The sequence below is a fragment of the Lissotriton vulgaris genome, chromosome 3_1, assembly GCF_964263255.1.
Source record: "Lissotriton vulgaris chromosome 3_1, aLisVul1.2, whole genome shotgun sequence".
NCBI lineage: Eukaryota > Metazoa > Chordata > Amphibia > Caudata > Salamandridae > Lissotriton > Lissotriton vulgaris.
Genome location: NC_141689.1, coordinates 2,134,811,334 through 2,135,099,691, shown reverse-complemented (window position 1 = coordinate 2,135,099,691; position 288,358 = coordinate 2,134,811,334). Strand labels below are relative to the sequence as shown.

General features: G+C 46.0%; 1 long non-coding RNA gene across 2 annotated transcripts; it reads right to left on the bottom strand.

Moving 5' to 3' along the window:
* Positions 1–54,965: 54,965 nt before the first annotated feature.
* LOC147728914 (uncharacterized) lies at positions 54,966–245,111 on the bottom strand. Of its 2 annotated transcripts, XR_015309586.1 has the most exons (3): positions 245,069–245,111; positions 228,070–228,113; positions 54,972–55,987 (listed from the first exon to the last, which is right to left on the bottom strand). It is a non-coding gene; the product is annotated as an uncharacterized LOC147728914 (long non-coding RNA). The 2 variants fall into 2 exon arrangements; XR_015309587.1 differs by lacking the exons at positions 228,070–228,113; positions 245,069–245,111 and adding an exon at positions 127,075–127,171 and having other exon boundaries at positions 54,966–55,987.
* Between the last annotated feature and the right edge of the window lie 43,247 nt (positions 245,112–288,358).

Sequence of the window (288,358 nt, the reverse complement as noted above, 5' to 3'; positions counted from 1 at the left end):
TTACGGCGTTCATTTGGGGAGCAGGGAGGTGCAGAGTAGCGCTGGCCACGCTTTCTCGCCCAGAAGATGAGGGGGGGCTTGCGGTTCCGGACTTTGAGCTCTATTACCTAGCGGCCCAACTGCAAGTCTTCACGCAGGACGTAGCGAGGGTGTTCCGGGGCCCAGAGGACGAAAGCTTACGAGGGACGCCCAGACATGTCCTAGCATATATAATCCTCCAACAGCGGCTGGACAGTCGGGATTTGTCGCTGGAGCAGCGCACATACCGACAATGCTGGAACCGGGCCCAAAAGAGAGAGGGTATCCAGCGCCCGTATGCGCCTGAGATCCCCCTGGGCATGCTTACGGCCTTACCACATGGCGGCGACTGGTCGCACCTACAGGAATGGGAGGAAGCGGGAATACAGGTGGTTGGGGACCTGTTTGAAAATGGCGCACTGCTCCCATTCCAGGAGTTGATAGAACGCTTCGGCATCCCGAGAGGGGGATTTCTGCTGCACGCAGCCGTAACCAGGGCGATGCAGGCCCACTGGGGCACGGGACTGGAGGAACCTGGGACGGCAGCGGCGTGCCAGTACACCATGATGGCGGCGGGCACGATCAAGGCGGTAACGTGCCTCTATAATCGAATGCTCAGAAAGAATATCCCTCCACTCGCGTCCCTCAAAGCCAAATGGGAAGCGGACCTAGGAAGGGAAATACCTGACACTACGTGGGAGCAAATTATCCGTAGGGCTCGCAACAGCACAAGGAACGCTAGGTTTCAGCTAATCCACTACTATGTGTTGCACAGGGCGTAGATGACCCCGGGCAGAATCAGGCGGTATTTTGGAGATGAGACAGCGGCCTGCCCCCGGTGCCCGGAAGAGGGGGCCGAACTAGTGCACATGCTGTGGGCATGCCCGGCCCTGCGGGATTATTGGCAGGACATAGGAGAGGTGCTGAATGAGGTGACTGAAAGATCCATAGAATACGGTCCAGCGGAATGTCTTTTGCACTGGTTCCCCCACACTCCCAATAATAAACTCACGAGTAAGTTTATAGACATGGGACTGATGGTGGCCAAGAGGGAGATCACGAAGAACTGGAAGGCGAGAGTGGGGCCAACTCCACGGAGGTGGCGGCAGGAATTTCTGAAATGGGCCACGGCTGACAGCACACATAGGTACCAGCTTGCGCGTAGGACCCCTAGCCCAACAGCAGCTGACACTGCGACCTCATGGGAAGTAATGGTGCAGGCACTTAGGGACAGCGAGGATGATGATGAGGGGGAGGCTCCCGGGGCGGATGGGACGGAGGAGGCGGGCTGAGGCCCTAGGAACGGCAGGTATGCAGGGGGGATGACACTAGCAATCCAGGAATGGTCGCAATGGGACCTCAGGCAGGTGGTGGTGGGTGGGATTGGTTGGGGGGGGAGTTTTTTGGGCTTTGCGCAGGGAAGGGGAGTTGGGGATTAGCGCGTAGTTAAGTAGGACTATAAAAGTAGGCATGCACAATAATCCGGACATTGACCACTCCTCCATATAGAACGTCAGGTATGGACGAGCAGAGACATCATCGCCGCCCAACCCCCGGGTTGTGGGCATGAAGGCTGTGTACAGATTGACGAAGCAAGTTGAAGGTCTGCTACATTTTATGATGATACTGCTATGTGTAATGACCTGTACAGGTATGACTGCAATAAAAATTATTTCAAAAAAAAAAATGAGTTGGGTAAGCTCAAGAATTTTTCTCACAAAATTATACTTAATAGCAATGCGACCCCAGTTGTACACAAAGTAATGTGTTTATTGCATCTTATGAGAGGTCCCCTACATGAAGAACTTGAAAAGCTGTTGAAGTTGAAAATAATTGAGCCTACTGAGGCTTCAAAGTGGTTGGCGCCCATTGTTGTTGCACCAAAGGATGGTGGGAAGAAAATTTGTTTGTGTGTAGACTTGCGCAACCTAAATAGAAATTTATGGGTTGATCGACAACCTCTACCCAACATTTCTGAAATGTTGACTGCTATGGGTGGTGGGACTGTGTTCAGCGTAATTGATATGTCTGCAGCCAACCATGAGATTGATCTCAGTGAGGAACCAAGATACCTTACCTTATTTGTAACGCCGCTGGGTGCATTTAACTACCGTAGGATGCCATTTGGACTAGCATCTGCCTCAGCGGTGTTTCAAAGAGTTATGCAAAAGGTACTCCTGGGAATAAAGAATGTTCTGTGTTTTCAGGATGATGTATTGATTGAAGGGAAGGACCATGAACCCCATGACAGGGTAATGAATGAGGTTTTGACTCGTATGCAAGAAAATGGATTGACCATAATGAAAGAAAAGTGTCAGTTAAGAAAAGATTGTGTGAATTATCTGGGTCACGAGATATCTAAAGAAGGGATTAGACCAAAGACGAGCATTGTATCAGCTATCAAAGATGCTCCTATCCCTATGAATAAAGATCAATTAAAATCATTCTTGGGGCTGGCAGAGTACTGCTCCAAATTTGTGAAAGGTTTTACTGAAATTGTAGAACCGTTACATGCATTGATGAAAGGTGGTGTGAATTTTGAGTGGAGTGAAGTATGCAACAAGGCATTTGATAGAATAAAGGATGGTATCTTGCATGCACCCACTCTTGGACATTGTGATGTCAAAGCTAGGACTTTTGTTACAACAGATGCTAGTTCTGTAGGAATTGGTTCAGTTCTAACACAAGTGAATGGTGATGAAGAGAAAATTATAGGACTTGCATCCAGGAGACTCCAGGGTGCAGAAACATCATATTCTGTGATAGAGAAAGAAGCTCTAGCGTGCTGCTGGGGGATTAAGCACTTTAGATATTTTGTTTGGGGTTTACCATTTAAGCATTGAACAGATCACAAGCCTCTTGTCCATCTCTTCAAAAGAGGCAGAGGTCTCGAAGGGAGTGTAACTCCAAGGATCTCAAGGTGGATTTTGTCTGTGCTAGAATATAACTTTAAAGTCGAATACATGAAGGGGCTAAAGAATGTGCTAGCAGATTGTTTGTCCAGAATGCCTATAACGGTTAGTGGAGAGGAATCAGAAGTTGAGGTCGATGCAATTAGGTATAGTGAGGAACAAACTTTTGTTAAGGAAGAATGGAACACTGCCATGTTAAATAATAATGATGTATTATGGAGGGTCATGCATGGTGTATCTGAAGGATGGGATGGAGATCGTGTGCATGATGTGCGTTTTAAAGGATATGACCATGTTGAGTCGGAGTTGAGTGTGAGAGAGGAGAAATTATGGAGGAGAGACAGGTTAGTACCACCAGAAGCACTTTGAACAAAGATTGTCAATATTGCACATGAAGGACATTTGGGCAGGATCATGACAAAAAGACGTGTTCGTCAGTCATACTGGTGGCCTGGGATGGATAGATATATTGAAGAAGTTGTCAAGGAATGTTATGCATGTGCAACAAGTGATAAGACCAAGATTGTACGGCAGCCCCCCTCTTGCTTGTGTGAAATTTCCTGTGCGTCCTTGGCTAAAGGTAGCAATTGATTTTCTTGGTCCTATTTCTAGACTTGGTTCGCGTTGCAAGTTTTTGATGGTCCTGATTGATTACCATTCCAAGTGGTTTATTGTTGAAACAGCTGATTGTATTGTAACTGGAAAAGTGATTCGTTTTCTGGAGAAGGTTTTTATGAATGAGGGAATTCCTAAGGTACTTGTATCAGACAATGGAGTTCAGTTAGTGTCAAGAAAGATGCAAGAATTTCTTTGCAAGATGGGGGTGAAGCATGAAAGAGTTGCCATGTTTAGGCCTCAGGCAGATGGTTTGGTGGAAAGGACCAACCGGTTGATCATGGAAAATATACAACTTTCGATTTCTAATGGGCTGTCCTGGTCAGATGAGCTTAAACAATTAATGTGGTCTTATAGAGTGACGCCACATTCTGTTACTGGAGTGTCTCCTTTCGTTTCACTTAAAGGGCGTGAACCAGGAGTTAAAGAAGTTCCTAGGTGGTTAGAAGACAAGGAGTGTGTGTGGGTTGATCGTGAGAAGATTGAGAAGGATGTCACCGAACGGCATTTCTCTCTCATGCCCAAGGTGGGGCAGGGGAGAAACAGGAACTCAGGTGGGGATAAAAGTACTAGACAATGGTCAAAACTCTTGAGTCAGTCCCCTCTACCCTCATTACTCTCAGAGGGTTTTACCTTAGAGGAAAACGTAGACTTGAGCTACGAAAGGGTTATCCAACGGATTGTGTCCTCCCTAGTCTCCTTGGCCCCTTTACGGAAAATCAGAAACAGGCCTACTCCGGCTATGCCATGGTTTTCCGAGGAGTTGTTTCAACTTAAACTCCAATGCAAGCGGGCCGAGCGCACGTGGAGAAAGAACTACCTGGACTCAGATCGGGCTCTTTACAAACAGGCCCTGTCCATCTATAAAGCACAGATTAAATGTGCGAAGGCCAGGTTTTTGGAAGAGTCTTTGCGGGTGGCAGTAAATAAATCACAGACCTTGTTTAAGATCGTGAAGGACCTGTCATGCCCTGCCAGTGCGATTAATACCATCTCTGCATCTCAGTCTCTGTGCGATTCATTGGCACAGGCCTTTGAGGATAAAATCGCAGCCATTCTGAATAATCTTGGCGTAACATCTAGCGGTTATCCTCAGAGATGTACGGAAACGCACCCCGGGCCTACTATAGACATCACCTCCAGCACTGCCAGGTTGGACTTTTTTCCTTCTCCAACTTTCGAGGAATTCTGTTCCTTGGCCAACAGTGTGTCGTCGGGATCACCTTTGGACCCACTTCCGCATAAACATTGGAAGCTCTTCTGGGAAGAACTCTTCCCCCCACTGTTTGCTATTTGTGATCAGTCCCTGGTTTCAGCACGGGTACCAGACTGCTGGAAACTTGCCGTGGTATCCCCTCTTCTTAAAAAGGCCACCTTGGACCCGGCTAGCCCTGCAAACTATCGACCCATCTCCTTGCTCCCGCTTCCAAAAAAGATTCTGGAAAAGTGGGTCACAAAACATCTGTCTAAATACCTGGAGACCGGGTCCTGTTTGGATGAGGTTCAATTCGGGTTTAGACCGGCCCATGGGACGGAATCAGCGCTGGTGACTGTGCTAGACGACCTTAGGACGCGAGCCGACCATGGAAGAGCAGCCTTTTTAGTGCTTCTCGATATGTCGGCCGCGTTCGATACTGTCAGTCATGCAATTCTGATTAACAGACTAGAGGAAGTAGGGGTGACAGGCCTTGCCCTGCAGTGGTTGACATCATACCTTGGAAACCGTCACCAGGTAGTGGCATTGCCACCGTTTAAATCTAACATCAGAAGAGTGGCGCAAGGTGTTCCACAAGCGTCGGCCATCAGCCCTATCCTCTTCAACCTGTACCTGCGGCCCCTGGTTGCGCTGATTAGATCTTTCGGCATAGCGGTGACGAATTACGCAGATGACACTCAACTTGTCTTCTCACTTGAGGGCAAGGAAGCAGTGGCACTTGACACCTTCCACCGCTGTATGCTCGCAACTGCGGACTGGCTGAATCAGAATTCGCTGCAGTTTAACAGCTCTAAGACAGAAGTCTTACACTGCACCACTGACCGCGTCCCTAAACCTCTCCCGCCGGATTTCTGGCCACCCTCCTTCCAAAGCACGACTGTGTCTACCACCTCGGTCCGTAATCTGGGAGTGATGTTTGGGTCCAATCTCCAACTGGACGCAGCCGTCAATAAATCAGTGAGCACTTGCATGGGACTGCTTCGTATGTTGAGAAAGGTCCTCCCGATGCTTCCTATGGATAGTAGGCCAGAGGTGGTGAGGAGCATCATCGTAAGTCGCCTGGACTACTGCAATGCTCTATTTCTTGGAGCACCATCTACCTTGATAGGAAAACTGCAACGGGTGCAGAATCTTGCAGCCAAATTAGCGCTTGCTCGCCGCCGCCTCGACTCTTCATCCCAGGCATTAAGAGACCTTCATTGGTTACCGATCCTTCAACGGATCGATTTTAAATCTTTATGTATTGTATTCAGGGCCCTTCACGGACAAGGCCCAGTGCCACTTCAGAACATGTTCCATTGGTACATTCCATCCAGATCCCTTCGTTCGGCTTCTGCCTACCTTGCTGTGGTGCCTAAAGTTCTGAGATCGCGGTTGGGCGGTCGATCTTTCAGCTTTACGGCAGCCAGACTATGGAACACTCTTCCGCTAGGACTGAGAAGTATGACTGATCTTGTTTCTTTTAAGAAAAATTTAAAAACACATCTCTTTCCTAGGGCTGCATCTTTTTAGTTCTTAAATCAGCAGGGTGCGCAGCAGGATCCTTCTAGTCAAAGCACCAGGATACCCGTTGGATGACAGACATGCGCTATAAAAGATTACCAATACATACATACATACATACATACAATTTGCTGCTCCAAGTCATTACAATTGTAAGAAAGGAGTCAAAGTTCCTGACATAAAAGGTGGTGACTGGGTGGTGGTAAAGCATGGTGGAATTGTTGCTAAAGGTGACAGCAAATACTCTAAACCCATTCAGGTGAGGAGTGTAAAGAAGAACGTTGTCATACTGATTGATGGATCAACCTGGAGCTGTGGTAATATTTCTAAATGTTCTGCTCCTCAGTCATTACTGTCTGATTAATTTCTTGTGATTGTTCTTGTATCATAATATTGAATTGTTATACCTGGAGCTATGGTAATATTTTTAAATGTCGTGTTCCTCAGTCATTACTGTATAATTAATTTCTTGTGATTTTTCTTATATCATAATATTGAATTGTTTTACATTTTTTAATATTGTTGTTTGTAAAGGGGGAGATGTGTGGAGTTCTACATTATAGAATGTACACTTGTTGCTAGGTTAGAATGTTAGCGTTTGAAGAGCTAGAGACAGAGCTGTGAAGCTGGTGGAGGAAGAAGCTGGAGGTACCTGCTGTTGACCTACAATAAACAATTCTTCTTCTCATCTTGAGTGGATTTGCATCTTTACAATTGTGTTATTAAATTTTGAGTTCAGAGAGCCTAAACTTTATTTCTCTATCTTGTCCCATGGGGAAGTTACACTTGGAAGATGTTACAAAGCATTTCCTATTCTATCCTATGTGCACAATAGCCTTTCAATAGTGAAAAACTAAACTGGCAGTATTTCACTATCAGGACATGTCACACACACCAGTACATGTCCTACCTTTCACATTCACTTCACCCTGCCCATGGGGCTACCTTGGGCCTACCATAGGGGTACCTTACATGTAAAAAAAAGGGACGGTTGGGGCCTGGCAAGTGGGTGCACTTGCCAAGTTGACATGACAGTTAACAAATTGCGCACAGACTCTGCAGTGGCAGGTCTGAAATATCTTTTCAGGGCTACTCATGTGGGTGGCACACTCAGTGCTACAGGCCCCCTAGTAGCATTTGATTTACAGACCCTAGCACACTACAGTGCACTGTACTAGGGACTTACCAGTGAATCAAATATGTCAATCAGGGAGAACCAATTGTAAGAACAATTTACATAGGGAGCACTTGCACTTTGACACTGATCAGCAGTGGCAAAGTGCCCAAAGCATCTAAGCCAGCAAAAACGAAATCCAGCACAGCATCAAAAATACGGGAGGTAGAGGCAAAAAGTCAGGGGCAACCACGCCCAAGATGCCAAGTCTAACACTCAATAGACTCACAACTCACAAAATAATACTGCCCTATACATACTTACACTCCAAATCGTTCATTAACGTCATTGCAAGTCAGTCTTCTCTGCAAAATCTCGATACGGGGTATTCCACCAAAAAGTCCACTATATCCCTATGCTGTACATAAACAGTAAAAGGAACAAAGGTCTCTTTGAAAAGAGGAGGTGCTCCTTAACATGCAACCATCCTCTGCTACCAAGATTTATGGAGGCAAAACTGTACGCCAACATTTAGACTTCCCAAAATTTACCTCATTCACTCCTCCCACAGTATTCTGGATCAGAGATGGTGTTAAACCTCAATTTCATGAGACAGTCTGTCCCCACATTAAGACACCTGCCTAAACATCAATTAGCAGAGTAAAAAGAGTTCATTAAATAATGAGGTCCACTGAATAATGGAGTACTTGAGCAATAAAAAGTTAAAATAGATTTTATTACAAGAATTCAAAATAAGCGGTACAGAGTCCAGGCTCTCAGGTGCAAAGTTATACAGAGTATGTAAAAATCAGAAAATATTCTAAGTCTCAATTGGCAGCAAAATCATAAGAAATCGGGCAGCATCCCTAACACAAAAGGAAAGCCCTCTAGCTCACCCCCAAAATTAAGGGGTCCTTCTACATATTTCTTGCATAGTAAATTAGAAAAGGGGCAAATTCATTGTGGTGAGAGCAAAACCATAATTATTTTTTAGTAATTCAGAACACAAGAAATATACATGTCATCAGGGCCGCCAGGGTGGGGGCTGGTTTTGGGCCCCTGGGGGCAGTTTTTGTTACCGGGGGCCCGCAATATCAGCAGCTTGCCCTCCCTCCCCCTGGGGGAAAGGGGGGGGCAGAAGTGCAGGCCAGGGCCGGTTTCAGTTCTTTGTCCGGCCCTGCATGTCATTACATTAACACATAAGCACCATCCCATTTCAGAAAAACATATTCAACATCCTCTTTGCTAATGTCATCTGGAAATGTTTAAACAAATATGAAACATTTAGACAATAAGACTTTCTCTGTGAGAATAGACCCATTGAAGAAACCAATGAGATAGATAGTTGTTGCAATCTTACATCCACATCATAGCAAGTTCAACACCAGCTTGGCAACTACTTCAGTATATATAAACCATTATGTCATCAGCTTTCTGTGTTCTGCGAAGCCTGTGGGGAGAGGTTGTGTGCAGGAGGGAGGAGTAGAAGTGAGTGACAGAGATGGCATCCATCTTTTTTAAAATAGAGATTTAAACAAACATGTGGCCTAACTAAAACACATTAATACCTTCACTTTTGCACATAATATGAATTTAGTTTCAGTTGCGGCTATATTAATTCAGTCTGTTTATGAAGAATCAAGTGTAAAATTGCATATCATATGTTACGATTACTGCACAAAAATCTATCTATATATATAAAAACGAAAGTATGTCTGTTTGTCCTTTATGCATTACTACACCATTCATCCGATCGCCATGAAACTTTGGGAAGTTGTTGAGTACACTCCCGCGAAGGTTTCTGGCAAAAAAAAAAATGTGTTAAAAGTTGTTGAGTACACTCCCGCGAAGGTTTCTGGCAAAAAAAAAAAAGTTAAATATTGGCCCCCCGGCCCCCCAGGGCCCTCATAATCTTTCCAATACTGAAAGTTTACAGTTTACGGTGCGACTCACTTTTGCAATAACCATCAACAAAGCACAATGACAATTGCTGCAAGTGTGTGGACTAGATTTGGAGAATCCGTGCTTCTCACATGGACAACTATATGTGGCTAGCTCACGCGTCGGAAAACCTTCTGATTTATTACTGTAAGCACCAGACAGAAAAACAAAAAAAACAGTGTATCCACAAGCACTCGAATAAATAAACAGAATTAAAACAACACTTTAAAATGTTTTCCATATTAAAATGAATAAGTTTCAATAAAAAAGCCACAATGTAAATAGAATGTTATCATAACAAGTTTCCTTAAATTTCATTTCTTCTGAGATCGCAGCAACGCGCGACGGGTAAGCTAGTATAAACTAAAAACAATCCCACAGCATACACCTAAACGCATACACCTAAAACAAGCCAGGCCTTTTGACTTTTACCTGTTGTTAGCATTGATTTTTATTTAATGCCAGATAAATGACTAACTACTGTAGTGCACAAAAATTTCAAATATAAAACAATCCCACAGCAACAAACGCATTTACCTAAAGTAAGCCACTCTCATTTTCCCTTCACTTGCCTTTACACTCTCCCTCTCTACATTAGTTTCTGTTTATTTCTCATCTTAAAGCCCCTCCATCTGAGTATCTTACACTTCATCTCGTTCTTCTCCATGTCTGTTTTTTCACTCCCTCCTGCATGCACGCACCTTCATATGTCTCGCTCCATTCATAATCCCGACTTATCTCACACGCAAACCCTGGATTTTCTTTTCCTTTGGCACTGGCCATATGTTAACAGCTGTACACTCCTTTTTCCACTTTTTCATAAAAGTTTTATTACTGTTGTCATATATATGATCAACATTCTTTGCATTATGCAGAGACACCAAGGATTGAATGACCACGTAGTCATAATACCTTTATGACCTTAATGGTATTCTCAAAAACTTTCCCTATCTTTAGCCTCAACTCCAGAGCTTTCAACCATCCACCGTCATAACCACCAAACCACACCCAGAATCCAACCACATACCTAGAATCAACTCAATTCACATTGGGGCACATGCATCATTGCACCCGTTTGCGATTCCTAAATTGCGAAAATTAAGGAATCGCAATTTAGAAATCGCAAACGGCAATGCATGATTAATTCGCAAATATTTTTGCGAATTCTTAATTTTCCTTAATTGCGATTCACATTTTGCGGATTCGCAATTTTAAAATTAATCATGCATTGCTTTTAAGGAATCCTTAAGAGCAATCGCATTTTTGGACTTCGGTAAAAATAGCGATTTTTCCAAAAATGCATGATGCATACTAAAAAGGTATTTAGGAATCGCAAACGGCCGATTTTACCGAATCGCACCGTTTGCGATTCCTAAATACCTTGATGCATGTGGCCCATTGTGCTTTATGTAAGACTCATATTGCTTGAAAAATAAAAGTACAGAAACACCTCTAAGCGCATACTAGGAAATAGAGACACATATCCCATGCTGCATGAAGTAAAATAGTTCAAAAGCAGCAGTGTCTTAATCACTAACTTGGATTACCTTATCGTACATTGCACAGATTGTCGATAAAGAGGTCAGTGTTTTTGTTTGCAAGGTTACAGACAAGAAAATAAATCCAGGCAGGTACCCATTTAAATGTTTTGTTCCATTACTACTGCATTAGGGTTATCCTAAGTTTTCGGTTCAGAGATAGAACTAGGATTAGGGTCTGTTTCTGTTTGAGTGAAGGGGGGTGACTACTGTGTCACCAAAAGTGAACTCATCGTAACAGTTTCATGGTAGCACTTCACGTGATGGTTTAGCCAGAGAATGCCCATTTTTTAATACTATATGGCAATTTGAACCTGTATTGTAACTCTATGTATTATATATGGCATCTCGGATGTAGTAAAGCCTCCCGTAGGGTACTAACATTGCAATATGACGAGGCATTAGTGTTTTTTATATAAATGGACCTCCTATAAAGGAAAATAGAAGGTGCCCCCTGAGTAGGAAGGCTGGTGCAGCGTCCAAGCCCTGGACAGCTACAGCCACTCGAGGGGCGGGAGCATAAAGGCGGCACTGTGCTACCCCATTCAGGGCCTGGCTTCACATGGATATTTACAAATAGTCCAGCTGAACAGGGCTCAAAGGCTGAAAGCTGCCTGGGTGGACATGCTCTGGAACTGACAATATCATTTTCATAGAGCGCTTTCATACTTGCCAGTGGGCCCCCGACGGCGGCCTGTGGAGAGGCTGAAAGGGGCTTTGAGAGCTCGGGAGCAGACTCTGCCCTCCCCCAGAGTGACTGGCACTCGGTGGCCCATCCAGGGCATACCCTCCCCCCTCTATTTTAGAAGGAACAGGCCCCTTCTCTCACCCTTCACCACCTCCAACCTCTGCCTCTTATTATCAGGTTCCCACTATAAAATGGATGTTCGCCCATCGTGTCCTTATTCTGTTTCCCCTATTCATATATTCCTGCTCCATTTTAAAGAGTCTTTTATTTTGACATGACATTGCTCGATTTTTGTTCATCCAATGTCTTATCCAAATGTACCCCATTGTCTTCCAAATTTCTCAATATGCACCCTTTCATGCATTTCCTTTTTTTTTTACCACGTCAAACATCATCAGCCCTTTCTGTTACCTTTTCTCCATTTCCTTTTCTCATTTATGTCCCCCCCCGTTCTTTAATATTTTCCCTCCAGCCTTCTCTCTTCCTCCTTCCAGCTGCCTAGTATTTCTGTGCCCTTTAACACTCGGCCCTTGCCGCTGTTGCTAAACACCAGCTGCAGAAAGTGCGCCCGGGGTATGCGTGCACATGTTAAGCCTGGTATGCCACACTTTTTGCTTCTGGGTAAAAAAAAGACGAGAAGACAAGCAGAATGATTCGTTGGGCAACAATGACTGAATATAACATCCAGCACATAATGCTCCATCACTAAAAAGAACATAAGGAACAGACTGGGTATTGCCTTAACATTTATACCGTTCCTTTCTGTTTTTCACTATCCATTTCGCTTTTCAATTAACTCTATTGCTTTATTTTACCCCTTTTTGCTCTCATTGCCTCTAATTTCCTTCCTGTCTGTTTGATTTCGTCCTTCCCATTTTATAAATACCTTTAACATGGGGTTCTTTACATATCTTAAATTTCATTTTCTCTAATATATGTATTTTTATTGCGCCTCCAGTTTCTAATCACTCAGTAAGTAACTCACTGTAAGTTATTTTCTTTTGGTCCCACTCCTAGGGCAGTCAGGCTTTACTGGACAGGTAGGTATGGTACCAGAACATTGCTGTCGGAATAGGGTCTGATATAAATATGATGCCCCAAGTATTGCCCCATTTGAGTTAGTAATAGAAAATCTACACCCTATAGAAAGGCATTTTTGTAAACAATATTTAGGACACATTATGTATGTCAGACTATGTTTCTGTAGATGATATTTTGACATACATCTGGACAAGAGCCTATATGACTACAGTTGTGTACCATTGATGTCCCAGCAGCATCAATACTTTTGCAGCCCTTTTGCATAGCACAGTTACTCCCTTTAGATGCTTGATGCCTCTACGGCAACGAATCCCATCAGTAGATGGTAGTGGATGTAAACACAGATACAGTTGGAGACGCTAACTAACACCCAATAAATTGGAGTGTTAAAGTGTAGTAGTGTGGCTCAATGGTTAGAGTGGCAGACCCTGATGCAGAGGTCTAGCCCGGGACCAGGGCTCAATTCCCGCCTTGGTGCCTATTCCAAGCATGGAGTCCACTCTGGGCAATAGCTTGCTTAATCTCCACAACGGCCCCCACAACGCTAAGGATGCCTGGCCTCCACCTTGGGGGTGCCCAGGAGTGGACGCCTCACAGGGAAAGCCAGGATGGGTTCCACAGTGGTATTCGTACAAGCGCATTGAGACCCTTGTAGGTGAGTAGTGCGCTATACAAGTATCAATTTACATTTAAATTCAGCATCTAGGCAATGCCATAACTTCAAAAACAAATAAGAGTTTTAATTTAGTGGTAAGTAAAATAGCAGTTAAAAAAACATTGGTCCTCTATCGAATATAGGATGGGATGAGGTTAGCAAACTCTTGAAACATTGGTATTTGTGAGATGTTTTACTACAGTTTTTTAAGATAAGTTATTGGGTTCTTTCGTCGGTGGGATAGGGGAGCAAGACAAAAACTTTGTAACTTTTGTACTACTTTATCTGGCCCTCTGTTTCTATGTGCCAAAGACTGGACAATTCAGTCGGCTGAAGCCTCACCTGTCGAGAAGTCAGTAACAGTACAATTATACCAAAACACAATAACACACCACTCAACCCACAGTGAGCCCACGCAACTGTAGCAAATGGTGCATTCACAGTTTCTTCTCAGTGTCCAAGTCATTAGTGACTGTGTTCGAAGTTACCAGTGTCCAGAAAGAGCAAATTAAGGCCCTAACTGATTATTAGGTTATTGTAAAGTGGCAGATGTATTAGTGAACTGTGATGCGGCGTCCACGCATGCCAGTCTTGGTCCGCGTCACTTCAGCCCTTCGTGCAATGCGGAAGTCCCTGCCAGAGCGTCCATAGCAACAGCCCGACCCACCAAATGTCCAACCCTCTATCCTCTGTTCCAGGACCCAATCCGGAACGGCGGACACCCGGAAGCACTACCTCCCGACCCCGGAAGTACCTCCCCCTCACGTGACCCGGACACTGGAAAAGCCGGAACCAGGAAACAGTCCAACGTCGGATTGAGCTTGTGGCAGGAGACCCCGACCGGAGCGGCGAAGGAGAAGGCGACCGAAGAGGAAGAAGATTGGTCCGAAGATTGGTGGAGTCCACCGGAGGTTGCTGGGGAGCGGCCGTAACTCAACTTGGAGAGTTGCGGCGGAGCGGGTGAGTGAATCGGAACCACCCTTGTAGCACATTAGGTGCAGTGTAAATAACTCCTTTTTGTGTAGATAAACCCCTTAGGATCACGTCGTCACCCGTAGCACTGTGTAGATATTGTAGAGCACTTATTCACGCTGTAAATAATCCCTCGACCCTTCACGTCCCTCCACTCAGCACCCCTACTGCTTCTCGATACCCAGCTTGTGCCCTGTACCTACCCCGACCCTACCGTCCCCTCCTCACTTTCGTCTTCATAACCCTCACAGACCCAGGTGTTGGTAACAGGGATCCGACGAGAGAAGTCCGGCAGGACTAACGGCTCCTTTCTTTGTTTCTTTGTTTCCCCTCCCGGTACCTCCGAGGACATCCCCAAGACCGGAACTCCAGAAGAACCCGCTGGACACGTTACCGAACCCGGACCCTCCTTCCGACCGAGGAGCTGTGGATTTATATTATTGAACATTCGAGACTGATAATTACCCTATTTTGACCAGAAGTGTAGAAATAAAAACAAACATTGCCCACTATATACGGCCTCCGCGCTTGGTATTCCGGTCCGCCACACCCCCACGTGGACATGAACCAACAACACCTACTATGGTATTCTCTGGCAATACCTTCCTTTAGGGAGTATGAGCTACATGCATCATTGTAAGGTTTTGCGATTCCTTATTTGCGATTTTTAGGGAATCGCAAATAAGGAATCGCAAAACGGGATGCATCAATTTATTCGCATCATTTTTGCGATTCGGTGAAAATCGCAATTTTTACCGAATCGCAAGGATTATGCGAATTCTAAATTGCGATTTCGCAATTCCCATTGATTCCTGTGGGCCAAAAGGCCCATAGGAATCAATGGGAAGGCATTGACATTTTGCGAATTTCTATTAGCGATTCGCAAAATGTTAATGCATTCCATGGGTGCAGGGGGGGTCCAAATGACCCCCCCTGCACCCCTGAAATGCATTTTAAGTGCATGTTACACACACACATGTCCTAGGGACATGTGTGTCTGTAACATGACAGTGTTTAAAATGCAATTTTGTGCATTTTAAAACTTTTTCGCAAATTACCACGAGGTTCACCCTCGTGGTAATTTGCACCCCCTAATTGCGAATTCGCAATTTCAAAAGCAATCATGCATTGCTTTTAAGGAATTGCAAATTTGCGATTGCTTTTAAGGAATCGCAAATTTGCGATTCCTTACAGGCAATTGCATTTTTGGAATTCGCAAAAAAAAGCGATTTTACCAAAAATGCTTGATGCATACAAAAAAGATATTTAGGAATTGCAAACGGCCGAATTTACCAATTCGCACTGTTTGCGACTCCTAAATACCTTGATGCATGTGGCCCTATATCCCGGAAGCAACTGATTGTGGATAACATTTTCTAGGCTATGTATCATCAGTATCACAATGATATCTGTAGTCTAATAAGTAGAGAGCAGATTCAAACGGTTCTAGAAGGCCTTGGTAATTGCAGTATAGATTTAAAAGGAACGCAAAGGTATATATAGTACCTGAAGGGTGGTATGCACAGCTATGTTGTGAGGGTGTGCCACAGGTAAGTGCAGAAAAAAGGTCCAAATGAATACCATGAAACAGTGAACATACATACCCTGTCCACATATATCCTACCAACCATGAGTGAGTCTAGGAAAGTGGCAAGGAAAATTCAATAATATTCCCCAATCAAGAGGTAGCTTATGCATAATTAATTCACCTAGACTGATGTAGGAAAAAGGGGAAATGGCCTTTACAGCGTGGCTTCAAGTATGCGTTCCGTTTCGGCACAAGCTAAATAACGCTTGACCACTCATATGTCTGAACCATGCATATGCAAGGTTAAGACAGTCGGCGTCCTAGCTTACTAAGAAGGTGGGGGGGGACTGGAAGGGAAGCCCTTTGCAAAGGAAGTGGACGTGGTGAGGTAAGTTGGGCTGGTGGAAGGTAGGTTTTAAGGAAGAGGGACAGTTTTAGGGCTCGGGTGTGGGGACTAGGGTCGACGTATGTTATAAGGTAGGGGGGGGAGTTTTAGGGCTCAGGGTAGGGGGAAGGGCCAGTTTTTAGGGCGAGGCGAAGTGTTTAGGGCTCAGGGCAGGGGGAGTCGGGATAGTTTGGGGTTTTAGGGGTGGGTCGTTTTTAGGACTCGGTGGTCGGGTTATTGGGTATGGGCCAGGATTTTAGTACTCATTGGGCAGGGGCCAGGATTTTAGGAATCAAGGCAGAGGTTCTGGGGTGTGAACATTACCACACATCCCTTTACCAACCTGCCTTTACCACGTAATTGCATGGTAAAGGCATGAGTGGTAAAGAAATGCGTTGTTTAGATGCATTAGTTGTTGTGGCTGTGTGGTAAAGGCACGTGTGGTTCAGCCATGTGTGCCTCTGTCATACAACCAGAAAAAAACAGTTACCTTATGCTAATTGACCTTCTCAGATCCTCCAGTAGGTGGTGATCGAATGTCTATTTGGACAAATGGCATGAAGCATGGAATTATTAGGGGTTAACTTCCACCTACATAGAACATGCAAACAGTTGTTGCTGTTGAACTAATTTATGCAGACCCGTTGCTCACAAACTATGCAGGGAGGCTTGAGTCTACCTTTCTATCTTTGTTCTCTTTATTTTAGATGCAACTCTTTTCTAGAGAGGAAGCCTGACAAAATGTTCATTTTAGCAAGTAGTCCTCTCTGAGATTTGCCCAGTATTAAAAACCAAGGGCCCGATGCAGGTGGCTAATTACCGGTCGCTAAACCCGAAAACTCAGTAAATTTCAGGCTTACCGACTGGTATTGAGCCATTTCCGATGTAGGTGATGATTCGGTATATACAGAATCGGTATATACCGATTCTGTATTTACTGAATCGTTATTTACTGATTCGGTATTGGTAAATGGAATGTAGGAACCACATTTAAGAGTGCTTATGTGCTTTAGGGATTCGTTATTTACCACCAACTACAAGTTGGTGGTAAATATCTAAAACCTTTACAAAAGCAATTTTGTGCTTTTGTAACAGTGCCATGTGGCAGACTGGGCATGTATGTGTGCCACATGTGAATCATGCACGATTCAGGGGTGCAACAGGGTGTCAATGTGACACCCTGCCATCCTTGAATATGTGCCCACTATTACCGATTCTCACATGGATAAAATTGCTGGTCCCATACACCCACATACTTGTCTTGTTTGGGTACTTTTACTGCTTAAGCCTCTTTTTATCACATCTCTCTGGTTCATTGCGTAGTCCTTCGAAGCCTTTTTGACCTCCAGGAGCCCTGTTGAGATACACGTTCCAGATAGGTCCTGCTGAAGATTTTCTAGCTCCATAAAATATTTGAGTGCTAAACAAAGACGACAATCCCAGCAAAATCACAGACTTTAGGTTGAGGGCATACACTTGCTACAAACTTTAATTCGTCCCACTTGAATCATTTGGACTTGAAATTTGTTTTGACCAACGATTTGCACTAGGAGTTACCTAGTCTTTCCTAATCGAAATTATACACATCTTCCAGGGTAGGTCTGCGGGACATGTACGACCTTTATTATTTTATTCAGTCTAACGATAAAATCTTTCATTGAGATAACCATCGTGGCACCTATGTCAAACTATACGTGAATGAATATTGACCTCAGCGGGTGTCTAAGTCCTGGACAACTTAATGGAAGATACTGAGACACATGTACTAATTTCAATTGATAATCAATATAATACTTATTTTATCCAACAAATATCATTGCTGATATCTATTATTGTGGTTGGATGATTTGCAGTGTAAAATGTCTAACATTCACTTTTATTGACAACATTTCCATTTTTGTATTTGATTTCATGCACCACTTTTCCTATTACCGTTTGCTAGTGACATTTTTCATTAATTTATCTTGCCTTTAATTCTTATTGATCATATGTTTCCTTTTAAAATTCATCCTTTTTGCAATCGGAGCAATGATCACTTCTGATAAGCTATCCTCAATTACCTCCTCTTCCTCTTCATTGGCTTATTTCTTAAAATGTAGTATTATGATAGAGGAAGAGACCGTGATAAATGTTCTGTACTGCATAATACTGACCTCTTGCAGGATATTTAAGGGTAGATGGTTTTAGACAGGTTGGAACATTTATACTCAGTAGGTTAAGTGTATTAACTTCTCCAAAGAGGGTGGTGGTCCTCCCAGTATATTGAAAAGTGTTGATAAAAAAAAGATGCAGATTTCACAATGTCATCAAAGATGAAAACGCAAGTTACGTGAGGAGAGATTACCCTACAATAAATACACAGATTTAAGTTCAAAATGGTAAAGCTGCAACACAGACATCAGAGTGTTAAACAAATGCTGTGCTGATACTAATTTTGACCAAATATTCTGAAATGTGTCTTAAAAGACACTGAGAGCAACTATGCAACACTTAGCACAAACCCATGAAACATTCTTATTAGAAACACTTGTATTGGTTCACTCTTCCAATTATAGAGAGGTGTAGGTGATCTAAGCGTTGGAGATCTTTCTGAATTGCAGCTGTTATTGGCTTCATATTAATGTCAACCAGTTTCCTGAGATCAGATGTAATACAGACTCCTAAATAAGGAGCCTGTTCCACCACTCGTGGATCCCTCCATTCACATTCCCCATTTAAGACAATCTGACTTTTTCCCTGGTTAAGAGCATAACCAGACACCTCTCCAAATTGTTTAGCCTGCCTCTCGATAGCAGACATGGCCATATTTGGGTCGGGTCACAATAGCGATGTCATCTGCATAGGCTAATGATTTAGTGAGATACCCCTGTGATATTATTGGTTTGATTTCTCTTTCATTTTCCAATTGTCGGATAAAGGGGTCTTTATAAATTGCGAAAAGCAATGGCGAGCAGGGGCAGCCCTGCCGAGTTCCTCGTGATATTATCAACTCTTCAGTTAAAATACCGTTTACCACAACTACAGCCCTTGGGTTCACGTATAGTTTTTGGACTGCCTGTATAAAATCCTCCTTAACACCCATTCTGGACATTGCCGTCCACAGGAAGTGCCAGGAGACCCTATCAAAAGCTTTCTCCGCGTCAAGCAGGATCAGTGCCATAGGATCTCCTGACACTTCCATGCCACCGAACAAGGTGATTACTCGATGAATATGATTAATTGTGGACCTGCCGGGAACAAATCCATGCTGGCTAGGAGCAATCACCTTGTGAATAATTGGGGCATCTATTGGCCAAAACCTTTGAATAGATTTTAGAATCAACGTTAATGAGGGTCATGGGGCGATATGAACCCATCTGTTCTGGTGGCTTGTTTTTATTAGGGAAGATTACTATTTTCGCCCAGGACCAAGATTTCGGGTGATGGCCTCCTTTAAAGATGTGAATAATGAGAGCGATCAGGATGTTTTTAATTTGATCTAGAAAAAAGGCATAGTATTCCGACGGAATGCAATCTAATCCCGTAGCTTTCCCTCTTGGCAGGTCTTTAATTATACTGATAATTTCTTCCTCTGTGGGTGGCTCCTCTAAGAGATTTGCATCCTCGTCTTTAAAATTTCTCATTAGAGTGCTTGTCTAAGTACTTCTCAATGCCTGCCGGGTCCCCACCACCAGAGTCAGTGTATAGATCTTGATAGAATCGCCAGAAAGCTTCTCTTATTGATTTAGGATCTGTTACTCTCCCGCCCTGAGGATCCTGAATCTCATGGATCAAATTTAATGAGGCCTGTTGTCGCATACAAACGGCTAGTTGGTGTCCTACTGGCTCGTTCACTTCATATATCATTTCCTTCTGAGAGAGAGCTTTTTTAATAGCTTTATCCGAAAAGGTATTCATGATCAGAGCTTTAGCAAGTGCCACTTGGTTCTGCACTTTCTCGATTTCCTCCTCCCCTACTGGAGCATTGCCCATTGTAAGGCTTACTAAACTTTCCTCCGCCTCCCTCAAATTGTCTTGAAGCCTCTGAATAGCTTCCCTGCTGATTTATTAGCTTTTAAAGAATATTGCAAGGTCTCCTCTCGGATCCCTGCTTTTAGCGTGTCCCAGACTACTTTGATTGAAGCACTCCCCACATTGTCAGATAAAAATTTAGGAATCCACTCTCTAATATGGCTACAATAGTTCTCATCAGAGAGTAAGGGTTTTCTCAAAGGTCCATGATCTCGGAATGTCACTAGTCTTATCTATTTCCAAAGAACAGATGAGAGGATTATGATCCGAGAGGACCCGTGGGAGCTTTATAATTCGGCACATAGTTTTTATCACGTTGGACATTATAAAATAATCCAGTCTTGCATGAGTGAGATGTGGATTGGAGAAGTACGTAAACTCTGGATCATCAAGTTTAAAGGTCTGCCAGCCATCCACCAGGCCGTGTAAGCAACACATGTGTCTTAATGCTTTGAATACCTTGGGTTTGCGTCCGGAATACTGCCACCCGTCCTCTAAGGACCAGTTATTTGTCAAGTTAACGTTAAAATCCCCAAAGATCAGTAGAGGCAGTGGCCAATGTGCTAGCTAGTTTGAGATCTCATCAAAAACTAAAGCCTCATCGCCATTACTGCCATAAATGGCACATAGCGTCATTTTTTGCCCACTCCCATATTGGCATTCTGTAATTGCCCAGTGACCAAATTTATCTGTCTTAGAATGTCTTAGAATGAGCCCCCCCCCCCCGGCTAATATGGCAACCCAAACAAAAAACACAACAGGGAGGCTAAGGGTCTAAAGAGAAAGCTACAAAGAACCAGTACATTCATACGTAGTTTGTATAAGGAGAGCAGGAAGAGTGTGAAATAATACCCATCAGCCCACCCAATGGCGGAGTCTCGTCATCTGGGTTTTGTTAAGAACTGGTATCTGCTAAGTACCTCCTTGATTGTATGTAGAGGAATACTAGCGACAGATCCACCAGTGATAGAGAGCCAGTAGAAAAGTATAGGTGGGTTGAAGATGGAGTATTGTTGCAGTGCTAAAAATAAATTTTGTGGAGTGGTGAAAAGGTGTGTGTGTGTTAAGATTGCCTAGTGTGATGCCAAGAAACGACTTTATTAGGGGGGGTCATCATACTGGCAAGATTAAAAGCAGAGTAAAGATAGTGTGTTAAACAAATATCACTTTCAATTGTGAAAATAGAATGGTCAACATGTTTCAGCCATACAAGGCTTTCGTCAGGACCTGTTGGATTTACACCACTGCAACTGTAAAAAGTGAGAAAAGAAAAATAAATGACCTACCAGATATAAATTATTTATTTATGTGGTGGTCTCAACATCATGAACAAAGAACTCTCCTATAACAAAAACAAATGTAATTGCATTATTGTAGTAAACAGAAGCCGTGAAATGAGTGTGTGAATAGTCCACATTTCAGGTTCAAAGTTGAATAAACTCACCCATAAATTTATATGGAGATGGCCTCACCTCGCCTGGCACTCGCTCAGGTCAAAAAAGAGGCCCCGCTCTAAAGAGATGAGAGGGAGAAAACATATAATTCATTATATTTTTGAATTAGTAGGCTTCAGAGAGAGGACTCTGAGTAGAAAAGGCAAACACAAAGAGGAACCTCTAAAGCCCAGCAGGAAATGACGAAGAATAAGCTCGAAAGAATATAATGAAAAAAGTCCCCATATCATAGTTGTAAAAAGGTGGACTTGTTTGTCAAAAAAAATGCTTTGCTCCATACTCTGGAGTGATGCTAAGTTGATCTTAAATAGTGATTGGAGCTGGTACCCCAAAACGAATTGTCAAAGGCGCGTCCTCTAAGGAAACGCTCTAGGGCCAATCCCTCACAAGAGACGTGTCAAACGACAGAGACCCACCTGTCCGTCGGTACCTCCTGCTGCCTTCTGAGCCGAGGGGAAGGTAGCAGGCATACCGGTGTGTTAGGAGTTAAAGACACACTGCGGACCAGAAAGGAAGCATGCGCTTCTGTATTGTGATTGGGAACTAAAACGGACCAATCGGCGAAGGGGTTTGCCGCTTCCTCATTGGTCGAAAAAGGAGACAACTTGAGACTCCTCCTTCGATGTGCTAGATGTTGAAAAAATGCCCTGCGGACCAGAATGGGAGCATGTGTTTCTTTCTTATGATTGGAAACCAAGTGAACCAATTGTCAAAGGGCTTGACTTTTCGTCATTGGTAAAAGACAAGAAGACACCTCCAGGCTTCTGCTCCCGCCCCCTAGTTGTTGTAACCAAAACCTGAGTAACCGGATGGGCAGTAAAAAAGTACAAAAAGGATTTTTATTATTCGCCTTTTGTCCTGCATGCATATCAAAAGACTGAGGTGGTATTTATTAGGCAGACTTTCTCCTGTTTCTTGATTGGTTAAGTTCCAAAAATAGGAAAACGGAATTAAAACAGGTCCGAGCACCGTATCTTATCCGTCTATGTAAGGCTAGGTCAGAAAAGCGGCCAAATTGGACCACATTCAGTTGCCACGGCTCTCTGTCACCATATATTGCCAATATCAACCAGGCGCTTTAAGAGTTTGGCAACATTTATTTCAAAGCTCTCTGCCACCATACCTCGCATATATGAACCAAACACTAAAGAAATGGTTGCATAATCACCGTAGTTTAGTAAGAAGATGTAGTGCAAGCTCACTCAGCATTTTCTTGTTCCTCTAGCTTCCACGTCATGTCTTTTACAGTCCCCTCGTGTTCATCATGCAGATTCTGAAGTGTTGCAACATCTTTTTCCAACTGTTCAGTCCTTCCCTCCATCATCGCCATTCGATCCGCTATGTCGGCACATGTTTTACCAACTTTCCTAACTGCCCCTTGCAGTTACCTTGCCGCCATCCGGGATCTACGACTGTCTGCCTTTACCTCCTCCTGAAAACTTTTGATGGACTGCAAGACATCTGTCAAGGCAGATTCTGTTCTAGTGTCTCGATGATCGCCCCCTTTGCCGCTACCAATGCTTGTGGAATTATGCCCTGAAGCGGTGGAGGATTTTGAGACTAAGGTGAGAAGGGTGTTGGCGTAATCCCATTTTAGTTCTTTTACACCTGTATTATCGTTGTCAGATAGGTCGCTGTCCCTCTGTGCGCATTCTCTGTTCTTTTATTTGCCTAGTTTTTTGGTGCCGGGTTTGCCTTTCTGGGTGTTAGTATTGGGGCTGCTATACCATTTCTTTCCTTCCTCCCCACTAGACAGTGAGATGCTGATGTCTGACATTTCAGATTCTTCTGTCAGAGGGTAGCATTTATCTTGGTTGTCTGGTGTCTTTGAACTCCAATCCGTAAGCACACTATCAGCCAGGGGAGGGTTACCTGTGGCTGTTATGTCTTTTGAGGCCTCCATGTTGCCTGGCATCATGACAGGGTTAACGTGTATGCTGATCAAGTTATCCTCCATACTACTCTGAGCAGGCAAGATTGTCGGAGGAAGGGTGAGGGTTTTACCAGGATCATCTGAGACAGGAGCGTCAAAAGGCTGCCCTGACATGCAAGTAGATCCTCCGATTCCCAAGTTATTCACGCCGCTAGTCAGTCTATTGTTCTCTGCCTCAGTAGATGAAAAACTACTAGTAATTAGTGGCTGAGATCCATCGGTTTCTTTGGGCGTGCGTGAGGAGCCCTTCTTCCCGATGATCACCAATGTCGAGTCTTTTTCCTGGCATACTACTTTTTAGGCCATCGGATTTTCGCCACCACCACCTCTGCCTTTCGCGCTTAAGGCATCCACTTTCTTCTGACGTGTGATTGCCAGTGCTGTTTTAGTCTCTGAGGGCACCAGACTAGCATTCCCAGCCCTAGCCCCCTTGCCGGTCATCCTCACTTGAGTGTGCTTATGTGAGCCGCGTCTGCCACAACAAGGTATCACCGTCCTGAACCAATTCCGAGGTCTATAATTGGAAGAGTGAACGCAGTTAAAATGGTTTTCAAACCTAAAATACTGTATATGTTTAGGGCCATCTGTCTAGAATTCTCTCCATCCTGGTTTAAATCAATAGAACAGATATTCTTCAGCTTTATCTGGGCATACTCACAACCCCGAAGGGCATATAAATTCCTCACCCTCCAGAAGGAGAGAGGCGGACTAGCTCCCCCAAACTTGAAGGTATACTACTGGGCTACTGTACTAATGTATAGCAATGAACTACTTCACAATGAAGTGGAAAGTGGGGAAGGAGAGGCCTATGAACCATCTATTTTCCAACTGCTACTAGGCCGGAAAAGTCGAGGACACAGGTGGAGACATTTACACAACAGCTATCATAAAAAGGTTAAATTTAAAACGCCACTTAGTGGATTTAAGGTGTGGAAGACAGTTAGGAAAATGTTTGGCATAGGGAGACTGTCTTTCTACACGCCTTTAAAAAATAATCCATAATTGCCTGAAATCTTTAACAGTAGATATATACACAAGTGGCATGATGCAGGAATTGTCCAATTTGGCTGCCTCCATACCGCCACTGGGATTAGGTCCTTTGAAGAACTAAAAACCAATTTTGGATTAGACTGGCGGGACTTCTTCAAGTACCTGCAAATTCAGGACTTTTTGTTAAAGAAACAAGGTGGGAGGGGGGTTGTAAAATTTGGAGGTATATATCCACATAATGCTATATTTCCCGATGACATGGAGAAAACTGCGCAAAAATGGTTAGAGAAAGCAGTAATCGCAAACGATGAGTTTAACTATGCTTATGAAATGTCACAAACAATTCTAATGTCCACCAAACTCCTGGCACAATTTTATAAAACCTGTTTTTTCTATACTATACACCGGACTAAATAGCCAAGTGGGGAAGTGGCAAGAGCACATGTTGCCCTAGATTCAAGTTGTTTAATGCAGACTGTATTCATATCTTCTCCACCTGTGAAGGGTTAACATCTGTTAAAGAGGAGATAGGGAAGTTTCTATCTATGGTGGTGCACAGTATGGTAGTTTTGTCTAGCGGCGTTGTTTTATTAGGAGCAACTGATCCAGGAAAAGCTAGACCTGGGCACGAACTTATCTTTATAGCAATGGTTGTTTTCAGGTTGTGTATAGCCTCAGCGTGGTTAGACGCCACTGCCTCGACATTCCAACAATGGTTAGCTAGATTTCTTGCCACTTTGAACATTGAAATCTCAATCTATAAACGCAAAGGTCGGAGGCGACGGAAAAAAGGTTTAAAAATCTGGTCCCCTATAGCTGAATGGTGCCAAGCTCAAGGTCATAGGGATTGAACATGTTGTTTTCCTTTTCTTTTTCTTTTTGTTTTTTTTATTTTGTATTTCTGTTTATTTTTATTATGTTTTTTTCTTATTTAAAGTGTAACCGGAATGGTGAGCATCAATGTATGGTTCAACTGTTATGTAATGTATACCTGTCTGACCTGGAAGGGGGGGGGGGGGTAATTTGGTTGTTTAAAAACTGAATAAAGATATTTTTTTTTTAAAGAAACACTTGTATTGGTAGTTAACTTGATCATGAAAATAATACCATACATCTACCACATTAATAAAACTGTTGAAGTAAAATCAATCAATCAGGGAATTTTAAAGTGTGCTACTCACCTGTGAGGGTCTCAAGGTGCTGGCGCTGGGGGGGTTGGAAGGGGGTGCAGCTCCGAGTCAGCCGAAAAGCCAGGTCTTGAAGCTCTTCCTGAAGGTGTGCAGAGTAGGGGAGCGTCTGCTGTTGTCCAGGAGCTCGTTCCGGGTCTTAGCCACGATGTAGGAGAAGGCTCTTCCACTCGTTCAGGTCCTGCAGATGCGCAGCGTATCTGCAAGGTCGAGGTCGGTAGAGCGGAGGTTTCTTTTTGGTATGTGGAAGGAGACTCTTTTGCTGAGGTATTTGGGTCCCATGTTGTGGAGGGATTTGTAGGCGTGGGTGAGTAGCTTGAAGGTTACTCTTTTCTCGACGGGGAGCCAGTGGAGGTCTTGCAGGTGTTAGGTGATGTGCGCATGTCGTGGGATGCTGAGGACGAGTCTGGCTTCTGTGTTCTGGATGGTTTGGAGTTTACATAGCAGGGATTTGTTGATTCCAGCATAGTGGCCATTTCCGAAGTCCAGACTGCTTGTTATGAGTGCTTGGGTGACGATCTTTCCGGCTTCGGGGGAATCCACGTGAAGGTCTTGCGGAGGATGCGGAGGGTGTTGAAGCAAGTGGAGGCGACGGCGATGATCTGGCGGTTCATGGTGAGGGAGGGGTTGAGTATGATGCCGAAGTTCTGTGCGTGGTCTGTGGGGGCGAGGGGGTTGCTGAGGGCGGTGGGCCACCAGATGTTGTCCAAGCTGAGTGGGTAGGTCCTAGGACGAGTACTTCTGCCTTCTCCGAGTTGAGCTTCATACAGCTGCTACTCACCCAATCTGTGACATCTTTCATTCCTTCCTGAAAGCCGAGTATGATGGTTTCGGGGTCCTTCGTGAGGGAGAGGATGAGCTAAGTATCGTCGGCATAGGATACTATGATGAGTCCATGATGTCTGACGATAACCACGAGGGGGGCCATGTAGATGTTGAAGAGCGTGGGACTGAGCGATGATCCTTGGGGTACTCTGCGGTTGATCTCTGTGGGTTCGGAGAGGAAAGGCGGGAGTCTAATCCTTTTAGTTCTGCCGGTGAGGAAGGAGCTGAGCCAGTCGAGGGCGGTTCCTTGTATGCCGGCATCATGGAGTCTGGCTGTGAGAGTGCGATGGGAGACGGTATCGAAGTCAGCGGAGAAGTCTAGCAGGATAAGGGCTGTGGTGTGGCCTTGGTCGAGGAGCGTGAAGATGTCGGCTGTGGTGGCGAGGAGGGCGGTCTCGCTGCTGTGGTTACTGCGGAATCTGGATTGGGAAGAGTTGAGGATGACATTCTCTTCAATGAAGTATATCAGCAGGGCATTGACAATCTTCTCAGTGACTTTGGCTGCGAATGGAAGGAGAGAGATGGGTCTGTAGTTTTTCAGGTCTGTCGGGTCTGCAGAGGGTTTCTTGAGGAGGGACTTCCAGTCGTCGGGCAAAGTGCCGGATTCAATGGTGGTGTTGATGGTGCGTTGTAGCTTGGGAGCTATGGCAGCGGTGGCACTGTGAAAGATGTGCAGCAGTCAGGGGTCAATGGGGGTTCCTGAGTGAGTGCTCTTCATGGTCTAGGTGGTATCTTCGGGATGACCAGGGTCCAGGTGGTGATGGTGGGCTGGCTGTTGTTGCTGGAGAAAAGGGTGGTTTCTGGAGTCTGTTAGCTGAAGTTGTCGTAGAGGGCCTTGATTTTGAGGTGGAAGTGGGAGCGGAGCTTGTTGCAGAGGAGCTGGGTGTTAGGTACATCTCAGATAGTACAGGAGTGAAGCCTGTAGTATGTTGGTTGAAGATCTGGACCAACGAAGAGGTGGGCCTGACAAGGTTGGTAGTACGGGATTGTCTCGCCCTGGAGCATGCGCGGAAAATCCCATGGCTGAAATATGTCTGGGACTCCTTTGTCAACCTAGGGCGTTTAGTCTTATTTGACAAACCGGAGACAATAAAGTTAAAAGATATAAGTGATATTAAAACACTGTACCCAATGTTTGCGATGGCGCAGCGCAGAACTGTTAAACTGGGGAATCATTCAGTGAGAGATTATATTTTAGTTAAAACGTCACAGGGCATAGAACCTTACCTAACATTTATGACGAATGCCCTTGATCATTTTTTGGTAACCCGTTTTAGACTAAATTATATCCACCACTTATTGGCAGTACTGGCTGGTTTTAATATAAACTCCGAAGAGAGAGGGCCCTGCGGCTGCGACATAAAGTCTCTGCAGGACACACTTCACCTAGTTTTACTATGCCCGTACTATGCCTACCCCAGGAAACTGTTTCTGAAAGAGCTGTTAAGACGAGCTAGCTTCAGGCAGGCTCGGGTAGCTTGGCTGTTTTTAAAAATGCCAACTGATGTTTTTACCATTTATTGTGTGACACACTTTTTAAGAGCCGCTTTAAAACTATGAACAACAAGGGGGGACTGAGTACATCAATGAGGATATGCATGGTAGGTTAAGGACTTTCCACGGATGATATTATATTTTCGCCCATTTTAGCTAAACTGTATTTCTGTGAATAATTTTTAATGACTGTTATTTATCTGCTTTTATGGTTTGTCCATCAAATCGAATAAAGATGATTATATATATATTGTTGCAGAGGTCCTGGGAGGGTGTAACGTCCGTGGCTCTGCTGGGGGGTTTGGTAAATTGATGGATGATGCTGAAGAGTTCCTTTGAGTTGCTGGAGTTGGTGAGGATTTTGTTCCGGATGAATGTCGTCTTGGTGGATCTTATGAGTTGTTGGTATTCTGTCATGACGTTCTTGTAAGTGGTCTGGTCTTCAGTGGTTTTGCTGTTCCTCCATCGTTTTTCAAGCGTCCGCAGGAGTGTCTGGCTTCTTGGAGGTTGGTGGTGAACCAGGTGTCCTTCAAGGGGCGTTGTCTGTCGGGGGTGCTAGCTTGTCTGCGCAGTTGGCGATCCAGCGGTGTAGTTCCGTGGCTGCAGAGTTTTCAATTTGATACAATGATGTATACATGCAGTATATACATTTGTAGTGAATGTGTCAAAGGTATTGGGTTCTCGTCCTCAATGGTGTATTTTTCTAGAACAGTTCTGATATGACAAATATATTACATTTTCAGTTATGACTGCATTCTTTGCCTGCTCCAAAATGTTTTTTGTAACTTTGGGAATGTTAGACTTGGCATCTTTGGCATGGTTTCCCCTCACGTTTTTGCTTTCTGACCTCCTGTTTTGCTGACTTTAGTTTCTGAGTTTTTTAGCACTGCTGATCAGTGCTAAAGTGCAGTTGCTCTGTACCTAAAAATGATAACATTGGCTTATCCACAATTGGCATATGTATTATACTTGTAAGTCCCTGGTAAAGTGTACTACATATGTCCAAACCATGTAAATTAAATGCTACTAGTGGGCCTGCATCACTGATTGTGCCACCCACTTCAGTAGCCTTTTAAACATGACTCAGGCCTGCAAGTACGAACCTGTGCATCCAGTTTTAAACAGCCATGTCAACCTGGCAAGGTAACCCACTTGCAAGGCTCAAAACATCTTTTTTAATACATATTAGCCACCCCTAAGGTACACCTTGAGAGATCCAAGGGCAGAGTGCGGTGCATTTAAAAAGTTGAACATGTACTTTTAAGTTTTACATGTTCAGGTAGTGAAAAACTCTTAAATTCGTTTTTACTACTACAAGGCCTATCTTGCCCACAGGTTAATATTGGGATTACCTTTTTCCATTTTATAAGTGTAATTTCCAGTAGTAACAAGATAGAAATATTGGGTTTGGTGTCCTGGACTCACATTTTAAAATCACCACTTATGGTAAAGTCGGATTTTAAACTGTAAATCGGAAAATGCCACTTTTAGAAAGTTGACATATTTTTATTTTAACCATTTTATGTGCCTGTCTCTGAATACACATCTGGGGTGGGTGATAGCTGGGCTTTGTTCATTCGCTGTAGACAATCACACACAATGGGAGCTGAGGGAAGAGAGGGCAGGGACCTTGTGTACTTCTCTTTGAAGTATCCCCCACTTTAAAGGTACAACGGGGTATAAGTATTGGACCCCTGACACCACCAACTCACTACACTCTGGACCTGAGGACACTCTGCCAGGAAGAAGGAATGCTGTGCTGCTGAAAGGACTGACACTCTGCTGGCCTCTGCTGGACTTGCTATGCTTGCCCTGCTGTGTGTTGCCCCCTTGCCTGCTGGTGAGAAGGACTGGACCAGAATCTCTACATCCCCAGAACCAAACGACTCCAAGTGCTTGCTGGCTTGTTTTCTGTTCTGAAGTCTCAAGGACATCAAAACTTCTTCCAACTCTACTTCAGCTGCTTGACTCTGCCAACTTTGAGTCTCAACCTGTCCAGAGGTGCCAATCCAGTCCTAGGCCTTTGAAGGCGATTCTGTAGCTGGTTTCTGCAAAAATACACACATCACCTGCTTTGTGCCTGTCAGAATCCAACGCATTCACCTTTGACGCCGATTCATCGCTGCCTGGGAGACTCCACAGCGTCAACAGCAGGGCTCACCAACGACCCAGGACCAGACTTCGAAGGCTTGATAACGACACAGTGTCTTCATCTTCAGGGGTTCCATGATGATACAGGACCCGACTGCGAGGCTCGACGACGACGCATTGTTTCCGGTGTAAGGGGTTCGATGACAGCTCAGGACCCAACTGCGTAACTCGGAACCGACTCAGTTGCTCCACGACATTGACACATCCTCTGGAAAAGTACAGTTTTTAGCAGGGCAATGTGGCTTCTGTATCTGAAACAACAAACAAATGCAGTGTCGACCAAACAACACTGTGCCCTTTATGGCACTCCTTATGAGATCTTGTCTCTGACTGTAATCAAGTTGTAGTCCGTTTGGGTTGAATGATAAACTCAACGACCATATGTGTTCTTTGTAAACGATGCAATGTTTATTCTTTTCAATTGTTCGTAATAATCAATCAACATTCAAGGAATTTTTTTCTTCCAAACAAAGTAAATGTTGCTTATTCATTTGATAGAGTGTCAAATTGCGAAAGGTACATCCCTATGCATTTCGGGACTTGTGCCCTTCATCAGGGGACTGATGTACGATCTGAAAATGAAAAGGTATGATGCTCAGGAGTGGTTACTCTTCCTTAAAATAGTGACAAAGTGAGGAATACATGCACTTATGTGGTGAAGAGCGTTACAATTCATGTCTAATAAGTGCAAGTGACTGAGAAGTGATGGCAACGTGAAAAACAAAGTCTCTAAATGGCGATCCTAATGGAGGTATATGTCGGGTGAACAACCAAACGATATTATCAGTGCCCAACTAAAAAGATAATAGTGCCTCGCGGAGATTTGCATCATTAAGGGTGGTAGTGCACGGCTCGATGAAGTGGCGTAACACGTTCAAAATGTGTTCGGAAACGTTCACAGTGATACTAAAAACGGTCGGTGCGTGAAATGCATGACAAGTGAATAGTGGGACATAAAAGCGTTGTGCTTGAGTGAACAGAGTTCATAGTGAAGTTTAACACTATCAGTCTTGTGTAGCTACTAAAGGATTAAAACGTAGTGGCAATCTTACCGCATGTAGATTAATCACGGGTCTTACGCTCAGACGGTGAACTCCGGTTTCAGAACTCTGAAGAGTATGTCGTGCATGCGCATCTAGAATGTTTGTAGCTTCGGTCGCGGAAAAAGCGATGAGAGACTCAAATGTGTGGCGGCCATGTTGGAGAGGGTAAAATAAACGGTGTTCGGATGTAAATGAAGTTTCAAACGTACAGTGAAGTGCGGGAATGTGTGTGTGCGATATGAGAAGAGGCATGACACATTGTGGACATGAAGCATGTAGGAAATATAAAGCGTGTGGGGCCCGTGGATTAGCACGTGAGGTAGTGTCAATAAAGTTGATAGAAAAATAAATAAAAAAATTTCAAACTGGAAGACTATGTAGTGTGTGAAGCACACGGGAAAATTAAAATCGACGTGCGGTCAAGTCTCTATAAGGACATAAAACGTGTAAAACCTATAAAGCCCTGTGGAGTAACCCATAGAGAAGTTTCAGAGTGATGAGGCTGAGGATAAGTGTATCTGACAAGTAAAGACTGTAATGTGATACAAAATCATGCGTATTGGGATAACATAAATACAAAGTACAATGAGTAAAGTGCAGCATGTTAAAGGAAACAACTGTATTCCATCCTGTCATTAAGACCCTTAGGTTGACAAGCGTCAAGTGTTTTTATCCAAATTATTTCGCGTTGTAGGAGTCTCTTTCTGTTATCAATGCGCTGATTGACAGGGACAACCTCCAAAACAAGAAATCTGAGTTGACTGATATTATGATTGTGGGTAGTAAAATGTGCAGCAAGCGGTGACTTTATGACCTTATTTCTGAGGTACTCTTATGTTCGGTCAAACAGACTTTAATTTTTCTCTCGGTTTTTCCTACGTACGGAAGGCCGCATGGGCATTTCAAGAGATAGACCAGATTCTTTGAGTCACATGTAGCGTTAGTGAACAGCTTGATAGTTTTTCCTGTTGCAGGATGGTTGAATGAATTACCCTGAATGACATTATGGCAATGACTACAATTCAAACATGATTTAGTCCCTGTGTATCTCGTTTCATTTCCTCTAGGTGTAGCTTCTAGTAAATCATTAATGTTCCGTGAACGCTGGTATGCAAAGAGTGGCACATGATTGAAAATGCCGTTAATATCCGGTTCATATTGTATCATTTGCCAGTTTTTCAAAATGATCTTTTTGATTTCTAGACTCTTGGTCGAAAATTTTGACACAAAAACAGATCTTTGGATCGACTTCTGTCTGGTGTTGTTGGATAACAGGTCACTGTGATTAATGGCGTTTGCCCGTTCCTTTGCTGATTGTAAAACTGAATCTGGATATTTCCTGTCTTTAAATCTTCTTAACATTTTTTGTTCATTATCTGAGAATGTTTCTGGTTCTGAACAGATTCTTCTTATCCTGAGCAATTGTGAATATGGTAAATGTTTTTTTAGAGGAAGAGGGTGGCAACTGTAGTGTAATGAATTGTTCCTGTCCGTGGATTTAGTGTATAGTTCCGTCTCAATCTTGCTGTTCTGAACCTTCACTGTTACATCAAGAAATGGTAAACAATGTGTACTCACGGAGTGAGTGAATTTGATGTGATCATCAATGTTGTTGATGTAGGAAATAAATTCAGTGATCTCTTCTGGTGCGCCCGACCAGATGAGAAAAATATCATCTATGTACCGCCAAAATTTCTGTATTTTGTCTTGCCATCGTGGATTGTTCAAAATGTAGTCAAGTTCTAGACGATGCATAAATAGGGTCGCATAACTGGGAGCTGCACAATTTCCCATTGATGTGCCAACGAGTTGCAGGAAGTACTCCCCGTTCCATGTGAAGTAGCTGTGGTATAGAGTGTATTGTAGCAATTCTAGTAATAGGACTTTCAATTCCTCTTTGATGGGATGGTGTACTAGAAATGATTCCATAGCTTCAAGTCCTCTGTTGTGAGGAATGGACGTGTACGGAGCACAAACATCTATGGTGCATAAGGTGATGGTGATATTTGGGTCAAGTACAGTTTGTTCGAGTTTGTTCAAGAAGTCAGTAGTGTTGCGCAGATACGTGGTCATGCCCTTCACAATTGGTTGTAGATGCGCATCTATATACTTCCCTGTCGGTTCGTGAATAGAGCTTTTGGTAGACACTATTGGGCGGAATGGAGATTTATAAAGATTTTTGTGTATCTTGGGGAGCATGTGTATACTTGGGCTCCTCGGATTGGCCTGTGTAAGATATTTTTTGTCTTTTTCTGTGATGGTTCCCATCAAGTGCGCTTTATCCAGGATAGTTTTCAACACTTTAGCGAATGCCCCCGTGGGGTCCTGTGTCAATTTTATGTAAAGTTCCGAATTCTGCACATGATCCATAACGCTCTCATGGTAAAATTCAGAATCCATAATTACAAGCGCCCCTCCCTTGTCGGCCTTACAACATTTGATGTTCTTGTTGATAACAATCTGGTTAATAGCTTGTTGTTCTTTGAGGTTGAAATTACTTCTCTTAGAGTTGGGTTTCTTGAAGAGGTCCTTGATTTCATTTGAAGTGATGATTTCATAGTAGTCCAGGATTTTGTGACTAATTAGCGCTGTGAAGGTACTTTTACTTTTTAAGCCCTTACATGTGTCATCAGTATTTGAAGGAGTTTGTTGAACGATGTTCGTGAAGTAATGTCTCAATCTTAGAGTGCGCATGAACTTGTATAAACTTACTTCTGTCTCAAGTTCGTTTGAATGGTAAGTGGGTACGAACGATGTTCCTCGCTGTAGAATGGCCATTTGAGAATTGGACACCGACTCTTTAGAGATGTTGATAACGACGTTTTTTTGCTCCTTGTTGATTGAGCTATTGGAGTTACGGAGTCTGTGGTGGCTTCTGCTCCTCCAGGTTCGACGTCTGTAACTGGGCCTTTCTCTTAAAAAGGACCCACTGTTGTAACGTGGTCGGTCTGCTTTGGAGCTTCTGTTGTCCCAAAAGGTGGAATATTCCTTTGAGGTCTTCTGTATCTGACCCATGTTCCATCGTGGCGGCTTGATTTCTTAGATGTGACCCAGTCCAGCGTGACCAGCTCTACTTATTGAATTTTTGTAATTTTGGTCCTGTTTTGCCATTAAATTAATATGGATAATTTGTGTATGGTGTTGTTACTGTTTTACTGTATTAAGTGTTGCACAAAGACACATTTCCTCTTACATTAAGCCTGACTGCTCTGTACCAAGCTACCTGAGGGTGAGCACAGGTTAATTTAGGGTGTATACCTGACTAGAGTGGTGGTCCCTACTTGGACAGGGTGCATACCTCTGCCAACTAAAAACCCCATTTCTAACAGGAAAGAAAATAAAATGTTCCAAATTTACCTGAGCAACAAATGTATGTCCCTAGAGAGAGCTTTTTGCATGTCAGTTTCATCCTAAAGTCCAGGGATTAGTCTAGCCTGTAAAAGATTCATAATAGTGTTCATCACCTGCGGACCGGTTACACTATTGTCAAGAATGTCAATAAATCAGAGAGTATTTTGTTGCCTCTGGTTTTCCACTATCTGAAATAAGTATTGAAGTGTATCCTTACTAGATGACTGCCAATCAGGATTCAGAGCAGGACATAGCACGGAAACGGCTATACTACATATTGTGGACGAATCGCTACAAGCCCTAGACCAAAATCGAGCTTGCCTACTGATTCTCCTGGACCTGTCATCTGCATTTGACACGGTAAATCACAAAGCCTTACTGGCCAGACTTAGAGATAGGATGGGATTAACTGGAAACGTGCTGAAATGGTTTGACTCTTCCTTACGGAACAGGACACAAAGATTCCTGGTCAATCATTCTACCTCAACTCCATGTCCCAACTCAATAGGAGTCCCGCAAGGATCGACACTTTCTCCAGACCTGTTTAACTTGTATGTTGAACCACTTACAGAAATTCTCCGAGAATCACAGATATCCTACCACATGTATGCGGATGATACGCAAATTTACATAAAGGTCGCCTCCGTTGAAGACATTGATCGGATGAACGAGTCCTTAGGAAGGGCACTGCAATGGTTATCCACCAATCACTTGAAGCTAAATGCTCACAAAACAGAGTTCCTACTAATTTCACCACCAAGGTGCCATTCGGAAATAAGGGAATGGACCAAACTAGTGACTGCACTAAACTGCACCCCAACACTAGTCGAATCAGCTAAATCACTTGGAATCACCCTAGACGAGAACCTCGACATGAAAGCTCACATTAATGCAATGGCTAAAAGTGCCCGCTTCGACCTTAACAACTTAAGGAAAATGAAACCTTACATCTCTGAAGCTGTTCTAAAATTAGCAATCCAATATCTTGTTATCCCTAGGATTGAATACGGCTGCTCCACCTTAGCAGGTTTACCAAAAATGTCAACAGCTCCGCTAAAAGCCTGCCTCAACGCAGCGGCAAGACTGATCACAGGATCAAGGAAATTTGATCATATATCCCCTCACTTGAAAGCATTAAACTGGCTACCTTATGAAGCCAGAATCCAAATGAAGTTAGCATGTATCACCCATAAAGCGCTTCACTTCAACACTCCTAGATATCTAGCCAAGAAAATCAAGATATCTGGAGGTGACAGACCAGCTCGGAGTGCCGTTGAACTGCTATTGCGGCCAGCCAGATTCCGAAAGAAAAAGACTTACGACAGAGCGTTCTCTGGAGCTGCCCCTAGAATCTGGAATTCTCTTCCTCCAAGCATTAGGAAGATTCGCAATATTGCATCATTTAAGCGGGAAGTGAAGAGCCTCATGATGAGCAAATACCTTGCATAGATACTCTGTCCTGATCTAGGGCTGCTCTCAGAAGGAGAAGCTCCAACTTGAATAATATGAAAGCTAATTGTTGACTCAAGACTGGCGCTTTATATAAGACGCAGATGTACCCTTACCTAATGCCCTGAAGGGCAATGTGATAATATATCTGTATCTCACAGCCTAAACCTTACCCTCTCCTACCTCACTCTTGTCGGGGTATATGGCATATGATATAAGCTTAGCCTTACCCCACCTCTTAATGCGAATTGCATGGTGTCCGTGTTTCTCATATATACTGTCTCACACAATCATAGCCACACTATTATCTACCTCATAACGGTTTTGTTCTTAGAAAGGTTAACACTTTGTTAAGCCAAAACCTTACCATCGCCTACCTCACTTTGGCGGTGCATATGGCTTTATGATATAAGCTTAGCCTTACTCCACCTCTTAATGTGAATTGCACTTGTGTTTTTGTTTGCATATATATTGTTCACACAATCATATTCATTCTATTATATACCTCATATCTGTTTGTTTCTTGTAATGTCAACACTTGTGTTAGTTAACCTATTCCGATGTTAAGCGCTCTGATACCCACGGGTCTTGTTTGCGCTATATAAAACTCTACAATAAATACATAAATAAATAAATAAATAAATATCATAGTAAGTTATTGACTTGCTGATAATCCAACGTGCTTTCAATTATTACAACTCTGATTTCTGCTCCTTTACTAATTCATGCAGGTATTTATTGCTGTAGAGAACTGGACTTTTGTTGCAGTTACCCCCGCCCCCCACCCCACCCTATGTTGTGCCCCCTTTTTAGCTACTAAATGCTGATGTTCGACTCTGACAGTGCTCTGAGGCCTGCTAACCAGGCCTCATTTCCAGTGCTCCTTCCCTAAAACAAGGTGTTTTAGCACCTCTGTAAGTCCCTAGTAAATGGTACTACAGGTACCTAGGGCATGGGTACTAAAGAGGGTTCCTAAGGACTGCAGCATATCTTATGCCACCCTAAAGGACCCAAATACATATTACACACAGACTGCGTGACATGAGCTCATGTGGTGAATAGAAAAGAGGTCCAATGTGAAGAGCTTCAGACAAAACAAAACCAAGTGCATCACTACTAAAAAAACAAGCAACTCCTATATACAAAAATATTCTGCTGTCAAGGAGTCTATATTCGACTGGAGGTGATGATGTTTCAACCTCTATTACTATGAGGTTATCATCAGGATGGGAGCAAGAACACCAAGTATCTTAAAAATGTAAAGAGAATGATCTACATAAGCTAATGCTAACAATTGGATAAACTTTATTAATTCAATAAAAACAGTCAATTGGAACCCAGATCTATCTTCTTTTCTGATAAAAAGTATATGGTTGATATAACGCAATAAATAAATTTAATTGCAAAAGAAAAATGTTATCCACCAATTTGGCCTTTTCTCTTACGTGCTTGGTAAAAAAAATGCCTCTGTTGTTTATCTTCATGTGTTAGAAAACCTTTTTGGAAAATGTATTTATCATACAAAACTCAAGCACGGTGGCTGGAATCCTGTTACTGAATCCTGCAGTATCTGATGCATTTTATTTGACCAATGGCAATTCATAGTTTTCATTATAAGCACATCCTGCATACGACGTTTTAGCACATATTGCATAAAGAGGTATTAGCATAAGTATTGTCTGTTGCTGGAAATACAATCAGCCAGTCTTTTCAGTCAACTCTGCTGATTTTTGAAGGTTTGAATTGTGTTGATTTTTGCTCTCAACAAGACAATCACGAGAACCGGCTCAACACTTTACAATCAAATACATTTGCCATGACATAGTAGGGTCCTGGCTGGAAAATTCAGCGTCTGCACTTTCTCTGTACATATAATGCAAATGAATGTGTCAGACAACAAGCACAACAGTGTAACAAAAGAGTATTCTTGTGCTCTTGCAAGGGGCCTGGCACAGTTACTTCTGGCTCTGTCTGCACACACTCACAGCATTGTTATTCAAACTGAAGTTTCTGGTTGAACTTTTTGTAAACCTTCTGCATCATTATCTAGATAGGAAAGCCACTCAGTTGTATGCTCGGAGTTTTAAGAAACAGAGACCAGCGGTTCAGCAGATGCTGAGGAGGGGTCAGTAGAAGTCACACTTCATTATCTACTCGCTGTTCTGCTCAGTTAGCAAGGATGCAGGCACCATGTTTGCTTTTTAAGCTGCAATATAGCAGCATCTTCCTAGCAGCGCACTCTGACAGTGACAATCTTGGCCCAGATGTGCATGTATATCAGAAGGTCAAAATGGTACTGTACTTTGAGCACATCTGTAATGATTGCGCAAGTCTTCAGCAAACAACTTCATTCTAGGTTTAGTGCATCACCAAAAATCATACCTTTCTATGTAGCCCAAATCTTATGGAATTGACATCAACTTGAAAAAACTCATCAAAGACATGTGACTGCAAAAGCAAGTTGCTGCACGTAAACCTCAAGGAAATGAACACACTAGCATTAATAGCGAAGTGAACAATTTACAGTGATAGTATCTAGGGCTGTAGGACAGGCAGACACCTTTGGTCAGGTGCACAGCGGTTTCCGCAAATTAGATCCTGGATGGATTTTCTAGTTCTGGTTCCAGAAGTGCAACATCAGCAAAGAAAGCGATGGGTAAAGCTCAACTACCCTCCCATGAGGGTCTCAAGGTGCTGAGTGTTATTTTATTTATTTTATTTTTTATTTATGCAATTTTATATAGCGCGGACTTTACCCGAAGGCGTCAGAGCGCTTCACAATAGGAACAGAATGGTACAATCTGAGAACATTACACGAACAAAAGATTGCAAAAGCAAACATTACGTTACATACAGTAAAGTGATAATTGTGAGCAAACAAAATACATGAGGTAGTAAAAAGTGACAAGTGTGCAGGCTACAAGAGAAAACAAAGTGTAAATTGAGGTATAATACTGCAATGGGGTGGGGGGGGGGGGGACTACAACTAGGAGAAAGTTCTAGAGACAGTGAATCTAGTCCTGAAAGCTGAAGCACTTCCATCTAATTAGTACTGCTGCAAAAATGGACTTTGGATTTTGGACTGCATAAAAATCCGCGTTTAGAAGTCTTATAAGCAACAGGACGACCCTATCTTAAAAAAGGACCAATTTTGGTGGCCCAACTTATTCCTGATTTGTGATTCTTGGCTCCAAAATGAGGCTACGGAGGCACCCTGTGGAGAGTCAATATGAGCCCTAGGGCCCTCACTAGATTCTTCATTGTGGCTTGTTCAACTTATATTGGAAAATGTCCAGAAGACCACAACGAAATGGGATAGTGTTCCTTCCTGTGGGATTTACTGTCACTGCTGGCAGCCAACTTGAAGAGAAGATGATATATAGAGCTCTGGTGTGTTGGCCTTCTAACTGTTCCTGTGTATCAAATGAGAGGGAAGCGGGGTTTCTGAGTAGTACCTCTGTCGGCACACAGAACGACCACATGCTGTAGATTTAGAAACATGAAAGATCTCTGTGAAGGACTGAACCATCATGGGACTGCCATGAGAAGCGTAGCAATGCGTCTTCTTCATCTGGTAGTTCCAAAGCCCAGGCGTGTACACCGTGCAGCTCATCAGATACTGTATGAACTTCTATAGTCCTTCCTGGTAACAAGGAAGGACCCATGAGGGAAAAAATGTGGCCTCCTCTGAAATAGATTGTAGGCCCTGGGAACTAACAAACTGCTGTTTTCTCTGTGGAAAGACACTTTTTTTCTAGATTTTTGACCTTCATTTCCTTTTTCCCTCAAATTTCCGTCTGCTGCAGAAATCCTTCCTGCAGCCTTCTCTCATTATCTTGAGAAAGCTTGTCTTCCATCCTTCTATATCTGCATTACCAGATTTTGGATGCCATATCCCACAGTTCTTGATACCAGGTTGTTTCACCATTAGCATCAACCACTATGCAGCTTGTTCTTTATGACTGTTGCCATTGTATGAACCTCAAGCCCTATAACTGTGCTCAATTCCCATGATGCCAACAACTGGCCTGGCAGCTTGGGCTGGACTGTTCGCAGACAACAGACAACGGAATAGGTATGAATAAATAAATAATACCTATACCGTCGACTTTCGGATTCCCCCTGCCGCGCCCTGCCCCGCCTCACCGCACTTACCTGTGCTGGCCGCCACTGATACAAAGTCAAAAAATATTAAAAGCTCCATGTCCAGACAGAGTTCCTGTTGATGTGTTTTCAGGAATAACCAGGATATGTAGCTTGATGCATTAACAGCTGCCTTCAATTCAATCTGGGCACAGATGGTGGTACCATTTTCAAGAAATCATCCATCATTCCTACTTACAAGAAAGGGGGACAAGATGATCCTGCCCACTATCGCACCATTTTACTTTTGAATGCGGGTGGAAACAGGTTTGGTACATTGCTATTATGTCAGCTGGAGACTTGGATGGATGACAACCACATTACATTGCATCTTCAGGTAGGTTTCTGTAAAGGGCCGAGCACCTTAGATCAACTGATGAGGGTGTACCTGAATTCCTCAAAATATGCAGTCTTAAGAAACTCTGCATAATAAATGGTCTTTACCAACATGATGGCATTCCATTGTGTCAATAAATGTGGCAATCGCCATTGGCAGTAGCATTATACATTACTCGGCTTGGACAACAACGAGAACAGTGAAAAGACTGCCATAGAAGACTGGGAGCATTTTGTAGGAACAAGGACTACCCAATAGGCTTCTGAGAATATTGATGGATCTGCATGGCTGCAACAAAGCAAAGGTAAAATATGGAAGTAAGGAAGAATGCACCGAATAATTTTGACCAAACATGGGCGATAGGGCTGTGTACTAGCCCCTGCACTCTTTCATATTTACATAAACAGAGTTGGACAATTTCTAACCAATCTTAACCTTGATATTCCCAAACTCATGACAAACATATACCAATCTTGCTATTCGCAGGCAACTCTGTGATTCTTACTTGTACAGAAAATTCACTACATTGTCTTCTAGCTCGCTTTGAGACCTTCTGCGGTAACAGGAAGCTCACCATCAATACAGGAAAAAAAGATTATGATCATCAAACCAAAATTAAAGCGGACATCTACCTTCAAAATCTATAGCAACCCACTCTAAAGAGTGCACCCCTATGGTTATCTAGGTATCCGCATTGATAAACAACTCAATTGGGTCGATCAAGTGATAAACAATAAAATAACCTTGAGCCAACAGTCTAGCGCAGTATTAAGACTTTCAAATAAATATGCCAATTGACTAATTAAGACGGATACAACTGCATAAAAAATGAAACCACTTACAGTACGTTTGTATGGTGCAGAAATATGAGGGCACAAAAACAATGTTCACCCTGTAAAAAAGTTAGAGAACCTCTGTGCCTGGTGGCTTAGTGGATTAATCCGTCCAGTGTAGGGGCGTGTGTTCGACTTCATAGTCACAGGTTCAAATCCCTGCATGTCCACTCACCCTGTCATCCTTCTGGGGTTGATAAATGAGTACTATTGAGTAGAGTTACAATAAACATCTGTTATTCAGTGCCAAGATACCCTTCGGTGAACTTGCGCTTTACAAATACACATGTAATGTAAATGTAAATGTAAATTGATACTTGTATAGCGCACTACTCACCAGCAAGGGTCTCAAGGCGCTTGTACGAATACCGCTGTGGAACCCATCCTGGCTTTCCCTGTGAGGCGTCCACTCCTGAGCACCCCCAACGTGGAGGCCAGGCATCCTTAGCATTGTGGGGGCAGTTGTGGAGATTACGCAAGCTATTGCCCAGAGTTGCAGAGTGGGACTCCATGATTGGAATAGGCACCGAGGCGATAATTATCAGGTCCGTGGAATTTTGAGCCCAAGACCCGCCGAGGTGGGGAATTGAACCCTGGTCCCGGGCTAGACTTCTGCATCAGGGTCTACCGCTCTAATCATTGAGCCACACTTCTCCACTAACATGTATGTTATGCTTCTACCACGCATGCTATGCCTAGGCCCGGGAACTCCAATGGCAGTGTTAAGTTCATAACTATTATACAACCCTTTCGCAACATATTGGAAGGCCATACAGGATTTGTGCAGGAGCCAAACCCCTACCACTGTTTAGGCATGTAGGGAATATGCTCATTGGAGTTGGGTGTGAGGTCTTTTGGATTCAGCCATAGCAAATGAGCAAAGCAGCATTACAGATGATGAACAATGGTGTAACAGCCCTCGCAGCCCCGCAGTGTAGGGGAGGCCCCAGCTTCAGGGGGCACCCTTCGGCACTGTGCAATGTGGGCCTGAGAGCTCTTGACTGGGGGAGGGAGGGGGGGCTTTCCATACACTTTGCATGGGGGCACCTTCAAGTTTTGTTACACAACTGATGATAAAAAAGCAATTTTGGGCACCTATGAGAAGGAAGGAAGAAGCCAAAACAAGCATCCTGTTTTTAAACTATTTGAAATTAAAAAACTAGCCTCACTTAGAGCAGCACCTGTACTCGATATTTCCAGGCAAGGAAACAGTCCCATATCTCAATTCAGATTAGGAACATTCCAGGCTTTGTCCTCGTCAAACATAAGGACTGAGGTTAACCGTAACCTATCAGATCAACGCAGCTGCTCAACGGCTGGCTCGGAAATAGCCACTCATTTTATGTTAATATGCAAAAGTTTATTGAGAGCTCCCAGATATGTCCTTTGCCCTCTGTTTTTAGGTCTCACTTAGGCAGCGCTTTCGCAGTATCTTTGAGATTTGCTGTATTCAGGTATGAACTTGAAGGTCGGCCCACTTTGCACCCTTCTTTTTAATTGGCCCCTGTCACTGCCCTTTGTAAACAGTGGCTTTTCATTGGTCAATAGGCTTAGTGGTCCCTCCTAAGTATCGCCTTTTCTCATCTTGTAACCTCCCATGAGAACAACCCCTGTTACATGTGCTGTTACTCAGTAGCCTTTAATGACAGCCTCTGAGCACTTGTTTCTTAAATGGCTTTGTCTTGCCAGCTGTCGCAGGAAGGACACGCTCTCTCAACGCTTTTTTATTTTTCTTCATAGCACTGCACGTCTCAGCTGATATAATGGAGGCCGCGACTTTGGTTTGTTACTTGCAGCACCGAACGCAGCCACGTTTTTTTTTTATTTATTAACTTTTTTGTATTAAAGCGCACCATGACGCACTTTCACGATAATAGCGGTCATGCTCCTTTCTTTAGATGCGGTTCGCCATATTCACCTTCATAAGCAAATGTGTTTTTTTTACAATTGCCCCATTCTGTGCTTTCACTTTAATGGCAGCCGCGCCTCTTTCATTAGACACGGCTCGTCTGAAGAAAGGTGGGTGGCCACAATTAAAGTGAAAGCACAGAATGGGGCACTTTTACAACAAAAAAAGGGTTTGCTTGTTAACTTGAGAAACAAATGCTTTTTTTTGTAAAAGTGGCCTATGCTGCGCATTTGTGTTAATGGCGGCTGCGCCCCTTTCCTTAGATGAGCCGAGTCTAAAGAAAGGTGTGCAGCCGCTATTCAAGTGAAAGAGCAGAATGGGGCGCGTTTACAAAAAAAAGCGTTTGTTTGTCAAGGTGACAAACAAATAAATAAAAGGCATTGTCATTTACAATGCCAATAGCTCAAACTCTGGCAAATGCAAACCTATTGCATTGCAAATGCTTGTTAAAATATAACATACGATGTTGCAGAGAAGCGTTAATTTTCTGTTATAGTAAAGACCTGAAGGAAATTTATTTGGCTGGGTAATTATACATCTACTCTGTTTGGAAAACAACGAGAACCGTAAAAAGACCGCCGTAGAGGACTCCGATCTAGCATTGGACAAAGAAACTTTTTGCACACAGTTGCACAAATTCTTATGTTTCATGATTGTAAACATTCTTTCTGAAACCCAACTGCTCTCTCAGTATGTAGCCTTATTGAAGGGCAGTCTACTAAGGTAAAGTCTGGAAAGCATTGTCCTTCTCACTGCTTGTATTCCACTAGTATTTGCATTATCATCTTGCAATACTGTACATCCCCTTGTTTCTCTTTTTGCCTTAACCTATCTGACCCATTATTGTATAAAGGCACTTGCACTTTCCCAAGCAGTAAAAAGATAGAGTAACTGCTGCTAGATCCTAATCCGAAAGGGGATGGAGGGTGAACAAGTATGCCTGTTGCATTATAAGCTGCAGTGGCTCCTCCACTAAGGCGGAGGAGCGTGACCCCACTGAGTGTAAAAGGTTACGTTATTATCCTTTTATTTTTTCTGTATGGAGTCGAGCCAGATTAGGGCATGGCGGGGCTGGGCTGTGTCACAGGGAGAGGTAGGACGAATGGTAAATTGTGCACTTAAGTGCGCATGACGATTTGTCTGGCCATCTTGGGCCAGCTTATCCGTCATGCGCACTTAGCTTGTTCCCCACCCGGCAGCATTGCACAGCTTGGTGGAGAACATGCACAGGTTCCCACTCCCTGTTTGAGCACCGAACCAGGCCGCTCAGACCAATCACGACTCTGCTGTCATGCTGGTGACAGCAGAGTCGTGATTGGCTTAGGTGAGTCAGGCAGCCTGTGTGCTCCCAGGAAGAGAAGAGGATGGAGAAGAGGAGGAGGCCTTTCTGGTAAGTGAACTTTTATTTATTTATTTATTTCAATCAAGTACCTCCCTCCTCCCGCCCTACCACTCCTTTTCCAAAGCTGCCGACACTGGTCATAAGTGCCTACTGTAGTCCAGTGTTAGCACTATTTTAATGTGCCCGTGTGCATCCTTTGATAATCTCGTTTCTCTAACTATCCCTACTCAACCTTGACATATATTTTATAAAAAGTATTTGCATGTCACTGAAAAGCTAATAGAGAGAATAAATGGCAAAGCATTGCTTGATCTAAAAGCTAAATTGGGAGGGAAATTGTATGCCAGCCACGTCATATGTGTATGCCACTCCCATTAAATGCTTTACATTTCGCATCAACGTGTTCTACTATTCCATCGTGTTTTTTGGACAATGTCTATTAAACTTTTGTTGCATTCACTCTAAGTATTGTATTAGATCCTTATTCGAAAAAACACCATCTCTTCACTAACAGGCACATGCATCAACCTATTTAGGAAGTGCAAACGGTGCGAATCGCAAAATTCGGCCGTTTGCGATTCCTAAATAGGTTTTTGGGATGCATCAAGCATTTTTGGTAAAATCGCTATTTTTAGCGAATTCCAAAAATGCGATTGCTTTTAAGGAATCACAAATCGTGATTAGGGGGTGCAAATTACCACGAGGTTGAACCTCGTGGTAATTTGCGAAAATGTGTTAAAATGCTCAAATTTGCATTTAAATAGACTGTCATGTTACAGACACACATGTCCTTAGGACATGTGTGTTTGAAACATGCACTTCAAAATACATTTCAGGGGTGCAGGGTGGGGGTCCTTTGGACCCCCCCCCCTGCACCCATGGAATGCATCAACATTTTGCGAATTCTAATTTGCGAATTCGCATTTCCCATTGATTCCTATGGGCCATTTGGCCCATAGGAATCAATGGGAATTGCGAAATCGCAAATTGGAATTCGCATAATATTTGTGATTTGGTAAAAATTCCGATTTTTACTGAATCGCAAATATTATGCACTTTCAATCATGCATCCCGTTTTGCGATTCCTTATTTGCGATTCCTTAAAAATCGCTAATAAGGAATCGCAAAACGTTTTATTGATGCATGTCACCGTTTTTCACTTCCACTGAGAATAGTTTAGCCCTGACCAGTTTGCTTCCTCTCAGCATTTTCACAGAAGAAATGGCAAAATACCCACAGTACTGGGATTGAAATGGTTGGGGTGTTGAGAAAGTAATAGTTTGTCACAAAAGTATACTGCTTCTCTTGTTCACCACCTTCGGCAGTGAAACAGTAGAGATACCATCCTTACGCTTTTTTGTACATTCCCTAAAAGCTTTGTTTTTTCTTTTTAAGAACACATATGAATATATTGTTACTTCTACATCGAACTTTTGTATATCTAACACATGTTTAGCTTTATTAACAGCACTAGCCCATTGTAACTTATTTGGCATCAGAGAACTGGGACTCGCGTATAGCCCCATAGTCTGCAGGATGTGCAGTACTGGATAAAGTCATAGAGAGATCCATACTGTGAAACTTATGGACTCCGTATTCTAAGGAGTGATTGACTTTATTGAATAGTTTTAGGTAAATGAAATTCATTTTGGTAAATTCATTGAATTAATGTGTTTTTGTACCTAGAATTGTCGAAATTGTTATGGCATAATTGCTGAAAACAATATATTTGTTGTTTTTGTATGTGGACATGTGAGCACTGCAGGGCAGCACTGAATTCATCCTAATGTGCTGTGCAGAGAGTTATTGTAAGCAAACACTGCTATCAGAATCCACAAAATACAATCTTCCCAATGAACACACATGTTCTTCTCTGGCCTAATTCATGTTTTCAGTCTGTCCATCTGTGTGAGAATGATAAGCTGTGGGTTTATAAGTTACTGTCCCCACGTGTTGTAATAGTTCATTCCAAAACATAGCAATGAATTCATAGTGTAGTCACTCAGGGATGACAGGGTATTCTAAGATGTTGCTGGAGTCCAGAAGATCTGGGGGCGTTCATCCTTGTTTGCATGCACATAGTTCGGTTCAATTCATTTTCAGGTCTTATCTTCTGCAAGCCAGAATCCGGCACAAAGAGGTCACAGCAGCAGATTCGCTCGTGAAGTCAGTTAAAACACCAGAATCTATGTTCCTTGCCGTTTTCTGGGGTTGTTCAGGAAGTGTTCCATCTTATCTTCTTTTGTGACCCTTATGAACTATATGGAGGGACCAGGTGGAGGGATCTCTTCATTTCTCTTTGGCTGAATAAAGTGTCTGCCTTCCCATGTCTGTTCCCTGGCAATCTTAAGTTTTTATGATCTGTTCTTGCTGTTGTAGGATGCCCACAATGATAATAAGGCCTCTCTAATAGCCCTGTCATTGATGGTGCAATAGTGCCACTGGCATATTTATAAGGCTACGTAATGTGGCTTTTCACGGCCTTATGAATATGTGCCCCTTTCAAGCAGAAAACTGCATGAAAGGTGTAGGTGTTGCTGGGGGCGTTCCCAGCAACATCCATGGCTTGTTGACACTGCCCCAGATTTACAAGAATTCGTAAGTGTGAGGCAGCGCCACAAACTTACGTCTCCCCTTGGGAAGGCGTAAGGGAGGCACAACAAGGAGAAATATCTTTATTTCTCCTTGTTTTTCCTCTTTCTATGTGTGCTGCATTCTGCAGCACACATAGAAAGAGGAAAAAGCCTCTTGTGATTGTTTTTGTGCAGGAAGGTTTCCCTACCTGCACACAAATGATCATCACTGCAATGCAGGCACCCTTGCACCATGGTGCAAAGGTGCCTCCTTTGGCGCAAGGCAGTCCATAGTGCGCCGGCACAGGGGAAGAGGACAGGAATGCGCCATATCTAATAGATACGCCAAATTTCTGCCCTCTTCTTTTGCCATAGGGCAGTGCAGCAGCAAGGCCTGCTGCGCCACCCCATGGCAAAAAAAACACAAATGAGGCCCTCAATATGCACTGTGACATAACCAACAAAATGTAAGATAAATTGAGGTATTGTTTCATATCATCTGCTCCCCTTCCTTTGGAAACTACGTTAATTTCTTCTTGTTGTGCCTGCCTTGAGGAAGTGTAAGGTTTTGGAACAAATCACTGCCTACAAATGTTAGTAGATAGGGATTTGTGTCAAAACCTATGGTTGGTTACATAGGAATACCTACGTGCGACCCATGAAATGCCTCAGTTGACGCAATATAACACAACCTAGTGCATAGCCAACTCACTTCTTCTCATACCTCCCAAACTGAAAAAGAAATGCTCACAGACTCGCTCGTTCTCTGGAAATGCTCTTGGGATCTGGAACTCACTCCCTTGAGATCTCTGCTGTAACACATCCTTTTCATGCTTCAAACGGGGACTTAAATACCTGCTGCTCAACAAATACTTTAATGCTCAAACAAACTAAGCTATGTTCACAATGATCACACTCAGTCCTTTTAGATCCTTTAAGGCGTGCATTTGATTGTCTAAGCTTCTTCTGTGACATTCACCCCATTAACATGTGCTGTTCTAATGTCCTTTAATTGTACCTACCTCGACTGCACAATCTTTTTCTTGGTCTGTATATATGTATGCTATTTTATGGAATGATCCTGCATTATATGTAAAGTGCTCTGATACCTACAGGTCTAACTAGCGCTATATAAAACCGATAAATAAATACCCCACCTTTGCATTATTTTGGAGAAATTTCAAATGCAAATTCTTGTTGCCGTTGGACAGTAAGTCCCATGCCAACACTTTGCGCCAGGTCTGCATCACTTTTGTGATGTCAACCCAGTGCAAAGCATTAATAAGTTTGCCTCTAAGTGCAGTAAGTTGTGTTTATACTATGAAAATAATACCTGATGTAAGAAATCAAAAAAAGAGTGCACTGATAGGACAAACTTGTGAATCCTCACACAATTATTGAAGAGGACAACCATAATCGAAGCTAATGCTGGTTGGAGTAGATACTCACTTTCCGTCCAGATGTATAATGTTGAGTCTGCATTATTGTTTGCATTAATTTGATGTTAGTACAATAACTGATATCCTTATAACAACAATGGTTGAAATTGAAAATGTGTGTTTACTTTTTTAGCTATTAACTTATTAACTATCGTATTAGGCCTTATGTATATTGTTTGAGGTTGTGAATGAATTGTAAATGTACTTTTTTATCTCTGTGTGTACGTTTAATATGAATACATTATATTTTGTTTCGTTTTGTGTTCAATTGATCTCCTTGTCATGTTTATTTCTTTGCATACTTGAACGAGTGTGTGTTTTGTTGCTGAACACCTCCAAACACATCTTGGCTGTTGTTTTTAGACAATGATTTCTTTAGAACAATGTATTGAATTACGTGTTGAATGTGTAAAAAATTATTTAGAATTCAAATAGGATGCAATTTTATATTATGTATTTGAAGATACAATTAATTAAAGAAAATGTGTTTTAGAATATAGGGACATTATCCTACCTAATATTCTGTGTTCTTGTTAGAGGTGTATGAATTAAACGTACACATTTTTACTCCCCACCAAAATATAGAACCATTATAGGTTCTATTTGTGCAGAATAGTGTAAAATAGCTGGGGGGTAGGGGGAAACTGGCTGGGTGAGTTCTGCGTATCTGCTGGGCCACTGATACAGGGACTCTAGTCAGGCTATTTTATTCACTAAAATCCCCAATAATTAGGTCAATATGTGTATGTTATTTTCTCTATTTTACAGTGAAACTTCTGGAGCCTCTTTGTTTTCAGGAGGTAAAATGAATGTATCCCTTTCACACATTCATGTTACTGTTTTCATTTAAGGCTAGCTTTATCAGTTGTAGCTCATGATATTTGGCATTTCATTTAATTTTCAATACACAGTGGCTTTTTGTGATGCATTTAGAGCATAACTCCCTTCCAATGTTTCTCTAACTCTCCCAGAAAAGATTAGGCAAATACGAAGCCCACAGATTGATTGGTGACAGACTGATACCTTGCAAGGTGTAGCTGAAGTATACTTCCCTAGAAGCATTTTGCTAATTAGCACTTGGTTATTATGTCAAGGATTATGACTCAGATTGTATATTTTTTTTTTCACATTGAATTTTCTGGACTGTGGTTGTTATGATGTTGGGGTCTTTGTTGTCCTGGCAAATGCCAGAAACCTTGACGGACTACACTTTTTTGGGCAGAAGCATGCCAACTTTTAAAACATTGCATTTTATTTTACTCTGCACACTGGGACCCTGCTGTACGGACCCAGTGATAGGCTCTAACCCCTAAAACATGATAACATTACTAATCACGAACTGAGGTATTTGACTTTACAGAAAGGCCATAGTATATGATGCAGGAAAATATTCCAGTGGTATGGAAAGTTAAATAACTCCTGTGGACTGGAGCACTTATTGTGCCATCCACTAGAGTGTCATAGAAAACATAGCTTTACACCTACCTGGATAGCCTGACTCCTGCAGTTTTTAAACCTGCAGGAAAATAACAGTTTTCAAGCCTAGTTTTAGATATTAAATAAGTCACCATGAGTAGGCCCGCGGCTAGCCACCCCCAAAAGCTATTTTCATTGCAGAGCTGTAGCTGTCCTGCGAGAACAACTAAAGTACAGAATAAAATCAAAACTTTTAGGTGGGATACGCTACAGAGATGATCAAACTACTAGTTTAATATTTATAAAAAATACAATTCATTGATGAAGGTGGGTTTTTAATAACTATTTAGGGAAAGTGACTTTTAAGAAGTTACACTTTACCTGCCTACGCCTTCAGTAAGCTAATTAGCATTAGCGTGCCGGTCGATGGCCCTGCCAGTGCTTCCCCTTAATAGGGTATGAAACTACTCCCAGAGCAGAAACAATGGATTATGCTTTTTCAAAGGAAGAACTCAGTGTGAGGTATTTGACCGATATCAGCCTAGGAAGGTCAGCTAAGGCGGGTTCAGGAACTTTATAAACTTAAAAGGGACAAGTGTGAGGCCTGCTCATTCATATTTAAGTGTAAAGGGAGACTTTGAAAAAAGAAGCCTTTTGTTTCATAGGTCCCTTGTAGCCTGCAACAGCCCACTTGAAGGGGGAGCTGTTCCAAGAAACAGTTTGGTGTAGATGAAGAGGAGGGGAATGCTCATTTCCCTAAACACACTCGACAGCAGAAAGATCCTGTCATGTTGGGTTTGTCTCACAATAGTGCACTATGGCATAGTTTGCAGTAAGGCAAAAGTGGAAAGGGTTGGCCAGGGACCTTTTTGTCAGGGATTGTGTGCTGTCAAGGTGTCACTACCACCCACTCGGAAGTGACACCTACAAATTTGACACCTCATCTACAGCTCATAAGAACACTCCCAGCATCTACACAAGAACAAAAGAGGACTGGACATGCAGTTTGAGACCTGTGTGGAGAACTGAAGGACTGGGCCAGCTTCCACTTGTACCCAGTACTACAACGTGGACTCCAATTCCGGGTCTGGTGGCTTAGTGGACTAATGTGTCCACTGTAGGGGCCTGCGTTTGACCTCATGGCCACAGTTCCAAATTCTGTCGGATTCACTCAGCCTTTCATCTTTCTGAGATTGATAATACCATTGAGGTGGGTTACAATAAACATCTGCTATTCAGCGCCAAGATACCCTTCTGGGTGGACGTACACTTTACAAATATACATGTTATGTTCTGTGGTAAGTTGGCTGACCTTCTTTGTGACTATAGGGACACAGTAAGCTACAACTGGTAATTTTCCCGAAATGTCCAGCTGACCGTTGCAACTACACTTGGACTGGATCCTACTTGTGGCCTCTACTAGAGTGAGTTCTAGCCCCTAAGTGGTGTCCTTGCAGTCCTAGGAGCCTAGAATTGACTAAGAGGAGCTGCTCCAGAAACCCTTAAAAGTTGTCACTAAGAACATTTTTGGAATTCGAAGATGTCTAGAGCGTCAGCAGGACCCCGCGGCAAACGAGTCTAATTTTGAAGGGACTTTCTTGGATACAGTTTCAGGCTTGCCTGCTGGAGGATATTGAGCTCCACGAAAAAGACACTGGGGCTTATTTACAAGCCCCTTGCGCCACCAGGACATCACTTTTTCCCATATTAAAAGTGACACACCAATGGCGCAAAGGGCTTATTAATAAGCCCCCAAGTCCAGAGTTAGAATTCGTGACTGGTGACGGTGCGGAAAGTGTATGTCTGCTGCTAGGACTTCAGCGGCTGCAAAAATAATATTTCTCACACTCTGAGCTTTTCCTCCAAAAAGCAGTGGCTTCCGCAGGACCTCATACAACAGCTATCTGGCTTCGAGGGGACTTCGTGGGTCACAGCCTTCAACCTTGCCATGCTGGAGGATTTCAACTTCCATTTCAGAGATCAAGCCAGGAGGCAAAATCTTTGACCTCGACAACCCGCTTAGTGTATCTGACCATTGCAGTCGACCTAAAATTGCATTTGGGACCGGGTCAACCATAAACAGGGACTACTAAATGGTGCTTTACTTTTTCTTGGAACTTGTTGCCTTAAAGCTTTAAAAATTCATAACTCCATTCCTTTTTATTGGAATGTTGTTGTTTTAGTATCATTTTATTCATTACATTTGTCTCTGGTTTTAAATTGGTTGTGTGATTTTGTATTGTGTTCTTTTTGACTTGTTAACAATTTCACTACTGCTAAAAAGTACACATTTTTCTAAATTAAGCCTGATTGCTCTGTGCCACAGCTGACAGGGGCTTGATCTCAGGTTTAAATTGTTGTAACTGTGTTTTACTTTAATAGGTTTGTGACTATATTCCTTGTAGTGGACTCCCAGCCACACCGATTAATAACCCACTTCCTTACAATATGCTTCCCAGGATTAGAAAGGTGTGGTTGGTCCAAGTGATGGGACTAGGGTGCTCTAGTTGTAAACACCGAATCGTGTCCCACCTTGTCCATCAATTCCCCAACTATCTAGCCACTGTCTCGTCAGCGTCCAAATGTTTGTATATATGTCCCATTATGTATGCTTAAATATTCAAACAATCAAAACTTTTTTATACAGTATTTTATAACATACTTTAAGTAAAAGGTGTTATTATTATCCATTTTAATGGCATTCAATTTACCAAACTTGGAGGATATAAGCTGAATTGGCATTGGCAGTATTTGCATATCACAGCAACTGTTAGCAGTGAGCTGTAGAACACTGACCAATTTTGGTGGCATTTGCAACATTTTTATATGTACCTTGAGTAAGTGTTTACCACTGTTGATTGTTACTTTTTGTTTTGCTTCAGATGACCTGCCTGCAATCCCTTGTGATGTCTAGCAATCCTTGTAAAGAGATTGAAGGCATTGTTATTGTTTTAGAATTAGTACTGTGGACATCTGCTATTAGTAAGACCTAGTACAGCTGTAGGCACTGTCAAGAGGAATGTGTGTTCCAATCGATCCGAAACTACGTCAATCCAATACTAATATCTCCCTTGGCTTTGTAACTGGGTTGGGAGGCCGTTGGTAGTAGGAAAGTTATGGATGTCAAAAATAGCTCCCAGAACTAAATGGAGACTCACTATTACATCGCATAGCGATATACTTCCTATAGGGGGAATATTCAGGCAATGTGCAGAAAAGTAGTTGCAGTTGCTCCATTTGGAGGGTAGTAAAAGACACCATTAGTTTGTGGGAGGTACACTTTGATAAGTTTCAATATGTTCAGCTTGGTGGACATTTTGTGCAACTGTCTACCTAAGGCCCCACCTGCCAAGACACATGTGCGAGCAAACAAAATGTCTTGTGAAGCAGGGAGCAGGAGTGGAGATCTGATGATCTTACGGTTTGAGAACGTAAGATTACTTCCCGTTTCCCTAAGCACTTTCCAGCTGTGGAAGTGCTAGTGAGAACCAGAGTTGGAGTATAGCACTTGAGTAAGATCTGGGTGAAACTGACTAAATTAATACAAGAACAGTCAAGAACTCTATGGAGCACGAGTGAACACCTTGTGGCGGGGGAAAGGCGTATCAAACCATAACAGCATTAAGCAGTATTGGAAGCTGAACAGTAGAGCGTTGTGTTTCACGCATAAATATAGTGCGCAACGTTAGACTATTGCGCAACTTCTTTTAGATTGTACTGAATATCAGGGTAATGCTTTTCAGTGATTAACTAGATCCATTGCAAGATGTATTGGAAAGTCCTTAAAAGTCCACACACTATTTCCATTCTTGATCATTTCATTTTTTACTGATGTTTGATAATGGTATGCATCCAACAGATTTGCTGGACTTCTGACACAGTTTGTTTATATAGGACTCAACATTCTGAGTAAGATCGTCGTGGTTTTTTCACTTTTTATTAGGCATATAGTCATGTTTGATACTAAAGTTCGACTTAGACTAAACTAGTTGTAATATATCAATGTTATAACTGCATAGTTGCAGCAGGATTCTTGTTGGAGCAACTTAATCTATGCTTTTCCTTTTGTCTCTTAAGTTTCTTCCCCTTCAGACCCTTCTCTTACACCCCTCAATATATGTTACTATCATCAGCTACTAATATTACACCAGTGTCAAAGCTGGATTATTTGAATGCCTTACTACTCCTCAGATGACTACTGGACTGGAGCCTGACTACCAATATATTTAGAAAAAAAAAGTCTTGACTCTTTGTTTTATGGATCTCACCATTTTTCTTTGGATGTATATTTGCTTTCCTGTCGCCTCTATGTTTCGCTCAGCTTTTGCAAATATAGTCTTCTGTCCAACTAGTGCTGAAATTCCCAGTGACCCCCTCACCTCTACCATTTCTGACACTTTTTTTCCCAGTACCGTAGAAGGGTGGTTTATTTCTTACTTTTAGTTACTTGCCTAGATTGGATGTTTGCACTTTCTCATATCACACATATATATTTAGCCATGTTTGTTCTACGCCATCAAGATTCGCCTTCCCTATAGACCTTCCTTGCGAAAGACACTCACCTTAGCAATTCTAACGCTCTGGAAAACTTTCAGGCTTTGCCTTAGTGACTCCTAATTATGCAACTATTTTCAATTTGAAACAAACTATTTGTGGTCTCTGAGTTCAAAAGTACTGATGGGGCAGTCAGTACAGGACTGGGAGCGGATAGTGTGATCTCAGGGACCGGTAAAGTGTTCTAGCGACGAGGGACTAATCGTCGTGGGGTGTCGTTTTATGCTGTTGTTTTATAGTGAATATCCCAAATGCTGTGTAGAGCTATTATAACACCAGCAAGGAGAATGCATTACTCATATGTGTTTTGTGTTACAATTTACCATGTATGCATAATCCCTACCTAGGTGCTCATTAGACACATGGAGATCGGGCCACAGTCACAGGCAGAAGACATGAGGCTTTCCAAAAGCAAGTACGTTTATTTTAATTTCATGCCACATAGAGATCACTACTGCTAGCACCAATCTTGATCATGGCAGTCATTCAGAGAAAAATTTACATGTTTACACAGGAAGCACAGAACTGTAGCATATTTTATGTTCATCTATATAGCGCCTTTTAACCTCCTTGTGCTTCATCCCTTCCAAAAGCCACCCAGGCGCTCTTGCACCTACAGTCTGTGAAGTCCTCAGCAGGTAGGAGACAGAATACTGATTAAAAAGACAATTGATCCATAGATTTAACGAAAAAACCCAATTCCATGTCTATAAAAAGATTACACTCTGTGCGACCAGGGCTGCTGTGAAGAAAGCTGTTTCGGTTATGAAATGGCCAGGGCTAACGTCCTTTCAGGTGCCTTCATTCGATTTGTTAAGGCTGTTTTTATCCATTTCTGTTATTGGTCGGGAGGTTATGTCGCAGGATTGGAATCCACTGGGGAGTCCGCCGTTTGTTCTAAAAAAAAAACGGAGGTAGCAGCACACGAGAGAAAACTCGAGTCGAGGCAAGCGGCTGGCCGGGTCCCCTGCTCATTGTAAACTCTCCTATTCACTTCGACTAAACTGGTGTGCCCATATTTAAAAAAAAAAAAGAAAAAAAAACGTCCAGTACTTTTAGAATTCCTTTCAGTAACTCAGTGGGAAAGGGAGGTCGAGCGACCACTGACAGGCAGATGTAAAGGCATCTTCCAAAAACCACGGACATACAAATATAAAGTGTCCAAACCGCCTGCATTCAAGCCCGGCTGAAGGGAGCGACAAAACGTGAACTTCTGCCATTGTTGCCCTCAAAGGACGTCTATTTATCATCTCAGGAGACAGCTCGAATGATCTGTATCTGCTTTGCCCACTTTCTGACCCAAATCCAGGTTTTTTTATGGAAAATTGCAGTCAGTTTGATTGATGAAATCCAAAGATGTCTAAAATGGCACCAAAGATCTCCCACTGTGCAGACTCCAACCGCGGGCTTCAATGTTGGCTTTGTTCCTACGGGAGAAAAAAAAAGTTTAGGAAACAGGCAAAAGTTGGAAGATTTCGTTTAGTAGAGAGAAAAAAAAACTTCAAATTTCAATGTAGATACCAAACCTATTATACTTATTCACTTGTGCGAGTTGTGTGGAAATAAAGGTCCTTCCCACATAATAGCACGCACAAAACAGTAGGTTGCAGCTAAAGGCCGCCTTGAGAAAGTGTGTAACATAGGGCCTGCCGGGGATATGGCAGGGCACTTTCACAGTCAACAGGCTGCTGGGGAAAACCTGCCTATAGCAATCTGTGTGTGTTGGGGGTTGTTTGCAGCTTATTTTGCACAATGTATGTTTGATTACAAATGCCCCTGTAAATACCAACCCCTGTGCAAAGTTCTGTCCGCTCAGGGGTCAGACTTGTGAGTTGTGCAGAATTTATCACACCTTTTGATTACCGATTGTGATAAAGTTCACATCTGCTGATAATTCAGTTGGTCAATGCTGTCAAAGTTTACTGGGGATAAACTTGGTATATATCAAGACATTATTTTCAGTTCTGAGCTTCTCTGTTACAAATCACTATTGTGGAGTTGGTTAGCCCAATTGGAGCAATGGAAGGAAAGCAATACTACAACTCCCAGAAGGTAATAGGTTGTCAAGTGAAAGTCCAGGAATTTAAACATGGTGTATTAACCCCTTCGATGCTGATGACGGCCCCCAGGCGTCATGCATTACGGTGCTCGTGTGCTGATGACGGCTGGGGGCCGTCATGAACCCGCCCACTTTGAAAAACGCCGCACAGGCGCAGAATCACGGTCGCACCCAAGGGGTTAAAGGCATGCAACGAGACTGTAACACTGACCATAAGTGAGCCCTTCATAAAATATATTCCTGACTCTAATCTTCCTTAAATAGACCAAAAAAAAAATAGAATCTACTCTCTTGGCTGCAACTGTTAACCACTTATATATGATTTCTACAGGGTCCAGTTGTGGCACATCTGGCATGTGGTTTTTAGAAACTGTCTGCATTGCCACAGTAATAACATCAGTAGAAATTCTAACAGTGAAATAAAAATACCAAGTGAAACTAACAGACACAGGGGTATATTCTCAAGAAGGTGTAATAATTATCGCAAAATTAGCTTCACACAACTTTTCACATCTCAGTCTATCACGGGAAAATAACGCTGTGTTAACGTTGTATTCTCAACACGGTGGTACCATGCGATAGTCTCACGATAACGCGTAAAATGACCGCTTTAAAATTAACGCGATGCCTTAAAAATGCGAAACATGAATAAAGTTGAGAAGCCCCAAATCGTGATACAAAAATCAGCGATAACCAGCAAAAGGCCTGCAAATGCCATGCGTCATTTGGGAAAATGCACTATAAAAGTAGGGGGAAAAAACTGCGTAGCACCAATTTATGCACCCAGACCGAGTGCAGAGGACAATGCGAACCCCACAAGCCCCCCACAGACGACCAGCAAGGAACCTCGGGTCGGGGAAGGCCAAGAAGAAGAGGAAGACGCGGTACAGTCAGCAGGAAAACAGGATCATCGATACGGAGGTGATAGAACCCTACCAACAACTGTTCGTCACCTCCAACGTGTCATTGGCAACATAGACGCAAATATGGCAGACTACCATGGACCATGTGAATGCGGTTGCAGCATTGAGGAGGACAATGGAAGAGGTCAAGAGGCGCTGGAATGATGTGGAGGGCAAAACGAAGAAGAAACTCGATGCCAACATGAAATCAGCAACGCAGATCTGAGGTGGGGGTCTAGTGGGACACCAGGAGCTGGATGACATGGAGAAAATGGTGGCCACAGTCATCAGTCGGGATACGGTGCCAGGAGTTGTGGATCCGGACACGGCTCAACATGACCCGAAACAACATCAACAGGGTGAGTACCAACCAGGGACTGGGGGTACAGAGGGAGATGGGCACAATGGCACAAATGCACAATTAAGTAGACCAAACCGCACACCCACAATGACTCTGGACCATGTCCCTGAACCCTGTGGCACACTGCAGCACACATATAAACACCAAGTAGGCCGCCGTCCACCATGTTCCCAAAGGAGTTCCACCCCACACATCACCAATCTCCCAACCAACACATGCACACGTGCGAAACCCAGCAAAGATGCGTATTTGTGAGCCACACTGACAATGCAAGTGACACTACATGACGATTAGTATGGCTGCAGTCCAATCATCTTGACATTGAGCACGCCACAACACTGAGGTGGCTGAGTTTGGACCACATCCGGAAAGGAGCAGGTCACACTCTGACACATCCACATGCCCAAACAACCCCTGACGCCAACAACACATCTGCGGATAAACCATGCCCAAGAGTCCAAAATACAAATAAGAGCCAAAATTAGCCAAGTCTGCAACGTCTCAGCACCATAGAAGCACAGAAGTCAAAGGCACACTGCCTCGAAGGGATAAGGAGCAGCAAAATCACAGCTGCAGGGGCGACTCTCCCACAATGCAGCACATACACATAGCAATAACAGCACATCCACATTGACGACAATGTGGTACAAAGTGCAACACTTTTACCACAGAACAGAAGACACAACTGGTTCCGCTTGTGCGTAGAAACTGGCCAATCACATCTTTCAAAGCAGGAAACTGTGAGATGAAAATGTACATGTACTACTACCTCACATCCGTGATGTAGTTCAAATGTCCACTGTCCTGCATCAAATAGTCAGCTCCTCCCAGTCACAATGTACATTGTCATGCAGTCTGTATGCAAACTTGAACAATGCATCAACACGTGTCAACACAATGTTAAAATGCATCTCTCCTTCACATTGCAGAGGGACAATCAACACCTGCAGAGCAGACCAGACAACTCATCAGTGATGATGAAGAGGACCTCCACACCTTCGACCTCAATGCCCTACAACAGCTCATGGACTTCTTAGGCAACCCACCTCCAGGAGCTGGGCAGCCCAGTTGCATCAGAGACCACACCCCCTGCACAGACCACACAGCAGGAAGCACCCACCACAACGACTGGCTCCCAGCACCTCACCGAAGCACAAATCGCATTCCAAGGGAAGGTGTTAGACTGCCAGAAGGAGGTGCCTGAACAGGTGCTGGTGGGGTTCAACCTCATGGCAGCCAAACTAGATCACATATGTGGGTGTCTAATTCCCATCAGGGACCACTTACACTCCCCATTGGACACCCACCCTGCGATAGAGACACACGCATTCGCACATTTCCAGTACTGAACCTCGCCCAGAGCCCCGGGATAATCATTCACACCTCTACACTGGACTTGCGTACGCCGGCCCAGTCCACTCCTCTTACGTATAAAGTGGGGGATGACAAAGCTACATTTCCAAGGTCTTACCGACTGCCTGAGGTGACATTGGTACCTGAGCTGTCCACAGCACAAAACTCAATCAGAAAGGGTCCATGAGTTGTGGTGCACTGAGTTAGTGGCACCTGAAGAGCTGAGGAGGGTATCAAGCTGATGATGGCATCCAAGACAGGTGTGACAAACTTGAATAGGGCTGGCTGTGAGACTCCTCCGACTCTGGCAGTTGTCGGTTGGAGGGTCCCAATGGCCAACACGTGCAGCACAGCCACCAGCTTTGTCTGCTGAGGGATGTTGGTTGTCCGCTGTGTTGGTACCGTCAGCCTGTGGGCAATAATGGTCAGAATGCAGAGGATGGTTGTCCTTTTGACCCTGTAGTGGGCAATGACATCCTCTGGTGTTAAGTCTGTGAGGCTGGTGCATTTTCTGAAGGTCCGCTGTCTTTGTCTGCGTTGCCTCTGTGGTAGTCTGGGGAGGGAGACAGTGGGTCCTGAGGATGGTGGCGGTGGGTGTTGTGGCCCTCTTGGGGTTTCGAGCTGAATGATCAGTAGTTCCATGGCATTTGCTGTTCTTCTGGTGTGGCTGTGGGCTGGGCTCCCATTTCTGGTGCAGGTTATCGTCCGACCTAATACCAGGTAAGAGCACGTGTTAATTCCCTGCTGCTAACGCGCCTTATCGCATGTTTTGTGATCTTATCTCCGATCTGGCTGGTCATTGAGAATGTTGCAAAGTGGTGTTGTCGAGGCTTTTTGCACAGGAACGCCTACTCTGCATCTTATTAGCATTAGTTGCCGGTGTCATCCATGGCGATGTTTTTTGCGGTTGCTATCGCGGGAAAACTGGCGATATCGGCTGTTAGTACCAGCTTGTGAATAGGGTGATAAATCTATCGCCACTTTGGCTGTGATAAAGTGCTGCTAATTCGGCAATGAGTCATTGAGAATATTCCCCTCTGTTGTATAACCATTTGTCTTTTCAAAGAGGCAGTGGAATCAACTTGAATCTTCTCAAAAACCGTTCAGTGGGAGGAGGAAGGCACATAGAAACCATTTCCTCCAGTAGAACCGCTCAGAACTAGTAAAATGAGATTTCCACAGGAGCTGACATAGCTGCCTCGGAGACTCATGCCATGTGTGACACCTTATGCCAGTCCAGACTTTTTGATACACATTAACCCCTTAAGTGCTGCCTCGGTGCATTGGCCGACGGCAGCACTACCTCCCCAGTGCTGCGCACGACCATTGAACGTCCATTCAGCACTAGTTCTAATGGACAGCGCAGCACTGGGGAGGAATGTTTAATAGCAGCTATGAGGTTAATCGCCTTCAGGGACTTGTTATTTTGTTTTCAACATTACAAGTGTGGACTTAAAAATCCCAGCATGCATTGTGCTCTTGGCTAAAATACTAGGACTGGATGAAAGTATCACATGCGTCAAGGAGCCCCTTGGCAGCTACACTGGATTTCATACAAGTGTCAGGGAGGAGAGAAAGTAAATTGCTTTTCTATTGCATTTCCCATCTGCAAATGTGCATTGTGTGACTGGTACCTCGAGGAAATTCAGCCCTGAGCCAAACTATGCATCGACGACATGGTGTTCTTTTGGCATTGGGGAATCAGGAATGGTATTTGGAAAACTGGCAGCTATCCCTGTGTGTTACTTTATAATTATTACCTGTGCCAAGATACTACCGGACTGTTCACCAAAGGTGTAATTCATGTTTGTTTCTGCAACTAGATCCAGCAGGGAAAAAAATTAGCTGGTCAACAGAATTTCCAAGGATGCAAAAAAAGCTCAACTTTCTTATATCCATGCGTAAATTGATCATCTGGTCCAGTTTCCTTCCATTAATGGGATTATGGGATTTGTAGTCCGTTTTCTCAGTCAGTCATGAGTTTTTTTATCCCGTTATTAAATTAATATTTAGTCTACAAGTCCTCGAATTCGAAGGAAAATCCTGACCCAGAGGAGCTATTCAGCACGGACGTAGTAAACTTGCGAGCTCTATGTATAGCATCTTAGAGAGGCCTTTAAACGTTACATACTGTTGTTCATGTGTTTATTGCCATCATCTGTATTATTATTGTTTAAGCGCAGATTGCCCTAGCCATGGCCCGCGCTACAATGAACCGGGCTAGGAGCCGGGACAACAATGCGCCGCCTGCACCTCCGTCACCGCCTCAGCCCTGTGGTGCCACCGGCCCCCGCCTGGCTCGTTTACAGTGATGCATTGTTAGGGAATATTGTCACCTGCCTAATTGTCCTAAATGGCGACCTCCTGTTATTAATAATGGCCGGAGCGTGGCCCGCAGACATGTGAGCCGGGCCCGGGAAGCTGACGAATGGCGCCCCCGTGCAGGGTGGCTGCATTCTGCCGCATTATCCAGGGAGGGGGCCGCCATAAATCTTCCTTCACTTTAACCAGGTTTGGCCCGGGCCCTCCTCGGGGCTCGGGGAGGCTGTGCTAAGATGGCGCTGATGTGCCAAAGCGCTGCGCCAGCTGCTCCTAAATACAGACAAGGCCCTGTCAATTAAGTCCATGACGAGCAGGTCTCCCTGCAGCCCGGGGCCGTTTTCCCTCCTCCAGCAGCGTGCATCCCCCTCAATTAGTAACTATTTCCAAGGGACCTCGGGGCAAGGAGGCAGAAGGCGCAGAGGAGAAGCACGGGGCCTGCCAGCTCCTGGAGCCGCACGCGCAAGTTCATGGCTCTGCCTGCGCAGAGGAGCCTTGAAGACAATACCTCTGGCTTGGTTTATCTATAACTATAGTTATGTATGGGACAGGCTTCGACTCAAGAGGCAATGTCTCGAATGGGTGAAGATGTCTCCCCACCCTTAACAACGACAAGAGATAGCAGATTCAGAGATTCCAAGTTTCCCAGGTCCATGTGTGACTGACTAGCTAGTCCAATCCTGGGTCTCGCAACCTGGGATCTGTAGTATTGTCTGTTCTGTAAAATCAGAACTACAAATCCCAGAGTGCAAACAATAAATATGCATTTGACGAGGCACTGGCACATTGAACTGGGAAATTTGACATCTCCTTCCTAAGGCCAGCAGAGGGTTTTATGGACACTGGGAAGTTAAATGTACTATTGTAACTCCAGTCCAAAAATATGTGGGAAACATACAACTTTCCCCAAAATAGTCCAGGAGGCTTATTCACTTATTAACTATTTAATTTCAGGCCAGGAATGTTTTGAGGAAGTAAAATATTCCCCGGGTATCTTAAAAAAGAGATGAAAAGTGCTCATTTAGCATTTACCCCGGAAGCGTTGCCCAACTGGTACCCCCCCCCCCCTCATCTCAAGGCAAAATACTAAGAATAGCTGAATGAGGCTATCATCCAACTCAGGGTTGCATCTACAGACTTCTGCAGCAAGTGTGTTAACTGGCTGATCCATCATACCAGAAAGAAACAAAGCCAGAACTGAAGAAAAAAAAATCAAACTTAATAAGGAACAACTTGAGATCTATGAAATAATCACTTTAAGTTAAAGAATAACATATGACTCTATATCATAACAAATCAATCTGAATTTCAGTTTACAATAGCATTTTGCAGATTTTAATACACACCTTCTACTTGACATATTTGGCTTCCCTCTTTAAAAAAAAAAACCTACAGCTAATGCTAGTAAAAACACTTAGACCTGATGTAGAGTTTACCTGAAGGATGCGCCATCACAAATGTGACGGATGTCCTGTCCACCATATTATGAGCACCCTTAGAAATAATGCACTTGTAATAAGACGTACGACATATACCTCACATTTGTGACAGAGTAGCCCACACACCAAACTCCTAAAGATAGCATCTATAAAACTGGGAGAATAAATTAGAAACATGTTTTTATAAATGTTTTTTAAAGACATTTTTCATGATATAATTGCTTTTATTCTATTGTATTTATTGAATGTGTTTTTGAATTGGAAATATTGTAAGATTTTAAATAATCAAACAATAAAGAATTATTCACCACACCAAACTCTAAAGCAGGCCCTTAGTCCCTCTTCTGAAAATGCAGGCTTAGCATAAGAAGAGGCGGTGTCTAATTCAGGATTACCAGTATTACAGGAAAACCTGCAGCTCTGGGATTTCCCCCAGAAACATTGTGCTAGTGAAAAGCAGGATGGAATTTGTCTGGTGAAAAAGTGCTTGGGATGATAGAAAACTCTGTAGAAGTTATTCCTCATTCTGAGGGTCACAGCTCTTCGGGTACACTGCACCTGCACTGGTAGTAATACACAATGTTACCAGGTAACTTCTAATTAAGCCACAAGTGGTGTCTTTTTTTCGTCTCAAAGTAGTATTTTAGTGATCAGTGGACTGTAGCTATCGTGTCACTGTTGATATCTGTCCAGATTGACGCAGCCTCTCCATTTCCAGTCCTATACTTATAAGTGGATTACTTACAGCGCCATGAAACTTCAAAACTTGTAAAAAGCGCTTTAAATAATGATTTCTCATCTTCCCCGCTATATCAGTGTCACTGCCCTGTTTGTCACAAAACGCTCTACAGTGTCCATAACGTGAGGCATTTGGCGCGATACACAATACAATACATACATAATGAATAAATACATATATTAGGGAAGCAAATGGCCAATTGTAATTTATCAGTCTGTGCCGGGGCCAAAGGCTGTCCATGAAAAATGCATCCCGGGATGATGCATGGACGCGCCTGCTGCGTGAGTGTGAGAGATGCGGGCCCTCTTGTCTGGCCGTGTCACCCCCAGCAGCTGGTGGCATGCCATGTACCCGGGAAGCTGCCCTTTGGCCCATTCAGGAGCCGGACAGGGCAGCGGAGAGCGGGAAGCTGCCCCCGGTCAGCGGGGCTGAGCGGCCTCCATTGGACAGGGCGAGCTTCAGGAGCCCCGGCGAACAAAAAGGCCGAACGCTGGGAGGCCTGTCCAATCATTAGTGGACTGTTTGTGGAAGCAATTAGCAAATTGGTAGCTAGGAGGGGAGAGGCTAAAAGAGCGTGTTGCACCAGGCGCCAGAGCGAGGCCGGCCGGGGCTGTGCGAAGTTCAAGAACAGAGCAAACAGCACATGCCATAAGGTGGCGCAGTCAACCGAGGGGCCACGGGCCCGGCCGGCCGGGCGACGGACAGCACTGTGTTAAATATGGAAACGGCCACTGACAGGGGCAGGGGAGGTCAGAGAAAGTCAACAGGAGAGCAGGGTTAATGACAGAAAGAGTTTGATATCAAAAACACATAAATCTCCGACTGAGGGCAGCAGCACAATGGCAAGAAAGGGGGCGAGTGCTGGAGTCAACATTCACTCCATAATGGCCGCCACAAGGCCAGGCCCATCTTGTTAACGTGTAACACAAAACGCGATGGCGGGAAGAAAGGGAGAAAGGGCGATTGAATGTGCAGGGAGATTTCCATACGTCAGGGTGAATAAATGCACCGACAGCTCCGGGTCTCCTGAGTTAGCCCCCACCCACGAAAGATGGATATGTCTGTGAGGTCCATTCAAGCGTCACCTTTCGCTGACTGACCAAGCTCTGCAGGGCCCGCCCGGGGACAAAAAGTCAGACAAGGGATGAATAGACCTGACCCCTGCAGCCATTCCAAGGTCCATCTCAGTGCCTATGCCTTGCTTCAACTGACTCTCTGCATAATGTCTGACCGTGGTACCCGGGGATGGGATCTTCTTAAAAGCTTTGATTGGCAACACTTGGCATTAAAAGTCAACGTTAATTATACAATAGGGCTAATTGACTCGTCAGATTCATTAAGATAGTCAGTTATGCTCCCAGAAATACAAAAGACCTTTTAAATATGTCGTTTAAAGCTTGATAGAAAAAAAAACAATGGAGGCGTTCCCCCAGAGACCACCTACATGCAGGTGAAATTGGCTAGACCCCCAAAGAAGATGGCAGGAAATCTTGTGAAGGGCTGCAACCATTAATTCTACCCCCACAATCCTTGGGCAAATGGCGTGGGCACAGTTCTATTACACGTCATATTGCCTTCCCATCTAAAAACTATCCCAGTACATGGATATAAATTCTTCCCACTCTATGCAGTTAATGTCACCCTTGCGAGGACAGGGCCAACTCGTTGCAAAAAACAGCAAACTGTGGTGAATGAACGCAGTACAGGAAGCTAGCGGAAGGGCCCTGGGAAACTGTAACATGACTGTGTCCTTGTTGGAAAGTTTTCTTTGAGAACAGCAAGAACAACGTCAATAGAAATACCCAAACATGACTCGGCTTGACTGTGTGCTGCAGGGAACCTGCAGCTGGAGTCCATTTGGAACAAGAAGGCGCTGAGGTCCAAATGAAGCCAGAAAAAGGCATTTTAACAAGTCATAGCAAATTTATTTTCAATGCAGTAATGTCTTGCCGGTGTGTACATTTAAATTCCAAAGTAAATCAACAGTCTGCATGTTGTTAACAAAGTAAAAAAATATAAAATGCACCAAAAAATCTAACAGTAGTATGGGCAGTACTCTAGGCTGGTGGGGCAAGAAGGAGAAGGCAGGACAATCAAGCAGTATGGTATGGAGCGTGGAGTACCAGGCACTCTGAACAGTTGCGGAAAGTGATTAAAAGGTGGCACATGCTATGTGTAGAAATACTGCAGCATGTGCCACCATTTAATCACTTTTCGCTACTCCTCTTTGTGTGTTATAGTTCTGTGAGTGGGGAGGCTCAGGTAAAGATATTTCGCCTCTCACCCCTTCATAGTGTGTGGAAACTGTGAACAGTTGTCATGCTCCAGAGAGGAACACCATCTAGTATCAGACAACTTTGGCTTGGGGTCGTGAGCCTACATGAACACAGCCATGCTTTCAAATCCTTGATGCCTGTGCTAAGATACAGACTGTCAACTTTGCAGCAGCATCTGTGAATGTTTTACTATAATGGTAGAAGGCAGGAGCAGAGGACCAACTGCAGAGAGCAGTAAACAACACAATAGTGATGAGCAATGACAGGCAGCATTTCATGCAACAATAAGCATAAGGTCTGCATGTGAAGCTTATCATGTCAGAGATGGTAACTGCCGGGCACATAAATCGGCATCAGCTTTATAAGTGTGGAAGAAACGATCAGTAGCAGGGAGCGCTAAGTATTGGTCAGTGCAGCAAACAAGGAAAGATCATTTAGAGAGGGTACATTTATAACTACCATTGGCAAAGATAATAGGTCTGGCTTTGGCCGCCACCCTTTTGGAAATTCTTGTTTTGTTTTGTCATGGTTTTTGCACAACGTTACAGTTTAAGAAGCCGCCAGGCCCTCATCAATCTAAAAAAAAAAAAAACTTTTGCTCAAGGTAAAAATGTTTTCTTGTCTCAAAAATGCATACATTATCGCATAACTTTCTGGCACTAAAGAGAACTACTTTGTGTGTAGATGTGCTCCTTGTGAAAGGGCAGCATGCCATAACTTGTGGTGAAGTAAGTCAGTGACTGATTTGGGCTGACACATTGCCCCTTGATGCATGCTGGAGTGGGTGGAAGAAAAATGTGAATGACAGAACCACAGACTAATGGATGAAGTCTGTCTGAAAACCCCTATAAGTATGTTATACACATCGTTTTAGTAAAATCAAAAGGTCCTGACTGACACAACCTAAAAAAACACATGGTTTGGCACTGGCTGCCAGCCTCTTGCCTTTGAGAAAGAAAGCAAGAAAAAAATCAGAGAAGAAGGAAAAGAGAGACAAAAGAAAAAGAAAGAAAGAATGGACAGGTTTCCAAAATAAGATAGGGCAAAATGATGAGCTTATCAGCGGCGGGTTCTCATTTTGAGCGGAGGAGCATCACCTCACTAAAACGCCCCCAGAAATGCCCAAAGATGAAAAATAAAATGGTAATTAAGTTAATTCATTACCATTTTATCTTTCGTCAACTTGTTCTGAAACAAGTGTCAGGACGAGGCGGGGCCTGTCAAGTGGCAACTGTGGCGGGCTGCCAGTGCACTAGTTTATAGTACGCATGTCACTTTGGACAGCCGTCTTGTGGTAACCAGCCTGAAATGTGCACTATAAATCAGCTGTCTTAGACAGCTGGGTTGAGAGTCTGCAGAAGCCAACAGTGTCCCCGGGAGCACCTAGAGAGGCTGCTCCCCTCAATCCTGCTGCTTCTCTCATACTGGTTAAAAGCATGAGAGCAGTGCCACGATTGGTTAAGCAAGTTAGATTGTTCCCTGGACGTGACGTAAGGAAAAGAAGAGGACCGGAGCAAGGAGGACGTGTCTGCACAAGCAGGTTAGTAACTTTAAATTAATTTTTCTTTTTTTAAATTATGTATTTTATAGACCTGCGTCTCCACTGCCATAGTTGCCAGCCACCACTGGAGCTTATATTCAGAGCTGTTGTGTGAGCTGATGTTTATACTACTGTTCCCCAGAATCTTTTCAGACTAGTCTCAGATTTGGTGCACTATAATAATTGCAGCACACTGATTTTCATGTGGACTGTTTGTTTCACATGAAGTTTAGGACATTACAATGCTGGTCATTCATAGAATACATAGCACCAGAAACACAGACATTGCATTACAGATCGGGATTGCTTACTCAGAATCATCCCACTAAGCTATCGCAGAAGCATGGAAAGGGACCACTGATTCCACTGTAATGAGCTGTCTACCTGGCTCAAGAATGTCCACATAATTAAACTTAATTAATTATATCACCGGCTTCAAATGCATCCGGAATTATATTGGAAAAGAACTATCTTACCGCGGCATGATGATAACTATAATTCCTTTTTCAGATACTGAAGCACTCGTATGTTGCTTGTTTTTTTCCAAAGGGTCACAGTTTAAAATATAGTATGCTAAAACTCAAATTACACCCCGCCTAATTTTTTTTAAAAAGTGCTACAATTGTGCTGCACATTAAACACGATAAAGGCCTCTTCCTAGGCAAAGTTTATTAAAGAACCATTGGTTAAACTGAGTCCAGGATAAACCTATTCTGCAGAATTGTCTGCATATGGATTCACACTCTATAATATTGAAGCTTTCGGTTGTTGTACCATGTAGGAATATATATAGATATAATTACACTTCATTTTGTGCTCAGTAAAAAGAGGATAACTTAATACATAATAGTTTAACATACACACAATCTGTTATGTTGTGAAATAGAAGTAGCCTGATAAACAAAGCCAAAAGGAATTCACACCATTATCAGGAGATTGGATTTGATAAAGCTGCAATGTGCCCTGTGCTCACATCAAAAGTGTCCTGCTATTACATCAAATATAGTACTCTTTGTGAAAGAGCAACATGCAGCCACTCGAAGGGAAGTTAACTAGTGCCTTAAATAGGCTGACCCATTGCCTCGTGATATTTGCTGTAGTGGGCGAAAACAACATGTGAATAACACATTAACAGACCAATTAATTAATTAATTGGAAAATCAAAAGGTCTTGGCTAATGCCAGACCCTAAAATGGAGGGAGGAAAGGTTCTGTGTAATGAATTGGTGCTGATGTCAGATAGTCCTTGGGAGCTCTTTGATTCCATGACTTATCAGCGTCCATTTTGAATCCTAGTAATGACAGTGCAGACTGGGTGCTTTGGAAGAGATGAACAGTTCCCTGTAATGGAAGTGAATGCAGCACACCTGGCTTATTCATTACATTAGAAAATATGATTTTGCCATGCAATCACTACTGGTCAAGTAACCGTTAGTCACGTTTTTTAAAATAAATGTGGGTCTTTATCATTATTCTTAGGGCAAGCAAGGTGAATTTTATAAACTGAAAGTTGTACAAAAGCTGCAAGTTTCACAATACAGCTCACAGATGAAGCATCACTATTGTGATAAACGAGGAGTCCAGCTCTAGAGTCCCAAAATGCCACCATCTATCCCCCTGAAATTAAAGTAGGAGCTTGCAGATGACATTCCCCTTTGTAACTGTAGTGTACTATGTTGGACACTGGTTGGATCAACTGGACACTTACTTCCATGTTCCAATCTATGTGGAGCACCAGCATTTGATGGCAAAATGGTCACATTCTGTTTACAACCGTCACATTTGTCTTAAAAATGGCTTCCAGGGTCTTCAGAAAGGCGCCAGCTCTGGTTGTGACACTGAATGCAAACGCAGGCAATTTCCCCATTTCTGTACATCTACAACTGGTTACTGCAGGCTAAATCATCAGATACTGCATGAGATTGATGAAGGTCGTGTGCAGAACGAACATGGCTGCCCGGTAATCTGAGAAAAGTCTATGTTGCATATTCCACTTACAAGCACAAGGTTTTGCATAGGTGAATGATGTGCTTTTCTTACTAAAGCCAGAGTACTGGAGTTGATTGAACAACTGGTGCGCTACTTCATTTAAGAACGGTATCAACAAGAAGGATGTTTAGGCACAATGCCACATCATAGAGTGCATATTTGTGGTGCTGTTGGCATGCTTCAATTTATGCCCACTAACAATGCATCTCCAGGCCTAATTGCCATGCAGCTGCAAGAATTCTGTGGTGAGGATTCTGTTGTAGGCTGTAGAGCCACTAAGGGATCTGAAAGCATGGCGGTCGCTACCTGTGAGACTAACCAGTGGAATCCCAGTGCATTTTTCTCTGCAGGTGGTCATACCAAGAGGTGCAAGCAGGCTGGGGTGGCAAGAGGTTCTGAAAGGGATGATGGCAAAGGGTCACTGGTCTGAAGTAAAGAGCAGCAAAACTTCCAAGTGCAGTAAGTTGAAGAGAGTCTTTAAACACTTATAGTTTTCCAGCAACAAAAGCACCATAAATCAGTAGAATGGATAAAATGGTGCCACACGCTATCGCGAATGGACAAGAGTGAACACAGTTACACTGTCTAGAGACATTTGCATTTTCAAAAAGTCACTGAGGTGAACTCCAACTCCTCTCTCTGGACCTGAAAACAATGCCTTAGAGGAAAGACGCAGGTGGTTATTCTTCTGTTTTGGTAACTTGGTATTAAGTCCAGTGCAGCTCAAAGAGATTTGCAAGACATGTGTGACATTGATAATAGACCCTTTTTACATTTCAAGAACCAGGCAGCCCTGCTGGATTTTATTCCTGCCTTCAGGAGCAGAGAGCATGAGGTTCAGATTCTTGGTCACTGACTTGGCTTTGAGGTCCGGTGTATGCATTTTCTCTGATTCCCCTCATTTCTGTAGTTCTGGCATTAGTGTATCCATATTGCCCCAAGAAGGTTGACTGTGATGTCTTGCCACTGCAGTAATCCCAATGTGGAGCTGGCCTCGTTCCACTGCCCAAGATCCCTGGTTCTAGTAGGTCTTCTGCACATCCATGCATCAGCTACTGAAATAGAGGTCTAGCATGAAGGTTTGCAACAAGGGGGCTATACAGGCTATTAGGAGAAGTGGAGGTTTTCAATAACAAGAGCCAAGTAAAAGATGTTGACCCTGTTTCATGCCCCGTTCTTAAGATATGTCTTTTTTAGGTCGTTCGATAGTGCCCCTGGAGCTGCATGCGGTGTTGTGTGGCGTTTTAAGTTCCGAGTGAATTTTCCCGATTCATGCCCTTATATAGGTACACTTCCCATTGCCTTTATATAGACATAGGAATCAATCCCTTATTTAGGCATAGCCCATGCTACCCACTTCCACCCGTACCAAACGTCACAACGACTTTTTGGAAAACCAGCTTAAGCAGTCAGGGACTTCCCCTTGCCTGAATATTGTTTTGTCCTGGAACTCAGTTACTTTACAAAGAACAACTATTCCCTAGGGGTTCTTTCCTGACATTCATATGCCAGGCTTTACGTCAAGCTATGGCATTCCTAAACATCTTCAAGCTATAAATATGCCTTCACTTGCTATGGCAAACTACGGTGGTTCGGAGCAGTTCAACTATCTGCCTGCCCGACGCAGCTCGCTACAGCAAGTGCCGAAGGAAGCTGACTCTCCAACTGACGCACTGATCAAGAAGCGGCCTTTCTTCTGCCGAGAATCCAGCTCCAGTGTTTCCGCCTCCCCTTGTGGGGTGTTGGGAAATAGAGTCCTGAGACAGAGATACCAAACCTCCTTCATTCTAAACAAAGGTATGGAGCTGATTAGATCCTAGAGAAACCTTTGGTAGATTCTTGGCAAAAACAACTAAAACCTATGCTACACAATACTTACTTCTTCCCTCGCACTAGACTTAGGTTAGGTACATTGGGGTAGGCGTATTTTAGAAGCACCAGTTGAGTATTTTAGTCTCTGTTATTTATGTATGTTTTTTTATATGGCTTAGAAACCATACAATGCTCTTACAGTATTATTTCATATTACTGTTTACGCTGTACGCATTATACTTTGCAGTTTGCATAACGATTGTAGCAGTTCACCTCTCTTGCATGAGAAAGAAGACTGTTCAATAAACCCTTTTATTGTAAATGCCCGTCTCTCTATTTCTCTGCAACTCTGTTGAACGAAGCATGCACGATTGACTGAGTGAACTACTTATCTATTATTTCTGCGACTCTGAGAGATATATTCTTATTCTTGGAAAACAAAGTTGTCATGTTTGTTCGGTTGTCAGAAACGAATTCCTTCTTGTGTATTCGTGAAAGTTTCTAGTGACCTCTAAGTTAGCTGGCACACGCACAATTAAGTTTAGTATATTCGATAGCGACCTAGTTGACCTCAGTCCTACGTCTAATCTATAGGATATATTATTCCAATGCGCAGAGTCTATTGGGAATATAGGAACTACACTACAACAGGGGTACTCCAGACTAGAGAAAACTCCTATAGTGGTTGACCAGAATGTGAGAATCTGATTTGAAGGTTGTTAGATAGTTTTATTCTTTCCCGTTCAATAAGTCCTTGGTTCCAGCTTTGGGTTTTTCTTTGGTCCTGGAAGCTTTGATGGCTAAATCTATAAGCCTTCTTCAGAAAGTGGATCAGAAATTACTTACAATAAAGTTTGGTTTCTAGTGCCCATCATCTCGGTTATAAAGGCAGGAGAGGATCAAGCTCTACTGATTATGAAACCTTTTTGTAGTCTAGTCAGACATCAAGGTTTGATGCTGGATCAGGTGTTAACCTTTGTTAGATTTCAACATTCTGTTTAACCCAAGAAGTGATCTTTTCATCTTGTTTTATCTTCTAGGTACTGAGGGGTCTATGCCGAAAGGGCTAGCTCTTTTCTCTGTCCTTTCCATGTGAAATCAGTCCCTTTCAGGCAGTCTTACAAACTTACTTTATACTTTTGGTGTCTTGTCACATGGAGGACAGGCTTCTGCCATCTGTATGGGTAAGGTGTTTCTCCCAAAAGGCATTTAGGGACAGTACATTAGGGCTATGATGGTATCTTAGGTGAAATGAGAGAGTATCCTTTAGCAGAAAAATGTAGAGTAGCAACCAGGATAGCTGCCTACTCCACTGTGCAGCTTTACCCACTTCATGTGTGTGGTTCATGGGACACTGGCTTTGGTGTCACTGTGCTGAAATCTGGCCAGAAGTGTATTTTGGCCCTGCTTGTAAAATTCACATGAAGTTTAGCAGCACTTTCAGTTTCAGTTAGTATGTTTCTTCCTGGCTCTGGGACTAATCTTGTGGTACCTTGAAAAGGCGTCAATCAGGGACTCTGACAAGTAAGAGGTAGGTAGGACAATGTCCTGATTAGTTAAAAGTAATGTTCCTTTTCCCAAGTCCTTCTCTTCCTTGTACAAATACCCCACTCTCATGCTTTGTTTGAAGGGTTGATTTTTTTTAGATTGCCTTTGTGTGTTAAATGTTGTTCAAAACAATTAGCAATCAAGTGAAACTCCACCTAAACAGACGAGTAGGCAATTTTGCAAGCACAAGTGAAGTTTTTTTTTGTAATTTAATTTTACCTCGTCGTTGTCTGTCGACTCCCGCCCCACTGCTCTTACCTGCACGGGCCACGCCTGTCTACATGTAAAGCCACAAACGCACATCTTCCCTGCTGGCAGAATTGAAACATAACATTGTCATCTTATTCGTGTTTTACCGAATATTATGTTAGCATTTATATAGCTAATACAGTATATTTGCATATTGTGGTACGCAATCAGTAGAGTTAGATGTTGCGTTAGTTAGGTTGACATTTGTGCCACCATTTTAGTTCTCGAAGACGCCATTTTGCATTATAATCGAAACTGTTACTTGCTCATTTACGAGAAATGGTCCTTGGGAAGTTTTGTTTCTTCAATGTTGAAACTTGCTCATTAATGCATGTCTTTTCTGGTAAATAGACTCCTTCTCCCACCTGTCTAGAGGGTAGGATGGGCCAGACGACCTTGGAGAGTAGATAGCTTGTACCAGGCTGCGGAATGGAAACTTATGTTCTGTGCCCCCATTGTATTATGACAGCGACCAGTACTTTTCCATAATAGGCGGGTCTTTGTGGGCTCCGAAACCTACATAATTTAACTTTATGCTTGTTAGAGGCAGTCCCTCGTCAGCCATCATAGGAGGCTGGTCAGACTGGATCCCATCCAGTGTATTTTGTCAATAAACTAGTTTGTTTGTATTCTCTACTGCGTCATCGACTCTTCATTTCTGGAAGGCAAGAGGAGGTCGAGAGTGACCAGGTGACCCTAGTTGGGTCACTTCCTTCACTGCCTTGAGGGCCCTACATTGGTTACCGGTTGTCAGAGAGCCACCTTCAGGCTGCTTTGTATCACCCACAAAGCAACACATGGAACAGGACCACTTTTCATCAGGAATAAAATCACCAAATACATCAACAAAGGAACCTCTGCTCTAGATTGGCACCTTGTCTCACAACCCCAGCATACAAGAAAAAAAACAATGGATGATGCATCTTTCTCTGTTCAATCAGCCAAACTATGGAATTCATTACCCCTAAACACTAAATCCAGAGAAAACAATCTGATCTTCAGAAGACTGCTCTACAGTTGGTTTTTTCCTACATAACCACCATGCTTAAACACAAATGTACATCATACGTCTGTGTATGTAAACATGTATGACTTGATTATATGTATGTATTTAGATATCTGCATCTCTTTGTACAAATATATATACTATTATGATCTAAAATTATATTGATATTGTTTAGGTTTGCTTAACAAATGTATATATTACTTATTAATTTATACAAGCAAGGACAGTGGAACCCTACAAAAAACTAGCACCTGACCTGCTATCCCTATTTATTATCCATATATTGGGAAATACCCAAAATTGTGTGTTCAGACAGTAAGCGCACCCACTGTTACTGTGCAGTCCAGTACTGGAATTAACAATCTTTAACAAGAGCAAAAGGTGCACCACTAAAAAGTAAGCAATCACTCAGCAAATTATCAGATCCGTGCCCAAAGCTTTTTCTTCAAATTCTTCATTTATTCAAAAATATTAAACAGATCAAGTTGAAATGAACAGCTGACACGTTTCGTCCAAACAAATGGACTTCTTCAGGGCATCTATGAGGCACTCCGAACATATAGCGTCAAGTTGTCCGTGATGGATGAAACCAGCAAAGGAAGTTGGCAAATCCTGTCCACTCTAATTAATATGAAAGCAAAGTATGCTTCACGTTAGTGAAAAAAAACGGAAACAAGATAAGTCCAGGTAGCAAAATTCATTCTGTCACACAAATGTAAGGTAGATCATATAATAGGGGCATTCACAGATTCCAACTCATGATAAGCCTGAAACCGCTTTTAAGTTCTGCCTCTTTCCGAGATGCTCTTGTTAAACATCGTATATATTACTTATGGTTCGAAAAAGACATATCATATATATAATTTTATGCTTAACATGTATATAAGTCACTGCATAGTTTTCCTATAAGTTATTTGATTTGATGCTTATGGGTCTCTGTTGTATTATACTTTATCTGTCACAATGTGTAAATATGATCATAGCTTCACTACTAAATTATTGAGGAAAATATAAAACTAAAAAAAATACCCAAAAATACTTTATACAATTCAAATTTACATCTCTTTAATATGTTCCTTATAAATGTATACCATTCCTATGAAGTAAAGTATGTGTATATTTATTTCTTTACTCCCCCTATAGAAAAAATACCTTCAACTCTCTCCAGTGAACTACTCTATGTCTCACCACATATCTCATTCAATATATCCTGTATCTCCAATCTTTGATTCATCCCAAACCTCATTCTACTATAATGATCTTCCTTATAATCCTTTCTTGACTCTTCCCTCCTCTATCCCTCCTTGACTCACCCAAAACTCATTTTACTACTATAATCTCCCAAATAACACTTTCTAGATTCTTCCCTCTTGTATCCCTCTTTTTTTACTCATCCCAAACCTCATTTTACTACTATAATCTCCCTAATAACAGTTTATGACTCATCCCTTCTCTATTCCTCCTTTATCCTATTTAATCAAACTAACAGTCTTACATGTCCACCGCTCAAATTGACAATTTATATTTCCCTATTCTAATCCACCACTAATCCTTTTTGGGTTTCAGAATAGCGTACTACTTGCTGAAGTGTGCTTCATTGCCTGGTCAGGGGGAGTGAGCTCTATATAATTGCAATTACAATCACAAGAGGTACGTTTTTACAGCTTGAGGAACATCCTCAAGAAGATCACCCAGCCCTTAGCGAGGAGCAGCACTGACGTCAGTCATCGATAGCCCTGATTGTAGGTACTACATTAGCTTGCCCTTTGATGTCCTTGATGTGAACTTAGCACAGGGAATGATCTGCAATGTCAGGCCATGTAATAAGGTTGTGGACCTCAGTCCCCCTTCAGCATTCTCCAGACCAACGCAACTTGTGCGTCAGCTCTCTGTTTGCATAAGGGCACCTTGGCCTCCTCCGGATATGTCCACGGGCAGCGAGAGATAACCTGAGAGAGAAAGAGTGGCTACCAGTGCTTAATTTGCAACAAAAAAAAAGAATACGTGCCAGGGCCCTCGTCAGGAGGCTACTGTAGTTTGCACTACCCATAGCCCCCGTCAGCACTGCCAATGATACTACCTACACAACGACTAACAATCACACATCTACAAGTGTAACAGTTCACACTTTTCGAGGCCCCCAAAGCTATAAGAATGCATTGGGAGGCAGTTATTGGTTGTTTTGAATGTATATTGAATTTATAAAGAAATATTCTTCTGCTTATCTCAACGTTACACAAACAGCACCATCATGTGGCAGATGTCATAAGTGCCAGTGTCGGCAATTATGTGCCGGTGCCGCGCTCCAGAACCACAGGTTATAATTAAGCACTGGTGGCTACCAATGATGGATTCCAAGAAGGAGCACCTGTGACAACTTGACAGAACATGTTTGGTAGTTTCATCTCAAGCAACAAATCCACATGTGAAGGTTTGGCTCTGAAGTAAATCATAATTGCATTCAGCAGATGTGCTCTATAACCCTGCCAAGATCATAGTTTCAATCATGGTTGCAACCATGGGTGGGCTGTTCATTGGGCTATTCATTTATTTGGGTGGCGGGGTTATACTTTGAGCCCAACGAAGACCCAAGAGGAAGATTTACCTCCCCCCAGCTAACTCAACTAATTGTTACTGGTGCCATCCTGTGGCTGCGCCGCCCTTGTAGGTACACGCCAGCACACAGCAGCATCACTGAAGGACGGTGTTGAGCTGGAAGAACCAGAATGGAGAGAATGAGACTTCTACTGGGACTGTGTGCTAGCGCACACATAGACAGGACCAGAAGCAGAAGAAGCCCAAGACACAAGACTCGAAAAGTACATTGCGCACTAAGAGTGTGAGGACTCTGAGAACCTTCACAGACTCCAGAGCAATAATCTTCATAGCAACCACCCCTTGGCAGTATTATTGCTGATGTGGCTACAACTCTTAGCAATAAGAGGAGACTGTACTCCAGAGCCAGGGAGGCGCCCCTTTCTTGTAATCCCTCAGAATTTACCACTGTCTGTAAAAAGATTCAGGAGCACTATAGAGCTGGAACTGTTTTACGCCCTAGGTTTCTCCTGACAATAACTTAGATTTCTGACCTCTAAATTCCTTTTGCAGTACTTAGCTAGAAGGTGTTACTAAAGTACTTTTTCATTTAATTTCATGTTAGAGCACTGTCTAGATATTGGTGTGTTGATTGTTTTCATCTTCTGTTGATTGTTCTCATCTGCTGTTCTGAGTCTCTAGTCCACACCCCCTCCTTTAGTAAGCATCAGACCAGCCTGCCTAGCTATCCTGAGGGTCAAGTGCTAAAGAGGTGTACATGAGGTTAGTTTTGGGTACAGTGGTAAGGCAAGCCCCAGGACAAGTGCTTAATTTGAGCTGGTGGTTGCCCGTGGGGGCTATCGGCACTCTTTTTTGAGGACCAGGACTTGTTTTTGCTCATATTTTTGTTTAAATCGGTTTTTATTAATTTTTATTATACATCTTCATGAAAGACAAATTACAGTGCATCAGACTGACCATATGTTGAACCATCCATCAATGTTAGGAAAATATTACAGTTGAACTTATATTAATCATAACATGCATGTTAATGGTATTTTTAGTCCAGAAAAAAATGAACCTCTACAGTAGTCCATTTCATCAGGAGTAAAAGTCATCATACTACAGTGAGGCGATTCCAGTAGAATGCTGTACAGAGTTCTTTCAGATCATACAACTTGGACAATTGAACAAATGCTATAAGCTAGAACCAACAGTACTAAAAAAAAACGGTAACAGCAGCAGAAACCGACGTTTGTGTAATCATCCCGCAACTTGTCCTCCCCTCCCCCGCTCCCGTCGCGCCCCCACATCTGCTAGACAGCTGTCGCCATTTATTGCCTTTAGCGACGTCCACTTCAGGAGGCAAAGTATGTGCGTGCATATGTACGGCATACCATAGCTCTGCTAACGGATGGATCGTCGCACATTGATGACATGCCTCCCTCAGTCTCGGGTTGTCCCTCAAGACCACCCCGCTCTGTTTTTTTCAAGGCCCGGAGAAGTCCCTCCCATTGCGATGCTATGGGTTCCTTCCGGAGCCCCAGCATTTCCTCCTGTAGAATGGCAATTCCCTCTGCTTTGGCCCACGCTAGGAGCGAGTACCCCCATGCCAGTATATGTGGCGAGTCTTGAGCTTTCCACCTCTAAGTCAGAAGCCGCTTAGCCACCACCATTCCAAGGTAACAAAAATGAGAGGTGACCTTCGTGGCCGGAGTTCTGTGGAATTGGTGTAACAAGTAAACAGGCCATTCAAAGGGTATGTCTCGGCCTGTACATTTGTGCAGGAGGCCACCAACTGTCCGCCAATATGCATGTATTTTGCAGCCGCCCCACAACATGTGTACCTATCCAGCCACTTTTACGGTGCAACGAGGGCACACCGCATCTGTGCGGTGAAAGTACCTATTGATCGTCTCAGGTGCAAGGTATGTTCTGTGGATGATGAGCAGTTGTATTTGTCTGAACCTCATGTTTCTGGGTAAACGTACTGGGCTCTTTGTTATCTTGTCCCATTCTCCGTCTTCCAGTTGTCGCGTTAGGTCTGTTTCCCATTTACGGCAGAGTGGGTCCAGACCTATCGCCGTATGTGTACGGAGGGACGCCGCAAACCACCAAACCTGGTGTCTGCCATGTCCCATGACATGAAGGTACTGTATGGTGAAGTGTTGGTTCGTCTCTGCGTTCATGTCCCCCATCTAGAGGTTAGCATCATGATCAGCGAGCGGTGCCTCAGGAATTGCCCCGGTGGCAATCCCATCTCCTCGACCAGGGAGTCAAAGGTATGACTGTGCCGTCTCTATACAGATCCCCCAGAGTCTGTATATCCGCTTCGTGCCATTCCGTTAGTTCGAGAGGCGTGAGCACCCCAGGCCCGCACAGAGAGCCCTCCAGTGGTATGGCCGGCGCATAGGGGACCAGCGTTCTGGTTAGATACAAGCTTCGACTGTAACATTTATACACCACCGCCAAGAGGAGCGGTGTCGGCGTTAAGGCTTTAGTAGCTGGATGAAAAAGTTTTGTGATGTGATCCAGAGAGTGAGGGGGTAGTGTGGTTGCAGTATCTTCACGGCCTCTGTCTGCGAGCCAGCGGGCTATCCACTCCAGTTGCGCAGCTAAATAGTGGTGCTCAAAACAAGGTGCGGCAAGGCCCCCCTGATCAGTGGGCAGATACAATTTTGCTAACGCCATCCTGTGTTGCTTGTTTCCCCAGAGGAAGTCCCTAAGTAGCCTAGTGAGTGTGTTAAAGAAGGACACCGGAACATAGAGTGGCAGGTTGGCAAAGTAGTACAGGAGACGGGGAAGGATCACCATCTTAGACAATGCTACCCTGCCTGAGACCGCCAGAGGGAGTGTTTTTCCAGAAGTGCATCTGTGACTTGATGGCTGTCAAGGTCCTCCCCAGATTACCATCAAGGACTTGTTTTTCCTCATTAGAAATTTCCAGAGAGTACAAGAGGTAAAAAAACAAACGGGAAAAAAGGATGAAGCGAAAGATGGAAAAAACCATGACAAGGGAGAAAGCAGGAACCTGCCAGAGTGAGATAAAGGGGCAGGTGGTGTCTGGCAGTGGATTAAGGGGGAATCAGGACTACACAGCCTTGGTATTCCGCATGCTGACATATAATAGTGCAGACCACGGGCTTCTAAGCAGCTCTTTGGAAACCACCACTCATTATTTTGCAAATTAAGAACTGCCCTGGACACCAGATGTAAATGTGTCTCATTATCACAATTTGAGCTCAGTAACTCTGATTGCCTGGTTGGGACTCATGCCCATTGGAAGTTAAGGGCCTCCACCTTCGATGTGTGATGACTAGACAGAATACGGATCTACCTTTCAGATGCCCTGCCATTATGCCCATTGCCACGATGATTTGGAGCAATTCCAAAACGTAACATTCCTAATCGCATAGGACTCAAAGCATTCTTCTGTCACAACATGCCTACAAAGATAGTTCAAAATTAATCTGCCACATTCAGTGCCTTGTCCAACTCAGTACTCGGTGACAAGTGTGCATTTCAAATCACAGTACCATTGATATGATGGTACCATGCATGCAATTACCACTCATGCCTTTACTACGGTGTCAATACAGTGCATGTGTTATTACCACGCAGGTGTTTACTATGGTTTTTTTACAACGCATATCCCTTTACCAAGCATGACTTAACAACAACATTTTCGTTGTAGAGCCATGGTTGGTTGAGACATATATGTGCACCAAATTCGGCATGTGGTAATGTGCGACACCAGCAGGGCTCTGCAGGCCCAGTGTGCAGTGCTACCTTGTTAGCTCCAGGGTGGTGACCGTCTGGGGGCCTCCATGAACCCCTCAGTGCTCCACGTTGCAAGGGACCAGTGACCAGATGATGTCAGTGGTGGATAAGCAGCACCATCTGGAACATGGAGGCTGGCGGTGGGTCCTCTCAGTCCCGCCCCAATGGGCAAACACACAGTCCGGGGCCAGGAAATGTCACACCAGTGGTCGCGGGATTAAATGCTGCGCAGGCATATCCCAGGAGGCCCATTGGCCGGTTGTCACAAGAACCAAAAGGCCAGCCGTAGGCCTCAGGACACACCCTCCTGGGCTCAGCTGCTGGTGCACACCAGCTCCATAGCCCATTACCATAGAGTTCTTTAAACTGTCCCGCACTCAGGTCTGAGCTCTTATACCAACCCCGAGACAACCTCCTCGATTCTGGAGCCCTAAAAACATCTCGTCCTTGAGTCCTACACCCGAATCGGCCCACACATTCCAATAATCCTATTACCCCGGGACTACCCCTGAGGCCTAAAAACTGAAGAGCAGCGTGACCGAAGACCGGACTGTGACCGTAGAGCAGCTTTTAAGTAAACAGCTGTAGGTGGGGGGAGGGCTGTATTTTTTTATAGTATATATATATATATATATATATATATATATATATATATATATATATATATATATATATATATATATATACTATAAAAAAATACAGCCCTCCCCCCACCTACAGCTGTTTACTTAAAAGCTGCTCTACGGTCACAGTCCGGTCTTATATATATATATATATATATATATATATATATATATATATGTATACATACGGGATACTCCGCTGCCGCTGCTGCTGCTTTGGCGCTTCAATGTCAAGAAGAAAGGAACACGGACCACAACTCTGCACATTCAATTCTTTTTTATTTTCTTTAAGGTTAGTCAGCCATTGCGCGTTTCAACTCCGTAGAACCTTGATCACATGATATATATAGATATATTGCCTGCTGTGGTCCCCAGTAGGTAGTTATAGTTAGGATCATGTTTCTATTCAAAAAGGGTTTTTCTTTGGCCAATATCTTTTGCGCAGGTTGACGAATCTTCACGAAATTTTCTAAACTAATGGGGCGCTCCGGTCAGCTCCTTTCTTGAAAGTTTTGGGGTGATTTGTCAAGCGGGGGTCGAGAAAAAAGGGGAATACCAAAACACGTTCTGTCCATAGGAAACTTTTGTCGCCGCTACAGCCTGAACTGCTGAACGAAATTACAACAAATTTGGCATAGAGGTAGCTGTTTGTCCAGAGTGCACTCTTTGCTTTAAATGGTGTAAATCCATTCAGTAGTTCCTGAGAAATGAAAAAATAAACAATATTGATATCTGGTGACCGCGGTGGATCCACGAACCATCCCGACCACAAGCTTGACTCTGATTGGCTGCCAAGACTTCAAACCAGAACGTGTTGGCAGCCACCTTTTGACTCGGTTGAACCGAGTCACAAGAAAAAAGGTTAAAAAGGAAGAAAAGGGGGCAGGGTAGAAACACCATGACCCCCTAGGCCTGCTCAGGGGTCCCACAAGGATCCCCCAGGGCCCAAAAAGAGCAATAAAAAAATGGTGGGACTCGCAGACCTTACGTGAGTCCTGCTGAGAAAAAAAAAAGAAGTGTGGTGTCCTGCGCTTCGTTTTAATAAGCCCCCAGGTGGGCCAGGTCCTGGGGGCAATGTGGACAATATATACAAGGGCTGTACGGGCCCCCGCAGCCCTGGGGAACACCACCTCCCCGGGGCATTCCAAAATAATGGGTGGGGGCTTCGCGGGCCCCCCCAACCCGGGGACTGTCCCCTCCCCTGGGATTCAATGTTTAAATGCAGGGGGACCTTGTGCCCCCCTGCAGTCCTGGGGACCGCGACCTCCCCAAGGCTAGCTTTAAAAATTATGTGTGGGGGGGCTCAAGCCCCCCACACTGCCCAGGGACCACCACCACCCCAGGGCAAAGTTTATTCTAATATGGGGGTCTGGTTCGGATCCCCGGCCCGGGGACCACCACCTCCCTGGAGATATGTACAAGTTGGGAGGTGGACCGCCACCCTCTAGGGCCGGTTCCAGCAATGTCCTGGGGTGCCCACTTTGCAATGGAGAAAAACTGCTCTGGCTTCCATGAAGCAAAGCAGATTTGCTTTTGGGCAAAGGGAGCTGCATGTTTGCAGCTCCCTTTGTTCAAAAGCAATGCTGGCTCAGCAGGAGGCCGGGAACTGACGGGCACCGTGGGGGCATTGGGGCTCCCCCTGCGGTCCCCAACTTGAGGTCAGGCCCTGGGGTATGGGCTCCCCGGGGCCAAAAGTGGCCACTGGAAGGGGCCCCCGTAAAAAAAATTATGCACAGCTGCATGAGATAGAGTCCCCAGGCTAAAAAAGGCCTCAGGAGGGGGGCCGTGTGGCCCCCCTATTTGAATTGTAGATTGCGGAGAGGTGGACACAGGCCACGCCCCCTCCCTGCACCACTCTGCAAACGCGCCTTCTGGGTTGAATCCTAAGGGTCCTTGGGGGCCAACTAGCCCACCAGGTACCTCCAATAAGATACACACAGTGGAATTGCTGAGAGGTAGTCCAAGGCCACCCCCCCCCCTCTTTACACCACTCTGCAAACATGCCTCTTGGTGCACTGCAGGTGGAGTGATGAGGTCCTCTAGCTTCCTGAGGATCTCAGGATTAAAGTGTACTTCACCCCGAGCAGAAGTGCCCAAAGAGGCACGTTTGCAGAGTGGTGTAAAAAAGGGGCGTAGCCTTGGAACGCTCTCAGCAATCCAGGTGTGTGGGGCTTACTAGAGATAACAGCAGAGCTAGTTGGCCCCTAGGGACCCTCAGGAGGCAAGGGGACTTCATCTCCAACCAAGAGTGCACCAGGAGGCGCATTTGCAGAGTGGTGGAGAAATGGGGCGTGGCCTGTGTCCACCTCATAGCAATCCCACTATCTGGGGCTTACTGGAGGTATCAGATAGGCTAGTTGGCCCCTAAGGACCCCCAGCAGAGAAGGGGACTTTAATCACCATCCAAGAGCGTGCCAGGGAGCATGTTTGCAGACTGGTGGGCAAAGGGAGCGTGCCTGCTATGAGAACTTACCAATGCTGCTATGTGGGACTTACTGGAGGGAATAGGAGGGGTAGTTGGCCCCCAAGGTTGTCTTAGGGGGTCAACTACCCCTCCTGTTACCTCCAGTAAGTCCCACACAGTGGGATTGCTTATGTGTCTTCGGAGGCCACACACCCCTTTCTCCACCACTCTGCAAATGCACCTTCTGGCACACTACAGGTTTGGGGGATGAAGTCCACTTTAGTCCTGAGGGACATTGATGGCCAAGAAGCCCTCCTGGTACCTCCTGTAAGTCCTATGCAGCGGAATTCCTGAGCGCTCGTCGGAGGCCTAGACCCCTCTCTGCCCCACTCTGCAAATGCGACTACTACATTATAGTTAGAAATTAGCATTTAAAAAACCTTAGAAATTCACTGAAAAAAACATACATTTCAGGGACGTTATAGTTAGTAATTAGCATTAAAAAACCTTAGAAATTCACTGAAAAAAACACAGAATAGGTAACCTGACATTTCACTCGTACAAAACCAGAGAAATTCTGCCGTTATAGTTAGCTGAGCTAACTATTACTCGCACACCTGCAATGCATTTCTGATGATGTCACATATTTGATCACTCATGACATGGACATTGACATCACTGATGACATCACTGATGACATCATCCACTTCCTCATGCCCTAATATAACCTTTCATACACTCACTCTAAAATACAGACTATCATACATGAAGCCATATATACACCAATACCAGTTAGTACATAACCACTCACTGATTCATAGGTCTACACACATCCACTCACTCAACCATGGTCACTCATACATGCAGTCACTCATCAATTCAGCCACTGATATATGCACTCATACACCCATACAGACACTCACATACCGCCACTCACCCACAGAGATACTCACACACCTAGTCAGTCACCCAAAGACTTAATCACACTGCCATTTACTCACCTGTACAGTTATACACACACCACCTTACTTATTCATACAGATACTAACACATACTTACTCTCTGATACAATTACTGACACAGGCACACACTCATCCATACAACCACTCTCACAAATACTCACTCTCACATATTGTCACTTATATACTCCAACACTCACATATACTACCTTTCACATGGTTAGAGGCGGCAGACCCGGAAGCAGAGGACGGCCCGGGACCAGGGTTCAATTCCCAACGTTGCAGGGTCGTGGACCAGGGACAGCGGACTCGATAATTCTCGCCTTGGTGCCTACTCTCACCAGGGATCACACTCGGCAACTCTGGGCATTAGCTTGCCTCATATCCACAACGGCCCCCCACATACGCCGGGGATGCCTGGTTTCACCTTGGAGATACCCAGCAGGGACCATCTCACAGGGAAAGCCAGGACAGGTTCCCCAGCGGTCTACAGCGCGGAAATACCCCATGTGGGGTGATTCATGCGCTTTACAAGACATCATTACATTACATTGCATATACCACTGACAGCTTTTCACTCACCAACACAGCCATACGCACACTCACTCACCCATACAGCACCTCGCAGATGCACTCATGAATCCATACACCCACTGAATCACCCATTCAGACATCCATGCAAGGAGTCACACACCCCCGCCCCACCCACACAGACACTCAGGTACCCATACAGGTAATCAGACAACCAATCATTAACCCATATAGACACTCATGTAGCTACTCACCTACCCATGCAGCCACTTACACACTAACTGACAGACATTCACACAGATTAGTCTTTCACCCATGCATTCACTAAGACACGTTTAATCACTCTCTTATATAGTCAGTAACGTACCCACTAAATCATCCATTCAGACACTCGAACACCCACTCAATTTTTCAATAAACCTTGGCGTGTATATGTATAACATTCTTAAACTTTTTAGAAACAATCAGTCACTGGATGATGTCATCAGTAATGTCATCAGTGATGTCACTGGCCATGTCATGAGTGATGTAATATGTGACATCATCAGCAGTGCATTGCGGGGGCGCGAGTCATAGTTATAACGGCCGAATTTCTCTGGTTTTGTAAAAGTGAAATGTCAGACTATAACGTCCCTGAAACGTGATTTTTTTCTATGAATATGTATATATATATATATATATATATATATATATATATATATATATATATATATATATATATATATATATATATATATATATATATATTTATATATATTTATATATATATATATATATATATATATATATATATATATATATATATATATATATATATATATATATATATATATATATATATATATAGTATATTTTATAGTATAGTATTTGTTGGGTTTTCTTGCTATGCCATAACTACATAGCTATTACCACGCATATGAATACAGCTTAAGATTGCCTGCATGACTCACAAAGCCCTACTTTTCAAAACCCCCATTTATCTGGCTCAAAAGCTAGAATTATCAGGGGGTTGCAGACAGTCACAAAGTGCAAGGTCACTGTTTCTGAAACCACAGATTTTCCACAAAGAGAACGAGTCACAGAGCTTTCTCAGCCATTGCCCTGAAGATCTGGAACTCTCTTTCACTGGACGCCCATCGAATCTCATCCACCGATTCTTTCAAAAAGGAAGTGAAAATAATCCTAATGAACAAGTTTCAGCCTCAAAAGGCCTTAGCTCTACTGTTTACCAACCTGCCCCCTATTTTGATGCTCTGATTGACTACTACATAGTTGTACACCTGGGAATCCCAGTTTTAGCATGCAATGCACATATATGCAACAAATGTTTTTTTTCTTTTTTTCTTTTTATCTTACTACTGTATCCTACCTACCCTAAATATGAAGCACTCTGATACCTGCTTGGGTCTTGTTCGCGATATACAAAACGTTGTAAATAAATAAATAAATATGCCTTTATCATTCATGCCTTTAGAATGAAATTCTTTGTAAAGTCATGCGTGGTAAAGGCATATCTGTCATCAGGGCATGCGTGGTAAAGGTTTGTGCGTGGTAATAGATTTGTATCGCGTCAAATAGTTATAACCATGTTGTAATAGCTGTTTCCCCCATTGAAATCACCAAGAAAGCAGAGCTGGATAAAAAAATTAATTTCTCACACCAGCTATAAGCCTAGTGTTGTGATGGTTGACCACCAAGCCCAACAATGACAAGAGTTAGATCTCACAAAAGCCACTCTTTGAGAATAAGTCTTGTGCAAAATTCATCTGACCGTGATGAACCTGCTGCTGGTCTGATGTCACCTCCTTTAACTGGAGAGGAACTTCAATAGAGATACAACCTTGACAATGGGCACAAAACAGAGATCCTCAACCGTAGTCAAATCTTTGCCCTAATATTTTATTGGAGTTGTGAATTCTGAGGTTTTCTCATATGCCAATGGAACACCTGAAAGCTTCATACAATCACAGCAAAAAACATTGCCAACTTATGGGCATATTCCTGTTCCATGGTGGCACAAGAACAAAACATTGTCCAGGCAATAGATGACTTTCACTGGAGCCTAAAAACACCTCATTCATTTCAAAGCATGCAAACAACCCAACCCTTACCCTGGGAGCACATTTATCTCAAAAAGGCATAACCTAAATATTAAAAGCCAATCTAAATTTGTCTAGATGCACCATCAGAAACCCAAAATCTGGTATAGTATCACCCTTCGCTTGGAAGGTGCCTTTGCCAGCACCCTCAGCCTTGCCTCTATTGTCAAGGGAAGCATGGTGCGCAGCAGAGGCTTTTTAGGTCAATGAAGTCATTCACTGATTGCCCCTTTGGAAAGGAGAGCTTATGAATAACCCCATACTCCCACGGCAGGGAGCACACAAAACCACTACATGGTGGGAAGGAAAAATGGCCATGTAACCCTTCCTGGATCCCCTTTTTTTCAATCTTCCTTGCAATGAGATTTTCGTTTGCCACAAAAAGATTGCTGATTCTTAAGCGAATTTCTTTGGTTTGCGTGACGATATGCCTGACCATCCTCCAAGGAGCCCACAGAACTGGTGTTGCCCCAGTGCTAGATAGAGGAATTGTCTCCTCCTCTGAATTGTCTGCACTTGTGGCTTCAGGCTTGGGGACCTCTTTCTCTTTAACAGCAGTATCTGTGCTAGGAGCCGTGGGGGAATTTCAATATTTTCCTTTTTTAATGGAATGGGGCACAGGGAAAATGAATTGTGAGAAGGTACAGCCAAATTTATGTGGGGTTGTAAGTTAAGTGGAAACCTGGGGTGGTGCTGAAGGGAATATCAACAGACATGTGGTCCACCAGCTGTACTGGATACAGGTTATTTCTGGGGTTAATGTGGAGCATTTTATCCTCAAGGTAGGTTTATTGATTCAGGCCTAAATACGTGTCTGTTGGCCTTGTGAACTGCCATGTGGGGACATGCCATTGGGTGGAATGTTATATCCCAGATAACCCCAGCTCCATCCTCTGAGAGTACCAAAGAAATCATCACCTTTTAGCCAGTGAGTGACCCTACACTGGAAGCATAAGCTAGGCCAGTGATTCCCAAACTGAGGTCCGTGGACCCCCAGGGGTCCGTGAAACATTCCCAGGGGGTCCACAGGCAGCAGTTGTAAAAGCACTGCAAAGTTTATTGTATAATCAGCAGTTTTCTGGCAATAATAACAGTGTCAAGATAGCTACGGTGATTAATGTACTTTCTGCTCAGAGATGGGAGTTTTGTCCAGTGTCAGCTTTGAGTCATCTAAGGTAGCGCAGAGGGTAAATATGCCTGCTTCAAAGAACGTGTACGATGCATTTCAAAAACAATATTTTATGTGCATAGCTCAGTGGTTAAATGCTTTTGTCATTGAAATTATGTCGGCACTATGAAGTTCATAAATTACAATCATAATCTAGCATAGTATGATATGAACTGCCATCAAAGAGCTGCATGCAAACAGCTTGGTACAAGTTAGTAAGTTGTGTTTTTTCCCAGTCTTTCATTATCCTGATGCTACTAAAAAAAGGTTGGCTTGGATATAAATACATTCTTATTATTAAAGTAAATGCTAAACTCTGTGTTATGTTCTGAATCCTGGGTTTGTGCTTCTCCAGGCCAAGCACTCTTAAAGAAAGCCTACCAGTATGTATGACATGTGAATCATACACCTTGAAGTCCTCTTTACCTTATGTAACATTCTCTATACACTGACTTACACATGTATGATTCATTGTTTCTTTATGTATGTGGTGAAAAGTGCTATGACACCCTACACTGGTGTGAGAGGTGCTATGAAACAAATAAAATACATTTGACATGAATGAAGAGATAAGAGGTACTGTTGAAGGGTGATAGTGAAAGAATCATTGAAGAGCCCAAAAAAAGATTGTCATATCCTGGTGCACAATAAAGTCATCATCTACTATGCTTTGAAAGCTAAAATATTTCAATATATAATGACAAATGTACCCTTTTTCCCTAATGTTCTTACAGGGAGGGTCCCCCAAAGCGCCCTTTGTAATGGCTCACTCACTGCACTTGGTGTGCACCGTACAGGGACTCAGGCCCGGACTGGCTGTTGCGGGCACCGGACAATCCCCCGGTGGGCCGCATGCTTTGGGGCCGGTTTTGGGCCCCTGGGGGCCGTTTTTGTTACAGGGCCGTTTTTGCAGCAAAAACGGCCCTGTAGCAAAAACGGCCGAAAACCAGCCCTGGCACAGAGCGCTGTTGCGCCCCCCTTCCCCCTCCTCCTCCCGGAGGGGGGTGGGGGGGCCGGCCGAGCACTTTGCCAGGGCCGGTTCTGGTTCCCAGTCCGGCCCTGCAGGGACTAGTCTGACAACATTTGCCAGGGCTGCTTTGGGTTTCCAGTCAGGCCATGGGAGGAGTAGGTGCCTCATACCGCAAAATAAAACCAAACATTGAAAAGTTAGTCAAGATGTTGTACCAACCTGCCCATTAAATGTTTTCGATTTTTGCAAATTTTTTCAATATAAAATAATAAAATCTTTATTAATTTGAGTATTTGTTTGGTGTGTACTTCTTTGTGTATTTTTTTGCGGATGGCTGTGTAAATGTTTGAAATTTAAATCGTACAAATTGCTTGGGGGTCCCCGGCTTCCTGTAGTGACTCAATGGGGGTCCTCAGGAGTTAAATGTTTGGGAACCACTGAGCTAAGACATTGTGCCAGCTAGCTGGAAACCCGTGATTCATTAACAGAAATACCTCGATCTGTTTTTTGACACTCTGCTACCACCCTGCGCGCCCTAAGAGTGCTGAATATCAGGCTGGTGAGCATACTTGGCAGTTGATTTAAAATATTGTACTAGCAGCCGGGCCTCCCTTCCAGGCTACCCAGAAAGTAAACTTACAGATAATAACCACCTAAACAACTGTTTCAACCATCTCCGGACATCGGATGGTCGGGAGTGTCTGACGCTGTGGCTGCCGTTCCAACCGGTCGCAGCAACACCAGGATACTGGCGAACATCTTACCCGCGGTTTAACCTCAAGATGGCGCCTGAGAAGGAACGGACCTGCTTTTAGAATGATTCAAAGCGGATCCATGGGAACTTTTACTGAACTACCTACCCCCTACCCCCTACCCCTCCCCGCTCTACTCTTCTCCCCTTTCCTGCTACTGACCTCTGCCCTCACCTGTCCTGGTCCTTAGTCCCCACCCTGTTTATCTGTGAATTTTTCCTCGTCAAGTGAGATCTAGCTATTTTGTCTGATGCCCGATGGAGCAACCTGGTTTAGCTATAGGGGAGACAGGTCGGGGATTCCCTCCTTGGACGTCACCTACCCAATCGGTCTTTAGCCAGACTTCCTTTCGTCTCTCCTGTCGTCTGTTCCCGCATCCTCCCTCTATTTATGTCTCTCCGTCTTTCCTCTCTCAATGTATTGAGACTGAACTAATTTGGCTGATGCCCGATTGAGCTACGTGGTTTAGCTATAGGGGAGATGGGCCGTGGACTCCCTCCTTGGTCGTCACCTACCCAGTCGGCCTTTAGACAGACTTCCTTTCATCTCTCCATGTTGTCTCTTCCCTTATCCTCCCTCTCTCACCTTCCCTGCCCCCTCCACTACTTTTCTACCTCCTTTCCCTCCTCTCCTAATGTATTGCCTATTTTTTTGATGCATTGTATAATTGTTGATCTTTTTCTGATACATTGTTGATTCTCTTGTAAAGCGCTCTGATACCTTCGGGTCTAGCCAGCGCTATATAAAACTCTTTAAATAAATAAATAAATAAAATAAATAAGAATATTTATACTGCTGACACGTGACGATATGCTAAAATGTCATCTCGATCTATGCTAGAGAGAGGGTGGTGAGTGTGCTGTGTGACGGCAGGCTTTGAGTAGACAAAGCTGACTGAGCCTATGGCTGTCCTGGACCTCAGACTTTCATGTAAATCCATGCTGTTCCTTATGGTAGACTTAAATGTACATAGCTTGGGATATTTTATTCTCTGTCTTCAGATGTAAAACGGTGAAGCTCAATTCAAAGCTAACCACACCGTGGTGAGTCCGGGGATTATCAAGGGCCCATCCACCATGAGTCTTCTTTTGCCCTATCTTGACCCTTGCCAGAGTGTCCTCCTTCCTGAGACAACTAAGTAATATAGGCCCAATCCATGAACAAAATGTTTTGGAAAAGGAAAGTCTGTTATCAGTACCTTCTAGCTATGATTTGAGTACATTTCCAACTTTATGTAAGCCTTACCCATGAGTATGCAAGCAAACCATATATTTCCATGCATAGTCACCAGTCTCTAGATTGTATGCAAGGTGCTCAACCGGCTTGAGTAAGTGTGGCAAAAATATGCACTTAGAGCTTTTTTTTCTAGGATGAAAATCCCATTCGTTTTCACAACCATATTACACACTTGTCCCAGCCTTTTGTGGCACTAACTTCAGGTGCATAAGATGGGTGTGAAAAACTATTGGGACGGATGGGGAACAGCCATGACGTTTTTTTACAGCGCGAACATGACCCTTGCGATTATCAGAGCACTTTAAAAATTTACAGAGAGCAGAGAACACAAAGCAATAATAAAAAGAATATCATATTCGAGAAAAATACAGGATGAGATAGATCCCAGAAAAGGGAGGGTACACGTAATTTGCTTATTTGCCTGGTGTCAACAGATTTTTGCTTTTGTGGGGCTAGATTGGCTAGCATGTTTTTTCTTTTGGCTCGGGGAGACGGCTATCCAGTGTATGTGATTGTGATTTGATCTCTAAGTATGGCGAAACATTACCTTGTAGGTAAATCCACAGTACAATGGTGCAGAAATAGAAGGAGAGACATAACAGTTAGATGTCACGTGTGTTGCGGTAAAAGGTTACTCCTCCCACGAGTGGCTTTAAAAGCATCATTTCGTACCTAGCATTGCATCTCTGAACTGCTGGGAACAAAGCTGTAGCTAGAATATGTAATGGGAACTAATTTTAAATGTTTAATAACATACTTTTTCCATTAGCTAAGACACTTACACGTAGTACCTTGCAGCACGCAAGTAGTGGGGGCTTTGTGTACAAAAGGGGGCATGGCTAATATTTCTATTGTTGTGTCCCTGCAGTGACAGGCTACATCAGCTCTTTTTCACATCATAGGCTGTGACAGCCTTTTCCTATGGTAAAAGCTTACTTTTACGGGGCGGAGAGATCTGCTCTTCTAATAGATAAGGGAAGGAGTGGTGAGCACTCCCTAAGTGGGCATGAATGTTTAGCCGTCTATTTCCGGCCAGCCAAACATTCATGCGCACAGGGTAGGACTGGGAACCAAAACTAGCCCTGGCAAAGAGCTCGGCCGGCCCCCCTGGGAGCTGCTGAGTTGTTTGCCAGGGCCGGTTTCAGACGATTTTGTTACAGGGCTGTTTTTGCAGCTACGCAGCAAAAACGGCCCTGTAACAAAAACGGCCCCCAGGGCCCCCACTCTAGCGGTCCAACTGGAAAATGCCCTGTGCCCGCTACGGCCAGTCCGGCCCTGCATGCGCACTTAGCATGTTCTCTACCCAGGCTGCATTACAGCCTGAGTGGAGAACATACCCATTATCCCATTCCCTGGCTGAGCGCCGAACCATGGTGCTCAGACCAACCACAACTTAGCGGTGTAGGGCAGGTAAGAGGTGGTTAGAACAGCCAGGCTTTCAGGCATTTCTTGAATTCCACTAAGCTTAGGCATATTCGAATGGAGAGAGAAAGCTTGTTCCAGTGGAGCAGAGCAGATAGGAGAAGGTACGGACTCCATATTTGGAGGTGCAAATACATCTGGAACATAAAAGAGATAGGTGGCTAGATTTGAGGTTTCTGCCTGGAATATAGAGGGTGAGCTTATTGCTTAGGTATTTTGGCCATGACCCTGAAAGAGACTTGTATGCCAGGCAGAGCAATTTAAATAGTAATCTCTTTTGAAAGGGAAGCCAGTGCATATCTCTAAGTATGGGGGCTGAGGGAGTTACTGTGGGTAGGTTATTAAGGATGTATGACATTACAACGCATGCTTTTACATCGCAGGTTTTACAACGCATGCTGTTACAACGCATAGTGTTGAGGGGTGCTGGATAGTGAATATTTTAATTTACTATTCCAACTCCAGTCCCCGTGGATAGTAGGGAAGGTGTTGGATAGTAAATTAAATCTATTCCCTATCCTAGAGCGCCCCCAGCGCAATGCGTTGTAATGACATACGTTGTAAGGCTTGCGATGTAAAGGCATGCGTTGTAAAAGTTGCGTTGAAAAGGATGTTCCCCGGTTATTAACCATATTTGCTGCTGTATTTTGGACCACTCGTAATTTGGACAGAAGGAATTCCAATTCATATCTACTTTATTTCGGTCACAAAGACCATAAAAGCACATATCAAAATACACAATAAAATATATACAATTTCTCCATATATATTGCACAACCAAGACCATGTAGGCAATTCACTTCCAGGGGACCCACAAGCCATAGTATAATGAAATAGTGAATTATCAAGGGGCCAAATCCAAGTGCAATTCTAAAATGCTTTACAGTCGTCTCTAAAAGGATCCATCTTCAAACTTCATTACAGTGCAAATGTTTGCAATAAATAGTTAAAACCACTTAAATGACTGAAGATGAGAATGGAAGTGCAAATGTTTGTAATAAATAGTTAAAACCGCTAAAATGACTGTAGATGAGAATGGAAGGGGTAGACTATTACCTTGTTAAAACGTTGTTAGGTTAAAATAGTCCTCCGCACATGCCAAATAGAATTAAGAAAACATGAAACGGCAAAAACAATTGGTGTGTGGGACTCGTATTTTGGTACTCTATATGCTTTGGCACAATGCACAAAGCCCAGGTTCTTGCAAAGTTGAATGAGCCAAAGCCGGCGAAATAGCGCATATGCAGGACAGAAGGAAATGACGTGTAGCTCAGTTTCTTCCTTTTAGTTGCAGGAGGGGCATTCACCAGAATGAGTTTTGGACCATTTGGTTGTGTTGGCATGGAGAGGCAAGGTCCCTAATCTGAGCTGCATGTACAGTTTCCTAGCCAAGGTTAGTTGGATATCATCCAGAAAAGATTCCAGTTTGAATTCATCCTTTATCAATAAAAATTCTGTTGTTAGTCTACCACAATGTGGATTTTCCTGGATGGCAGAGAGCCTATGAGATCCATAGTCCCTTACCAATTCCAACCTTGGGACTAGGGGACAAGACTCCTCAGGTGATCTCCATAGGTCCGCTTTCCCCAGCTGAGTACAGAGATCCAAATGTGCTTAAACTAGGGTATTTTGGTGGAGCCAGGGATGCTCAAGAGGTCTTTGAGCTCAGAACGATAAGGGTCACCCAGAGGCGGCACCAAAAAGTCAGGGGTCTGAGAGCCAGCTCTTTGTTGATGGGCCTAATACCCAGGTCCAGTCACAAAGAAGTGAGAGGTGTGCTGGGTGGAAGACCTAGAAGCTGTCTCATGAAATTATTCTCCACTTTATTCAGACTAGTGCTAGGGAAATGCCCCCACAGTTCTGCCCCATACATTGTGGCACTCCGCGCTTGAGTTTTGTAAATTTCAACCATTGGCCCCACTGGTTTAAATGGTGAGGATCTGTACTCTCTCATAAGCCCTCCCAGTGTCTGTGATAGCTTAAGGCTGGCTTTAGCCATCTGCAGACCCCACTCTTGATGCTTAGTCAGAGTGGCGCCTAGATAGTCGAACACCGTCACTCTGTCAAGGGGGAAGCCATTCAAATGTGGATTTGGGCGAGATGTGTTAACACGATTAAACACCATATATTTGGTTTTGAAAGTGTTTATCTCCAGCCCCTAGATCTTACAGAAGGTATCAAAGCATTCTAGAATGCGCTGGATTCCCATTGGTGTCTTTGAAAGTAGGAGGATGTCATCAGCAAACATCAGTGCTGGGACCTTGCCCGAGGCTAGCCTAGGGGCATCATTATCCTGAACTTTTCTGAGTTGCTCAATGAGAGCATTAACAAATAGGCAGAACAGGGTAGGTGCTAGCACATGACCTTGGCGTACCCCCTTGTTAACAGGAAAGCGGGCAGTAAGTTTGCCATGTTTCCCAAATCTCACTTGCGCGAAGTTTTCTTCATGGAGCCTCACCAGAATGTTAAGGAGGTAAGATGGAATCCCAAAGTGTCTGAGTACCTCCCAAAGTTTCTCTCTCGGTACTAGATCGAAGGCGACTTCAGGTCCACGAATATTAAATAGAGGCTGCCACCCTCTATTACCACCGTTTTCCAGAAAAGAAGTTGGGGTCTGAATATCTGGTCGATGGTTGAGGTCTTTTCCCTGAAGCCGGCTTGGTAGGGGCTCAATATCTCCTCTTCTTCCATCCATACCTGGAGGCGATTAAGGGGAACCCGTGCAAAGAGTTTTTGGGATACATCAATCAAACTGATCGGCCTATAGTTGGTGGGAAGAAAGGGGCAATCTTTTTTATAAATTGGGACAATTTCTTCCCCACACCAAGTAACGGGGGGGGTCCATGCCATTCACAATGGCATTGAATAGGGTCCACAGATATCGTCCCCAGATTATTGGTTCCTCCCGAAATAAGTCTCCTGGTAATTTGTCTAGGCCTGGAGCTTTGTTGCTGTGGAGCTTGCTTATAGCATTCGTCATTTCAGATAAGGTAATCTCCCCCACCACCCCCTGGCATGACTCGGGGGGGCTACTTTTCAAGGTACAGGATCTTCAATTTCATTTTCATAACTGGAGTAGAGGGAAAGAAAGTGTTTCTCCACACTTCAGATGCAATATTTGGCTCAATTGCTGGCTTCTCTTGGGTGACTCCCATGCTCACAATGGCCCAACAAGCATTGGAAAAGCAATAGGTCTCGCATTAGGAAAGTTTGAGCTATTGGTCTTATAAATGACCTTTTTTTTATTTATGTGTTGTTTTTTAAAATAGCGAAATTAATAGCTTTGTCATTTACAATGCCAATAGTTATCACTTTCGCAAATGTGACACCTATAGCATTTGTAATGCAACATGTTTTTTTTTTACGTGACTTAGATGTATTGATATTACAAATAACAATGGCTTTTAATTTGTTTAAATAATTATTACTTAAATAATGTATTTATTTTGTAATGGCAATAGCTTAAACTTTTGTAAATAACTTTTGTTAATATTATGTTCAGTGTTTTTTATTGCGACGAAAATCCAAGAACAGAAGTGAAATATTAACTTTTTTTGTGATTTGGTAGTGTTCCCGAGTGATGTGGTGGTGTCCCCGAGTAATGTGGTGGTGTCCCCGAGTGATGTGGTGGTGTCCCCGAGTGATGTGGTGGTGTCCCCGAGTGATGTGGTGGTGTCCCCGAGTGATGGCTGTTGGAGTTGGAGGGTGGAGTTGTAGGGTGGAGGATGGATTGGAGGGTGGAGGGTGGATGGTGGAGGGTGGAGATGGAGGGTGGAGCTTGGGTTGGAGGGTGGAGTTTTTAGTTAGAGGGTGGAGTATGCAGACATGGCCACAGTTACAGCGGTTCAAGGACTTGCTGCCAAAGCGTCCACCCTGGGTACTAAGAGAAACTGACTAGGGGAGTAGAAAGGTTCTCTGTTGTCACAGCTGGCCAACACATCACTGCAGAGGAAAAACTCAAGCAACCCCTGGTGGGTGACTAGGAACCAACTGGCTACAAAAGGCCTGAAAGAAGACATGTCAGAGGTTAACATGACCGGATAAAACGGTCAGAGACTTGTAGTTTCACAGCCTGTTTGACATTGCATCGTACGAAGATGTAAAATAAATATATATTTTTCAAAAAATGCACAGCATCACTGAATGAAAGGTATGAACGATTCCTGCAGTGGAGCAATACATCACCAAGAAGCTCTCGGCATTGCTGTGGCAGGGGTGTGGGAGCGCATTCCTTTCAAGTCCGATGAGGGGGGGGGAGATCAAAGGAAAGGCGCGAGAGCCAGCATATGGAGAGTGAGGGGGTGTGCAGCCTGCCTCACATGAAGTGGCGGTGGAGCGCTGCTATGTTAGAAGCCACAGAACTGCTAATAATACTGCTAATAATAGGTGTATGGGCACCATTTTAAAGTTAACGTGAGGCCGAACTGCTAACTAAAGTATGAGACATGTCTCGTACCTATACTTCAGCCAGGTTAGCAATTACTTTGCATCAGCAAAAACGCAGTACTCTTGTCCTTTTATTGTAAAGCAATGCATGCTGGTACGTGTAGTCTTGCTTCTCATCAATGGATTGTAGTACATTTTACAAAAGGCACCGGAATTAACGTTATCCTTAATTACGTATTTAAATTCAGCAGGTGAAGATTTTAGTCTACAGTAAACTGGCTTACTGTTGCGATCTACCAAAGATGTATACATCCATGTTCATGGTGTAATTAATTAAGCCTGGGGAATACGTACACGGACTAGTCTGCCTTTTAATTTTGCCTAAACATAACTCACGGTTTCGGATGAGAACTCTACTACATTGTCAGTGTTCTTTGCATTAACTGTGTAACACTCAAACACACTGCTACAAAGACATGTTGAAGTTTGCTGCTCACTTTCCGCCCACTCCTTAACCCACGGCAGCTACTTCAAACATTGCTTACATTCAGAGTACGAAAGCATTTAAAAATGATGATATGGCGGAGTACATGTTCTTTTTACAGAATGTGTGTTCCATGCCAGGGAGGGCGATCACCGAAGCCTCTGGTTTACAATGATTCTAAGTCTGTCCAAGAGACACACTGCCACGCGCCATCGGAGCTCTGGTTCCGCCCGCACAGCTTAACAGAAAATAATGTCATTCTTACATACCAGCCGGCGCAAAATGAGCACATTGGAACAATTACGAACTGCTAGCATTAACAACTCATCTGATGGAGAAAAAGACAATCTCAGTGAAGGTTTATTTGTGTATTTTTTATAACTCTGTTGCCTAAAGTCCGTAAATTAATGTTCATATTATTTTTCTGATCGCGGTTTCCTTGGTCTGCTCAAGCTTTCTGCGAATGCTGTCCTTTACAGTACTCGCATGCTGCAATGGTGAAAGAGAAGGTGGGGTGGGGGGTTGGGAGATCGAAACCTGACACAGACAGAAGAAATGCGACACGGCAGGCAGGGGAGGGGGCGGAGCGGGGGTGTGGGAGGAGGGAGAGCGGATTAAGGAGAGCGGGAGGAGGCAGCGAGTAAAGACGGAGGGCATTGCTGTGGGGAGGGGGGAGGAGAAATGCGACACGGCAGGCAGGGGAGGGGGCGGAGCGGTGGATACCTTTAAAGTGAAGCTGCTGGCGGCAGATGGCTGGCTTTGATGTGCACGCGCTTTGTATGTCAATGCGCATGCGCATTGAGTGAGCTTTTCACAGGCACTGCAAGGAATCGCCATGAATTGCAAGTTGGTTAAAGTCTGTTTAAGCCCCCATAGTCTCGCAAGCTCAATGCGCATGCGCATTGACAGGCAAGACCTAAAAAGGACTTCATGCCCTTATTCGGTAGTGCAATTTTGAGATTGTCCCATCTGTCCAGCTCCCACATTCACTGGAGGCACAAAACAAAGCATTTCCATAGTCAAGGCGTTTGACAATTAGAGCCTGGATGAGTGTCTTTCGTGAGCGCAATGGTAGCCACCTAAAGATTTTTTTTTAGCAAACGCATGGTGCCCAAGCATGCGGGACAGAAGCGATCTGGTCTTGCACTGAGAGTTGATCATCCAAGATTATGCCTAGATGTTTTGTGGTTCTAGTGGGCCGAGGGGCAGAGCCCAATTCTACTGGCCACCAGTTGTCCTTCCATATAATCTGAATTTGCCAAACAGTATAATTTCTGTCTTTCCTGTGTTCAGTTGGTGGCAATTAAAGGACATCCAAGTAGCGATCTCTTTCATGCAGGTGAGGAATTTTTGTTTGATACTCTCTATGTCTTGTCCAAATGAGATAACCATTTGTGTGTCATCTGCATATAAAAATGTCTTTAACCCGTAAAATGTCATAAATTGGGCCAATGGGGCTACATAGATATTGAAAAGTGTAGGGCTTAGGAAAGAGCCTTGAAGGACAACTTTGTTTAGTGATATGGTTCTGGAATGGGATGTAACTATAGAAATAGTTTGAACCCTGTTGTTAAGAAAATCGACCAACCAGTCCAATGCTAACCCCTAGATGCCTATCTGTTGGAGACGCTGCACCTGAATTGAGAGTGAGATGGTGTCGAATGCGGCTGATAGATCCAGAAGAATCTGTCTGTCGATCATCTAGGGCAAGTCTAATGGAGTCTGCTAAAGCAAGTAGAGTAGTCTCAGTGATATGGGATGGTCTAAAGCCTGATTGTTGAATAGGCTGTTGCTCTCCAGGTAGGTAGTGATCTGTTTGTAGAAATGTGTCACCAATATCTTTCCTAACAAGGGGAGGAGCGATATTGTTGCAGGGATTCTGCACATACACAGAACTGTGCACAGGAAAACAGGACCTCAGTGAATAGGGTGGTACCAACCTACCACATCAGTACCAAAAATCCCAAACTCCCTCGCTCGTACTTGTCCACAATGAGAATAGGCAGTCACTGAAATAGTTAACAAAATTATTTTAACTCTTGTGCTCAACAATACAGTATATGTGCCACTACTACTAGTAGAAAATGCTTAAGCTCAGCACAGTTAGCATTGTCACAATTCCATAGAATACAAAGGGAGAAGAAATGTTATATAAAGACTGTGGAAATAAGGGCCTTTACGCCTGACCACCCTCCCCTAGACTAGAAGAAGTTTATTTTATAGGACAATCTCTGGGCTTTGACAGCAGACCCCATACCTTAAAGCCTGGGTGTAAGGTTTACATCACAGGAACAGCCGAGCTCTTCTCCATGGAACGACTTTCTCCAAGTGAGTAAAAACAACATGCAACCACGTAATATCAATGCACGACTCTTCAATACTTTAGCTGTGTGTAGCATGTTATGTCTAGGTGCTAGGGACTGACTAGAACAGAATAACAAGGGGCATTGTTTTTCGACCTTGCACATCATGTTCAGACTAAACTCCAGGAAATACAGAGAACGCAAAAGAAATCAGTTCTCATGTTAAAGGCACAGAGTTTTGCAAAAACAAAGTCATTTAGTAACGTGTGCAAAAGCAGCATCATGGCAGCGAAGCTCATGCTAACTTAGCAATGTCGACAATTCAAATGCAGGGACAAAGTACTCCTGTCCCTTGCAGACATCCATCACTGCATTTGCGGCCAATCATAGTTATTTTCCTGTCGAATTACCCATACTTTTAGTGGGGCGGCTCCTGCAAAGTCTCACACCCAGCAGTCATTACAAACTGACTTTGAAACAGGTCTCACTTGGGCCTTAGGTTCATGTCATTAACTTTACAAGCAAAAACACTTGCAAAGACTGCAAAGAACATTAATGCATTGCCAAAGATGGAGCCCCCGTTTACATTTGTCAAATTTGTCTTCATCTTTCATTCCCTGCGGGTATTTGCCTTTAACAGATGTTGTGTTTCTGATTTTTGTTCATGCAACTACATACTATGCATAATTTGAATTGAGTGATCTCCAGGAGTCTGGGTGAGCTCAGACTATAGACGTGTGGTAGAGCAGAATTCAGGGTTCTGGAATTAAGGCTGATGGCAGTGCTTGTCGGTGGGTCATACTGGCGTTCAGACTACATGCTCGACCAATCCTTGATTATCAGAGAGCACACAGTGTGACAGTTAAGTATGTGCCAATTGTACTTGAGGGAAAATGTGTGGATGAGATACCCAGCTGTCGAAATATGGACAGTGACACAGGAAAAGAAAATCCAATGTGTACAGGTGAGTTGATTGTGTGGGGGAATGGTGACGTGGATGAGGGAAAAGGAATTATGTGAAGAAGGAAAGAGGCCTAAATGACTAACTGAGTGAGACGCTCCAGAGGAACGTGGTGTGAAAGGGAGAATGAGAGTGATTGAGACACTCCGAGACCTGTATTTCTTCCACAGGCTTTGGTAATGTATCATTTACAATCTCGTATTTCCAGAATGATAACATTTCAGCTTATTGCTCACAACCAAATCATTTGTGTTACTTATTTATTTCATACTTTAAACAAGCATTATCAAAGCCAATAGGGCTGGCTTATTTTAGGTGTATATGCACTCTTGTCTAATAAGAATGAAATAACAGAAAACTCACAGAGAGGCCCCCAAATACAGGTCAGGTGACACGCTGTGCGAAGCACAGGATTTTACCTGTTTTAAGCCACACTCTTAATTGCATCTGTCACACCTCCTGGAAAGGACTCCTAAATGCGCTACTTTGGACACGTCTCTTTTAGAGACCACTCAGCTTTTTCATTGCATTAGCGCTGCTAATTACTAATAATTAATTCGGTCATTTTGTGAACCTCTGTGAATAGGAATTTTGCAATGACACCTATTGGTACAAAGGTCACATCGTAAAATGACAGGCAGGTTGTAATAAGTTGGGGGTCAATCGACACCCACTGTTTGCGGCCTGCTTCTATGCAGATAAGACCAGAGATTACTAATTTGGTAGGGCCTTTCTCCCAAATGAATTATCTAGAAACTAACTGATCACTGTCTTCTCAAAATGTCTGCGGCTGCCACTCCCCTTGGAACAGCCATGTTCCTGAACTACACCTCAAACTATAACTATTAAAACCCCACCAAATTGACATAGTTTCCATCATATAAAGCACCAGCTGCAGACATAAATTTCCACACATTAGGATCTGAGAATGACACCTGCAGATGGCTTTTGAGCATCTGAATTGAATTTAAGTATGCAAAAATGCTTGTCATTTTAGTCCCATGCGCACACTGTAATGCTAAGAAAAAACACACATCAAATCTTCCAAATCAGCATATTTAGACAAAACACTTCCAACACATTTAGCACTGCACAGATAAAACTGTCAGGTGGCTATCAGCATGCTCACAACAGCATTCACCCACATCATTCTCAAATGTGGTCATACAAGAGTACATCTAAAGAGAACTCATAGCACCCTCCCAACATAATCTGATAAACCAGCAACTGGATATAAGAACCCCACTGCACCGCCCAATACTGTGTCATATAGCAACCTAAAAGGCAATGCAAAAGCCAAATAACAGACTAACAGCGTACGCACCTCGGCTACGCCCAACAACTCAAGGCAGGTCTACATACCAGCAATATTTAGTACAACATGCGAAAGCTTGACTAAGCGTGAACACCTTTAAACCAGAGAAATGGGAGGCACCAATCACAAGTGGGGTTGCAAGCCAATAACAATGGCAGAATGATTGCTATATAAATACATAAAGAGACGTTTTAAGGCCTGGGCTACGTGAGCAATTACCAAGATCCCCAATTTGCAGGGGATCCCTGATAAAGTGACTTGGACAGTCAAAGAACTCTTTCTCTCTATTTCTCTTTTCTCTGTCTCTCTATCTCAACCTCGATCACTCTCCCTGCCTACCTCTAACTCTATCTCTCTCTACCTATCACTACCTCACCATTCGCCAACTTTTTTCTGCCTTTCTTTCTCTAAATCACCTATTGTTCACTCTATCATATCTTGCCCCACCTAGCTCACCCTTCTTCACTCCTCCGTCTCCTTCTCTACCATTCTCAAATGGGTATGAGATTAAGCAACGAGTAGCACGGGGGCGAACTCAAACAGGCGAGATATAGAACAATGTGGACCTGGTGAGGGAGAAAGCAAGAAAGTAGTGTGATGGGGAGAAGCACTCAAGAGTCATCATCGAGATGGGTGGGGGTGAAACACATAGGTGAGAAATAGTAACTCAGAGCACGGAATTGTGAAGAGAAGCACATTAGGGTGACAGCTGGAAAATACATGCATTCTTGTGAAGTGTTTAAGGCAAAAGGAAAAAGGAAAAAGCAGTTCCCTAAAAGTGAGCAGTGGAAGGGCACAAGTAAATTGGCAATGCTCCAGGGGATGGACAGACACAAGATTGACAAGACAAGCCAGCAAATAGGAAGCAGGCAGGCAAATGAGAATGACACTAAAGTCAACAATGGTAATTAATGGACTCGCTGCAACCCCCTCTGTTTTTGGTAAAAACGCAGGGAAAGAGAATTCAGGAGACAATTCTCAGATTTCCCCGAATGGAATGGTGAAAATCCTCAGAGCAATGAGCACGAATATTCGAAATTAAAGGTACAATTACAAGTTCTTTGTGCATGTCTTATTTTAATATTATGCACCAGTCCACTAAACATCGAGCAGGTCATCCTTACAGTGTCTTTCCTACAAGGGGCGGAACGGGCTGATTAAATAATGAGTTCCAAACTTTTCTAGTACCCTTTTGCTGGTGCACAGCTGGCAGGTTGAGCTTTTGATTGTCTTCGTGTGTATTTGTTTTTTAAAGTTTGACATATAATTCAAAATTGTTTCACACGGACGGGAGAGAACTTGCATTACCTGTAAACAGGTGACAGATTTAAACATGTCTTTTGAACAAAGTTCTCTGAAATATGTCTTGCCCTGGGCCCCAACAATCCTGGAAATGGCACTGAATACATACAACACAACATAACTTAATGAAACAGTGCCAAAGTGTGTCCAACCCCTGTCTCCAGCTGCACCACAGGCCGGCACACTGACTGCGTCCCTGCTGCACGGTGTCAGGCGAAGGTGACAGCTCACACAGAGGCGGATGCCTGCATCTTTGAAGGAAGGCCACAAAACTGCAATTTGGATCAATATCTGAGTGTTTTAGGGCCAGTTCACGGGGTCAAGCAGCTCCAGACACAGCGTGCTGGTTATTTATGTCAGTGAGGGTTATTGTAAGCTAAATGCAGCAAATTGCAGCGCAGAGCGCCGAGGCCTGGGCCCAGCGGGCGCGGTGAGTGGAGGTCAGGCAGGCCTGGCCGTAGTGCAGACGCCGCTCCCGGTCTGACACGGGCAGCTCCATCCATCTCTGGCCAGTTAGCCCTGCCCCGGGGCTACTATTGTCCCCCTGGCCCTCACTGCGGGGCATGGCGGGGGCTGTCAGGGCTCGGCGCCAACCGAGGCCTGGGTCTGGGAGCTTAACAAAAGTCTGCTGTTAAAAGGAGGAAGCGTTAGAGCGGACGGCAAGTCCACGCAGGGTGCGCGTGTGTGCGGCGCCTGCGTGAGAGTACCGCGCGGTGCGCGTGCGCGGGAGTACTTTATAATTCTGCATGTGTGCATATGTCAGTGTGTCTGTTTCTGTTTGAGTACCTCTGTGTGTGCCTGTCTGGCAATATATATTTGTTGTGTATTTGTGAGCTACAAGACGAAAAATATGTAGAATGTATTTGAAACCTGTCCTTAATATTTTGAGTTTTATCTGCCATTTCTATTTGTATTACATTGATGTTTTAGCTAGGGTTGTCTTGCACATTTAGTCATTACAATTATAACTGCACACTTAGTCACTTAATGTAATGCAGAAGCACCTTAAAAGAGGGGATAAGCATGGCCTGGCCTACAGGAAATGACCACGTGGAAGCTCCAGCCAAAGTCCTTAAGCAATGGGCGTGAGGCAGGCCCCTGCAGGGGGACCCCAACACTTCAGAGCCCCCATATATCTGCTGATGGCCACCATCAAACCAGGGCCAATAAATATCGACCTGTGAGCTATGGGAGACTGGGGGCACCTTTCACATTCTGCAAGGGGGGGAAGCATCATTTTGGGTTATGCTGCTATCATGGGGACTACTTCTAAGCACTTTACACCGTACGTAAGCGACACTGGGAAATACCTGAATATGTGCAGAAAGTTGCACGGCCACACGAGCCAGAATTAAATGGCTGCCCACATCCACGCACCCATCAGCCAACAAAAAAGGATTCGCGGGAGGAAACAGACGCAGGCAAGTGTGAGATCGGGGACTAGGATGATGGAATGCGGCGACCACGAGCCTGAGGCCAGAACTTGCACTCCCTTCACCTGCCCACAGCTGAACTGTTCACACCGGCTGTCGACAGCGGATCTGAAACTTACAGGAGTGCAACTCAGAATATCTGACCTCGACCCATAGCCATTGCTTGAACAGTCCAGCGCTCCGAAGAGGCGTGGAGGCAGTCTGTGGCGCTATATAAGCACAGCAAATACAAAGTTAAATACGGCAAGTGGTGGAAATGGGGATTTGGTAATTCAAAAATTCACCTACCACGTGCCGTGCAACACGAAGCAGAGCCCCACTCACGGTCTTACTTGCCCACCACACATAAATGCCAGGCACCTGAACCTGACAACTCCGCGGCCCCTTACCCCCCTCCACCCTCTTTCCCGGCAAGGCATGTGTCTAAGAGACTCTCTGCGTCGCTTTCCCGCCATCCACTTCCTCTCCAAGTAGAATCTCAGTACAGAGGCACTTCCGGTTGGTTTCCCCTTGTTTGCCCCCCGTTGCTGTCTCGTCCGTACCCGAACCCCATAACTCTCCCTAAAGACTCTATTATTGGGACAGTGTTCATTTTTTGACAGGTTAATGACCCAAACTAATCATCCGCCTCCTGCCAGCCGCCTCTTCATCCTCCCGTGGACACAAAGGCGCCATTTTGCGTGGACTCCCCAAGCCCTCTTCCTATTTCGGGATCCGAGGTGCACAAAGGGGTGTCTGTGAACCCCGAAGAGTCTGTTTATGAAGCCAGAGATAGCAGGATGTGAAGCTCATGTTGGGTCCAATGGCGGGGGTCAGGGCCCAGTCACATGGGCGTCATCTGTCCCAGTGCCCCCGCCAGGCCCAGATCTGCCGAGATATATCGTTTATTTGGGCTGCCCGCGGTTTCATGAACATCACGCCCAGCGCTTCCTCAAACTGTTTGTGGTGTCCAAATAACAGCTCAATTTAGCGCCTAGCCGGGGGAAATGTTGAAACATTTTCCAAGGGGAATAGGCAATAAATAGTGCTAATAATACGACACAAATGCCTCCCGCTACCAACCCGGGGGAGTTCACCTCTGGGAGGCCTCCAATAACACCAGCCCCCGGGCTGGCCCTGGGACGGGATAATTTTTAATATGTATGCAATAAATGTTCACTTTGTTAGAGTGAATGACAGGACAGAATCCCGGCGCATCAGCATGTGCCCGTTAGCGCCCTGTGAGGCGCGGCCGCCTCTGGCTCATCTCTGCTGCCGGATGAAGCAATAACTGCCCGGTCCTTTTCATCCCCTCTGGAGGTTACCAGGGCCACCCCTTCTCCGACAGACCCTAATGAAGATGTTAAAACCGGATTAATTATTAATGGGCTGCAATTAATTTCTCATTTTTTTGCTACTTTGGCGGTTGGGCGCAGCGGATTAGTTGATATTGGATTTGACCAGTAAATACTTTATCACGTTAATATCTGGCCTCTTTGTTGATGAGTATTTACACCAGACACATTTGAGTTTTCTGGCTGCGAAGACCCCTGGTCAGGTCCAGCCCCCCTGCTTAGGCAGTCCAAGGGACGGAGCAGCTCAGCTCTGTCCCCTTTCAGACTTCAAAAGTCTTGGAAAATTCGAAATTGGTTCGTGAAAAGCTGCACTACTGTGGCCAAAAAGGATGCTTGCCAGGAAACGAGCGCGCTAAATATAATAGTAATAACAATAATAAACGAGTACAACGTATTTAGCTGAATATGTTACATATTATCATTATTGGCAGTACTAACATAGATTTTATGATAATGCATTATTACTTCGAATAGCGTTATTACTATTCCGATGTGTGTTTCACACCGGAAGATAATTATAGCTGTTTTTACTATTACCAACGTTAATACTGACGGCAATAATAATAACTATTTTACAAGAGTATGTGATTATCAGAGACGGCGACAATTATTAAAATGTACAAATAAAATGCAGAGAATGGGTGCTGCCTTCGTGATATGCAGCCCTTGTATCTCTGGGGTTTACCGACTGAGAATTCCGGGTGGAATCCAGTGATTTCACCTCTAACTGGTTGCTTGCTTGCCTTTTACTCGTGGACTGCTGTCACCACTACAAGGCGCCTAGAGGTATCCGAAAAGCCGCCCACAGTGCTTTACTAAACCACAAACACATAAAAGGTGTCTGAGCGCTATAATAAATACAGGGGACAAGCAGACTCACTAGGTCGAGAACTAACAATAATATGGACATGTTTTTCACTTATCGACCTCGAGAAGATGAAAGGCTATGCAGGCTCCATCGGTATTTATTCATGTAACGCGCAAATGCACCAGGATTCCAGCAGCATGTGAATTAACCCGGAAGTATCTCAGCATAAAAGACATGACTGGGGCAGCTTCAGGTATATCCAGCAATGGCCATTGTATAGGGGAAGAAGATCATTTTACAGCATAAGCCAATGAATATTTACAAAGTTAAAATACAAAATAAATAAAAATATTATAACCCCAAAATAATAGAGACAATAATAAAAACACGTGTATTTACAGAGCCCAAGAGGGACGGACGCACATCCTTCACGCCGGTACCCCACAAGGGGAGCGGGCGTTTAATAGGGCGCTGCACGTTTTGGGGTGTCTCCCACCGAGCAATGCTGGCTCTGCAGCCTGGGCAGGGTGACCCTAGAAGTGAAAGAAGGACTCTTCTCTTGCACTTTTCAGAGGAGAAGGGTGCCGATGGGAAAGGCGGGCAGGAGGGTCATCTTGGCCCGCTGTTCATATTTTCCGGAGCCCGTTTACATTTTTATTTGAGTCTGTTTGATTCGCGCCCCTATCCTATTACCGCATTGTTACGCCCCCAATTCCCTTTCGTTTTCGATTTTCCCTCGTTCTGTCTTCGTGGTATTTTCTTTTTTTTATGTATTCAGTTTTTATCTACGTATACTTGTTTTTTTATTCTCTTTTTGTTCAGTCACTCTAGATTTGGGGCCATCCATTATCCTTTGTTAGCCGTCCTGCCTTGTATCCTTTAATCTCTCCCTTTACTTTTACCTTCCTTTGGCTCTTCTTTCTCCCTCTTTTTTTTCACGCCTTCCAGCTTTTGTCATTAAAGTCCTTATTTTTCCTTTACTGGTTACATCCCACCTTATCGTGCCGTGTGTTATTTTTTTTCCCCCATTCTCACCTTATCGTTGTATTACATTCTTGAATTTTGATCTTCATTTTCTTATTGGCTGTATTGTATTTTTGTGTTTCAGATATCTATCGTCTTTTCCTTACTTTTAAATTGTCCTTCTTTTTTCCCTCTGTCTCCTGTCTTCTATTTTCATCTTAAATATTTTTTTACTGTAATCGTTTTTTATTCTGCCCCTCCATCCCTTTGTTTCTATTTTTTACCTTTCTTTTCCATTTTACAATCGACGCCTATCCTTCTTTAATTACCAGCTGGTTTTAATAGATAAGGTCATACCGTCATTTCTGACGGTACTAGTCTTTGTAACAGGTGTCCCTATTGTGTAATTTTTTATATTACGCCTGCATCCTTACTATTATGTTTCTTTCTTCTTTTTCCTTCTATCATATTATTATACATTTTTATTTCCAAAAATAACCCTCTCTTCTTTCCATTTAACCCGTCCTTTCTTTGTTTACCCTTTCCATAAATTGTATAATTCTGCACCCTCAGCCCTCCCATTCTTTCGTTCCGCACGTTCCGTTTACATCCTTGCCTTTACTCGTTCTTCCGCTCTTTTCATTTCCATATTCCCCCAATCGGCGCTTATTTTCATTCGGTTCTTTCTTATTTTTTCCGTTCTTTACATTGTATTATTCTTTTTGTCACCACCCTTTCGTTTTATTACGTACTTATTTTTTCCCTGTATAGCGGCTTTATTTTTCACTCTGTTTTTTATTTCGTTCTTTATTCCCAGATGTTACTATTTCTTTATTCTGCCTTTATTTTCCTATTTTCTCCTTTCGCATTTATTTTCTTTTTATTCCAGTCTTTAGAAGGGCCCTCTTTCGTTAATTCGGCGCTATCATCGCCGCAATCACCATTCTTATTTCTTCCTTTTTCTGTTACTTCAATATGCCCCCTCTCTTCCATTCTTCCTTAGTTCCATCTTTTCCTTTCTTCATATCTCACCTCCTTCCTTCCCTTCTTTCCTCTTTCCCATTTTTCTTCTGTCTATTCCTTACTTTCTCCGCATCCCTTATCTATCTTTCTTTCTTTCTTTCTTTCTTTCTTTCTTTCTTTCTTTCTTTCTTTCTTTCTTTCTTTCTTCCTCATGCTCTTTCTTCCCTTCAACTTCATTTCCTTCTTATCTATTACTTCTTCTACGGTTCTCTCATCCCCTCTTTCCTCGTTTTCGCCCCATTATTTTTCCCTTTCCTTCCTTTCTCCTCTCCTCTCCTTCCTCCTTTGTTTCTTCTTCCCGAAATGCCTCTTCCATCCTTCTTCCGCCCCCTTCCATCTTCCCCGTTCTGTATTCCCTCGTTATTCTCTACTCTCCTTCCTCCTTATTGTATATTCATTCCTTCTCCACCCTATTTCATCTTCCCCGTTATCTCTTTCGTCGTTATCCATTCCTCTCCTTCGTTTCCTTCCCCCGTATTGTTTCTTCCTTTCTCTCCTCCCTCTTTCTTTGTCGTCCCCTTGTCTCCTTCCTCCCGGTTCGCACTTCACTCGTTATTCTCTCTTCTCCCTTCTTCGCGACTTTTCATTCCTTTCTCACTATTCTCTCTTTCTTACCCCCCCCCCCCCCCCCCTCCCCCAACCCAAGGAATCCACTCACATCACAGACGCTGCGCACTACTTTTTCAACCGAAAAATATACTAGTTCTGGTCCCTTCTTTTTCAACATTTTTGAAGGTACATACAGCCTCGGATGCGGCGCTCGTGTTTTTTTTCTGGGGGGTTGGGTGGGGGGGGGGGTGGGTGGGGGGGGTGTAATAGGAGGAGGGCTGTTTGCGTTCATTTTTCAACAAGGACACAACGGCCGCCCTCACTCTATTATTATGGATAATAATAATAATAACCGCAGCTTGAAGCTGCTGCGTCATCGAACACTTTTATCTTTTATCTCGGCCATTGTCTTTTTGGGGTGAAATTAAATAGATCTATATTTTATTTATCAGTGTTTGTTTGGATTTTTTTTACATTTTGTAACAAGCATACCATTTTTTATTTTGTAACACGTACACAATATGGTCTACTTATTCGAATGAGCATTTTCTTTAATTGACCTCCATATTAGAAAAAAAAATAGTAATGATACAAATAATAACAATAATAATATTAAAAGTTATTATTGTTATAATTATTACTATGCATTTACGGGCGCTTTACGTCATTGCATTATGCAAGTGCTGCTGAACTTTTCTATATCCGACAATACTCGAATTTAAAAAGGCTACTACGTAATCCGATGAAGAACAACCCTGAGCGCACACAAGTTTTTGTCTTTGTCTTTGTTGTTTTTTTAATCGTCTGGTCCTGTCGTTCCTCTCACGCTGCGCACCATCTCCCGCCCACCCCCTCTAGGCGCTCTCTTCATTCACACCCGCCCGACGTACAATATATTATGGCAATCAATGTGAACACACATGTGCAACTTGTAATTCAAACCACGAGTCTCACGGATATAATACTGTGGGTGATGTGTACCAGGGCCCCAGCTGCCCTCCATCCCGCCCCTGGAGTGGGCTATCCCTGCTACTGGGGTGAATTGCTCCACCCCCCCCCCCCCCACACACTATTCAGGGCAGGGTCGCTTTGCTCTAATTGTGAGTGAGGCGATCTTCTCTAAGGCCCACTCCCCTGAGTGGGGTGTCCTTTGGTTTGTGACTGAGGGTGTTGCTGTGCTCTGAAGTCCACTCCCCTGAGTGTGGTGTCCGTCGGTTTGTGAGTGAGGGTGTTGCTGTGCTCGGAAGTCCACTCCCCTGTTTGGGGTTTTCTTTGGTTTGTAAGTAAGAGTGTTGCTGTGCTATGAGATCCACTCTCCTGAGTGGGGTTTTCTTTGGTTTGTAAGTAAGAGTGTTGCTGAGCTGTGAGATCCGGATGTATGACGTTACAACTCATACTTTTACAACGCCTACCTTTACAACGCAATTTTTACACCCCAACATCCATTACAACGCATACCATTACAACGCATGCCATTACAACAAATTCTTTGAAACTACCTTTACAACGCATTCCACTACAACGCATACTACATTTACAACGCATACCATTACAACGCATAACATTACATTGCATTTAAGGTAAGTATTGGATAGTGTAGGGGTAAAAATTACTATTCTAACTCCAGGGGGTGCAACAGTAGGGTAAGTGTTGGATAGTGTAGGGGTTAAAATTACTATTCTAACTCCAGGGGGTGCAACAGTAGGGTAAGTGTTGGATAGTGTAAGGGTACTTTGTGTTGTAATGCTATGTGTTGTAATGGTATGCGTTGTAATGACTGCGTTGTAATGGCATGCGTTGTATTGGTGTGCGTTGTAGTGGTATGCGTTGTAATGGTTGCGTTGTAAATGCATGCGTTGTAATGGATGTTGCGTTGTAAAAGTTTTGTTGTAATGGTAGTGTGGTGTAAAAGTTGCGTTGTAAAAGTTGTTTCCCTTGAGATCCACTCTCATGAATGGGGTTTTCTTTGGTTTGTGAGTGCGGGTGTTGCTGTGGTCTGAAGTCCACTCCCCTGAGTGGGGTTGCCTTTGGTTTGTAGGTAAGGGTGTTGCTATGCTATGAGATCCACACCCATGAGTGGGGTTTTCTTTGGTTTGTGAGTAAGGGTGTTGCTGTACTCTGAGATCTACTCTCCTGAGTGGGCTGTCCTTTGGTTTGTGAGTGAGGTAACTCTGTGCTCTGAGGTCCACTCCTCTGAGTGGGGTGTCCTTTTGGATTCTGAGTGAGGTGAAGTTCTCTAAGGCCTTCTACAATGAGTGGGTGGCGTTTGCTTTGTGAGTAAGGGTGTTGCTGTGCTGTGAGATTCGCTCCCCTGAGCAGAGTGGCCTTGTGTTTGGGAGTGAGGTGACTCTGTGCTCCGATGTCCACTCCTCTGAGTGGTGAGTCCTTTGCTTTGTGGGTGAGGTGATGCTGTGCTCTAGGATCCACTCCCCTGAGTGAGGTGTCCTTTAGTTTGTGAGCTAGGTATTGCTGCGCTCTGAGGTGCGCTACCCTGAGCGGGAAGTTCTTTGGCATGTGAGTGAGTTGCTTTTGTGCTCTGAGCTTCGCTACCCTGACTGGGGTGTCCTTTGGTTAGTGAAGGGGTGTTCCAGTGCTCTGATGTTTGCTCCCTGAGGGGGGTGACCTTTGGTTAGTGTACAAGTAGTTACTGTGCTCTGACGTCCCCTCTCCTGAGTGGGGTGTTTTTTAGATTTTGAGGTGTTGCTGTGCTTGGAGGACCACTCCCCTGAGCGAGGTGTCCTTGGGTTTGTGAATCAGTGAGGTGATGCTATGCTATGAGTTCCACTCCCCTGAGCGGGGTATCCTTTGGTTTGTGAGTGAGGTGTTGCTGCGCTCTGAGGACCGCTCCCCTGAGTAAGGTGTCCTTTAGTTTGTGAGTGATGTGTTGCTGTGCTCTGAGGTGCGCTCCCCTGAGCAGGGAGTGCTTTGGATTGTGAGTGAGTTGCTGTTGTGCTCTGAGGTTTGCTCCCCTGACTGGGGTGTCCTTTGGTTAGTTAGGGGGTGTTGCTGTGCTCTGATGTCCGCTCCCCTGATCGGGGTGTCCTTTGGTTAATGAACAAGTTGTTGCTGTGCTCTGTTTCTGTTGTCCCCTCCCCTCAGTGGGGTGTCCTTTGGATTTTGAGGTGTTGCTGTGTTCTGAGGTCCGCTCCCTTGAACAGGGTGTCCTTTGGATTGTGGGGTTTTGCTGTGCTCTGAGGACCACTCCCCTGAGCGGGGTCTCCTTGAGTTTGTGAATGATTGAGGTGATGCTGTGCTCTGAGGTACACTCCCCTGAGCGGGATGTCCTTGAGTTTGTGAGTGAGTGAAGTGTTGGTGTGCTCTGAGGTCCACTCCTCTGAGCTGGGTGTCCTTGAGTTTGTGAGTGAGTGAGGTGTTGGTGTACTCTGAGTTCCACTCCCCTGAGCGGGGTGTCCTTGGGTTTGTGAGTGAGTGAGTGAGGTGTTGGTGTGTTCTGAGTTCCCACTCCCCTGAGCGGGGTGTCCTTGGGTTTGTGAGTGAGTGAGTGAGGTGTTGGTGTGTTCTGAGTTCCCACTCCCCTGAGCTGGGTGTCCTTGAGTTTGTGAGTGAGTGAGGTGTTGGTGTGCTGTGCTCTGAGTTCCACTCCCCTGAGCTGGGTGTTCTTGAGTTTGTGAGTGAGTGAGGTGTTGGTGTGCTCTGAGGTCCACTCTTCTGAGCTGGGTGTCCTTGAGTTTGTGAGTGAGTGATGTGTTGGTGTGCTCTGAGGTCCACTCCTCTGAGCTGGGTGTCCTTGGGTTTGTGAGTGAGTGAGGTGTTGGTGTGCTCTGAGGTCCACTCCTCTGAGCTGGGTGTCCTTGAGTTTGTGAGTGAGTGGGTGTTCTTGAGTTTGTGAGTGAGTGAGGTGTTGGTGTGCTCTAAGTTTCACTCCCCTGAGCTGGGTGGCCTTGAATTTGTGAGTGAGTCAGTGAGTGAGGTGTTGCTGTGCGCTGAGGTCCACTCCTCTGAGCTGGGTGTCCTGGAGTTTGTGAGTGAGTGAGGTGTTGGTGTGCTCTGAGGTCCACTCCTCTGAGCTGGGTGTCCTTGAGTTTGTGAGTGAGTGAGGTGTTGGTGTGCTGTGCTTTGAGTTCCACTCCACTGAGCTGGGCGTTCTTGAGTTTGTGAGTGAGTAAGTTGTCTGAGGTCCACTCCTCTGAGCTGGGTGTCCTTGAGTTTGTGAGTGAGTGAGGTGTTGGCCTGCTCTGAGGTCCACTCCTCTGAGCTGGGTGTCCTTGAGTTTGTGAGTGAGTGAGGTGTGCTCTGAGGTCCACTCCTCTGAGCTGGATGTCCTTGAGTTTGTGAGTGAGATGTTGGTGTGCTCTAAGGTCCACTCCCCTGAGCTGGGTGTCCTTGAGTTTGTGAGTGAGTGAGGTTTTGGTGTGCTCTGAGTTCCACTCCACTGAGCTGGGTGGTCTTGAGTTTGTGAGTAAGTGAGGTGTTGGTGTGCTCTGAGTTCCACTCCCCTGAGCTGGGTGTCCTTGAGTTTGTGAGTGAGTAAGTGAGTGAGGTGTTGCTGTGCACTAAGGTCTGCTCCCCTGAGCTGGGTGTCATTGAGTTTGTGAGTGAGTGAGGTGTTGGTGTGCTCTGAGGTCCACTCCTCTGAGCTGGGTGTCCGAGTTCCACTCCCCTGAGCTGGGTGTTCTTGAGTTTGTAAGAGACTGAGGTGTTGCTGTGCTCTGAGGTCCACTCCTCTGAACTGGGTGTCCTTGAGTTTGTGAGTGAGTGAGTGAGTGAGGTGTTGCTGTGCGCTGAGGTCCACTCCTCTGAGCTGGGTGTCCTTGAGTTTGTTAGTGAGTGAGGTGTTGGTGTGCTCTGAGGTCCACTCCTCTGAGCTGGGTGTCCTTGAGTTTGTGAGTGAGTGAGGTGTTGGTGTGCGCTGAGGTCTGCTCCCCTGATCGGGGTGTCCTTTGGTTAGTGAAGTGTTGCTGTGCTCTGAGGTCCACTCTCCTGAGCTGGGTGTCCTTGAGTTTGTGAGTGAGTGAGGTGTTGGTGTGCTCTGAGGTCCACTCCTCTGAGCTGGGTGTCCTTGAGTTTGTGAGTGAGTAAGTGAGTGAGGTGTTGGTGTGCTCTGAGTTCCACTCCCCTAAGCTGGGTGTCCTTGAGTTTGTGAGTGAGTGAGGTGTTGTTGTGCTCTGAGGTCTACTCATCTGAACTGGGTGTCCTTGAGTTTGTGAGTGAGTAAGGTGTTGGTGTGCTCTGAGTTCCACTCCCCTGAGCGGGGTGTCATTGGGTTTGTGATTGAGTGAGTGAGGTGTTGGTGTGTTCTGAGTTCCCACTCCCCTGAGCGGGGTGTCCTTGGGTTTGTGAGCGAGTGAGTGAGGTGTTGGTGTGTTCTGACTTCCCACTCCCCTGAGCTGGGTGTCCTTGAGTTTGTGAATGATTGAGGTGATGCTGTGCTCTGAGGTCCACTCCTCTGAGCTGGGTGTTCTTGAGTTTGTGAGTGAGTGAGTGAGGTGTTGCTCTGCGATGAGGTCCACTCCTCTGAGCTGGGTGTCCTTGAGTTTGTTAGTGAGTGAGGTGTTGGTGTGCTCTTAGGTCCACTCCTCTGAGCTGGGTGTCCTTGAGTTTGTGAGTGAGTGAGGTGTTGGTATGCGCTGAGGTCTGCTCCCCTGAGCGGGGTGTTCTTTGATTAGTGAAGTGTTGCTGTGCTCTGAGGTCCACTCTCCTGAGCTGGGTGTCCATGAGTTTGTGAGTGAGTGAGGTGTTGCTGTGCGCTGAGGTCTGCTCCTCTGAGCTGGGTGTCCTTGAGTTTGAGAGTGGGTGTGATGTTGGTGTGCTCTGAGGCCCACTCCTCTGAGCTGGGTGTCCTTGAGTTTGTGAGTGAGTGAGGTGTTGGTGTGCTCTGAGGTCCACTCATCTGAGCTGGGTGTCTTTGAGTTTGTGAGTGAGTGAGTGAGGTGTTGCTGTGCGCTGAGGTCTGCTCCCCTGAGCTGGGTGTCCTTTGGTTAGTGAAGTGTTGCTGTGCTCTGAGGTCCACTCCCCTGAGCTGGGTGTCCTTGAGTTTGTCAGTGAGTGAGGTGTTGGTGTGCTCTGAGGTCCACTCCCCTGAGCTGGGTGTCCTTGAGTTTGTGAGTGAGCGAGGTGTTGGTGTGCTCTGAGGTCCACTCCCCTGAGCTGGGTGTCCTTGAGTTTGTGAGTGAGTGAGGTGTTGGTGTGCTCTGAGGTCCACTCCTCTGAGCTGGTTGTCCTTGAGTTTGTGAGTGAGTGAGTGAGTGAGTGAGTGAGGTGTGGGTGTGCTCTGAGTTCCTCTCCCCTGAGCTGGGTGGTCTTGAGTTTGTGAGTGAGTGAGGTGTTGGTGTGCTCTGAGTTCCACTCCCCTGAGCTGGGTGGTCTTGAGTTTGTGAGTGAGTGAGGTGTTGGTGTGCGCTGAGGTCCACTCCTCTGAGCTGGGTGTCTTTGAGTTTGTGAGTGAGTGAGGTGTTGGTGTGTTCTGAGTTCCCACTCCTCTGAGCGGGTGTCCTTGGGTTTGTGAGTGAGTGAGTGAGTGAGTGAGGTGTTGGTGTGTTCTGAGTTCCCACTCCCCTGAGCTGGGTGTCCTTGAGTTTGCGAGTGAGTGAGGTGTTGGTGTGCTCTGAGGTCCACTCCCCTGAGCTGGGTGTCCTTGAGTTTGTGAGTGAGTGAGTGAGGTGTTGGTGTTTTCTGAGTTCTCACTCCCCTGAGGGGGGTGTCCTTGGGTTTGTGAGTGAGTGAGTGAGGTGTCGGTGTGTTCTGAGTTCCCACTCCCCTGAGCTGGGTGTCCTTGAGTTTGTGAGTGAGTGAGGTGTTGGTGTGCTCTGAGGCCCACTCCCCTGAGCTGGGTGTCCTTGAGTTTGTGAGTGAGTGAGGTGTTGGTGTGCTCTGAGGTCCACTCCTCTGAGCTGGGTGTCCGAGTTCCACTCCCCTGAGCTGGGTGTTCTTGAGTTTGTAAGTGACTGAGGTGTTGCTGTGCTCTGAGGTCCACTCCTCTGAACTGGGTGTCCTTGAGTTTGTGAGTGAGTGAGTGAGTGAGGTGTTGCTGTGCGCTGAGGTCCACTCCTCTGAGCTGGGTGTCCTTGAGCTTGTTAGTGAGTGAGGTGTTGGTGTGCTCTGAGGTCCACTCCTCTGAGCTGGGTGTCCTTGAGTTTGTGAGTGAGTGAGGTGTTGGTGTGCGCTGAGGTCTGCTCCCCTGAGCGGGGTGTCCTTTGGTTAGTGAAGTGTTGCTGTGCTCTGAGGTCCACTCTCCTGAGCTGGGTGTCCTTGAGTTTGTGAGTGAGTGAGGTGTTGATGTGCTCTGAGGTCCACTCCTCTGAGCTGGGTGTCCTTGAGTTTGTGAGTGAGTGAGGTGTTGGTGTGCTCTGAGGTCCACTCCTCTGAGCTGGGTGTCCTTGAGTTTGTGAGTGAGTAAGTGAGTGAGGTGTTGGTGTGCTCTGAGTTCCACTCCCCTGAGCTGGGTGTCCTTGAGTTTGTGAGAGAGTGAGGTGTTGTTGTGCTCTGAGGTCTACTCATCTGAACTGGGTGTCCTTGAGTTTGTGAGTGAGTAAGGTGTTGGTGTGCTCTGAGTTCCACTCCCCTGAGCGGGGTGTCATTGGGTTTGTGAGTGAGTGAGCGAGGTGTTGGTGTGTTCTGAGTTCCCACTCCCCTGAGCGGGGTGTCCTTGGGTTTGTGAGTGAGTGAGTGAGGTGTTGGTGTGTTCTGACTTCCCACTCCCCTGAGCTGGGTGTCCTTGAGTTTGTGAGTGAGTGAGTGAGGTGTTGCTGTGCGCTGAGGTCCACTCCTCTGAGGTGGGTGTCCTTGAGTTTGTTAGTGAGTGAGGTGTTGGTGTGCTCTGAGGTCCACTCCTCTGAGCTGGGTGTCCTTGAGTTTGTGAGTGAGTGAGGTGTTGGTGTGCGCTGAGGTCTGCTCCCCTGAGCGGGGTGTCCTTTGGTTAGTGAAGTGTAGCTGTGCTCTGAGGTCCACTCTCCTGAGCTGGGTGTCCTTGAGTTTGTGAGTGAGTGAGGTGTTGCTGTGCGCTGAGGTCTGCTCCTCTGAGCTCGGTGTCCTTGAGTTTGTGAGTGGGTGTGGTGTTGGTGTGCTCTGAGGCCCACTCCTCTGAGCTGGGTGTCCTTGAGTTTGTGAGTGAGTGAGGTGTTGGTGTGCTCTGAGGTCCACTCATCTGAGCTGGGTGTCTTTGAGTTTGCGAGTGAGTGAGTGAGGTGTTGCTGTGCGCTGAGGTCTGCTCCCCTGAGCTGGGTGTCCTTTGGTTAGTGAAGTGTTGCTGTGCTCTGAGGTCCACTCCCCTGAGCTGGGTGTCCTTGAGTTTGTGAGTGAGTGAGGTGTTGGTGTGCTCTGAGGTCCACTTCCCTGAGCTGGGTGTCCTTGAGTTTGTGAGTGAGTGAGGTGTTGGTGTGCTCTGAGGTCCACTCCCCTGAGCTGGGTGACCTTGAGTTTGTGAGTGAGTGAGGTGTTGGTGTGTTCTGAGGTCCACTCCTCTGAGCTGGTTGTCCTTGAGTTTGTGAGTGAGTGAGTAAGTGAGGTGTGGGTGTGCTCTGAGTTCCACTCCCCTGAGCTGGGTGGTCTTGAGTTTGTGAGTGAGTGAGGTGTTGGTGTGCTCTGAGTTCCACTCCCCTGAGCTGGGTGGTCTTGAGTTTGTGAGTGAGTGAGGTGTTGGTGTGCGCTGACGTCCACTCCTCTGAGCTGGGTGTCTTTGAGTCTGTGAGTGAGTGAGGTTTTGGTGTTTTCTGAGTTCTCACTCCCCTGAGGGGGGTGTCCTTGGGTTTGTGAGTGAGTGAGTGAGGTGTCGGTGTGTTCTGAGTTCCCACTCCCCTGAGCTGGGTGTCCTTGAGTTTGTGAGTGAGTGAGGTGTTGGTGTGCTCTGAGGTCCACTCCCCTGAGCTGGGTGTCCTTGAGTTTGTGAGTGAGTGAGGTGTTGGTGTGCTCTGAGGTCCAGTGCTCTATGCGAGGTGTCCTTGAATCTGTGAGTGATGTGAGGGCACACTGCCCACAGAGCAAGATTATTGGAGTGATGGGAGGGGCGCAGTGCTTCGCGTGTGACATGTAGAGCACAGAGTCCATAGGCGGATTCTTTTTCTCTGCTTGTGATCGAAGGGGGTCACGCTGGCTCGGACTGTCCTTGGAGGCACGTTGTGACAAGAACAAGGGTCCTTTGCTGTGTTTTTAAGAGGTGTGAGAGGCACACGAACCTAGCGAGGCACTCCTGTGCTAAGTGCTACCCTAGAAGGCTTCTCTGGACCTTGTGAAAGAGGGATGTGGGGCGCACGTCGTCCCGTGACCTGTGCATTGCCCCAGAGGTGGATCCTTGTGATCTGTTTGTCAGTGAGGTGAAGTGCACCCTGCCTGCATAACGTGTACTGTGTGTTGTGAGTGAGGTGAGATGCACCCTGCCTGAGTAGGCTTATTTTGCGAGTGTTGTGAGGAGCACATTATATCCCACAGCGGGATGCTTTATGTTGTGACTGATGTGAGGTGCACATTTCCCCAGAGGGTTTTGATTTGTTTTCCGCTCTACCTGTGTGCTGTGAGATGCACATTGCCTCATTTGGGAGTGATGTATGGTGCTCTTGCAGCAAAGCAGATCTCTCTGCTTTGTGAGGGAGGCGGTGCGCACATTGCCCTAAAGTGGGGTATTTTGCGTTGTGAATATGGGATGGACAAAACCCAGACCGGCTTTCTTTGGTTCTGTGAGTGAGGTGAGATACACATTCCTCATAGCTGGTTTCTGTGATTCTGGGGGTGGGGTGAGATGTGCATTGCCCCAGACCTTGTTTCTATAGTTCGGTAAGGGAGGTGAGTAGCACACTGCACCAGATCTGCCTTCACTGCATCAGATCTGGTTTCTTTGTGTGAGTGGGGTGAGAAGCACACTGCATCAGAGAGGGTTTCTACATTTCTGTGAGTGAGGTGAGATGCGCATTGCCCCAGAGCTGGTTTCTATGGTTCAATGGGTGAGGTGAGATGCGCATTCCACCAGAGCTGGTTTCTATGGTTCTGTGAGTGAGGTGAGATGCGCATTGCCCCAGAGCTGGTTTCTATGGTTCAATGGGTGAGGTGAGATGTGCATTCCACCAGAGCTGGTGGTTCTGTGAGTGAGGTGAGATGTGCATTGCCCCGGAGCTGGTTTCTATGGTTCAATGGTGAGGTGAGATGTGCATTGCCCCAGAGCTTGTTTCTATGGTTCAATGGGTGAGGTGAGATGTGCATTGCCCCAGAGCTGGTTTGTATGGTTCAATGGGCGAGGTGAGGTGAGATGTGCATTGCCCCAGAGCTGGTTTTTATGATTCTGTGGGTGAGGTGAGATGTGCATTGCCCCAAAACTGGTTTCTTTGGTTCTGTGAGTGAGGTGAGATGCACATTGCCTCGGAGCTGGTTTCTATGGTTCAATTGGTGAGGAGAGATGTGCATTGCCCCAGAGCTGGTTTCTTTGGTTCTGTGGGTGAGGTGAGATGTGAATTGGCCCAGAGCTGGTTTCTATAGTTTTGTGGGAGAGGTGAGATGCGCATCGCCCCCGTGCTGGTTTGTATGGTTCAATAGGTGAGGTGAGATGTGCATTGCCCCAGAGCTGGTTTCTATGATTCTGTGGGTGAGGCGAGATGCGCATTGCACCAGAGCTGTTTTCTATGGTTCTGTAGGTGAGGTGAGAAGCACATTGCATCAGAACTGGCTTCTGTGGTTTTGCAGGTGGGGGGGGGAGGTGTGCGCATTGCCCCAGAGTTGGTTTCTATGGTTCTGTGGGAGGGGGGAGATATGCATTGCCCCAGATCTGGTTTCTATGATTCTCCGGGGGAAGTGAGATGCTCCAGTTGCCCCAGATCTGGTTTCTATAGTTCTGTGGGTGAGGTGAAATGTGCATTGCCCCAGCGCAGGTTTCTATGGTTCTGTGGGTGAGGTGAGATGCATATTGCCCCATAGCTGGTTTCTATGGTTCTTCGGGGGGTGGGGGGGTGAGATGCTCCAGTTGCCCCAGATCTGGTCATTATGGTTCGGTGAGTGAGGTGAGATGCACATTGCCCCAGAGCGGGTTTCTATGGTTTCCCAGGGGAGGTTGGGATGCACATTGCCCTAAGATCTGATTTCTAAGATTCTACCAGGGAGGAGAGATGTGCATTGCCCCAGAACTGGTTTCTATAGTTCTCCGGAATGAGGTGAGATGCGCATTGCCCCAGCGCGGGTTTCATTGGTTCTACGGGTGAGGTGAGATGTGCATTGCCACAGCGTGGGTTTTGTTGGTTCTATGGGTGAGGTGATATAAGCATTGCTCCAGCGCAGGTTTCGTTGGTTTTATGGGTGAGGTGAGTGTCTCCAGCCCCAGCCTGGGTTTAATTGGTTCTATGGGTGAGGTGAGGTGAGAAGCTCCAGCGCAGGTTTCGTTGGTTCTATGGGTGAGGTGAGATGCGCATTGCCCCAGCGCGGGTTTCATTGGTCTATGGGTGAGGTGAGGTGAGATGCGCATTGCTCCAGAGCTGGTTTCTATGGTTCTGCGAGTGAGATGAGCTGCGCATTGCCCCAGCGCAGATTTGGTTGGTTCTATGGGTGAGGTGAGATGCGCATTGCCCCAGCGGGTTTCGTTGGTTCTATGGGTGAGGGGAGGTGAGTTGCTCCAGCGCGAGTTTCATTGGTTCTATGGGTGAGGTGAGATGCGCATTGTACCAGCGCGGGTTTCGTTGGTTCTGTGGGTGAGGTGAGGTGAGTTGCTCCAGCGCGGGTTCCGTTGATTCTATGGGTGAGGAGAGGTGAGGTGAGTTGCTACAGACCCAGTGCGGGTTTCTTTTGTTCTATGGATAGGTGATATAAGCATTGCTCCAGCGCAGGTTTCGTTGGTTTTATGGGTGAGGTGAGTGTCTCCAGCCCCAGCCTGGGTTTAATTGGTTCTATGGGTGAGGTGAGGTGAGAAGCTCCAGCGCAGGTTTCGTTGGTTCTATGGGTGAGGTGAGATGCGCATTGCCCCAGCGCGGGTTTCATTGGTCTATGGGTGAGGTGAGGTGAGATGCGCATTGCTCCAGAGCTGGTTTCTATGGTTCTGCGAGTGAGATGAGCTGCGCATTGCCCCAGCGCAGATTTGGTTGGTTCTATGGGTGAGGTGAGATGCGCATTGCCCCAGCGGGTTTCGTTGGTTCTATGGGTGAGGGGAGGTGAGTTGCTCCAGCGCGAGTTTCATTGGTTCTATGGGTGAGGTGAGATGCGCATTGTACCAGCGCGGGTTTCGTTGGTTCTGTGGGTGAGGTGAGGTGAGTTGCTCCAGCGCGGGTTCCGTTGATTCTATGGGTGAGGAGAGGTGAGGTGAGTTGCTACAGACCCAGTGCGGGTTTCTTTTGTTCTATGGATTGGTGAGATACGCATTGCCCCAGCGCAGGTTTGGTTGGTTCTATGTGTGAGGTGAGGTGGGGTGCGCATTGCCCCAGAGCTGGTTTCTATGGTTCTGTGAGTGAGTTAAGTTGCTCCAGCCCTAGCGCGGGTTTTGTTTGTTCTATTGGTGTGGTGAGGGGAATTGCTCCAGTGGGGATTTCGTTGGTTCTATGGGTGAGGTGAGATGCGCATTGCCCCAGCGCGGGTTTCGTTGGTTCTATGTGTGAGGTGAGATGCGCATTGCCCCAGCGCGGGTTTTGTTGGTTGTATGGGTGAGGTGAGGTGAGTTGCTCCAGCGCGGGTTTAGTTGGTTCTATGGATGAGGTGAGGTGAGCTGCTCCAGTGCGGGTTTCGTTGGTTCTATGGGTGAGATGAGGTGAGTTGCTCTAGCTCAGGTTTCGTTGGTTCTATGGATGAGGTGAGATGCACATTGCCCCAGCGCGGGTTTCTTTGGTTGTATGGGTGAGGTGAGGTGAGTTGCTCCAGCGCGCGTTTCGTTGGTTCTATGGCTGAGGTGAGGTGAGTTGCTCCAGCAGGGGTTTCATTGGTTCTATGGGTGAGGTGAGGTGAGTTGCTCCAGCTCAGGTTTCGTTGGTTCTATGGTTGAGGTGAGATGCGCATTGCCCCAGCGCGGGTTTCGTTGGTTCTATGGGTGAGGTGAGGAGAGTTGCCCCAGCGCGGGTTTCGTTGGTTCTATGGGTGAGGTGAGGAGAGTTGCTCCAGCGGGGGTTTCGTTAGTTCTATGGATGAGGTGAGGTGAGTTGCCCCAGCGCGGGTTTCGTTGGTTCTATGGGTGAGGTGAGGAGAGTTGCTCCAGCGGGGGTTTCGTTAGTTCTATGGATGAGGTGAGATGCGCATTGCCCCAGCGCGGGTTTCGTTGGTTCTATGGGTGAGGTGAGGTGAGTTGCTCCAGCGCGCGTTTCATTGGTTCTATTTGTGAGGTGAGGTGAGTTGCTCCAGCTGGGGTTTCGTTGGTTCTATGGGTGAGGTGAGGTGAGTTGCTCCAGCTCAGGTTTCGTTGGTTCTATGGATGAGGTGAGATGCGCATTGCCCCAGCGCGGGTTTCGTTGGTTCTATGGGTGAGGTGAGGAGAGTTGCTCCAGCGGGGGTTTCGTTGGTTCTATGGGTGAGGTGAGGTGAGTTGCTCCAGCTCAGGTTTCGTTGGTTCTATGGATGAGGTGAGATGCGCATTGCCCCAGCGCGGGTTTCGTTGGTTCTATGGGTGAGGTGAGATGCGCATTGCCCCAGCGTGGGTTTCATTGGTTCTATGGGTGAGCTGAGGTGAGTTGCTCCAGCGTGGGTTTCGTTGGTTCTATGGGTGAGGTGAGGTGAGGTGAAGGGAACACTGCCCAGAGCTGGGCTCTTTTGTTTTGCGGGTGAGTGAGTTCAGGTGCTGGCTGCCCCCGGAGCAGGCCCCTCCGTGCTCCCGGAGGGCGCTCGACGTCTCTACAACCTGCCTCATGTCCTTGTCACATTTCTCCTCACACCAAAGGCGGCGCATTCATGAGGTTGTCTCTTTATTTTTCTCCTGTCCCCTTTCTTCCATTTTCCCCTCTGACGCCCTCTCTTTTTTCGGGAATAATCGCTTTCTTCGCCTGTTTGCTTTGGGGGCTTTTCATCCATGCCCGGTTCAGAAAGGCGTCCCGCCCCCTTTCTGTGCGTCCTTTGAAGCCCCTCGCCTGTCCGCGTCCTGGTCCGGGTCCTGGCCGGCCTGTCACTCGGGGACCTTTGTATGCCCCCGGCCCCCACCTCCTCCGGAGCACATTTCTGCCCCCTTCCTCCCGAGCCCAGGGCTCGGGTGATCGATTCTCCTAGGAAGGGCCCACGGCAAGGTGCTCAAACCCCTTTTATTCCTACATTCCTTAATTCGTCCGCACCGTCCTTCCTTCCTTCTTGATCCATACTTCGGGGCCTTATTCTGTCACTCATTCAATGTTTTCATTCTTTCGTTCTCTCTTTCTTTCGTTCTTCTCTTTCTCCTCCCGTATACTTTTCCATTCCCTCTTCCTTTCTTCCGTATATTCTTCCTTCCTTTCACTGTGTATTCCCTTCTATTATCTCTCTATTGCTTTCCTCCACGTCCTCCCTTCTTCCTCCTTTCCTCGATTCCCTTCTCCTCCCGCCTCATGTTTTCCTTTCTTATTTCATTCCCTCAATCACTCCTCTCCCCCCTCCTTCATTCGCGTCCTCCTAGTTCCCCGTGTCTCTCTTGAGACTCGTGAAACTGGCACACGTCGCACCCTGCCTTTATACCTTAGAAGGAAAGAGCAGGCAGGTCCAAGAACCAGGGCTTTCCCCATATTTTTGGGCCATCAGCTTCAGTTCAGGAAATAAAATTAATATTTTCTACGGAACTTAGTTTGGGCTTCTAGTGGCTTGTAGCGGCAAGACGCCCGTGGGAGAAAGGCGCTAAATATCTAAAAAAATATATCTATAACGCAAACGAGATATTGTGTTTGTTGCAAGTCAGTAATGTTGGGAAAGGATCAGCCTGCACAGCACTCGGAACTACCATCGCGCCTCTAGCCGCTACGAGCGCGAACTCCGTCCTGAATTGTAACGATGTATAAAGGGCTCCTTATGCCGGGGCGCAGCACGTTTCTAAGCGCTACTGGTGCAGCAGAACACTAACTGGGAAATATTACGTCAATTGTTTTCTCTCCAGGATTAGCAATGTTGAAAATGTGGGCGTAGGGGTGAGACCTGAACGGCCTGCTTGAAAAGCCGCTATGAGGTGTGGGTCATTTTTCAGGGTTTGCCTGACTACAATCTAGTGTGTGTGTGTTTGTATGTATGTGTATACACATGCAACCAGACCCGTTGTCATTTTTAACACACTCACTTACATATATGTTAACTATGACAACGGGTTGGTTGTATGACTGCGCCGTCTTTGAGGGCGGTCATGGGGGAAGGACACTTCTAGCTCCTAGACCAGGGGAAAGGCACTCCAGTGTCCGGCATCTAGGCTCACCTTGAAAAATGTCCTACATTTTTTCGCGTCATGAAAAAATGTAGGACATTTTTCAAGGTGCAACCTATGTTACCCCGGTTCTAAAATAGTCTATGCTCGTGGCTTCTGGTACTGTCCGCCCGTCGGCGGCTCCGGGTTCAGTACATAAGCCGCGCTTGTGGCGTCCGTGACAACCTCGGGCAAACCTTTCAACCCTCCTCGGATATAACACGCATTTCGAAATCTTTTAAAAGCGCGAATGAGGCGTGTTCAATAGTGAACTGGAAACGGCAGCCTTTGCCGCCCCAGACCCGTTCTCCTTCTAGAGCCAGGTTCCACTTGGTGAAATATTTAGGCGCTATTGTGGAAGCGCAGACTCTGGATACAAGGGATGAACGTCCAAGAGAGGCGCACTGTCCCTGGGCAGTTACATTGATGATCGCGCCTCGGCGGGCCCCAGCCCTGCACGTAGGCGCTAGACGCCGAGATCACCAGCAAATCCAACCCCGTCTATCATCTGCGCGAGGTTGGCAAACCTCCTCGAAATATGCTCATCACAGCGCTTGGACACAGCCCCCTGCATAAGCACGCGCTATATAAAATGTATCACTATTATTATTTGTCTCCCCCAGGGAGAAGCCCCTACCTGCAGCAGGACGGCTGGAGCCCGCACCTACGGGGTCCTGCTTGGATTCCATGAACAAACGCAGCGCCTGCAGACACGACGGGCAACAGGGGCGCCTCTGTTCAATTCGATGTTAGAAATAATATACAGCGTGCGCAAATAAGAAAACTGTGCATAAAGCGCTTGTACGCATTAAGGTGTGTTAGCTCTGGTAACACAAGATGGCCAACCATCGGTGTACTTTCTCTGTTCACTGGTCCCTTTCTAGGAAGTGGCTGAGGCGGGATCGGTCTACATCTGAGCTAAATATAGCGCTTCGAAGTCGTTGTTAAGCGTTGTATACAGCAGGTGTTACAATTGGCTGATTTAACGGTACAAGAATAAAGGGCAGAAATAAACTAGGGAATCCTGATGTAAATTCCAGTCGTCCAGTACTAAATGGTTCCTTTAACATACATTGCGTAAACAGGGTTTGGGTAATGGACTATATATGTTGCTATGGGAAAAACCCGAAATTCTACAGGTAAATTAAATGTAGCATTTGAACCTGAAAAACATCCTCGGCTAGGGCCAATATGCGACTGCAAACATCAGAAAAATTATCCGCAGTAAAGCGCAGAACCCCAAACACTAGCAAAAGGGTCTTGCATCCATTTGCAAATGGTCAAGTGAAATCTTAACCAGGAAAATGATACATGGAACTATAGGCTTACAGACGAGGAGCTATTGAAAGAGCGCCGTAATGCAGCTAAAGTCCAGAGCAATGCGGGTTGAAATAGCGCGCAGGAACCCTTGCACGCAGTATATTTACTCTACTGTACTTAGTTGGAAAAACCGCTCTAAATACTGCCGGGGATAAGAGAAGGTAACGTGCCGCTCTGAACCGTGATACCACGCGTTATTCCAGCGCGTGCCTACCCAACTGGGCCCAATGGTTCTTCCCCGAATCACCGCAGGGCCCCGGTCGGTCTTCGAAAGCCGTGCCCCGTGTGTGCCTCAGACTGGGGCGGGAACACCGCCTGCCTCTCGACACACACTGGAAAAAACAGACGTGTGCTGGGGAAAGGTATATGCGCATATGACTAACTAACCGCTGCAACTGCTTGACAATAACTAAAATATGATTCACATAATCACGGACAGATTTAGCACAATATGATGTTAGAGTGCCCCAAACACTATTTCCAACAACATATTCGAAAAAAATAAAAATAAAAGCCTCAGCTGTCTGACACCAACAAATAACACGACTTCGCACCTTACAATGGTGACCCCCCCAGGGTGGGAGCCCCCACTTCAGTCGTAAACACGAGTTTAAATTTTTTTTTATTCTTCTGCCATTGGCTGAATGGGCTTAGACTCCTAGAAAAGGGCAGAGGGCATCAACCATCCAGGGGTACCCGTGTCCAGCCGTCCCAGGTAGCGGTGGCCCCTCGCAGCTCCTGCCCACCGCCCCAAGACCCCCAGAGAGCCGAGAGCTGCGCGGCGCCTCCCCGGAGCAGCCCCCTCTCCCGGGGACGCTGCAGCACAGCCAGGGCTGCTGCTGCCGACGCCGGCAAAGCACACCGGCAGGAAACACAAAGGTAGAAACGCAGAGAGCAGCCGTGAAAATACACCAACACGCCGTGCACATGATATAGCGGTGCAAAAGAAAGAGCAGCAGCTGAACACATATACACACACGAAGGGAAGAGGGCTTAAGCTCTATACTCACGTTTCCGGCGAGGACACTCCAAGCCGCACTAACCTCCCCTTTCCTCTGCCCCGGATTGTTTTATACATTTCTCTGGGATACACTTATAAACAAGTGGAAATTTTGCATCCTACTGCACCATTTTATACATGATGAGCCGCCAGTAATGGGATTATTAAACAAAAACCGTCTCAGGCGCTGGCGTTAACCTTTTTTAAAATGGCTAATTAGGTTTTGCACAGAAAAAATTAGATTTAACATTGCTTACATTGCCTACATTTTCAGCGGATGCTACAACAATCTCAACTAGGGCCGGTAAAACAATTCCAACAGATAATGCCAAATTAACTATTTTAACACATATTACGGGCTCCATATAGCGTTTTTGAAGAAGGCAAAAATATCTCCATGATCAAATATTATATACATAAAACTAATTATCTCCTCTTGCTGCCTCCATCAATTACTGGAGAAGAGAGTGGAGAGAGAGCGAGAGAGAGGCTCCGGGCGCCATCTGGCGGCCATATGGAAGAACTACCTGCATCCGCTTTTTTACCCAGTCACAAAATGGCACCTGGTACCAGACCCTTATTGCTTCTGACGTGTCCTGGGTCGTACACGACGGGAAGCACTCTTGTCAACATTAATAACAAAGAGATTCACAGACGTACCGTAAAAAGGCTAGAGAGAAAGAAGACATCACTATGCCACCAAAGAACTCCACATCCTCAACATTCCAATTCTCACTCCAAGGAGCAGATACCACAGTTCATGGTAATATACATCATTGTACTGGGGCTTAAGGGAGTTGGGGTGGAAAACGGGATAAAACGGGGCGTTACCGTCGTCACTTGACTATCTTAAGACATTAGAAGTATTATTCAAGCTGCTGCTTATGTGCAAAGGCACCTGCCAACTTACAAATTGATGCCACCCTGTGAGGAGGGGGCGGGGTCTTTGGGGGTGGGGCTCGTGCCGATAGCTACGTAAGAGGCAACCCCGCCACTGTGTCTTTTAAAAAATGTAATAACAAAGGATCATTGAGGCTAGTGGCGAAGTCCTGGCGTGTTTCTCTTCACACCACATAATGGAAGTCTGCACTATAAAGTCAGCGAAAACGAGCTGGAAATCCATTATTTACAGTGATTTCCAGCTAGTTTTCCCTTCAACATGCCACCGTGTGATTTCGGCTGATCACCAGGTGCCCGTGTGAAGTGTGTCGAAATCGTGTGACACACGGTGGCACCGTATGAGTTGGCAGGTTTGGTCTTGGTGGAGTTGACCCCGAGGGCTAGCAGATTGGCCTTCTCGTGGGATAATCAATGCACGTTTGCGAAGTATGATTTCCCTTATTGCCCAAGCGCATGCACCTGTTTTGGAAGCATGTCAAGACAATTGAGGCCCGCTGCCAATGGGGTGAAGGATATTTAACAAGACCTCACAACAGGGAAGAACCCTTGGGAAGGGTACACAAGGGCCCTTCGGAACCATAGCTGTCCCACACTTTGGAAGCCTAAGTAACATGCTTTACTGCTCCCCTCTGCCCCCATATAGATGAGGAGCTTGGCCTCATCCCAAAGGGTGGTCTGGATAAAGGTAACACGTGCAAACAACCTGCCAGTCGCACAGCAGTAGGCCTAAGAGCTAGCTATCAATAGTGCAGCAAGTGTAGTGGCACCAGAGCCAACGGTGTGAGCAGCCCTCTGGGATGCAACTATACCCGATCTTCAGGGGGGCTAAGACTCCCAGCCAGGGCTGGCCCTAGCACTGGTTGCACAAGGTGTAACAGTCTTTTTTTGGTGCCCCACCCCCTTTTCCTCCTTCTCCATGAATTCCCTTACCCCCACTCACCAACAATGTACCTCATCTCTCTATATCCCCTTTGTGACAAACAATTCATTTTTTTATAGGCTACTCGTAGTTTACTCACATTCAGTTCTGTGATGTGCTCGATATACGTTCTTTGTAGCAGGCACATTAACCTTCTGCACTGTGTGGCTGACAGGAGTGCCCATGTGACTGCAAGGTGAGCAATGTAACAGTGTGAGAGTAGGGTGAGAGGAGTGACTGCAGGGCAGGGGCGCAACTAGGTCTTAATTTCGGGGGTTGGGGCTAACATGGCAAATGAAGGGGCGTGGCTAATGTTAATCAGGATCGATTAATGCTCAGGTCAAGCGGAGAAAACATGCAACCCTAAAATTACCCCCTCGCACCCCAAAACCCATTACCACCCTGAACCCTGAAATCATCCCCCTAGAACCACAAACCCCATAACCGCGCTGATCCCTAAAATTACACCTTATCCCCCCAAAACCCATACCCACCATGAACCCTAAAATTACCTCTGGCACCCGAAAACCCATACCCACACTGATCCCTAAAATTACACCCTTGCCCCCTCAAATCCATTACCACCCTGAACCCCAAAATTACCCCCCTCACACCCTAAAACCCATACCCGCACTGAACCCTAAAATGAACCCCATGACACCCCAAAACCCATTACCACCCTAAACCCTAAAATGACCCCCTGGCACCCCAAAACCCATACACACCCTGAACCCTAAAATTGCCCCCTGACACCCGAAAACCCACACACACCCTGAACCCTAAAATTCCCCCCTCACATACTAAAACCATACCCACCCTGAACCCTAAAATTAACTCCATAGCACCCCAAAACCCTTAACCACCCTAAACCCTAAAATTACCCCCTGGCACCCCAAAACCCATACCCACCCTGAACCCTAAAATTGCCCCTGACACCCGAAAACCACACCCACCCTAAACCCTAAAATTACGCCCTGGCACCCCAAATCCCATACCCACCCTGAACCCTAAAATTACCCCTGGAACCCCAAAACCCATGCCCTCCCTGAACCCTAAAATTACACCTGGCACCCCAAAACCCATTACCACTCTGACCCCCAAAAGTTCCCCCGGTACCCTAAAATTACACCCTTGCCCCACAAAACCCATACCCACCCTGAACCCTAAAATTACCCCTGGCACCCCAAAACCCATACCCACGCTGAACCCTAATATTACCCCTGGTTCCCCAAAACCCATACCCACCCTGAAGCCTAAAATTACCCCTGGCACCCCAAAACCCACACCCACCCTGAACACCTAAATTACCCTCCTGGCCCCCATACCCGTCCTGAACCCTAAAATTGCCCCCTGGCACACCAAAATCCATTACTACCCTGAACCCTAAAATTACCCCTGGCACCCTAAAACCCATACCCACTCAGAACCCTAAAATTACCCCCTGGCACCCCAATCCGTAACCCACCCTGAACCCTAAAATTACTCCCTGGCACCCTAAAACCCACACTCACCCTGAACCCTAAAGTTACCCACTAGCACCCCAAAAAATGAACACTACAGACTTACACTACATTTGCATATTCGGAGGGGACTCTCCTCTTTAGAGAAAGATCCATGGCCCTGTTCACCATTTATCTGGGGCCATATGTATCAACAAACCCTTTTGCGATTCCTAAATAGCGATTTTTAAGGAATCGCTATTTAGAAATCGCAAAATGGTATGTATGAAGAAATTCGCTATATTTTAGCGATTCCTTAAAATTCCTTAATTGCGATTAGCAAATTGCTAATCGCAATTAAGGAATAATTTCCCATTCATTCCTATGGGCCAGGAGGCCCATAGGAATGTTTGTGAAGTAATTCTCAAATTGCGAATTCGCAATTTGTTAATCGCAATTTGAGAATTATTTCAAGGGTGCAGGGGTGTCTCAAAGACACCCTGCTGCACCCCTGAAATGTACATGTGTGTGTATATGGTGCACATACATGCCCTATGGGCATGTGTGTGCATCACATGCCACCTTTAAGAATGCCAAATTGTGTATTTTTTAAAGATTTCGCAAATTACCATCAACTACAAGTTGGTGGTAATTTGCGAATTCTTAACCAAAATTCGCAAACCAAAAATGCTACATACATAGCATTTAAGGAATCGCAAAATTGTGATTCCTTAAATGCTATGGCAAAATAAGGAATCGTAAATCTTTGCGATTCCTTATTTTGCGAATTTTTGATACATGCCAAAACATGCAAAAAGACCGTTTGCGATTCGCAAAGACCGAAATTCTACGACTTTCGGCCTTTGTGATTCGCAAAAGGCTTGATACATATGGCCCCTGGTGAGCTGCGCTATGGATTTGAATTCCCTACAAGTGCACGGACAGCAGGGGGAAAGGGATGTCCAGTGCAGGTGAAGCTTTTCCTTTGTAAATTAATTCCTGCTGGCGTCATAGCCCAGGGTTTGATGTCTGTGCACTTGTATGGAATACACATCCATACAAGTGCACAGACAGCAAACCCTGGGCTATGACACCAGCAGAAATTCCTTTACAAAGGAAAAGCATCACCTGCACTGGCCGTCCCTTTCCCCCTGCTGTGTGCATCTTCCCACTCCCACTCCATGCTGAACACATCAAGTACTTAGGTGAAATCCCTGCCTTCAGGCAAGGATATCACCTCGGCGCCAGTAAAGGAAAACAAGAGGTGGGGGCTGGGGGTTCACTGACACTGTTTAGAGGCTGGCTGGCTCAGGCTGCATCAATAAAAATGACATTCTCAGCTCCGATGCGCAGTCATTTCAGTGCGTGTCAAATTAGCCCGGGCTGAAGAAGACGACGGGGGGTGGTGGGGCTGAAGCCCGGTGAGCCCAATGGGTGTTGCGCGCCTGCCGCAGGGTGAGTGAGGTGACCATATGAATTTTGGTGCGGACGTAAGTGCAGAGTGGGACGAATAAATGTATGGTTAGTGATGGGCTTGTTTGAGTGAGATTGCAGAGTGAGCATTGAGGGAGATAGGTGAGTGAAGTGTCCCATGAGTGCAGGGTGAGTAGTGTGCTCCTGTAACTGCAGTGGAGTGGTGTGGCTCACTGGTTAGAGGCGGCGGACCCAGAAGCAGAGAACGGCCGGGACCAGGGTTCAATTCCCGATGCGGCAGGGTTGTGGACCAGGGTCAACGGACTCGATAATTCTCGCCTCGGTGCCTACTCTAACCAGAGATCACACTCGGCAACTCTGGGCATTAAGCTTGCCTCATCTCTACAACACCCCCCCACAGACGCCGGGGATGCCTGGTTTCACCTTGGAGATACTCAGAAGGGACCATCTCACAGGGAAAGCCAGGACGGGTTCCCCAGCAGTCTTCAGCGCCAGGACACCCCGAGATGGGGTAACAGTGCGCTTTACAAGTATCATCATTTTTTTTTTATGAGGTACAGGGTTAACAGCGCAAGTTCATTGTGAGTGCAGAGTGATCACTGTGAGTGCAGAGTCAGCGGTGTGCTCATGTGAACCCAGGGTAAGTGGAGGGAGAACAGTGTGAGTTCACAGCGAGTGGCATATCTACAGTGTGGTCATTGTGAGTGCAGGGTGAATAGTGTGAGTGCATGGTGATCAGTGTGAGTGCATTGCGATTGCTGTGAGTGCAGGGTGAGTGTGAAAGTGAAGGGTGAGAACAAGGAGAGAGTTGTCTGAATGCAAGGTGCATACCCAGACACTTGAACTAACTCAGCATGTTATTGAGGGATGGCGTAGGGTTTCAGTTATAAGTTAAACTATTGCTATTATGGCGTTATTCAGGGACAGGGCCGGATTGGCCGTAGCAGGCACCAAGCGTTTTCTTGGTGGGCTGGAAGGGAGGGGATAGTTTTTGGACCTGTGGGGGCCACTTTTGGTACAGGGGGAGGTTTTACAGAAGTGCTGCAATATTGGCCCCCTGTTCCAAAAGCAGATGCAGTGTTTTCCACATGCACCCCTACACCCCCGGCCCCCCTCCTGACCCCGTGGTCGGTCAGACTCAATTGCGAAGGCCAGGATGCGTTCCCAGTGCGGCCCTGTTCAGGGATGAGGGGTGGAGGAAATATTGTGCTCATCCTGCAACAAACTCCCAGTCTTGTGATTAGGGTTGCCAGTTCATCATATTGATGTCCCAGACATTACAAAAATAAGCAGTCACCTAAAGCCTATTTTCAGCACTTATCTGTGCATACTTGGAACAACAAATATAAATAGAAAGCATTCTTAATTGTGTTCTAGGGCTGCCTGAATGAGCCATGACTAGGGAACAAAGACAGAAAAGTCACATTACAAATGAATACATATGATTTTATGTATAACTCTATCTAGTTTCAAGACGAGTCCTTTGCAGGCTCTTTAAACGACAAATGGCTGCTATTTTTCTTTTGGCAACCCTACTTTATATTTCTTTTCATGAAATGTATTCTCACACTACAGCAGGTAAAGTAAAATCCATATGTAAGGAATAGGCGGAGTCGGGGTTCAGGGGGGTACGAAACCAGAAAAAAACAAGCCTTGTTAAATAGTTTACAAAGGTATGTAAATATGCAAATGGTCTTTAAATACCTGTGAAAAACTCAGGCATGCCGGAGATAAGACTCCAGACACTCCCCAGCCGAGCCCACAGCAGCTGGAGCTGCAGCAGCCTGGGTTAGGCACACAACGGAGGGGGGGGGGGGGGCTATTATTCTTGTATTTCAATGCCAAACCTTACCGAGCACATAGAAGATTTGCAGTGGGTTACCATGCACTTGTTTGTTGCGAATCTGCTAGAAGTGCGTGCTTAATAATATAAGGGAACTTTGACCTATCAACAGTGCCCACAAAACCTGTGGGCCACCTGCAGCAGCATCCAGAAGCAACGCTTGCCTCGTCCAGAGCGAGCTGCAGCGCCTGTAGCGCTGCCGAAGTGTGCGCATGTGCAGAAGGTTTTTGGACCTCAGTTTTGTTGTTGTTGCCAAATAGAACATTGATCTGGGGTTGAGGGGTGGTGTAGTAGTAGTAGGGGCAATGCCGAGCAAGACATTGAAAGCAGTGGTCGAAGTGGGGAAAAAAAGTAGGGGAACTGTGGGCGGAGAATCAGAGGGTGGTAATAACCAGAGGATTGGATCAGTGGTTAGAGTCTGAGGTGTGGCCAGAATGTGCAAAACATCCTAATTTTTAGTATTTATTTGACATTTCACTGACCAGGTACAGCTTATTATGTTATTTAATTAAACCAATGGATATACATGATTATTTAACTCCTTGGAAGCTCATGACGAGCTCAGCTCATCATGATGTACACCTCCATACACTCATGACGAGCTGAGCTCGTCATGAACAATGGGGAATCTCAAGTTCCAGCACAGGAGGAAAATAACACTAGCATCGATGGTGTTAAGGTTTAATATGATGTTGCGATGCCCCCTTATGTAGGATGCCTCTGCGTTCTTTGTGAGCATTCTGAGTATATTTCGCACTGCCATGTTTACTATGTGTTACAATAGTACATGCAACTGTTTACTATTCTTTTACGGCTGTCTTCGTAAATCATAAATAACAATTTAAACAAAAAGGTTTACTATGAGTTATTGCCATTAAAATACATTCACCAAGTGGGATATCTGTCCAATCACAGAATGTCCCAAATACACTAAAAAGTGGAAGCAAAAGCCATTTTTCTGCGAAGCCATGGGGTTTCTGTCATCAGCGCTTCTCCCTTTTCCCACAAGAGCAGTTCAAACATGAATGGCAAAATATCATATTTTGCAAATGTTTTCTATATAATTATGGCTCTCCCATATTTGCCACATAGTACAACATCTGCTGCATAATCTGACAATTTTAACTAATAAAGTGTTTGTTGCTCAAACAGATCAAAGGTTACTAAAACATTTGACTTAAGTTGCTGTGAAGTAGAGAACCTTTTGAAAAGTTTGACTGATCACTTTTTTCACCATTGCATTTGTACATTACATTGGTACTAATAAGGCAAAATCTTTTCAGAGACTGTTAGCATGTGTAAAAATGTAAAAATAATAAAGTATCAGAAAATATACTGCATTGCACTGCAGCCTTTTTTTGCTGCATAATTTAGTCAACACTGTGGCATAATTTTGTGTTTTTGGCTGCATAATTCCAGTGGCCCTAAAGCAGGTAGCACCTGTTAAAAGTGCTTGTACACGAAGCAGAGAGACAGTGAAGTTTGCATACTTAGTTTAATGTGCGTGCAAATCCTGCATTGCCGATCCCTGGTGAGTTGCACTACTACTGCTGAGACAAAGCCAATAGAGGTACCAATGGGTGAGGCAGACTAGCCTCAAGGACTGGGCTGGGTTTATCACTGGTTGCTCCATGTGGAGCAATGTTTGTTGGTGTCCCCCAATGAGCACCTCCGCCATGGATTCCCACACTACCATACTTTAACAGTGTCCCTGAAGTCTCCATAACCACACTCTCAGATGCATTTAATTTGATTCACATGCAACTCATACCAGTGTAGGGTGTCAGAGTACTTTACATCACACACATTACACAGAGACAGGAAACATCTGGAACTACGCGGCTAGAGCCACAAGTTCTGAAAGCCCGCAAGCGTAACCACGCTTGCCCAAACAACGCATTTGTGTAAACCATGCATATGCATGGCTAGAGCAAATGCGCTCTACTGTTCGGAATGGGCGTGGAATTGGATCACGAGTGTCGGAACGGGAAGCGGACTCGGACAGGTGTGTGGGACTGGGGTCGGATCTGGGGGTCGCTTTCTTTGGAGGAAGGGGTTGAGGGTAGTTATTAGGGCTGGGTTTGTGGCAGCAGTTAAGGAATGGGCCATTTTTAGAGCTCAGGGCAGGGGGCGGGTAGGGGGTATGTAATTTAGGACTTGGGGGGATCGGAGGCAAGTTTTTAGAGCTTGAGTCTGGGGGCCACTTACAGGGGGGTTGGTGGTAAGTTTTTAGCACTCCGGGAGGGGAAGGGGATCAGGGTACTTTTAAGGAAGGGGCACGTTTTTTGGGTTCAGGGAAAGAAAAGGGGGTTGGGTAGCTTTAAAGGCTGGGCTTGGGGAGTAGTTAAGGAATTACCTGTTTTTAGGGCTCAGGGCGTGCGGCAGGTAGGGGGTTTGTAATTTAGGGCTTAGGTCAGGGGCGCAGGTAGGCTGCTTATAACTTTGGGCTAAGGATGGGGGCCTGGTAGGGGTTTGTAATTTAGGGCTTAGGGCAGGGGGGCAGGTAGGGTGATTGTAATTTAGGGCTGAGGGCAGGGGTAAGGGGGTTTGAGAAGTGATGAACTTAGCCACGCATACACCCTTGCCATTCATGTCTTTACCACAAAATTGTGTGGTGAAGGAATGCGTGGTTAAGTTGCAGTCGTTGTTCGGACTGCGTGGAAGAAGCACGCATGGTTGAGCCTTGTGTGCCTCTATCATACAACCCACAGATACAATCAATTATACATGTGTAAATCACTGTATAGGAAATGTTACAGAAGACTAAGGACTACAAGGTGTAGGAGTCACATGGCAACCATGCTAGTAGGCAGGATAGTTTACTAGTGTTTGGTCTGGAGAAACAGAAATAGTTTAAAACGTAATACCATGGTTGGGGGTTCTCTTTAATAATCAGAATTAACTTCTATCCAAAAGAACACTTTTTGCAACATAAGGATAATCAAAGACTGGGGGGGAAAACCATAGCGCTCTTATTTATACCGTGCCGTTTGCATGTAGCTCTTAGATGACAGTTAATAGCTCACTGTTACTTATAAACTGCAAGTAACAGAAAGATCACTCTGACAAAAGCAGTAACCCACTGACCAATTTACATTATGTGCACTTTGTTATCTGCATGGTACACATTCTTTGCAGCAGGCACATTAACCCTCTGTGCTACCTTTCCACGAGTCAGAACTTCCACTAGACACAACTTCTATCTCTGTCTAGGAAGAACATTAATCACCGCAGTTATCATTACATTTTTTTTGTTGCCGAAAATTGCTGGAGGCCAGGAAGAGGGCAACAAGTGCTTTTCAAACCATAATAAACTAGCAAACATGGCACTCCCACCCAAAGTAGGCACCCGGCGCAGTCACACCGCCCTAGAGTAAGCCCTTCTCAAGGGTCCTGTGACCTCAGTGACAGTCACTGTTGCTCTAGGGTGTGCTGCTTCATAGGCCTGCATGTAAGATTGGAGGTGAACTTCAGTATGGATTGTGGTGGACAACCCTTCAAGGGTTAACCCAAACTGGCCACCACAAGAGTCCACCTGCTGGTGCTAAGTCACCAGGGCTTCTAAGGTCTTGCGGGCCTTCTAAGGTCTAGCATGGGAATGTGTTCCGTCAGGAAAATGGTCTGGGGGACTGGTCATGAAGGCTGAACCTGGTTCCCCAGTTCCGAATTCGGCAGCACTGTCCAGAGTGACACATCCTCTCCTCCATTAAAAACCATACTGCCCCACTGAAAGAAACTCGCACTGCCTTCGACTACAACCCAATTGTCCCCACTATAAACACCTGGATGTGACTCAATTCAAATTACGCACTAGACAAGAACAATATGCTGCCTAAAAAAAAATAACAACATCCTGGAAAAAGCAAACATTCGTAGGGGTTGCAAGATTAAGTAAAGCATTTGAAATGGAAACTGGAACAATAAGGTTTCCTTAACACTTTTACACTCACAATTCAGAAATCAGTGAGTGCTTTTGCCTGAAAAGTTAGGGACATGATTCCAGGGCCCAGTAGGGACCCATTTCAATGTGTATTGCTTATATTCTTATAAAACATAAGCATTATGGTTTAAAAAGACAACATCTGTGAACACAGTGCTGCGGTACACTTTTTGTTTTCCAATCCACCCCTCAATCAGGCATTGAAGTACCTCCAGGATTGGTGCATTTCCACCCCAGGGAAAACAATGCAGTTCATAGAAAAACAAGAAAACAAAAGTAGTGCTTTACTGGTCAGCTCTGTAAGTGACATTGATGTGTTTTGGTTTGAATAAAATCAATCTGACCACTTTTCGAGCACTCTGCCTTGCTTAATTTAGTTATTTATTTTTCATATTTTGAACCTTTTAATGCCAAGGTTGCTTGACATTTCCAGCAAAAGTGTTTTTTAGGTTGAGCCTGTCAGTGCATGTGCTGCCTGCAAGACCTGCTGTCATCAATAAAATTACTCTATTCCCACCTCCTGCTTACCATTGGTGCATTCCAGTGTCATTCTTCTTTGCAGCCTCCTGTCTCGTCCTTGCAGCCAATAGCTCACTTCCTTTAAGGCTGAGGAGCAAGGGTGAACTACAGTGTGCTGAAGCTTCAGTCTTTATTCCCTGCTTGGGAGAATTTTATTTTTCTTTATTAAGGCTTTTGGCTCATTGCTGGCTCAGCCCGTATTTTCCTTAACCACATCGCTGCTTGAGAGTTTCCCCTGCTGTGCTGGACAGTAATAAAAACGGGTGTGGTCATGACGAGCTCAGCTCGTCATGAGCACAGGAGCACTGTACTGCCTGACGAGCTGAGCTCATCATGAGCATGGAAGGGGTTAAGTGTTTGTGTTTTTTGGGCTTCATTAGTCCAGCATTCGTGGGCACGTTTCCTGAGCCTTTCTTTTGATTATTTGATTACCAAGCCTTTCATTTGTCTATTTGCATACATGCCCACCTCTGCTCAGGAACTCAACCCGGCTCTCAGCTACCAGGCTTCCTTTTTTTACCATCTCTGTCATTATTTCCAAGTGGGGGAACATCGGGCAGTAATCACAACACACTACTTCTAGCAAAAAAGGTCACTTTATTAAGACATGTGTATTTTCTGCAATTTTATGTAAAACAATCTTGTAAACAACTTAACATCATAAATACCTTAAATTATCTCACTGTAACCCCTTAACCTTTGAGAAAAACCCCCAAAGAGTTCAAACATATCTTCCAGAATAAACCCCATGTAATTGCAAAAGCCCCATCTCCTCTCTTCCCCTCCCCTTTGTCCTGTCCTCCCCCGCACCCGAGGGATGGATAAGTCAGCTCTGGACCGTCCACCCCCCAAAAAACCGCCTAACAGATAGAAAAGGAAAACTATAGCGGTCTTATAGTGGCAAGAATGCCCTTTTTTAAAAATCTGAAGACCACAGATCAAAACGAAGATGGCTGTGTGGGTCAGCAAAAATTCCCGCGAACCCTAGGCACAGTTGGCACGAGTGTCTTCCCACCAAAGGGCACCCCAATATATAACCTCGCTTAAGTCCCGCTCCTTCCCCTACCTACACCTATCCCGATGCGTGGCCTGCTCTACTGCGCAAAAACACCCGGGGAGACCGGCTCGTGTCATGCTCACCCTGGTTCCCCCACTGAGGTAGCTTTCTACAGGCAAATCGCCTTGCATAAGAAGTTTAAAAGAAAACGTTAAAAAAACAGATTCAAAACGCATCTGGAACAGAAAAGTGTAATATAATATTAACTTCTACAGTCATTTAACATTTTAATAAATTCTTATTCATCTTTTGGATAAAACAAAATCTGCAGTGCGGGCTCATTTTTAGCTGGAGGAAAATGTAATATTACATAACTGCACCCGTGGCAGCAAAACACAGTGGAATAAAGCTCCACATGCGCTAATGTTTCCTGGAAAACCAGGTTTCAAACTGCTTGTTCTCTGGTTCCCGAGTGTGGCAAGCGTTTCATGTCCCCACTGCACTTCTGTAACTAGAAAGGAGGCGGGAAGCCTGTGGTGTAAGTGTTGGTTGGCTTTTCGATCGAAAGCAGATATAGGGGGTCAGGGCCGGACTGGGAACCAAAACCGGCTCTAGCAAAGTGCTCGGAAGCCCCCGCCCCGGGGGTTGTGGGTGCCTCCGAGCTCTTTGCCAGGGCCGGGTTTCGGCCTATTTTGTTACAGGGCCGATTTTGCAGCTAAATCGGCCCCCACCCGTGCGACGCACCGGGGGATTGCCCGGTGCCAGCTATGGCCAGTCCGGCGCTGTAGGGGTTCGGTTTGCCGAGATGTGACATGCAAATTCGTATGTCCATCCATTTATGCAGCCACATTTAGCCATCTACCAATGCACCCGTGCAAACCTATCCATCAGTAACCAAATGCATGTTTGTCTCTCCAGAGCAGCAATACAATGGCTAAAAGTCCCCCCACAGGGTTTGCCTTGTCGGGTCACACAGCTGTCTTCCCTGCTGCAGGAAGAAATCATGGGAAGGGCACATGGTGAGGGAAGTCTTTTTAGGTCGAGGACCTAAAGGCTGCGCTTGCGCAGTCTTTGGTCGGAGATTTAATGTTTTTTAGACGGGGCTTGAACCCGCCTCTCTCCTCCATCTCTTTTCCATTGGCTGGCTTCCTAAACGGAGGCCTGCCATTGGAGGAGAGGGGCGTCACTCCAATCAAGCCCCGTCTCTTTCGGATTCGGGGGCGTTTTCGTTCTGTTCTTTCCACTTTTTAAGCCCCATCCCTTTTTCAGTGGTGGGCGTTTTTTTTTCTTTCTTTTTTTTACAGGGCCGTTCTCCTGTTTATTTAGTTTCTTCCTTTGGTACAGGTAAGCCTTGTCTGTCCGTACCTGTCTCTGTTTTTGGTTGTTGTTTGTTTAAGTAACTGTCTTTTTGTTTTTATTTCCATTTTGTCCCTTTTTTTCTTCTAATGTGTCTTTTTTTTGTTTACTTTGTAGGTCTACCCCATGTCCTGTCGTATCCGTGTACTGTTGTCGTCTCCGTGTACCGTCGTGCATGGACCGAGTTGCCCGGAATGTTTGCTGCTGTTTGCGTCTTAGAGATAAGCCATTTTGTCTCTTTTTTTTGTTCTAATGTGTCTTTTTTGTTTTCTTTGTAGGCCTACCCTGTGTCCTGTCGTCTCCGTCTACCGTCGTGCATGGACCGTTTTTCCCGGTATGTATGCTGCCGTTTCTGTCTTAGAGGTAAGCCATTTTGTCTCTTTTTGTAATCTGATGTGTTTTTGTTTACTTTGTAGGTCTACCCCGTGTCCTGTTGTCTCCCTGTACCCTCCCTGTCCCGTCGTGCATGGACCTCTTTGCCCAGAATGTTTGCTGCTGTTTGCGTTTTAGAAGTAAGCCATTTTGTCTCTTTTTTTGTTCTAATGTGTCTTTTTTGTTTAATTTGTAGGTCTACCCCGTGTCCTGTCGTCTCCGTCTACCGTCGTGCATGGACCGTTTTGCCCGGTATGTATGCTGCCGTTTCTGTCTTAGAGGTAAGCCATTTTTTAATTTTTAATTTTTTTTATTATTTTCATTAAACCAAACCATCACATTGGCAGTTATGTCATTACTCATACATTGATGTTATATTCACTTTAACCGGCATAATCAAATAAATAATTCTTATAATGGCAGTGATACATCTCGGTCCTCGTCATTTTACAATAGTACTCAGTTGTCTCCCTGTACCCTCCCTGTCCCGTCGTGCATGGACCGCTTTGCCCGGAATGTTTGCTGCTGTTTGCGTCTTAGAAGAAAGCTATTTTGTCTCTTTTTTTTGTAATCTGATGTGTTTTTGTATACTTTGTAGGTCTACCCCGTGTCCTGTTGTCTCCGTCTATCGTCGTGCATGGACCGTTTTGCCCGGTATGTATGCTGCCGTTTCTGTCTTAGAGGTAAGCCATTTTGTCTCTTTTTGTAATCTGATGTGTTTTTGTTTACTTTGTAGGTCTACCCCATGTCCTGTTGTCTCCCTGTACCCTCCCTGTCCCATCGTGCATGGATCGCTTTGCCCGGAATGTTTGCTGCTGTTTCCGTCTTAGAGGGAAGCCATTTTGTCTCTTTTTTTTGTTCTAATGTGTCTTTTTAGGTCTACCCCGTGTCCTGTCTTCTCCGTCTACCGTCGTGCATGGACCGCTTTGCCCGGTATGTATGCTGCTGGGGGGTAAGGCAATGGTGCATCCATGCCCACTTTCTTTTTAACCTATATATCAACGACCTAGAAGATCACCTGGTTAAGACGGGGGTGGATTATCCCTATGTGGGTCGTCGGGGCCTACCAGTCCTACTGTACGCCGACGATGCTGTCCTGTTAGCCCGTACCCCCAAAGGGCTCCAAACATTATTGGACGCCTTTTATGGATTTATGTTAAAACGAGATCTGCACATAAACAATTCCAAATCCTACGTACTGCAGGTAGGGAAGGCAGCGAGAAAACAGTATTTATTTAAGGTCAACGGTATTAGCGTGCCCACATGCACTACATTTTCCTACCTAAGCGTACTCCTAGATCAAAAATTGAACTGGGTAGCTTGTATTAACAGGAAAAGGGGAGAAGTAGCTAGGGCTAACGCTGCGCTTTTTGACTCCGCAGCCAGAATGAGTAACAGACCGGTGGCAGCCATGCTGAAAGTGTACTGTTCCAAGAGCATAGCTATAGCTACATATGGGAGCGAACTCTGGGGTTACAGTAATCATGTATCCCTACAGACAGCGGAAAACAAATAAAAATAAAAAAAGCTTTTATGTGTCCCACAGGGAACCCCTAACCTATCTGTACATGAAGAAACTGGCATGCCTTTTGTAGGTGACACCCTGTCACTGCGCCCTCTCTTGTTCTGGTTGCAATGTTGGCTTATTAAACACTTGGGGCCAGATGTAGGTCGCCAATTACCGGTCGGTAATGGCCGAATTCGGCTGTTACCGACTGATAATTGGCTTTTGAGATGTAGGGCCCTTAATTTTACAGAATCAGTAAATTTACCGATTCGGTAGATTTACCGATTCTGTAAAATACTGAATCGGTAATTTTACAGATTCGGTAAAACCCAGATGTAGGTAGCACTGTTTACAGTGCTACAGACCTTCAGGATTCGGTATTTTACCACCCAATCCAATTGGGTGGTAAAATACCGAATTCAGGTGTACATGCACATCTGTGCATGTACACCTGTGCCATGTGACACACAGACATGCCCTTAGGGCATGTATGTGTTCCACATGTCACACAAGCCTGTACTTGGGGTGCTAGAGGGTGTCAAAGTGACACCCCCTGCACCCTTGCAGGATTCGGTATTTCCCATTGATTCGTATAGGCTTCATGGCCCATAGGAATCAATGGGCAATACCGATTCGGTATTTACCGAATCGGTAAATACCGAATCATACCGATTCGGTCATTCTGAAATTAGAATTACCTACATCTGCCCCCTTCCTATTTACCGACTCTTAAATACCGAATCGGTAAAATTCGGTATTTAAGAGTCGGTAAATAGGAATTACCTACATCTGGCCCCTAGTGCTAACCCATAGTTTGTTAATAGAAACTCTTAGCCTACACAACATGTCCAAAATCCCTTGGCTGAGTTATCTTAAAGACTCTTTTTGCAAAGAGGGGCGACTAGACCTCTTCTTAAACCCGGCCGGTATAACAAATAAAGACCCTATATTCATAAAACGGTCATTCATTATCCGTAAAAAAGCTGGATAGAGGGGGTAGGGAGTTACTGAAGCCTAGTGTGCGCCTCCATTTTATGTCAATTAATTCACCCATGGAGGAACAATACCTACTCTGGCCCATACCAGCATATGACCGTTTTCTTTTAATTAGGTTCAGGCTTAACATGTTTCATCTTTTACTGGCAGTTCCCAGGGGATGCCATAAGGGGATGGTGTAAGCACCCTGTGGCTGTGACCTCCAGTCTCCACAAGATTTGCTACACTTTATGTTTTTTTTGTAAATATTATGAATTCCCTAGGATTTTTTTTATCTTAAACCCATTTTAAAAAGGATGACATTTGTACAAGTATGGCCTGCATTACTTTATTTACAAATGCTGAACCCAGTAATCATACCCCACGTGGTGGGTTTTTTAAAATGTACCATGAAGTACAGGAAATGTCTGGATACGTAAGAAAAATTAAGAGCTAATTCACCCAACATTTTGCTTCTCTTTCAATGTGCAATAGTAGAATACTCAATGTTATGAATTGTGGGTTTCCCATATATTGTATTTTGTCTTGTCAGTTTTTTAACTGCAGCTAGGAATGCTATTTTTATCGTACTGTGAACTTTTATGGTTTTGTATATAAAAAAAACGAAAAGTACTTTTGAATTTGAATTTGATGTATGCTGCTGTTTGCGTCTTAGAGGTAAGCCATTTTCTCTCTTTTTTCCTTCTAATTTTTGTTTTTATTTGTTTATACTTTGTAGGTCTACCCTGTGTCGTGACTTTTACAATACACCGTCCGTGATCCCGCGATATACAGGTAACTGCTATATTTTTATATACTTAGAGATTGCGTTTGTGTTTTGTTATACTGTATTAAGTTTTTGTTTTGTTTTAATTAAATAGCTATTCGTTTCTTGTAAATATATAGGTATTCTTTAAATGTTTTTTAAATAGATGCATTTTTGACGAAAGTGCTTTCATTCGCGTTTCGGGGATAGTCGTCTTCGTCTACCTTCGTGCATGGACCGCTTTGCCTGGTAAGTATGCTGCTGTTTGCGTCTTAGAGGTAAGCCATTTTCTCTCTCTTTTTTTTTCTAATGTGTCTTTTCTGTTTACTTTGTAGGTCTACTCTGTGTCCTGTGGTCTCCTTGTACCCTCCCTGTACCGTCGTGCATGGACCGCTTTGCCCGGTATGTATGCTGCTGTTTGCGTCTCAGAGGTAAGCCATTTTCTCTCTTTTTGTTTCTTCTAATGTGTCTTTTTTGTTTACTTTGTAGGTCTACCGTGTGTCCTGTCGTCTCCCTGTACACTCCAGTGATCCCGCAACATACATGTAAGTGCTATATATATATATATGTATATATATTTTTTTTTTATTTCAAAATTTTTGTATTCCTCATATATCATTGATGGGTATTCTAGATAGGGAATCTCCTCCTCTCCATATTACGATGTACCGGCCTCAGGGATTCATTCCCAAGACAGAAGAGGAAAGAGAAAACCCCTCTAGGTTTAGCTGTTTGCTTTGTCCAGTCCATACCCTTCAAACTGGGAGACCCTTGGTTAGGTAGGAGACCAAGCGCCAACAGTACCCAGGTGAAATCATCGGAATACTCTCATCTGTTCCGCCAAGCCACAAGGGCCGCCCAGATCTTATCCTGGCTAGAACTATCACATGCTATATCAGACTCACTAGTATATATAATATATTTCAGACACTCGGAAAAGGTGGGAACATTCTCTGACTTCCAGGCCTTACAGATTTCCCGCCTAGCTAAAATCATTACATAAAACATAAATTTGGTGTTCATATCGTTAAGCTGGTACTCTACACCTAGACCAAAGAGAATCATCCTTGGGGTAATCACAAGATGTGTACCCAAAACTTCTGTTATAAATTCTTTGATTTTAGACCAAAAGGGTACCAATCTTGGACACTCCACAAACATATGCAAAATGGAGGCCTTGCAACGCGGGCAACAATATTCAAGGTTCGTAATCTTTACCAATTTTTTCGGGGATATGTACGCTCTATACAGGGTGAACAAATGATTTCGTTTTAAGGGGGCCGATTTCACCACTGTATTTAGTAATTTAAAAGAATCTCCCCATAGAGCTGATAAGTTATCGCATAGCAAAGCCTCTGCTCCTCCCCACAGCTTATTCTGTGACTTCGTCTTTCTCGTTTAGTGCCTCATACCAAAAAGAAATCTCTTTTTTCCAACTCCCTTTTCTCTTTACCAGATCAAACTTCGGATTAGTTGTTAATTCCCAGGGTATGGTAGTCCACCAGCTGGATAACTGGTAATATTTGAACCTGGTGAGAGTTCCATTTGTCAGTCTAAAGAGTGAGTCCCACCCCAATAGCTGTGAATTATCGAGGAGATCCTGCCACTGCACAATACCAGCTGCTTTGAGGGGAAGAGATAATCGGTCTCTGAGGCATTCCGGTGTCCCCGGAGAATCCCATATGGGGGCCTGAAGTGTGTAATACGAAATGCCTAGCTTTTTTCTGACAAACACCCAATTTCTCAGAGCCATACCTAACACCTTTAATCTAACCTTATTGTAAAATCTAGGATCCCCAAATTTAAATAAGAAGGATTCTTACCCTAGAGGGATACCATGCAGTAGCGCCTGAAATTTTCGACCCAAACAGGATGTATCTGCTTTGTCAGCCATTATTCTAAAGTTTTTAAAATGAAAAGAATGGAAATAATGAAGTATGTCTGGCATAGCAAGTCCACCTGTTTTCAATTTTCTTCTCAATTTTTTCAACGAGATTCCGGGCGATTTAGAGTTCCAAATGAAAGATCCAACCCTTCCCTGTAATTTGGCTATATCTTTAGGACTGAATGACAAGGGTATTGAGTTAAAGAGGAAAGTAACCTTAGGCAGAATAACCATCTTTATCAGATTTACTCTCCCGAAGATGTTTAATGGGAGTCCAGACCAACGATGCAAGAGCCCAGAGATGTCTTTGTAGACTCTATCTAAATTTACTTTAGATGTCTCAGAGATGTTCTGAACCAGGTGTATTCCTAAATATCGCATCTGGGGCTTTGTTTCGTGGGGTTCGATCCTACTGGTTCCACTGCATGACCTCTGTTTTTTCTTTGTTGATTCTGTATCCTGAGGCCTCTCCGAAGACTTCCGCCTGATGAAATAGTCAGCGGATTGCTACCTCAGGATTAGAAGTGTACATTAAAAGATCATCCGCATATAATGCGAATTTTAGATCTAAATCATTCATGCAGAATGGTTTAATTAAAACATCTGATCTTAACTGAATAACTAAGGCCTCAATATATAAATTAAACAATAAGGGGGAGAGGGTGCATCCCTGTCTGGTGCCACGTGTTATTCGGACCCAGTCTGTAAGTGAGTTATTCACAAGAACTTTGGCCTTGGGATTTAGATGCAATGCGTTTATAGATGCTATCAAATTTGTTGGAATACCAAAATTTAATAAGGCTTCCCACAAGTACAACCAGCTAACCTGGTCAAAGGCCTTGGCGGCATCGATTGCTACGATAGTTAAGGGGATTTTTTCCTCTGTAGCAAAATCAATTGCAGCAACGGCCTGAAAAGTCAGCTCATTCAGCTGCCTACCTGGCATAAAACCCCTCTGATCCTCATGGACCACTGATTTAATTACTTTGGCCAATCTCGCCGCCAAAACACCTGCAAAGATTTTATAGTCTGTATTTAGCAGCGAGATTGGCCTAAAGGACTCGACGATCAGAGGGTCCTTATTGGGCTTCAAAACCAACGTAACTGTGGCCTCCAACCAAGTCAGTGGATAGGTTCTCTTTCCTGATGTATTTTATTAAATAAGGACGTAAGGATAGGAACAATAATGTCAGATCCTATTTGGTATACTTCCACTGGAAGTCCGTCTGATCCGGCTGCTTTTCCCCTAGCCATTCTTTTCAATTGATCGTGGACCTCTCCCTCTTTAATGCAAGAGCCCAGAAATAAACTATCAGCCTCAGTTAACTGTGGAACACATAGGCCCTCTAACCAATGGACTGCCACTTCGGTTGTTGTTTTATCGTTATCCCCCGTATATAAATTCTGCATATATGTTTTGACTTCTTCCGAGATCTCATCATTATCATATGATATATCTCCAGAACTCTGTATCTTTAATCTGCTTATTTGGTTCCTAGCTCGATCAGATCTGGCCTTCCATGCCAAGATACGACCACATTTTTCTCCATAGGAGAAATTCTGCAGTCTGCTTGCATCCCACCTTTCTTTAAGTATTTTGTCTAGGTTAGCCTGATATTTATCTTTTAAGCTCTCTAACTCTTTCTGGATGGCAATCAAGTTTGCCTGCTGTTCAAGTGAGGCCTGCTGTAACTGTTGCTCTTTTTGTTTTATTTTCAGTAAAGAATCTTCCTCTGTCTTCCTCCTGGTCTTATTTCTCTGTATCATTATGGTGGTAAATGCCCCCCTTAAATAAGACTTGAAAGCTTCCCACACTATTTGATCGGATGCAGTGGTACTATTAAACCTAAAATGCTCCGCCATTTGCTTCAGCAGATCATTTTTTAACCCTTCCTGTAAGAGTAAGGATCTATCCAAGGTCCACTTCCTGAGGGGACGTACAATTGTATGTTTTATTGTTCCATACCACCCGTAGCGATGCTGGGAACTTCATCATAACCTGAGCCCCGAACCCTCTTAATTACTGCATCCGGGACCCTAACTCCCACTGCCTCTGTGCTGTCACTCTGCCTACATCAGGGCGGATTAAGTACTTAGAGGAATCAATCTGAAAAGTTGGATCAATGAGAGCCCTACCTAAGATCAGTTCTTTTACTGAGTATGTAAGGAAATTTACCAGTATTTTTCTGGGGGCACTCCTATCAGGATGAAGCCTAAAGGGATCTTTATGCGCCCGCTGTATTTCATTCTCGAGGTTGATATCAGGTCTATCCTTCAAGATTCCTTCCCTCAACAGCTTACAGACCAAGGACTTAACGTCTCCATTTTCAGCTCCTTCAGGAATTTTCAGAAATTTTAAATTATTCCGTCTTGCATGTATCTCTAAACGCTCCATATCCTGCTGTAGAGTCTGATTCTGAGCTTTCAATTCAGATATCGTTTTCGAATGAGCTTGAGAGACTCTCGTAAGAACTGCTACCTCCCCTTCTAACACCTCTGTTCTTGTACCAATGTCATCTAGTTTGCTTTCGAGTGTGGTACACTTCACAGTAATTTCCTTCTGATTTCCTTCAGATATTTCAAATTTGGGCAATAGTTTTGCAAAAAGATCTTCACAGAGGGATCTAAGTAGGCCCACCATATTTCCGCTTCCCTCTTTCTGTTGCTGTTGCTGTTCCTGTACTTGGGGATTGGGTGTCTCAGATGTGGAGTTGCTAGCAATACTTCCTACTGTTTGTAGGATAGTACTTGGTGGAGGCCCAGCGAAAGTCTGAGAAATGCTATTCTCCCCGCCATTATCCGGTAAATCAGTGCTTAATATAATATCTCCCAGGTCCGTCTCCGGCTCTGATAACAGGGGGGTATACTTATTTTGAGACGTCACAGAGGAACTGGAGCAGGACGTAGGGGCAGTAATAGGTACCTGAGATTTAGACCGCGGCATTGCCTGCTTACTTGCTGCGTCCAGGCTAGATACAGTTTTCTCCATTATTTTAAAATATGATTTTAAAGAAGGGGCAGGTTTTAGTATAGCCAAACTTTTTTTCTGTTTTTTCACCTCTTTAATTTTATTTCTCTCCCTCCTTTCTCTTTTTTTCCTTCACCGCGGAGTGAAAGGGACAGGGAGCAAGCAGTCAACTTGATTCAAGGACGAATGTAAAGCTTCCCTCTCAGGGAATGAGCGGAGGAGATATCTACTCCTTATTATTGGGGAGCTGTAACCGTGACTTCTGGTACTCTCGGTGTTTCCTCGATCTCTAAACTGCTATTACCCCTCTTTTGATTCTCCTGTTGCGGGGAAAGTTTATTCACTTTTACTGAGGAGGTCTGTATAGTCTTAAAGTTTATATCAGTGTTCATCCCTTTGGGACCATTGGGACCTGTATACGCGCCAAAGAAGGTTTGTATCCGTACCTGTGAACTCCAAAAAAAAACAAATGTGAAATTAAGGCACTCTCCATGCGCCCTAAATATGGTAGACCCACTGCAGGCACTTAACAAACGTCCTCCGTCTCCGGCCAAAGAACAATACCCTCTCACCGCTATGGTCCCGTGTCCTCGGGGGTAGACTCTCGCTGCTGCTATCTGAATCCTAAGCCAAATACAGGAACAGCTCACAATACTGATCAGCCTTCGTTCGCCTCGGTCCCGGCCTCGCGTCTGACTTCAAACTCAGCATCCAAGCTCCATCGAGCCTCCGGGTCCTAATGCACAACGCTCGGCTGGGCTCGGCTCGCTCTCAATGGGATCGCAGCAGAACAGAAAGGTACAATAAATTAGTAAAAAAAAGATTTTAAGGGGGAATAAGCATCCAACTAAGCTCACCGCTTAATTGTTGTTGTAGAACTTGCTAGGAGGGTGCAAGTACTCCGGTACAGCCAGACATCTCCCGATCAGGGAGAGAGCTCTCACGGCCGGCGTCAACCCGCCGCCATCTTCCTCCCTCCTCCCAGGTTCAGGGCTCAACAAGCTAAGTGCTATATTTTTGAATACTTTGAGATTGCGTTTGTGTTTTGTTACATTGTATTGCAGTTGGTTATTTTAAGTTAGAAATGTTTTGTGGTTGTTTTGCATTATATTGTATAGCTAACTGCAGAAGCCTCGTTCAACGTGACTTCCAGGTAAGTGTGCTTTTTGCCTAACTTTGTTATCCGATTCGTATTGTGTTGGTTTTTGTTTGTGTTTATTTTTAACTTTGACATTTATTTAAAATATATAGCTTATTGTTTATTATATTTATTATTGGCTGTTTTTTGCGAAAGTGCTGTTTGTGTGCTTTGGGGGGAAGGTACCGCATTTTATTATGTCAGGGTGGGGCACGTTTTTAATTTAATTAGCGGTAGGCGCCATCTTTGGGAGAGTTTGGAGCTTAAGGTAAGTGCTGTCTTTTAAGAATGTTTTTGGATTTGTCACAATTAGATGTATTTTGTGGTTGTTTTGCATTATATTGTATAGGTAACTGCAGAAGCCTCTTTCAACATGACTTCCAGGTAAGTGTGCTTTTTGCCTAACTTTGTTATCCGATTCGTATTGTGTTTGATTTTTGTTTGTGTTTATTTTTAACTTTGATATTTATTAAAAATATATAGCTTTCTGTTTATTATATTTATTATTGGCTGTTTTTTGCGAAAGTGCTGTTCGTGTGCTTTTGGGGGAAGGTACCGCATTTCAATACGTCAGGGTGGGGCACGTTTTTAATTTAATTAGCGGTAAGCGCCATCTTTGGGAGAGTTTGGAGCTTATGGCAAGTGCTGTCTTTTAAGAATGTTTTCGTATTTGTCACTATTAGATGTATTTTGTGGTTGTTTTTCCTTTATAGGTAACTGCAGAAGCCTCGTTCAACGAGACTTCCAGGTAAGTGTGCTTTTTGCCTAACTTTGTTATCCGATTAGTATTGTGTTTGGTTTTTGTTTGTGATTATTTTTAACTTTGACATTCATTGGAAATATATAGCTCATTGTTTATTATATTTATTATTGGCTGTTTTTTGCGAAAGTGCTGTTCGTGTGCTTTGGGGGTAAGGTAACGCATTTAAATACGTCAGGGTGGGGCACGTTTTTAATTTAATTAGCGGTAAGCGCCATCTTTGGGAGAGTTCGGAGCTTAAGGTAAGTGCTGTCTTTTTTGAATGTTTTCGGATTTGTCACTATTAGATGTATTTTGTGGTTGTTTTTCCTTTATAGGTAACTGCAGAAGTCTCGTTCAACGTGACTTCCAGGTAAGTGTGCCTTTTGCCTAACTTTGTTATCCGATTCGTATTGTGTTTGGTTTTTGTTTGTGTTTATTTCTAACTTTGACATTTATTGGAAATATATAGCTTATTGTTTATTATATTTATTATTAGCTGTTTTTGGCGAAAGTGCTGTTCGTGTGCTTTGGGGGGAAGGTACCACATTTCAATACGTCAGGGTGGTGCACGTTTTTAGTTTAATTAGCGGTAAGCGCCATCTTTAGGAGAGTTCGGAGCTTAAGGTAAGTGCTGTCTTTAAGAATGTTTTCAGATTTGTCACTATTAGATGTATTTTGTGGTTGTTTTTCCTTTATAGGTAACTGCAGAAGCGTTGTTCAACTCGACATCCAGGTAAGTGTGATTTTTGCCTGCCTTATTTGTTATCCAATTGGTATTGTGCTTGTTTTTTTGTTTGTATTTACTTTAAAACTTTGCTATTTATTGTAGATATAGAGTTTAGTGTGTATAATATTGATTGCTTGCTGATTTTAGCGAAAGTGCTGTTCGTGTGCTTTGGGGAGAAGGTACCACATTTCAATACCTCATGGTGGGCCACGTTTTTGATTTTATTAAAGGTAACTGCCATCTTTCGGAGAGTTAGGACCTTAAAGTAAGTGCTGTCTTTTAAGAATGTTTTCAACATTTTTAAAAAACTTTTAATGTTTGGGAAATTATAACAGTAGTAGGTGCTCTGTTTACCAAGTTTCACCCATCTTATTTTTTGTGCTCCTCGACTATATTTCCCAGTTTGTTTTCCCGCTCTTCTCAGGCTTGTGCCCAGCTAGTGTTGCCTCTGTCAGGTCTTCACAGGCTCGTGTCCATCTCGTGTCTCCTCGGTACAGCGGATGCTGTTTGCCCGAGTCAAGTAAGCCATCTTGTGTTTTTGCCTCTTGTAATGTTATTTTATGTTTGTTTTCCAGGTTGTCCCCAGCTCCTGTGTGTATCTTGTTGTCACAGTGCAACCACTAATGTTTGCGCGTGTAAACTTTAGTTTCTGCTCCTCTAATATACTTTTTTCTTTTCTTTTGCAGGTCTATCTCGTATCGTGTCGTCTCCATGAAAAAGATCTTATGCCTTGTGCTCTTTTAATGTGCCTTTCCGTTTATTTTCCAGATCTATTGCAGGTTGTGTCGTCTGTGTGCAGTCTCTGTGTGGAGTCTGGTAAGACATTTTGTGTTTAGTCCTCTTCTAATGTATTTCTTTGTGTGTTTGCCATGCAGTACACAAGTTGTGTCCAGCTCTTGTCCGGCTAGTGTTGTCTCTGTGCAGCGCCTGATGCTTGCGCGTGTTACGTAGTGTTTGCAACAACTTTAAAGTTCATTTTGGTTTTTTTTCAAGGTGGTCTATCTGCTCATCTAAAGTATTTGTATGTTGGTTTTCCCGCTGTTCTCAGGCTCGTGCCCAGCTCGTGTCGCCTCTGTCAGGTTTTCACAGGCTCGTGTCCATCTCGTGTATCCTCGGTACAGCGGATGCTGTTTGCCCGAGTCAGGTAAGCCATCTTGTGTTTTTGCCTCTTGTAATGTATTTCTCTGTTTTTTGACTCTTGTAATATTATTTTATGTTTGTTTTCCAGGTTGTGCCCGGCTCCTGTGTGTATCGTTTCTGCTCCTCTAATGAACTTTTGCAGGTCCATCTCGTGTCGTGTCGTCTCCATGAAAAACATCTTATGCCTTGTGCTCTTTTAATGTGCTTTTCCGTTTATTTTCCAGATCTATCGCAGGTCGTGTCGTCTGTGTGCAGTCTCTGCGTGGAGTCTGGTAAGACATTTTGTGTTTAGTCTTCTTCTAATGTATTTCTTTGTTTGTTTGCTATGCAGTACACAAGTTGTGTCCAGCTCTTGTCCGACTAGTGTTGTCTCTGTGCAGCGCCTGGTGCTTGCACGTGTTACGTAGTGTTTGTAACAACTTTAAAGTTTATTTTGGTTTTTTTTCAAGGTGTTTGTATGTTGGTTTTCCCGCTGTTCTCAGGCTCGTGCCCAGCTTGTGTCGCCTCTGTCAGATTTCACAGGCTCGTGTCCATCTCGTGTCTCCTCCGTACAGCGGATGCTGTTTGCCCGAGTCAGGTAAGCCATCTTGTGTTTTTGCCTCTTGTAATGTATTTCTCTGTTTTTCGACTCTTGTAATGTTATTTTATGTTTGTTTTCCAGGTTGTCCCCGGCTCCTGTGTGTATCGTGTTGTCACAGTGCAACCACTAATGTTTGCGTGTGTAAACTTTAGTTTCTGCTACTCTAATGTCCTTTGTTTTTCTTTTGCAGGTCCATCTCGTGTCATGTCGTCTCCATGAAAAACATCTTATGCCTTGTGCTCTTTTAATGTGCTTTTCCGTTTATTTTCCAGATCTATTGCAGGTTGTGTCGTCTGTGTGCAGTCTCTGTGTGGAGTCTGGTAAGAAATTTTGTGTTTAGTCCTCTTCTAATGTATTTCTTTGTGTGTTTGCCATGCAGTACACAAGTTGTGTCCAGCTCTTGTCCGGCAAGTGTTGTCTCTGTGCAGCGCCTGGTGCTTGCGCGTGTTACGTAGTGTTTGCAACAACTTTAAAGTTCATTTTGGTTTTTTTTCAAGGTGGTCTCTCTGCTCATCTAAAGTATTTGTATGTTGGTTTTCCCGCTGTTCTCAGGCTCGTGCCCAGCTCGTGTCGCCTCTGTCAGGTTTTCACAGGCTTGTGTCCATCTCGTGTATCCTCGGTACAGCGGATGCTGTTTGCCCGAGTCAGGTAAGCCATCTTGTGTTTTTGCCTCTTGTAATGTATTTCTCTGTTTTTTGACTCTTGTAATGTTATTTTATGTTTGTTTTCCAGGTTGTGCCCGGCTCCTGTGTGTATCGTTTCTGCTCCTCTAATGAACTTTTTTTTTCTTTTGCAGGTCCATCTCATGTCGTGTCGTCTCCATGAAAAACATCTTATGCCTTGTGCTCTTTTAATGTGCTTTTCCGTTTATTTACCAGATCTATCGCAGGTCGTGTCGTCTGTGTGCCGTCTCTGCGTGGAGTCTGGTAAGACATTTTGTGTTTAGTCCTCTTTTAATGTGTTTCTTTGTTTGTTTGCTATGCAGTACACAAGTTGTGTCCAGCTCTTGTCCGGCTAGTGTTGTCTCTGTGCAGCGCCTGGTGCTTGCGCGTGTTACGTAGTGTTTGCAACAACTTTAAAGTTTATTTTGGGTTTTTTTCAAGGTGTTTGTATGTTGGTTTTCCCGCTGTTCTCAGGCTCGTGCCCAGCTCATGTCGCCTCTGTCAGATTTCACAGGCTCGTGTCCATCTCGTGTCTCCTCCGTACAGCGGATGCTATTTGCCCGAGTCAGGTAAGCCATCTTGTGTTTTTGCCTCTTGTAATGTATTTCTCTGTTTTTTGACTCTTGTAATGTTATTTTATGTTTGTTTTCCAGGTTGTCCCCGGCTCCTGTGTGTATCGTGTTGTCACGGTGCAACCACTATTGTTTGCGCGTGTAAACTTTAGTTTCTGCTACTCTTATGTACTTTGTTTTTCTTTTGCAGGTCCATCTCGTATCGTGTCGTCTCCATGAAAAACATCTTATGCCTTGTGCTCTTTTAATGTGCTTTGTTTTTTGCCATTTATTCCACAGCTTGTGTCCAGCTTGTGTCCGGCTGTGTCGTCTCTTTGCAGCGGCTGGTGTTTGCGTGTGGTCTGGTAAGCCATGTTCTATTTTGTGCACTTGTCATTTTTGTTTTGTTTGTTTTACATGTCTGTTTTCCAGGTCAACTCCGGCTCGTGTGTTGCTCTCTCGTCTCTGTGTAGCGGCTGGTGTTTTTGCGTACGTCAGGTAAGCCATCTTGTTTTTAGGCTACTCTGATGTATTTTTAGGTTTGCTTTAGACGTTTATCCAATATCGTGTACTTTCTATGCAGCAAAGTGTTTAAGGTAAGCAATCTTGTGTGCTGTGCTCATATAATGATCTTTTAACGTTGTTTTATACGCTAGAGATAAGATTATTTTACTCTTTCACATACAGTGTTTTACTTTTCTCTGATTGAATTTAAATGCACGTTTTCTTTTTTTTACAAGCAGACAACTTGGAGCCACATCGCTTTCAGACTAACACCATGCTTTGTGATTCCAGTTAGGCAGAAGTCACACATCCCCACTAACGATTCTAACAACTCACAACATCCACAATCCTTAGGGGCAGCCTCCTATCTACAATTAACCTACGGCTAGACAGCGACATCCTCACTAACAATTAAATACACTTCGTGCCTAGACATCCCTTTCATTGTTACAAAAAAACACCGCACCCACACATTTACATACGGCTACACAACATCTCACCTACATGCTGTTCTTCAACACTGAGTGTTGCCCTCTTTTGTTATTTAATTTAAGTAACTGCAATTGTTTTGCTTTCACAGTATTTAAACGAGAAAAGCAACCATCAGAAACATGTCTTGAAACAAAACCGACCGGTATACTTCGAGAGAGCTGCCCTATACCTGTTACCAAAAACAGTAAGTAACTTAGTGCATAGCAAAATAAAATAGGCTCTCTTATCAGCGTGTTTGCATTTCTTTGTACTTCTTGCTTTGCTTTCTGTACTTCAAACAATTTTATAACTCCGCTTTGCTTACCATGCTATACGTGAACGTTAAATTACATTGCGTAAATAACTTTAAAAGAGCGTTCACCAGCATGCAACTGTTTAAATTTCTCGGGAAAAAAAATCTACATCTGTTCCTGTTTTTTAAAAAAGGATACAATGTATTTAGAAACTAGTTTAACAATTTCCGTAGCTGTAACAAAGTACTTTTTGGGAGAATGTGTCACTCTATGTGTGTGGCTCTGTATATGTGTAGATATAAGTGTGGCTCTGTATGTGTATGTGTAGCTCTATATGTATGTTGCTTTGTCTGTATGGCTCTATGTAAGTATGTTTGCATCTCTATATGTATGCCTCGGTCGGTACGTATGGCTCTGTCTGTGTGTGACTCTATGTATATAGCTTTTTAAGTAAGTGGCTCAATGTCTGTGTACCTCTATCTGTATATATGTAGCTCTGTCTGTGTATGTGCCTCTCTGTGTGTGTGTGTCTGTCTGTATGCCTCTGTGTAAGTATGTAACTCTCTGGAAATAGCTTTTTTTGTAGGTGACTCTATGTGTAAGTACCAATATATGTGTGACAGTGGCTCTGTGTAACTAACTCTGTGTGTGTAAGTAACTATATGAACAACTCTGTATAAGTGGCTCTATATGTGTGTATGTCTGGCTCTGTATGTATAAATTCAATACCTCATGCATATGCAAAAGAAAAAGTTATTTGCATTGTAATAACAATGCCATTGCTTTACCGCTTAAATTATTGCCAATTAAAAATGTAATACTATTTTTTATGATTTTTAAAAAAAAATCGAAAATAATAAGCAATACCAATAGCTCTACCTTTAATAATGCCAAGACCATTGCATTGTAAATGCTTGTTGAATGTTTAATAGCGAGGTGGAATGCCAAAAATAATTTCACCAGTAACCCTATAGTCTTTGGCCGAAATCTTCCACAGGACAATCTGGAAAATATTGCTGACCAGGGCTCATAGTTATCAGAGGTGCAGCAGGTACAGTGGTACCGGGGGCACAAGGGCCCCACTGCATTCCAAATAGAACGGCATTTTCATACCCAATCTAGGTTGAGGAGTGCTTCTTACTTGCTCACATTAGGGCAGTGGCACCCTTCCTTTTCCACTATTTGAAAACCGGCTCAACTCGCAGTGAGATTTTAAAGTTAAATGGCTAGGCGCCGATCATTCTTTTGGTTGCAATTGAGCTGACGACACCTCAGCCACAATTGTTTATCGATTTTTACAAAAACACTGTATATATGAAGAAAGTCGTAACAAGCTTTTCCACAATGAAACAAATACTCCAATTACATAAAACATTCACAGTCAGATAAAAGATAGTAGCCCACACCATGCCAATTTAAATACTTAAAAAAAAACTTGTATGACAGTGTATCCTGTTTTTAGAACACTGAAATACTTGTCAATATTAAGCTTTCAACTTCTCAAAACAGGCAATGACAATACTCTTCATATTGATCCTGGGCACTGAAACAAAGCATGGTTTGCAGTTTAAAGTTTACATTTAGAGGAAGGACTTTATGAGCTCTCACTGGGCTTGGCCAGATCTAAACATAGACTCCATCCAGGTTTGAAATGACTGATGGGAGATTGGGAGGGGGTTATAGAGCAGCAATTTATCCTTTCAAAAATATTGTGTAAATATCCATGTGGACATCTTGTTGCCCAGATTTTCAAGTATTACAGCATTTTGCTTTTAGGTATTGCTAACCAACAGTTTCCATCTGCTGTGGTGTAACATCTATTGTGAAAATGCAAACGCCAATGGGCCACCCCATTGCATATTACTGGTTGGCTTTCTTGTTAACATAATTTGCTCGTATCTTATTTGCTGACATTCATTCAGCAGTTTGTAATTTTTCCTCCTGAACCATAGCTTTTTCTGTATTTTTGATTGGATGGCTGGGTTCCTTTGTTCTCTCCATGTTGCTCCTTCCCAAGCTCGTCCACCCCACAATTGCCCCTGGGCCGTTTAAAAAAAAGATTTTTTACGCAATGTTGCTTTTTAGGTAGAGCCTAGTAAGAGCATTCACTGCTCTGTGTGGTATGTTGTATTCGAGAATAGACTTGAAGTCCCTAATTGTCATTGGCTGGTATAATTGTCGTTCGTAAATGCTGGTTTCTGATTCGTTCGTATGCTTCTTAGTCCCTCCTTGGTACCGCCATGTCTTTATTTGTAACCTTCCATGAGGACTAACCCTTTTACTTTGGTTGTTATACGGAACGTCTTGAGTTTCACCTACTGCAGGCACGACATGCTTTCCTGCAGCCTTCAGTGAGCCATGCGCACTTTCACTTTCCAAGCAGCCCGGGACAATGGCGGCAGCTTCTTTGAAATGCAATAGGTCTCGAATTTACAAGAGTTTGAACTATTGACATTGTTAGACTTGTCATCTTTTGGCGTGTTTCCCAAGTCTTTTTGCTCTCTGACCTCCTGGTTTTGACTCTGTTTTTGATGGTTTAGTATCTCTGCGACTTCTCTCTGCTGTTTATTGTTAAAGTTCAAGTGCTTCTGTTGTAAATTGTGCTATTGGTTGGTGTTTCCATGATTGGCATATTTGATTTACTTATTTTTATTTTTTTTCCAGAGTTTTATATAGCGCGAACTAGACCCGAACCGAATCGGGTATCAAAGCGCTTTACATAGCACCAGTTACGTTACATGAGGACACACATTCATTTTAGGCACAGGGAGATTAAGTGATTTGCCCAGAATCACAGGAGGTTTTGGCGTCGTTACCGAGACTCGAACCCAGAAAAAATCAAATGTTGCTAGTGGGCTGCAGCACTGGATTGTGCCACCTACACAAGCAGCCTGTACATATAACTCTGGCCTGCCATTGCAGAGCCTGTGTGCAGTCTGGGACTGCCATTTCGACCTGGCAAGTGTACCCACTTGCCAGCCCCTAACCTTCCCTTCTCTAACATGTCATTCGCCCCTAAGGTGGGCCTAAGGTACCCCTGTGGGCAGGGTGCAGTGTATGTGAAAGGTAGGACATGCCCTGGTGTGTGTGGCATGTTCTGATAGTAAATTACTGCCAATTTCGTTTTTCACTATCACAAGGCTACCTGCTCCCATAGGACTGAATGGGGAGTTTGTTTATAACACCTTACATAACTGGTCCTGGGAACTAGGTTGAAAAATAAAGTTTAGTATGCCTGAACTCAGAACCTAAAGATGCATCTTTTAGTGAAGATGATTTTTACATTCACTGTTTGAAAATATCACTTTTAGAAAGTAGGTATTTTCTTGCTCAGCCATCCAGTAGGCCTCTGTTGGGGTTGTGGATTGACTGTCTGGGTTTTGGATGACAAAGGCTGGGGAGGTGCTGTGGTTCCAGATAGTCTAGGGGGGTCAGGAAGGGGCTGAATGGACCTGGGCTGCATTTCAAGTAGGGGTAGGAGATTTCCTTTCACCTGAATGGGCCTGATCTGCCTCTGATAATGCTGTCTCCACCTCCTGCCAGGAAGACACACCAGAGAGGGCAGAACTGGTTCTGGCTGGACACAGACACTCTCTGCCTGAGAGGACAAAGAATTTTGGGCTATAAAAAGTGGGGCCCAACCCCCTGAACATCAGAACTCTTTTGAACCAAGAAGACTGTCAAGAAGAAGAACTGGAGAACCTGTGAGGAGGAACTACCACTTTGCTCGGTGCTTGGCTGTGTTGGCCTGCAGTGGCTGCTTCTGCCTTGGGCAGAAAGGACTGGACTGAATTTTTTGCAATCTACTTTTGTGAGTTTCTCCAAGGGTTTGAGGTAGAGCTTGTCCCCTGTTCAAGAAGTCTCAGGAATAGCAAAGACTTCAAGTTCTTCTGCCCAGGCACTCTGTGTTTTGTGCTGCAACAGAAGAAAAAGCAACCTCACGCTGTCTACAACGCTGCTGCCGACTGTGGGTCCTGAAGGCACCGCAGAGGACACCGCTATAACACCGCACCGCGACCCTGGTCTCACCGACGACACCTGCTGATGCCACCACCGAGCCGCTGCTCGCAGCGTGACCTGTGGGAACCGCACTCCACATCACCTTGCTTCACAACGCCGCCTTGGTATCCCCGACGACGCCACTCCATGCCGAAATCGAAGTCGCTGCTTGCACCGTGGTTCGAGGGCACTGCTCGTAAGTTACACGACGCACCTTCCTCATCGCGCACCGACCGCAGCCTTGGCCTACCGACGCCGGTGCCATCGACTCCAGTTTGTCATCCGACTACAGAGATTCAGCAACAACGACGCCGCTGCCTGCACCGTGACCTGCCAGCACCACGAACAAGCACCGCATCACTTCACACTGCGACCCTTGTCCCACCGTCGACCTCAAGGTATTGCACACCGCACCACTTCACTTCGCACCACAGCACCCGATGCCTGCCGACGCCGGCGCTCCTGACTTTGACCGCGAGGAGTTCGATCTGCAATGAGTGTGACTTCAGGGGCACGAAGAACCCTGCACTGACCTCCAGAACCGACGCCTGTGGACGCCATGCTCTCGGAAGCTCAATGAGAGGTCGCAGACGCCCTGCATTTCTAAAGGTACTGTTTTGCGGGTATTCCCGACACCGCAGCTGGCCCGCGACACTGCAGTCAGCCAGAACTGTTTGGATTTATTTGTTCATGATGCCGTGATAGCACTGGACGTTGCTATCGACTTCAAGGAACTGTATTTCAGGGTTATTTTGATAACTGAAGATTTTTAAGTGCTATATTGTGAAATTTTATAGTTTTTGGTCTTGTTTTGAGTACATAAAAATATTGGATATTTTTCTAAACTGTTGTGGTGCCTTTTTGTAGTGCTTACATTGTATTCCTGTTGGTTCTGTCATGTACAAATGCTTTACACCCTTCCTCTAAAGATAAGCCTGACTGCTCGTGCCAAGTTACCAAGGGGGTGAGCAGGGGTTATTTTAGGAGTGTAACTCCCTTATCCTGACTAGGAGGAAGTGTCCCTATTTAGACAAAGGTACCTACCTCTGCCAACTAGAGACCCTATTTCTAACAGACATTATAAATGACAATGCTTTATATTTATATGTTAACCCCTTGCATGCTGCCGCGATTCCTCGCCTGTGCGGCAAAATCGCGAGTGGGCGGGTTAATGACGGCCCCCAGCCGTCATCAGCACACGAGCACCGTAGTGCATGACGGATGGGGGCCGTCATCAGCATGCAAGGGGTTAATTATCAAAACATATAAATAAAAGGCATTGTCATTTACAATGCAAATAGCTTAAACTCCAGCTAATGCAAGACCTATTGCATTGCAAATGCTTGTCTTTTTTAGATCCATTTCACAGGGGAACAGATAAACGAATGGAGGAAAGAGAAGGTGAGAACTGTTTCTTGAAGTCACGGTTATCAGTAAGTGAGTAGGGGCTAGACAGAAAGAGAGGAAATAAGAGGAACAGGAAGAGATGGGGGAGGGCAGTTGGCACCCAAAGAGCAGGAGAAGTGGACACTGTCCTTGTCTTCTCAGGGCAAGAAGGAAAAGACAGAGTCCTTTTCCTTCTCTACCCAACCACCCATTCTGAATGGCCAAGAACGCTGAGCCTTATCTGAAGACCATGGCTATTTCTGCTGTCCTTGGAATCATGCTTAAAATAAAAAAGATGGGGAACAGCATCTAATGAATTAAAGAACTAAGGGCACGCTGTGCCCTGCCGATCCCGCCCACTTTGACCTCTAATTGGAAGCCGCTCTTAAATCTTCCCAGCGGTTGTGCAGAAATCTGATTAAAGCCCCATTTTAGAGAGCCTTTGTGGGTTCGGCTGTGCCCACATGGCTCTGTGAGTTTCCCCATTAGACAAAATCCCCTGAAGTGCCAGTCCATCGAGCTGTTTCAACTACAACCATCAGTTCCTCTGATGTGGGCCTTTGAAGTCTGGTGACAGTTCATAAATGTTTGCTTCCTACAGCGGTTTTAGAAGTACTACCTGTCACACGTCACACCCCTTTCCCCGCCGCAGCCTGCGGGATCCACAGTGTGGGCCCTGAAGACACCAGGGGCCTCCGCTTCATCTTTGTTAGCCCACTTCTCCCTGGCATTGCCTTCTGTGTGCTGGGGAAGTAAACCCACATCTATCAGGACACTGTGTTTTCTGAGCCTATCTGGGCAGGGAAGAGTTTGATGTGGGGTGCACCTCTCCCAAGCAGCACAGCGCCTTGAGGCCGCCCCACTGCCTCCAGATGCAGCCAGGCCCCAACATTGCTCGCTCCCTTGATGACAGCAGTACTGGTGCCTGCATGTGCATGCAGCGATGCAGGGTGCTGAGCCAGTAAGACAGGTGATTCCAGAGAGACACCTTTTTGTGAGAAGCTTGAGCACTAATAACACCTGTGGAACCTTGAATACTGCTCTATCTAAATCTTAAGATTTGAAAGTATTGCATGAACATAGCAAACAGGCTTCAGGGCGCTGTACAGGTTTAAGAGCAAGGATGCAGCCAGTGACAGAGAGGCGGGGTACCTGGGTTCTGACAGTGGAAGTGAAACGATGCATGTAGTAGGGTGGTGTTTGTAGCCCAAAAGGCAGCAGATTTGAATAACTGGCTTCTAGTTCTGTCCTCTCAAGTCAGAGCTCAGATACCAAGGTTAACCCAGATAATACAACAAGCACTGGCGTTGCCAATAGGTTTCGCATTTGGAAAGTTGGAGCTATTGGTTTTGTAAATGAAATTTTATATTTATATATTGTTATTGGCAATGACAATAACGATATATAAATATAAAATGTCATTTACAAAACCAATAGCTCCAACTTTCCAAATGCGAAACCTATTGGCAACGCCAGTGCTTGTTTTATTTAATTATTGGTTATCGGACACATCATTGATCTAGTCCCTTCGCACAAGGTGGCTGGTATCTTACCTTTTATACGTTGGCAGATTATTTGTTTAGTAGCAAGCAGCCCGAAACATGTAGTTTAAGTTAAATGGCCTCGCAATGCTGGCAAATGGCCGGAGGGAAGCCGGATGGGGCGGGAGAGCCTGGTGGGGGGGGGGGGGGGGGCGGGATTGCGAGCGAGGGGAGGAGAAGTGTGGCAGGCGGATTAGGGAGATGCGTGTGCTTGTGTGGTCACGTGACCCGCTTTTGTGGTCACGTGACTCACATGCACTGTGAAAAAAACGCAGTGGTTTGACGAGTCGATGGAGCACTTGAATTCTCGCCTATTACATTCGCAAGCAAATGATAATAGGCGAAACCTAAAAATCCTGTGCAGAGGTGTGACCTTGTGGCCTGCAGGCTGCTACTGTGACCTCTGGCTGTGAAGACCAACTTGCTCCATGACCGAATGGCTGTCTTTCAGTCACTGTACACACTGCTCCATACAGTCTGTAGAGCTATATGTGTACTATGTGTATTTTTATATGCATTAAGAATCTACTGTCTTGAGTCAATGAAACCTTGCACAGCGTCAACACATCACTGTAACCAGAAGTGTTTACAGCAGCAACACCGAGAAACAATTATGGTTTTGTACAGCGCATAGATAAGCAGAAACAACTTTATCTAAAAATGGTATTCAATATGTTTACGCAATGAAAATGCATAGTTAATACATGTTGCTGAAATTAATTAAATGAAACACAAGTCTTAGACGTCTACCATTAACGTTATTCTATGCATACAAATTACTTTTTTATTTGCCTTTTTTTTTATCTCTGAAACTTGATATACTTACTTAAGTCTTAATGTTCTGAATACAGAACCCCACAAAAGGTCTCTGCCCAAGGCCACAAAAAACCTTATATTTCACTGTTCATAGCATAGGGTTGGTGTAATATATGTTGTTGGACCTGAAATCCTTTGAATGCTATTCTCCCAACTTTTTGCATTTCAGCCTCCTGTTTTTTTCTGGCTTCATTTTTGCTGGCTTTAGGAATCTGCATGCTTTACCATCGTTAAACAGTGCTAAGGTGCTCTCTCTCCTTTAAATATAGTAACATTTGCTTATACCCAATTGGCCTACTTCATTTACTTGTAAGTCCCTAGTTAAGTAGTACCACATGTACCTGACCTGTAAATTAAATGCTACTAGCGTGCCTGCAGCACTGATTGAGTCACCCTCTTAAGTAGCCCTTCTAAACAAATCTTAGGCCTGCCATTGCAGACTGTGTATGCAGTTTTAAATTGGCAGTTTGACCATGCAAGGCAGACCTCTGCCAGGCCCCAAATCTCCCCTTTTAATACATATGTCACTCTTGGTGTAGACCCTAAACAGCTCAGAGGGCAGGGCGCAGTGTATTCAAAAGGTTGGACATGTGTTTAACATGTCCTGGTAGTGAACAAATCTTAAATTCGTTTTTCACTATAGTGAGGCCTACCACTTCTATAGGAAAACATTGGGTTAATTTACTACATTTAATCAGTGAGATTTTTCAGTTTGGAGAAGGTGGGAATATCGAGTTTGGTGTCTAAAGAATTATAATTAAAAGGCCACTTTAATTGTAAAGTCTGATCTTTAGTCACAATTCTGAACATGCCAATTTTAGAAAGTTAATTAAACAACAGGGGGTGGTGATGGACAGAGCTTCTGAATTAAGCAGAATACTCTCACCCAGTCAAGAGACAAGGGCTTGATCCAACACCGATTTTTAGCTCACTGCACCATCCCAGCTCAGAAACTGGCTATATGCAAATTAGTCTGTCCCTGGCCCAGTGCATCATGGGAACAGGGCAGACCAAACTACTAAGCCAATTCTTTCACTGGGAAGGAAACAAGCTTCCGGGGACCGGTTTCTGGCATTACAGCCGTCTTCGGCCCGGCTTTCTTGAATCCTGATGGTGCAATGAGCAAGGGACTCACGTCTGAGTATACCCTTCCACGCTTATGGTGGACAAAATAATTAAACAACAGGGGGTGGTGATGGACAGAGCTTCTGAATTAAGCAGAATACTCTCACCCAGTCAAGAGATCAGGGCTTGATCCAACACCGTTTTCTAGCTCACTGCACCCTCATAGCTCAGAACCTGGCTATATGCAAATTAGTCTGTCCCTGGCCCAGTGCATCATGGGAACAGGGCAGATCAAACTACTAAGCCAATTCTTTCACTGGGAAGGAAACAAGCTTCCGGGGACCGGTTTCTGGCATTACAGCCGTCTTCGGCCCGGCTTGCTTGAATCCTGATGGTGCAATGAGCAAGGGACTCACGTCTGAGTATACCCTTCCACGCTTATGGTGGACAAAATAATTAAACAACAGGGGGTGGTGATGGACAGAGCTTCTGAATTAAGCAGAATACTCTCACCCAGTCAAGAGATCAGGGCTTGATCCAACACCGTTTTTTAGCTCACTGCACCCTCCCAGCTCAGAACCTGGCTATATGCAAATTAGTCTGTCCCTGGCCCAGTGCATCATGGGAACAGGGCAGACCAAACTACTAAGCCAATTCTTTCACTGGGAAGGAAACAAGCTTCCGGGGACCGGTTTCTGGCATTACAGCCGTCTTCGGCCCGGCTTGCTTGAATCCTGATGGTGCAATGAGCAAGGGACTCACGTCTGAGTATACCCTTTCACGCTTATGGTGGACAAAATAATTAAACAACAGGGGGTGGTGATGGACAGAGCTTCTGAATTAAGCAGAATACTCTCACCCAGTCAGGAGATCAGGGCTTGATCCAACACCGTTTTTTAGCTCACTGCACCATCCCAGCTCAGAACCTGGCTATATGCAAATTAGTCTGTCCCCGGCCCAGTGCATCATGGGAACAGGGCAGACCAAACTACTAAGCCAATTCTTTCACTGGGAAGGAAACAAGCTTCCGGGGACCGGTTTCTGGCATTACAGCCATCTTCGGCCCGCTTGCTTGAATCCTGATGGTGCAATGAGCAAGGGACTCACGTCTGAGTATACCCTTCCACGCTTATGGTGGACAAAATAATTAAACAACAGGGGGTGGTGATGGACAGAGCTTCTGAATTAAGCAGAATACTCTCACCCAGTCAAGAGATCAGGGCTTGATCCAACACCGTTTTTTAGCTCACTGCACCATCCCAGCTCAGAACCTGGCTATATGGCCCAGTGCATCATGGGAACAGGGAGTGCAAAAAAACGATGGATTTGGGCCCAGATCTTTGGACTGGGGTGAATGTGTGACATTGATCCACATTCTGTCCATCACCTGTTTTGTTTGCAATTGCCGCCATAAGTGCGCTGGGGATGCTCAGACGTGGGTCCCAGGCACTCCACACCACTGGAGTCAAGCTAGCCGGTCTGTTGAGAGGTGTTACCCCGAAACCGGTCCGGTCCTCGGATGCTTGATTCCGTTCTGGGAAGGACATGGCTTTTGCAGTTCGGACTGGACTGTTCCCATGGGGCACAGGGTCAGAGCTGATTTGCATATCGCCATTGTCTAACCCAGGGTGGTGTGGAGTGCAAAAAAACGATGGATTTGGCGCCCAGATCTTTGGACTGGGGTGAATGTGTGACATTGATCCACATTCTGTCCATCACCTGTTTTGTTTGCAATTTTAGAAAGTTGGAATTTTGTTGTCCTAAACATTTGGTCCCTTCAGTCAGTTCCTGGGTCACGTGACTAGGTGTATCTGGCTGGTGGCCTTTGTTTATTGCTCTCAGACAGTGAGATTAAGGGAAGAGAAATGTTGGCAGGGTGGGCCACTCTTGAGTCGATGAGGGGAAGTAGCTGTCACCTACCACCAATGTTCCCTCTAATTTGTTTCCTCTATGTGCGGCAGTGTAAGGACTCTGTGCGCTGCAGCCAATGCTATGTGCGCCAAGAACCAGACCGCGCATGTGGGTGCAGCAACAAATATCAGTGCAAAAATCACTACAAACATTTTGCTTAAAAATTAAAATACAGTTCATTTCCGCACATAAAGCGCCACATGATGGGTTTTAAGGCAGGTTTGCAATTCACATACACACACCATGACATGAATTGGTTACACAAGCAAGCTCATTTTGGCTTTAGCAAAAGCACAAGACTCCAATGGTGGTACAAAGATAAGATTTCACTAAAGATTCTCAACTAGAGCTCTGTTCATAGGGTGGGGAAATGTTGGGAGCCTATACAGCATCACATAACTGGGGAAACCTGCAGGAGGGCACATGTTATGCCCCCCTGTGTCCATGCACCCCTAGTTCCTGCAGGCCATGAACTGTTGACACAGCGACCTCGAATCAATTCTTTGAATGCTCCGATAACCCTTTTGAATTCAATTTGGAAACAACAATACTCAAAAAAGATGTCCAGTTAGTGCCTTTTCTTTTAAAAGGGAAAAGTACACTTATTGCACAACCATACGCAACTATTAACTGATGAATATATACATCAGGTAGATGAAAATAACTGTGGTGACATTCTCATATCACATTTCAACCTTAGTGGGTACTGAACCACATAATCACAGTCATCTCCACTTGTATCAGTTATAATATCACATTATAAGGTAGTATCGTTATATATAAAGCAGGATGACTGGTACAATTATTTTATTACCTTTACCACACTTATAACAGTAACCATGTAATACTGTGTAAAGGCTATACATTAAAAGGGATGTCAATAGGTAGAAGGCAGGCCTACAGGTTTGTCACGATTTCACCATGTTTATAAAATAGCATTATATTGTGATTTACCCTTGTATCATAATTTTAACCAATGGAATTAATAAACATTTTGAAATGTGTTCTTAAAATGTATAGGCATTGCACTGTTCATTATTAACGCTGTCAATAAAGAAATGCAATTCAGTGCAACCATTTTGTGTGGAGGGGTCTTTGTTCCCTTGGCTGGGTAGCAGGGTAAATTACTTGCCCCAGTTGGTTGGGGGGACAAAGGTTTGGAATCTGATGAGGAGCAGAGTATGATAAAGTGTCATCTGTGCACGTCTGAGCCTAGAAAGAAGGAAAAGAGCGCCCTTTGAAGCCAAACTAGTGTCACACAGACAGCAAATGGTTAACTGAGTTAAATATGCGCTGCTGACATCTGATGGTAATGCTCATGACATGTTTAAATGCCAACGAGACCAATTCAGCCTTCCATCCCTCCCATATCAGCAAATTGAGAAACTTTAAATTGAGTAAGAGTAAGCCCCGCCACTTACAGGTCTTGGAAACCACAAATGTGTGAAATTAAGCACTATATAAGAAACCAAGTTATTATTTTAATGCTTCTTGACAACTTAATATAATGTAGCTCTCTTTCAGCATATTTTGAGCCGCTTGGAGCTTTCTCATTTGAAATTTTCAGACAGATCAAGCAGCATTGGCAGTTTGGTGGTTCAAAACGTGTAATCATTGTTACATTTTTGCATTGTGCACTACACCTCATTTGAAAGATCTGTTGACAATTTGAATTACATCAAGGCCCAATGTAACTAAGTGGCATTTTACTATAGAGACAGGTCATTAAGTTAGTGGAAAAGAGGAGTGACTGTAGTGGTTTACCCCCTTTTATCAAGAGAACAATAAGTTCAGATAACTTTATTTACAATCTGCTAATGACTCGCCGGTGCTTTATGTCCCATAAGCAGCTACAGCATTCATCAACCAACTGGAATATGATGTTCTGCTATTTTCTGTAATTTGGTGATATTCTTTCACCCAGGTTATCGAATATCTATTGCAGTGAATGAAGGGTTCTGAGACCTGGAAAAGGTGCTCGTTATGAGCTGGGCCAGGCTGCAGGCATCTGATACATCTCCGTCCTTTACAGCCTCCGCAATGTCAAGGGGAATATGAGGAAAAACACAATTATGAGGGTGAAAGGCTTTACAGAGATCATGAGAACGTGGGAAACATCACTATGGTCGTGGGGTATTTGGGATTATCTGCTTGAGGGGTTCACTTTGCAATGGAGTGCGCTGCAATCATGAGGGTATGGAACCACACCTCCACATGAGAGCATTGGATAAGTACACATAAGGTTGCACCACAACCCTGGTAGCAAAGAACAGAACTGTTATGATAGAGTCAGGTGGCAGCACAAGGATCCCCACGATGGGAGGCAGCGCCAGGATCAGGGGCTGCATGATGGTCATTGATCTTAAAGAAATTGCAGCGGTTATGGCTTCAGGGGCAGATTACATCTCTGGGTTCGTATTGGCAGCACTGGGTTCAGAAGGATAGCAGTGAGGTCATGGGGCAGCACGCCGTCCCTTCTGGTAGAGGGCATGGATGGGTTTGTGTGGACACTGCTGAGAGCATGAGGGCAGGACTGTCCTCCCGCGCCCGAGGCCCCCTCTGGGTACATGGAACAGCAGTAAGATCCTGAGATGGGGTGAGAGGGCTGAGTATATGCAAGGGCTCCAAGACCGTGGCTGCAGAGGGCAATCATCAGACCACGGGTCCTAGGACACAGCACCCCAGGGGTGAGCTGTGGGTGATAGACTGGGTTACAAAGTTGATGAGACGGTGCCAGACGCTCACTCTCCCATCCATCTGCCAGTGACGAGGGGACTGGCAGGGAAGACGATCCCAAATCAGGTCCGGTGTGTCTCCCAGACCCCGTCCCTTTGGGACTCGCCTGCCCCCTTGTTTACACAGATTGATCTGTTTGTGTAAGGCAAATTCCCCGCCCACTGCGAGCTCAGGGATGGCATCTGGGGTGAGAGCAGAGCGAGGCGAGGGCAGGGGTTGTCTGTGTCCGTTTGTAAGTGCCAGTCCCAGCTCGTTGGATCACAGACACGTCGCCACCCCCAGGCTGCAGACTGAACTGCTGCTTTTGAGTCTCCGATCATATGCTGAGTAAACGAGTCCCGACCTCGGCTGCTGGGGAAGCTGAAGCTGCTCTGGGTGTCAGAGTCAGACACTTCCGACCCATCCTGGTCTCTGGGCTGTTGCTGGGGCTGCAGACCATCTCAAGACGAAACACTGCTGCATAACTGTGATTTCTTGATAGGGCACATCTGCATGGCAGTTGAGTGCCTTTGTTAAAGTAATCACGTTAATTGCAGCGCTTGGCGGGCGCAGAGCCATGATTACTTTAACAAAGGAACTTAATCGGACCTTTTTTGCGCCGCACGCATTTTGAAAGTCGTGGCGCCACAGTCCTCAGGTGACTGTGCGCGCTTTATATTTTACAGTGCGCGCTCCAGGAGATATAGCTGCGCGCCAGCGCACCCGCGCACGTTAGAGGGAACAGTGCCTACCACACTTGTACATCACAAAGACTGTGCCTGAGCACTCTCCCAAAGAGTTTGACACTGGTGCTTTGTGACCCTAGACGAGATGAGGTCAGCGTAGGGAAGACAGGGATGTCTGACACCTTAAGGGGGATGAAAACCTCTAGAACCTTCTACTTCAAAGTGGGCACACGGAATAAATATTGGACCCTTAAACACAGCTCTTCACTACACTTTTGGACCTTTTGGAAAACTCAGAAGAAGGACTGCTGTGCTGTTCTGCAAGAAGGACTGCCACTCTGCTGCCCTGCTGCACTGGTGCCTGCTGCCAGCTGCCTGAGTGGAAGACTGATCCTGCTTCTAGAACCCAGGACCACCAGAGTGATTTCAAGGACTAGTTGGCTGGCCTCTTGACCAGAACTTCAGGGCGGGAAGGCTCCAACCACCTTTGACCCAGCACCTGGACTCTGCCTGCTGTGAGTTGCACCCTCCCAAGTGGTGCTACCCCGTTCCTGGACCCTTGGAAGTGTGCTTGAAGGTGGTCTGCTAGCCCAACTGTGGTCCCAGCAGAACTGATGCATCAGAGCCGCTGCGAGATGCATTGTAGACCAGAAACTCTGCATCAGGGTCGGTCCGTGATGCATCGCCTCACCAAATGCCACATTGGGACCACTGCATGGTTTGTCTCCGGTGCAGGACTTCGCATCACTGTCTGCAGCCTTCCAGGAATCGGCTCTATGCGACGCATCTTCGACGGAAGTCTTCGCATTGCAAGCCCCTCATCGATGGCATCCTTAATGACAATGCAGGCCTCTGCATCAACGCTTTGCAGCTCCTAGGAATCAACGCCGTTTTCTAGCTCACTGCACCCTCATAGCTCAGAACCTGGCTATATGCAAATTAGTCTGTCCCTGGCCCAGTGCATCATGGGAACAGGGCAGATCAAACTACTAAGCCAATTCTTTCACTGGGAAGGAAACAAGCTTCCGGGGACCGGTTTCTGGCATTACAGCCGTCTTCGGCCCGGCTTGCTTGAATCCTGATGGTGCAATGAGCAAGGGACTCACGTCTGAGTATACCCTTCCACGCTTATGGTGGACAAAATAATTAAACAACAGGGGGTGGTGATGGACAGAGCTTCTGAATTAAGCAGAATACTCTCACCCAGTCAAGAGATCAGGGCTTGATCCAACACCGTTTTTTAGCTCACTGCACCCTCCCAGCTCAGAACCTGGCTATATGCAAATTAGTCTGTCCCTGGCCCAGTGCATCATGGGAACAGGGCAGACCAAACTACTAAGCCAATTCTTTCACTGGGAAGGAAACAAGCTTCCGGGGACCGGTTTCTGGCATTACAGCCGTCTTCGGCCCGGCTTGCTTGAATCCTGATGGTGCAATGAGCAAGGGACTCACGTCTGAGTATACCCTTTCACGCTTATGGTGGACAAAATAATTAAACAACAGGGGGTGGTGATGGACAGAGCTTCTGAATTAAGCAGAATACTCTCACCCAGTCAGGAGATCAGGGCTTGATCCAACACCGTTTTTTAGCTCACTGCACCATCCCAGCTCAGAACCTGGCTATATGCAAATTAGTCTGTCCCCGGCCCAGTGCATCATGGGAACAGGGCAGACCAAACTACTAAGCCAATTCTTTCACTGGGAAGGAAACAAGCTTCCGGGGACCGGTTTCTGGCATTACAGCCATCTTCGGCCCGCTTGCTTGAATCCTGATGGTGCAATGAGCAAGGGACTCACGTCTGAGTATACCCTTCCACGCTTATGGTGGACAAAATAATTAAACAACAGGGGGTGGTGATGGACAGAGCTTCTGAATTAAGCAGAATACTCTCACCCAGTCAAGAGATCAGGGCTTGATCCAACACCGTTTTTTAGCTCACTGCACCATCCCAGCTCAGAACCTGGCTATATGGCCCAGTGCATCATGGGAACAGGGAGTGCAAAAAAACGATGGATTTGGGCCCAGATCTTTGGACTGGGGTGAATGTGTGACATTGATCCACATTCTGTCCATCACCTGTTTTGTTTGCAATTGCCGCCATAAGTGCGCTGGGGATGCTCAGACGTGGGTCCCAGGCACTCCACACCACTGGAGTCAAGCTAGCCGGTCTGTTGAGAGGTGTTACCCCGAAACCGGTCCGGTCCTCGGATGCTTGATTCCGTTCTGGGAAGGACATGGCTTTTGCAGTTCGGACTGGACTGTTCCCATGGGGCACAGGGTCAGAGCTGATTTGCATATCGCCATTGTCTAACCCAGGGTGGTGTGGAGTGCAAAAAAACGATGGATTTGGGCCCAGATCTTTGGACTGGGGTGAATGTGTGACATTGATCCACATTCTGTCCATCACCTGTTTTGTTTGCAATTTTAGAAAGTTGGAATTTTGTTGTCCTAAACATTTGGTCCCTTCAGTCAGTTCCTGGGTCACGTGACTAGGTGTATCTGGCTGGTGGCCTTTGTTTATTGCTCTCAGACAGTGAGATTAAGGGAAGAGAAATGTTGGCAGGGTGGGCCACTCTTGAGTCGATGAGGGGAAGTAGCTGTCACCTACCACCAATGTTCCCTCTAATTTGTTTCCTCTATGTGCGGCAGTGTAAGGACTCTGTGCGCTGCAGCCAATGCTATGTGCGCCAAGAACCAGACCGCGCATGTGGGTGCAGCGACAAATATCAGTGCAAAAATCACTACAAACATTTTGCTTAAAAATTAAAATACAGTTCATTTCCGCACATAAAGCGCCACATGATGGGTTTTAAGGCAGGTTTGCAATTCACATACACACACCATGACATGAATTGGTTACACAAGCAAGCTCATTTTGGCTTTAGCAAAAGCACAAGACTCCAATGGTGGTACAAAGATAAGATTTCACTAAAGATTCTCAACTAGAGCTCTGTTCATAGGGTGGGGAAATGTTGGGAGCCTATACAGCATCACATAACTGGGGAAACCTGCAGGAGGGCACATGTTATGCCCCCCTGTGTCCATGCACCCCTAGTTCCTGCAGGCCATGAACTGTTGACACAGCGACCTCGAATCAATTCTTTGAATGCTCCGATAACCCTTTTGAATTCAATTTGGAAACAACAATACTCAAAAAAGATGTCCAGTTAGTGCCTTTTCTTTTAAAAGGGAAAAGTACACTTATTGCACAACCATACGCAACTATTAACTGATGAATATATACATCAGGTAGATGAAAATAACTGTGGTGACATTCTCATATCACATTTCAACCTTAGTGGGTACTGAACCACATAATCACAGTCATCTCCACTTGTATCAGTTATAATATCACATTATAAGGTAGTATCGTTATATATAAAGCAGGATGACTGGTACAATTATTTTATTACCTTTACCACACTTATAACAGTAACCATGTAATACTGTGTAAAGGCTATACATTAAAAGGGATGTCAATAGGTAGAAGGCAGGCCTACAGGTTTGTCACGATTTCACCATGTTTATAAAATAGCATTATATTGTGATTTACCCTTGTATCATAATTTTAACCAATGGAATTAATAAACATTTTGAAATGTGTTCTTAAAATGTATAGGCATTGCACTGTTCATTATTAACGCTGTCAATAAAGAAATGCAATTCAGTGCAACCATTTTGTGTGGAGGGGTCTTTGTTCCCTTGGCTGGGTAGCAGGGTAAATTACTTGCCCCAGTTGGTTGGGGGGACAAAGGTTTGGAATCTGATGAGGAGCAGAGTATGATAAAGTGTCATCTGTGCACGTCTGAGCCTAGAAAGAAGGAAAAGAGCGCCCTTTGAAGCCAAACTAGTGTCACACAGACAGCAAATGGTTAACTGAGTTAAATATGCGCTGCTGACATCTGATGGTAATGCTCATGACATGTTTAAATGCCAACGAGACCAATTCAGCCTTCCATCCCTCCCATATCAGCAAATTGAGAAACTTTAAATTGAGTAAGAGTAAGCCCCGCCACTTACAGGTCTTGGAAACCACAAATGTGTGAAATTAAGCACTATATAAGAAACCAAGTTATTATTTTAATGCTTCTTGACAACTTAATATAATGTAGCTCTCTTTCAGCATATTTTGAGCCGCTTGGAGCTTTCTCATTTGAAATTTTCAGACAGATCAAGCAGCATTGGCAGTTTGGTGGTTCAAAACGTGTAATCATTGTTACATTTTTGCATTGTGCACTACACCTCATTTGAAAGATCTGTTGACAATTTGAATTACATCAAGGCCCAATGTAACTAAGTGGCATTTTACTATAGAGACAGGTCATTAAGTTAGTGGAAAAGAGGAGTGACTGTAGTGGTTTACCCCCTTTTATCAAGAGAACAATAAGTTCAGATAACTTTATTTACAATCTGCTAATGACTCGCCGGTGCTTTATGTCCCATAAGCAGCTACAGCATTCATCAACCAACTGGAATATGATGTTCTGCTATTTTCTGTAATTTGGTGATATTCTTTCACCCAGGTTATCGAATATCTATTGCAGTGAATGAAGGGTTCTGAGACCTGGAAAAGGTGCTCGTTATGAGCTGGGCCAGGCTGCAGGCATCTGATACATCTCCGTCCTTTACAGCCTCCGCAATGTCAAGGGGAATATGAGGAAAAACACAATTATGAGGGTGAAAGGCTTTACAGAGATCATGAGAACGTGGGAAACATCACTATGGTCGTGGGGTATTTGGGATTATCTGCTTGAGGGGTTCACTTTGCAATGGAGTGCGCTGCAATCATGAGGGTATGGAACCACACCTCCACATGAGAGCATTGGATAAGTACACATAAGGTTGCACCACAACCCTGGTAGCAAAGAACAGAACTGTTATGATAGAGTCAGGTGGCAGCACAAGGATCCCCACGATGGGAGGCAGCGCCAGGATCAGGGGCTGCATGATGGTCATTGATCTTAAAGAAATTGCAGCGGTTATGGCTTCAGGGGCAGATTACATCTCTGGGTTCGTATTGGCAGCACTGGGTTCAGAAGGATAGCAGTGAGGTCATGGGGCAGCACGCCGTCCCTTCTGGTAGAGGGCATGGATGGGTTTGTGTGGACACTGCTGAGAGCATGAGGGCAGGACTGTCCTCCCGCGCCCGAGGCCCCCTCTGGGTACATGGAACAGCAGTAAGATCCTGAGATGGGGTGAGAGGGCTGAGTATATGCAAGGGCTCCAAGACCGTGGCTGCAGAGGGCAATCATCAGACCACGGGTCCGAGGACACAGCACCCCAGGGGTGAGCTGTGGGTGATAGACTGGGTTACAAAGTTGATGAGACGGTGCCAGACGCTCACTCTCCCATCCATCTGCCAGTGACGAGGGGACTGGCAGGGAAGACGATCCCAAATCAGGTCCGGTGTGTCTCCCAGACCCCGTCCCTTTGGGACTCGCCTGCCCCCTTGTTTACACAGATTGATCTGTTTGTGTAAGGCAAATTCCCCGCCCACTGCGAGCTCAGGGATGGCATCTGGGGTGAGAGCAGAGCGAGGCGAGGGCAGGGGTTGTCTGTGTCCGTTTGTAAGTGCCAGTCCCAGCTCGTTGGATCACAGACACGTCGCCACCCCCAGGCTGCAGACTGAACTGCTGCTTTTGAGTCTCCGATCATATGCTGAGTAAACGAGTCCCGACCTCGGCTGCTGGGGAAGCTGAAGCTGCTCTGGGTGTCAGAGTCAGACACTTCCGACCCATCCTGGTCTCTGGGCTGTTGCTGGGGCTGCAGACCATCTCAAGACGAAACACTGCTGCATAACTGTGATTTCTTGATAGGGCACATCTGCATGGCAGTTGAGTGCCTTTGTTAAAGTAATCACGTTAATTGCAGCGCTTGGCGGGCGCAGAGCCATGATTACTTTAACAAAGGAACTTAATCGGACCTTTTTTGCGCCGCACGCATTTTGAAAGTCGTGGCGCCACAGTCCTCAGGTGACTGTGCGCGCTTTATATTTTACAGTGCGCGCTCCAGGAGATATAGCTGCGCGCCAGCGCACCCGCGCACGTTAGAGGGAACAGTGCCTACCACACTTGTACATCACAAAGACTGTGCCTGAGCACTCTCCCAAAGAGTTTGACACTGGTGCTTTGTGACCCTAGACGAGATGAGGTCAGCGTAGGGAAGACAGGGATGTCTGACACCTTAAGGGGGATGAAAACCTCTAGAACCTTCTACTTCAAAGTGGGCACACGGAATAAATATTGGACCCTTAAACACAGCTCTTCACTACACTTTTGGACCTTTTGGAAAACTCAGAAGAAGGACTGCTGTGCTGTTCTGCAAGAAGGACTGCCACTCTGCTGCCCTGCTGCACTGGTGCCTGCTGCCAGCTGCCTGAGTGGAAGACTGATCCTGCTTCTAGAACCCAGGACCACCAGAGTGATTTCAAGGACTAGTTGGCTGGCCTCTTGACCAGAACTTCAGGGCGGGAAGGCTCCAACCACCTTTGACCCAGCACCTGGACTCTGCCTGCTGTGAGTTGCACCCTCCCAAGTGGTGCTACCCCGTTCCTGGACCCTTGGAAGTGTGCTTGAAGGTGGTCTGCTAGCCCAACTGTGGTCCCAGCAGAACTGATGCATCAGAGCCGCTGCGAGATGCATTGTAGACCAGAAACTCTGCATCAGGGTCGGTCCGTGATGCATCGCCTCACCAAATGCCACATTGGGACCACTGCATGGTTTGTCTCCGGTGCAGGACTTCGCATCACTGTCTGCAGCCTTCCAGGAATCGGCTCTATGCGACGCATCTTCGACGGAAGTCTTCGCATTGCAAGCCCCTCATCGATGGCATCCTTAATGACAATGCAGGCCTCTGCATCAACGCTTTGCAGCTCCTAGGAATCAACGCTGAGCAACTCATCCTCGAAATGGGACCCTGCAACACTCTGCAACCAGTACTGAAGGTACTCTTTATTAGCTGGCCTAACTGAGCCCCTGTAACCGGGCCTCGCTAAATAACGGTCGGCCTGAACTTGTGACTTTGTCCATCGTCCAACGCCACCTGATTTCTACAGTTGGCGCTTTATACATTTTGGCGCTATTTTCACGTAAATCGTTAAAATTGAATGTCTCAGTTTGTACTGGTTACATTTTTGTCATTTTGGTTTTCAACTATTTATTACATTCTGCTCTATTGTTTTTTAGTTGGTGTGGGATTTGTCTAGTGTTGTGTTTCACTTTTATTACTGTCTGAAGTGCTGCATAAATACTTTACACATTGCCTCTATGTTAAGCCTGACTGCTTTTGTGCCAAGCTATCAGAGGGTTGAGGACAGGTTAATTTGGGGTTTTCTTGTGACTTTACCCTGACAAGGATTGTAGTTGCTGCTTGAGTGGGGTTCCATCCCAGTGGCGTAACAAAACTTGAGGGGGCCCCCCTGCAAAGTACATGGAGTGGCCCCCAAGCTCTGGACCCATTCAGAAGCGCTCAGGCCAGAGGCCAGCCGCTCATGCACAATGCTGGAGTGGGCCCTCTGGAGCTTGCCCCTCCGCACCACTGGGTGCACAGGGGCTATTGTTATGTTACTGGTGAGAGGATAGGTGAATGAGTGGGTCTGGTAGCTCAGTGGACTAAAGCATCAAATGTAGGGGCTTGTGTTTGACCTCACAGTCACATATTCAACTTCCGGCGGGTCCAGTCAGACTTTCATCCTTCGGGGGTCAATAAAATGAATACTATTGAGTTGGGTAACAATAAACATCTGTTATTCAATGCCAAGTTACCTTTCTGCATGAACATGTGCTTTACAAATACATATGTTATGTGAGAGGATAAGTAAGTGAGAGGATAGATACATGGATGGATGAAAGGATGACAGAGTAAAGGGAAATTTTAGAGGATGGATGGCAGAGTAAATGGAAACCTGAGGAAGGGTGAAAATATGGTAGAGTAAATGAAAGTCTTAGAGGATAAGTAAAATGGCCAATGGATAGAATGGTGAACAATTGAAAGTTGGATGAAATAATGAATGGATGACAGAAAGTAAAGGTGAAATGATTGATAGCCGAAGGTGGATGGGAGGGTGAAAGGATGAATGAATAGATGCTTGGATGAAAGAGTCAGAGGAGCACTTTTAGGGTGTTTTGGACTCACTTGCTGCGCTTGCTTGGTGCCATCAGAGCATTGGTTTGAAGTGTTAGGATATTTTAATTTTCTGGCTATTCCGTTACACTCAGGCATGTCTCTTACTCTGCATTCACCCAGCCCCTCCTCTTCCCATGCATTCAGACAGATGTGCCTCTCACCCTGCATACACAGAGTCACACACTCCCCATGAACTCACATGACTCACCCTCTACTTAAGCGAGCACGCCTCCCACTTTGCACTCATGTGGGCACACCACCCACCCAGTTCTCACACAGGCGCACCACTCACCCTATACACACACACACACTGACTCTCTGCTCACATAGGCACCCCTCTCGCCCTGCTCTCACATGGGTATTTATTTATTTATTTGCAAAGTTTTATATAGTGCTGGCGAGACCCGGAGGTATCAGAGCGCTTCACATGAGGATCAGTGAGTTAAAGGTTCCATAATTAAATAGACAAGTATAGACATAGGAGAAAAGATTGGAGAATATATAGGAGAAAGATAGGAGAAAATATATTGTACAAAGTTTGACATGGATTAGGCCTTTCAAAACATAATTCAAATCATTTTATATATCTAGAAGTAGTCAACTATGCACCCCATCTAATGAGCGGCAGTTAATCTTGGTGAGAAGAGACTGTGCTGGAATATTTCCATCTTCAAAAGTACACTAGTAGGCCCCAGATTCCATCAACGCTCATATGTTCCTCCCTTCCATTGCTCTACAACTTTATCCCACAGACAGCCATACCAATGAAAGATACAGGTTCGATCCTTTGTTGTCCACCATAGGGTTCATGCTAGCTGGCTACTCCCGGGCACTTAGCCATCCACCTAGCGGTCCAATTGCCCTTCTATCCACTATCCAACCACCCATCCAATGAATCCATTTAATCATCCAGCAACCTACCCTGCTCCATCTGTCCACATGTACATTCAGCCACCCACCCAATACCCATCCACCGTCCCATATCATCCCTTCATGAACAAATCTACCCACCTCACCAAAATACATCCTTCCACTCAATATCCATTCATTCATCCATCCATCCAACCATCTAACCAACCTTCCGCCCACCCGCTCCCAACTACCCGTCCAAATGTGACATCTGAGTTCTTAAAAAAAATGTAAAAAATCAGCATAAAAGCAAGAAAAGACAGGTAAAAACTAGTTTTCCCACAACTTGAGCTTCGATCACCACATGGCGACCTCCTCGGCACCCGTAGGATGAGGTGAAAGTCTTGCTGTGGTTCCGGAGGCAGGTTGGAAGCACAGCTTGCACTGCTTGTAACACATGTTTGCGGCTTTGGCAGAGAGGCCAGGGATTGAATGTTCACTGAGTCCAAGTGAGGCTTTAGAGCAGAAAGGAACCTCGTTGTCTGGGAGGGTGCATGTCGTCACCTGGCGCTCTGAGTCCAGCACAGCTTGTGAACCACATGCAGGCACGTTACAACTCACTCTGTTCGCTCACTCCCCCCGCCCAGCCACCACCATCCATTGTCCATTGGTCCATTGGTAGCGCCAGCAGTATCAGTAACTGTGCCGCACCTTTCTGGGTCTTGAAAGAGCATCAGGAGCTGAACCCACAGAGCTGTGTTTACCGCTACTCACTCACAGAGGCACACCCCTCCTTGTGCACTCACATGGGAACATCCTCCCGGTGCACTCACCAAGGTTTATCTCTCATTGTGCATTTTGCACCGTGTTCTGCCACTGAAATTGAATTGTTCATCTAAGTGGCAAGGCGGACGTGTAGAGGTGATGTTTAAACCAAATAAACAAAAGGAATCCACTCCTTCAAAAAAGGTTTTTCCTACAATAGTGGGGGACACCCTGGTGTTTTTTGGTACACCTCACACACCAACAGAGAAACGTGAGTAAGGTGGGGATTTGTGCACCCCAGTCCTGAAGAAGGTGCTTTGCACCGAAGCATGTTGACGCACACCAGTAGGAGCTAATGCACATTGTTTTGCATAATAGATCTCCTCACACTACTTTTTAATAGTACCAGCCCCGGGGTCCATTAAAGTTTTTTGTTACCCAACGAGCCAGGTATTTTTTAACATCACACCTTTTAAACCCCACCTTTCACTCGCATAGTAAATAAAAAAAAACCTCACTTACACAATACATAGTCTGTATTAGTGCTCCCACGTAGTCGCTGGTAGCAGCACGCCGTACTCCGTAGAGGGGTACGAGGACTCCAATGATGAAGCATGACACCAAGGGGCCTGTTGGTGTGTGAGGGGTACCAAAAAACACCAGGGTGTCCCCCACCATTGTAGGAAACACCTATTTTGAAGGAGTGGATTCCTTTTGTTTAATTGTATATGCCAGGGAGAACGAATCAATTTTCGACCCAATCTCTCTCTCCCTCCTTTGTTATTTATATGATGTTTAAACCAAGCCTGTGAGGACAACTTTAAAATATTCAGGCCCCAGCCGCTGCCAGAGGCCTAACAAAACGTCAGAGCTGCCCTGAGATTGACTGGGAGCCAATGCAGTTTGGCAAGGAGAGGCTTGGCCGACTGCCATTTTGGAATCCTGAAGACCAGTCGCGCCGCTTGGTTCTGAGCGATCTGCAGCCTGTAGAGCAGGGTTTTGGGCAGACCGTGATATAAAGAATTTGAGAAGTCCAAGCGGGAAAGGACCAGGGCCAGGGTGACTTGGAGCAGAACTTCGGGGGACAAGAGGTAAGCGACCTTCCTAATCCTGCGGAGCTGGTGCATACAGGAGGAGACCATCGCCCCCACCTGGGGTTTGAGTGAGAGTTCGGAGTCAATAATAACTCCCAGACTCTTTACGGATGCCACAGGGGCAGGGGGAGGGCCGAGCCCTATGGGCCAGAAGTGTGGACCCCAATGGATGGAGCTCTTGCCAGGAAGAAGGAGCTCCGTCTTTCCAGGGTTCAATTTGAGCTGATTTTGGCTCATCCAGAGGAGAATGTGAGACATGACAGCATGAAAGTTAGAGACAGCGGAAGGGGTAGAGAGAGGAAAGATGAGTTGTAGGTCGTCAGCGTAGTTGAAGACGGTGACGTCCCACTGCCTCAGAGAAAGAAGAAGGGGGCGAAGATAAAGATTGAAAAGAAGGGGAGACAGAGAAGAGCCTTGGGGGACACCACAGGTGGAAGGTACTTTGGGTCCACGGAAGGTACCCAGACTGACCGACTGAGACCTGCCGGACCGAAAGGAGTGGACCCAGGCCAACGCCGGGCCCTGGAGGCCGGCTTGTTCGACACGGCGGATGAGAATGTTGTGATCCACCGTGTCGAACGCGGCCGACAGGTCTAACAATACCAGGGCCTGGGGGGTGCCCTTGTCAGCATTGCCTCTCAGAGTGTCGAGCACGGCCAAGATGACTGCCTCCGTGGAGTGGCCGGGCCTAAAGCCGGCCTGATTGGCCTCCAGGAAGTTCGAGCTTTCGACAGACTGTAGTTTTAAAAAGTCCGATCCCGGAGGCATTATGGAGGAGTATCTCGCCGCACAGGATGGTCTCGCGCCGCCCAGGGGCTGCGGAACTGCAAGCCAACCTTAAACCTGCTAACAAAAATGAAAGCCACAGTTAACTAATGGCAAGCGGCAGGAGAAACTACCGGCAAGAGGCGGAGTTTCACCTAAGTATACAGATTAGGTAATGCCTCGTATATATTCGACACATAAAAAATGGGAGGGAATCCTAAGAGAGCAATTCGGGGCCATAAGTAATCAAGTCTATTTGTTTTAAAAGGTTTGACAACCGGAGGCAAAAAAGGGAAATAAAATCACAGAAAACCCTCCTCCTGGGGTTTTATCCATTTTTCTGGCAGTCATACTCATTTTCTAGAGGAACAGGTAGAATGTTGAGGAGGTGGGTCCCTATTGTCTCTGCGATGCCCAGTTGCAAGACATTAAGGTAAGGCTGGCACCGCTAATTCTGTCATTAAGGTACTCTGGGGCATATGTAGGTAGCCTTTTGCGATTTGCAAACGCCGAAATTTGGCGAATTTCTGTGTTTGCGAATCGCAAACGGCATTTTGATATGTAGGTGCCACATAGCAAAATAAGGAATCGAAAAATTGCGATTCCTTATTTTGCTTATAGCATTTAAGGAATCACAATTTTGCGATTTCTTAAATGCTATGTAGGGGTGCTTTAAAAATTGCGATTTTTGCATAAGGAATCGCAAAATACCACCTACTTACCCTTAGGGCATGTATGTGCGCCACATGTACTTACACTGGGTATCAATGTCAAAGACAATTTCAATTTTGCATACAATGTATTACAGAGAAAGAATACCAGGGAGTCTCAGTACATTTATGAAAGGTTATTAATCACCAATTATGTTGGACATAAAAAGCACAGTTGAAATGCAGCACTGTACATGAAAACCAATCATGGAGCAACCCAAAAAGGCACTTGGTGACAAGGTGATGACGAAGTGATAGTGACGACGCAAGTGAAGGTGAAAGACAGCGAGGTCGGCGCAAAGTAATACAAAACAATCAAACATAGGCTTTTACATTGAATATATACAATAAACAAATTCAATTTGGCAGAATGATGAGCCTATTAATAGTGCGCCATGAAATCGCGCTGTGGTTGTCGACGGCGTTTCGATCCTCTATAATTCGGGATCCTCTTCAGGACAGGGTTGGCGTTGAATTGGGGTGCTGCATGGGAAAATAATTATTTTTAGGAGATCGGGCATGGCGAGGCGGTAGTTTAAGGGTGGTAACTAAATAAGGTTAAGATTTAGCGGAATACAAATGTGAGCCGGGTGATCGGGCATTTCACATTTAACTGGCAATAAAGGGTGGTTCTAACAGTGTGGGCGGTGATAGGTTACATGCAGTTCTACTGAGTGAGTAGGGAAGGTTAGGCTAGGGTGGGGGGAATCGGAGGAAGACGGGGGGTGGCGGATTTGTAATGGATTCGCAAACCTGAAAACTGGGAGCGCTGACAGAGAAATGGGGTCAGTCGTCCAAGAATGATAGGTCCAAGTACTCGGGAACTAGTCAGGAGATCACTGGCGGGTAGTTCAGGTCTCCTCTAAATCTGTCAGTATGGGGCCTAGAAGAGTGGTTTAAAGAAACGGGTTAGGGCGGGTACTGACGGGCGGTTCAACCGATGTCCGATATATCCGCACTCGCGGTCGCTCAGAGGAGCAATGGTGAATTACCTGGGTAGGTTTAGGCGGAGGGGTCAATCCGTGGACATTTCAAATGCCAAGGATGTAGTGTATGTGAACTTACTAACAACACGAAAGAGTTTTTATATAACGAGAAAAGACATGAACTCACATGCCATAGCAACTGCAAAACCACCAACGTAATTTATGCTATTCGCTGTCCCTGCGATCTTCTCTACATTGGTCAGACCACCCAAATGGTGAAGCAACGTATCATTCAACACAAGAGCCGCATCAATTGCCAAGTTCTTTCAGCCCCTCTTGTAACACACTTCATTGAAAAAGGCCACCGGGACACTGATATACGGTGGCAAATAATTGAACATCTCAGACTCCCTACCAGAGGTGGCAACATAAACTTACTCCTAAACCGAGCTGAATGCAAATGGATCTCACTCACAGACTCCGTAAATAGGGGCCTGAACACTCTTGATGAATGGAGTAGCACAGTTACCACTTGAATTCCCATGCAGACCTAGTAACCTTACCCTGTAACCAGTCCCTCCCCACTCTGAAACCAATTTCCCTACCCTTGGGGTCCCATTAATACCCCTACTGTTCACCCTTTTTAGAACTATTGTTTGGACTCATGCATTTATACGTCATGTACGTTTACTTTGTAACTGCATAAATCACGAACCATCCATGATCTTCCATACTAATTTAAAACCCTGTGCATTGATTAGACCACACACCTATTCCTGTGCATCTCTGTACATTTTCTGTTGTGAATTAATACCCAAAATGTAACTGTTTTGCGATTATGAAATGTATTAACTGGTTAAGTATTTGTTTTACTCTCTGTTTAATTCACTCGAACACACTTCCTTGATCCTTCCCAACACCTACAGGCTCAACCAATGGGCTCTGTTCTCCCCGCGGCTCTCCTCCCCCTCCCGCCCCCACGCCCTGTGGCCCCGCCCCCTACCTCGGTTACTTCCTGATTCCTTCTGACCACAACAGTGAACCCGCTACTGTGAGCGGACCCTCCAAACCAAGGAATTAATCGCCCTTGATGCCAGATTAATCCAGGTAATCCACAAGCGCGCACCCACGTCCCCCCCGAGCCACCGCCATTGCGGAAACATCGGACCCTAAAGGTTCTTCCTGAGAAGATCCCCCCTAACCTGTTCCTCCCATTCCTCCCTCCAGGCACCCCACCGGCTCGACTTGAAGAGACCTGGACCCCCCGGCAGTGACTTTCAGACTTGCCACTCAGTACCCGGGCTCATCACTCATGGATGATTGACCCCTCCGCCTAAACCTACCCAGGTAATTCACCATTGCTCCTCTGAGCGACCGCGAGTGCGGATATATCGGACATCGGTTGAACCGCCCGTCAGTACCCGCCCTAACCCGTTTCTTTAAACCACTCTTCTAGGCGCCATACTGACAGATTTAGAGGAGACCTGAACTACCCGCCAGTGATCTCCTGACTAGTTCCCGAGTACTTGGACCTATCATTCTTGGACGACTGACCCCATCTCTCTGTCAGCGCTCCCAGTTTTCAGGTTTGCGAATCCATTACAAATCCACCACCCCCCGTCTTCCTCCGATTCCCCCCACCCTAGCCTAACCTTCCCTACTCACTCAGTAGAACTGCATGTAACCTATCACCGCCCACACTGTTAGAACCACCCTTTATTGCCGGTTAAATGTGAAATGCCCGATCACCCGGCTCACATTTGTATTCCGCTAAATCTTAACCTTATTTAGTTACCACCCTTAAGCTACCGCGTCGCCATGCCCGATCTCCTAAAATTAATTATTTTCTCATGCAGCACCCCAATTCAACGCCAACCCTGTCCTGAAGAGGATCCCGAATTATAGAGGATCGAAACGCCGTCGACAACCACAGCGCGATTTCATGGCGCACTATTAATAGGCTCATCATTCTGCCAAATTGAATTTGTTTATTGTATATATTCAATGTAAAAGCCTATGTTTGATTGTTTTGTATTACTTTGCGCCGACCTCGCTGTCTTTCACCTTCACTTGCGTCGTCACTATCACTTCGTCATCACCTTGTCACCAAGCGCCTTTTTGGGTTGCTCCATGATTGGTTTTCATGTACAGTGCTGCATTTCAACTGTGCTTTTTATGTCCAACATAATTGGTGATTAATAACCTTTCATAAATGTACTGAGACTCCCTGGTATTCTTTCTCTGTAATACATTGTATGCAAAATTGAAATTGTCTTTGACATTGATACCCAGTGGGACATTGTTTTTCCTATATACCTTACGCACCCAGTCCCATTTAGGTCTATGGGTTATACTCCTGTTCTTTATCACTCACATGTACTTACAGGCACATTCCAGGGGTGCAAAAGGTGTCCTTTGGACACCCTGGCACCCTTGAAATTGCGATTCTCAAATTGCGATTTTCTCGTAGAAAATCGCATTTTGAGAATGTATCCCCATTCATTCCTACGGGCCTCTTAGCCCTTAGGAATGATTTGGACACTCATTCCTTAATTGAGATTCGTAATTTGCTAATCGCAATTAAGGAATGTTAGAGATTCACAAAAAAATTGCGAATTTTTACCTTCATTCCATTTTGCTATTCTCAAATCGCGATTCCTTAAAATTCGCTATTTGGGAATCGCAAAATGGAAATTACCAACATATGCCCCTCTGTTCTGCGACCCTAAGTGGGTCCCTGTAGCCGTCCAGTGCTCCATTGCTTTTGGCCTGAACTCGTGGCTTTGTCCCAGTCTGGCACAACCAAAGTTGGCACTTTTTTCAAGGAAATCTTTAAACTTGAATAGCCCTGGTTCTGCTGATTGGAGAGTATTACTGTTTGAAGTGCGCCATAACAACTTTACACATTGCCTCCAGGTTAAGCCTGCCTGCTCTGTGCTAAACTACCAGAGGGTTGAGCATAGGTTAATTTGGGATTTGCGTGAGACTGTAAAAGGGGTTCAAAGACAACCAGTGACCAAAGACCCTTTAGTATTGCCCGGCGATGTCGCCTCAATGACCCACCAATATTAATCAATGAAGAAGCAGGCGCTGGAGACTGAAAGGCAGGAAACAAGGATTTAATCTCTCCGGAGGAGAACACATCAATTCGGACAGCAAGTATCGTCACGAGGTGCTCTAACCACATCTCTGAGGCCTGGCCTCTTATACACAGGTTTACGATCTTTATTGCACGTAACACATTCTTGCAACACTTTGATATGTGAAAGAACATCCTCGGAATCTCCCCTTCAGGCCCGTTCCCACATACATTTACAGTTGAATTCCCCACCCCGGTCACAACAGGTGATGATTATCGCGCAGCTGGACATTCCGCCGATTCACGGAATGCGTGGAGTTTGATCGGATCTCATAGAGGGGGGGGGGGGGCTTTTGATCGGCTCGAGGGTCCTTTGATGGGGAGGGGAGGTTTCCTACTGTACGGGGTAATAAACAGTATCCGCAGGGCCAGGTGGTGGCTTGGGAACAAGGAAGACAGACGGGCACACAGGAAAGAGGGGGTTTGCATCAAAGGGCCTGAGACTATGAAAGGAATGAAGGGAGGTGTTGCGCTGGGAACAGGGTGGGATTCTGAGGCAGATCTGCGCTGAAGAGGGGTTTATGACCCAAGGCATGTGAGAGCGATGGGGTTGTCAGCGTGCGGGGGATGCCTGTGAGGTTAAGAGAGAGTGAGACGCGCTGACTATCAGCGAGGGACAGGGAGGCCATGGTGCTTAAAATGGCTGCCGCTTATGCGCAAGGTATGTGAGAGCGGGGGTGACTAGTACATGGGGGCACAGGCGAGGGTGAAGAACCGGGTTGGGGGTCAGGGACGTGCAGAGAGCGATTCTGATCAAAAACAGCTAAAATGGTGGGAACGTATGACAAAACGTGTGGCATCGGAAAAAAAGGCAAGATGGCGCAGACAATGTTCACCAAATCGTAACGATTTTCCACAGTCCTCCCTTTAACATTTCCAAGACATCTTGCTGGCCTATTTCCTATCTATCTCTACTGCGGTGGTCATAAGTAAGGGGATGGAGACCTAGGCAAAGGAACTGTACATAAATATCACATTATAAACATCACATTTGAAAATCTTGTCATCTAGTAGGCGGGTTCATCGTTAAGCTTGTTGCAGAAAAAGTCATAGTAATGCAATGTCAGACTAAAATTATGTAGCGAGGGCGTTGGGTACAGACCATAGATGCTTATAATCATCCGGAATAGGAACTGGTAAGTTATCATATAAGTAAGCCCTTTTTGTACTCGGTGGGAGCACAGTCAATTCAATGGTGGTTGGGAGAGAAATGAGACATAGTAAAAACAATAATCAGGGTTCCCAGTGTCTTATGGTCGTGGACCATTATTAGTGAGCTCTCAGCATTCTTTGTCGTCTTCTGGTGGCACTGCTGAGCACCTGTATTACAATTCATTCTGTCAACAGGAATGTTCATGTGGGTTGAGTCGTTGGAGGTCTGCGGGCGGGAGTACATTTTTGTTTCGCCAGACTTCATGGGAGAAATGCGTTATGGTTTCGGAGCACGTACATTTTCTTCCATAACTCAGAGCATAGTTATTAGAAGGCAGAAAAGGATTGCGATGGAAAGTGCAATTGTCTTTGAGTTGTGGAGTCTGTTTGTTTCTTGGGTCTCTGTGGTGGGTATTTCCTGTTGCTTCCATCATCGTCGAGGCGCTCAGCAGCGGGTAGAACCACATACTTCGTTCATCTTCTCTTCGGAGCGACCCTTGGTGGAGTTTAGGTCACCGTTCTGAGATTAACATAGTTCGTGGTCTACTTAGTCGGAGCTCCCTCCCTTTAGTCGCAGGAAATACCCTTCTCTGGATGGTTCAGTGGGATTTTTAGAGGATTTTGAAAGTTCAGGTGGAAGGGGGGGGGGGGTGTGTGAGTAGTCCTTATGGTAGGTCGGAGGAGGCGGGGATGGAGCAGGGCCAAGTCGGGAGCAGATCAGGGGGACAGAGAATTTTGACAGGCGGGTCCATAACCAGGTTCAGAGAGCGGGGACTTTTCGGCACACGTCGATCATAGAGCAGGGGCCTCAGGTCAGCCCTTTCCTTTAGTTTTGTCGGAAACAGTGCCTCGTCCTGCGACTCCTTACTGTTGTGGTCTCGCCTTGGCCTCCGTCGCTGAGGTTCCACGATCTGCAGTCAGGCCGCGTGCTCCCACATCCGGTCTCTTTCTCCTCCGACAGTGGTACCCTTAAATGAGTTTGAAAAGACAGTCTTTAGAGATTTTGCAGAGGAAGGTAATTACGTAAATCTATTTCTCTCCCAACACCAAGCAACTGGGGTAAACATCCGCTACTTTGAGGTTTGCAGCCAACGTATAAACAATTGATGATGGGTTTGCTGGATTCCCAACAACTTCCCTTTGTGGCTATTTCTTTGGCGTTTTGTTGGTTATTACATTCATTTGTCATGGTACAAGGTCTGATACCCATTCATTGCATTCATTTATTACAGTCATGTCAGTTCTCTTGGTAGAGACCCATTTCCCTAGTACGAGTCTTGCAAGGCTAGACCGGTCTTCAGGGCTTTGTAGTTTACGGAAAAGTGCAACGTGTTATTCACCATAGTCTGATAGGCATCCTTCTGAGGAATGAACATAGGCTAAATGATTCTCCATTACATCAATGCGTCCCATCCTTTAGCTAAACATCTTATTTTTCAACAAGGTTTACTGCAACAAGTTCTTTCATTTTTCGATCTAATTTTACCTTTGTAAACATCATTCTAAATTCTACATAGTTTCTTACAACCTGGCTACTTTATTAAAAACTCGGACTTGTGTTGACTGTTCAACCCATCCTCGGGGTGAGCGAGGTCTAACGGAAAACAACTAGGAATATAACGAACTGAGGCAAGAGACATTTTTCAAATTTTCGTCCAGGGCAGCTGATACAAAACTGGGGGCATTCTGGGAAGACGGGGATGTCTCGATCACTTTTTTTTTTTCTGTTTGGGTATTGAGATAATTTCGGGACAGGGAAGGTCGCGTTTACCAGAGATATTTTATCATGGATGCCACTGACAAGTAGTTCCCTCAAAATGGGTCAGATTAGAGAACCTTAGTCGTCTTACCTGTCCCTTTCTCTTCGGTCAATCTAGGTTTCATCAATATTTAGCAGAAAAGGAGAGGTAGTAACGTGGTATCGATGCAATTTTATTTAAGACAAATTTGTGCAAATACTTGTGGTATTTGGAGCCAATCAGGTGGTGCACCAGGGGTAGTGATTCGCCAATTAGGTGCCAGTCGCTAGGAAGAGTGAAAGAGTGGAGGAGAGAGAGAGAGAGAGAGAGAGAGAGAGATAGAGAGAGACAGATAGAGAGATAAAGAGGGAGAGAGAGACAGATAGAGAGGGAGAGAGAGAGATCAACAATAGGCTAAATAGTACACGTGTGACATGGAGAGTGGCCATGTACTATTTAGGCTATTCAGTGCATTACCCAACATGAGACATTTTGGGTTTGTGTTAGAATGTAGAAAGCATGCAGTTTGGGACGGAAGAGCATTAGGTCAGGTACAAGAAGGACGTGCATTGAGTTGGGCGCCTTTTGGTGTCATCTTGCAGCGTTAGTCCGTTTCATGTATCGGACGTGACGTGGCTCCAGATCTGTTACGATACCCTAATCGTGATTCCATTGTAACCTGCAGAGGGAGAAAAAGAGGGAAAAGGGAGGGGGAACAACATTCAAGCATATCAAAGGTATGGGCACGAAAGTTCTTTACTTACCACATACTCGTCTTATCTCCTCGGGATAGAATCCCTAGGGTCTTAGTTTCCAAGGTCAAAAGGGGGGGGTCCGAGTGTGGCGTTATAGATTGTGTGTAGGGAAACGCTAAAGAGAAATCAGAGGCGCCTAGCGCGAGGTATCTGGTTTGTGGATGTATCCAGCTATTGGGATCCTGAAATCATTCCCAACGCTGTGATGTTCTAAGGCATATCAGTCCTTCGGCCAACCCTGTCCCTTAGTACCTTCGAGCATCATACCTTTATAACATTCTAACATTCATACCGCTTCGCTTTTACCCATTCTCAGAAGTTGAGGTCCTTCTTTATGCGTTAGTTCCTGAGCTTAGTCGCATATTTGGAGGCAGCGTATCATACCTTAGATTCGATCATCAATCCGGGGCCGAACAGCCATTTTTCTAATAACCTTAAAAAGAGAGCAAAACGGTTGCGCACAAAATAGCCCTCCCGCCGATTCCCACATTTACAAAAGTATGCGATACCTGTTCATAGTTTGGAAAACCTTTATTTGCATAATCGTTCAGTAAGTAAATATGTGAATGCAATCGTATTTGGTCGGACACGGCAATGGCTGAAGCACATACAATAGGGGGGCTATTTTGCAGTATTTAAAAACATTGAAAAACGTCTACTTAGTTATTTGCAAGGAACTAAAAACGTCTTTTAATAATTGAGGGATCAGAGGGTATTTATTTCATAAATTGAAACACAGTCAGACTAATTGCAATCACATTTCCTAGATGAATACCGTGGGCGTGCGTCGCGAGCTACGTTATGTATCGGTTACAATAAATATCATAATAAATCGTACATTGAAATCAACATTTTAACGGGATCCTTTCAAATGTTCGCCAAGTGAACCCTCCTCCCTTTTTCGTCAAGTGTACAAAGGTTCACATACATAACTCAGAACATCAAGTCTTGTTAGTCAAAGAACACCACGAGGTGTCCGTAAGTTCCTATTGATACCGGCGCCATTTTGGGCGATGCCGGGTTGGCTGCACCAGAATCCCTTTCGGCAGTTCGAAAACCTGTGCTAACAGAGGGGCTGGTAATGTGAACCGTCAATCAAAAGGGGAGGGAGGTAGAATCTTCCCTACCAGGTCACGTTGAGGTTCAGCCGGAACTTACTCGAATTCGTTAGCCCACAATGTTCCCGGATGGTTCAGACTGAAGCTGGTGCAGACACGAGAGCACCACCATCTTGTGGCTATGTCGTGGTCGTTTCATTTGTGATCAAGGCAGTTGTTCCCTACCGGAAGCCTGTAGGGGCCGAGGGCTTCTGGGACTCTGGTAGAATCTTCAAAGCTGTGGGGATGTTGTCGGAGGTGGGGGCTCGTGCCCAGGTGGGCAAGCGCCCGAGTTGCAATACCGGACAAAGTTACTCCAGCGGCCTAGACCCGCCTTCCAGAGGGCCCAGACGCCATTTTGAGACCCTGCAGCCGCCGCCCTTCGTCGTGTCTTTCAGGAGTGGAAGAAACTTCTCGTGGCGACAAAGACAGGACACCATGCTGTTGGAGCAGGACATTTGGTTCGGGGCACCAGGGTGCAGCTGTGGAGCCTCCACCTGGGGAGGTGAGGGAGGCTCGTTCGCGCCGCCTCCCTCTCCCAGCGCATCCCACGCCGTCCCTTCGAATCAGGGGTGCACATGATGACCACCCTACACCCCTGACTCCGACTCTTGGGGGACCATTGTATGTCCGGTGCTGCACAAGTATGCCCGTCGGACATTGTATGTTCTGTGCTGCGAAAATAGATCCGACGGACATTGTACGTTCTGTGCTACGCAAATAGATCCGTGGCCCGGCTGGAGGATTTCGGCGCCGGGCCGGGGCTGGGAAACCTCCTACCTGTGGAGGTGGGAGAGGCTCGTCCGCGTCGCCTCTCCCTCCCAGTCCCCCTGCACCAGTTCGATGGAGGAATTCGTGATGGCCGGACCAGGAGATACGAGGGAGGGGGTCATCTGCATCCGCCCCCTCCCTACTCGTGGCCCAGGGGACGTCACCCCAGGAAGGAGAGTATGGGAAGACCATTTCATGTCGGCCCATGGAACCTCCTGTACCTTCTCATCGGCGATTCCTTTTGGTCTATGGCTGATGGCTGGCCCCGCCCCACACGTGCTGTGTGTTTCACTTTCCGGATGGGCGGGACCGTTGACTTGTTACATTTTGAGAACTTCCGGAGTGAGCGTAATATGTTTTGTATTGTTCCTATTAGTACAGTTTACTTTAAAGAATGTTTTACTAGTTTTTCTATTTATCGTTGGTTGTGTGTTATCTTTATCGTAATTAAATCCTAAATTATATAACAGATGCTTGGCTTCCTTGAGTCCTTTTTCTAACGGGGGATTGTCTACGCAGGCCTGTAATTGCTTTTGTTTTTCAGAGTGGGGGGGGCAACAGGGAGCAATCAGTCCCAGAACTCAGACATGTCGTTGAAATTGGTCTGACGAAATCTGTGCCATCGAGCATAATCAAACGTGGTGGTTCTATCCGTCCTGTCCGTGTTAGTCTGATTTGTTTTTATCTCGCGCCTTTTCCCTTTCTGCCGGCCTGTTATTTCTGTCGACCCTCCGCTCTTACCTATGTTCTGTAGAGTCGGGCATTGGGCTTTCCAGTGCCCGAGACATTTACAAAAAGCACATTGGTTTTGCCTTAAATCTGTTCGTCCTGTGCATAGTGTCGGGGGATTACTTTTGGGTCGTTGTGTCTCGGGGTAGTCCTGTCGGCACATCCCTTTACACCGTTCTCTTTTTGTGCCCAAACCTCGGAACTGTGTCGTCGCTGGCCCTTCCTTTTGCCTACCAGACGTTTGGAGGGTTGTCTGCCGCGTTTCTTTACCTACTCTGACTTCGTCTCTTTCCTTTCGTTGCGTAGCTTCTTTGCGCCACATACCGAGACTATCGAGCATAATAGGCGTTGTCTTATTATCACGAAGGGCTATTTCTACCGTTTCTATTTTGTCTAAATCGAAGGATCCTATCAGTGGCCACTGTTTCTCTTGGTTTGCTTTGGTATACTTGTGCCATAGCTTACTATAGGCTATGGTAATTAATCCATACTTTGTGAACATGTCTTTATTAGGGGTGCCTTCCAGCGGGGCTAGATGGTCCACCTCTAATAAACGGTCCGGGCTGAACCAGCTATCCATCAGTGGGGAGAAGACAGGCATGACGGATCACAATGGGGATAATAGTCAGCACTACCTATCTTATCACTGCGTGCAAAGACTAGACAGAATATTTCTATTCTACGTTGTTTGCAGGCAGTGAATACCTCAAGAACCAATATCGGGCAATCAGTGTTTGGTCAATAAATAAAAAATAAAAAATGGTCAATGGGGAGAATAAGTAGGCCCGCAAAGGTCTGCGTCACCTACCCTTTCACTATCTGCAAAGAGGGGGACCTATTCTTTCCTGTTTGCAGACAGAGAATCTCCAGAAAACGATCCGTAACAGTTAATCAATGGGGAGGGGCAATTGATCAGTGGGGGAGAAAGATAGGCACGACGGGTGCGTTACCTATCCTTCACTGCTTGCAAAGAGAGAGCCGGTTGTTTCTCCGTTTGCCGACAGCAAAACTCCAAATAAATTAACAAAAAGTAATACTAGTATTTTTCATCAATTATCAATCATTTCGCAATTTGTCGTGTTTACACGACCTTACCCGGACCGCATGGACAGTTTCTTGTCTTCCGAATCCAGCGCCCGATCGTCCTCTTCTCTTCGTACTCCTCGCGGCACTCCTGATGGTTCCCAGTCAGGACCGTAGATCACTCGAGAGAGGTCCGTTCGGAACCAGTGAAGTTCGGATGATCGGCTGTCAGACGAGGGTCTATCGGACAGGGTACCTTCCGATCGTTGCAGTCGTTCACTCTGTCGTCGGGACCTCTCCCACTGGATCCACGAGTCGCTGATGGGCCCCACGCTTGGGACGCCAATTGTAAAAGGGGTTCAAAGACAACCAGTGACCAAAGACCCTTTAGTATTGCCCGGCGATGTCGCCTCAATGACCCACCAATATTAATCAATGAAGAAGCAGGCGCTGGAGACTGAAAGGCAGGAAACGAGGGTTTAATCTCTCCGGAGGAGAACACATCAATTCGGACAGCAAGTATCGTCACGAGGTGCTCTAACCACATCTCTGAGGCCTGGCCTCTTATACACAGGTTTACGATCTTTATTGCACGTAACACATTCTTGCAACACTTTGATATGTGAAAGAACATCCTCGGAATCTCCCCTTCAGGCCCGTTCCCACATACATTTACAGTTCAATTCCCCACCCCGGTCACAACAGGTGATGATTATCGCGCAGCTGGACATTCCGCCGATTCACGGAATGCGTGGAGTTTGATCGGATCTCATAGAGGGGGGGGGGCTTTTGATCGGCTCGAGGGTCCTTTGATGGGGAGGGGAGGTTTCCTACTGTACGGGGTAATAAACAGTATCCGCAGGGCCAGGTGGTGGCTTGGGAACAAGGAAGACAGACGGGCACACAGGAAAGAGGGGGTTTGCATCAAAGGGCCTGAGACTATGAAAGGAATGAAGGGAGGTGTTGCGCTGGGAACAGGATGGGATTCTGAGGCAGATCTGCGCTGAAGAGGGGTTTATGACCCAAGGCATGTGAGAGCGAGGGGGTTGTCAGCGTGCGGGGGATGCCTGTGAGGTTAAGAGAGAGTGAGACGCGCTGACTATCAGCGAGGGACAGGGAGGCCATGGTGCTTAAAATGGCTGCCGCTTATGCGCAAGGTATGTGAGAGCGGGGGTGACTAGTACATGGGGGCACAGGCGAGGGTGAAGAACCGGGTTGGGGGTCAGGGACGTGCAGAGAGCGATTCTGATCAAAAACAGCTAAAATGGTGGGAACGTATGACAAAAAGTGTGGCATCGGAAAAAAAGGCAAGATGGCGCAGACAATGTTCACCAAATCGTAACGATTTTCCACAAGACTTCACCCTGGCAAGGATTGTGGTTGCTGCTTGAATAGGGTTTCACCCCCCCACCTCAAACAGTAACCTAATTTCTCACCCCCCAGAACACCACAAAGTAAACAAAACTCGGAAGGTGAGATGACTGTAGAAGTAGAGAGATGTCCCTAAGAAAAACCTAACCACTGAACCCTGGAAACTGAACAAAAGTTTCTGAGCTGCACATTTGCCTTTTTTATTAGTAAGGTGGAAGGTATCTATCGAGCTTTCCCTAACCCTACAGGATCTCGACAGAATACCATAGCCACCTCTAAAACTACCATCACGCTATCGCATCTTCCGGAGCTTTCGACGGAGGACTTCAATAAACTTGTAACTAGAGTGAAGTCGGGCTCCCCTAAAGATCCACTGCGGCCCGCTCAATTTAGAGAATCTGCATCTCTTTGTCTTCCCCTGCTTTGCAAGCTTATTAATCTGTCCTTGTCCTCAGGCTCTGTTCCTTGTGCCTGGAAACAGGCTCAGGTAATTCCTATTTTAAAAAAACCTGCTCTAGATCCTCAAGAATCTGAGAATTATCGTCCCATTTCTCTCCTCCCGTGGGCAGCCAAACTGACCGAGGCCCATGTCAACACCATCTTAGTCAACCATCTCCATTCTGCGAATATCCTAGATCCTTCGCAGAATGGCTTTAGGCCCGGTCACAGCACCGAGACTGCGCTCCTGTATATGGCTGAACATCTTCGCATGTTGGTGGATTCTGGTCATACGGCAGCACTGTTTCTTCTTGATCTCAGTGCCGCTTTTGACACTGTCTCCCATGACATTTTACTCCAACGTCTGGTTGAGGCCGGGGTGGACAATTTGGCTCTTGAGTGGTTCAGATCCTTTTTATCTGATCGCTCCTTTAGGGTCACCACCCCCCCTCCTTTTGAATCTAAACCGCATGCGATCGCCCAGGGAGTCCCGCAGGGATCGGCTCTTAGCCCCACTTTATTCAACCTTTATGTGCAGCCGCTATCTGCTGTCGCCATGCATGGGAACCTATCCATGGTGTCCTACGCTGACTACACTCAGCTGGCGGTCGCCATTAGTGGGGCTTCCGATCTTGAGGCTGCTAAGTTCCGTGAAGGACTTATATCCGTGGCTCGCTGGATGAATGATAATTTCCTGCAATTGAACGCCAAGAAAACCGAGGTGCTCATTGTAGGGAAACAAACTCACTTATGGGGCGATAGCTGGTGGCCGCACGAGCTTGGTCCTACCCCTACCCCCGTCACTGAGGTCAAAAATCTTGGGGTATGGTTCGATTCCCAACTGAGCTTCTCTATCCACACCAAAAAGATTGCTGCATCGTGTTTTGGGATTTTGCGTCCGCTTCGATCCACCTTTAAATTCTTCGACGCCCCCACTAGACAACTCATTGTTCAAACCATGATTCTGTCAAAACTAGATTATGCCAGTTCTCTTCTTCTTGTAGTTAATCAGGCTGAACTCTCCCGTCTTCAACGCGTCCAGAACGCGGCCACCAGGGCTCTGGTTGGCTTACCCAAATTTTGTTCAGCCAGAAAAACCATTCACCAACTCCACTGGCTCCCGGTTGCTCAGAGAATAATGTTCAAATCTCTCTGTCTGTCGTTTAAAATCCTCAAACACTCATCCTCTCAGATTCTGGAGCATCTCATCTCTCCTTACGTTCCAGCCCGCTCTTTGAGGTCCTCTGGTCTCCACCTAGCCATAGTGCCTCGCTTTAAGAGATCCAGGACTGGCGGTCGCTCTTTTAGAGTTCTTGCCGCCAAGCTATGGAATTCCCTTCCTGCCCACATACGTGCTATTGATGGGCTCTTCTCTTTCAGGACGGCCGTTAAAACCTTTCTTTACCCCCTAGCTCCTTAGTGCTGTTGTGTTATGGTTCTGTTAGACTACCTGTCCGGCTTTCTGTTCTGTTCAAGCGCCAGGACGCCCCTTTGCTGGGGCATCTGTGCGCTCAATAAATCCGGATAACATAACATAACATAACATAACAAATGAATGATAGCTCCCTCCAAAATGCCAAGTGGAAAGCCCAAGAGGATGAGAAATGCAAGACTCAGCTATATCCTTTTTTATCATACAAAAGGGACTATTATATTTGGTGGGAAAACTCAGAGACAATCCTTAGTTGCTCGTTCCTGATCTCTTCAAAGAAAAAGTCCTTTAAATTAGCCACTACTACCTATTGGAATGACACTTTGGGTTGAAGAAAACCTCAAAAGCCATTCTCGAGCAATTGTATTCCGCAGGAGTCCATAATCACATTAAAAACGACTGTAAAAACATGTAAAATCTGTCAAAGGAAAAATCCATATTAACCTGCGGCAGTACTCCTTCAAAAAATGCCTATCATAGGAACCCCTTTTGAAAAGTGTTGGATTAAATTTGGTAAGACCCTTAATTACATCTAGCAAAGGTAATAAATATATTTTGGTCTTAGTTGATTATGCCACACGATACATAGATGCAGCCCCTTAAAAAAAACAGTACCAAAATGCTTGCCACTCACATGATCAGTATCTTTTCCCGAGCAGGTTTCCCAAAAGAGATCTTAACCGACCAAGACACCCCATTCATATCTAAATTAATACAGCAGATCTGGGCAGAATTCAGGGATAAGGCACTTACGCAACTCAGTTTACCACCTGCAAACAGATGGCCTGCTAGAACGCTATAATGGAACCCTAAAACTAACCCTAAAAAAATGATGATTGATGAAGGCCGTAACTGGGATCAATTGATGCCATTGGCCTTATATGTCATCCTGAGAGTAGCTTAAGATGTTCTTCCTTTGAATTCCTTTGTTGGAGAAAGCCAAAAAGCCTTCTTGAGATGACACATGACATCTGGGAAGAAAGTTCACAAGATGACATCCTCTTAGAAATAGAAAATTCCCCATTGAGCCGTGGTTCCCCTCTTCAATCTATAGCCCCCCCTCCTCCTGAAATTCCTCTTGCCAATTTTCCTCCCTTGGATGCTCAATCTTTACTCCCCCTTGTAAACCGGGTAAAATCAGGCTCAACAGCAGATCCATGCCCACCAAGAAATTTCCAACTGGCTTTGCCGAGTTTAGAAGGCCCTATTCTTAAATTACTGAACACCTCCTTGGATACAGGTTCCCTCCCTCCTGCGCTGAAAGAGGCCAGAGTTACTCCCCTACTTAAAAAGTCAGGCGCAGATACCTCTATTCTCAAAAACTACCGGCCGATCTCCCAGCTCCCGTACTTAGCCAAAGTACTTGAACAACATGTCCTCGAGATACTGTCCACCTTTCTTGAGGAACATAGATTTTTACATCCTAGACAAGCCGGCTTCAGAGCTCATCACAGTACGGAGCTGGTGATGCTATCTGTCTTGGATGAGCTGAGAGTAACGGCTGACAAGAAAGTATTGAGTGCCCTGATTTTATTAGATCTATCAGCGGCATTCGATACGGTCAGCCATAAAATCCTCCTGTCCCGCCTGGCGAATGTAGGTGTAGAGGGACCTGCCTATCAATGGCTTGAATCCTTCTTGACTGACCAGACGCAGAGGGTACAGTTAGGTGATCAGGTATCGATCACCGGTTCCCTGACATGCGGTGTTCCGCAGGTTTCGGCGCTGTCACCCCTGCTTTTTAATCTATATCTTCAACCGCTGGTGGAGAGTCTGGCTCAATTGGACTACCAGGTTTTTAATTACACAGACGACACCCAGCTACTTGTATGGATTAACAACTCTAGTGTTAATCAGGATTACGTACAAGAAGTGCTGCGGTTTACAGCGAGCTGGATGACTGTCAATTCACTTAAAATAAATCTAGACAAGACAGAAATTTTGGCTGTTCCATACATCAACAGACCCTAGTGCGACCTGTTTTGGCAGCGGAAACTGGAAGTTACCCCCACCCCAGTCCCAGTGGTTAGAAGTCTGGGCATCAAAATCGACGCCGACCTCTCTATGAACAATGTGGTGGCGGCAGTTGGTACCTGTACAGGGATATTGAGGTGCTTGCGGAAGCTTGTCCCTCTTCTCACTACTATCTCCCTCCAGGTCATTGTTTCTGCCACAATATTGTCCAGGTTGGACTACGGGAATGCCCTCTGCATCGGCCTCCCCTGGAAATTATTAAGAAGACTACAGGTTGTGCAGAACGATGCGGCGCGCCTCATCTTCAATTTACCTAGACAGTCTCATGCCTCCCCATTGCTTTCTAAATTATATTGGCTACCTATTAGGCAACAAGCATTTTTTAAGGGCCTTTGCATTGCTCACAAGGCCATTTATGGTCAGGCCCCAGCATACATCAGGGATCGTCTGAGGAGTTATACTCCTGCTCGGACTCTTCGTTCCTCTGCAGCCTGCCAGCTGGTCATCCCACGGTTTTATTCGGCTTGCAAGGGTGGGATAGCCTTTTCCACTTTGATTCCACAGCTTTGGAACAATCTCCCCGGACATTTGCGCAAAGAACCAGGTCTCCTTCCGTTCAGGAAAAAACTTAAGACTATCTTGTTCCTGGAGGCATTGACCACAAAATAAGCCTGCCCACACCGGCTCATATGCACTGTCTGTTGTAATTTCATTCCTCTAGAAGCGCGAAGAGACCTGATGGTGAACCAGTGCTATATAAGAACTAATTAACATTAACATTAACAGATGAAAAGACCCTAATCGAGTACACCATTCAACTGAATACTAGACTAGGGAAATTATACGTATGAAAACTGAACTAGACAACAGCCAGCAGAGACAACAATTTTTATACTTATACAAAGATACAAAGTGGAGAGAATTAAAAGTAGAGTATTGGTGTTGGTATTATTACCCTCCAGTGAAAATAAGCTGAAAGCTGAATTTTAACCTCCCTATCGAATAATTTAAAAGATAGGAATGCTTACATATAACTTAAAAATGTTCAAAACTCGCAAATAAAACTACCATATTAACCTACGTAAGAAGTGGCGGGTGTGAGAAGTTGGCCTGATATATAGTGTTCACTATTCTAGTGAGCACTTTGCATCAGTCCAAACAACCCTTATTGATGATTGGTTGTAAGTCAACCTTATAGACCAGCTATCCTAGTAGCATGGATACGAGCAGTCTTCGGGCTAAACTCTAGAGGGCGTGTTAAGCCAGCTGTTATACCATCACATATACCCCTTGAACACTTTGTGAAAGGACACCACACAAGTGTTATGAAAATAAACAGTGTATTTATTTAGATCACAACAGCCCTGTACTCTTTATGAGGACAGGGTACTAAGCACACAACAAAACTCTTACGAAAATACTTAAAGTTGCACAATTTACACAAATGCCCGAGGGACACGGAAAACCATATACTATGAAAGTGGAATGCGAAATTACTAGCAGGTAAGTACTGTACTAATAGGCTTTGGAATCGGTAGGACTACATTACTGAACCTTCAGATTACTAGTAGGAGGCCTAGGGGACTCGGGTGCAGAGTGTGCACTCTCTCGCGGGATGCGGGACAAAGTCTATGGAGGCTAGTAAAAGCAAAGTTAGTGTTCTCGGGTGAACCCGATAAGGTAGGCTGAAAACGAGAGTGGATCTGGACCCTTGGATAGTGAGGCTATGCTGGGGCACCGAAATGCCGAAGTTACCTAGCCCAGGGGCTGCGGCTGCATAGGGTTCAAGTGTCGTCGGAAACCCTCGTTGACGAACCAGGAGCCTGAAAGAAGGAGTTGCTGGCAGGCGACCAGTGAAGATTGTTCGATGGATCCAAGCCTGGATCGAAGATGGAAGACACCTGTAAGCAGAGGGGACCAAGTCCTGAATCACTAGCCAGTGATCAGATGGGCACCAGGATGGCACCGGATGGAGTCACCTCGACCAGGTGAGTGGGCGACGTTGGGCTCTGCAGTCTCACGGACCAGGAGGCGTTGTCGGCGACCAGGATGGAGGTGCGAGCTGTCCCACGATGGTTTATGCTGTCGACGTCGCTGGAACCAGGATTGGTTCAGAAAAGGGGGTGGTGATGAACAGAGTGACTGAATTAAGCAGACCACTCTTACCCAGTCCAAAGATCAGGGCTTGATCCATCACAATTTTTTAGCTCACTGCACCATCCCAGCTCAGAACTTGGCTATATGCAAATTAGTCTGACGATGGCCCAGTGCATCATGGGAACAGGGCAGACCAAACTACCAAGCCAATTCTTATACTGGGAAGGAAACAAGCTTCCGGGGACCGGTTTCTGGCATTTCAGCCGTCTTCGGCCCGGCTTGCTTGAATCCTGATGGTGCAATGAGCAAGGGACTCACATCTGAGTATACCCTTCCACGCTTACGGTGGACAAAAATGATTCAGAAAAGGGGGTGGTGATGAACAGAGTGACTGAATTAAGCAGACCACTCTTACCCAGTCCAAAGATCAGGGCTTGATCCATCACCGTTTTTTAGCTCACTGCACCATCCCAGCTCAGAACTTGGCTATATGCAAATTAGTCTGACCCTGGCCCAGTGCATCATGGGAACAGGGCAGACCAAACTACCAAGCCAATTCTTATACTGGGAAGGAAACAAGCTTCCGGGGACCGGTTTCTGGCATTTCAGCCGTCTTCGGCCCGGCTTGCTTGAATCCTGATGGTGCAATGAGCAAGGGACTCACATCTGAGTATACCCTTCCACGCTTATGGTGGACAAAAATGATTCAGAAAAGGGGGTGGTGATGAACAGAGTGACTGAATTAAGCAGACCACTCTTACCCAGTCCAAAGATCAGGGCTTGATCCATCACCGTTTTTTAGCTCACTGCACCATCCCAGCTCAGAACTTGGCTATATGCAAATTAGTCTGACCCTGGCTTAGTGCATCATGGGAACAGGGCAGACCAAACTACCAAGCCAATTCTCATACTGGGAAGGAAACAAGCTTCCGGGGACCGGTTTCTGGCATTTCAGCCGTCTTCGGCCCGGCTTGCTTAAATCCTGATGGTGCAATGAGCAAGGGACTCACATCTGAGTATACCCTTCCACGCTTATGGTGGACAAAAATGATTCAGAAAAGTGGGTGGTGATGAACAGAGTGACTGAATTAAGCAGACCACTCTTACCCAGTCCAAAGATCAGGGCTTGATCCATCACCGTTTTTTAGCTCACTGCACCATCCCAGCTCAGAACTTGGCTATATGCAAATTAGTCTGACCCTGGCCCAGTGCATCATGGGAACAGGGCAGACCAAACTACCAAGCCAATTCTTATACTAAGAAGGAAACAAGCTTCCGGGGACCGGTTTCTGGCATTTCAGCCGTCTTCGGCCCGGCTTGCTTAAATCCTGATGGTGCAATGAGCAAGGGACTCACATCTGAGTATACCCTTCCACGCTTATGGTGGACAAAAATGATTCAGAAAAGGGGGTGGTGATGAACATAGTGACTGAATTAAGCAGACCACTCTTACCCAGTCCAAAGATCAGGGCTTGATCCATCACCGTTTTTTAGCTCACTGCACCATCCCAGCTCAGAACTTGGCTATATGCAAATTAGTCTGACCCTGGCCCAGTGCATCATGGGAACAGGGCAGACCAAACTACCAAGCCAATTCTTATACTGGGAAGGAAACAAGCTTCCGGGGACCGGTTTCTGGCATTTCAGCCGTCTTCGGCCCGGCTTGCTTGAATCCTGATGGTGCAATGAGCAAGGGACTCACATCTGAGTATACCCTTCCACGCTTATGGTGGACAAAAATGATTCAGAAAAGGGGGTGGTGATGAACAGAGTGACTGAATTAAGCAGACCACTCTTACCCAGTCCAAAGATCAGGGCTTGATCCATCACCGTTTTTTAGCTCACTGCACCATCCCAGCTCAGAACTTGGCTATATGCAAATTAGTCTGACCCTGGCCCAGTGCATCATGGGAACAGGGCAGACCAAACTACCAAGCCAATTCTTATACTGGGAAGGAAACAAGCTTCCGGGGACCGGTTTCTGGCATTTCAGCCGTCTTTGGCCCGGCTTGCTTAAATCCTGATGGTGCAATGAGCAAGGGACTCACATCTGAGTATACCCTTCCAAGCTTATGGTGGACAAAAATGATTCAGAAAAGGGGGTGTTGATGAACAGAGTGACTGAATTAAGCAGACCACTCTTACCCAGTCCAAAGATCAGGGCTTGATCCATCACCGTTTTTTAGCTCACTGCACCATCCCAGCTCAGAACTTGGCTATATGCAAATTAGTCTGACCCTGGCCCAGTGCATCATGGGAACAGGGCAGACCAAACTACCAAGCCAATTCTTATACTGGGAAGGAAACAAGCTTCCGGGGACCGGTTTCTGGCATTTCAGCCATCTTCGGCCCGGCTTGCTTGAATCCTGATGGTGCAATAAGCAAGGGACTCACATCTGAGTATACCCTTCCACGCTAATGGTGGACAAAAATGATTCAGAAAAGGGGGTGGTGATGAACAGAGTGACTGAATTAAGCAGACCACTCTTACCCAGTCCAAAGATCAGGGCTTGATCCATCACCATTTTTTAGCTCACTGCACCCTCCCAGCTCAGAACTTGGCTGTATGCAAATTAGTCTGACCCAGGCCCAGTGCATCATGGGAACAGGGCAGACCAAACTACCAAGCCAATTCTTATACTGGGAAGGAAACAAGCTTCCGGGGACCGGTTTCTGGCATTTCAGCCGTCTTCGGCCCGGCTTGCTTGAATCCTGATGGTGCAATGAGCAAGGGACTCACATCTGAGTATACCCTTCCACGCTTATGGTGGACAAAAATGATTCAGAAAAGTGGGTGGTGATGAACAGAGTGACTGAATTAAGCAGACCACTCTTACCCAGTCCAAAGATCAGGGCTTGATCCATCACCGTTTTTTAGCTCACTGCACCATCCCAGCTCAGAACTTGGCTATATGCAAATTAGTCTGACCCTGGCCCAGTGCATCATGGGAACAGGGCAGACCAAACTACCAAGCCAATTCTTATACTAAGAAGGAAACAAGCTTCCGGGGACCGGTTTCTGGCATTTCAGCCGTCTTCGGCCCGGCTTGCTTAAATCCTGATGGTGCAATGAGCAAGGGACTCACATCTGAGTATACCCTTCCACGCTTATGGTGGACAAAAATGATTCAGAAAAGGGGGTGGTGATGAACATAGTGACTGAATTAAGCAGACCACTCTTACCCAGTCCAAAGATCAGGGCTTGATCCATCACCGTTTTTTAGCTCACTGCACCATCCCAGCTCAGAACTTGGCTATATGCAAATTAGTCTGACCCTGGCCCAGTGCATCATGGGAACAGGGCAGACCAAACTACCAAGCCAATTCTTATACTGGGAAGGAAACAAGCTTCCGGGGACCGGTTTCTGGCATTTCAGCCGTCTTCGGCCCGGCTTGCTTGAATCCTGATGGTGCAATGAGCAAGGGACTCACATCTGAGTATACCCTTCCACGCTTATGGTGGACAAAAATGATTCAGAAAAGGGGGTGGTGATGAACAGAGTGACTGAATTAAGCAGACCACTCTTACCCAGTCCAAAGATCAGGGCTTGATCCATCACCGTTTTTTAGCTCACTGCACCATCCCAGCTCAGAACTTGGCTATATGCAAATTAGTCTGACCCTGGCCCAGTGCATCATGGGAACAGGGCAGACCAAACTACCAAGCCAATTCTTATACTGGGAAGGAAACAAGCTTCCGGGGACCGGTTTCTGGCATTTCAGCCGTCTTCGGCCCGGCTTGCTTAAATCCTGATGGTGCAATGAGCAAGGGACTCACATCTGAGTATACCCTTCCAAGCTTATGGTGGACAAAAATGATTCAGAAAAGGGGGTGTTGATGAACAGAGTGACTGAATTAAGCAGACCACTCTTACCCAGTCCAAAGATCAGGGCTTGATCCATCACCGTTTTTTAGCTCACTGCACCATCCCAGCTCTGAACTTGGCTATATGCAAATTAGTCTGACCCTGGCCCAGTGCATCATGGGAACAGGGCAGACCAAACTACCAAGCCAATTCTTATACTGGGAAGGAAACAAGCTTCCGGGGACCGGTTTCTGGCATTTCAGCCATCTTCGGCCCGGCTTGCTTGAATCCTGATGGTGCAATAAGCAAGGGACTCACATCTGAGTATACCCTTCCACGCTAATGGTGGACAAAAATGATTCAGAAAAGGGGGTGGTGATGAACAGAGTGACTGAATTAAGCAGACCACTCTTACCCAGTCCAAAGATCAGGGCTTGATCCATCACCATTTTTTAGCTCACTGCACCCTCTCAGCTCAGAACTTGGCTATATGCAAATTAGTCTGACCCTGGCCCAGTGCATCATGGGAACAGGGCAGACCAAACTACCAAGCCAATTCTTATACTGGGAAGGAAACAAGCTTCCGGGGACCGGTTTCTGGCATTTCAGCCGTCTTCGGCCCGGCTTGCTTGAATCCTGATGGTGCAATGAGCAAGTGACTCACATCTGAGTATACCCTTCCACGCTTATGGTGGACAAAAATGATTCAGAAAAGGGGGTGGTGATGAACAGAGTGACTGAATTAAGCCGACCACTCTTACCCAGCCCAAAGATCAGGGCTTGATCCATCACCGTTTTTTAGCTCACTGCACCATCCCAGCTCAGAACTTGGCTATATGCAAATTAGTCTGACCCTGGCCCAGGGCATCATGGGAACAGGGCAGACCAAACTACCAAGCCAATTCTTATACTGGGAAGGAAACAAGCTACCGGCGACCGGTTTCTGGCATTTCAGCCGTCTTCGGCCCGGCTTGCTTGAATCCTGATGGTGCAATGAGCAAGGGACTCACATCTGAGTATACCCTTCCACGCTTATGGTGGACAAAAATGATTCAGAAAAGGGGGTGGTGATGAACAGAGTGACTGAATTAAGCAGACCACTCTTACCCAGTCCAAAGATCAGGGCTTGATCCATCACCGTTTTTTAGCTCACTGCACCATCCCAGCTCAGAACTTGGCTATATGCAAATTAGTCTGACCCTGGCCAGTGCATCATGGGAACAGGGCAGACCAAACTACCAAGCCATTTCTTATACTGGGAAGGAAACAAGCTTCCGGGGACCGGTTTCTGGCATTTCAGCCGTCTTCGGCCCGGCTTGCTTGAATCCTGATGGTGCAATGAGCAAGGGACTCACATCTGAGTATACCCTTCCACGCTTATGGTGGACAAAAATGATTCAGAAAAGGGGGTGGTGATGAACAGAGTGACTGAATTAAGCAGACCACTCTTACCCAGTCCAAAGATCAGGGCTTGATCCATCACCGTTTTTTAGCTCACTGCACCATCCCAGCTCAGAAATTGGCTATATGTGAATTAGTCTGACCCTGGCCCAGTGCATCATGGGAACAGGGCAGGACAAACTACCAAGCCAATTCTTATACTGGGAAGGAAACAAGCTTCCGGGGACCGATTTCTGGCATTTCAGCCGTCTTCGGCCCGGCTTGCTTGAATCCTGATGGTGCAATGAGCAAGGGACTCACATCTGAGTATACCCTTCCACGCTTATGGTAGACAAAAATGATTCAGAAAAGGGGGTGGTGATGAACAGAGTGACTGAATTAAGCAGACCACTCTTACCCAGTCCAAAGATCAGGGCTTGATCCATCACCGTTTTTTAGCTCACTGCACCATCCCAGCTCAGAACTTGGCTATATGCAAATTAGTCTGAGCCTGGCCCAGTGCATCATGGGAACAGGGCAGACCAAACTACCAAGCCAATTCTTATACTGGGAAGGAAACAAGCTTCCGGGGACCGGTTTCTGGCATTTCAGCCGTCTTCGGCCCGGCTTGCTTGAATCCTGATGGTGCAATGAGCAAGGGACTCACATCTGAGTATACCCTTCCACGCTTATGGTGGACAAAAATGATTCAGAAAAGGGGGTGGTGATGAACAGAGTGACTGAATTAAGCAGACCACTCTTACCCAGTCCAAAGATCAGGGCTTGATCCATCGCCGTTTTTTAGCTCACTGCACCATCCCAGCTCAGAACTTGGATATATGCAAATTAGTCTGACCCTGGCCCAGTGCATCATGGGAACAGGGCAGACCAAACTACCAAGCCAATTCTTATACTGGGAAGGAAACAAGCTTCCGGGGACCGGTTTCTGGCATTTCAGCCGTCTTCGGCCCGGCTTGCTTGAATCCTGATGGTGCAATGAGCAAGGGACTCACATCTGAGTATACCCTTCCACGCTTATGGTGGACAAAAATGATTCAGAAAAGGGGGTGGTGATGAACAGAGTGACTGAATTAAGCAGACCACTCTTACCCAGTCCAAAGATCAGGGCTTGATCCATCACCGTTTTTTAGCTCACTGCACCATCCCAGCTCAGAACTTGGCTATATGCAAATTAGTCTGACCCTGGCCCAGTGCATCATGGGAACTGGGCAGACCAAACTACCAAGCCAATTCTTATACTAAGAAGGAAACAAGCTTCCGGGGACCGGTTTCTGGCATTTCAGCCGTCTTCGGCCCGGCTTGCTTAAATCCTGATGGTGCAATGAGCAAGGGACTCACATCTGAGTATACCCTTCCACGCTTATGGTGGACAAAAATGATTCAGAAAAGGGGGTGGTGATGAACATAGTGACTGAATTAAGCAGACCACTCTTACCCAGTCCAAAGATCAGGGCTTGATCCATCACTGTTTTTTAGCTCACTGCACCATCCCAACTCAGAACTTGGCTATATGCAAATTAGTCTGACCCTGGCCCAGTGCATCATGGGAACAGGGCAGACCAAACTACCAAGCCAATTCTTATACTGGGAAGGAAACAAGCTTCCGGGGACCGGTTTCTGGCATTTCAGCCGTCTTCGGCCCGGCTTGCTTGAATCCTGATGGTGCAATGAGCAAGGGACTCACATCTGAGTATACCCTTCCACGCTTATGGTGGACAAAAATGATTCAGAAAAGGGGGTGGTGATGAACAGAGTGACTGAATTAAGCAGACCACTCTTACACAGTCCAAAGATCAGGGCTTGATCCATCACCGTTTTTTAGCTCACTGCACCATCCCAGCTCAGAACCTGGCTATATGCAAATTAGTCTGACCCTGGCCCAGTGCATCATGGGAACAGGGCAGACCAAACTACCAAGCTAATTCTTATACTGGGAAGGAAACAAGCTTCCGGGGACCGGTTTCTGGCATTTCAGCTGTCTTCGGCCCGGCTTGCTTAAATCCTGATGGTGCAATGAGCAAGGGACTCACATCTGAGTATACCCTTCCAAGCTTATGGTGGACAAAAATGATTCAGAAAAGGGGGTGTTGATGAACAGAGTGACTGAATTAAGCAGACCACTCTTACCCAGTCCAAAGATCAGGGCTTGATCCATCACCGTTTTTTAGCTCACTGCACCATCCCAGCTCAGAACTTGGCTATATGCAAATTAGTCTGACCCTGGCCCAGTGCATCATGGGAACAGGGCAGACCAAACTACCAAGCCAATTCTTATACTGGGAAGGAAACAAGCTTCCGGGGACCGGTTTCTGGCATTTCAGCCATCTTCGGCCCGGCTTGCTTGAATCCTGATGGTGCAATAAGCAAGGGACTCACATCTGAGTATACCCTTCCACGCTAATGGTGGACAAAAATGATTCAGAAAAGGGGGTGGTGATGAACAGAGTGACTGAATTAAGCAGACCACTCTTACCCAGTCCAAAGATCAGGGCTTGATCCATCACCATTTTTTAGCTCACTGCACCCTCCCAGCTCAGAACTTGGCTATATGCAAATTAGTCTGACCCTGGCCCAGTGCATCATGGGAACAGGGCAGACCAAACTACCAAGCCAATTCTTATACTGGGAAGGAAACAAGCTTCCGGGGACCGGTTTCTGGCATTTCAGCCGTCTTCGGCCCGGCTTGCTTGAATCCTGATGGTGCAATGAGCAAGTGACTCACATCTGAGTATACCCTTCCACGCTTATGGTGGACAAAAATGATTCAGAAAAGGGGGTGGTGATGAACAGAGTGACTGAATTAAGCCGACCACTCTTACCCAGCCCAAAGATCAGGGCTTGATCCATCACCGTTTTTTAGCTCACTGCACCATCCCAGCTCAGAACTTGGCTATATGCAAATTAGTCTGACCCTGGCCCAGGGCATCATGGGAACAGGGCAGACCAAACTACCAAGCCAATTCTTATACTGGGAAGGAAACAAGCTACCGGCGACCGGTTTCTGGCATTTCAGCCGTCTTCGGCCCGGCTTGCTTGAATCCTGATGGTGCAATGAGCAAGGGACTCACATCTGAGTATACCCTTCCACGCTTATGGTGGACAAAAATGATTCAGAAAAGGGGGTGGTGATGAACAGAGTGACTGAATTAAGCAGACCACTCTTACCCAGTCCAAAGATCAGGGCTTGATCCATCACCGTTTTTTAGCTCACTGCACCATCCCAGCTCAGAACTTGGCTATATGCAAATTAGTCTGACCCTGGCCAGTGCATCATGGGAACAGGGCAGACCAAACTACCAAGCCATTTCTTATACTGGGAAGGAAACAAGCTTCCGGGAACCGGTTTCTGGCATTTCAGCCGTCTTCGGCCCGGCTTGCTTGAATCCTGATGGTGCAATGAGCAAGGGACTCACATCTGAGTATACCCTTCCACGCTTATGGTGGACAAAAATGATTCAGAAAAGGGGGTGGTGATGAACAGAGTGACTGAATAAACAGCAGACCACTCTTACCCAGTCCAAAGATCAGGGTTTGATCCATCACCGTTTTTTAGCTCACTGCACCATCCCAGCTCAGAACTTGGCTATATGCGAATTAGTCTGACCCTGGCCCAGTGCATCATGGGAACAGGGCAGGACAAACTACCAAGCCAATTCTTATACTGGGAAGGAAACAAGCTTCCGGGGACCGGTTTCTGGCATTTCAGCCGTCTTCGGCCCGGCTTGCTTGAATCCTGATGGTGCAATGAGCAAGGGACTCACATATGAGTATACCCTTCCACGCTTATGGTAGACAAAAATGATTCAGAAAAGGGGGTGGTGATGAACAGAGTGACTGAATTAAGCAGACCACTCTTACCCAGTCCAAAGATCAGGGCTTGATCCATCACCGTTTTTTAGCTCACTGCACCATCCCAGCTCAGAACTTGGCTATATGCAAATTAGTCTGACCCTGGCCCAGTGCATCATGGGAACAGGGCAGACCAAACTACCAAGCCAATTCTTATACTGGGAAGGAAACAAGCTTCCGGGGACCGGTTTCTGGCATTTCAGCCGTCTTCGGCCCGGCTTGCTTGAATCCTGATGGTGCAATGAGCAAGGGACTCACATCTGAGTATACCCTTCCACGCTTATGGTGGACAAAAATGATTCAGAAAAGGGGGTGGTGATGAACAGAGTGACTGAATTAAGCAGACCACTCTTACCCAGTCCAAAGATCAGGGCTTGATCCATCACCGTTTTTTAGCTCACTGCACCATCCCAGCTCAGAACTTGGCTATATGCAAATTAGTCTGACCCTGGCCCAGTGCATCATGGGAACAGGGCAGACCAAACTACCAAGCCAATTCTTATACTGGGAAGGAAACAAGCTTCCGGGGACCGGTTTCTGGCATTTCAGCCGTCTTCGGGCCGGCTTGCTTGAATCCTGATGGTGCAATGAGCAAGGGACTCACATCTGAGTATACCCTTCCACGCTTATGGTGGACAAAAATGATTCAGAAAAGGGGGTGGTGATGAACAGAGTGACTGAATTAAGCAGACCACTCTTACCCAGTCCAAAGATCAGGGCTTGATCCATCACCGTTTTTTAGCTCACTGCACCATCCCAGCTCAGAACTTGGCTATATGCAAATTAGTCTGACCCTGGCCCAGTGCATCATGGGAACTGGGCAGACCAAACTACCAAGCCAATTCTTATACTGGGAAGGAAACAAGCTTCCGGGGACCAGTTTCTGGCATTTCAGCTGTCTTCGGCCCGGCTTGCTTGAATCCTGATGGTGCAATGAGCAAGGGACTCACATCTGAGTATACCCTTCCACGCTTATGGTGGACAAAAATGATTCAGAAAAGGGGGTGGTGATGAACAGAGTGACTGAATTAAGCAGACCACTCTTACCCAGTCCAAAGATCAGGGCTTGATCCATCACCGTTTTTTAGCTCACTGCACCATCCCAGCTCAGAACTTGGCTATATGCAAATTAGTCTGACCCTGGCCCAGTGCATCATGAGAACAGGGCAGACCAAACTACCAAGCCAATTCTTATACTGGGAAGGAAACAAGCTTCCGGGGACCGGTTTCTGGCATTTCAGCCGTCTTCGGCCCGGCTTGCTTGAATCCTGATGGTGCAATGAGCAAGGGACTCACATCTGAGTATACCCTTCCACGCTTATGGTGGACAAAAATGATTCAGAAAAGGGGGTGGTGATGAACAGAGTGACTGAATTAAGCAGACCACTCTTACCCAGTCCAAAGATAAGGGCTTGATCCATCACCGTTTTTAGCTCACTGCACCATCCCAGCTCAGAACTTGGCTATATGCAAATTAGTCTGACCCTGGCCCAGTGCATCATGGGAACAGAGCAGACCAAACTACCAAGCCAATTCTTATACTGGGAAGGAAACAAGCTTCCGGGGACCGGTTTCTGGCATTTCAGCCGTCTTCAGCCCGGCTTGCTTGAATCCTGATGGTGCAATGAGCAAGGGACTCACATCTGAGTATACCCTTCCACGCTTATGGTGGACAAAAATGATTCAGAAAAGGGGGTGGTGATGAACAGAGTGACTGAATTAAGCAGACCACTCTTACCCAGTCCAAAGATCAGGGCTTGATCCATCACCGTTTTTTAGCTCACTGCACCATCCCAGCTCAGAACTTGGCTATATGCAAATTAGTCTGACCCTGGCCCAGTGCATCATGGGAACAGGGAAGACCAAACTACCAAGCCAATTCTTATACTGGGAAGGAAACAAGCTTCCGGGGACCGGTTTCTGGCATTTCAGCCGTCTTCGGCCCGGCTTGCTTGAATCCTGATGGTGCAATGAGCAAGGGACTCACATCTGAGTATACCCTTCCACGCTTATGGTGGACAAAAATGATTCAGAAAAGGGGGTGGTGATGAACAGAGTGACTGAATTAAGCAGACCACTCTTACCCAGTCCAAAGATCAGGGCTTGATCCATCACCGTTTTTTAGCTCACTGCACCATCCCAGCTCAGAACTTGGCTATATGCAAATTAGTCTGACCCTGGCCCAGTGCATCATGGGAACAGGGCAGACCAAACTACCAAGCGAATTCTTATACTGGGAAGGAAACAAGCTTCCGGGGACCCGTTTCTGGCATTTCAGCCGTCTTCGGTCCGGCTTGCTTGAATCCTGATGGTGCAATGAGCAAGGGACTCACATCTGAGTATACCCTTCCACGCTTATGGTGGACAAAAATGATTCAGAAAAGGGGGTGGTGATGAACAGAGTGACTGAATTAAGCAGACCACTCTTACCCAGTCCAAAGATCAGGGCTTGATCCATCACTGTTTTTTAGCTCACTGCACCATCCCAGCTCAGAACTTGTACTTACACCTGTAAGCAGAGGGGACCAAGTCCTGAATCACTAGCCAGTGATCAGATGGGCACCAGGATGGCACTGGATGGAGTCACCTCGACCAGGTGAGTGGGCGACGCTGGGCTCTGCAGTCTCAGGGACCAGGAGGCGTTGTCGGCGACCAGGATGGAGGTGCGAGCTGTCCCACGATGGTTGATGCTGTCGACGTCGCTGGACCCAGGATTGGGGCAACAAGTCTTGGCAAATTCAAGCCCACGTGGTGGGCCTAAAATGGCGTCTGGAGTGGACCAGTAGGGTCCGGGGTGCTCCTCTTTTGGAAGGGAGCAAGGGCCAGTCTGGAGCAACCAGACTAGCAGTGGTGATGTTGTCGGTCATCGTCGAGAAGGCCACAAGCCAGCGGGCTAGTAGCCAGACAACGCGGTGAGCAGCCAAAAAGCAGAAGGGCCCCACGCAGATCTCGTGGATGCTGGGGGGCTGGTCTTCGGTGCTGGAGCTGCTCAGGGTCGGGGCTTCTCGGACCCCAAAGCACTCACCAGAGGATCCCTCGGCGGTCGTGCTGGATAGAAGTCGTGCAGTTCTGATAATGGCCGGTCCCTCAACGTCTCGTCGCACCTACGGTTCTCAGCTTAGCTGTAGAGGTAGGTAGAGGTCAGAGGTGCCAGGGAAGCCGGGTCTCGTTGTGCTGGTCGGTCGGATTCCGGAGGAAGGATGTGCAGCAAACCACAGTGTTCTTAGATGGTGCCTGCGGATGCAGGGTGACTACTCCTTAGTCACAAGGGAGAAATCTTGAGAAGAGTCGAGAGTTCCTTTTGTGGAAAGTAGTTTCTTGATTCAAAGATGATCTAATTTGGAAAGGGTCCCCGCTCCTGCCTTTATCCTAAAGAAAGGGGTGGGTACGCGACTAGGTCCTGCCCTAGGGGTGGGACCAGGAAGGGGGGTGGTTACACCCCTCTCCCATGCCGGACTTTCCCCAGCTCAGGGGCTGGTGTGCCCCTGGAACTGGTTCTAGCCGGCAGATGCGTAGTGAGCACCGGGGTGCCACTTGCAGTCACCTTCCTCTAAAGCCCTGCCTACCCAGGATACACAAAACCCTGTCTGGGATGGTGCTAGCACCGCCCCTGACAGGAAACCCTTTGTCCAAGCTCCCCTCGCTGGAAGGACTCCCAGCTGCAGGGGGTCAGACTTGTGTCTGTGGTGGCAGCATCCATTTGGTGATGCTGAGGCTGGAGTTAACTTTAACCGGGGTTCACAGTTACATACATGTCGTGTCCCTCTAGAAGGGTGGAATGCTAACCCCAACGCCAGAATTGGCGAGGGGTTAGTATTCCAATTCGTATGACACCTTACTCGACATGTTTTGATAAAGCGATACCAAAGATAGCATATAACCGCGAGGATTATAATGCACTTAAGAGTATATGGTATGGGGAGGAGCCAGGCTGGCGACCGCGATGGCCGCTTAGGCGCCCGGCTCTGTAGACCTCTCCGCCCCGCGATGGTATCCAGCCCGAGATCCTATGCCTGCACCACAGATCTGGAAAGATGAATGGTTGTACTCGCCGATCATGTTCCTCCGGAATTGCTGCCTGCCGTACCGCCGGAGATATGCTCCGTTTTTGATTGCGGCCTGAGATGGCGTCGGGGCCGGGGCTTTGTTTGAGGCGCTGAACCGACCGCCGATGCACAATGGCGGCCACCAGCTGTAATTCCAGATCGATCGACTGGAGCGGGAGAATGACTTGCTTTGCTCCACCGGCTGCGATACATCCCTGCCAGTAATGCCGCTTAAGGGGATTAGACCATCACCTTTCGACTGCAGCTTTCGGACCCGAATTGTTTGCTGGTGTGTTAATCGGATGTTGAGCCTGCCTCTCCTGACGACTGCGGGAATCTCCCGAATGGTGTACGGGGGCTTCCTTTGTTAGCGGCGAGGTACACCTGGCGGTGTCAGTGGTACCGACTGTTGAACCCGACCTCACAATCTCCTACGTGGCGCCGTGCGATCTTCCTCTCCTTTGTTTGGGACTCGCTCCCGATCCTACACAGACCTGTGTGCAAACCGAGCTGCAGCCCTGGACAGTGCTACCTCGCGACGGGTCTCCCGAGACGATCGTGATCTCAGATCAGGGAGAAGCGCTGGAATTGGGATCCATCGTGATGGGATGATGCTTGGGGGTCTTGTTAGGGCCCTTGGCGCCCTCCGCAGTGCCTTGGATTGCGATGCACGGAGCCTGGGGGACAAGCTGGACGCCATTACTGCCACCATCAGGAAGGAGTCGCCAGTCGGACCTTTCATTAATGGAACCCTGCCTGATCTCGCATCAGTGGGATGTGCTTCTGATTCCCCGTCAACAAGCGAGGCTCTGGGGGATCCGACCGCTATACATCCTGGCCGGCCAACGGAAGGTTCGCACGAAGCGGGAGACATTGGACGTGTACCGCCGGAGGAGCCGGCTGATTGCGCAGCGCCCCTGAACGAACTGGCACGGCTCCGACAGCGGAATGGGGCGGTGATTCTTCCCCGCTTGCTAGGGGCCCCATACTTAGTCCCGTTGCGATCCTTGGTTCGTATATTGGGATGGATTGATCCCCGCAGAGACTCCATTTTAAATGGCCGACTGTTCTTGCTACTCGGAGTACCTGAGCCCTTCGACACGATCTTCTTCGAGGCTGACTGGCTGTTGTGTGTGGGTGAGCTCGATAGGGTGGGCCAAGGTTAGGGATGGTGTCATTGTACCGGGACTGCTAACGGGCTGCTGAAGGAAAAGGGAATCGGAAACGTTCTGTGACTATGTAGCTTTGCGGGTGAACATTGTATCTCATTCCCTTCTGTGAACTGGTTATGTTGATTTCGCACTGTTAACTGTACTGAGGGTTTAGTGCGGGGCGGAGAGGGCTGGGGGCCGGCTTGGAGGTCCTCCTCCGCTTTACTAGTATCTATTTCTTTTCTTTCTTATAGATTAGTTCTTTTAGTGGGTTTTACAGGGCGACAGGCACACTGTTAGGGGGGTAGGCCGTAGCCATCTACAGGAGTGCAGGGTGGGGGGTTGGGGGGATGGGCATCTTTTTAGTTTTGTCCTTTTATTGTTTCTATGGCCCTTTTTTCTCCTTCTTTTTTTCCTTTTTCCGGGATCTGGGTAGGGTATTTCCATATTTCCTGTTAGTTTCTTCCACTGGGGAGGGTGCTTTTACGATGCTCATAGGCAAGCCGGAGAACAGTTGTAGCGATACTATGTGTATTGTTTCTTCTTGGTGATCCTGTTTAATGTTTACTGGCGCCCAGAATTTCAACTATAAGTGATCCTAATTGTTGCTATCTTGTAATGCTGCGATTCCTTACTTTCTCATTGATTGATTATACTGAACCGGATCCTGCTTTTCCTTATATTTTAAAAGAAACCTTCTTTAATCCTGATACACATGGGCTATGCCTAATGTTAATGTTGTCTAGCCTTGACGCGGGGCCTGCGGGTGGCGGATTACTGTTCTTCACAAGATGCTTTATTGATTTGACTACACCGTGCTAGCGGCCAGCCATGTGGGTTGTAGGCCCATACTTGTATCTGATTACTGTAACAATAAAGGTTTACCAAAAATTTAAAAAAAAAAAAAAGAGTATATGGTATGCGTTATCATGGAACAGCTATTAGGACTTGGTTCCGCAAGCTGCAAACGGGCTCAGCTCATGCCAGAGCACCATCTCACACGATTCCAAGCACTCTGCCTTCAGGATTGTCAAGGTCTGCCATAGGAGTGACTGATAGGAATCTGTGTGTCCATTTTAGGGTTAGATATAGGTATACTATATCTAAAGCAAAGGGTGATTACACCACCTTGCGCCAGCTGTCGTGCAGCCAGTTGTGTCAGATTTAGATGGCCAGCCAGGGGTGGCATAATACATGCTGCAGCCCCTGGTAGGCCCTGGGTACACTTATGCCCTGAGTTACAGGGTCTGATAAGGTGGCCCAGTACCAATTGGATATGTACCTAAGGTACATGGAATCCATTTTAGAGAGAGAGCAGTAGGCCTGGGGTCCTGATTGGCAGGGTCCCAGGCCAACTAAGTCGGAAAACCAGCAAAATACCAGGCAAAAAGTTGGGGGCAACCATAGTCAGATATCCACCTTCCTACAGCGGGGACCCCTCCTCAAAAGGTTACATTTGCTATCCCTATTGTACAGTCAGGGAACACCCTAAATTAAATTTTCATGGGAGACTCTCTCAGTGTAACGCAAAACCAAGAGTTGACTCACTCTACTTCCCTTCTTCCTAATAGAACAATGTTAATCTCTCATGCTATTATTACTGGACCGGGGTGTGGTTCCGTGGTTTGCGAACTGGGCTCGATGGTTCCGAACCCGTTCAATAAAGATCGTCGGAAATGGACGATTTTGGTGTCAGCAGACCGCAAATGGCGAGTGTAGCGTGTCTGAGTGTTTTCATATGAATCGATATAGGAGAACACTCTGTATTCGAGGATTTAGTTTGAATCTCCGGGTTCCATTTTGTATATGGCAGCCATTTTGTGTGGTTGCCCTAACATAGGCCCGATGACTGTGGCCGAACGAGTCCTTGAGACACGTGTGCCTTAGCTGACTTCTGGGTGACCTGGCCGAACTAACTCCTTGCCCGAGGCCGACCTCGCTGACCCAGTTCCTTGTTCAGCAGCTGGTCTGATAAAGATCAAAGAGCAGGACGTGCCCGAGTTTATGGTACACTGCTCCCACCTTTCTATCTCCTTTCCAATCTGTTTCTGCCTTTCCTTTACGACATAATCATTGATTTGGGTTGAAGGCTTTATGATGGGTTTGTCCGGCCTGATCGAACTGGAAACTTGGGAATGTGCCTGGTCATTTCTGGTGGGCTGGACAACGGAAAATGGGATTGTCTGAGATTGTCGTCATTTGCTACTTTCAAAATGTTACTCTGTCATTGGTCAGTTTGTATGCACCGAATGCTAATTTGAAATGTTGCCTGAGGCTTGATTTTTGGCATAAAAGACCATGCTTCGCTTATTGAATTTGTGCAGTCTCTGTCGAACCACCCGTGTGTGCTTCGTAGATCTCTGTTCCTGGTTGCAGCCAATAAACTTTGGTCTTTGACGTCATCAAGAAGTATCCCGTGTCTCTGTTTGCCAAGACAGGGGAACTCGAAGGTTTCAGGCGTTCTCCCTGACGCCGCTGGGTTCTAAAAACCCGGTCCTTCAGTTGGCCCCCAATGTGGGGCGACTACAGCGGTACCGGTCCAAGCCAGAGGTTCGTGAGAAGCTTCGTGTGAAAATTCTGGAGGAAGGCCTGCCACTTCATCGACCACTGTATGTCGTCGTGGTCCGAAAGTCTTTGCTGCGAGGTTTCCCGCTTTCCGCCGGCTACGAAGGACTGCTGCCCTGACCTTCGCCCTGTTTTGGAGCCTTAGACGTTTGTAGAGCGAGACGATTGACGGGTCTTCTGGTGACGCCATCGACATTTCAGTTAAGTATAAGCGGAGCGTCTCCTAGTCCTTAGTTTGTTTGGTATCCTTTAGTGGATCGCTTTGATTTGGTACCTGCAGGCCCCAAAGCCAAGGGATTTGTGTATTCACGAGACTATCGTTTCAAGATTTCCCTTGTTGTTTGAAGCTAGACGAGTGAGCAAGATGCCTGGTTTTAGCAGTTTTAGACACTTGTTTAGTTGTGGTATATCGAGGGATTCCCGGTTAGAGGATTCGTGTCCGGTTCCTCCGATCGGAACTCCTACATACGAATTGTATGTGAAACATGGTGTGGGTCCTATTAGCTATAATGAGATCTGGGTAAAATATACGAAGAGTGACGGTGTCCTACAGTGGCCCCGTTACGGTAGTTTTGAAACTGAAATTCTGGATAACCTTGAGGTGAAGTTGATTAAGAAGAAAGCCCGGCCGGCGATGTTTGACTCTTTTCGCATATGGCGCAAAGAAGCCAAACAGAAAGAAATTAAATTAGCGAAAAAGAATACGCGAGAACGAGGTATGTCAATGGTGCAAGCTGCCATCGCGTATAGAGATAATGAAGAAGAACAAGAAAGTGAACAGATGCTTAGAGTGAGGAAGTTAGCGGTACATAGATGCTACCCAGTCCTGCCGCCTAAAGAGAAGAAAGACAAGAAAGATCTTGTGAAAGATCCTTTGATGTCGCATCTGTTAAATTCACCCCCACCCTTGCGCAGAATGCTACGGCACCACCGCCACCAGTGGTGGCTGTGCAACTGCCGGTTGTTTTGCCTCCTGCGATTCCTCTACAGCCAGCTCTTCCGTTGGCTGCTGTTCCTGTGGCGCAGCCTCCTCAGGGGCCGCCACCTCTGCCCTTTTCTACGACTGCTACTTCTATGCCTGTCCTTGACACTTCTTCAGTTCCGCCTTTGGATTCTTCCACTTCTGTTTCGTCTTCCCTTATTCTTCCGATTACTCCTTCTCCTAGACAGCGGATGACTGCTGCCTTTTCTGGTTTCCTGACTCCTTGGTTGGGACAATTGGGTATGTCTCCTGTGAGTGAGCGTAGACAGTCGCGTAGTCAGTTGCCTGATACTGATGAGCGAGTGATTTTGGATCACATGGCACGTAGATGGGTGACGTACACGTCTCAGTACGATCTTGAGGGTATCATGGATGTTTTTCGGCAATGGGAACCACCTAAGCAACGGTATGTTTTTGAGATCATGTGTGCGTTCCTCCATGACCAATGGATGAATGAAGTGGGTAAACCTCCTGAAGAGTTGTTTCGATTGCGTTCTGAGTTTGCGAAGGGAACGATTGTGATCGAGAGAGCGGTGTCGTCGTTATTATCATTTCGCAATAATGCTTCTTCTGAACGGCTGTTGGAGCCTGATTCGTCAGTTGGGAGAAAAGCGCGTCAGTATCCTATGCGAGAGGTTCCTCCAGTTTGGAGACCTGCTGATGCAACTGCTCAACCACCTGTTGGTGCGCACTTTCAGAGAGTGTGGGTGCATGTTCCTTGGAAGCGTGCGGAAGTTTTAGCACTTAAGCAGACTTTGCCTGATCCGCGGAAAAATCCAGTGGGATATTATAAAGAGCTTGCGCAAACTGTGAGTTCGTGCATTATGAATTTGGCGGACATAGATATGTTGTTTGGGAATGTTGTTCCACAGCCCATCTGGAATGTCATTCGACATACAGATCATGATAATGAATTGGGTGATTCGTGGGTTAATCTTGTTGCTGCGAATGATAGACAAGTTGGAGGTGCTAAGCCCGAATACAGAACTCCCTGGTAGGATTATTACTCTCATGAAGACTTTGGTGCCCGAAGTACGTGTTAATTGGGACAAGTTGTCTGCATTTAAGCAGAAGAAAGATGAGACTGTGTCAGATTTTTTCACGCGTTTCGAAGAAACTTTTGTCAATCATAGTGGGCAGGATATGGCTACTGATGGTGGCCAGAGATTGTTCGTCGACAAATTTGTGCACAATCTTCTTCCCGAGTTATGCACTAAGTTGAAGGATTCTGAGAGTGCTTGGCCTGTTTCTACGTTAGCACAGATTTTAACTACGGCTCAGTACTATGAGAATAGACGTAAGGATGAGTTAGAGAAAGCGGATAAGAAGACTAAGGAATTGAAGACTAAAGTTCTTCTACAACAAGCTTATCCACCTCGTGTTAATAATCAGAGTGATTATCAGCAGCCTCAACAGTATTCGAGAAACTCGCAGAGAGGCAAGACTTCTCAACAGCGTTTTCCGTATGGACCTAATCAATGTGCATATTGTAAAGAAGAGGGTCACTATAAGAATAGTTGTCCGGTCTTGCTACAACGAGCGAATAGTGCTCCTGGTGTGAGAGGTAGAGGTGCTCAACAAGCGCCTAGAGGTAGAGGTCGCGGACAGAATGTGCGTCCTTTGCCTCCGCAGAATTCGATGAATACTTTTGATCAGCAGCAGAATTTGTCTGGTAGAACAGCACAGTACTAGGTAGATGATTATTATGTTGATGGTGACGAAGCCAATGGTAATAATTGCTAGGACAGCCATGGACAAAGTGAGGGAGTTGTTTCAGTTCCGGTAGATCAGAGTGGACCTTATGTTGAAGTGATTGCATCAGGTGTGTCAGAGCCTTTTCTGCTAGACACTGGTGCTACGAAGAGTTCTATTATGCATTCAAAACTCCCTGGCGCACCTTTGTCTGGCTTTAATAATGTTTCTGTAGGTTTTTCTGGCGCCCCCGTTACGAATCCGATTTCTGTTCCATTGCCCCTTTCTGTTGGTCCTCGTAAGTTTGAAGCACCCCTTCTTTTGACTACAGTTTGTAATGAGAATTTGTTGGGATTGGACTTGTTGAAGAGATTGTATGCGACTTTGTATTTTTCTCCGGCAGGAGTACATCTTACTTTAGGTGAGAATGTGACCACTCCGATGTACGTGTCGAAAGATTGTCTTCTATCGGAATTGTCTTTGTTACCGGATTCAGTGTGGGCTACGGGTCCAAATGATGTGGGCCTGTTAGATATTTCCCCATATGTTGTGACACTGAAGGCGAATGCTAAGTTACCGCGCATTCCGCAATATTGTATCTCAAGTGATGGTGAACGTGCGCTTTTGGCGATCATTTATGATCTGATCGTCAAGGGCGTGATTGAAGAAACGCGAGGTAATGTGTGCAATAGTCCTGTTTTGCCTGTCCTAAAGAGAACTGATCCTTCACAGCCTCCTGTATATAGATTTCTCATCGATCTTCGTGAAGTGAACAAAATTGTTGTTCCACGATTTCCTGTTGTGCCTGATATCACCGCATTACTGACTTTGATTCCGGCTACAGCCACGTGGTTTTCGGTGATCGACTTGAAGAATGCTTTCTTCAGCATCCCGATTGCCATGGAGAGTAGGGATATCTTTGGATTCTCCTTAGGAGGACGAAGTTTCCGCTTTAAATGCGCTCCTCAAGGCTATTGCGAGAGTCCATCGATTTACAGTCAAGCTTTAAAGACACAACTTGATCTGTTCGTTTTACCTGAAGGTGCAGCCCTTATTCAGTATGTTGATGATTTGTTGGTCGCTGCCGATACTGAGGAGATTTGTAAGGATGCCACTTTATCATTATTATGACATTTATCTGATTGTCATCACAAAGTTTCTCTCTCGAAATTGCAATTCTGTCGACAAGAAGTTACCTACCTAGGTCACCTCTTATCGAAGGAGAGAAGGAAACTGACCCCAGAGAGAATTCAGGCTATTGCTAAAATGAGTGTTCCTATGACACAGAGGGAAGTACGTGCGTTTTTGGGTATCACGTCGTATTGTAGGCAGTGGATTCCCAACTTTTCTTTGTTAGCGAAGCCTTTGATAGCTCTTACTGTTAAGGATACTCCAAATCCTATTCCTTGGACTGACGAATGTCAGCAAAGTTTTTCTGAATTACGCAATGCGTTGTGTTCGGCTCCTGTGTTGGGTACTCCTGACTACAGTAAGCCTTTCACATTGTATGTCCATGAGAGAGAGGGATGTGCATTGTCGGTTTTGACTCAGCAGTTTGGCGATAAGCAACGCCCATGTGCGTACTTTTCGTTGACTTTAGATCCTGTAGCTAGAGTGTTGCCGAGTTGCTTGAGAGCCACAGCGGCAGCGGCTGTTTCAATTCGGCAATTTGCTGGTTTGGTTATGGATAACACGTTAGTGGTTATGGTTCCACATGCAGTGGATACCTTGTTGAATCATACCAAGACACAGCACTTAACTAGTGCTCGGTTGTCAGGGTATGAGCTTACACTGTTAGCGATTCATGTGCACATCAAAAGGTGTAATACCTTAAACCCAGCTACATTGTTGCCGATTTCGCTTAAGACAGATGATGATAGTGAAGAACAACATGACTGTTTCCTAAGATCCGAAGAAGAGACAAAAGGGTGAGTAGACCTCAGAGATACTCCTCTTCCTGATTGTGATGATGCTTTGTGGGTTGATGGTTCGTGTTTTCAGTTGCCGAATGGTGATACGACTGCAGCATATGCTGTGACGACTTTGCATACGATTGTTGAAGCTGCACGTGTCCCATATAACTCAGCACAAGCAGCGGAATTGATTACACTTACGAGACCGTGTGTGTTTGCGAAAGGAAAACGAGTGAATGTGTACACGGATAGCCAATACGCCTTTGGCGTAGCTCATAGCTTTGGACGTTTGTGGCGTGAACTTGGATTTTTGACATCGCATGGGACAAAGATACAACATGGGCAACTGGTGAATGAACTTCTTGAATCTCTTACGTTACCATTGCAAGTAGCGATTGTGAAATGCAGTGCCCATAAAAAGGTTACGGATGATGTTGGTCGTGGTAATGCGTTTGCGGACGAAGTTGCGAAAGAAACTGCAAGAAACGTGATGAGTCGAATGTATGTTGCAGGTCCAGCGAGATGGGTTCCAGAGAAGAGTATGTGTGAAGATACCATTGAGAGCGTGAAATGCATTCAAAGTGAAGCCACAGAGAAAGAGTTGAATGAATGGAGAGAAAGCAACGGTAGACTGGATTCGAATGGTTGTTGGACTGATTTGTCAGAGCATCAGAGATGGTTGTTGCCTAATGCGTATGTGCTTCCAGTTGTTACAATGGATCATGGAATTGCACATATTAGTGTGAAAGGGATTTGCAAGTTGTTGACCCTTGTTTGGCAGAATGTGGGAATTCCCAAATGTGCAGAGAATTTGGTCAAGAATTGTATGGTGTGTTTGATGCATAATCCTGGTAAGGGAACTCCAACACCAGCTGGTCATTTTGCTCCCCCTACGTATCCGTTTGAGGCTTTGCAGCTAGATTTTATTCATATGGAGAGATGCAACAACTTAAAATATGTATTAGTAGTTGTTTGCTCCTTTTCTAAATGGGTAGAAGCTTACCCCCTTAAGGATAATACTGCCTTGTCCACAGCAAAGGTTTTGATAAAAGAGTTTTTCCCGAGATTCAGAATGCCGAGAATTATCTGGAGTGATAACGGGAGTGAATTTGTGGGTCAAGTCATGAAGAGAGTGTGTGAGGGTCTCGGAATTAGGCAGAAATTCCACGCTGCAAATCATCCCCAATCAGCTGGTTTAGACGAATGCTATAATGGCACTCTTAAGTTGAAATTGGCCAAAATTCAAGAGAGCACGGGTTTACAATGGCCAGATGCCTTGCCATTAGCACTTTTGTCCACAAGAATGACTGTGCATTCGCGAATGGGTTTGAGTCCGTATGAGGTTGTGTTTGGTCGCCCGGCAAATATTTGGGGCGTACCAAGACCAACGAGGTTCAGTGACCTCGAGCATCCTGTATTCCTTGATTATTTGCGTGAACTGACAACTAAAATGAGTGTTTTACGTCAACAGGTGCATGACAGCCTTCCACAAGTTGCAGAAGATCCAGGACACTCTATTGAACCTGGCTCATGGGTGTTTGTACGTAACTTTCAGCGGACCAAGAACGAACAGCCCCGTTGGACAGGGCCCTACCAGGTGCTCCTGTCAACAAGATCTGCGGTCCGAGTGCGAGGCAAGCGGAACTGGATCCACGGATCTCATACCAAAAGGGCACCTCTGCCCTTGCCATACGATAAGTGGGTCCAGGAGGGACTTGCAGACTCTGAAACAGAAGTTGTCCCACGGTTCATACCTTTCAGCGATGCTCGATTGATTGGAACAAACTCAGAGAAAGAGAGCGATAGGATTTTGCAAGAATCAGTACCTCCTGCAGATCGATTGGACACTACAGAGCCTCACCTGGTGTTCGCTGATCAAGAATTAGCTGGAAAGAGCCGCTATAATTTGAGATCGAGAGTTACGGACAAATAAATATTAAAGACAAATAAAGTTTGATGATTTTTTTCTGTTTGCAGGTTAACTCTCCACCAAGGATCTACTCATTTTTGTTTTTCTTGAACCGCCATCCGGTTCTTGCTGCTAGGGTCGCGGTTGCCATCAGTCTCAGGAGTGTAAGCCTGCGACACTAGGTCGAGGGTTCTGTTGGCCCAAGGCAGCCTTCCTGGGTTAGCAGAGGCATTCCTGAGCAGAATCAACCTACCACCGCGGGCAGCACATTTAGTTCAGGATGGATTTCTTTGAGTTGGAGAGACCTGTACAGACACTGACTTTTAGAAAACGAATATGTAAAATAATATCGAAGAAAAGTTTTTTGATACCATGTGTATTTTTACTATTGAGTTTCGTGATATTTATAGCTGGTTATGTAACATTTGTTTTTAAAATGACGTTTAATCCCACTGTGCAACCTACACCTTCACCTACTATTTCTTTTCATCCTTTGCCTGAGCATGAGGTAGTTAGACGATTGGAATTTGCTAACAATTCTTTCATCCAACTTCTGCACCAACACCAGTTAGTGATGAACATGACAAACTGCTGGATCTGTGGTTTGATGCCTCATACAACAGATAAGGGTATTCCTTATTTAGTTTTGCCCTTTAGCCTTAATGGTTCAATTTGGGCTTATAGAACGATATTTAACTATGCCCATAGTGTATACCCCCTACGTTCACCGAAAGACAATCCGAAGAATAGTGCTTTATTTAGAGGCATAGTCGACATGGTTAAAGGGACTAATGCAGTTGAGGCTATTCAGAAAGATTAGAGACAACCATATAGTGGTTGGGACGTTACTGGATATGGAGTTAGTCTGAGTGTTAACCAGCGAGCGAAAAGTTCTCCACCGATTTGGATAGTGCCCTATCAGGGCCACTATTGTCTGCAGGGCAACGGCAAGAATCCGAAGGCTCAGTTAGGGAAGAGTGTTTGCGCTGAGACTTATGTATTTGCGTCTCAGTCTTCCCCAGCGTTCCTAGCTGCTAAGGGTACCTATTTTGTTTGCTATGACAAAGCGTATACATGGTTGCCCCCCGACTCCTCGGGCACATGTTTTGTTTCCTTTCTGTTACCTCCCACTTTTACAGCTGCGGCAGACTACCATAAGACGAGAGTTGCTAGAGGTGTCTTTAGTCAAGAAGACACTGCAGGAAAAGAACTGGGAGATTTCTTTAAGGGGTTTCTGCCGTTTTGGGGACCTATGGCTAACAGTAGGAATATTCGCCAGTTGACGAGAGTGGTTGAGTCCACCATAGTCGAAACTGCCGGTGCCCTTGGTAACCTGACTGCTTAGCTCCAGTTGGATAGACTTATGACGCTTCAGAATAGAGTTGCCCTTGATGTTATTTTGGCAGATCGAGGTGGAGTTTGTAAGCTGATTTAATCGAGCTGCTGCGTTTTCATTCCAGACAACGCTCCATCAGTCTTCCAGGCCATTTCCAAGCTACATAAGATCTCCGATTCTGTCCATTTGGACTGAGGGGATTGGTCGTTGATGGGATGGTTATGGGGATTGATATCCACTTGATTTTGATGGTCTTTGGGATGGTCTTAGCAATCCTTTTCATGTTCTGTCTCTGTGTACAGTGTGCTCCTGGTATTTGTGGCCTTTGTGCTACTTCGTGTACAAGGAGACCTGTCCAGAGAAAGGTACTAAGTAATAGGATGATGCTACAGCAACATATCAATGACCTGATGAAAATAGATCCGGATTCAGATTAACATGGGTTTGGGTTTATTGCCTATGTAAGGGCAAAAGGAGGGTCTGTGGTTCCGTGGTTTGCGAACTGGGTTCAATGGTTCCGAACCCGTTCAATAAAGATCGTCGGAAATGGACGATTTTGGTGTCAGCAGACCGCAAATGGCGAGTGTAGCGTGTCTGAGTGTTTTCATATGAATCGATAGAGGAGAACACTCTGTATTCGAGGATTTAGTTTGAATCTCCGGGTTCCATTTTGTATATGGCAGCCATTTTGTGTGGTTGCCCTAACATAGGCCCGATGACTGTGGCGGAACGAGTCCTTGAGACACGTGTGCCTTAGCTGACTTCTGGGTGACCTGGCCGAACTAACTCCTTGCCCGAGGCCGACCTCGCTGAGCCAGTTCCTTGTTCAGCAGCTGGTCTGATAAAGATCAAAGAGCAGGACGTGCCCGAGTTTATGGTACACTGCTCCCACCTTTCTATCTCCTTTCCAATCTGTTTCTGCCTTTCCTTTACGACATAATCATTGATTTGGGTTGAAGGCTTTATGATGGGTTTGTCCGGCCTGATCGAACTGGAAACTTGGGAATGTGCATGGTCATTTCTGGTGGGCTGGACAACGGAAAATGGGATTGTCTGAGATTGTCGTCATTTGCTACTTTCAAAATGTTACTCTGTCATTGGTCAGTTTGTATGCACCGAATGCTAATTTGAAATGTTGCCTGAGGCTTGATTTTTGGCATAAAAGACTATGCTTCGCTTATTGAATTTGTGCAGTCTCTGTCGAACCACCCGTGTGTGATTCGTAGATCTCTGTTCCTGGTTGCAGCCAATAAACTTTGGTCTTTGACGTCATCAAGAAGTATCCCGTGTCTCTGTTTGCCAAGACAGGGGAACTCGAAGGTTTCAGGCGTTCTCCCTGACGCCACTGGGTTCTAAAAACCCGGTCCTTCAGGGGGTTGTGATCAAATAACGGCCTTACCAGAGGCTTGTATAGGGTAATACAGAGGGAGGACAAACAAAGAAATGTTAGAAATGGGGGTTCATAGAACAGCACTCTAGCACCCGGTCCTTTCCCATAGTTCCAGTCCCTGAACTGAATGGTAGTATTCATTTCTGTGTCGATTTTAGAGCTGACTAACAATTACTCACTCCCATGGCTCAACAAAATCATTGAGCACTTAGGGGAATCCAAAAATATTTATACCATAGACCTAACAAAAAGGATACTGGAAGAGCCCCTCAAAAGTAGAAGATAAAGAGAAAACTGCCTTTGCCACTGCTCATGGTCTTTACCAATTCACAGTATTACCTTTTGGGTTACATGAGGTCCCGGCTGCATTCCAGAAACTCATGAATCAAATCCTGGAAATTCACTGACAATACGCTGCCGCATATTTCGACAATATCATTATCTTCGGTTCAAATTGGCATGACCATGACAGTCACTTAGCGGCTATCTTAAAGGCCCTTCAAGAGGCTGGCCTCCATATCAATGCAAAGAAATCAAAGCTGGCCTATAATAAGGTAATATATTTAGGATATCTCCTGGGAAATTGTGTAATTGAACCCCAATAGGAAAAAGTTAAAGCCATATAAGAAGTCCCTTTTCCCAAAAACAAGCATGAAATTAGAGTTTTCCAAGACCTTTTAGGTTATTACAGAAGATTTATCCCAAATGACTCCCACTTCTCTGTTCCTCACTAACATGTTGAGAAAATTCAAGAGTTCTTCGGTATAAGTAAAACCTCCAAAGGCAGCCCTGCAGGTTTTTTCTAAGTTAAAACATGTAATTTCCTCATATCCTGTTCGCTAGTCTCCTGATTTTAAGAAACCCGTTATTCTTCAACATGCTTCCAACACAGGATTGGATGCTGCTCTCCCAATTGAATGACGGTCAGGAAGCAAACCCAATCCTGTTCATAAGTAGGAATCAGTTCCCCCGAGGGTTACATTACCCTACAATGAGAAAGAGTGCCTGGCCATCAAATGGGTCATTGACAAACTCTAACATTATTTGAAAGTTTCCCACTTTCTCCTTTATACTAACCATGCCACACTCACCTGGATGCACAGGGACAAAGCATGTAACCCCAGAGTTCTTTGTTAGTCTTTTCTATACAACTATACTCCGCTGAGGTTAGGCATATAAAGAGGAAAGATCCTGGTAATGCTGATGTTTGTCTCAGTTCCCAATTTATCCATATAGGAAAAATCTAATTGAGGAGGTTATTGACAAGGGAGGGGAGTACAGGCGCAAGTAGAGGACTGAGACTTACCGGTAACTCCATCAGTGAGCTGGGTCAGTTCCTCAGGACGCCATCTATAAAAGAAGCAAACAAGAGAAAGTTATCAGAAAGAAAGGAAGAACAAATGGGAAGACAGAAAAAACAAGTAAATTGACAAAGGACTCACATTTTTCCTACAGGAGATAGGACAGAAAATGGAAAGACAGAAGTTAGCAGAAAAAGAAGTATAGAAAAAGGACAAAACAAAGAGGATAGAGGAGGAGCTTCGCGCGCATCCGTGATGGCCGCGTGAGCACATGGATCCCGAGACCCTCGCCGCCTCCCGCATATATCCTGAACGGTATCCTGATTACAAAGACGGGTTATTGGAGATGAAACTCAGCTGATAGATTAGCTGCTTTCAAAAATTGATTCGGACTTCGGGAGCCGCTACTACGACAACTTGAACTTTCGAGGCCCACCCCATGGCGAAGCCTGGTGCTCGAGTCGTTCAGACGCCCAGGCAGTAGTTGAACAACAACGGCCCTCGGGGCTCTGCTCATTGCCTTGGAGTTAACTTTCGGTTTTGCTTTTGGGTCTTTGGCCTTATCCTATCTCAAGATCAATCTAGTTGCCCTAGGTCTAGCCGAACTCTGTGAATCCACTGTGTGCCAACGGTCGCGAGCTTCTGTGTGCTGAGCTGCTGGCGCCTGCTTCTGAAGACTTCGGTGGGTTGACTGCGAAGGGCCATTTTCACCAGGTCTCACAGGCCCCTCGGGGGCGCATTGCCCAACATGGTGGGCAGGCCCGACAATGAGAAGCGAAAAACCAAGACGCCTCTTCGGGGGGGAACTATTCAAACGAATGTCATGGATCGATATACCCATCCCAAGGGGTCCCCCGGTGGTACGAATAGAACCCTGGAAGAGGCAAAGGAAGACCCGGCTGCATCGATCGAGTTGACTCTACAGGATGTCATGGGCGCCATTTCCGGTATTAAGACTTCCATTGGCCAGCAATACGAGGCTCTCGCCCTTAAGCTCGACACCGTAGCCATTGACGTCAATTTGATTAGAGCGGACTTATCGAAGACAAATGAGAAGGTCAAATCCTTAGATCTGAAGACCTCCAGCCTCACGACCGACGTGTCCGACTTACAGACGGAGGTCGGCAATCTGCGATCCTCCAATGATCTCATGGCTCGTCGACTGGAGGATTATGAAAATAGGGCCAGACGCAATAATGTACGTATTATTGGGGTCCCTGAAAAATCGGAGAATCCCGCTGCAGATCTCCTTGTGGAGGATCTCATCCTAAATTACCTCGCCCCCAAAGGCCTAAGTAAATTCTTTGCTGTGGATCGTGCGCACCGAGTGCCGGGTGGGAAGCCGAAGCCGGGTGCCCCTCCGAGGCCGATTATTGCCAGAATTTTCAATTTTAGAGACAGAGACGCTATCCTGCCGGCATCGCGGGTGGGCAGCACCGTGTAGTTTGAAAACACAATGGTGAGCTTCTACCCGGACTTTAACCAGTTCGTTCAGAGGCAGAGGGTGGGGTTTCAGGGGGTGAAGCGATGGTTGGGAGACATGCACTTTAAATACGCGATGCTATTTCCAACTAGGCTCGGCGTCGAATATGAGGACCGGACGTTTTTCTTTGATCGTCCCGAAAGAGTCAGTGACTGGCTGGATACATTACCAATGCGGAGCGATCGAACGGAACACTCGGGTGGAGCGGAGGGTGATGCGCCGGAGCAAGAATGACAATGACAATGTGGTTCCTGATCTCCAAACAATTAACATACCATACAGCTTGGTTTGATGTCTTTCATACTTATGTGATTTATGGTGGCATACACGAGGGTGGCGGGGGGAGTGGGACTCTTACCTCCTCTGGGTTTCTTTTTGTAGACTAGTTTAATGTTAGGGCGACAGGCACACTGCAAGTTGGGGTGGCTTTTGAGTCTAACGCAGGGGTGCAGGGTGGAGGTATTGTAACGGGTCCATGTTGGGGGGTGGAGGGGGGAGTTTGGGTATGTTTTATTTTTTCTCAAGGCAACGTATTGTTTGATTCCTGGATCTGGGTACTGTGTTCGCTATGGGGTGGATTCTGCATTCATTTCCGGGATGGGGGTAGTGGGTTGAAACTACTGTGTTGGAATGTCAATGGGTTGGGGGATAGGATAAAGCGGGGAGTAGTGTTGCAACTGCTGAGACGCCTCTCCCCTGATGTTGTGTTGCTGCAGGAGACGCACTTGATTGGAAACACTTGTCACTCCATGAATCGTCGAGGATATCTTCTTGCTGTACACTCTGGGTTCACTACTGGTTCTAGGTTGCGCGGGTAGCCTAGTCAAGAACTCTCTCCCCTTGGAAATAGACAGCATGATCCTTGATGACAGGGGGCGCTACGCTGCTCTCACAGGGAGGTGGGAGGGGAGGACTGTTTTGCTGATTTCGGTATATGTCCCGCCTGGTCTACAGACCTCGACTTTTGCTGATCTTGGGCGTGTGGTACTGGGGCTTCCGGATGGTATCCTGGTGATGGGCGAAGATTTCAACTCGGTTGTCTCCGGTAGTGTAGATCGCTACCCCCCCAGAGACCTGACTAGGTCACAGTCTTGGTTAAGCGGGTTTTTGGAGACACTGGGTTTGGTAGATTGTTGGAGGTTGATGCATCCGGGGCAGGTAAAATACACCTTTCACTCTGGGGCCCACAGTAGTCTCTCTAGACTTGACTATGTTTTGATGCTGGCGGTGCAGGCCTCCTCTGTCAGGGATATTAGGCATCTGGCCCGAGGTATATCAGATCACTCCCCACTGTGGCTCCAGATAGACACTAGTATGGGTGTCGAGGGACGGGTTGCCCGATTAATCCCTGGTATCTTCGCAACCCTAAAACTCGTGCTGAGTTGATTAAGTCCCTGGATCAGTACTTTGCTGAGAACAAGGGATCTGTGTCCTCTTCTGTGTCACTGTGGGAGGCATTTAAGACGGTCATCCGAGGACAGGCATTATTGTTAATCGCTGGCGCTAAGAAAAGTAAAAAATAAGGAGGTGGTCCATTTAGAGACTGAAATAACTGAGCTAGAAAGGGACTTGGAACTAGGTGTGACTCGTAACAAGCTTCATGCCCTTAGCCTCAAACAACTGGATTATAGGGCCCTGGTGACAGATGCCGCTAAAGTCATGAGTAGAGAGCAGCAGGGCAGACTGTATGATGTGGGAGATAAGGCAGGGAAACTGATTGCTTGGCTGGATAAAAAGGAGAGGGCGAGTAGTGTGGTTCCTGTGAATGAGAAACTTGATGGAGTGTGTGTGACTGACCCGATTGAGATTGTCAAGTGTTTCGCGGAACATTTCCGAAATGTGTATTCCCCAGTCTCCGATAGACCGGAGGAAGACTCCCACCTGTTGCTGCCTGACATTGCTTTGCCTCGCCTGTCGGATTCGGATGGGGACCTAATGGACGCTGCATTCTCAGCTGACGAGGTGGCCCTCGCTATTCGCTCTGTGCGCTCGGGCAAAGCTATGGGCCCTAATGATCTTCCCATCAAACTCTACAAGTTGCGTCCTGACAAAATGGCGCCGTATCTCCGTGATATGTTCCTTGAGTCGTGAGACATCGGCTCCCTTCCTCGTGATCAGCGTCTTGCTACCATCGTGGTGATTCACAAGGAGGGGAAACCGCGGGATCGCTGTGTGTCCTACAGGCCCATTTCGCTCTTAAACGCCGAACCAAAGATTCTCGCTAAGTTGCTGGCAAACCGCTTGATAAAAGTAATTAGTGACTTGATTCACCCAGATCAGTCCGGTTTCATCCCACACCGCAATACAGCACTTAACCTGAGGCGCCTGCACGGTGTTCTCGCGAGGGCGTCGTCGCTGCGTGAGCCGGCCATTTTGGCTTCCTTGGACACTACGATGGCTTTTGATACAGTGGAGTGGCTGTACCTCTGGGCCTCTCTTGCGAAATTTGGTTTTGGTCCTGGTTTCATTGGCTGAGTGAAACTTTTGTATGAGGAGCCTTTGGCACAGGTGGTAGTGAATGGTCGAGTGTCTAAGCCTATTATTCTTGGGAGGGGTACGCGGCAGGGCTGTCCGTTGTCCCCACTTCTTTTAGCCCTTGCCCTGGAGCCTCAGGCTGCCTGGCTGCGATGGGAGCCTTTGATGAAGGGTATTCAGTGGACCCCGGAATTCGAGAATCGTATATCGCTCTATGCAGATGGCATTTTGTTGTACCTCACGTCCCCTCGTAAGTCGTTGAATGTACTGTTTGATGTGCTCACCTCATTTGGAAGGAACTCTGGCCGTGTAATCAATTGGACCAAGTCCTGTGTGTATGTGCTTTCGGGTGATACCCCCCCCTTACCGCGCGGGTGTCCCATCCAGGTGTCACAGACAGGATTTAACCCCTTTCATGCTCATGACGAGCTCAGCTCGTCATGCAGTACACTGCTTGTGTGCTCATGACGAGCTGAGCTCGTCATGAACAATGGGATCTATCGGACTGCAGCACCCAGCGGAAATTGCTTTAGCATTCAAGGTGTTAAGTACTTGGGGATTTTCATAACTTTAGATCCTGTGGCTCGTTACGATTATAATTTGCTCCCTCCTCTTCAGAGGTTAAAATCTGATATTGCGGGCTGGCTCAGGCTACTGCTTTCACCACTTGGGCGCACAGCTCTTTTTAAAATGATTTCCTTACCGCGATTTCTATACACGCTCCAGAATACGTTTGATGTTGTCCCGGCAAGTTATTTTCGGGGGATGGAGAGTCTGCAGAGATGATTGATCTGGGATGGACACTCGCGTATTACCCTCGCCAAGCTCACACTTCCCTGGTACGACGGAGGTATAGCACTTCCGGATATCAGGCGATATTATTGGGCCTCTCAGTTGGGAGCGATTAACCATGGAATGTATGGACCAGCCTCTAACCCTGCATTCGAGATGGATAAGTACTTGTTGCCGGGTGGGGACTATAACAGGGCTCTTTATTCCAAAGCAGCGGGAAGGGAACTCTCGGGACCCACCAAGATAGCGGTACGAGTGTGGCATGATGCGAATGCGGCAACGGGATGAAGGGATCGACTGACCCGTGCGACTCTGCTTTACGCGTCTGAAAGACTGGGTTGTCTGTGGAGGACTAAAGGATTTGAAAAGTGGGATATGATTGGTATTAGAAGGGTGAGAGATCTGTGTGTTAAGGGTGAAATCAAGACCTTCGAGGCACTGAAGGTAGAGTATGAGCTGAGTGATAGGGAATTCTTCCGTTATGCACAGATTACCCACGCATTGACTTCCGTTTTTCCTGAGGGTGCTGACATACCCGAATCCTCCCCACTGGAAGATCGGGTGCTTGACGGCTATGTGTGTCAGGATTCGCCTCCACAGCAGCTCTAAACTGCCAAAAACTACATTTCCCATGAGTGTTAGGGGTTAACAGGAAGTGATATAATCAGTACTGGAAACCATGTTCCTTGCGCGTAATTTTGTATTCTGCATCCTTCGGCAGCTGTCGGAGGTATTCCGTAGAAGGGAGAGCGCCCGAAGCTGGAAGTTGGAGAAGCCAGCAGAAGCCGCCGTGTTTGTGAGTAAGGGAGCAGCTGCTTCTGTTCTGCACCGGCTTGTGTCCTGTTCGTGTGTTTTCTTATTCGGAAGCCTTGCTGGAGAGTAAAGGCTTTGTGGCGTTTTGGGATTGCTGCTTCGCTAAGCAGCTATCGTTACCAGAGAATCCTTTGCTGAGTTACGGGCATATCGGGTCAGTGAGCGGCTGCCACTGTTCTCCGGTTGTGCGCGTAGTGAGTGACAGCTCACAGAACTGTACCGCGGGTTACTGTGAGCGGCTGCCACGTAACGCCGGCTGTGTGGGGAGAGTGTTGTTTTCATTTAAGGACCTTACAGCGGGTTACTGCGTGCTCGGAGGCAGCGTAACATCGTCTGTGTTTGGATCATAGGGTTCTATGCCAAGACTTTACAGCGGGTTACTGCGTGCTCGGAGGCAGCGTAACACCGTCTGTTTATTTGGATCCCTTTTGTTTCTGTCCTGCAAAGAAAGAGCGGAGCCTTGCGGTGGTCGCAACTGCAGGTTACCGTGTCTAGGAGTCCGCACTGGTGTGTGGAAGGTGCTGTGAGGATAAAAGCATTGATTGCTTTACTTGCTTTAAATTTTGTACACAACTATATACCTAGGTAGGGGTTGACACTTTACAAGTTCTCAAGGAGGGCTGTGTTTCTTCAAGTTCATTCGCATCTTTGCAAGAGATGAATATAATCTTGTGCATACCTGCTACCTACAAGCATTTAAAGAAGGGTACTCATTCCTGTGAAGTCAAAAGAGTTGCATAACAGGGTATGGTGTATCATAACGCATATTCATATTAGATTGCCTAAATGACATATAGTTTCTGATGTATGGTTCTGCTTTCTTCTTCAGATGGTGTTACATGGGGGTCATTTGATGTTAGTTTAATTCATGTGCAGAGGACCAACAGGTATTTTTGACCTTCGTGAATTAGCGAGAATTGATGAGAGTAGATTGATTACCATTGTCTTATTGTTGTGTTTATGTCTTTCAGAGCCTTTGTCCCTACTGACCCCTCCCCTACCTAGTGTCCCTCGCTTGATAACTCGAAGACCCTGAGGGGTAACCCCATGTCAGGGTACTTGGTGATGTCAGGAGATGGTCCTTTATTCTGCTGCGACTGAACCCTGCGGAGCCAGACCTGACAGAATTACGCGCCCAAGATATTGGCTTCACCCGGTTCGGTTGTAGTGGAATAATGGCTACCATGGACGATGTGATGCAGGCATTACTGCTAGTTAAGCAGGAGTTGGCTTCTTCCAAGGCAGAGGCTGCTGCCTTGAAGGACAAGGTTGATAGATTGTCCAGGAATCCTTTTGACGCAGGTGCGGGCCATCCCAGATACAAGTAACTGTTCCACCTCCCATTCCTTTGGCCAGTCCCGAGAGGTTTCCCGGAGATCCTTCTAAAGTGCAGGTGTTTCTAACACAGATAATGCTCCATTTCTCCTGTAAACCCGCCTCTTTCCCAAGTAATCATTCACGTGTGGCATTTGCTATTTCGTATCTCATTGGGGATGCAGCAAATTGGGCGGTTCCTCTGGTAAGGAAAGACGATGCTATTCTTTCAGATTGGTCAGCTTTTAAGGCAGAGTTTGAGCGTGTGTTCGACCGTAGAGCTACAACCTTTAGTGCAGATAGAGAACTGCTTGAATTAAGACAAGGGAAAAAAGATCTGGTCACTTATTTAACCACCTTTAACAGGTTAATTGCAGAGACTGAATGGCCCGAGGAAAAGAGGATGTCTTTATTTTACCAGGGGTTAAGAGATGAACTTAAAGATGTTATAGTGCAAATAGATCCTCAACCTACTACTTGTGCTGCTATGATTAATCTGACTCTGAGACTGGATGGCAGAATGACGGAGAGAGGTGGGGATAGAAGGAGATGGGACAGGGGGTCATACAGGTACGATAGATTCTCTCGTAAACCAAGCTCACCTCCCGAGACGGGAGTGGAACCTATGGAAATAGGTGCTGTTAGACCTGCCCTGTCCAAGGAAGAAAGGCACACCAGGCGCATACAAGGATTATGTGTGTACTGTGGGAAAAAGGGGCATTTTGTAAGGGAGTGTCCTAACAAACCCAAATCATCAGATTCATGGATCAGTGGAAAAAAGGTAGCCGTGTCCTCTGCTGATACCCCAACCCAGTATAGAGAAACTCCAGAGAGAGGGAGGACAGAGAAAGGGTTACAGCTCCCTTCTTTGACGGCGTTTACACTGATGGAAAGTGAGACACATATGAAAATCCTTATGGATTTAACACATCAACATAAGACACATCAGGTACACGTGATGCTAGATTCAGGAGCCACCGGTAACTTCATAGACAGCGGTTTAGTATCCAGGTTTGGCATACACAAGGTGAAGTTGGGGAAGGCGGAAGAAGTGTATACTGTTGATGGGCAACCTTTAAAATCCGGGTTGATAGTAGAAAGCACTGAGAAGGTGGTATTGACATACACCATGATAATGGAAAGGCATACTGAGAGTTTGGCACTGAATATCATTGAGGCACCTCAGTACGAAGTTATTTTGGGCATGCCATGGTTGTGTCATCATAATCCCAGCATAGAGTGGAAGACTAAAACCATCACTTTCACATCTGAGGAGTGTGTGGATCATTTGTTTCCATTACATCAGGTAGCTGTTTCGGCTCTGTCCCAAGCCTATGTGGTGGCCATGGCAGCAGAGAAAGAGGTGTCATTGCCTTTGGAGTACTTGCAGTATGAGGATGTTTTTAGTGAGAAAATGGCGGAGACCCTACCCCCGCACAGAGAGTATGATTGCCGTATTGATTTGGTTGAAGGGGCGACTATACCATCATGTAGGGTGTATGCACTCTCGGAACCTGAAACCAAACACTTGAGGGGATATTTGGACCATTACCTTGAAATAGGGTTCATTCAGCCTTCTAGGTCTCCTGCTGCGTCTCCCCTTTTCTTCATTTCGAAAGCAAATGGTGATCTGAGGGCCTGTGTTGACTATAGAATCCTCAATAAGAACACTGTGAGGAACAGGTATCCATTGCCTTTAATCTCTGTGTTACTAGACCAAGTAAAAGAAGCTCAGATATACACCCACTTAGATCTAAGGGGGGCGTATCATCTAGTACGTATACGGAGTGGTGATGAGTGGAAAACTGCATTTAAAACCAGATACGGGCTGTACGAATACAGGGTCATGCCTTTTGGCCTGTGTAACGCTCCTGCAGCTTTTCAGTTTCTTTTAAATGACGTTTTTAAAGACTTTGTGGATTTATTTGTCGTTGTTTCTATAGACGACATCCTGATATATTCAGCGAATCCAAAAGACCATGTGGGTCATGTATGCAAGGTACTGGCTAGACTAAGGGTGCATAAACTGTATTGCAAACTTAGCAAGTGTGAGTTTGGAGTGAGACAATTTGAATTCCTGGGAGTGATGTTGTGTCCGGAGGGATTGCAGATGGCGGACAGGAAGATACTTGCAGTGCAAGACTGGCCAACCCCTAAGACAGTGCGGGAAGTGCAATGCTTTTTAGGCTTTGCAAACTATTATAGGCGGTTCATCCTGCAATTTTCCAAAGTAGCTGTCCCTATTACAAGGCTGGTAAAGAAAGGTTGTGTTTTCCAATGGACCCAGGAGGCTAATGACGCATTCATTTTCTTAAAAAAGGTGTTTACTGAAGCCCCTGTTTTGTCTCATCCTCGTTCAGAAGATCCTTTCATAGTCAAGGCAGATGCATCGGATGAAGCAGTAGGGGCTATACTGTCTAAAAGGGATCAGGTCACAGGACAGTTACACCCTGTAGCTTATTTATCAAAGAAATTGACCTCCGCTGAACAGCATTATACTATAGCCGAAAAAGAACTGCTGGCTATTAAAAAGGCTTTTGAGGAATGGCGGCATTACTTGTGGGGGGGCAGGCATCCTATTACTGTATATACAGATCACAGAAATCTGCAATATATGAGAACAGCGAGACATCTCTCTCAAAGGCAGATGAGGTGGATGCAATTTTTTGCAGAATATGACTTTGTGGTAAGATTCCGCCCTGGAGTGGAAAACCATAAAGCTGATTCTTTGTCCAGGTTAGATTCCAGAGGAAATTGTTCTATCAAGGCTGTACCTGGTTCAATAATAGATCCTTCCAAGGTAGTGGGTGCCATAACGATTGACAGGTTTTTGGAGACAGTTAAAGAACATCATACTGTGGGAGAATGGAATGCATGGGTGAATAACAACAGTGAGAGATCTCTGTGACAAGGGTTGCCGTTCCATCGCTCTAAGCTGTATGTACCCACCTCCTCTCTCCAGAAAGAGGCTTTTAGATGGTGTCATATTTCACCCTTGGCTGGTCATCAGGGTATCAAGAAATCGCAGGAGCTTACAATGAGACACTTTTGGTGGCCAGCGCTCAAGAAAGATGTTGCTAAATGGGTGACTGAATGTGAGGAATGCGCTAGGGCGAAGGGTGAAACGTGTGGTAAGAAAGGGAAACTTATACCCATGCCTACGCCAAACAGCCCATGGTCGCACATAAGTTTGGATTTCATCACTGGTTTACCTCTTGAAAAAGGGTTTTCGGCTGTTTTGGTGGTGATAGACAGCCATACGAAGCTTGGTCATTTCATTCCTTGCATTAACCTTTCCACTGCCAGTCAGACTGCTCAACTCCTCATGTCTAATGTGATTAAATTGCATGGAGTTCCGAAGACTATCGTGTCAGATAGAGGGCCGCAATTCATTGCCAGATTTTGGAAGATGTGGTGTAAGGCTTTACACATTGATTCTTCCATCTCAACCTCTTTCCATCCGCAAACAGACGGTCAGACCGAGAGGTTAAATCAAACTTTGAAAAAATACTTAAGGTGCTATGCCAAGGATGCACAGGAATCATGGGTGGACATGTTGTGGATGGCAGAATTGTCGTATAACAATTCATGGCACAGTTCGATTGGTCTGTCTCCCTTTCATGCTACATATGGGTATGATGCTGAGATTCTGCCTATCAACATCCCTGTGGAGGTTAGCAATCAGCCTGGGGTATTTAAGGAAGTCAGGAGATTGCAAAACTTACAGAAAAAGGTGAGAAGGCACTTGATCCATGCTAAGGAGGTGTACAAGAGGTGGGAGGACAGACACAGGCATGATGGACCTCAATACCAGGTGGGAGATAAGGTGTGGTTGTCAACCAAGAACAGCAAGTTTTAATTACGCAGTATTTTCCATCCCAGGTTCATTGGGCCATACACTGTGATGAAGCGTATCAATCCTGTAGCTTACAAGTTGCGCTTACCTGGTTCATTGAGAATACACCCTGTGTTCCATTGTAGTCTTCTGAAGCCAGCTGTGGGAGCTAGACGGCGCGCTCCCCCTCCGGTGTTGTGCGACGGGGGCTGGAATATGAGGTCAGGAGCATCAAGGATTCCAAGTTCCGTAGGGGAAGGTTGTGGTACTTGGTGTCCTGGAAGGGGTATACTGCTGAAGATGATTCCTGGGAGTCCTGTAGAGATGTGCATGCCCCGGCGGCTGTACGTTATTTATTTTATTTATTTATTTATTTATAGAGTTTTGTATAGCGCGGACAAGACCCGTGGGTATCAGAGCGCTTAACATATAAGATAAGTTACAGACATTATGGAGGCAATTGTAGCAACAGATATACATGAGTATAAGGTCTAAGGCGATAAGCTGTAAGGGGGATTATAAGTAAGAGTTCTTCAGCCTATCCAATTAGTATTAGGAGGTGAGTGAGGTAGGGTTGTATAGCATAACAGTGCAAATAACGTGTGTAAATAGCATTACTGAGTAAAAAGTGTTGCCATGTATCCGGGATCCTAGGCAATAAAACAAAGTGAGGTAGAGGGTATATCGTATTGTCTGAGAGTTACAGATATCGGAACCCCTTGATTTAAGGTAGTAGTAACGTGTGTGGCCAATGTATAAACATGAAATCAATCTGTTAACAGATAATTGATCTTCAGGAAGTTCCAGTCGAGGCCGTCTCTCTTTGGTGAGGATATTCTCATCAGTAATCAGTACTCTTCCCTAAGAGAGGTATTTGCTCATCATGTGGTTCTTCAGTTCGCGTTTGAATGTTATCGAGTTTTTAATCTTCCTGATGTTCGGAGGTAATGAATTCCAGACTCTGGGGGCGGCTCCTGAGAACGCTCGGTTGTAGGTCTTTTGCTTACGGAAAAAGGCTGGCCTCAGTAGCAGTTCTTTAGCGCTTCTCGTTGGTCTGTTGCTTCCCGATAGCTTAATTTTCTTGGCAAGGTATCTCGGCATGTTGTAGTGAACTGCTCTGTGGGTAATACAAGCAATCTTCATTTGAATTCTGGCTTCATAGGGTAGCCAGTTTAGTGTCTTCAGGTGAGGAGATATGTGGTCGAATTTCCTCGATCCCGTGATCAATCTTGCCGCTGCATTGAGACAGGCTTTTAGCGGTGCTATGGATGTTTTGGGTAGACCCGCTAACGTAGTGCAACCGTATTCAATCCTCGAAATAACTAGGTATTGTACAGCCAGTTTTAGGTCCGTCTTTGAGATGTACGGTTTCAATTTTCTTAGATAGTTCAGATGGAAGCGGGCACCCTTGGCCATTGAGTTTATGTGGTCTTTCATGTCAAGGTTCTCATCCAAGGTAATTCCAAGTGATTTAGCTGACTTAACTAGGGTCGGGGTGCAGTTCAGTGCTGTCACCAGTTTCGTCAATTCCTTTACCTCGGGACGGTTCTTAGTCGGTGAGATTAACAGGAATTCTGTTTTATGGGCATTTAGTTTCAAATGGTTCATGGTTAACCACTGTAGGGCTCTCTTTAGTGTCTTGTTCATTAGGTCTATGTCAGCACGGGAGGCGATCTTTATGTATATTTGCGTGTCATCTGCATACATGCGATAGGGTATCTGTGATCCCCGAAGGATCTCCGTGAGAGGTTCAACATACAGGTTGAATAGATCTGGGGATAATGTTGAACCTTGTGGGACCCCGACGGCAGTAGGACAAGGGGAAGAGGTCGCTTGATTGACCAGGAAACGTTGAGTCCTATTCTGCAAGAAAGATCTAAACCAATTCAGCACATTTCCTGACAAGCCCATCCTTTCTTGTAGCCTGGTCATCAACATTTCATGATTTACCGTGTCAAATGCAGATGACAGGTCTAGGAGAATCAGTAGGCATGCTTGATTTCTGTCTAGGGCTTGTAGGGCGTCGTCCACGATATGCAGGATCGCAGTTTCAGTACTATGCCCGGCTCTGAATCCAGATTGGCAATCATCTAGTAATTAGAACTTAGCGATGTGTACTGTTGACTCAGTTGGCCTTGTACGCATTTCTCAATAATTTTGGCCAATAAAAGTATGTTGGTCACTGGTCGATATTTGTTCGGGTCGGTTGCATCCGCTGTCGGTTTTTTGATGATGGGCACAACCTGACCTGTTTTTAGGCAGTCGGGCAGGGTCCCTTGGGTAAGTGAGGCATTTATTATCTCAGTCCAGATCGGAACTAGGGTATGGCTAATTACTCTTACGCACTTTGCCGGTAGAGGGTCTTGATAGTGGTTGTTCGGTCTGATTTCCATTAGCGTTTTTGTGATCTTATCTTGGTCATAAAGTTCGAATGTGTCCCACTTTGCCTTATTTTTTGTTTGGGGACTCTCTGTTGGCTAATTGGCCTCTTTTGTAGGTGAGGTAAGGTCGAGATGTTAATTGCGGCAGTTGAGAGTTCCACTTCAAGCAGTTTGGTTTTCTCCGTGAAAAATGTAGAGAATTCCTCACAACTTAGGGGAGTTTTTGGATTCTCGTGAACTGTTTTAGCTAGCTTATTCGACTGTTGTTTTAAAATCTCAAAGAGTTTCCGAGGTCTGTTTGAGGCATTGTCAAGTTCGGCTTTTATAAAATCTTTTTTGGATTTAATTATCTTCTTATTATATTGGCTTCTGGTATTCCTGAGGGCTATCAGCTCGGGAGAGGAGGGATGTTGCCTCCATTTCCTTTCGACCATTCTCAATTTGCGCCTGTCCTCATTTAGTGACTCACTGAACCAAGGATTTTTAGGTTTCTCGGATACTCTTTTCAGTGTCTGTGGCATGGTGTCATTGACGATATTTCCTATTGAGGTTAAGTAGTGCTCCGTTAACTCGCTGACATTCAGTCTGTTGTTTGGTGGCTTCAAGACTTTCTCACATCTTTCCTTCCATCGTAGGTTCCCTGCCAAGCCTGGGCCGGGGAGCCGTTAGGAAGGGGGATGTACTGTCAGGATTCGCCCCCACAGCAGCTCTAAACCGCCAAAAACTACATTTCCCATGAGTGTTAGGGGTTAACAGGAAGTGATATAATCAGTACTGGAAACCATGTTCCTTGTGCGTAATTTTGTATTCTGCATCCTTCGGCGGCTGTCGGAGGTGTTCCGTAGAAGGGAGAGCGCCCGGAGCTGGAAGTTGGAGAAGCCAGCAAAAGCCGCCGTGTTTGTGAGTAAGGGAGCAGCTGCTTCTGTTCTGCACCGGCTTGTGTCCTGTTCGTGTGTTTTCTTATTCGGAAGCCTTGCTGGAGAGTAAAGGCTTTGTGGCGTTTTGGGATTGCTGCTTCGCTAAGCAGCTATCGTTACCAGAGAATCCTTTGCTGAGTTACGGGCATATCGGGTCAGTGAGCGGCTGCCACTGTTCTCCGGTTGTGCGCGTAGTGAGTGACAGCTCACAGAACTGTACAGCGGGTAACTGTGAGCGGCTGCCACGTAACGCCGGCTGTGTGGGGAGAGTGTTGTTTTCATTTAAGGACCTTACAGCGGGTTACTGCGTGCTCGGAGGCAGCGTAACACCATCTGTGTTTGGATCATAGGGTTCTATGCCAAGACTTTACAGCGGGTTACTGCGTGCTCGGAGGCAGCGTAACACCGTCTGTTTATTTGGATCCCTTTTGTTTCTGTCCTGCAAAGAAAGAGCGGAGCTTGCGGTGGTCGCAACCGCAGGTTACCGTGTCTAGGAGTCCGCACTGGTGTGTGGAAGGTGCTGTGAGGATAACAGCATTGATTGCTTTACTTGCTTTAAATTTTGTACACAACCATATACCTAGGTAGGGGTTGACACTTTACAAGTTCTCAAGGAGGGCTGTGTTTCTTCAAGTTCATTCGCATCTTTGCAAGAGATGAATATAATCTTGTGCATACCTGCTACTTACAAGCATTTAAAGAAGGGTACTCATTCCTGTGAAGTCAAAAGAATTGCATAACAGGGTATGGTGTATCATAACGCATATTCATATTAGATTGCCTAAATGACATATAGTTTCTGATGTATGGTTCTGCTTTCTTCTTCAGATGGTGTTACATGGGGGTCATTTGATGTTAGTTTAATTCATGTGCAGAGGACCAACAGGTATTTTTGACCTTCGTGAATTAGCGAGAATTGATGAGAGTAGATTGATTACCATTGTCTTATTGTTGTGTTTATGTCTCTCAGAGCCTTTGTCCCTGCTGACCCCTCCCCTACCTAGTGTCCCTCGCTTGATAACTCGAAGACCCTGGGGGGTAACCCCATGTCAGGGTACTTGGTGATGTCAGGAGATGGTCCTTTATTCTGCTGCGACTGAACCCTGCGGAGCCAGACCTGACAACGTGCCCGACAGCACTATTTCTTTGATATATAAGAAATTGATTAATAATCGAACGGATCTACTGGTACGGCTCAGGAAGATTTGGACCAGCGACGGTTTGGAGTTGGACGACGAGGACTCGCAGTCGGCACTATCCTCACCTAAGGAGGTTGCAATTCCGGCCCGTCTCCGACTCGTTCAACTTAAAATCCTACATTGGAAATATGTCACTGCTCCACGCTTGATTCATATGGGTTATTCAGTGGATGGGTTATGTAGGCGTGGTTGTGGACTGGTTGGAACCTTCCTCCATATAATTTGGGAGTGTCCGGGGGTGGTGGTGTTCTGGAATCGTGTACATGCTGTGATGGAAAGAGTTACGGGGGTGGCGTTATTGCCTGAAGCTAGGCGTTGCCTCTTGAATGTCTGGGAACCGAATGACTATACTGTGGCACAGACGCAGTGGGCGACCCTTGCGAATATGATTGCTAAGAGAGACATCGCATAATTATCGGGCTCCCAGCGGCCGCCCACGGTGTTGGCATTGAAGGAGAACATGGACTGGTGTATGTTCAGGGAGAAGACGGTGTATGTGGCACGGGGTAGACCCAGGAAATGGAATAAAATTTGGAGCCAGTGGAACTCCTACCGTGGAAATGTATGCACGCCTCCATTTGTGGAGACCCCAGAGGTTCCCCTTTACCCCTGATCCGGCATTCTAAGTCTTGTGTAGCTTTTATAATTACTAATTCTGTTTCCTCACTGCCCCCCCCCCTTTCAGCAATGATGTCAGTACTCTACTGCACTGCAGTTGTCCTCCTCCTTGAACACATGTCCGAATGTATTGTCTTATTGCCTTGTGTATAAGTTCTTTTTTTTTCTCTTTAATAAAATAAAAATCATACCAACAAAAAAAAAACAAAGAGGAGAGAGAGCCGCAGGAGAAACCAAATGGGAGATGACAGGAGAAACAGTGAGTGAAGAGAAGTCACGGCTCAGCTGGTGGCAGACCCTCCAGAGCACAACCGAGCCAGAGAGAGACGAGGCCACAGAGTCCAGAAGGAGAAAGCCTCTGCTGCTATAGTGCCTCCCAGGAGGCAGCAGACTGGAGCCGCACCCGGACCCAGCCACACTCAGGAGGGAAAGTGTCTTGACCAGGTAAGTTCCCTTATATGAGAGTAGAAGGGCAGTCCCAGGGAGAACTGGCCGTATAGGCATTGGGCGCTTCCCCGGGAGGCTGGAAGGGTGGTGGCCGACTTTGCAGCGTTGATGGCCGATTTAGTTACTGGGAGCAGGTTTTGCAGCAGTGGTGCAATATCGGTCCCCAGTAACAAATGCAGCAGTGCTTCATACTTACAACCTCCCCTCTCCTCCGGGGGCTGGTCCGACAAAATTGCCAGGGCTGCTTTGGGTTCCCAGTCCGGCCCTGGGCAATCCTGACAGAAGGGTGGAGGGAGTGGGAGCTACTAAAGAATGTTTTGCATACAAAACAGTTATACAAAGAGAGGCTACAGTCAGTATGATTTTTTTTTTGGTCTTTGTGTCTCTTTTAAATGGGTCACATGACTAATCTCCGTCACGCTAGCTAATCAAGGAAGGTTCCCAGCACGCGATTCACTGCCTAAAGGTGCGAAGGCGTTTTTTTTTTGTTGAGAGATTCTTTATTTAATTTGTTTAATTTCTTTTAATTTTATTTACTTATTTCAATATTGGTATAAGATACTCACTAGCTCAGAGGAACAGATGAGCATAAAAATATAATTAAGGCTTCAAGGAAGATAAAGAGAAGTTAAGGAAAAGTGAAATAAGAGAAAGAAAATAACTAGAAGAACTAAAGAAGACATAATAGAGATGGAAAAATTAAGAGATGTAGAAACAGATAAATACTTACCTGTCACTCTGATCTGTCTGGGACATCCGGTCCCCCTGACGGAAGCACCTGGAAGGAGAAGAAAAGAGGCATTGTCAACAACAAAGAACGGGGGAAAGGACAAGAGAAAGACAATAAAGAGAGACATGTTAAGAACTACGTAGTACACGCAATTAGAGAAAATCAATGAAGAAACATTTACAACCAGAGAAACTTGCTAGTCTGGAGTCTTTTTTTCATTAATCTGGGCATCCCCTTATGAGAGGCAGTAAGCCTTCTATTTCAATGATCAGTACATACATCAAAATAGCCTGTCCTACGATTTTTCTAAGGAATCCCTCCCTTTGCCGTTCAGGACCGGTAAACAAGAGGCAATGTGGCCTTGCAGGATAAATCTAGGAGGGCTTCCCCTTTAGAGCTTTGCAGGGCAACTATCAGGGATCTCCTGATACGTTTGTTACTCATTATATAATTCAGGTCTCTTCTTCTTCATTTGGTTCTGCTGTTCTTGGAGCTGTGGTGTATTTTGTCACTGCTCCTGCTTCTGTCCCTTCTACCAATTCCTGCCCTGTGTCACTTGCTCCTTGAGTACCTTGTGTGTGATGAATATGTATGTTTGCTTATGACTTTGGGCAATTTTCCTACATTAATGTTTCTAAGTTGAGCGGTGCACTCAATCTGTTTTTGATATTTTTGTTCATCTGTGCACCCTGCTCAGTGCTTGTTATATCCCTATATATTGATATTGTAACAAGGAAGAGGGATTAGGAGGTAATGCCCAGATTATTTACCGGTAATCTTCATTACAGTCCTTCAACCCTCTGACTCCTCCCATAGGGGGCAGGTGTGCCCTGAGCTAAGGGTTTCTATGGTGCCTTGCTATGTTAAAGTAACTCCTTCGGATTGGGAAGTCTGTTAACCTTAAAGTGGAAGAGGATTATAGTGTCCGCAGACTATTTCCCACAATGTAGACTAGATATATTTACAAAGCCATAGCACAGCAGATAGCATATCGAGGTTGTTACAATTAATCAGCCAGGCTAATCCAAGAGGAAGCTGTTGAAGGGAAGAAGGAAACAGGAGAGAAAAAGAGAGCTATTATAATAGTACACAGCATTATATAACCTTCCCTCACAACAATAACAAAGTAAAGAACAAAATTATCAAATGAAGGACCTTTGAAGATGGGGGTTCCTATATGGGCCTAGTTTTTGACACGCTCAGCCACTGATCCATCATCCTCTTGGTCAACTCTTCCATCAGGAGGCATTAGAGGTTCAGCAGGCACTAATATTTGCTAAGCTAAACAGTCATGCCCTGTGCCAGTTACAGAAGCATCATAGTCAAACAAACTGTCAGGGTAAGCATAATGATCTTCAACATCATGAATAATAATCCTCTTAATTAGCCATTTGATTCCTGACATATTTGGACACCCTCCTGGGATTGGAATATGTATCAACTTGTGAGATGATACTCCCCTTATTACTCTTAACAACTTTGAAGGGCCTAGAGATCTTGCGAGGGACCTTTTAGGATGGAACATCCAGGAAATCTTATTTTTACAAAGTCGTCCATGTGTAATTCCGTATATTTGGGCTTCTGAAGGGCTTCCTACTCTAGGCTTCCTACTCTGGGCCTGTCGTGTCTCATGGAAGATCAAATCTTCTTAAGGTCAGGACGGGTATTGGCAAATTCTCTTCAAGGTACTTTACATTTTTTCCACCAGAGGCAAAACTTTGAGGCGGTAATTCTGCCGTTCAACAATAGGAAAGTGCTAACACCTGTAACAGAATTGGGTGAAATCCTACACCCAAACAATCTGACACTGACATGCAAGATACGCACTATCCTTTAAGTAATGGTTAAACTGGACTACTTACCAAAGCACAAGGGACGTATGACGTATACAGTATCTTAGAAGAAATTCGTTAGACATGAGTTGCGCACCACTGTTGGTGACTAAGATTTGTGGAAAACCTTCCTTACTAAAATAGTGATACACCTTTTTAGGTCTCGCCTGTCGATGCGCATGCGCATCGAGCAAGGCGAGAGTATTGGCACTTATCCGCTCTTTATCCACACTGCAAGGAATCGTGGCGATTCCTTGCAGTGCACGATAAATTTAAGCTCAATGCGCATGCGCATTGAGCTTAAATGCGCGTGCACATGCCCCCAGCCGCCTACTCTCTCTCACAGCCTCCCCCAGCTCCGCCCCCTCACTACTTGATTGCACGGCCGCTAGGCCGCGCCTCCCCTACTCTCCTCCCCCCTCCTCCTCTCCTCCCCTGCCTGCCTGCCGCTAGCCTTGCCTACTCTCTCTCGCAGCCTCCCCCAGCTCCGCCCCCTCACTACTTGATTGCACGGCCGCTAGGCCGTGCCTCCCCTACTCTCCTCCCCCCTCCTCCTCTCCTCCCCTGCCTGCCTGCCGCTAGAAAGCAAACAAAATGTTAGCGGTAGCAAGCAGCAGTATTGCTCGATACCCCGACCTCTTCCGGTGAGAATATTAATGGTGTTATGCTTTGGCGACTTTAAGAACGGACACATCTTTCTTGTCGGATAATGATTTTGTCCCTTTGTTTATTATATATGTCGGAGTGTTCCCGGCTTCGAGTAAACAGCTGACACCTATCCTGAGCAGGCCCAGCTGTCCCGTCGGTGACCAGCCGTTACCATTCCTCAGTTTAGATTTCAAGTTTATTAAATAGAAGGCGCTCCCGTACTTTCCACCTCTCGAGTCCCAGCGCCGCCGCTGTCGCCGCGCAGCTCGTGTGCTGCCAGGTTCATTATCCCTTCGGCTCGATGCTTCCCACGTTTGATTGCAGCTCCCATGGAACGCGTTGGGCCCACTGGTGAAACCCGATCTCCCGCCTTCTCAGGAGCTTGTGTTCCAGCCGCGTCGTTTGTATGGCCTTTCTCACTTTCACCGGCTAATGCTTTATTTATGTAGCGTGCTGTCAGCACTGGAGGCTGCAGCAGCCGGTTCCACGTGTTCTTGCAGCTTTTGTTAATGCAGGAGAGGTGATCGAGGCGCTGCGCATGTTCACCCTCTCACGTCCCCCTCGCCCCACAGACCCCAGCCAAGGGAGCTCCCAGTATAGAGCGGAGGGGCCCCTCAAATTCATCCTCTCCCCTCCCCCTCGCCTCACAGACCCCGGCCAAGGGAGCTCACATTGTAGAGCGGAGGGGCCCCTCATGTTTATCCTCTCACGTCACCCTCGCCTGTAAGACCCAGGCCAAGGGAGCTCCCAGTATAGAGCGGAGGGGCCCCTCATATTCATCTAATGAGAAATGATGATCGTTGTCTGAGAGAAAGCAATTGTTAAATTGTTGTAGACTCTAATGGCTTACAGCTGGGTATGTTTTCGAATTTGTTCTCGCTAGCCCAGGCTCATTTTTAGCCACCGTTACCAATCACAGTCAGACGGATGTGTTCTCTTTGTGCAGCCCAGTTACATACATAACAATAAATAATAGAAGGGTGTTGTTTTACATACATTCAGATCTGTGGCACTCACCCTCAACCCCTCACCCTCAAACCCTCACCCTCAAACACTCACTCACCCTCAACCCCTCACCCTCAACCCCTCACTCACCCTCACTCTCACTCATCCTCACTCACCCTCAACCCCTCACCCACCCTCACCCTCACTCACCCTCAACCCCTCACCCTCACTCACTCACCCTCAACCCCTCACCCTCAACCCCTCACTCACCCTCACCCACCCTCAACCCCTCACTCACCCTCACTCACCCTCAACCCCTCACCCTCACTCACCCTCACTCACCCTCACTCACCCTCAACCCCTCACCCTCAACCCCTCACCCTCAACCCCTCACCCTCAAACCCTCACCCTCAAACCCTCACCCTCAACCCCTCACTCACCCTCACTCTCACTCATCCTCACTCACCCTCAACCCCTCACCCACCCTCACCCTCACTCACCCTCAACCCCTCACCCTCACTCACTCACCCTCAACCCCTCACTCACCCTCACTCTCACTCAGCCTCAACTACTCCCCCTCACTCACCCAAAACCCCTCACCCTCACTCACCCTCACCCTCACTCACCCTCAACACCTCACTCACCCTCACTCGCCCTCACCCTCACTCACCCTCACTCGCCCTCACCCTCACTCACCCTCACCCTCACCCCCTCACTCACCCTCACTCGCCCTCACCCTCACTCACCCTCACTCGCCCTCACCCTCACTCACCCTCACTCACCCTCAACACCTCAACCTCACCCTCACTCACCCTCACTCACCTTCACTCACCCTCAACCCCTCACCCTCACTCACCCTCACTCACACTCAACCCCTCACTCACCCTCACCCTCACTCACCCTCACTCACCCTCACTCACCCTCACCCTCACTCACCCTCACTCACCCTCACTCGCCCTCACCCTCACTCACCCTCTCGCTCACTCACCCTCAACACCTCAACCTCACCCTCACTCACCCTCACTCACCCTCACTCACCCTCAACCCCTCACCCTCACTCACCCTCACTCACACTCAACCCCTCACTCACCCTCACCCTCACTCACCCTCACTCACCCTCACTCACCCTCACTCACCCTCACCCACCCTCACCCTCACTCACCCTCACCCTCACTCACCCTCACCCTCACACAGTGCAATAGGTCTCGGAGCATTTGAGTTAGAGCTTTTAGAATTGTTTATGGCTTTTTTTATTTGTAATTCTTTAGCATTGGCTACATGAAACAAAAATGCTAAAGATTTACAAAAAAATCCCAAAAAACAATTCTAAAAGCACTAACTCTAATGCTGCGAGACCTATTGCATTTCCAATGCTTGTTAAGATTGAGCTTAGAGAAGGCTGTTGCACCATCCAGTAGAACTAAACTTTTGTTTATTTTGGGCAAGGGATATTTTTCGATGATAATGGAAGAGTTCAAGACCATCGGTCTCAAACAGTCACAAGGTGCAAATTTTTTGTTTTTAAACCATTGGCAAAATACATTGCGAAGATTCGATCTTTTCTATAATTCCGTCCTTTTGAAATTGTCTAGTAATGTTTGAAGATCCTTCTAGACAGAAAGGTACACTTGCATTAACTTTTGCATGACAGGTATTGTCTGATTCTGAGTCTGATGCGGTGAACAAAGTTTCAAGCTTCCTAAGGCAATAATTGAAGACTTTGGGGATTTAATAACACATTTGAAGACTAGGATTAGTGTCATGAATAACTAACACAGGGTCTGGTGCACAAGGGTTAAGATGTATTTTCAGTAGCCTTTGTTCCTTTTGTCTCAGTACGCGCTCATACACACACACACACACACTCCTTTCAAACTTAATAGATTTTGATCCATGCAGACTCTTCCTTTAAACCTATGTTGCTTGGATAATACCCTAGAAAGTCAATACGGCACTCATCAAATTATACTGTTGTCATGTATGGTTTAAGGAGGTGTTCAACTTTGGTTCCCATTAGTATCAAACTTTTCTTTAGTGATAATAGTAAAAAGGGAACCTGAATCTGCCATGATGTTCAAAGCCTCTCCTAGTACCTACGAGGCACGCATAGGTGGCTTATCTACATCATCACTTTCCACAAACTTCACCTTTTAACTACTAGGACCATGTTTCCAATGTCTAGGTCCTGCTCCACACCGGCAATCTTATTGTGTGATAATTCCTCAAAGAGCATAGCTATTCTTATTTGGGCATTAGACTACCCTTCATAACAGACGTTTGCAAAAGGCCCACTCCTGGTCTCGATTAGATGCTGAGCAGCCTTTGTGATATGTGATGTGTCTGTTGTTTCCATATCTGTGACACATATTTTTGCTCTCCAGTTTCTTATTCCTAATAGAATCATGTCTCATATGTTTGATATTCATGTTGCACACCTCCCTGTAATAGTTTCTCTCCAGCTCTTCTCCATTCACCTCCCTCACCCTTGACATTGACTATTCTAAGGCAGTCGTGGCCCCTGCAGGTAAGAGCGGTGAGGCCGGGTTGGAGGGGGGGGAATTTAACAGACGACCACAAGGGGAAAATAAATAAACAATTATTTTTCCATCGTTGACGTCTGTCGAAACCCCCCCACCCAGCCCCACTGCCCAACCGCTCTTACCTGCATGGGCCGTTCTCATCACTTCTTCCAGCTTTGGATCCTCCTAGTATCCATATTTGTCCTTGATATTTTTTGCTGTTGGTGTTTACCATGAGTTGATGTCTCAATATCTCATCTGTGCATGAGCCACAATTGCAAGAAGATGAGAGACTCCTTAAATCTATTAAGAATTCATCAAAAGTCCCATTTTCCTTTTTCCTCCTAGTTTAGAAATGGTATCTCTCTAATTTAAATAATCATAACTGGTTCAAAGTACCCTTGCAACCTCACTAATGCTTCTTCATACTCATCATACAGCTACTTTCCTTCTTTGGTTTCTATCTTTGGTAGTGTCCTAAATATTTCCTACTGTTGGGACCCCAGATAGTAAAGTAAAATGTTCTTTCAGCATTCTACTGGCACTTCATTGACATCAATGGCAATTAAATATGCGAGAAGTGTTTTGTCCTTCTCCAAGGAATGAGAGAATTTCCTTTATTGTGTAAGAATTTTGGTGGTGGGTCAAATTGCATTTTCGCACAGGGTGGTGAAACCTCAGCAAGCACAAGTGAATGGGCACAGGGGCTTCTGTTAATGTCATGAACATACACTAATACTAGGCAATCAAACCCAGGCCATAACTGCAGTGCATCAACATGAAGATCTATGCGTATGGCAGATGGAAACCTCTCCCTCTGGCAGTGTGACAGAGGTGATGGCCAGAAACAAGGAAACTCAGAAACAGATTCGTTTTCAAATCACCTCACTCGATATCAGACTGTAGAAGACCTGGTCCTAGTCTTCTTTGCCAGGCAAGTAAATGACTTATGTAGGAAGCTGTCTCTTTATACAGTGGACCAAAAACAGGTACACTGTGTAAAGTCCAGGCAAACCCCAGTTGGTTTACAGAGGCAGAAAAGATAAACCCAATGCTCTCTTTTGTGGTAGTGTGGGCGAGCAGTTAGGCGAATCAGACAGTAGTCCTAAGCATTTGTTGACACAAACAGAGGCAATAAATGAAACGCACACTCAAGAATAAATCTGAGACCAATTTAGAAAAATAAGTCACATTTTAATGTAAATTTTGATACCAAGAGCTTTGTTATCAAGTAAGTACTTTTTAAAATATCAATTTTAGCCGGTAAGTAAAATGTTCACTTAAATGCACCTTTACGCACAATGCTTTCCTATGGGAGAAAAGGCATGTATAGCATACTGGTATTAGTATTTGGTTTCTGAGGGGGTCTCCTTCAGGACTTAGGTCGCAAGGGGCCAAGGTCCCCCTCATTAGTCATTACCTACCCTGGGGCATCCCTTGCAGAGGTGCTAGCCAGGTTGGTAAATTTGCGAGCTATGCCAGTAGAAAGAAGGGGGGCACCTAGAAACAGGATGCTGAGGGGGACTTGAGGACAAATCCAAGAACTCTGAATGGGGGACTTGGGTCACTAGGGCCCCGGGCACAAGGAAGCACACTTGGTTTGTCGGTACCCAACCTGGGGCGCTTGGGTGCAGAGTGGGATGGTTGGCTGGGCTCTGTCACCTTGGAACCTTGTGATCATAGGTCTTGCCGATTGAGGGTGCAAAAATTATGACAGCTGAGCCACTCTGGAAGTGGGTCTCTACGGTGCTGATGTCCCTCAATGGCTGCTTTGTCTTGGAATCGTTGGTGTCCCGACTGTACTCGCATGATCTCTGCTTGCTGCAAGGGGTCAGGTATCCCAGGTACTGGTCCTGTGCGGCTCTGGTTGGTCCTGATGTCCTCTCACTTGGTGGTGGCACAAATCTGACCTTTAGGGACACAGGTTCCTGACCCTGGGGGGCTACTGCGGCGGGCTGGATGGGGAGTGGCAACACAGAAAAACTGACTTTTCGTTTTGGTGCCTCTGAACTGCAGGGGAGTAGCTCCTCAAATCCAAGTTAGATTGCTTGGCGATTTGCAGATGGATGGCAACCTCCCGGGGTTCTTGGAGTCTAGTCAGCTGCAGAACGAGTCGCTGGGTCACAGTTGTTGAATCTTAGTGCAGCAAGCAGGGTTTGGCGTGGCGTCAAAAGTCCACAGCAGTGTTCAGTTATCACTTTTTCTTGCGGCTCTTGATGTCCTTCTCTTCTTGATCCATTGAGGGAGAGTGAGAGGTAGTAGCCAATGGGCTACTTACCTTTAAGGTCTCTAAACCCTCTATATGACTACTTCCTGTAAAAAAGTAGGCATATCCCTGACCCAGAGGGCCTAATTCCACCAAAATCAAGATGGTGGTATTCTAAAAGTCGTGTCCTGGTGCCAAATGGGCCTGGGGCAGGGGGTGGCATTTCCCCTGTCTAAGGAAACTTTGGGTTGCATATCAAAGGTGGCATAGGACTTTGAAGGCTCCTGCCTTGATATGCTGATCACTTAGCCATCCTGCTTGGAGATGACAACACCTCCAGCAGTAGCAGGCACTGTTTCTGCTTTCAGTGAGTGCAGGCTCTCTCCTGTAGGGGTCAGAAACCTGTCTGTGGTGGCAGGCTGGTCTACACCAGTCAGCAAGCACACTAGTAGTCGGTAGGTTTTCAGGGAGCACCTCTAAGGTGCCCTCTGGGTGCATGTATTAATAAATCCATCACTGGAATCAGTGTGGGCTTATTAATACAAGATGTTTGATACCAAACATTTCTAGTTTCCCTGAGGCCATCATGTAGCTGGGGAACTCGTAAAAATCAGTGTCCAGCAAGCTTCTTAAAATGGCTTCACTGTTCACTTCCAATATCCATGAATCGACGTAGATATCACATGGGCATTTCTACTGGGGCAGATATGTCCACATATGTAGTAAAGTGCACCCTGCCTTCGGACTGTAAGACCTGTGTTGGATTTCACCCAACTCAACCCACACCACAGAAGAGAGGATGGCCCCAATCCTCTGCCCCTATTCGGAACGCAACACGCCCATTTTACCACAGCGTGACAGCGGACCGAACAAAGGGAGAAGGTGGGAAAAAACAAAAGAAAGAGAAACTCCAAGACTCTTTCTATGTTTCAGCTAGGCAGACCCTGTTCTTGTTGGGGATATAGGTCTTCTAACCTGCAGCAGGGAGAGAGAAGAAACAAAGAAAACAGACTTATAACACAATTCTCAGTGTCCTCTCACCTGAAATCTCCACAGTACACACATAATAATGCCCAACACAACCCAATTCCCCTCCTTACTTGGGTAACACAGAAGAATCTTCTGAAAAGAGACTTGTTGTAAATCCAAAGAAAAAGGGTAACAAAACACCCTCACTCCCATGCGTTCTGTTATACAGGGGAAAAAGTCATAAGTCTGACACAAAACCCTCTGTTCGCTATTAACAGCAAAATCGCTGTATGTACATAGCGTTTAACCTGACTTGTGGCCACAAACTACAGCGCGTTCCTCACCAAACGCGAGAAGCTCAATGCTTCGTGAAAACGTCCAAAGTTTCACACAACGATGTGAAACGGGTTATACAAAACCCGGAAATCGGCTTGTCCGTGTGTAATATACTCCACACACCGACTCAACACTCAGCCGTTCGTATAAAAAGGTAAATGTCCCAATCCTTAAGATACACGACTCCTCCAATACTCCAACTCCCAACTCCGTCCGAGCAAAGCAGATTGGAGAAGCGTGGCTCAGTGGTTAGAGGCGGCAGACCCGGAAGCTGAGATCGACCGTGGACCAGGGTTCGATTCCCCGCCTCGGCGGGTCTCGGGCTCAAAATTCCACAGACTCGACAATTCTCGCTCTGGTGCCTACTCAACTCACGGGGTCACACTCTGCGACTCTGGGCAATAGCTTGCTTAATCTCCACTACGGCCCCTCGCGGCGGGATGCCTGGCTTTCACCTTGTGGACACCCTGCCGTGGTTTCTCCCAGGGGAATACCAGGACGGGTTCCCTAAGCAAGCGCCGGGACGCTTACGGGCAGCTGTGCGCTTTACAAGTCCAGCACGTTTACGTTTACGTTTACGATTGTAAATCGTCTGACGAGTCCCAACTCCAGGAAGCAGAACGAAGCCTCGTTCTGCTCGGCAAAGCTCCAAAGCGTTTTCTTTTAACAATAACGGGAAAACACGAACAAAGGGAGAAATGCAAACTCCCAGAACATGACCTGGATAGAAACCCAACCAGGCTAGAAACCAAGCATCGAGTACTGGTGCTGGCTCCCAGATAAAGCAAAAAAGGGAAGGAGGGGCTCAAGCAAAAGGGGAGGAGGCTACCACTACAGGGAAACAGAGAGAGGACACCGAGAATGCAATGTGCAAAGAAGGCACAAAAAAGGAAAGGCAGCTAAACCCGGCTAATTCCTAACAGTACCTCCCCTCAAAGGCCTCCCAACTGGACGGGGTTTTGTCGGATGTCGTAAATGAAACAATCTAATCAAACGAGGAGCATGCACCCCTGTAGCTGGTTCCCACGTGCGTTCCTCAGGAGGATACCCCTTCCAATCAATCAAATCCAATAACCTCCCCCTTCTCCTCTTCGAGTCAAGGATGGCATTAACCTCGAATTCTTCCACTCCATCAATCAACAAAGAAGGAGGAGGGGGCAAGGTCTGATCGGTATCCTTATAAGGCTTCAATAATGAGGTATGAAACACCGGATGAATGCTATATTCATCAGGCTAATCTAACCTCATTGCCACAGGGTTTATCACCTTTACTATAGGAAATGGACCCACAAAACGAGGTTGCAATTTCCTTGATCCTTCCATCCTTAGATTTTTTGTGGACAACCAGACACGCTCTCCGACAACATAAAGTGGAGCTGGAACCCTATGTCTATCAGCATGCTTTTTCATGTCTTCTTTAGCCTTCACCAGATGTTCCTGAGCAATACCCCAAATCTTTCCCAAGGCTACTCCCAATGAATCGACAGCTGGTACATGCCCGAGGGTTGAATAGGAATGGCCTTTGGATGAAATCCCATGGAACAGTAAAAGGGGGACATTCCAACAGCGGAATGAACGCTGTTATTATATGCGAATTCCGCAAGAGGAAGAGCTAACACCCAATTACAAGTCAAGGAAGTCAATAAACATCGTAGATATTGCTCCATCGTTTGGTTAATCCTCTCAGTTTGACCGTCGGACTGAGGATGATAAGCAGAAGACAGGCATATTTTCATTTGTAACGCCTCACACAACTCAGTCCAAAAATGGGAAACAAACTGAGCCCCCCTATCGGTTACAATGGCAGATGGTAAACCATGAAGTCTCACTATAGATGTTACAAAGATTAAGGCCATTTCTTTAGCAGTTGGCAGTTTAGATAAGGGGATAAAGTGGGCCATTTTTGTGAATGAATCAACCACTACAAGGATCACTGTGCATCCTGACTCTAGCGGTAAATCCGTAACAAAGTCCATACTAATCGTGTGCCATGGAGCAGGAGGTATAGGTAAAGGCTGCAACAGGCCAGACGGACTGGAATGAGATGGCTTACTCACAGCACATACTGGACAGGAAGCCACAAACTGTTGAACATCATGTGACAATGACTCCCACCAAAACCAACGTAAACAGAATTCCCTGGTTTTATTCATTCCCGGATGACCGACTAGGGCTGAGGAATGACACCACGTCAACACTGTTTCCCGCAAAGCAGGAGGAATGAACAATTGGGTTTCATGATACAATAACCCATCTTTCACAGAGAACAAAGGCTGGGATTCCCAAGGGTTCAGATCTATGTCCCTCAACTTTTCCTTCACTGATGCCAAAAAACCATCCATAGAAATACTACCTACAATCTTATCTGGTGATATGAAAGACCCCAAATCCTTTTCAGCCCCCCACTCATTCTGTTTCACATGTATTCGGGACAAGGCATCTGATTTCAATTGCTGTGCAGCAGGCCTATAGGTGATTATGAAATCATATTCATTGAAGAAAGAGACCCACCTCATCTGTCTAGGGGTCAAGGCACGAGCGGACCTAAAGAATTCAAGATTCTTATGATCAGTAAAGATGGTAATAGAATGACGGGCTCCCCACAAATGATGTCTCCATTCTTCAAAAGATAACTTAATAGCCAGTAATTCCCGTTGTGCTACCGTATAGTTTCTTTCAGCTGGTAATAATGTTTTCGAAAAGAAAGCTATAGGATGCATAAACCCAGTTTCTACATCTCTCTGAGACAATACTCCCCCCACTGCACCCAAAGAAGCATCCGCTTCAACAAAGAAGGGTAAAGCAGGGTCAGGATGAACAAGAACAGGGGCCGAGGTGAACCGTTCTATCAATTGATCTAACGCCATTTGTGCCAGATCTGACCACACAAAAGGAACTCCTTTTCTTAACAAGACAGTCATGGGGGCAACAATCTCCGAGAAATGTGAGATAAACCGCCGATAGAAATTAGCGAATCCAAGTAATACCTGCACCTCCTTTACACATTTGGGTGAGGACCAAGATGTTATAGCCTCGATCTTACGAGGATCCATTCTAATGCCCTCAGCAGAAACAAGGAATCCCAAAAACTCCACTCTGTCAGTATGGAAACTATATTTCTCCAGTCTTACAAATAGCTGATGGTCTTTCAATTTCTGTAAGACTTGGCAAACATGTATTTCATGTTCTGCCACAGTATTGGAGAAAATCAAGATATCGTCTATATAAACGATGACGCTCAGATCCAAATATTCCCTTAATACTTCGTTGATGAAGAACTGAAAAGCAGCCGGAGCATTACATAGTCCGAAGGGCATAACACAATACTCATACAGACCGAACTTAGTCTGGAAGGCGGTTTTCCATTCGTCACCTTCACAGACTCGTATGAGATGGTTGCCCCTCGGAGATCCAATTTAGTAAAAACCGTTGCATGCCTCAGTTGATCGAGCAACACAGGTATTAAGGGAAGAGGATACTTGTTCTTAATAGTACCCTTATTGAGCGCCCTATAGTCCACACAGGCGTGGAGGCCTCCTTCCCTTTTAGGAATGAAAAAGATAGCTGAGGAAGCAGGAGAGGAGGAGGGACGAATAAACCCCTTGGCCAACATCTCTTCTACATACTCTTTCAAATGCTGTTCTTCAGGCCCGGATAAGGCATAGATGCGACAACAGGGCAATGTAGCCCCGGGTGCCAAATCAATTCTACAATCGAAAGAACGATGTGGAGGCAAATCCTTCGCTCTTCCTTTGTCGAACACCTCGGCGAACTCTACATAGGAATCAGGAACCTTCCGCACTTCACTACTTAACCCATCACCTACAGCACAAGTCAAAGGGGTAATCCAATCCGTGGCAACCTTATAACAACTCTGCAGACAATAGACTGAATCAAGAGTCACAGTTCGTCTGATCCAATCGATCCTGGGATTGTGTGATTGCAACCAAGGCACCCCTAACACAATACCAAAAGAGGGTGCATCAATCAAATCAAACCTGAGGTATTCTGAGTGCCCATTATCACATATCATACACAATGGTTCTGTTTGTTTAGTAATAGTACCAGAAGACAACTCGGTACCATCTATGGCTCTCACTGGTTCAGGCTGGTCTTTCATAATCCATGGCACCTTTAATTGTTCTGCCAACTTGATATCCATAAAATTACCGGTGGCACCAGAATCTAGCAATGCAGACACAGGGGCCCGATGACTGTTTGAAATAACCAAACGCACGGTGATCATGAAATGTTTAGGGACTCTCTTGACTATACCAGAGATCTGATAGGAAGGATTATGCTTATCTTCCACTATCAAATCCTCAGAGGGCTGCACACATGCTACCACTTTTTTAGAAGGAATCGAAGACGGCTTTACAGAACATTCTCTGGCATAATGACCCCCTTGCCCGCAATAGAGACACAAATTCTGGGTACGTCTTCTACTCTTTTCTTCAGCAGACAGGGGACCCCTCACACCACCTATCTCCATAGGTTCAGGAGTTGTTCGACCTTCTCCTGTATTCCTTACTTCACTTCTAACAGGGACCACTCGGGATACCTGGAATCGGGTTTTCTCACCTCTCCTTTCCATTAATCTGTGATTTAATTTTACCACTAGATCGATGAATTCTACACAATCCTCAGGTGGATTCACCACCTGTGAAACAACATCCTTCAAGTCTTCGGATAACCCCTGATAGAATAAAGAAGTTCTCTTATCGGTGGGCCAATGAGTTTCAGAGACTAAACGATTAAAAGTGGACACATAGGTTAACAAATCCTGTTTCCCTTGTCTCAACTTTAATAACTCGGCATCACTAGCTTGCATAAAGGCATGTTTTGCGAAAAGACAACGCATCTGTTCTTTAAACGCCCTGTAATTATACAAGACAGGGTCATCATTGTCCATCAAAGGTACCGCCCAAGAAGCAGCTGTTCCAGCCAAGTAGGAGATGACAAACGCCACTTTAGCGGAGTCGTCGGGAAATGAAGTGGGACGACACATAAAGTGGAGATGACACTGATTCATAAACACACTGTATTTACTTGAATCCCCAGTGAACCTTTCTGGAACTGCCAACGGTACTGGGGTAGGGGTAGTAACATTCACCGTTAAAGGGGGATTACTTGCGCTTGTACTCCTGTCATACTGGAAAGTGGCAGGCTGGACCAAAGGCGGTTTACCGATACCCCAGCCGGGATCCTTAGTCTTTACTGCAATCATTTCCTGTCTTAACCCTTGATTCTCTGTTGTAATTCATGGACTTGTGTCTGAAGGGAATTAATTGCCCCCATCAGGTCCTGCATAGTAGGGACCCTGTCCACCAGACTATTCCCATCCTCATCCATTCTCGCTCGGGTAGTGTAAATTTCGTGGGCTTGGTTTTCTGTTGGATTTCACCCAACTCAACCCACACCACAGAAGCGAGGATGGCCCCAATCCTCTGCCCCTATTCGGAACGCAACACGCCCATTTTACCACAGCGTGACAGCGGACCGAACAAAGGGAGAAGGTGGGAAAAAACAAAAGAAAGAGAAACTCCAAGACTCTTTCTATGTTTCAGCTACGCAGACCCTGTTCTTGTTGGGGATATAGGTCTTCTAACCTGCAGCAGGGAGAGAGAAGAAACAAAGAAAACAGACTTATAACACAATTCTCAGTGTCCTCTCACCTGAAATCTCCACAGTACACACATAATAATGCCCAACACAACCCAATTCCCCTCCTTACTTGGGTAACACAGAAGAATCTTCTGAAAAGAGACTTGTTGTAAATCCAAAGAAAAAGGGTAACAAAACACCCTCACTCCCATGCGTTCTGTTATACAGGGGAAAAAGTCATAAGTCTGACAAAAAACCCTCTGTTTGCTATTAATAGCAAAATCGCTGTATGTACATAGCGTTTAACCTGACTTGTGGCCACAAACTACAGCGCGTTTCTCACCAAACGCGAGAAGCTCAATACTTCGTGAAAACGTCCAAAGTTTCACACAACGATGTGAAACGGGTTATACAAAACCCGGAAATCGGCTTGTCCGTGTGTAATATACTCCACACACCGACTCAGCACTCAGACGTTCGTATAAAAAGGTAAATGTCCCAATCCTTAAGATACACGACTCCTCCAATACTCCAACTCCCAACTCCGTCCGAGCAAAGCAGATTGTAAGTCGTCTGACGAGTCCCAACTCCAGGAAGCAGAACAAAGCCTCGTTCTGCTCGGCAAAGCTCCAAAGCGTTTTCTTTGAACAAAAACGGAGAAACACGAACAAAGGGAGAAATGCAAACTCCCAGAACATGACCTGGATAGAAACCCAACCAGGCTAGAAACCAAGCATCGAGTACTGGTGCTGGCTCCCAGATAAAGCAAAAAAGGGAAGGAGGGGCTCAAGCAAAAGGGGAGGAGGCTACCACTACAGGGAAACAGAGAGAGGACACCGAGAAGGCACAAAAAAGGAAAGGCAGCTAAACCCGGCTAATTCCTAACAACCTGCTGTAGGGGTGACTTACTACCTATACTGTATGCCATGTCTGTAGGCATGGTACACAGGAGGAGTGCCATGTCGTGTCTTTACTTTTCTCTGCACCATGGCACGCAGCCTGCAATGGCTGGTGGGTCCCCTGCGGTGGCACAATACATGCTGCAGCCCTTATGGGGCCCTCTTTAACCTCCTTTCCCTAGGTACCAGGGGTACCCTTTACTAGGGACTTACAAGGAATGCTATTGCCAATTGGGGAAACAATTGTACAGCTATAGGAGTGATTAGTGGCACTTGGGACCTAGACAGCAGGAACCCAGTGCCCTGGTCAGACCATAAAGCCATAATTTTCTCATTAAAACCAGATAACTCAGAAATGACACTGCCTTCTCCCATACCGGATACACCTCCCTCATACTTGGATTTGTCCAGGATAGACACACACAAACTAAAAGAAAAACTGGCATTTACTGTACCAATGCTAGCTCTGGAAAGCAATATGGCTACTGATCAAATCTCTAAACGGATAACAGCGGCCATAAAAATAGCAGTACCTTCAAAAAAAGCCACTTTCAGGAAAAAACAGCCATCCCAACCTTAGTTTTCTGAACCTCTCAGGGCTCAGAAACGAAAATGTAGAAAACTGGAAAGGCTTAGGAGAGTAAGTTATGACAGTAAAATTGAATATAAAGCCTCCCTGAACATTTATAAAAGAAATGATCTTTTCAGCCAAAAGCCGCTACTTTATTCAGAAAATAGAGGAGGCAAAAAACTCTAGCCGAGAACTCTTCACCACCGTAAGAAAACTATCTAAAGTAAAAACTGACAACAATATGCCCATTAGTACGGATTTCTGTAACACTCTGGGTCATTTTTTTATTGATAAAGTGACCTCTGTTTATAAATCCTTTAAATCGGATATACCACATGCCCCCACGCTGGAAAATACTGACCAAAGGAAAGAACCGTGCATTAGCACAGAATGCACACTGCCGTTCAACTTCCACCCCCCAGGGTTAGAGCAGGTATATCAGGTAATTATGTTAACGAAATCAGGAGCATTTGTGGACCCATGCCCTCCAAAACTATTTCATCTTTTTCCAAAGCTTCTTAGTGAGCAACTGGTCATGCTCATGGGCCACATAGTGAATTCAGGCATCTACCCAGCACTTTGGAAATCAACTTCGGTGTTACTCCTTCTCAAAAAACCCAACTTAGACCCAGCGGAACCTGGAAACTATAGCCCAATATCCAGGATTCAATTCGATGCCAAGGTCCTTGAGAAATTACTGAACAAACACCTTGCTCAATTCATTGACAAAGCGGATATCCTTGACCCTACTCAGTACGGATTCCGCGAGGGGCATGGTACCGAAACAGCCTTACTGATGGCAGTGGAAGAACTCAGGAGTGTACTGGATGCCGGGGGGAAGGCCGCCTTGATCCTATTAGATCTTTCGGCGGCCTTCGATACGGTAAACCATGCTACACTCCTGGATCGACTGGCAACATCGGGGGTTCGCCAAGATGCAAGAAAACTACTGGCATAATTTCTGAATAATAGGACTTTCACAGTGGAGATGGGAGAGGTTAAATCTAAACCTTTCAGCTCCCCGTGTGGGGTCCAACAGGTCATCGCTGAGCCAGACTCTTTTTAATCTTTATGTAGCGCCGTTAGCTGGAATCATTAGAGCATGTGGTTTCCTTCCTGTGTCATACGCAGATGACACACAAATTGTGGTCTCAATTGCAGATGACACCTCAGACACTGCAGACAAGCAGGTCAGTCTGTGGATGGAGAGAAACTGCTTAAAACTTAATGGGGATAAAAGCGAAGTCATGCTACTGGGTACAAAGACTGAAATCTGGTCCCCAGATTGGTGGCCGGCCAATCTTAGTAACTGTCCATCACCGGTTTAGAAAGTCAAAAATCTAGGTATTATGTTATGGACTTACCTTCGATGTCCAAGCCAATAAACTAGTAGCCACTATGTGGTTTATTCTAAAAATTATTAGGAAGCTATTGCCTTACATCCCTATGGATTCCCGTAAAACGGTGGTTACCACATTAGCTCTGTCAAGACTTGACTACAGGAATGCGCTATATGCTGGAATGCAGGCCCAACATCTGTCCAAACTACAACGTTTGGAAAACTCGGCAGCAAGGTTAATACTAAATATCCCCAGATCAGAACACATATCCCATCACTTGGACACTCTACACTGGCTCCCCTTGGCAAAACGAATTAAATTCAAATCTTTGTGTCTAACATATAAAGCGCTACAGGGTTCGGGTTCACTATTCCTTAGAACTCACCTTAAGCCATATGTTCCCAAAAGAGAACTCCGCTTCAGCAAGGCAAAACTAATACAGGATGCCCGGTTCAAACAAGCTAGGTGGGGAGGCAGAAGTTTCCTACTGCATGCAGCCAAGGACTGGAACCGACTCCCTCTAGCTATCAAAAAACAGCACCTACCTGTTGTCATTCAGGAAATCAGCAAAAACCTGGCTGTTCAAATCCAGATAGTCTTGCCCTGCTAGCTGCACTTGGTCACACGTCCTTTCTTTCAGCGCCAAGACGCCCATTGGCATATGAGCACTTTACAAAACCACAAATCAAAATCAAAATCAAATCAAAATCACATTTTGTCAAAAGTGCATCAGATACCAGGCACAAAGGAGGGGGGTGGGGTGACCAATCCAAAAAGAGGCACTTTCCTACAATTCCCAAGCAGGAGACATCCTAAAAGTTTGTCTCCAGCTATTTCAGGGCCTAGTGTGCCTGAAAGGACCACCTGCCAAGCTACACATTCACCACACAGTGCGGTCAACCGCACTTCGGCACACACAGGTGCACTATCCTCTCCACCTATTAATAGAGAAAGAACTCCAAAACCTGAAACAACAAAAAGTAATTGAAAAAGTGTCAAGCCCACCCCTTGGGCGTTTCCCCTGGTGATTGCACCAAAGCAACCTGGTTCCATCAGGCTATGTGTAGACATGAGGCTCCCCAACAAGGCAATTCAAAGGAGGTGAACAACAAAGGGACCTGAGTTTTGGTAGCAAAGCAAACTGCACAGCCAACCCCACTGTAGAATTAATCCAATCAATCAAAGCTACATATTTTCCTCATTATTTTCCTCTATGATTCTTCAAAAACTTTTTGCTTGTCTTACTCAACAATTTTCAATTAATTTTATCCATCCAGATGCCATAAACAGATGTAAACCAGATGCAGGAGACATGAAATCAGTCCATATACCACAATTTTATAAAAAAATGTCCCAATGCATTTCGGGATACTTCCCTTCGTCAGGGGTCTCTAAAAAAGCAAAGATAAACACCACCATCAACAAAAATAACAATAACATATGTCTCACTGTTGTGAGCATATAATGTTCAAGTCATTGGTTTCCCTGTTCGCACACCCCCCACAGCACAATGCTATATGCACCCATTGCTTTGATTTTCCAGCGACCTGCGTGTAGTAGTCTCCCAATCAGGCTGACCTGGCACCCGGCTATATTGGACCGAGCACAAAAAATGCACCGGGCTAACAATGATTGTGTCAGTTGGGCGCGGATCTTTCATTACTCTCATCTGGAGACAATGGCATCTTACAGGCCCGGCATCCTGGCTGGAAGATCCGAATGCCATTTGAGAGAGAACCGTGGCGAATACAGGAAGTACAGGGTACTATGGTGGCAGACGTTTGAGGGATAGGGAGTCACCAGGAAATATTTCCTGGTTCACATAAGTAGCTGATCCAATAGCTCAAAGAGAGGAGGAGCAAGAAGGCAAATAGTTGGGACATGGAAGTCATGCACTTTGGCCCACTCCATGCCAGGGGTGGAAGAGGAAGCCCATGCTTGTCCCCATTCCTCATCTGAAAACACCAACAGCCCGGGGAAAGGAACATGACAGTGGTAGCCTAAAAGGTCAGGTGGAAAGCCTTGTAAGAAGCCAGTGATACAATCTATGGCCCATTCCGGCTCCTAGCCCTCATTGGCTATGTGTGTGCACTTGGACTACTGCCTAAGTCAATGGTCGAAGTGGGCAGGATTGGCAGGGCACGGCGTGCCCCTACTTTTTCAATTTAATATAATCCATTCCCCTACTTTTTTATTTTAAAATGCACCTTAAGATCGCCGAAATAGCCATGGCCTATAAATAAGGCTTGCTTGACCGCTCATAGCTGTTTGGGGATGAGCAGGGTGGTCAGAGAAGGAAAAGGACTGTGTCTCTTCCTTCTTTCCCAGAGAAGACAAGGACAGTGTCCACTTCTCCTGCTCTGCCTCTGTCAGTGGCCTCCAGCCTCTCTTTCTTCCTCTTCCTCTTATTCCCTCTTTCTGTCTCTGTCTCGCTCTTCCTCACTTGCTGAATAAAAACCGTGACTTCAAAAAACGGCACTTACCCTGGCTTTCCTTTCCTCTCATTTAATTCATTAATTCCCCTGTGAAATGGATCCAAAAAAGAAAGGAACTCTTTTGCTGGAAATGTCATCTTTTTCTGACATTTTTCTATTCCAAAGTGCAGCCATGGGACGGAGAGAAAAAAAGGTTAAGAATACAAAAAAAATAACTAAATAAAGCAAGACAGAGTGGCCTGATTGGTTTTATTCACACCCAAAGACAGTAGCAACACTTTATGGTTTTATTCACACCCAAACACAGTACCTCCACTTTACAGAGTTGCCAGTGAAGCGCTACTTTCATTTTCTCTTCTTTCGTTGAACAACATAGTTTTCCTCGGGTGGGGAAGTGCACGATTCCTGGAGGTACTGTAATATCTGGTTAATGCGTGGAGTGGAAAACATACCTAATGTGATCCTTATCAGCTGTTTTCCTTATTTTAGTTTATAACGTGTACAGCAGCTCTGTGTTTCGGGATGTGGTGTTTGTAAACCATACTGTTTTGTAAGGATATAAGCAGCGGACATTCTAAAGGCTCATTGATTTCTGAATAATGAGAGTAAAAGCGTTAAGGTAACCATATTGTTCTTGCTTACATTTCACATGCTTTACTTCATCTGCCTTATTCCAGGATATTATTACTTTTTGTTTTCAGGCAGCATTTTACGCTTGTCTAGTGCATAATTTGAACTGAGTTGCATCCAGGTGTGTACAGAGGAGCACAATTGAATTGTAGGTGAAGGGCAGCGCAAGTTTCTCTCAGTGGAGCAGTATTGTGTTCAGTGGGGGAGAAGATGTGGCACTATTACCACAGCTGCTGTATTTGAAACTGGGAAACCATGTTCAGTCTTCATGACCATTTCACCAGACCACTCTCCTGAGGGAGCACATTACCATGCTAGACCTTAGAAGGCCCCCACAAGACCATAGAAGCCCTGGAATCTTAGCACCAACAGGTGGACCCTGGCAGTGGCAATAGTGGGTTAACCTTGAAGGCCTGTCCACCACAATTCATACTGAAGTTCACCTCCACTCTCCCGGGCAGGACTACAAAGCAGCACACCCTAGAACGACAATGACTTTGTCACTGAGGTCATAGGATGCTTGAGGTCAGTACGCCTCTCCCATTGGTACCTCCATTAGCATTGTTTCAGCAGTAGAAGTGCAACTCATCAGGGATCTGCAATGCAGGATCTGCACACTGTTAGACCTGGCTTCCTGGGCACCAGGGCATCCAGGGGTTACTGCGCTCCAATTGCATCAGCTGGAGTGTTCTCTACTGGTAACCTGGGGCTTCAGTACTACTGGACACAAAACTGGTTAACAAAGGACTCATCTCCAGCACTTGACTCTCTCAGAGACAGAGCAGTCTAAGGCTTACTTAAGGAGGTGAGGTGGGGTAAGACATTCTCAATACAGTGCACACAGTACTACCAGGTGATAAAAGCAATGTCCAGTCAGTGCTTTCTTTTTTATCAAAGACAATTCCTTTAATAACACAAGAGAATTAACCTACACAGGTTTATACTAAACTAGGTTAAACAGTGAAACCCAGCTGTCTCTACAACCCTCTGGGTCAGAGTACTGACTGCAAACAGTATTAAAGCGCCTAGACGCCAAGCACTATAAAAACACAGTTAACATGAAGACACACAATTAGCATTGCATTTTTCAGACCATGTTGCACTGGATTACTCTCATTCGCTAGAGCCTTGATACCAATCTTTGGATAGAAAGGGCATAGTTTCAGCTTATGATGTGAAGTCAAAGGTTCTTGATCAGACCCATAACCCCAATCCAAAGCAACAGAAGTGCCCTCCTGAATCCTGAGTGAGGACACAGCTCTAGTGGCATCAGGGATCTGATGACAGGTACCTGATACCTTGGCACGGTTTACTGGAGTCCCACAAGTCTAGAAGCCACTGGCTAGCAATAGGAGGGGAGTGCAAGACAGAGTGTCAGTTCACCCTGATACCTCCAGGTATCATAAAAAGAAAGGTGTGAGGGCTGTTTCATTGGCCTCTATTCCACAGATATTCCTTGTACAGGCTCAAGCAGGGCAGGGGTCTGCGCAACGCGTTCACACCTTCAAGGACTGGGATCAATCTTCCCCTTCTTTGTCTCCCTTGATGTGCTGCAAGCTTCCTTTCCAGACAGGTTCCCACAGCACATGGGAGGGGTCAGGGCAAAGCGATCTCACCTTCAAGGACTGGGATCAAGCTTCCCCTTCTCTGTGTCCCTTGATGTGCGCAAGCTTCCTTTCCTCCTTGCGCAGCTGTCTGTAATTTCCTTGTTCAAAGAAACAGGTCAATGAGCAGAAATAGCTAGTCCGCTCCCCGGTGCTGCTGATTCAAACTGGCATATTCCTTTCCAGCAAAATCCATCAGCCAAAGAGAAAACTTCCTCAAGTTCCATAAGCAGTGAGCAAGTGTCTTATCTTGCCTTCACACTGTGGGTCGCAGCTGGCTTCCTTTGGATGGACCTGGTGTGAGCCGCCTCTTCAGTCAAAGACCAGTCTTGAACCACAGCTGACCACAAAGGCCAGACTTTTATCAACTCTGATTGATAGGCTGATCCAATCAGAGGGTCTTCCACTTTTGAATCCTGATTACACCTCCAATCACAAACCACTCATGGTGTGTTCACTGCGTAACCAAATAATGCACAGGATTATCTACTGCTTTCCCTTGTACAAGCCTCTGCTAGGAATTTTAATTCACTCCAGCCCAGGAGGCACGGACCGGAGGGTGAGTAGTCCTCTTAGCAGAGTTAGTGCAGCTAAGCCCAGATAAGAGCTGAGTGGATCCACGCCAATTCCAGAACTTTCCATCACAGAAATATGAGGAAAATGTTTTTTTGACAAAGTTTGAGGTTTGCAAGGGATTCTGTGTAACAGAACCTGGTGAGAGCCAGACAGGTCATGCCATCCTGGATTCCCCTGGGTGTTTCAAAAATGTATAGGTTTGCTAAGTTCCCTAGGTGCCGGCAGAGCTATGGTTCAAAATCTACAGCTAGGCACTTTGCAAAAAAGGGTCAGTTTTCACTGTAAAAATGTGGTGTATCCACTTTGGGGTTTTGGGCCGTTTCCTGTTGCGGGCACTAGGCCTACCCACACAAGTGAGGTATCATTTTTATCGGAAGACTTTTGGGAAAGCGGAGTGGGTAGAAGTTTGTGGATCTGCGCAGATTCCAGAACTTTCCATCACCGAAATGTGAGAAAAGTTTATTTTTTTACAAAGGTTTAGGTTTGCAAGGGATTCTGGGTAGCAGAACCTGGTGAGAGCCAGACAAGTTACCCCATCCTGGAGTCCCCTGGCTGTCTAGGTTTTGGAATTGTATAGGTTTGCCAGGTTTCCTTGGGTGCCAGCTGCACTAGGGCCCAAAATCCATAGGTAGGCACATTCCGAAAAAAGTCTGTGCCTAGTGGGCTTTCTGCCGCCCTGGGGAGGGGTAAATGGGGGCTATTGCCCTGATATGCCCCACAGGGGGGGGCAGAAGGACTGCAGCAATTTTTTTGGGTGGGTGGGAACATTGGGATGCCTATTCTGGGCAGCCCCCATCCCTACGTATAAAAAAGCCAGCATAATCGCTGGTGCCTAGTGGGCTCTCTGTCCCCCCGGGGGGGGGGAGATCAGGGGCTACTGCCCATCTGCTTCCTGGGAGGGGGCAGAAATACTGTGGCATCTTTTTTTGGGCGGTGGGGGCATTGACATACCCATCCTGGGCAGCCCCCACCCCTGACTTTTGAAAAAAAGATACCCCTGGTGCCTAGTGGGATTCTGTTCCCGAGGAGGCAGATAAGGGGCTATTACCCAATCTGCCTCCCTGGGGGGGAGAAAGACTGTGGTAATTTTTTGAGGGTGGGGGCATTGGCATCCCCATTCTGGGCAGTCCCCACCCCAACATATAAAAAACAAAACAAATTCCTTGCACCTAGTGAGCTCTCTGCCCCCCCCCCCCCCCCGGGGCTCCTGCCCCATCTGCCTCCTGGGAGGGCAGAAAGACTTTTCATGCCTATTCTGGGCTGGGCAGCACCCGCCCAAAATAAGGAGAAAAAAAATCCTTGCTGTCCTTTGGGCTTTCTGCACCGCCCCCCACCCCCCACCCCCGGGGGGCATATAAAGGGCTATTGCCCCATCTGCCTCCTTGGGGGGGGGGGCAGAAAGACTGTAAAAAAAATTGGGGGTAGGGGCATTGGCATTCCCATTCTGGGCAGCCCCCAACCCTACGTATATATTTACAAAAATCCCATTCGCCTAGTTGGCTTTCTGCCCCACTGTGGAGCACATCAGGGGCTATTGCCCCCATCTGCCTCCTGAAGGGGGGGGGGCAGAAAGTCTTATATCTTCTTTGGGGGGTAAGGTTGGAGGCATTGGCATGCCCATTCTAGGCAAACCCCACCCCGGGCCTATAAAAAAATATCCCTGGCGTCTAGGATGCTTTCTGCCCCCGAGGGTGCTTTCTGCCCCCATCTGCCCCCAGGGGGCAGAAAGGCTGTCTGGCAAAATTGTATTGGGGAGCCAAGACGCTTGCCCAAGGAGGCGCTCCTCCCTCCCTGGTGGGGCAATCCCCAAGCAGGGATCCACTATGGAAGGGTACCATTGGAAAGGGGAGATTCTTCCCTTTCCAACAACACCTCTCCCCTGTTTTTCGGTATTCAGGGCTGAGATAGCCCCACATGCACAGAAACTGTGAAACTGAAGATAAGTGTCAGTTTCATTTTCATTGTAGCACTATGCGTGTGATCATCATTGCAATGAAAACTCTAACCATGCTTTGGGATGTTGGGGAAGCAAAAAAAGGGAAATCCTTTCTGCTGTTTACAGCAGAGGGATTTTTTGAAAGTGTTCCGTCATGAGCACACTTGAACTTGTGCTCATGACGGAACTATTCCGTTATGAGCATGGGAGGGGTTAAGCATATTTGGGACATTCTGGGATTGGAAACATATCCTACTTTGTGAATGTATTTTAATGTCAATAACTCATACTAAACCTTAAATAAACATGTATCCATTGGTTGAATTAAGTAACATATTAAGCTGCAACTGGTCAGTGAAATGCCAAACAAATACAAACAATTGTGCTGTTTTGCTCTTTCTGGTCACACATCTGACTCAGCCCACTTACCCAATTCTCAGGAAATTCTGGTTCCCTGATTCTCTGCCCACAGTGCATCCGCCTCTACCCGACGATACAACCACCACATCGCGGCTAGAGGAGATAAATAAAGGGGCATAAGGTCACTCATGCCTTTTCTCACACAGTATCACTGAGTGCATGTCTGTTCTGTGCAGCACAGTGCCACAACAAACTAGGCTTCACTTAATGGTCTGTCTAGGGCACACTACACTGGTGATGAGTGGTAGTTCAGCCCTGCACTCCCCACCACAGCTGTAGGCACCTGTCCTGTGTCACCTCCCGTTCTCGACCCTCACCCTCTTTGTTGGTCCAACCTGTGGCCTGAGCCAGATGCTGCCCTTGTTCTCAGTCCTCTACTGACATCAGGCTGTGGACACCTCAACGTCACCATATTTGCTGGCGGATGCGTCACTGTGGCCCAGCCGAAGCACTGCTGGACGTTCCAGTGGCCGAATGTGCGGCAGCCACAACCGTGACAGAGGCACCCTGCCAGGCCTGCTCAGAGTGTTGCGGCCTACTACACCCGAGACAGCCCTGGTAGACGGAGCCTGCACCAGCACTATCGATTAGGATCCCCAAAGCCGCGGCCAACGCCATGAACCTCAGCGGCCTGTTGCAGTCATATTCTTGGCCTGACACTTGGCTTTGCCTCACACCTCCTGCTCCTGCACAGCACATGTGTTCAATCAACAAACAGAAGACAAACTGTAAGTCCCTGGACTGTGGGCCTGAGAAAGGAGGGGTAGTTACCTGCACTGTGATGCCGCAACAAGACCACGGGGTGAACACTTGTCGCACACGCAAGGCAATGTGGTCATCTCGTAGTACACCCTACAGTGACATTCGCAGGGCGCTGCAGCACAAAGACACAAGCTTTACTATTCAGTACCCCCAGTCTGAAGACTGCATTATGGGGAAAGTAACACATGCTCTAGGAAGTTGGCTCTGTATATGGTATGGCACTAGGTGGTCATACCATGCACAGTATGCAGGGATTCCCCAAAAGTGTACAGGGCTCAATGTAAAACCCAATGTGCTCTATTAGTGGTAGTGTGTGCGAGCAGCCTTAGGCCTAACACAGAGGAGTGTAAGACATTTATTGCACAACACTGACCAATAACGGACACAGGAATCAAAAAGGGAATCCACACCAATAAGATTTGTTTGCATTTTATTTTAAGATCTTCGCAATGAGGTAAGTAAGATTTGAACAAAAAATGCTTCCACTTTAAAAAGTCGACAGAGTGCAATTTCTGAACAGTTCAATGTTATCCTACATGCGGTTTAACGGATATATACAACACTTACAATCCGAGTCTTCGGGACCAAATGTCAACAAAGGATAATGGTCAGGTGAGTACCAAAACTACACCCGTGGCACAAGTGCGGTCGGGTGCAGAAGTCAAAATTAGAGTTCAACCCAATGCATTTCAATGGAGACTGGGGGCGCTCAGAGCCAAACTGCTTGCAGGTTGATACATCGGTTGTTGGGCCACATTTTGGGGGTAAGAATCAGCATGGGGGGGGCCACAAAGCAGCACTAAACATACTCCACCAGCGGAACAGGGGCACCCAGGGGCAGTGTGCAATTTCAGCATAAGGCACCCAATGCTTTTCAAAGAGGATTCTGCTTTTGACAAGCAATCTGCAGGCACCGCACCAGAGGTTACAGGAGAGAGACCAACAACAGCAGAGGTAAGTAGAGATGTAGGGGGTCGGAGGGGCACAGTTGGTTCAACTCACAAGGGAATAGGGGCTTCAGGTGCAGGGGTGACTTTTTGACGTCAGAGTCTTCTTACCACAGCCGGTCGTGGGAGCCTCTGGATTCACACCGCAGGTGCCATTGTGGTGACCAGGAGATGTCAGTCAACGCTGGATTCGAGGTCAGGCATCGATGGGGAGTCTTCACTGGACAGGTGAGCCACTCTATCTTGGGCAATGGGTGTCAAGTGCAGAGTGGGTAGGAGATGCTGATTCGTCTGGATTTGGATTCCTTGTAGTTGGTTTCTTATGGACAGGGCCACTTTCCTCAGGAGAATGGAGTCTTTTTTCGAAGGCAGCATTCCTCCCATGGTTTTTAGAGGTCGCTGGCTGCAAGACAGGTCGTAAGCATGCCAAAGCTGGAGCCAGGCCGGTAGGGCTGGGGCCAGGCAGTCGTTGTCTTCAGTCTTCTCTGCAGGATGTGTTCTTTCTTCTTAGGTCGTCACAGATCTAGTTTTCAGGTCTGGGGAGCCACCTATCTACTAAATTTAGGGTGTTCTAGGGAAATTGCAGGTAGGGCTAATAGGCATCTTAACTGGGGTGGTTAGACCCTCAATTATGCCACCCTCCTGTTTGAGGAGCCATAGACCTAGCACTGATTCCCCATCTTCAAGATGGTGGGCTGAAAGTTGTGCTTCGCCTTGCCTCCCCCACCTTAGGGGTGGAGTTGACAGAGGTGAGCGCACCTCCTATTCTTCTAGGTTTCCCCACCCAAAGTGGGGGTGCTAACCGGGGCTGCAGTCTGCTGGTAGCAGCAGTGGCTGGGGGTCGCATTACAAAGGAGGCCGGCCTTTGAAGCTTCCCCTTCGAGCACCGGCCCATCCTGGGGTAGGAGGTGTGACACCTCTGCCCAGGATGTGCATTGTTTGTGGTCCCAGAGAGCAGAGGCTCTCCAACCAAGGGTCCAGAAACATGTCTGCATGTGGCAGGCTGCCTAAAGCCAGTCAGTGACTGTAGGAGGCTGTTTTTGTATATGGTGCACACTTATTTAAGTGATGCACCTTGCACTAATCCAGATAACCCTTATGATGATTTTAGTGGTCTTTAATAACCTTTGCAAGCTCTCAAAGGTGAAGCTGGATAGAGCAGCCTTTAGGCTTATCTTGAAGGAGTGTAAAGCAGCTTGTTTTACCAACTTAAATCGGTAGTGTAGATTAGATGAAAAGAAACCACAGTGTTTATAAAAAATAGGTCTTATTTATTACACATTGGTATATATCTTACCCGGAGATATCAAGACACAAGAATACTTTGCCAGAATCAGGAAAGTAGCACAAATATAAACTGGTCTCTTGGGGGAGGCCAAACCATATATTAAGAAAGTGGAATGTGAACTGCAAAGGAGACCGTGACTTGGACCAGAAGAATCAGAGGAGCCGGGGACACAAGGAACTACCTAAAGTAAGTACCCAGGAACCGCATGGATGCTGTGTGCAGAGTGGAAACTAAGTTGCATGCCAAATGGAAGTCAATGGAGAAGTTGCAGTTTTAAAGAAGAAGGACCCTTCCCGGAGTACCCCAAAGTAACCCTTTGGAAGACAGAAGGTTGGAGAGACACCCCATCCGTGGATGAACCAGATTACCTGGGAAGCCGGGTGCAAAGGGGTGTAGTGACGTTGGAACCTGCCGTAGACAGAAATGGGAGAATTTGAAGAAGATGCCTCTGGAGAAGATTATGAAAGAGTCTAGTGCAATAAAAGGTAGATTCTGGAAGTGAAAAACCTGCAAGCAGAGGGGAGCGAGTCTATGCCACTCTGAGGTGACCAGGAAGCACAAAACACAATGCCCACCGATGTCAAAAGGTTCTGAAGAGTCGACCGTGACCTTATTGCTGCAGCTGTGAGGACCAGGCGATTCTGAGGAAGACCAGGAGCCATGTATGAGGTGTCCCTCATCGGATATCGGTGTCTAGGTGGTCAGTGTCTAGTGGGAGCCCCAACAAGCCTTGGTAGCCACAACTGGTGTGAAAGACAGGAAGGAGCAAACATTGGGCCCAACAAGGTCCAAGAGGCTCACCAAATGCAGGACAGTGAGAGCAGGCCCCAAGCCAGCAGGGGAGCCCAGCCCACTGAAGCAAGAAAAGACCCTCAAGAGGACCCACAGGCCAAAGACACATGAGTTGCAATGGACCTTGAGCAGCTCACCAAAGATGGAGGCCCACGGGGTGGAGGATGCAGTGAGGATGCTGATCTTCCAGGGATGATGCACTGGAGGCTGGAGCTTCTTGTAGCCTGAAGATCTCTGGAGTGCAGAACCAAGAAGCCTTGGCAACGGCATGTCAGCATGGTGCACAGGGGTTTGGTCTGAGCAGCCCGACGAGGGATACTGTCCTCAAAATTGCTGAGAAGACAGAATAGGCCTCTAGGGAACTGCAGAACCATCATCTGTGTTGCTGGGCCTCGAGAAGTCCATAGGATGACAAGAGAAGCTTTGTTGCGGTGCCTGCAGATGCATGGGAGTGACTCCTTCACTCCAAGGGGGATTTCATTGGGTGTCCTTTATGCCCACAGGTCTGTTGAAAAACCTGGACGAAGCACAGACACAAATAACGAAGAAGACTTGAAGAACAGCAACACCAGAGCAACAAGATTCTTCCTTGATGCTGTCTCGGCTCCAGTCGAAGTCCCACGAAGTCCAAGTGTCCAGACAATTGAAGAGTGACGTAGTTTCAGGGTTGAGTCTTGCCCCATGGCAAATCAGAGGACCCACCCACATGGGAGCCCTCATGTACCCTAAGGAAAGGGTTGGAATGACTGAAAGGTCCCTCCTAGAGGAGGGGCTGGACAGACGGGAGGATACTCCTATGCCCTTTGTCTTTTTTGTGCCAGAGCGGGAACCAAATGTACCCTTCTAAGCAGCCTGGTGGCACTGGCAAGCGCCTCACCCCAGCCCAATACACAAAGTCCTGTCTGGGAGGTGGTACTCCTCCCTGTGACAGTAAACCTATTGTTCTACCTTCCCCTGCCCGAGCTAGTCTCAGCTGCAGGAGGGCATAATCATGTCTGTGGTTGGCAGCAGCACTAGTTTGCCTGCAAACACTGAAAGGCTGTTACCGGGAGTACAGGGGAGTCCCCTAAGGAGCCCCCAGTACATGGAATCATACTTCCAACACTGGAATCAGTGTTGGGGTAAGATTCCAACATGTGGTTCAGTGCAGCCACTATATAGATAGACATCTCCTAATGAATGATTGCAGGAAGGTGGGTTTCTGTTGCAGTAACCCCCTCACTTTTTGCCATATTCTGATGCACTGTGACTTGACCTGTCATTCAGGTTCCCAGGGCCTGTGTTCTTTCCCAAAACAGTACCTTTGTACTCCCAATTAGCACCTCTCTCCCTTGTAAAAAAAAAAGGTTTTTTGCCTGCAAGATTCATTTCTTTTTAACTTCGTTAGATACAATATGCATTTCAAATGTATGAGTCATTCTTGGGTTGCAGAAGGATGACTATACATGGAGAATATCTGAGTAGTTACACAAACACAGAAAGTAAGATGGTTCCCTCCTTCCCCTATCTTAGACCTACAAACATAGGAAAGCTCTCCAAGGACCTCATGTTTTTTCCCATTTCCGTGGACAACCTCTAGCCTTATATAATGTCTGTTCAGCTTGTTGGTACCAGTCCATGTCACACCTCTACTCCGACAGTTTGTGGGGGTGTATTGGTCTATTGTGACACCCTTAGTGGTCCTGTACCTTAACACACACACAATGCCATTGCCATTGAAGGCTACATGTTTTGGTGCGGAGAAAAGTGAAGAGTCGACATGACACATATACTTGTGTGCCATGCCTGCAACCCACTGCCTATGGTATAGGTAAGACACCCCTCTGACTGGGTGCACTGTACCACTGATAAGGGTACAGTTGCATGAGAACTGTAGGTGGTCACACCTCCCCCTGGTCAGGAAGAGCCGCCTGTGGCAGTGGAGCTTCAAAGGCCTTGCTGCCTTTGTAATACTACCCCTAGCCTCTCCTGATAACCGGTGCAGGCCCCCTTCCTGTCTCACCCCCTTTGCAGCGGGAGGACAGGCGGGAAAAATTAGAACAGACCAGAAGGTGTACCCACCTCTGCCAACCCCACCCCTCAGGTGGGGTAGGCGAGGTGAAGTCCACTCTTCAGTGCCTGCCATCTTGCAGATGGCAGGCACCTTTCCAATCAGTGTTAGGGATTGTGCCCACTCCCCCACTTGGGGTGAGCACACCAAAGGTGTAGTCACCATAAGGTCAGTAGCCCATTGGCTACTGACCTCGAGACCCCTAAAACGCCCCTTAAATACAGTATTAAGCGGGCAGCCCTGAACCCAGAAGGCAGGTTTGCGCAACCTACAAGGAAGAAGGATGAAAGAAGATGCCCAGTTGAGGAGACTGCAGAGAAGAACTGAATTGGCCCCAGCCCTACCGGCCCATTTGCAGTTTCCAGAGATCCTGCTCCGAAAACCGCCTTGTCCAGCGACCCCCAGAACCCCTGGAGAACTGACTGCCTTCAACAAAGACCGTACCTCCTGTGAACAGCAGCTCTCTTCAAAAGAATCGCCAAATAAAGACTCTGAGCCCGCTGAGGACAAAGAAACACGACACCTGGAACAACCTCAGACTCAGGCCTATGACCTGAGTCTGAGTGGCCCACCAGTTCCAGAGAGGTCCCCTACCTCCCAGCGAGGTACCCTAGCACTCCAGAGTCTGAGTCCACTTTGGGTTGACCCATCCAGGACTCCCCGACGTCGCCTGCAGCTTCTGCACGGAGAACCCCCAACCGCGAGTGACCCAGTAAAGTGAAATCCAACCTGAAAAGGCACCCCTGCATCTGGCCGCCCTGCGCCCTGGAGAAGAGGACACGAGGTGCACCTACGTCCCCGAGCTCCCTCCAACTTACCTGCCCAGCTGTTAGTTTCTCCCTGGACCAAGCCTGCAGCCAAAACCCAAAACTGGCAACTCCCATTGAAAACCACAGGGCACACGAGCCAAATCAGCACTCTGCTGCTTCAGTGCCGCTGTGGGTGCTCCTTGTGTGTTAACTTGGATCCCCCTTTGCCCTGAGCTAAACCCTAGGAGCTTTGCTCCCACATCCAAGTGATGTGCCCGTGAGCAGCTATCAACCGGAGGCCCTCTCCCCCCCATTTATTAACAATGGGCCTCAGCACTCTGAACCCGGCCCCCCTAGTGCCGCTGAGGGTGTTTTTTTAGTGCATTTTTAACCCTGGGGGAACCCTGGTTCTAACCCTAGAAATCCAGCTTCCACAACCAAGTACTTACGTTTAAACTGATCACGTCATTGCCTCCCATTGGATTGCATTGATTCCTTTTTTGTGAAAAAAGTTGTGTTGAGTTGGAGATTGTATGAAAACCCAAAGAACTGTGTGTTAACCAAAACTGACTTACTAACGTTTGTCCAGGAAATGTCCAGTGTGATATCTAGGCATATCACACTGAGTAGAAAAAGTAATCTAGAAAGTAATATAACAAGTCATCACAAAGTAATTGCAAAGTAACTAAAAAGTAATTTCAACTGTTTCTGAATATTTGGCCTACCTGTAACTGCATTCAGCTGCATTCAACTATATTATACCAGAAAGTAGTATTTCACTTACCTACTCAGTTCTAAAAAAAAGATACAACAAAGAAATCAAATCAAATCAGGGACATTTGTATCGCGCACAAATCACATCCGAGGGGTCTCATGGCGCTAGTAGACAGCTCTGACATAGGAAATAGAACGGTAGAATGGCTTAATTAGCGGATAGCCAGGTCTTCAGCTTTTTTCGAAAAAGGCTGTGTTTAGAGATAATGCGGAGACCAAGGGGCATTTTATTCCAGGAGGCGGGGGCAAGAAAAGAAAATGCACGACCACCATTTCTGGAAGTTTATATTCTTAAGGGTGTCAGCAGGAACTCGTTACTGGATCTGAGTTCTCTTTGGGGCTTGTACCATCTCAGTTTCTTGGACCAGTATCTGGAACTACTTTTATACATATGTTTATGCACCAGGCATAACATTTTTAAAATAATTTGTTTCTTTACCGGAAGCCAATGAAGACTTTTTAAACAGAGGGTAGGTGAAGATCGTCGCCAAGAACCAACCGCGCCGCAGTGTTCTGAAGAACCTGGAGTCTGTTCAGGTAATGTTCGTTTATAGAAAGTAAAAGTGCATTCCCATAGTCCATTCTATTTATGATTAGACCCTGTACTAGTGGTTTCCTGGCCTCAACAGGGATCAACCTAAAAATCTTCCTCAAACTGCGCATTAGCCCAAAGCAGGAGCCCACAATATGATGAATTTGGTTTTCCATGGACAATTTATTATCCATGTAAAAACCCAAATTTCGGACTGACTCCTTGGGCGTTGGACAACTGCCTAATTCGATTGACCACCAATCATGAGTCCAATGTTCTGCTGCTTTGCCGAAAAGCAGAATTTCTGATTTGCTACCATTTAACTGGAAATGGTTATCATTTATCCATGACTCAAACATGGATCAAGCAGTTTTTGAAACATTGTTTTGTATCATTTAAATCGGGGCCAAATGTGATTAAGATCTGGGTATCATCGGCATAGGACAAAACGTCAAAGCCGTAGGCCCTAATCACTTTAGCCAGTGGTGTCATATAGACATTAAAAAGCGTAGGGCTCAAGATCGAGCCCTGTGGCACGCCCATTCTAACAGATTATTTTTCTGCCGTATTTTTGTCAATCTGAACAGCAGTTGACCGATCAGATAGATAGCTAGAAAACCATTTTAGAGCACAAGAAAGATGTTTATACAAAATAATTGGTGAATTCTTGCCTAAGTATGTACACAATTATTAACACTACCTTCTGATAAAGCCTTACTGATCACCCACACTACCACAAATAGAGATTAAGGTATTTTATCTACTTTTACCTCTGTGAGCCTTTAGGGATCCCCTGGACTTTGTGCACACTATATCTGGCTTTGGTATAGTATATGCTGAGCCAGCTTCCTACAATGATGTCCACTATATGTCTAAAAAATGAGGACCACACTTACAAAGCCTGGAGAATCGACTCCGGGGTTTGTTGGGGTATCCTGTTAATGCAGGGGCAACCTCACACTTATGACCAAGCACCCTGCCCTCAGGACTGAACAGCCTGCCATAGGGGTGACTAATAGGTTTAAAGTGCAGTGACTTCTGATATAAGGAAACTTATATCCATCTTGACAGGTGCAAGCACCAACTCACACAGGCCGCAATGGCAGCGCTGTAGTTATAAGTTTAAGTAGACTCTCAGGGGCGGCACATACATGCTCCAGTCCATGGGAGACTCCTGGTGTATCACTGCTGTAGGGGACCTTAGTACTATATACTAGGGATTTAGAAGGGTACACTAGTAGCCAATTGTGGAGGTACCACAGTACTTAACATGTCAATGTAGGGGAGAAAGCACAGTTGCTGGTATCCTGATTAGCGGGATCCCTTCAGACTATGTCAAAAACATACTGACACCAAGCAAAAAGTGGGGGTAACCATGGTAGCAGATCCTACTTTCCTACAGTAACCACACCAGGGTTGGTAAGTTTTCAGGGGCATCTCTGAGGTGTCCTGTGAGTAATTGGTGTAGTACATCTCACACTGACACCAGTGGTGATTTATTACAAGGAGTTGTTTGGTACTGAACACCCCTGGTTACAGTGAAGCCATCATTGTGCTGGGGAACTAGAGTGTCCAGTCCATGTACTCCTCAGGCTTTCCAGGCACTTACAATATTTAAGAATTGACTTAAGTATTGTAGCAGCATATTTACTCATGCAGATATGCCATCACCTGTTTTATAGTTCACCCTATCTTAGGGCTGTATGGCCTGTAGAGGGGCGTCTTAACTATACCTTCAGGCAGAGTGCTGAATGGCATGGCACCCTGGCTGGGTGCCATTTCGACTTGTTGTTTTTCACCTCGCATGAGCATGCCAGCTGTAAGGCAGTGGCATGGTCCTAGTGAGGGGGAACCCAGGGGACCATCTTCAGCTGCCAGGCCCTAGGGACCCAGGGTACCACTTATTAGGGATTTACAGGGAGGCATGAGTACCAATTGTGAATATGATTTATGGATGAAGCACTGGCACTGGACCTGGATGGCAGGGACCCTGTGCACTACAATCAAAACTACATCAAAACCAGGAAAAAAGTTGAGGCTCACCATGTCAAAAGAAACACTTTCTCGCACACGCCATTATGAGCGACCAAGATCAGAGACAAGCCCTGGCGCACCTGAACACTGGCCAATATGCACATGACTCAGTGACACCACTTCCACCATTCAGAGAACTAGCTGATCCTGAATCAGGAGCACCTCTGTGACGCTCATGGTTGGGCCATTTAAGACACTACTCTCAAGGCACCAGAGCAACAGGCGGTGCTGTGAAAAGGTCGCTACTTATGCATTTCAGAGCTCTACAAACTCTACGAAACCCTGCCAGATAAGGAGATGATGCAGATTTTGACGCAGCTGTGACAGCACTCATTAAACACTTCAACCCACAAATCAACCCAGACTTTGAACTATTCAAACCGCGACAAGATACGCAATTAGACACTGAGGGCTCGATTCACAGAACTAATCTGAGACAAAAACCTAAACTTACTACTTTTGGTATTCACAGAACTCACTTACTACTTTTGGTATTCACAGAATTACCTTACTACTTTTGATTAAACTTACTATTTTTGGTTAAACTTACTACTTTTTTTAAACTTTCTACTTTTGGTATTCACAGTAGGCATTTAGTAGTAGTAAAGTTATTATACTATTACTAAATGCCTCTGTGAATACCAAAAGTAGTAAGTTTACCCAAAAGTAGTAAGTTTACCCAAAAGTAGTGAGTGTAACCAAAAGTGGTAAGTACATTCTGTGAATACTACAAGTAGTAAGTTTAGGATTTTGTCTCAGATTAGTTCTGTGAATCGGGCCCTGAGTCAGTAGACATGTTTTTTTTTTGTTTGTTTTTTGTACTCATTTAGCAATATTTTGGAGTTGGAGGTGTCGGGGTCCGTTGTCCCTTCTATTCCGACTTTAGGGATTTCTCCTAGGTAAACGCATAGTATGTGTGGAGAATTTTCTTGTCCCCCTTTTCTTCGGGCTCCTTTTTGTCCGCTTCCAGCACAAATCTGATCTGGGTGGAGCTATTCAATCAATCAATCAATCAATCAGTGACACTTATAAAGCGCGCTACATACCCGTAGGGTCTCAAGGCGCTGGGGGGGGGGGGGGGGGGGGGGGTGCCGCTACTGCTCGAACAGCCAGGTCTTCAGCTTCTTCCTGAAGGAGAGGTGGTCTTGGGTCAGGCGCAGGTCGGTCGGGAGGGAGTTCCAGGTCTTGGCGGCCAGGTAGGAGAAGGACCTTCCTCCTGTGGTCGCTCTTCGGATGCGGGGGACGGCGGCGAGGGCGTGGTTGGCTGATCGGAGGTGGCGTTTGGGAGCGTAGAAGTTGACTCGGCTGTTGAGGTAGCTCGGGCCTTGGTCGTGTAGGGCTTTGTGTGCTTGGGTGAGGAGGCGGAAGGTGATTCTTTTGTTGACGGGGAGCCAGTGAAGGTCTCTCAGATGTCCGGAGATGTGGCTGGTTCGTGGGATGTCGAGGATGAGTCTGGCTGAGGCGTTTTGGATCGGCTGGAGTCTCTTCTGGAGCTTGGCGGTGGTACCGGCGTAGAGGGCGTTGCCGTAGTCCAGTCGGCTGGTGACGAGGGCCTGGGTGACGGTCTTCCTGGTCTCGGTGGGGATCCACCAGAAGATCTTCCGTAGCATGCGTAGGATGTTGAAACACGCCGAGGAGACGTTGTTGACTTGCCTGGTCATGGAGAGGGAGGAGTCCAGGATGAAGCCCAGGTTGCGTGCATGGTCTGTCGGTTTGGGTGCGGTGCCCAGGGCGGGAGGCCACCAGGAGTCGTCCCAGGCGGAGGGTGAGGAGCCCAGGATGAGGACCTCCGTCTTGTCCGAGTTCAGTTTCAGGCGGCTGGTCGTCATCCACTCGGCTACCTCTTTCATCCCTTCGTGCAGGTTGGCTCTGGCGGCGGCGGGGTCGTTGGTCAGGGAGAGGATCAGCTGGGTGTCGTCGGCGTAGGAGATTATGCTGAGGTTGTGTTTGCGTACGATGGCCGCGAGGGGGCTCATGTAGACGTTGAAGAGGGTGGGGCTCAGAGATGATCCTTGGGGGACGCCGCAGATGACTTCGGAGGCCTCTGACTTGTACGGTGGTAGGCGGACTCTCTGTGTTCTTCCGTCGAGGAAGGAGATGATCCATTCCAGCGCCTTGTCCTGGATTCCGATGTTGCTGAGGCGCCGTACTAGGGTGCGGTGGCAGACCGTGTCGAATGCCGCGGAGAGGTCTAGGAGGATGAGGGCCGCTGTTTCTCCATTGTCCATCAGGGCTCGGATGTCATCGGTGGCGGCGATGAGGGCGGTCTCGGTGCTGTGGTTGGCTCGGAAGCCGGACTGTGAGGGGTCGAGGGATCCGTTCGTCTCGAGGAAGGCGGCCATCTGCTTGTTGACGGTCTTCTCGATGACTTTGGCTGGAAACGGGAGGAGCGAGATGGGGCGGTAATTCTTGAGGTCGGTGGGGTCCGCTGTTGGTTTCTTGAGTAGAGCGCTGAGTTCGGCGTGTTTCCAGCTCTCAGGGAAGATGGTGGTGTCGAAGGATGTGTTGATGATGTCTCGCAGGTGGGGTGCGATGACAGCGTCGGCCTTGTTGAAGACGTGGTGAGGGCAGGGGTCGGTCGGTGATCCGGAGTGGATGGAGTTCATCGTGCAGATGGTGTCTTCGGTGCTGATCGGGGTCCAGGCGTGGAGGGGGGTAGTGGGGGGTGGTTGTTCGGTCATGGTGTGCGTTAGTTGGTTGTTGAAGCTGTTGTGTATGTCCGCGATCTTGTTGTGGAAGTATGAAGCGAGGGAGTTGCAGAGGTCTTGCGATGGGGTGATGTCGTTGTTTCCTGCGCTGGGGTTGGAAAGCTCTTTCACGATGTTGAAGAGTTCCTTGCAGTTGTGTGCGTTGTTGTCCAACCGGTCCTTGAATGCTGTTTTCTTGGCGGCGCGGATCAGCTGGTGGTGTTTCCGGGTGGCAAGTTTGAAGGAGGTCCTGTTGTCCGGTGTCGGTTCCCTTCTCCAGACTTTCTCGAGGGCTCGGCAGTTCTTCTTGGAGCTCTTGAGTTCGTCGGTGAAGCCTTCTTGCTGCCGGGTCTGCTAGGCGGGGTCCTCAGTGGGGCGAGTTCGTCCGCGCAGTTGCTGATCCACTTCGTGAGGTTGTCGGCGGCCTGGCTGGGGTTCGCTGAGCTGGCAGGAGGGTGCTGGCTCAGGGAGGTGGCGAGCTGGTCTGCTGTGATCTTGTTCCAGCTTCTGCGGGCGGCCTGTTGCTGGTGTTGGTGGGTCGTCGTTCTCTTGAAGGTGAAGTGGACGCAGCTGTGGTCCGTCCATTGAAGCTCTGTGGCGTGGCTGAAGTCGATGTCTGTGCTGGAAGAGAAGACTGCGACGAGTGTGTGTCCGGCGAGGTGGGTGGGGGTGGACACCAGTTGCTTGAGTCCCAGGTTGGCGAGGTTGTCGAGCAGGGTGCTGGTGTTGCGGTCGTTGTTGTTCTCCAGATGGAAGTTGAGGTCTCCCAGGAGGATGTAGTCAGCGGAGGGGAGGGCATGCGGGCTGACGAAGTCGGAGATGTCCTCGCTGAATTGCGTGCGTGGTCCAGGGGGTCGGTAGATCAGGGTGCCTCTGAGGGTGGTGTTCGGGTTGGTGTGGATCTGGAAATGCAGGTGTTCGGCGCTGGTCAGGGTGTTGTCGGTGCTGGTCGTGAGACGGATGATGCTCCTGTGGATGATGGCGATGCCTCCTCCCATCTGGTTGGCGTTTCGGTCCCTCCGGACGATCTTGTAGCCCTCTGGGATAGCGATGGCGATGTCGGGAGCTGAAGAGGCGTTCATCCAGGTCTCCGTGAGGAAGGCAACGTCAGGGGCTGTGGCGTCTAGAAGGTTCCAGAGTTCGATGGCGTGTCTGTGGACGGAGCGGGTGTTGAGCAGGATGCACTTGAGGTGGGTGCTGCTGGTGTTCGACTTGGCGGGTGCTGGTGCGAGGCTGGTCCGGATGCAGGTGAACTTGCAGGCGTGGCAGCTGAAAGGTCCGTGGGTACGTCGTGGAGTGGCTTGATGGCATTCTGGGAGTCGGCCGGTGTTTAGAGCGGTGAGGGTGGCGGCGGAGTACGTCAGGCGGGTCGGTCGGGGTCCTCGTGGGCCAGGGGTCCTGGCACTGGGCGCGGTCCAGGCGCGGACGGGCGTAGACGGGCTTACCTTTGGCGCGCCTTTGGCGCACAATCGGCGCGCCCACTGCGCGTGACCGCTGCGCGTTCGCACGGTCGCCATTTAAGGCGAAGTGCGCGGGTGGGCGGAGCAGCTGGGAGGCGGGAGCGGGGAGGGTACAGAATAGAAAAAGGGGCGGGGAAAAGCGGCGGTGGCGGGAAGGGAGGGCGGAGGGCGGCGAGGTAGGCGGACAACAAGGAAGGAAACCAAAACACCGGCAAAATGAAATAAAAAATACAGGCACAAATTACAGACAAAATAAGGCAAAAACAACCGCAGCGGAGGCAGCCGGCAACCGGCAAACGAGGCAGCAGCGAGGCAGAGGGCAGGCAAGGGGCACACGCAGCAGCTGGTGGCCGTGCGGCGCGGGGGTGTCCCACAAGTGGGTCACACTCACCTGCGTCGCACGGTCGCCATTTAAGGCCAAGTGCGCGGGTGGGCGGAGCAGCTGGGAGGCGGGAGCGGGGAGGGTACAGAATAGAAAAAGGGGCGGGGAAAAGCGGCGGTGGCGGGAAGGGAGGGCGGAGGGCGGCGAGGTAGGCGGACAACAAGGAAGGAAACCAAAACACCGGCAAAATGAAATAAAAAATACAGGCACAAATTACAGACAAAATAAGGCAAAAACAACCGCAGCGGAGGCAGCCGGCAACCGGCAAACGAGGCAGCAGCGAGGCAGGGGGCAGGCAAGGGGCACACGCAGCAGCTGGTGGCCGTGCGGTGCGGGGGTGTCCCACAAGTGGGTCACACTCACCTGCGTCGCACGGTCGCCATTTAAGGCCAAGTGCGCGGGTGGGCGGGGCAGCTGGGAGGCGGGAGCGGGGAGGGTACAGAATAGAAAAAGGGGCGGGGAAAAGCGGCGGTGGCGGGAAGGGAGGGCGGAGGGCGGCGATGTAGGCGGACAACAAGGAAGGAAACCAAAACACAGGCAAAATGAAATAAAAAATACAGGCACAAATTACAGACAAAATAAGGCAAAAACAACCGCAGCGGAGGCAGCCGGCAACCGGCAAACGAGGCAGCAGCGAGGCAGAGGGCAGGCAAGGGGCACACGCAGCAGCTGGTGGCCGTGCGGCGCGGGGGTGTCCTTCAAGATCCCACTTGAAAGCTTTATTGCATTCCCTAATCATTGGACAATACAACATATGCCCTTTTCCTAAATTCCTCTGATTGTATTTTTCCCAATGTTCCAAAATATGTTCCTTTTACCCGTATTCCCATTTCTATCCAGTTTATTTATTCTTTGTGTGGAGGCCAGCCATTCTCTGTGTTGGAGGTATATTTTTTACCCATTTAATGCATATTTCCCTTCTTGCTGGCAGGATCAATATGAAAAGAATATTCTCTTGATCTTTACTCAACTTGGGGTTATATGGCTTTTGTTGACTTATCCCAAAAATAAGAAGGTCAATACTCACCTCCAACTGTTGTCCCACCAACTTGGATAAGGTCTTACCCGTCTCTCTCCAAAATTCCTGGAGTTGGGGGCACTGCCGAAACATGTGAAGGTCATCCGCACTAGCTTCTGCAAACTTTGGACAGCTTCTCCCCTTTTGGCTGCTAATCTTAGGTAACCTCTTTGGAGTCCAATACGCCCTGTGAGTAGTGAAAAAATGTTTTTTTTCTCAGAGGAGCAGATTTTGCAATTCTCCAACAAGTAGCCATTGATACTTGCCATTCATGATGGATATCCTGCTCCGGCAGTTCTCTCCCCCAGATCTCGCTTGGTATTTTGTAGTCTTCCTCCCCTTCTTGGATAAGGGCCCAAGTGCCAGTAAGATATTTATTTTTTGATAGTCTTATTTCCCTGCAAAATTTCCTCTGCTTTCCCAATTCAGGCTTGGCTGTCTTTATGACTTTTAACCCAGCTGGTAAGTTGGTAATACTTAAACCTTGATAGTGTGCCCTTAGTCAATTCATTTAAGACTTACAATTCTACAATAAAGTTTTGTTCAATTAGCCCCCATTTTGTGATGTTACTTTCACTCAGGGGACTTGCTAGCTTATCTCAAAGACATTCTGGAATTCCAGGGGAGTCCCATATTGGTGCAAACTTGCTGTAATATGGAATTATTAGAGATCTTCTCATTTGGTACCAGAGATTTGTAGCCGACCTAAGGGTCTTCAGTTTTACCTTCTTAAAATACTTGGGGTGACCAAATTTGTAGAGGTAGTGGCTTCCTTCCTTATTGAATAACGCCTGCAAATGAACAGGGTATGTGTCGAAGCTATCCAACAGTTTCCTGATGTTTTTAAATTGGAAAGTCCTACAGTATTCCAAGATATCCTGACTTGCAATACCTCCTTGTGCCTTATTCCTTCTTATCTTCTTCCAGGCAATTATTGCCCCTTTAGCGGCCCAGATGAAACTATTTAGTTCTCCCTGCAATTTTTTTATCCGATCTATTTTGAATTCCAGAAGAATGGTGCTGAACAAGTATGTGAATTTTGGGAGTATCACCATTTTGTTTATGTTTGATCTCCCCATAAAGGACAGAGGTAGAACCCCCCATACTTATACTAACTTCCTCACTTCTTTATGTATCCTATTGAAATTCAAACTCGCTATTTCCTCTATGTCTGTTGTGAGATCTAACCTTAGGTACTTTAATTTTCCCTTCACCATTGGGTTCTGAGAATTGTTGTTCCATTCCAAGATTTCGGACTTTGATTGATTTACTGAAAACCAAGAGACATTTCCATATTGTTCCAAGATATCTTCGATTTTGGGGAGTGAGGCCGTTAGGTTACTGGTGAACACCATCAGGTCATCTGCAAATAGTGCTACCTTCTTCTCCCAGTCCGGGTATTTAAATGGCATTATATCCTTCTCCTTCCATAGCAGGCATGCTAAGGGCTCGATATAAAGATTAAAAAGTAGCGGGGATAAAGGGCATCCCTGTCTTGTGCCACTCCTTATCATTATCTTTTCCGTTCGACTGTCATTCACTAGAACCTTAGCTGAGGGCCCTTTATAGATCTGATTAATGGCACTCTGAAAAGTATTCCCAAGATTGAATTTGGCAAGGGTTGCAGTTAAAAAAAGCCAGCTAACCCTGTTGAATGCTTTTGCGGCGTCGAGGGTTATGATTGATAGGGGAACATAATGCTGAGTTGGTACATCTATTGCGCTTATAAGTTCATGCGTGAGTTCCTGTATTTGCCTTCCTTTTTTTTGCTTTAAAAAAAATCTTTTTACTAACAATCAACAAAGAAAAGCATTGGGTGACATTAAACGCTTGCATTTTGCCATAGATACAATTCCATATCATTCAAAATAATAAGTACAATATATAGATAGTGGATCAAGGGAACTCATGCACCTCCACTTCTTCCACATGCATCGGGGGCGTACAGACATCTCCACGGTATTAATTCCAGTCCCCCCCAACCTTTCCCCACATCTCGGGACAACCCCTTGCCACGCACACCGACCTTTCCCTAAACATACGCCAGTCTAAATCTTCCACCCATTTCTCGACCCGGGGCGGCTGACTGGCTCCTCACAGTTGAGCTATGTTACGCTTCGCTAACATACATGCCAACGTAACCCATTGTCTCTTATGCCTGTTCAAATCCGTGGGCTCCCAAACATTTAAAAGACATCTGCGGGCTTCCGGACGCAACTGCACCCCAGGACTTTGCAGCATGTAATGGATTTTCACCCAGTACTCCTGCACCACTGTGCAATGCCACAGTATAGGCATGAAAGTTCCAATCTCCCCGCACCCCCTCCGACACGGATGTATGTCGT